The sequence below is a fragment of the Macaca nemestrina genome, chromosome 13 (genome assembly GCF_043159975.1).
Source record: "Macaca nemestrina isolate mMacNem1 chromosome 13, mMacNem.hap1, whole genome shotgun sequence".
Taxonomy (NCBI): Eukaryota; Metazoa; Chordata; class Mammalia; order Primates; family Cercopithecidae; genus Macaca; species Macaca nemestrina.
This window is the reverse complement of record NC_092137.1, coordinates 75280957-75496931: the sequence shown is the minus strand read 5'-3', so window position 1 is coordinate 75496931 and position 215975 is coordinate 75280957. Positions and strand designations below refer to the sequence as shown.

Here is a 215975-nt window from a genome sequence, read left to right as displayed (position 1 = left end):
AGACAGCTGAAAAACTGTGAGTGTCCGAAGTGTGTAAGGGAAAACATCTATCCCCAAACATACATCCTCACTGGGAAAACTGGAAGTCCAGATCACAGCAGGAGTATTTGACCTTACCTGGGGCTGAAGCAGAATTAGAAAGCTAAGCAAAAAATGCAGGGAGAGGAAGCAGTGGGAAGAGCCCTGTGGGCACTCTCAGTCCCCAGGGAAGCCGTTTCTGACTTTGTCTCCCAGAGGGAAGGACTGCCAGTATAATTGGGGAAACACCACAGAGAGAAGGAAACTTCCAGGTGAACTTTGTAATAATTTTGACTGAACATGAAGTTTCCTGGACGGAATCTGGAAAAGGGGGTAAACGCGGAATGCAGATACAAGCACAGAAGCCGCAGCAGGTGGGGAGGTGCAAAACCTGAAAGCCCTGTTTGCTTTTTCAGTGGGAAAGCTTGTGGCCTGGGGCAACATCTCAGTCCTGCTTCTGACTGCCCAGCAATAAACTTAGTGCTGTTACAGGGGCATGATGGGAGTGAGACTGGCCTTGCAGGCTGTGCGGGAATTGTGTGAGACCTGTTACTTGTCTGATTGCCCTGGCCGGAACTTCCAATACTATGTTGAATAGAAACACATCCCTTGCTCATAGGTGGGTAGAATCAATTGTGAAAATGACCATACTGCCAAAAGCAACCTTCAGACTCAATGCAATTCTCATCAAAATATCACCATCATTCTTCACAGAACTAGAAAAAACAATCCTCAAATTCATATGAAACCAAAAAAGAACCTGCATTGCTAAAGCAAGATGAAACAAAAAGAACAAATCTGGAGGCATCACATTACCAGACTTCAAAGTATACCATTAAGGCCATAGTCATCAAAACAGTATTGTACTTGTAATAAAAACAGGCACATAGACCAATGGAACAGAATAAAGAACCCAGAAGTAAACCCAAATACTTAGAGCCAACTGATATTTGACAAAACAAACAAAAACATAAAGTAGGGAAAGGAGACCCTGTTCAACAAATGATGCTGGGATCACTGGCAAGTCATATGTAGAAGAATGAAACTGGATTCTAATCTCTCACCTTATACAAAAATCAACTCAAGATTGATCAAAGACTTAAATCTAAGAGTTAAAACCATAAAAATTCTAGAAGATATCATTGGAAAAACTGTTCTAGACATTGGCTTAGACAAAGACTTCATGACTGAGAACCCAAAAGCAAATGCAACAAAAACAAAGATAAATAGGGGGACTTAATTTGACTAAAAAGCTTCTACACAGGGAAAGAAATAATCAGCAGAGTAAACAGACAACCCATAGAGTGAGAGAAAATCTTCGCAAACTTTGCATCAAACAAAGGACTAATATCCAGAATCTACAAGTAACTCAAACAAATAAGCAAGAAAAAAATAATAATAATCTCATCAAAAAGTGAGTTAAGCACATGAATAGACAATTCTCAATAGAAGATATACAAATGGCCAACAAACATGAAAAAATGCTCAGCATCACTAATTATCAGGGAAATGCAAATCAAAACCACAATGTAATATCACCTTACTCCCGCAAGAATGTCCATAATCAAAAAATAATAGATAGGCCAGGCATAGTGGCTCACACCTGTAATCCCAACACTTTGGGAGCCCAAGGCAGGCAGATCACCTGAGGTCAGGAGTTCGAGACCAGCCTGGCCACATGGTGAAATCCTCTCTCTTCTAAAAATACAAAAATTACCCAGGTGTGGTGGCACATATCTGTAGTCCCAGCTACTTGGGAGGCTGAGGCAGGAGAATTGCTTGAACTCAGGAGGCGGAGGTTGCAGTGAACTGAGATCATGCCACTGCACTCCAGCCTGGGCAACAGAGCAAGACTCTGTCTCCAAAAATAATAATAATAGATGTTGGCATGGATGGGGCAGAAAGGGAACACTTTCACACTGCTGGTGGGAATGTAAATCACTGTGGAAAACAGTGTGGATATTCCTTAAAGAACTAAAAGTAGATTTACCATGTGATCCAGCAATCCCATTACTGGGTATCTACCCAGAGGAAAAGAAGTCAATATATGAAAAAATTTTGCAATTGAAAAAAATATGAAACCAGAACAAATGCCCATCAGTCAATGAGTGGATAAAGAAACTGTGGTATATATATATACACGTGAGATGGAATACTACTCAGCCATAAAAAGGAATGAATTAATGGCATTCACAGTAACCTGGATCGGATTGGAGACCATTATTCTAAGTGAAGTAACTCAGGAATGGAAAACCAACATCTACCAGAGGCCCATCTCACATGCAATGACACCCATAGGTTCAAAGTAAAGGGATGGAGAAAAATCTACCATGTAAAGGAAAACAGAAGAAAAAGCAAAGATTACTATCCTAATTTCAGACAAAATACTTTAAAGCAACAACAATCAAAAAAGACAAAGAAAGGCATAAAATAATGGTAAAGGGAGTTCAATTGAACAAGAAGACCTAACTATCCTATATATAGATAGATATAGATATAGATCTCACCTTATATGTCCTGTATATATACAAATAATCTCTTTCAATATAAATATATAGGATAGTTAGATCTTCTTGTTCATATATATATATATATATATATATATATATATATACACCCAGATTCATAAATCAAATTCTTAGAAACCTATGAAAGATTTGGACAGTCACATAATAATGGTGGGAGACTTCAACACCCCACTGTCAGTGTTAGACGGAACATCAAGGATGAAAACTAAGAAAGATATTCGGGACCTGAACTCAAAACTTGATCAATAGGAATGAACAGAACTCTCCATCCCAAAACAACAGAATTTACATTCTTCTTAACTGTACATGGCACATACTCTAAAACTGATCACACAATCAGCAATAAAACAACCCTCAGCAAATTAAAAAACAAAAACAAAATTATACCAACCATATTCTTGGACCACAGCTCAATAAAAATATAAATCAATACTTTAAAAATTGCTCAAAACCATACAATTACATGGAAATTAAACAACCTGCTTCTGAATGACTTTGGGTACAATGAAAATGACAATGTACAATTGTCATTTGGTACAATGACAATGAAATTAAGGCAGCAATCAAGAAACTCTTTAAGAATAAATAAATTCTCAGAAAGAATAAAGATACAACATACCAGAATCTCTGGGCACAGCCAACGCATGTTAAAAGGGCAGTTTATACCACTAAACACTCACATGAAAAAGTTAGAAAGATCTCAAATTACCAACCTAACATCACACCTAGAGAAACTAGCAAACCAACCTCCAAACTAGCAGAAGACAAGAAATAGCCAAAACCAGAGATGAACTGAAGGAACTTGAGATGTGAAAAAATCATACAAAAGATTGAGTCCAGGAGCTGGTTCTTTGAAAGAATAAGTAACATGGGTAGAATACTATCTAGACTAACAAAGAAAAAAGGAGAGAAGATCCAAAAATTTTAAAAAAAAAAAACCCACACAATCAGAAATGACAAAGGAGATGTTACCACTAACCCTACAGAAATAAAAATTTTAAAAAACCTTTAGAGACTACTATGAACATCTCTATGCATACAAGCTTGAAAACCTAGACAAAATGAATAAATTCCTAGAAACATACAGCCTTCCAAGATTGAACCAGGAAGAAATTGAATCACTAAACAGACCAATGAGTTCTGAAATTGAATCAGCAATAAAAAGCCTATCAATCAGAAAAAGCCTAGGACCAGATGGATTCACAGCCAAATTCTACCACATGTATAAAGAAGAACTGGTACTGTTCCTTCTGAAACTATTCTCAAAAATTAAGGAAGAGGGATTCCTAATTCATTCCTTGAGGCCAGCATCATTCAGATACTAAAACTTGGCAGAGACACAACAAAGAAGAAAACTTCAGACTAATATCCTTGATGAACATTGATGCAAAAATCCTCAGCAAAATACCAGCAAACCCAATCCAGCAGCAAAACTAATCCACCATGATCAAGTAGGCTTTATCCTTGGGATGTAAGGTTGGTTCAACTATGCAAATCAATAAATGCAATTCATCACATAAAGAAAACTAAAAACAAAAACCACATGATCATCTCAATAGATGAAGAAAAGGCTTTTGATAAAATTCAACATCGCTTCATGTTAAAACCCCTCAGCAAACTAGGTATTGAAGGAACATACCTCAAAACAGTAAGAGGCATCTATGACAAACCCACAGCCAGTATCATTCTGAATGGGGAAAAACTGGAAGCATCCCCTTAGAGAACTGGAACAAGGCAAAGATGCCCCATGTTACCACTCCTATTCAACAACAGCACTGAATGTCCTAGCCAGAGCTATCAGGCAAGAGAAATAAATAGAAGACAATCAAATAGGAAAAGAGGAAGTCAAACTATCTCTGCTTGCAGATGATACCTACAAAACCCCACGGTCTCTGCCCAAAAGCACCTAGATCTGATAAATTCAGCAAAGTATTGGGATACAAAATCAATGTACAAAATCAGTAGCATTTCTGTATAGCAACCACATCAAAGCTGAGAGCCAAATCAAGAATTCAATCTCATCAAGAATGCCAAAAAATGAATAAAATACCTAGGAATACAACCAACAAGTGAAGTGAAAGATCTCTACAACAAGAATCTCTACAACAAAACACTGCTCAAAGAAATCAGAGATGACACAAACAAATGAAATAGCATTCCATGCTCTTAGATACAAAGAATCAGTATTGCTAAAATGGCCAAACTACCCAAAGCAATTTACAGATTCAATGTTATTCCTATCAAACAACCAATGACATTCTTCACAAAATTAGAAAAACAATTTTAAAATTCCTGTGCAACCAAAAAAGAGCCTTAATAGCCAAGGTAATTCTAAACAAAATGAACAAACCTTGAGACATCATATCTGACTTCAAACTATACTACAAGGTTACAGTAATCAAAACTGCATACTACTGGTACAAAAACAGACACAGGGACCATTAGAACAGAATAGAGAGTTCAGAAATAGTGTCATACACCTATAATTATCTGATCTTTGACAAAGCCAACAAAAGCAAGCAATGGAGAAAGAACTTCCTATTAAATAAATGATGCTGGGATAACTAGCTAACCATATGCAGAAGGCTGAAACTGAACCACTTCCTTATACCATATCCAAAAATTAACTCAAGACATATTAAAGACTTAAATGTAAAACTATAAAAACCCTGGAAGATAACCTAGGATATATCATTCTGCACCTAGGCCCTGGCAAAGATTTCATGATAAGATGCCAAAAGCAATTGCAACACAAACAAAAATTGACAAATAGGACCTAATTAAACTAAAGAGCTTCTGCACAGCAAAAGAAATTATCAACAGAGCAAATGGACAACATATAGAATGGGAAAAAATACTTGCAAACTATGCATTTAACAAAGGTCTAATATCCAGAATCTGTAAAGAACTTCAATTAACAGGCAAAAAATAAACCTCATTAAAAAGTAAGCAAAGGACATGAACACTTTTCAAGAGAAGACATACCCATGGCCAACAAGCATATGAAAAATTGCTCACTATCACTAATTATTAGAGAAATGCATATCAAAACTTCAGTGAGATACCATCCCATATCAGTCAGAATGGCTATTATTAAAAAGTCAAAAAGTAACAGATGCTGGTAAGGTTTCAGAGAAAAGGGAACACTTGTATACTGCTGGTGGGAATGTAAATTAGTTCAGCCATTGTAGAAAGCAGTGCAGCAATTTCTCAAAGAACTTAAAACAGAATTACCATTTGACCCAGCAATCTCATTATAGGGTATATACCCAAAGGGATGTAAATTGTTCTACCACAAAGACACATGCCCTGATATGTTTATTGCAGCAACTATTCACAATAGAAAAGACATGGAATCAACCTAAATGCCCATGAATGGTACATTGCATAAAGAAAATGTGGCACGTATTTGTGTATGTACCACATATATAAATGTGGTGTATATATACATGTAAATGGAATACTACACGGCCATAAAAAAGAACAAGATCATGTCCTTTGCAGCAACATGGAGGCCATTATTCTAAGCAAACTGAAGCAGGAACAGAAAACAAAATACTGCATATTCTCACTTAGAAGTGAGAGCTAAACGCTGAGTACATATGGACACATAGAAAGGACAACAGACACTAGGGCCTACTTGTAGATGGAGGGCGGGAGGAGGGTGAGGATCAAAAAACTACCCATCAGGTACTATGCTTATTACCCGGGTGACAGAATAACCTGTCCACCAAACCTCTGTGACCCACAGTTTATCTATATAACAAACCTGCACATGTTACTCCTGAACCCAAAATAAAAGTCTTTTAAAAACCATGCTGGTATCTGTGTATGTGCAAATATATGGGCAAATTGCAAATAATTCATGTTTTTACTTTAAAAAGTAATATATGAAGTTGGTATAGACTCTTAGTTATTTGTACAAAATATAGTAAATAATTCAAAGAAACAAAACTTTAAAACTTTTAAAAAATAAACATAAATAGAAACTCACAACATATATACATATATGCATAGGAATATAAATATAATCTACTTCCCAGCAATTCCACTTTGAATCTACCCCCATAGAAAGAAAACACCAAGATGCAGAGAATGTTTATTGTTACATTGCCTTTAGTGACAAAAACTGGAAACAAAGTTAATTTTAATGAATAGGGGATTGAATATATAAATTATGGTGTATCCATAACATAGAAGTAATATTTAGCCACTGAAAAATGAGTTAAATCTGTACCTGTTGACTCTGAAACAGTTGGGCAAAGTTTAGAGTGGGAAAAACAAAATACAGACAATGAAAGCCCTATATTTGCATTTACATGTGTGAATATTATGTATGTTTGTATTTCCATCTAGATAGTATTAAAGAGTCTGGATGAATAAGGAAGGATTTATACTACACTGTCAACAGGGTTTACTTTAAGATGGTTTACTTTAAGACAGGTGATCCTGTGTTGAGTGTCAAGGAAGATGTTCAGTGAAAAGAGGAACCAAGGGGGGAAAAGGATAAGAAAACAAGAATATCAGCTCTTGGAGGGAAATAGCATGTGCAGAATTTTATCTATACATTTGTACAAAGTTGCAGAGGGAAAATTCATTACTTTATAGATGGGTGATGCTAAATAAGGTGTCTCCTCATATCATGGGTATGAACCAAAAACAACTTCTGCTACTGTATAGCTGAGGCTTTTTTTCCTTCAATTGTGAACCCATCATGAATATGCTTTTTTTTTTTTTTTTTTTAGAAGAGAAACTAACTTTAGCAGTCATATGGATTCCTAAGATGGCTACCAGCCATGAAAATCCCAGAGTAGAAAGAAAAGCAACTCCAAGCCAGACTCATCAACACACCAGAGTTGAAGGCCAGTGCAAGGAATGTAGGTGTCCCAGTGCCTGGCACCAGTTCCACCATTAGAGGTGGCCTTGGACAGGCATACGTAGCCTCAAAGTTAGCCAAGGGCTAGGCAGGATGGAGGCAGGGAGAGAAGGCGGGCTGACCTGCGTTGCAGTCCCTATGCAAACCTGGAAGGTGAGCAGGGAGAAGAACCCCTGATACCACCCCGTGCTGGCAGGCTGACAGGCGGGCAGTCATTGTGGGACTTTAAGCAGAGTGACGAGGTTTGATTTATAAAACTTCTGCCTGAAATATTCGCCTTTTTTCCACCCTCAACCTCTTCCCATCCTAACTCATTCTTCACGCTTCTTCATGGATGAGATTTTCTTCCATCTGTACGGATACCCCTCATTGTTTAGGTTAAGTGGCCTCCCTCTTCTCTTCTCACTCAGGGCTTAATACCTTTGGTTATCACAATACCGCCCGTTTTGTATAGTTAATTGCTTCTCCTTTCTCCTTCACCATCCTGTAAGTGCTCGTTCATCCCCAGCCCCAGTGCCCAGCACAGTACCTGCTTCAAAATATCAACTTGCTGTACTAATGGGGGATAAATGGATTAATGTTTACTTTTTAGCTATTTCATATTCATTTTATATTTAGCTCTTATTACATATTACATATTTAGATTTTATTCAATTAGCTTTCTTGTTCTCCCCTAACCACTGAGTAAAGTTCCTTTTGAAAACGTCAGCCTGGCTCTATTGGACAGGTAGAAAGAAGAAAAGATAATTTTAAACAGCTTAGAAGGAAAATTAAAGATAGAGAAGCTTTCCCCTCCCCCCTGCCAACCTCTCTCTCCCCCCGCATCCCCTTCCCTCTCCCTTCTCCTCCCTCTCTCTGTCAGCTCTTTGAGACGGTGGAAGCCTCAAGGAGAGATCCAAGGTGGAGGAGGCATTCCCTTCCACAAAGCCCTCCTGCGCAGCCGCTCTAAATAAAGGTACGCTGCTCTCTTCAAGGCATCTCTGGAGTTTTCTATGCAGTGTTTACGGGTGCGTGGGAGAACCTGGCAAAGCAATGTGAGGTTCCTATATACGCTAAAATCCCAGGCTCCGAAAAAAACAGAGTGAACCAGCAGATTCCCCTCCCCGGCGTGGGATCCAATTTTTGCCCAGCATAAGGGTGCGGTACATTTCCCAGCCTTAAAGCGCTTCCCAAGAGACGGTTTGAGCGCTAGCGGTACGGATGCGTAAACGCCGCTCCCGGGCGGGCGCGGGCCGGAGCCAACTCCAACCTGCGGCAAGTGTTTACTGCCGGTCCGCGCTCGCGTCCCACAGCTGCGAGTCCCCGCAGTGAAAGGAGGGGGCAGGGCACAGGGGTAGATGGCGCCCTGAGGACTCCTGGGGTTCAGTTTTCTGCGGAACTCGAAAGGCCTGCAGCAGTCTGGCGGGAACACGCTGCGGAGCTCATTCCATCTTGGCTTCTCCAAAAGGGTTCATACAGACTAGCGAGTCTTTCCCCTGCCTCCTCCAAGTGTCTGGCACCAGTTCTACCGTTTGAAATGGTCTTGGACTGGGATACGAGGCCTCAAAGTCACGAGAGGGCAGGGCAGGATGGAGGTGGGGAGAGAAAGCGGGCTGACCCGTCCTCCAGCCCCTAGGCAAACCTGGAAGGGGAACAGGCAGAAGGACCACCGATGCCACCTCGGGCCCGGCTCTGGCCTGCAGGCTTGGCAGGCGCGGAGGCGGAGGCTGCCAGATCCCCGGGAGGCAAACGCAGCGCCGCAGTGGGTGCTGGCGGAGAGCCCAGAGCCGCGCGTCTGAGCGGCAAGCTGCCTATGAGTGTGGCTTCTGCACTCACCAAGCTTCGCAGGGAGCTCAGCCCTGTCCCCAGTGCTTGAGCAGAGGCTCATCCACAGGGGTCAGGTGGAGGGCTCCAATGGAGCTTCTCCTGGAACGAGGGGCCCAGTCAACAGGGTGGCTGAGGAAAGTGTCCTCAAAGCTTAGAGTCCGTCACTTCCCAGGTGAATCAGCTCTCCAGGAAATGGAGCTAGATATTTTGTGGGGGTGTTTCCTAAACACAGTCTCAGGAAAGTTGTTTTCGGGACACCTGGACCAGGGAGTCGCGTCGGGTTTCTCGGTAGCTGGAGCGCGGCCCGGCGCGCGGCGCTGGCACATCGCCCCCACACTTGCCCGTTTCCCATTGCCACAGGCAGGCCGCCTCTGCAGAGCTGTCGCAGGGCTCTGGGCTTCCCTCCCTGGAAGCTGATTGTCCTGCACTCCAGCTGTTTCCCAAATCTTTCCTTCCTCCCAGCACCCCTAGTGAAACGACGATTCCAGCTGCGGACCACATCTGTCTCAGTTACTTCCAAGCCACCTACTGCCCCCTCGCGGAGTGCGTGGGGCTCCCGGCTCGCAGACTCCCACGGCAAGTAGCTAGCAGCAAAAGGCGTGGTAGCTGGGGCGGTGGAATGAGACAGTTGTCAACAGCTGGCGCAGCTGCCGCGCTGCGCACCGGGACTGGCGAGTACGCAGCCCAGGTACTGCCCCTTCCCAGTGACGTCTCTGCAGCGGGTTATAAAAGCCTCGTGCGCAGCTAACTGCCGAGCTGAGCAACCCGAACCGAGAGGTGCCCGCGAAACTGCAGGCGGCGGCAGCGGCAGCAAAAGCGAAGGAAAAATCTCCAGCTGGACACGGAGCTCCAGAATCCTGACCATAGGCTCAGAACTTTGACAGGTCGCGCTGCAATGGGCCCCCACTTCGCTCCTAAGTCCTCACGTAGCACAGGGCTTTGCCTTTCCCGGCGGAGGAAGGGGAAATAGGAGTTGCAGGGAGCAGCAGGTGCATAAATCATAAAGGCAGGGATCTCTTGCTTCTTAGAACCATGACCGGTGGAATTTCTTTCCCTTTTTCAGTTTAACGCAAGAGAGATGCTGTCTCCAGACTTCTGAACTCAAATGCCTCCTGCAGCTTGAAAGTGGAGGAATTCAGAGCCACCGCGGGCAGGCAGGCAGCGCATCCAGAAGCGTTTATATTCTAAGCGCCAGTTCAGCTTTCAAAAAGAGTGCTGCCCAGAAAGAGCCTCCCACCCTCCTGTCCGACTTCAGCAGGACCCTGAGCCCCAGGTGCCAGCCACAGGACTCTGCTACAGAGGGGGGTTGTGTACAGATAGTAAGGTTTTACCGCCTAGCTTCGAAATGGATAACGTCCTCCCGGTGGACTCAGACCTCTCCGCAAACATCTCCACTAACACCTCGGAACCCAATCAGTTCGTGCAACCAGCCTGGCAAATTGTCCTTTGGGCAGCTGCCTATACGGTCATTGTGGTGACCTCTGTGGTGGGCAACGTGGTAGTGATGTGGATCATCTTAGCCCACAAAAGAATGAGGACAGTGACCAATTATTTTCTGGTGAACCTGGCCTTCGCGGAGGCCTCCATGGCTGCATTCAATACAGTGGTGAACTTCACCTATGCTGTCCACAACGAATGGTACTACGGCCTGTTCTACTGCAAGTTCCACAACTTCTTCCCCATCGCTGCTGTCTTCGCCAGTATCTACTCCATGACGGCTGTGGCCTTTGATAGGTGAGATTAGCCTTTGTGAAAAGGCGAGAAAGTGCTCATAGAAAACCATGGCATTGCTATGAGGTTTGGGGCTGGATGGGGTATGGGTCAAGGGGAAGGTTGGCCACCCATGCTCTGAGGGATTTTTTGCTGTTATCAACTGAGTCAGTTGTTGATGGGAACTTCATCTTATCTATTTTAACATTTTTTCTCCTCTTTTTTACCCATCACTAATCTCTCTTCCTTTCAACACACATCCCCCTTTTCTTCATTTAACTCCCCTTTCTTCATCTCTTCTCCACTCATCTTCCTGACACTTTCAACTTCTGCTTTGCTCCTTTTCATATATTCCTTCTCCCCTTTACCCTTGCAGGCTGCAAACAATACCTAGGGCTTGGTCAAAGGACTAGACCCTGGATGGGGCTTTGTAAATTCCTCCCGGCCTATTATTCTGTCAGACAGCCTCTTGTTGCCTTCATGTTTTAAGTACACCTAGAGGATTCTAGAACTTTCTGCTCCCACTGCAACTCTCCAGTTTTTTGTTGTTGTTGTTTGGTTGGTTGGTTGGTTTTTTTGTTGTTTTTTTTTTTTAATGTGAAATTGCATTTCATCAGTGTTATAAGATACTCAGAATTCTAATTCAGTTTACTCTATAATGCTAGGAATTCTCATTCAGGAATGAGAGACAACTATGCTATCCTTAAGAAACTCCACAGATACGGATCCAGGGAACTTACCCAAGAGGTGTTCTAAATTTCTCCTACAATGTAAAAGTTATGTATTTAGCCTGTCTCTATCCACAGAGAAACATGCTTGGCAAAGGCATTTGAGAGCTCTTCCGTTCCTGCAACCAACAGGTTAGGGTTCCCGAAGCTGATTGAAAGTGAAAAGGTTGGCATTTCACACACTGGGGCTGGTATTCTGGAATAAATGGCTCTTCAGGTAACATGATGGAAAATTGGTTATTGTAGCACAGCTCTATTGGTATTGTCGCCTTTGTGAGTATCTTAGGTCTCCAATGTGTATGTCTATGTGTGCACAGGTGTTAAATGTTTACCTGGGATGTGAAAGTGTGTTTAAAACACCTACCGCTGTGATTTTAAAATGGATTCTTTTGATGTCCTTCCTGAGAAAACTGAATGTGAGAAACTCAAAGAAGGAGCTAAGACAAAACTTCCAAAAAAAAAAATTCCAAACTATTAACCCTCTTTGCATAAAGATTGTTTATAACTTGCAATTTATTAGAAGCCTTTTTTAGCTCCTGTAGTCAATGAACACTTTTAAAATCAGGGCAATCTTCATTTCCATCCTTTGCAGTGGTGTCCTAATACTGATTTGCTAGTTCCATGTACATCTCTCTATATGCAGCTCCTATGTGCTTACTATGTTTTATGTAAAACAGATTGTGGAAAATCAGTGTATGTTTTAAATGTAGATGGTAAACCAATTACTCAAAGTAGGAGTGAAATGAATTATTTTGCAAATTTATCTTTTGTACTACACTGATTTTCAGATATTCAGTTTGCTGAAAGTGAGGTACACTTGTAAATCTTTCTGCGTTCACATGCTCCTTTAATCTCATGACAACTTCCTTAAACTTAAAAAAGTCAATAGCATGATATATAAGTGAATATCTGGGTAGTGAAACCTGATGCTGTTTCAGCCTTTCACACACTCTCTTGATGCCCCCTAAATTAGGGGGGAAGTTTTTTTGGGGAGGGGGTTGTTTGTTTTTTCTGCACTGGGGCTTTGCACAAACTCTAGGAAGACCTGTCAGTCAGTGTCAGCTGGAGCTTTCAGTAGCTGATGGAGCACCAGCAGACAGCTCTCTCCTTTTGGCTTACACAGAAACATGTTCTGCAGCCCTGATCTTTCCTCTGGAACTTAGAAGGTTAGAGGTGGGGATAAGAGTCAGAGTCCGCACAGCGGATTGGGCAGGGAGCCAGATTTCAGCTCCATTGTTGTTTTTCTCCAAGTAAACCGTCGCAGAGACCTGACCCTCTGTGATACCTGCTCAGTGAGATCAAAAGTTCTCAGATGCCAGAGCTTTAGGAAATGACAGCAACAGGGAATGTCACCATGTTTCCAACATACAGATACAGCCCAGGGAGGTTATCAATGGCATGCCTAAGATTAGAGTTCAAGGTAGAATTAGGGATGAGACTTCAGGTCTCTGTCTCCATGTCTGCCAAGTGCTCTTTCTGTTTTTCCTTGCTTAGCCTGGTGAGCACACTATAAACTCATCCCCTCAGGCCTTCCAGTGAATGTATTTCCTACATGTGTGGTCATCCATTCTCTCCTGGAAAGAAAGGAGGATTTAAGTCCTCTCCCCGTAAATTATCTCTCCTTTCTCCAGCATGGAAATGCAGACTAAGAGGAAATATTAAATCAGCTGTTTGTATATTCCTTGAATTTTTAACAGACAACCTTTGAATCAAGTCTTTAAAAATAACAGCAATGTGGTTTTCCTGATTGTAAAATTAAACCTGTTCACTGCAGAAGACTTGGGAAATATGAAGAGCAGAAAAATCCAATCCCCCTTACCTAACCGACCACAAACAACACCTGCTAATATTTGAATTTCTCTTTTATGACTATTACACTACATAATTGAGGTTAGATTCTATATAATTTTTTAGCCTACATTTTTCCATTGGTATTAATGAAAGACATTAATAACACCTTCCTGTGTTATTCAAAAGTTTTCAGAAACATAATCTTAATGGCTTCATACTATTCTATTATGTGAATATGCTATTATTATTTATGTAGTCATTTCTCTACTATTGTGTATTTAGTTCATTTCTAGATTTTTGTGATTATAATTAATAATCTAAGGAATATTTATATGTGATAACTTTGTTTTGCCTTCTTAATTATTTTCTTAGGATAGATCCCAATAAGTAGAATTACTATATCAAATAAAATGAATTTTTAAAAAAGCTATATCTTCTCATTTTAAAGAATTTTTAAAGGAATCGTTGGGTGAAACTAACTTTGCCAAATTCCCTGTCGGAACCAAGATATATGCAGAGAAAAAACTTCAGCTGCAGATTGCAATACTAATTTAAATATTACCTGTGGTCTTTCTACAAATGGTGGGATAGGGGCAGGGAAGGGAATAAAGGGAGGGGGGAAAGGACAGGAAGAGAGGAGAAGGAGAGGAGAGGGAAGAAAAGCGGGAAATGGGAAGGGGATAGGAGAGGAGAGGAGGGAAGAAATATCTCCGTTAGAAAGAATTTTAGTTTTTTGAAGGTAGTGGTTACCTAGAATTTAAAAATGTTTTAGAGACAAGTATAGCTAAATAAGATCAGGTTTACCTCTATGTAAACTCCAACAAATACCAGGGATTTTAGCTACTGAAACTATAATTTCTCTTAGAACTTAAAAATTCTTTACAACTATAAAACTAAAAGGTATGTGTGATGTTTCATGAAATTTGTAAATGGGGGACACAGAGAGGTGATGACTCCCCCCCCCCCAATGTCCTCATTCCCCTAGCCCCTGTTTTCAGGAGTTGGTGGCAATTACTGGTTCTATTATGATGCTCTGGCAAGTACTGTGGAGCAGAATCTAAGAAGGGAATAGAGGAAGGGAGGCAATCCCTAAGCCCTGCAGGGAACTGGGTAATGGGCAGCAGATAACCTGATTTGAAACCGTGCACATAACAACAGGAGCAACAGGGAGGTTCAGACAAGCACTGACCTGGTATCACTGCTTCTCTACCTGGTAGGGCAAGTATAATTTCAGCAAAATGAAAGGTAACAGTTGCTCACTCAGACTCCAAATAGAGATGGTCTCTCTGAGACCAAAACATATAGTTACCCAGAGAGAGTAATGATTGAAGGCAAAAGAGGCATTGAGCTCTCTGGGAGAGCTGATAATGTAAAAGAGGAACCTAGAACAAAAACATGCATAAATCACAAAAATTTTGTCCACTGAACTCTGGTTCTATACACTCTGTCGCAGCCATACTCAGCTACCGATTTAAATATCCTGCTTTCCAGGTCTCTATTAGACCTGCAGTCTGTCCTTGAACTTTACCTTGTTGGCTGAACTGCAATCTCATTGTTTATCTCAGAGCAGTCTTTCCTCACCCCACCTGGAGGGGGAATTAAATTCCAGGATCCTTTGCACTAATTCAGATATCCCTGGAAACCCATTACCATGCACTGCTGTAATGCTGTGAATGGCCATTCACTAGAAGCTCATTGGCCACAACTGGCCCTGTCTTTTCCAATGTCAGCACTGATGTGGATCAAAATGGAGTTTGTTAATTCTTAGATGGGTCATTTAGATTGCAGGACCTTTCCTCAGGAGGTTCAATGCCCACCTCCTCTCTGAAGCTGCTCCATTACACTCGCCACACTCTCTCCCGACTCCTGGGAGCCTGCAGTGTCCTGAATGGTCAAGGGTGTTACTTTTTAAAGAAACTGGAAGAAATCATAGTTTGAATTCGACGCAAATAAAGAATAATTCTCAACATAAAAGCACGTAGTAAAAGCACAAGACGCTGTTACTATTATTGTTGCTGAATTAGAATGAGGATCATGAGACAGAAACACCATCAAACTTAGACAAAGCTATTCAGAGTTGATGCCATCAAGGTAAGGTGATGTTTCCTAACTCACAGCCTTGTTTCTTCCCTCAAAGGGCTATATATGAGGGCAAATAAGACTGATTTAGAGGTAACTAAAATATAAGGTATTAAGTAAAATGTTTAATATGGGTTGTACAGTTATATTCTATAGGAGACAAGAGGAGGGACACCTTGCCCAGCAGTGATGAAAGATCAAGGAAGACCTCAAGACAGGGCAATTGAGTTGGGCCTTGATGATTAGATAAGATTTTTAGAGAAGATGATAAAAAAAAAAGAGATGACATTTCAGGTAGAAGAAGCTGTATGACAGAAGCATGGAAGTCAAATGTTGCAAAGTGCCTCGGGTCAATGACAGACTGATTCAACTGAAGTGAATTCACAGGTGAATCAGGGAATGAACTGAGGAGTTGCTTGGAAGAAAATGAGAATACTCTATGTTGAATTTAATGCTAAAGTATAATGATTAGTTGGAATACCTGAAAAGAAACTTGAGAAGTGAGGTGGGAGAGAATGAAAAGCTAGGGATCAAAGAGACAGTATCAGCACAGAATGGTAAGAGGAAATAAAATTAGAAGGCAGTGAAGGGAATGGCCTTTCTCCTCACTCATCCATCCATCCATCCATCAAACCACTATTGAGCACTTACTGTGTGCCATATTCTGAGGCAGTAAGACGTGACTTTGCCATTGTGATCTCAGTCCCTGGAGTGTAACAAGGTCATAAACAGCATATAACCCAATGCAATCAATGCCATGCAGAGAGAGCAGAGTTAGAGCAAAGAACTACCCTTGGGAATATAGGAAAGACTTCCTGGTAAAAAGAGAAGCAGAAGGAGAGGGAGGGCAATAGGGGAGAGAGGAGGGAGGGGAGAGAAAAGAGAAGGAGGAGACAGAATGAAAGAGAATGAAGAGAAAGAAGAGGAGGAAAAGGACAAAGAGGAAGAGGGGCAGCAAGGCACAGGGAAATGAATGTGGAGTTTTGTTTTTTAATTAATTTCAAGAACGCTGGATTGGGAATACTCATAATAATTTATTAATATCCATCATTTAGAAACTAGAAAGGAAGTTTTATGTTAATAAAATTGATAATGATACCTTTTATTTATGTTCCCTCCAGTCCATTATCTCATTTAATCCTCATGATGCCAATGAGGATTCTGTTTCAACCTGGAAGAGCGATTAGAAACAATTTCTTTTAGCATTGTCCTCCCACTCTCCACCCCCTCACAGCTTGGAGACCCATGCAATTTGCTTTTGTGTGCCTTAGACATCTGCCTACATGTTCTTGCACTTGGTGGCTTTTGGATGATAACTTATTTAAGTAAAACTGTCATTGGAGGCAGAAAAGCAATGTAAGAGTCCTATCACACAAGAGAAAATATTAGAGGCAATATTTTGAGGAAAATTGACAATATTCCACCTAAATAAAAGTTCAGCCCCACAACTTTCCAAACAGGGCCATTATAAAAGTACCAAACTCTGCTTAAATATTCTACTCAGTTTTTTCCATTTGTTAAATTCAATAAATTATTAAATCATCACAAAATTATTCCTTTCCTTAAAATGAAATCTGCCTCTTTGGTTTTAGACTGCTCCTACTTGTCTCAGACCTCTTCCATGTAGCAGGCTTTCCAGTAAGTATAAGTATAAGGATAATATATTAAGCTTCTATTTATCTTGAAGTATCCCCAACTCTGGTTAACTGTCCCCGGTTCCTCCAACTTTACATCATCATTAGTCTCTACTGGTTATTTCCATTTGTTAATGGTCCTCTTAAAAGGAGATGACCAGAACGGAGCTACCTTACTACCATCACTCTGTCTAGGACCACCTAGACACCTTGGACTGGCATCCTCCCCAGTGACCTGTGTCCTCTTTGACTTAGCTTAGTGCTTATACTAAGATGCTGCCCTTGACCTGCAAGTCTAGCTGAAGTGTCCTTATATTTCCACAGCATTTATCCCATGGTGTTGCAAATGTCTGTACCTTGTCTATCTCTCCCACACCTCCCTGCTCACTAGACTGCAAGCTCCATGAAAACAGGGATCCCTTATTTGGTTTCCTGTTCCCAGCACCTATCCAAGTGCCTGGCACGGAGTAGGTACTCATTAAAATGTGTGCTTCATGAGCAAACTGACCGTGCTTCTCTTCTGCACACATCAGCCAAAATCTGAAAACCAGACCCCATGCCTCAGGCAGACCGTACAGCACACTTATGATGCTATGCCTTGATGCAAAAGAAAAACTGGGCCAAATTTCTGCTTACCATAAAGGTTTGTTACAAAATAGAACGCTTTTGATTCAGAATCCCCTGTTCTAGAATAACCATGGCTTCTAACTCACACTTACCTCTTCCACACTCCAGTTGACTGAGCCCCACAGGACACCTGACCCACACCTTGCCACCCTCAACAGGTATTGTGCCCCAGGAAAAGACTTCCAATTGGAGGAAGTGCTTATCACTTCCATCCTACCTCCAGTCTACTCAGGCATACCAGAAGCTCAGAGAGATGAAAAGTATAAGCACCTCCTCCATTTTATGGGCCCTTCCCTGGCCTAACTGCTATCAACCCCCTGGATTTTTCTCTAACACCCCCCACTAGCAGCAGGTGCACTCTCCCCTTTACTTGTCCTTGCTGAGGTGAAACCAGCAGAAACCTACCCTCCACCCAGCCCTCCAACTCCTGCATCCACAGTAGTTGTCTGATTGTTCACACCATATTAAAATACCATAGTCACAGGAAAATTCCAGCATGCAGTGGTGCATGTGAGGTCCTATGTATGTGAGACAGACAGGGCAACTGGCTTACATTGCCCCAAACTTCCCTCTTGCCACCTTGAGAGACTTCAATTCCACCTCAGTGGAAGGGGAAATATGAGGCTGTCTGGATGAGGAGTACCAAGGATGAAGAGGTGCTTTAATGATGGCCTGGAGGCATACTCATCAGCATGCGTTTTAACACAGCATATGAACTGCTCAAGGAAACTTGTCTAAGCAGCCCTAGGCCTCATCTCCTGCCCTTCTCTTGTATAGTTCTTAATCTACTTTCCAATTCAGCTTTATCACTATGTTTAATATTTGGGATTCCCTGTTGAGTGCCTTTCATGTCCTTTGTATGAGCATGCCCTTTAATAACCTTACTCCTAGCCTTTGGCAGTAGAATGGTTAAGCAAGAACCCAGGTGATGGGTTCCAGTGCTGGTTCTACCACTTACTAACTGTGTGTACATATGCAAGGTATTTAACCTATCTGGGCCCCCAGTTTCCTCAACTGATAAAATGGATATAATGAAACTTACCTTGTAGAATACTGTTGCAAGGAGAGAGGGAAAGATTTGAAAAGCCTCTAACTTATTGCCTGACGTCCTCTAAAATATCAGTTAATAGTAATTAATATTATGCTCTCTAGTAAACTGTGACAAACAATCATATCCATTATACAAGTCCATTCTTGTCTCAGCCTCCTCCTGGATTCCTTTTACATCAAGTACAATAGCTACAGGGTAAACACTTATGTTCTTCCCCCAAAAGATGGTAGTTTAAAACTGTCCTGACTGGGTCAGCAAATCTCTTACTAAATGCTTTTCAGCATTCTTTCCATCTTTGGAAATGTACACACAATCTACCAGTTGTATATCATGGTCCAGAAAACCCAAATGTTTTCTTTTATACCATCCCCTAAACATTCATTTCCAATCCTTTATGTCGCAAAGTCACCACCCTTATATGGAGTGAGCATCATTGTTTAATATCTGGATGAGAATGCGTTCATTGCAAAAAACTCTTACAGCTGCGTAAGTTTTAACTGATATTCAATTTGTTGAAGTTACAGTGTTTTTTAGCCTTTGAACATATTTTATAAATCATGGAAGTTTTCTTATAAATCTAGTTTGTGTGTGTTAAAGTATGAAACATTCATTTGCCTTTGTTCTTTGACTAAAGCTCAATAAATTGTTAAACATGAGACAGAATACTTCCAACTAAATATTTGAACACAATTTTCAAACTTAATCAAGTCAACCTCACATATTTTTGTTAGTCACAATTTTTACAAGCTTAACAAATCAAATAATCTTTTAAAATGTAAACAGTATTTATAAACTTGATTAATTAAATTCCTCTAAGCATTTCAAACTATATTCACAAATTTGATACATCTGGCTTTGTTAAAATCTTAAAATCCCTAACAGGAAGACTTACAAACAGAAGAAACAAAATCTTTCGCAGGACTTACTTAGCTCTTGTAAGACTAATAAATCAAAACTTCTAAATTTAGCATACAAATTATCTTAAAGCATTTCAACCTCCTGAGAATTAAACGGATAAATTCAGGTTCTCCTGAGCATCCAAACATTGACTACAAAATTAATTCGTTAAATCCTCCTAGGTGTTACAATTAAAATTGCAAATCTTGTAAGTCAAATTCTCTAATATATCAGATTCTCATTTCCAACATCTTAAAAGCAAATCACATACAAAGGAACGTGTATCGATCACAGAACTCACTACTACACATGCACTACTTACGTAGAAGTACCATTTCTTTATTGCCTACTTACTTTTTTAAAATGTCTTCTTAGAGTTACAAAGTCATACAAACAAAAGTGGCAGAATCATCTTCTCTGTAAGAGGCAGCCAAGGTTCTGGAATCAGGGGTTTAGTTGAAGACCCAAATCTGGCTATGCCTCACAGGGGTCTTGCCCAGAGCTGCATCCCAATACCTGAGCCCCTCTCACGGTGGAGCTCTGCCTGCCTGGTGCCTACAGAGTCCACTCATGCTTTTCCACTGGAATGGAAGTTTTGTAGTTCCAGTGTAAATCCTTAACTGATTCACACAGATGGAATCATGCACCGCCTCACCCCACCCCTAGTTTGCGTCCTTTATCTACTCTATCGAAGTTAACTACATCCTTCGTTTTACCTTTCTATTGACATGAAAAAAAATGACCAAAAAGAAAAAAGAATCACCACAAGACCTTGTCCTGAAGTTGCCTTTTTGAGATTTTGAGATCATGAAAAATATGTGCCAGATTTTTTCTGGGTATATCCTATTTAGCCACATAAATCATCAAAAATAGGATAGTATGTGTTGGGTTTAACAAAACCAGGCTCTCAGTATGGTTCCAACCTGTACTCTTATAAAAAGAAAGTCTACATAGCAGCTTTCTTGTCTTTGGCATGAGGTCATCAGTGGCAGGGACCTTCTTCCTGGAGCCTGAAAACCACCTAGTACCCTTGAATCCTTCAACTGGATGATTAGAGATTCCTTCTTTAGATTAACTGGGTTTCTCCTTCAGGCCAGAGCCTTATGGCTTTTTCATAGCTCTAGGACTGCTGGGTTTCTTCACTTTCCCTTCCACTTTATTGCCATTATTTCAGATAATAAAAAATAATCTGCAGTGATACTCTGCCTTTACAGCTCAGCCCAGTGCCCTAAGCCACAGATGGACTGATGGGCAGCCACCTTCACAAATCACACAGCTGCCTGAACTCATGAGGGGAGGGTGCTGAGCAGTCATGCTAGCAACACCTCTGTTCTCTCTATCATAGAATATAATTGAGATGCTAATTTTTAAAACCCTCATGTGCACATTGAGTGGCATGTGAGGAGATTACGAGCATCAGCTTAAATATCCACTTTGTATGATTTACTAATTTTATTTTACTGTGGAGAAACATCCACTTGAATAGTTAATATGTTTGCATAAAAGAATTTGTCTGACTCTGAAAATGTTTAAACAAAAGAAAACCCTACAAACAACTGAGATACTCTTCTAAATAGTCCCAGCGAGCCAAGGGGAACATTCAAATGCCTTTAGAATTCGTGATAGGAACCAAAATGAATGCAGCCCTGAGCTTGAAATACGAGTTAGCTCAACAACTTAGCTGGGCTCTTCAAACATAAACTAGGAAGATAAAAAATAGTCCCAGGTATCCACCAAGGGATCTGCTGGAGGATACTGGCGGGCGGGCAAGGGAGCGGTCTGTCACCACAAGCTGTCAAACTGCTATTGAAAGACCTTTTCCTGTCACAGGTGGAATTACCTTTGCCCTGAGGTGCTAGTGAATTCTGCATGTGTTTGGGTATTTGCTTCCGTCTTCTTCAGATTTCTTATAAGTCACTAATTGTCTTGATAAATATATAATATCTTTACAACCTGGAAGGATATTAAGAAGGGACTGTAGAATATATTCTCAGCCAGTCCAGTGGGTTGGGGTTAAGGACAGCAGGGCAGTGCTGCTAGATGGCCAAAGCAGATTCTTCACCTCTCCTGCATCTTCATCAATGAATTTGTGCTGTTTACAAATCCTGGGGTGAGGGCCAGTTTTCCAAGAGCTGGGCTTTCTGCCAGGGTCTGTCCGGACCCACACGTCATCTGGAAGCTTCCATCCTTTTTTCTTTGTCTGCATCTTTCCTTTCTTTTTTTCCATCTACACCTGGATAAAAATTCCTTGCTTCATTTCCTCCCAATCCTTCCTCAGCATTTTGAAAATAGCACAGCTTCAATAAATGTCAGTGACTGAAAAATGGAGATGAAACAGATGAAAACAAAAACTGCTGTATATAAAACAGTTGATGAGTACAGCAATAGAAAAAATTCAAATTACTAACATTCTGATTAAGCAGATGAGTCCAGAAGGATCCTGAAAGGATTCTTGAGGCTGTTCATTTAGGTAAGAACTTAAGGCACCTTTTTTTCTTTTTTTAAGAAAAATAACTTGCTGTTGAATATTACCTGCACAACTCCAATGTTTTTCTGATCACATTTTAGTTTAAATTATAGTTTAATATAGTTAAATTATAAATAAATCATAAAATATTACATATTAAAGAGAATTAGCAACTTACAAAAAAATACTTTGAAGAAAAATAAATGTAAAATCAACACTCATCTCGCTGCCCAAGCACCACTATTGTCAAATCTTAGGAATTATTTCAAGCCAAGACTTTCTTTTTCTTTTTCTTTTTTTTCTTTTTTTTTTTTTTTGAGACAGAGTCTTGCTCTGTTGCCCGGGGTGGAGTGCAATGGCATGATCTCAGCTCACTGCAATCTCCGCCTCCCAGGTTCAAGCAATTCTCCTGCCTCAGCCTCCTGAGTAGCTGGAATTACAGGTGCGAGCCACCACACCCAGCTAATTTTTGTGTTTTTAGTAGAGACAGAGTTTCACCATGTTAGACAGAATGGTGTTGATCTTTTGACCTCAGGATCCGCCCACCTCAGCCTCCCAAACTGCTAGAATTACAGGCATGAGCTACTGTGCCCAGCCCAAGACTTTCTTTCTATGCATAGAATCTTCATAATTATAGTCCTACAGCATATACAATTTTATTTTTGTTTTACGTAATAGAGTAAGAAATATTTTATGTAATAAACTTTATTCTATAAGATCATGCCAAGTGGTTACAAAGTATCATAATTTAAATAATCCTTCATGCTTAAACCCTGGGGATGTTTTGAGATTTTGCTACAATATATAATTTGTCATCAATATGTTTTAGCAAAACTAGCACACATGGATGATTATTAGGATAAGTTCTTAGAAGAAAAGTTGTTTGTTCAGAGTATTAGCCATCTTAAGCCTTTTGCTTCATTCTGTTAAGTCACTCTTCAGAAAGCTTTAGTAACTTGCAGGATGAATCAGAATATATAGAGCCAACATATTGGAGTGTTCCTTCATCCATATTCTAACAATTTTACAAAAATCTTTTTCAATTTAAAAGATTAAAATGTTAGTTATGTTTGCATTTCTTACTAGTGAGTATATTTTAATATATTTGTTATTCCTTTGTATTTGTGAATTAATAGAGTTTTAAATTTAAATCTTACTTTTTAAATTCCATATTGAATTGCAGAAACTATATGTTGAGGCTGTATTAAAGGCTATAACCTTTTGACTGGTATGTGAGGCAAAAAGTTTTTATATTTCAGGTTAAAATGTTCATTTCTTTTTCAGTGATTATTTTATATTATTTTATGTTGTTATGTCTATCTGCCTTTTCTTTCGTGCTTTCTCCCTTTGTTATTATGCTTAAAAAGACCTTCCTCAGCTCAAAAGTAGACAAATATGCATAAATAATTTCATTTACTATACTTTCATAATTTAGAAGTTCTTATTTAATATTCCACTCCAATGATTTAATATAATTAGATTACCTCTTTTTTAAATGCCATATAAGTTTATCCTATTGTTTAAACACCATTTATTGATTGATCATTTCCCTACAGATTTGAAATATTACTTTGTCCTACGATGAATTTTATTTATGTTTAGGCTTTCTCTGATCTATCTACTTTGTTGACAATTTCTTTAATCGTATCAACATGCATATATGCTTCCTGATAAATTCTGGATTCATAATCTAAAATACCCCTATGGATAAGTCATGTTGAAATTTTTACTGGAAATACAATAGATGCATTAAATTTAGAAATTAGCTTAGGAAAGAATTATTAGCATATCAAGTTTTTTTCAGTGTATGAACATGACGCATAGTCCATGTAGTCAAACTTTTAACATGCTTTATAGGTTTTTACATTTTTCTTCTATAGATCCCACACATTTTTTAAAAAGTTTTGTTATATATTGCATAATACTTAATACAGAAGCTAATATATATTACTACATAGGTTGTATATAAATTATAAATATAAATTTAACATTTTTGGTTGCTAATGAAAATACAATATTTCCCCTTGGCTTTTTTTTTTTTTCTAATGGATTATTATTAGTGTACTAGAAGGCTATTGATTTTTTAATGGTTATTTTGAAACTAGCTATCTTAATAAGTCCCGCAATTCAATTGAAGTTCTAATGATTTTTCTGTTATTTTTTCTCAGGTTTTCCTCAGATAATGGCATAATCTATAAATCATTGTCATCTTTAATCTTACATCTAGCGTCTGTGTCCTTTACTTTTTTTATTAGATCTTTTAGAACTAGTTAATTAAAACTCATGATCATAAGCACCTTTTTTCTAACCTGTGATGGTAACGTTTCTCTTAATGTAATTGCTAAATATGTTGCCCATCGGCTTAAGACAGACCTTTAAAAATTACATCATTTAATTTCTAGTTTACTAAGAGATTTAATCAAATCTAGATATTTAATTTGCCAATTGTGTTTTTGGCATCTATCAATACATTTTTTCCTATTGCCTACTTTCCTAATCTTCAACTGTTCTAGAACTCCTAGAATAAACAATACCTGATCTTGTGCTTTGTCCTTTTAACACACTACTAGATTTACTTGCTAACATTTCACTTACGGTTTTGCATCTTTGCTATAAAATACAACTCACATAAGCTTTAACTTTTAATGCTGTCTTTTCAAGTTTAGATTTAGGGCCATGAATAAGTGAAATAAGTATTTTCTAAAATTCTGTTGACTGAAATAAGTGAACTTCAGTGAGAAGCTTTTCTTCCAACCAATTTCCTAAATAATATCAATTCCTTATTTTTCTCTATTTACTCATCACACAGTAGCACAGGACTTTTGCTGAGCCTTTCAGGTGAGGCAAAAGAATAAAAGAAATAATACAATACGTTATTGACACAGAAAACTAATGGGAATGGAGTCTTCACAGTAGTTTGAGCATTTTTACCCCCTCAGCTTAAGGGCTTTGCCAGACAATGATATAAACGCAGAGAAAGAACCCCAGCTGTGTACTCCTTTCTGGGGTGATCAAGGCAAACGCCAGCTCTGGGCAGAGCAGGGGAGGGAGGACTGCAGTGGTTCCCAGTGAGCAGAACCTCAGTGCTCCATCTTTTTACTGGCATACTACATGGTTTCCCAAGGAGACACATCCTCATGGGCACAGATTTTGACAACACCCTGGGAAATGTAACAGATAAGCAAAGTATAGCAATGCAGACTTTTTCACTTGGCTGTGCATTTTGTAAGACATTTGACAAGACTGTGATTAATATAGCTGTTGATTTAAGGATCTCAATAATTAACTTTTTTAGAGAAAAAACATAGATAAACGTTGCAATTTTTAAAAATTTAACTTTTCTTTTAAAACATTGGGTTTCATTTTTTCCAAGCCCTCCCTTCCCATAAACTATACAAGTAAGACAAGCAAGTAGATACTATTGAAGAAGAAATAGAAATAAATCTTACTTTGTGCTGCTAATGTGTTCTTATTGCGTGTAAGTTATTGGTTTCTAACACTATTTTTAATACAAGTCAAGTTTGGCACATTTTATTTTTCTCATGACTTTGCTTTATTATTATCTTCTACTGACACTTCTATGAACAACCTCATGCTTGTAAATGTAGATCTAAATATTTATAGAGCTCCTACATCATATATACCTGAGCTTCAGGGATACAATAGCAAGAATCAAACACTATTTCTGCCCTCCAGGAGCTTACAGTCAATTGGGAGAAATTAGTATTAATAAGACATTAATCCAATGATTATTCAAATCATTGTATAACTATAAACTGTCTTAAGAGCTAGTAAAGAACATTAATGCTATAAGAGTACAGAAATACATCGCTTAACAGTGGGGATACATTCTGAGAAATGTGTCACTGGGTGCTTTTGTCATTGTGCAAACATCATGAACAATGTGTAAGAACTTACACAAATCTAGATGGTATAACCTACAATACACTTAGGCTATATATGGAATACCCTGTTACTCCTTGACTACAAACCTGTACAGCATGTAATTGTACTAAATACTGTAGGCAATTTGGAACACAATGGCAAGTTTTTGTCTATCTAAACATACCAACCCACAGAAAAGGTAGTGTATTGTGCTACGACATCACTAGGCAATAACAATCTTTCAGCTCCATTATAAACTCATGGAACCACCATCATATACGCAGTCTGTTGTTGACTGAAACATTGTTCTGTGGCACATGGCTGTATATGAAAATTCACAGTCAGTATGGTTCAGGGCTGAGATCTAAAGGAAGAGCAGGAGTTCAGGGTGAGAGTGTCAGGGGTGGGCATTGTGGCAGATGCTATAGATTGACCACATACAAGCCATTTACAGTTGCCTCCCCTTTGCCGTCCCCTACTAGTGATGCTGTCCACATCCAAGCCTTCCTTGCACGGAGCACAGGCCATGAGACAAATTTTGGGGCAGTGGGGATACAGGAGAAGTCCCTATGTTGAGCTTCTCTTCCTGAATAAAAAGGCAACAGCCACAAGGAGAAATACTTTTTCACTCTTAGCTTTCCCCCTTCTTTCTGTCTGAAACACAGGCGAGAGGCCTGGAGAAGAGCACCAGGTTTCATTTATGAGAACAAGCCCTGTCTAATCCTCAGCCCAAGCTAAGGATTAGAAAGTTAGAAAGTACCTGGAATTCCCTTGAGTACATCACTGATCCTCAGACCAGCTCTAAACTGACTAGCTCTGGGCTTCTTGTTAAGAAAAGCAATTAAACCTCTAGTTCTTTGAGCACTTGATAAACAGATGTTCTGTTATTTGTAACCAAATATAGTCTTAACTATTTAAGAGGAGTGAGGTCAGGCTGGGAGGAAAGAGTTGTAAACAAGTTAACTGCATTTATGAAAACCCTGGGCAGGAGGAAGCATAACTCCTTGGAGGATCAAATAGTTTTCATTTATACTTTCCATCTCTTACGTTAAAAATTTATCCATGAATAAAATTAAAACAAAAAGGGAAGAAACATAAAATCACAACTTATAAGCACTGTGGTAATTCACTACCACCCAACTATTAATGGAGCCTCAGTAACAGAAACTCACTGCAGGCTGGAGTTCAACCAGATAGTCTGAGTATTATTGGAATTTGACACTATGAATTCACCGTTTATTTCATACTCAGAAGAACAAATGAATGAGAGTGACATGACCATAGGGATAACGTTAAATCCACTATTGTTTTTAAAAATAATTCTAATATCTCATTTTATATGGGGAAGGATAAATTAATTTTAACATCAGACAGTTAAGAACCTGTGGTCTGGAGTATGTTTTCTTTGTCATTTTTTATTTTATTTTTTTCCCTTATTGAACTTGCTCAGATTGTATTTCCTTTTTTTTTCTTTTTAAATTATTTTCTAGATGTTTTTAAAGGAAATTTTGGAAAGAAATTTTTCAAAATGACCCCTCAATTTTTAAATTCATATTCGTTTTTGAGGCTAATAAAATTAAGAGAAGTGGGAGAATGTTGTAGAGTGGGGAAGAAATAATTGGTAGTGATTCCAAATAGGAAGTTATTATGATATTGAGGCAAAATATTATTCAAAACATGGGACTAGGGAAACAAGATTCCAGAGATTTGGGGGTGGAATTGGATGATCTATTTGGCCATTAGATGTTTGCAAGGGAGTAAAGAATTACAAATGAGAATGAGGAAGAAGTCAAAGCTTCTCCCAGTTTGCCAACTTGGAAGACTGCTGGACAGATGGTTAAATCAGGAACATGGAGCAGGTTGTAAAAGAGCATCTACATATTCACTGTAAAACATCTACAATATCCCCTGCAGAAATTCAACAGTTATTTATTGAGCCTCTGCTGTATCAGTTATATATTGCCACAATAATGTTGTGTAACAAACAACCACATGACCTCAGCAGTATACAATGAACAATTATTTAGTTCATTAGTTTGGAGCACTCAGTGAATTTGGGCTGTGCTTGTCTGAATCTTGCCTGGGCTCACTCACATGCCTGGGGCCAACCAGCTGCCAACTGATCTAATCTGGGCCCTGGAGGGTTGACTGGGGCCACTTGGCTCTGCTCCACGTGTCATTCATGCCTCCACAGGCTAGCTAAGGTATGCTGTCATGGTTATCCCATCACAGCAGGATAATTTTGGATTTGAAAAGTGCAAAAGGCACACAGACACATGCAAGCACCTTCTCAAGTCTATGCTTGTGCCACATCTAATACCTCCCACTGGCCAAAGCAAGTGCTACAGCCAGACCAGATTTAATGTAGGGTAGCTATATTCTACCTCGTCAGTGACAAGAACTGCAAACGCTCATAGAAAAGGGCAAGTATGGCCGGGCGCGGTGGCTCAAGCCTGTAATCCCAGCACTTTGGGAGGCCGAGACGGGCGGATCACGAGGTCAGGAGATCGAGACCATCCTGGCTGACACGGTGAAACCCCGTCTCTACTAAAAAATACAAAAAAAACTAGCCGGGCGAGGTGGCGGGCGCCTGTAGTCCCAGCTACTCGGGAGGCTGAGCCAGGGGAATGGCGTGAACCCGGGAGGCGGAGCTTGCAGTGAGCCGAGATCGCGCCACTGCACTCCAGCCTGGGCGACAGAGGGAGACTCCGTCTCAAAAAAAAAAAAAGGGCAAGTATACAGAGAGGGATAAATAGTTAGGACCATTAATTAATTAATACACACATCAACTGTAAGCCAGTATTATTCTAGATTCTAAGGATACAGCAAAGAACAATAAAAGCCCTTATTCTCCATTTAGAGAGAGAGACACCAAGCCATAAACTATAAAATACGTAATTTTGAGTACTGACAAGGGTAAGAGGATAGAGAGTCTTGGAAAGTAGAAGGAAGTTATTTAAAATAGGAAAATTGCAGAAGGCTTTTCTGAAGAGGTAATACTTGAACAAAGACCTGGAACTTGCCATGTGATGATCTTAGTGAAGGACTTTCCAGGTAGAAGGGACAGCTAGAATAAAAGACCTCAAAGCAGGAGTGATATTGGCAAAAAAGCCTGAGTGGTTGCATTGGAGTGAGTCAGGGTAGAGGCTAGGGAAGAAGGCCATATAGACCACAATTATTAGTCACGGCAGGCTATGATATGCTGGAGTAACAGGCAAACCCCCACATCTCAATGGCTTTATCACTCAGCTTATTCATCACTCTCTCTAAGTCTACTCTATTGTAGGCACAATTTCTGTCCTGGGAAACTCCCTGAAAACATTACTTGATTGAAGGTTGTTTCCATCACATGGCTCAGCCATCTCAACCTGAGTTCCTTGGTTGCTGCATTAAAGGATGAAAGAACTGAGAATTGCACAGGAGGTTTAACCTGTCCCAGTCCAGAAGCAATACACATCACTTCTCTTCACAATCCATTAGCAAGAGCTAGTCACATGGCCAGGCCCAACGTCAAGGGCTCTGGAAAATGTGGGCAAGCCTGTGAATATTTAGTGAGCATTAAAAGTCTCTGCCACCACAGGATAAGCTTAGATTTCATTCTATGCATGATAAGAAGAAATATGAGGATCATTAGCAGGGAAGGGACATTATCTTATCTACAGTTTTAAAAGATCATTTGGCTGATGTGTGGCAAATAGACAGTAGGGGACAAAAGTGGAAGCAGGAAGACCAGTTAGGAGCTCTCCTGTGGTGACCCCAGGAAGAGATTATGGTAGCTAAAACCAGGGTCTGGTGGTAGACATGGTGAAAAGAGATCAGATTTGGGAGACATTTTGAAAGCAAAGTCAAAGGATTTGCTGATGGAATAGATGTGAAATAGAAGAGAATAAAGCACAGTCAAGAATGACTCCTAGGTTTGATGCTAAGCAACTGGGAGAATGGTGATTTCATTTACAGAGATGGGAAAGACTGGAGAAGAAATAGGTTCAAGAACAGAAATGAGGAGTTATTTTGGTCCCAGGAAGTTTGAGGTAGGCAGTAGATAGGCAAGTAGAGATACTGCGTGAATAAGCAGTTGATTTTTAGACCTGGAGTTCAAGAGAGCAATAATGTCTGGGATACAGACGTGGGACTTACTGACATATAACTAAAACCATAGGACTGTATACAATCACCCAGGAGAAAGAGGGAGATAGAGACATTTTTCCTGCCTGAGCCCTGGCGGACTCTAAATTTAGAAAATCAGGAAGATGAGATGGAACTAGCAAATATGACCAACAAGGAATAACAGCCAGGGAGTTAAGAGAACTAACAGGTAAGGTATTCTGGAAGTTAAATAAGAAAGCATTTCAGGAAGAAGGGGTACCTACTGTGTGATAAACTGCTGAGAAGTTAAGTAAAATGAGGACCAAGACTGGAAGACTAGATTTCACAAAATAAGATCATTACTGACTCGAGAGTGGCTTCGTTCTAGTGGTGGATTAATAGAAGAATGTGAGGGAGACGTGGAGTTATAAGGGGGAGAAAAGAGAAAGTATATTAGGTAAAAAGTCATTGATTTAAGGGATTTTTTGTTTTAATGGGGAAAGGTATTGTAGCATGTTTGAATAGAAATAAGAATGGGGAAATTGTCAGGTGTGGTGACTCAGGCCTGTAATCCCAGCACTTTGGGAGGCCAAGGCAGGCAGATAACCTGAGGTCAGGAGTTTGAGACCAGCCTGGCCAACATGGTGAAACCCCGTCTCTGTTAAAAATACAAAAATTAACTGGGCATGATGGCAGGCGCCTGCTAACCCAACTACTTGGGAGGTTGAGACAGGAGAAACGCTTGAACCCAGGAGACAGAGATTGCAGTGAGCCAAGATCATGCCGCTGCACTCCAGCCTGGGCAACAAAGAGCAAAACTCTGTTTCAAAAAAAAAAAAATTAAAAATGGGGGGTGGGAAATTGAGAGAAATGTATGATGCTAGTGAGGGATGAATGAATGTAGGAGCAAAGGTTTTAAGTGAGCACATGGGTCCAGGTTAGCCTTCAAAATGAAGTAGATCTTCTGAATCTGGAGGGAAGGTGGACATATGGTGCACAAAGGTGAAGATAGACTGGTAGATTTTGTGATAAAACGACAGCTCATTTTTATTGCTTCTGTTTTCCCAATGAAATAAAAATTAAGGTCCTAGATGAAGGTGAGGAAGGAGGTGTTAGAGGTTGAGAGGAGAGGAAAAGTGAAATCGCCATGTTGTAGAGCTGGAGGGTGACGTGACTAGAGAAATATTTGGGGATTATCAAGCAATGTTGAAGAGTCCCTTGAGATTTGTGAATTAATGGGAGAATTTAGAAATCAGTCAACATAAGGTATGGTTTCCTATCATGTAGGCATAGAGCAGGCAGAGAATTATTAGCATTGGGGTTTTATGAGAGGAGTAAAGTGGAGTCAAGGGCATATGTGAGGAGTGACTGTAGGGTGGTTCATGGAATCTAAGTGAGGTAAACAGAGAAGCGAGGAAACGGGTGGGAGATAGAAGATAAAAGTGGCGCAATGGGCTGGAGATCCTGATGAGTATTAAGAATTGTTGGACTTCAGCTGAAAAGTGCATGAACTGGAAAGATAGGAGCCAATGGTCAGAGAGCAAGAAGCTTGAAATAGACGTTTTGAAAATGATGTAGTTATTGTTGATAACAAGGTCCAGATAATGATTTAACATGAAAGTGGAAGGCTAGAGGCAAGTGGAGAAAACTATATTGGAAGTGAGGAAGACAAGAAACTGAGTCAGGGAGTTGAATTAATCATGTATGTGGATACTATGGTCACCAAACGTGAAAACAGGCACAGTGGTAGGGATGAAGACAGTGAGCCAGAGTGAAGAGGTCCAACAAACGAGAAGGAATGAGCAATAAATGAGTCAAGAAATGGCTTCAGTATAGTGCAGCAGGCAGATGGTGTAGTCATGTGCTTCAGAGGGGGTGGGGTCTGAAAGAGGAAGAGGAAGTAAAAGTCTGGAAGTGGTGGTGGGGGGGCAGCAAGTACTCCTGGTCCCGGCTCTGTGGTGGGTGGACTGTGGAAGAGGAACAGCCACCATCTGAGATGACCGCAGTGTTGGAAGTGGTTTCCTGGAACAGTCAAGTTTGAGGTAGTGAAACCTTTGAAGAAGAGGATGAGGATTTTGCTGAAGACAGTGTTCCTTGGAGGCCAGGGAGGGCAGGAGAGTACATCAGACAAGGAAAATGTCTGGAGTCATATTGGACATAAAAGCCTAGTCACTGTTAACTGGAGAAGCCCAAACCTCTGGTGGTGGTCAGGGAAGTAAGGGATGATGAGATTGGTCCTGGGGGTCATTAAGAGGAAGGCCCATAATCTTCCTAATTAGAGTTTCCTACCTGACATTAGATGCTGAGACATCTTGTGATAAGGCAGGTAGTGCAGGGAGGACAAGGTAGAGGCCTTGCCAAGAGCGCATGGGGCTCTATCAGTCCCCAAATTCCTGCTGTGGAACAGCAGTCTAGATGAAGAGTCTCAGAGGGCTAGCAGCCTCCCCCAGAAATCTGGGAAAGTTCATTTGGGGAGTGAATGCCACCAGAACTATGCTACCAGAACTATGGAATCTATTATGAGGGAATGGCTTGATGAGCTCAGCAAGGATAGGTTCAGAGGAGTTTTAAAGGAGACTGAAGTTTTAAAGGAGATTGAAGGGAGTGAAACACAATACATAGTGTTGGCCTGGAGAAGACGCTCCAACCGAGAAAGGCACCTGGAATCTGAGATGCCCATAGCCAACTTAATGCTGTACTTTAAAAAAAAAAAAAAAAATTTATAATGTCTCCTTTACTATAATGAAAAAAATTTCTAGATATTACAATCTACCTATATAAACAATTTCAAGCAAAAAAAAAACCAATATAATGTCCTAACTGTATTATAAAAGAAAATGAGAAAACAGCAGTTTATAATAAAATACTCTGTTTTTCAGTATGGAAATTGAACATCAGACACAAACATTAGGATAGAGGATGAATCTGCTAGGCTTACACCGTTATTTAAAATAAAAAGAATGTAATAGCAATGGATGGCAGATATAAGAGTGGGGTTTCTTTTTCCTGTTTTCCTTTTTTTTTTTTTTTTTTTTTTTTGGACAGCTCAAATACAGTGAGCCATGCTGCTGTCAGTAATGTGATTTCTGAAATGAGGATTAATTCTCGGTAATAAAACAAAATAAAATCTTCCTTGATGTATATGGTAGTTAGCTTCTGAGAAAATCCAGGATATCTGTTTTCAAAGTTCAAAATGTATATTTTCTATGATAGGCAGAATAATGCCTTCCCAAAGATGTCCACATTGTAATCCCTAGAATGTGTGACTATGTCACTTTACATGGCACAGAGGACTTTACAGATGTGATTAAGCTAAGGATATTGAGATAGGGAGATTTCCCTGGGCTTTCTGGGTTGGCTCAGTGTAATCACAAGCAGCTTGCAGTGAAAGTGGGAAGCAGGAGGATCAAAGTCAGCAGGAGGGTCAAAGTCAGAGAGAGATTTGAAGGTGCTATCCTGCTGACTTTGAAACTGGAGGAAAAGGTCATGAGCCACGGAATAAAGGTAGCCTCTAGAATCTGAAAAAACAAGGGTCAAAGTTACTCTCCTAGAGTCTCTGGAAGGACACCTTGATTTTAAGCCAGCAAAACTCATTTTGGATTTCTGAACCCCAGAACTTTAAGAGAAGAAATTTGTGTTGTTTTGAGCCACGAAAGGAACTATTCACTTTATTTTTATTAAGATCAGAGCTAGGTTCTAGGTTTGAGTAATTATAAGATTTTTCACCTGCATGAATATCTGGAGGGACATTCAAAAATCATTTGGGGCATGGGACAATATTTCCTTGTGCAGGACCAATACCACTCACTACAGGACATCTTGCACTCCTGGTTCCCACAACAAAATGCCGGCAGCTCCCCTGAGTCATTGTGACAAAACACACTTCCACAAATATCCAATTTGCAAAAGGAAGTACTCACCATCTAGAAGCAAAGGGATTTGAGGGCATTCATATCTGAGGACTTCTTTGAGCTAGAAACAGTATCAAAGATACTTTCACTGGCCTTTAGTTACTTAGAACTCAGTAGCCTCAAAGGAGACATTATTTCAGGGTAAAAATCAATAAACTATTGGGATTCTGATCAATCTATAAAGACTCCTGAATTGATTTCTTAAAAGCCTATGTTCAGCCCCTCCTCATCCTCTGCCCCTGAAATTGGGCCTGAGAGCAGAATCTCTCTTTGGTAATAGAAATCATCAAAATCCATAGCTATCTAGTTTCCTAGGGAGATATCTTTAATGAAATCCCCAACCATTATACAAATTCTCAACTGGGGAGAATGAATACAATTAAAATGGAAATAGAAGTGATTCTCCTTTCATTCTCCATTGCTGTGGATTAAGAAGGGAGAAAAAAAAGAACTTCTTTTACATTACACCTCTTCCTCTGTCAGGAACCATTTGTTGTTACAATAGTGCCCCCTTATCCATGGTTTCAATCTCTGCAGTTTCAGTTACCCACAGTCAACCAGGGTTTGAAAATATTAAATGGAAAATTTTACAAATAAACAATTCATAAGTTTTACATTGCACACCATTTTGACTAGCTTGATGAAATTTCACACCGTCCCACTCCAGCCCACCCAGGACGTAAAACATCACTTTATCCCAGTGTATCTACTGTCTATGCTACTACCACTAGTCACTTAATAGCCCTGTTGGTTATCAGATCAAAAAAACATAAGTTAGGTCTATAAATATAGGGTTCAGTACTATCCATGGTTTCAGGCATCTGCTGGGGGTCTTGGAATGTAACCCCTGCAGGTAAGAGGAGACTACTGTATCTGCAAAGGTGTTGCGTATTTAGCAACTTCTCTCAGTAGAGAAATATTAGAAAACAATACAGAAGAGTCCTTGGTGTTGCAGTGGATGTCATAACAATGATACCACTTGAGGGTTCAGTAGGGTATTTGGGGTATCATATCAAGAGAAAGGACCACAGAATTCAGAGATGGTAACGTGCAGACTGGGAGCCAAGTCAGGAAAGTCCCTGGGTTTGGGAATGAGGCAGGAGAGAGGGTGAGGAGTGAAGCAAAGAGAATGTTTTGTTCCTGAGCCGCAGTGTTGTAATGAGCCCTCACCAGGGAGACTGGTGTTTAGCACATCAGGCTGTCTGTCCTCCGGGAAGGCCGTGTGGCTCAGAAAAAAAGGGGCAGAGGAAGACACCTCATTACAGAACTGTTCTTTGCTTACAAATGGGAAGATCTCATTTCTGCCTTTCTCTCGACTTAAGAATGTAGCTTGATCATTACCAAGTCAAAGGATGTTCTTTTTGGTGAGGGAAAAGTATGATGAATATTCTTTCAAGTTAAAAGAGTAGATAATTGTTGTGTAATTAGACAAAATTTCAACTTAGGATTGGTTGGAGGCTCACCCCTGCAGGGAGGTTAGGGAAGGAGCTGTTTCCTCCTTTTTCCCCAGCTTCATTACAGAGATGGCAGCTGCTAAATTCCTCCAGTCATTTCCATTCTTCCTTCATTTTTTACATTCCTTTTTTAGTTTAACCAGATCTGCTTGTCAAGTAGATCAAAAGCCAACTTCCTTGATGGAAAATGACCCCTAATTATTTTTCATTTTATTTGATAAATAACCCCAAAAGTCATAATACAATTGACAGTGATGAGGTATGGTATAGCTACAGTAAAGCAGGCTCAAAAAAAATCACTTATTTATAAACAAATATTTCATGACTGGAACTTCCAGATTAATCTGGCAGTCAGGCTTTATTCTTGCAATATAATACTCAGCAAAGCCTTAAAGTCCATGTCTCACATCCAGGTCACGCTGATGCAAGAGGTGGGCTCCCATGGTCTTGGGCAGCTCCGCTCCTGTGGTTTTGCAGGGTACAGCCCCCCTCCTGGCTGCTTTCATGGGCTGGCATTGTCTGCGGCTTTTCCAGGCACATGGTGCAAGTGGTCAGTGGATCTACTCTGGGATCTGAAGGATGGTGGCCCTCTTCTGACAGCTCCACTAGGCAGTGCCCCAGTGGGAACTCTGTGTGGGGGATCACCCCCACATTTCCTTCTGCACTGCCCTAGTAGAGGTTCTCTATGAAGGCTCACCCCTGCAGCACACCTCAGCCTGGACATCCAGGCATTTTCATACATCCTCTGAAATCTAGGCAGAGGTTCCCAAACATCAGTTCTTGACTTTTGTGCACCCACAGACCCAACACCACGTGTAAGCTGCCAAGACATGGGGCTTGCACCCTCTGAAGCAATGGCCTGAGTTATACATTGGCCCCTTTTAGCCACAGCTGGAACACAGGGCACCAACTCCAGAGACTGCACAAAGCAGCAAGGCCCCTGGCCCAGCCCTTGAAACCATTTTTTCCTTCCTGGTTTCCTGGCTTGTGATGGGAGGGGCTGCAGTGAAGACCTCTGACATGCCCTGGAGACATTTTCCCTATCTTCCTGGAGATTAACATTTGGCTCCTCATTACTTATGCAAATTTCTGCTGCTGGCTTGAATTTCTCCTCATAAAATGGGGTTTTCTTTTCTATGGCAGCATCAGGCTGCAAATTTTCTGAATTTTTATGGTCTGCTTCTCTTTTAAACATAAGTTCCAATTCCAAACCATATCTTTGTGAATACATAAAACTGAATCCTTTGAACAGTACCCAATTCACCTCTTGAACGCTTTGCTGCTTAGAAATTTCTTCCACCAAATGCCCTAAATCATCTCTCTCAAGTTCAAAGTTCCACAAATCTCTAGGGCGGGGGCAAAATGCTGCCAGTCTCTTTGCTAAAACATAACAAGAGTCACTTTTGCTCCAGTTCCCAGCAAGTTCCTCATCTCCATCTGAGACCACCTCAGCCTGGACTTTATTGTCCATATCACCATCAGCATTTTGGAAACAAAGCTATTCGACAAGTCTCTAGGAAGTTCCAAACTTTCCCACATCTTCCTGTCTTCTGAGCCCTCCAAACTGTTCCAATCTCTGGCTGTTACCCAGTTCCAAAGTGGCTTCCACATTTTCAGGTATCTTTACAGCAGCACCCCACTCTACCAGTACCAATTTACTGTATTAGTCTGTTCTCATGCTGCTAATAAAGGCATACTCGGGATTGGGTAATTTATAAAGGAAAGAGGTTTAATTGACTCACAGTTCCACATGGCTGGGGAGGCCTCAAAATCTTGGCTGAAGACAAATGAGTAGCAAAGTCATGTCTTACATGGCAACAGGCAATAGAGCTTATGTAGGGGAATTCCTCATTATAAAACCAGCAGATCTCCTGAGACTTATTCACTATCACAAGAACAGCAGGGGAAAGACCCACCCCCATGATTCAATTACCTCCCAACAGGTCCCTCCCATGACATGTGGCAATTATGAAAGCTACAATTCAAAATGGGATTTGGGTGGGGACACAACCAAACCACATCACTGCCTTAGATTCTCTGAATATACAAGAAAATGTTTCCTCATCAATGGAAAAGTCAGGTGAGAAGAAAATCAAAAGGGTCTGGCTAAGAGAAAGGAAAAAAACAAAAGAAATCTAAAAATACAACTTCGGAAATAAAATTGCATTGAAGGTAGTAATGGAAACAGAAAACCCAAATTTGTCATGTGGAAGAAAAATTCAAGTTCTAGAACAGAGAAGAAAGGGGAAGAAAAAATGAAAACTAGAGAGAAAAATCATTAGTTATGTAAAAGACAAGCCAGAAATCCAACTCCACATACTAGGTATTCTTGAACAAGAAACCAGCATAAGTTGAATAGCCATCATAAAATTACAATAGAATAAAAACTTTCCTGAGCAGAATCTGCTTTCCAGAATCAATATAAAATGAGCTTACATATTCAGAGTAACATTAATGGAAAACAAAATCTATACCCATTAATATTCCTTTCACTTTATGGTAAAATTTTGAATTCCAAGTTTAAATTGTAAAATGTCTTCATCTATCCCAGCAAGAAAAATAAAAGATAACTAAAAGGAAACAAAAATTATTCTGATCTCAGTCTTCTGATAGATGGCAATAAATGTCAGACAGTAATTGAGCAAAATCCATACAGAATTTTTAGCAGAAAATATTATGACCTTATATACTTAGCCACATTGTTACTCATTGTTATTCCTGCATGAAAGATATTCTCAGATATGCAAGGTTTTGAAAGTAGAACAGTCACATCCTTTTCCTGGATAAAAACTAAACCAATACAAAGACATTTTATAACTAGTGAAGAAATGAATCAAAATTGAGGACTCAAAGGAGGAAGAAATGATACAAAAGAAGTGATTATGAGAATTGTAATCTGTCAAATATGATTTCCACTCAGTTGTGATATGTAATTAAATTGAAACCAAAAAATGAAATCAAAAAAAAAAGCCTTGAAAGAGATTTATATTTTATTAAAAACAATAATACTTTTCAGAAAGTATTAGATAAAGATTTAGTTAGGGTTAGAAGGTAGAAATAAGTATTTGCCTTAAGAAATAAAGTGATTGTAAATTAGTTTATTCTGATTTAATAATTACAGAAATGTAGATTAAAGTGTATTTTACCTAATATTTCTTTGTATTTTTTTCTGATTACAAAGGGAAGATATGTTTAGTTTGGAAAATAGAAAATCAAGTAAGGCAAAAAGTCTCTAGTAATTACAACACCCAGAAATAATCATTGCTGCTATATTCATATTTCATCATTGGAACTAGGCTGCCATCCTTAAACAATTTTGTAGTCTGCTTTTTACATGTAACTAAATAGATTCTTTTTTTTTTTTTTTTTTTTGAGACGGAGTCTCGCTGTGTCTCCCAGGCTGGAGTGCAGTGGCGCGATCTCGGCTCACTGCAAGCTCCGCCCCCTGGGTTCACGCCATTCTCCCGACTCAGCCTCCCAAGTAGCTGGGACCTACAGGCGCCCGCTACCACGCCCGGCTAATTTTTTTGTATTTTTAGTAGAGACGGGGTTTCACCGTGTTAGCCAGGATAGTCTCGATCTCCTGACCTCGTGATCCACCAGCCTCGGCCTCCCAAAGTGCTGGGATTACAGGCTTGAGCCACCGCGCCCAGCCAATAGATTCTTAACCAAAATGATTTTGAATTACTGATAGCAAAACATCCCATTTGTATCAGTTTTCCATTGCTACTGTAACAAATTACCACAAATTTAATGGCTTGAAACAACACAAATGTATTATCTTACAGTTGGGGCAAAGTCTGCCACAGATCTCAGTGAGCTAAAATCAAGGTGTTGGCAGGGCTGTGTTCTTTCCAGACACTGGAGGGGTGAATGTTTCCTTGCTTTTTCTAGCTTCTAGAGGTCAAAGGCCTTCCTTGGCTCACTGCCCCCTTCCTTCATCGTCAAAGCCAGCAACACAGCATCTCCATGACCATTCTGCTGCTGCCATGTCTCTCTGGGACCACAGCTAAGAAAGATTCTCTGCCTTTTAAGACCCCACCTGATTAGATCGGGCAGACCTAACTAACCAGGATGATCTCCCCATCTCGAGGCCCTTAACTTAATCACGTCTGCAAAGTCCTTTGTTCCATGTCAGGTAACAGAATCACAGACTCCTAGGATTAGGGTTTAAACTTTTGGGAGTGGAGGGGGCACTATTCTCCCTATCCCATTGTTATATGGTCATAGCTCATTTAACCACCTCTCCTTTGTTTGACATTTGTTTCAAGATTTTAAAACTAATAAACAACAAATATTATTCTACATAGTCTGTGAAAACTGAGTATTTCCACAGGGCAAACTTCTAAAATTGGAATTTCAAGTCAAATACTATTTTTTTAAATACCAAAACTCTTGACATGTTGGTGAATTTACTTCTTGAAAGTTCTGAACTCATCTTTCTCCAGTGGTGTATGAAAATGCCCAATTTTGCTTCTTGGCAACTGGGGACCATGTATCTAAATTTTTTTATATTTGACAATTTGATGAGTAAACAATGGTATCACATTATTGCACTGACTACATTTCTTTGATTACTAATGAGTCTAAACAGTTTTTTTTTATATTTTACTGGCCATTTGTATTATGTTTTAAAATTAGTTTAAAAAGGTTTAACTCCTTTACCCATTTTTCTATTTGAGTTTATTGGCTTATTTCTTAAATTGGTTTGTAAGAGTTGTCTTTGTGTTAAGAATATTAACTCTTTTAATATAAAATACAAATATACTTCAAGTTAGTTATTTTTTCTTAATTTTTCTGAGATCTTTTTGACATTGAGACTTTTACATAATATGTCAGGCATTTAATTTGTTCACTACTGATTTTTAGTTTAGAAAGTTCTCTATCGCCCCAAGATATTTGCCTCTATTTCCTTGTAGTTTTTGTATGAGTGAGATAATGAATTTTTTTTTTCAAATAGTTTAGCAATTGTGACAGAAGAATGTCTTGGCAAATGTTTCTCTCTTCCATAAATTTATAATGTCATGTTATATTAAATTCTTGTATGCAGTAGAGTTTGTTTCTAGGCATTTTATTACAGTTATTTGATCCATCTTTCAATCCTCATGTTGATACCACAATGTTTTAATTATTAGGACTTTATTCTGATATCTGACAAGGCAGGCAGGTACCTTCTGCCACCCTTCAATATATGCCATGCTACTCTCTGTTTCTGATCTGTTGGGCCCTTTTGCCAGTTTACTTTCCTAGGTGAACTGTAGAATCACTAAGTCATGGTCTAGGAAGAATTTCATTGTGATTTTATTGGAATTGCATTAAAACATAAAAACATTGGGAGATAATTAATTTCCTTTCAATTATAAGCCTTCCGTTTTCAAGTTTTCCATTTTACCTCTGACAAGCGCTGAATGTGTTTCTCATACAAATGTCCTGCACATTTTAGTTTCATTGTTCCGGTTGTTTATCTTTTTGTTGCTAAGTGTGGAAAAATATTTTTATTCTTATATGTAGTCTTATTTATTGTTATTGTGAGCATATTTTTTGAAAATCCAGGGTTTGCTGTCTGTTTAGTAACTAACTGCCTCTTGGTATTAGCTCAATTCAAACTACCATAAGCAAAAAGCACATTTTATTATAAGAACACTAAGGCATCTATAACCCAAATGTAGCACAGCAGCTGCATCTCAGAATGACCTAGAACTAGACTTTCCTATCTCTGCACTTCTCTGTATGTCTGCTCCATCCTTCTCTCTCTTCCAGCAAACAGTTTTCCTCAGATAACCTGAACCAAATAAAAGGGGATGTAACCTCTAATAGCATCCAAGTTTTACATTTTGCAACCCCAGCCGCCCACAATCTCTAGCCCACTCACTTGCTGTGCTCTCATTCTCTCACTCTTGCTCTCTTTGAAAATATCTTGAGACTGTTGGCCAGATTGATTGCAGTTTCTGTCTCTGGAAGAGTCAGTGAGAGCCCCAAGGCCAAAGACCAATAAAGGTGTGTGGGAGTGGGGTTTGGGAAGTGGTAAGAGAGAAGGAGTGCTGACTGATTGGCCAATGACTAAGTTTTCATCACTATCCTCTGGAATGTTCAAGTCAGTTGATTATATTATTTTATTGAATTTCTTAAAGCAGCCTTAATATTAAAACATATTAAAATATGTTTATATTTAAAATTTTAAAATATGTTTAATATTTAAATTTTAAAAATATGTTTAATATTTAAATAATGAACATTCCAAATATAATGGGAATGCTTTTATAATTTCATCATTCTATGTTTGTTGATTTGTGATACTTTTCATCCTGTAAAGAAAAGATTTGCCCTAGTTTCTGAGATTTTATCAAGAATGGATGTTGAATTTTACTGAATCAATTTCTAGTCTCTCTCCAGATGGCCACATGTTTTTCTCCCCTAACCTAATCATGTGACATTTTATTATTAATGAATGTTTTAATATTAAATCATTTTTGTTTTAATAGAGCAATGTGCCTATATGATTGCATGTTTGGGATTGTCTTAGAGTCTCATTCCTCTCTAGTCACAGTGAGGGGAAAAGTATCCCTTTAGGAAATGTTCATTTGCATGACTTTTTAATTAAAGACTAAGGGCTTAAAGGATATTTGTGTGCTTCTTTAATAGATGTTAGTTGTTTGAATTGGCCCATTAAAGTATGGGGTTTTTCTTCTTGTTAAAAAGTCATTCCAAAAGAATTGGCAAGAGTTTGCTATACAACGGAGGGACAGAGAAACATGAGCTGGGGAGTAGGCTCTGACAGAAGGTGGGCTGTCTTCCTGCCTCCATCGTTGGGCATTTGTCATATCAGAAGCGGAGGACAAAAAGAACAGGGACCTGAACCTAAAGGATTTGCCAAGATGAGTACCAACGTTAGCCTGGGCACACCATATTTTATGAGTACTCACTCTTAGGGGCAGAGAAGTCAAAGGCCCCTCTCAGACTACTCCAGTGGCCCAGTGCTCTGACCCGAAGAACAGAAAATGGGACACCAACCCCAAGTGGGCATCATCCCTTGAGTGTCCTTAATTAAGGAGGTTGTAGTGAGAAGATAGATACTCCTTCCTCTCCTTCTTTCAGGATCTTTCATTCAAAAAGGAATTAAGGCCAGAAGTGGGAGTTGTGACCAATTACGCTGAGACATTTTATCTTAGTGGTTTTCTTTATAGGGGTCTAATCCAAACCCTCGTCTAGCTTCTGACAAGCCCCTTTGGGAAGGTAGTAAGACTCACATGGATGGTCAGGTGGTTGATCCAATGCTCCTGCTAATGCTGGGTCCCATGCATCCACTCCTCTACACATCCTCTACAATAGGATGAATCATAAAATTCAAGAGAAGGGTTGGGACAAGTTCAGTGTCACACGGTCATGGATCCAACTTCGTGTCTTGACTTTGCTCTATCTATGGCTTCCTATAACTAATTATTTTAATAAAGTGTTAACGGAACTTGGGACTGAACATTGTCAGCACCCTCTGCAGAGGCCAAGTTAAGGCTTGAGCTGGACCAATTAGCAGTGGGCACGGTGAGACAGGAGCCCAAATGACAGGGCCTTCTAGGAGCCCTCAGAGCCAGAGTAACTACAGTCATAGAATATTAATTCTGCTTCATGAAATCAATTCAGTGGTTTTACCTATTTTTCTTTGTACAGGAATAGTTTATATATCATATAATTTATTTTTTTAAGTTTACCTTTCAAACTGCCTGAGCCCAAAGTCATTCAACAGATTATTTTTCATTTTCTTCCAAGATTATTGTTCTTTTTAGATTATCAGTTTATGCTTCAGTTGGTTTGGGTCATTTGTATTCTGCCAGAAAATTATCTATTTCACTTACTGCATTCAATTTTCATTATTGTTATACCTTTTTAGATAATGTCTTTAATTTTTACAAGATAATTCATTTAGTCATAATTATTTTTCTATTATTTTTATTTTGTACAATATAAATATTGTCACTCCTGCTTTTGTTGTTTTTTTTTTTTTTTCTTTTTTTTTCAGATGGAGTCTTGCTCTGTTGCCCCAGGCTGGAGTACAGTGGTGTGATCTTGGCTCACTGCAAGCTCTGCCTCCTGGGTTCATGCCATACTCCTGCCTCGGCCTCCCAAGTAGCTGGGACTACAGGCACCCACCACCACACCGGGCTAATTTTTTGTATTTTTAGTAGAGACGGGGTTTCACCGTGTTAGCCAGGATGGTCTCGATCTCCTGACCTCAGGTGATCCACCCACCTCGGCCTCCCAAAGTGCTGGGATTACAAACGTGAGCCACCATGCCTGGCCCACTCCTGCTTTTTTAGTTTATATTTGCTTGATTGTTTTTGTACCTCCATTTGTTTATTTTTTTAAGAGATTTTTTTTCAAGTCAAGGGTGATAATTTATATCACTTCATGAAATACTCCAAAGAAATAGAAGAATCATTTTGTGCAAAATATAGACTGGTTAACTAACATGAAGAAACTTAAATGATTCATTTTAAATTTCATTGAATCAAATGACTAAATCCATGAAGATAATGCAATATTGGGATACAAATGACTCTCTCTCTCCCTTGCTCTCTTCCCTTACTACTAAGACATCCACAGTTTTATACTGAATTGAATATTTTCTTCAAAATAAGTCATAAAATACTTCTAATGACAACAAAGTTGAATATAATATTTTTAACACACCTGTGCACCAACTTTGTAAAATAAGTCATTAGGGAAGAAGTTCAGAGTTCACTGTTTCTATTTCAACTTTTTTCTCATTTATCTAATAAAGATTTAATTTAAAAATTATAAGAAATCTGGCAACATTTACCTTTGCCCTGCCAAGCAATCAATTTAGAATTGCATTTAATAGAATATATGCCTATGAAACACAAAACTTGTTATTAAGACTTATGTAAATGCCTTTATTTTAGAGCTTGTTCATTTTAGCTGCTGTGAACTGATTCACATTTTCATTCAAGGAAAATAAATATTCTTAGGTCCTGAAGAAGTTGAGCCCAAAAGGAAAGCACAAAAAAGCTTATGTAAGGGTAAATAATTGATAGAAGTTGCGATAGACAAACCCTGACTTCTCTAGTTAGCACAACAGTTTGGTGCTTGCTCTCCCAAAGTCTCCTGTGAGTCAATGGGGGCTCTCCACCATCTGCTGTCTCAGGGATCAAATCTCCCTCCATTCTGTGACACTGTCATTTCAACACATGACTTACAAGGTTGCCATGACTGGGTAAGTGGGAAGGGGAAGTCAGTTCTTAACTGCCTTAGCCAGGAAGTGGCATACATCACTTTCACTCACATTTTGTTGGTTAAACTTATTCATACACCCTTGCGTAGTTGCAAAGGCAATGGGCAGTATAATCTCTTATGGGACTGGGACAGGGAAAATATGAGATAGGCCCAATAATCTCTTCCACAGATGATAAATGCATAGTTCTTCATACTCAAGTATAGCAGATTGTAACTGGAATTCTAGCATGGAATTTTAACAACCTTGAAACATCAACAAAATTTTAGAGTCATCTATCTTTCAGTGAAATGGTAATATACAATTAATGTGCAAAATGATTTTAAGCAGAAAAAAGTTGGAATCTTGAGTATCTCTCAGACAAAAAATAGTGCACAAAAAATTGCTAAAAATATAATCATGCTGACCTTCAATTACAGGGAACTGTGTTCCTAACCAAGAAAGTCATGAAATATAATTAAGTATGTCTGAGATAAAACAGAGCTCGAATACATCTATTTCCTTTGATATATTTTTCACTTCTAGCTGGAGCTTCTCAATTTTCACTGGCGTGTTTTATCCTAGTCCCAAGGTTCTCTTTCCTAAAATAGAAGAACTAAATACTAAATACTAAAAACTAAATACTTTCATATGAAGGCACTGGCACTCTTCCAGTACTATTTGGAAATCTAGAACCGTTGGTCATTGGCTAGAATTAGTTAGGGAACAAAACACTGTGTGCCTCTAACACATTTTTTAAAGATTCTGTCATTTTGCTTAAAGAAATATTTAGGTGGGGTAATGAAAGCAGGCAATACGTTAGGATGCCTTTGACTTTCATAAATCTGATTATGTAAACTTTTAATTGGATGACTGTATTCTACTGAATTTGTAAGTGTCACAAAGCAATAACATTTTATTCTAAAATGAACTTTCAGAACATTCTTTGGCTTACGTTCTGCAAACGGATTTTCAATACGCTCCTGAGTGATATTAGTTGGAAGGTTTCCAACATTTCCCCCCAACAGACGTTGACTCTTTTTTTTTTTTTTTTTTTTTTTTTTTAAGAGTCAGTACTTGTTAGCATCTCAATTGGTCTTCTCCTTCAATTTTGACAAATTCATCTAATATTCACTCTGGATTAGTGATTCCCTGATACACTCACTGACCTAGATTCAATATTGCCCATCTGTTTCTCTCTACAGAACTAATGAGAAGATACAGCTCAATCTCCACAAGCCATATTTGTACACAAGTTGTCCATCTTTTAGTTTGTAACTTTTCCTGAGTAATAGTTTTTTTTGTTTGTTTGTTTTTTGTTTTTTGTTTTTTTTTTTTTTGAGACGGAGTCTGGCTCTGTCACCCAGGCTGGAGTGCAGTGACGCGATCTCGGCTCACTGCAAGCTCCGCCTCCCGGGTTTACGCCATTCTCCTGCCTCAGCCTCCCAAGTAGCTGGGACTACAGGCGCCCGCCACCTCGCCCGGCTAGTTTTTTGTATTTTCTAGTAGAGACGGGGTTTCACCGTGTTAGCCAGGATGGTCTCGATCTCCTGACCTCGTGATCCGCCCCCTCGGCCTCCCAAAGTGCTGGGATTACAGGCTTGAGCCACCGCGCCCGGCCGAGTAATAGTTTTTTTAGGAAGTCCATATAGTTTTTCACATGCGTCTGACCTTTTAGAGTCATTTTCGTTTCATAAAAGTGTTTTAACCATTAATGTTTCATGTAATAGTGACTATGCCTTGTCTACTTCTGCTTCTATTTTAGGTGATTTGTTGTTGTCTCTCTGTTTTCATTTTTATACCTCCTTTACTACATGGACTATTTTCTTTGACTTTGTTTTGTCTCATGACTTGAAAGTTGCACAATCTGTTGTTATTTTCCTAGTGGTTTTACATTAAAAATAACTTACTTGAAACTATTATTTTCTTCCTATCACTGCCAAAAATAAAATTGTATTTATTGTACCTCTGTGAAAGATTAACATTTTAGTATGCATTTCTAATTTCCTTTTCTTTTCTCTCACTGTCCCAGTTTTTATGGAATGTTAACTCACATTCTTACTATTAAATATTATGCGGTATATTTTCTCCTTAAAGAGCTATTTTTGACATTTTTAATAAGCCTCATAACAATATTACAACTATTATTAAGCTTTAATTTTCAATTTAAATATTTGCAAGATTTGCTATAATTCTTTTAGTAAACAGCTTTCCTTTTTTAATATTCTTCTGAACCATTTCTCCCCACGGAATAATGTCTTTGAGTAGTGAGATTTTTGTTTGGTTTTGGGGGGTTGGTTTTTGTTTATTTTTTTCAGGAATGGTATGCGAGTATACTTTCTGATCTCTTATATTCCTGAGAAGTTCTTTCTGTTACCTTAGCACGTAAATCACAACTTAGGTAGACAATTATCATTCCGTAAGATTTCTCATGTCATAATTTTGTAAATGTGGCTCTATTATTTTCTGGCATTATAACAGCAGAGGATTAGAGCCCAGCCTGATATTTTTCCTTTATAGGCAAAATGTTTACCTTCTTGGATGACTGGTAGAATTCTTTCTCTACCGTTGAAATAAGAAAACATATCAGAATGTCTCTGGATATGTATCCCCTCTGTCACATGTATTGATTTTGCTTAGTATGAGCAGATCCAGACTTTTATTCAATTAAGGAACTTTTTTGTGTGTTATGTCTGAAATCATTACTTCTATCCAAATTGTTTCGTTCTCCTGTCCAGGAATCTGTTTCCTCTTTATTTTTTATCTTATTGTTCTTTTCCTTTTCATTCTGGAGCAACTTCTTTTTATTATTATTATTTTATTATTATTATTATACTTTAAGTTCTAGGGTACATGTGCACAACGTGCAGGTTTGTTATATATGTATACATGTGGCATGTTGGTGTGCTGCACCCATTTGCATCGTCATTTACATTAGGTATATCTCCTAATGCTATCCTTCGTCCCTCCCTCCACCCCATGACAGGCCCCGGTGTGTGATGTTCCCCTTCCTTTGTCCAAGTGTTCTCATTGTTCAATTCCCACCTATGAGTGAGAACATACAGTGCTTGGTTTTCTGTCCTTGTGATAGTTTGCTCAGAATGATGGTTTCCAGCTTCATCCATGTCCCTACAAAGGACATGAACTCATCCTTTTTTATGACTGCATAGTATTTCATGGTGTGTATGTGCCACATTTTCTTAATCCAGTCTATCACTGATGGATATTTGGGTTGGTTCCAAGTCTTTGCTATTGTGAATAGTGCCACAATAAACATATGTGTGCATGTGTCTTTATAGCAGCATGATTTATAATCCTTTGGGTATATACCCAGTAATGGGATGACTGGGTCAAATGGTATTTCTAGTTTTAGATCCTTGAGGAATCGCCACACTGTCTTCCACAATGGTTGAATTAGTTTACAGTCCCACCAACAGCGTAAAAGTGTTTCTATTTCTCCACATCCTCATTCTGGAGCGACTTCTAAAGCTGGTTCTTTCATTTCTAATTTGCTTTTCTGCAATTTACCTGTCCTAATGCTGAATCCGATTTTGTAACTGCATTTTTAACTCTTTCAGAACTATTTCTCATCTCAGTCATTCTTTATTCCTTCCTTTTTGTCCCCAGCAAGTTCCTTTTTACTTCAGCTTCTATTCCTTTGATTTCCAATCAGAACTGTTCCACAGTGTCCATGTTATGAATAGCTTTTAAAGTCCAAAACTACCATATTTTCTAATTTATTTTGAAAAACTGTTAAAAATCTTCTTTCTAAACTGTTTTTTCTGCCTTTTGAGCATTATGTTCCCCTCCTTTTATAATATGTACTCATAATTCATTGTCATCAAGTTCTTTTTTTTTTTTTTTCTATTTACTCATTCTTTAATGTGCAAAGGTCTGCTCAGGAGAGATTTTCCTGTAAACTCCCAAAACTCCCAATGTATGTTTTAAATTTTGTTCCCCTGGCTGTCCACATAACTGCTGATATAATTCTTTTCTCAGATCTTATGAGCAAGTGTTGTTTGATATTCTTACTTTCCAGCCCATCTTTTGCTGTCTTAAAGTCTTGTATGTAGTGTGAATGTATTGCCATGGGGAGATATCCAGTCCCACTGCCTTTCTTTTCATGAGTGGTATTGATTCCTGTAGAGTCAGGCCTACTTCCCAATTCCTTATGTGCCTGATCGAGAGAATGGCACCTCTATTGACATGTAGTAAATGCTCAGTAAATAGTTTCTCCAGGATTCAGTATAACTCCCAGAATGCACTAGGACTCTGTCAGACTCAGCTCTTTCTAGCTGCCACCCAGACCCTCTAGGTATAAGCACTCCTAGTTACACAGCATTTTATGGGTAATTGTAGCCTCAGGCCAATGCAAGAAAACAGTAACTAATAATAGGGAAAGTGTGATGAAATGGCTCTATTATTCTAGAAGTCAAATTGGGGCTAGCTTTCCTTTCTCTGCTGGTAAGACTCCATGTTTCTAAGGAAAGTATCTAGAGTGGGCATCGCTTTATTGAATTTAAAAAGATGGTAACCCTTATCCTTTTTCCTGCCTGTAACTTCCTCAGAACTTTGGCTAGTGGAAATTCTTCCTGTTTCCTGGCATATCATTGAGGAATTCTAGGAGTTTCCAGTTTTACAGAAACTAGTTTCTCTTTGTTTTTTCTTAGTTATTTCACTGGAAGTTGGGGAGGGAAAAATCAGAATTTATTAGATTTTTAAATAAAAAGATAATACAATTAATTCATAATTATTTACATTTCACATGTCTTTCCTATCTAAATACTTTACTTTGGTTTGTGTTTCAGTTGACTTCAGTGCTTAACACTTTAAATGACATAACTGAGGAGGGCTTGTGTTCGGGATATGCTTTCTGAACCTTTACAGACCTAAAATTAGTTACCAGTCAAGCTGGACTAAAAATCATGTCCCCTACAAAATTAGCTACTTTGGTCTTTCCTACAAAATTAGTTACATTGCTTATCTCTCTAAAACATGGGGAAAAAAAGGTACCAATAAAAAATTATTTTACCAGCTAGTGGTTGTGGTAAGAATTAAATGAGATAATACTTCTAAGTCACTTAACACAACAATCTTCTGAGGTTGGTACAATTACTACCTCCATTTACAGATGAAGAAGCAGATGCTCAAGGTTGAGATAACTTGCTGGAAGCTGCACAGCTGGTTGGTGGCAGAGCCAGACCTGGGACATGGGACCATCTGAGTTCAGAACAGAGACTCAACTCCAGCTAAATCACCACACTGCAAGCATCTCACCCAACCACCCATTCCTCTCTTTTCAGCTCTGCTTCCTTTGAGACCCTGGGCATATTGATTTGAAGAATACTCAGCTTTCAGGTCCCAGCTGCCAAATTAGATTATGTTGCAAACATTCAGCTGTCTCCCTACGCTATACCACATACTACTCAGCAGGCATTTCAACAAAAATTAATTGATGAAAATGTATGGCAATCACCCAGAGCTGATAAAAACAGCTTTTAACCCTGCTGCTAAATACTAACAGATTCTAAGGTTAGAACTTTGCCTGAGGCCTGAGATAGAGCACTCTTCCCTCAGGACCATTTCAATTTTTGCTATTTATCAAAATAAATATTTTTTTATATTTTAGAAAATAGATATCCTATTGCTGCCTTTTATAATAATCCCTCTTATTAAGCCAGACACTGGGAATATATAATATGCATTTTCTGCCTGGGAAAAAGGCAGAGAGCAAAGGAAAGTTAATAAACCATGGAAATCTCTCCATGTCCAGTTGGTCAAATTAAAATTCTACTGATTACATAGTTGCCTAGAGTCCATATGAAGATCTCAGGAGACATTTATCTGAAGTGAATCAGATCCAAAGATAGTAAAAAGTGTTGGAGGACCCAGGTGGGTCATAGTTGGAGTCTTGAGTTCTCTCTGCCCTTAACTCTGTCTATGATTTTAGATGCATTCTTTACACAGCTGGGTTTCCATTTTGTAAGTCTTAAAATGAGGTTTAGACCTAACCTGTGAGGTAATAATGAGAATTGCCCAAACTCATGTGTACATATGCAAGTTCCTTGAGAAACAGGCTCTAAACTAAAGCTCGTTTGATTGGGGACTTGGATTCAGATGCTCTTACTTCCCTGTCTCTAGGTAGAAACACTGCAAATTGCTTTGCTGTTGTAAATTCTCTTTCAACAACCAGAAGATTTTCTTTCAGTCTTCTTCCCACATCTTCCTGATAATGGCCAGTAGCCAGAACTGAAAGAACAGAATGAAATATTTGAATTGCTTAAAACCCACATCTCCCTGCATAAGATTAATACATGTATCGGGTTTTCTTTCTTCTTCTTTTTTATAGAGGAACAGTTCCATCTAGTGTAAGGACAGGACACTCCTGTTCCTGACTTCAACCCTGAGGTGGGGGATGTTCCCAGTGAGCATTTGTCACGGTCCTGGCCCCAGGCTATTTCAGGGCTGCCTGGCCACTTACCTGCCCCTTCTTTGACACATTGTTTGTGAACAAGAGTAACAAGGTGGGTACAATCCCCCTTCTTAACTCTGAACAATGCCACCTCTAATTTTCCTATGTCAAATCCTGTCTTTGTAGGTCGTTATGATGCCTGTGAAGGGCTTCTTCGTCAGGGCCTGAGTCCTCTCTTTTGGGAGAGTAGGAAAGAGAAGTGTGAGTACCTACCCAAGTCACTGGGTAAGCCTTGCTTCCATGGGTGGGTGAGGAGGACCACAGTGGGCAGATGGTAGAAAGGAAAATGAAAGGAAAGGGAATTGGTTTAGACTTGGAGGAGAGGGGTCTAACTTTCCTCCAAGCCTCCGTTACCAGTTTGCTCCAAGGTAGTGCCTTTCCTCCTTCATCTTCCTCCTATCAATCCCCCAACCTGCCACTGCCACAGACCTGAATACAAGCTGAGGACATAATCCCTTCCAGCCTCTCTTTCTGAAAACCATTGATCCAGGTCTGCAGCTGGAATGCACGGGAGACGTGAGTTCTTTGGAGAAATGGATGGAGCACCCAGCCCCGACTCCCATCTCCGTCATGGGAGGAGAAGAGCTGTCAGCTTCATAATGCTGAGCATTCTTTCTCATTTTCTTAGGCATTTTAATAGAAATGAAGTGCATCCCTACATTTCACTACCTCTTTACTTCATTTAGAAGAAAATTAGACTTTCTGTGAAAGACCAGTGTATTCATTTCCTAGGACTGCTATAACAAATTACCATGAACTAGGTGGCTTGAAACAAAAGAAAATTATTGTCTCACAGTTATGTAGATGAGAAGTCCAAAATCAAGGTGTTGGCAGGGCTGTGCTACCTCCAGACACTCTTGGGTAGAATTCTCACCTGCCATTTCCAGGTTCTGGTGGTTCCAGAGGTTTCTTGGCTTATGGCTGCATAATTCCAGTCTCCACCTGTTGTGACCATGGCCTCGTCCTCTGTGTGTGTTTCTTCTCCTCTTCTATCACTTACAACGACACTTGTCATCATATCGAGGACCCAACACAATAATTTGCATGCACCATATGATATTTGTCACCACTACTCAACTCTGTGTTATAGCACAAAAGCAGCCATAGACAATATGTAAACAAATAATGTGACTGTGTTCCAGGATAACTTAACTTATGGGCATTGAAATTTGAATTTCATAGAATTTTTACTTTGTGAAATACTCTTCTTTTTATTTTTTTCAATCTTTTAAAAAGGTAAAAATTGTTCTTCACTCAGAAGCCATATAAAAAAATAGGCAGCAGGCCAGCTTTGGCCTACGGGCCATAATTTACCAATCCTGACTTAGAATATATCCTAACCCATCTTGATTCCTTTTTGATGGTGTCCAATAGCCTTCTAATAACTCCAACTATTTATTCTGTCTACAGTATTCTAAGTATTTCTATGTCTCTTGACATACATTTGACCACTCTCCTTTTTAAAATTTTCCCTCCTGTCATGTGGATATGATAAAATGTAAATGTAGCTTCACAAGAAATATAATAATGGAGGGGAATTGGTGATTTTCCAAGGCAGAAGGGTGGTTGTCCTGACCTTGTTTCTCTGTATCTGAGTTATGTGACCCTAAGAACAGGAGACAGTGGCCTCTCTGGAAGGAATACAGATTTTACAGGTGAGCTGGACCAGATGAGCTGGTGATACACAGGTGAGGGTTGAATGGGGCAGTTGTGAGGCACTTGTGGACATTAGAGAGGGAGAGACAGAAAGAGGAGAGAAAGGGGGAAGAAGAGCATGTAAGCAAAGGGTGGGGGAGACGGGAAAAAGAGGAGAGGAGAAGAGAGGTAGAAAAATGAGCCAAGGTTGCTCATGGCAAGAGAGGTAATTAAATCCAGATGACGCTAAGTGAGCTTGAGGCTCATTAAGCCATACCAGGAGAGAGGACAGTTAGAATTGTCCTTGAGCTGAAGAGAAGAACTATGTTAGGAGCTTCGATCCCAAGAATGGAGAGAGGGTCCCAGAAATCTTGAGGATGGGTGAAGATGCTGGGGCTTGGGAACAGTTCCTCAACGTTTTTGGGTTTTTAGGTTTTTTTGTTTGTTTTTTAAATGGAGGTCAAAGTGTAACAGCCTTCCAAACTAAACTAAGTTGTCGTTACGCAGCCCTTTCCTTTGGTTTGAAAAGGTGAGGTCAGAGATGTGCATGCTTAGTGCGAATTTGGAGACGCAAAGGAGAAAGGCAGAGCACAGACTCATCTGGAGGAGAAGGGCAGCTTCCTGCATCACTGCCCAGGAATGAGGTAGGGAACAGGCCAAATGCAAACTTGGAAGCCAGTGGCAGAGGCTGGGCCAAAAGGAATGATAAGGGAGTACCAGGAGATAAGCAGTGTTGTGGAGAAAGTCTTTAGGGGACTCCTCCAACAGCAGCAGGGATGCAGGGTAGACACACAGGGAGAGACCTGGGGCCAAAACACCCAGAGAAGAAGACAAAATAGTTAGGAGACTCCAGCCACAGTCCAGGCAACATGCACAAGGGCCTAACTTACAACGGGGATGAAAGGGAGCGATAGCTGGGAAACCCTCCTCGGAGGGAATCACCATGGCTCATTGGCTGACAGGTTGTCATTTCTCACTCAGCTGTGCTGGGTTAGTGCTGAATCCCCACTTGGTTTCTTCTGTGTGTGTGTGTGTGTGTGTGTGTGTGTGTGTGTGTGTGTGTGTTTGGCTGATTATCTCCCTGGACCAAATTTCCAATTATAAATCTCCCAGAGTGAGTGGCTTCAGCAAAGCAGTCCTTTCTTGTGACATGCTCAGTCTGGAGGTTCTGCCTACTCCCCCATGAGCCCCATAGGGGAGCTATTTGTTGTTTAGGATTTTCAGAAACAGGATTTTCCTGCTTGGGCAGCAACAGCATGACCCTGAGTGTTCAGATCCTGAGGGAGCCAGGAGCTGGGAGGAAGGCAGCAGCACGCTCAGCTTCCTGTGGGCCAAGCATTGCTTTGGGCAGTGAGAGGGGGCATCCAAATGAACTTCAGTTGTGCACAGCAAGCCCCACACCCCCGCCCTTCAATGAATCAGTGAGCCAGCAAGCTTGGCCTTTACTGAACTCCTACAGTGAGGCCAGTTTCCTTCCCAAAGGTGAATGGCCTCATGGAGAGACATCAGTCCCACACCCTGAATAAAGCTGAATAGTGCTGTTCACAATCAGTGATTCCAGGAAAAAAAATTTAATGAGTCTGATTAGAATACTTAGAGTACACTGATGACCTGGAATTAGCTTTAATAGGAAGAGAGGATACGTGAGAAATTAAATCCTTGCACATAGAAGTTAAAACCACCTCCTCCCTTTTGCATCCCTGGTTGGCCCACCTGGATCCTCTGTCTTGACAAGTTAAAAGGATTAGCAGCCACATGGAAGGAAATAAGGGATGTGCCAGGCGAATTTCAGAAGTTTTGCCGTTGCTTCTCCCCAAGTTGTACACAATTTCAATAATACTCTAAGAATTAAGAGATGTATTTTAATGTTTTTTTTTTCTGATTCTAAAAACAAATCTTAGGTCATTAGATCTGGAAGAGACCTCAGACCTTATGCTCTGCTTCCCTTGTAAAACTGAATGCCTTTAGCAGCACAGATCAGAGTACCGTCAGTCAATATTGACATTCCACAAGAGAGGGCAGTAATTCTCAGCAAGTGGGTGGCTTGTTCTAGCTCAGTCACCACACTTAGGTGTCAGGACTATCTTCTGAGAAGCAGTCTTTCATAACATCCCACTGAGGCTTGGATGTCTTCAGAAAAGATTTCTGACAATTCCTGTGCTTTCTTGCCGTAGCATCTTGTTCGACTCAGTCAAGGTGACTGCGATCATGGTATTGTTCCTACCCTGCCCTCTGCTGACCTTTTGCCTGAAAGAACTCTTATAAGAAGTCTTAGGCCGGGTGTGGCAGCTCATGCCTGTAATCCCAGCACTTTGGGAGGCCAAGGTGAGCAGATCATGAAGTCAGGAGTTCAAGACCAGCCTGACCAATATGGTGAAACCCCATCTCTCCTAAAAAATACAAAAATTAGCCAGGCATGGTGGCACGCACCTGTAGTCCCAACTACTCAGGAGACTGAGGCAGGAGAATCACCAGAACCCAGGAGGCAGAGGTTGCGGTGAGCCAAGATTGTGCCACTGCACTCCAGCCCGGTGACAGAGCAAGACTCCATCTCAAAAAAAACCAAACAAACAAACAAAAAAGAAGTCTTGGCCCCATCTTTCTTTGGAATTAATAGCCTTCAATCCATCCACTAGAAACGGTAGAGTGAGGTGTACAGTCTATTCTCCTAAGGAACAACTCCTCAGGAGTGAATTTCTCTAATGGGAATGCATTGGGGTGACTAAGAGACTGTTATCTATACACCTGTTTAGTGATATTTATCAATCATTTATTAAGCATTAATTGAGCATCTACTATGTACCAACTGCTAAGCTTCCTGTTTTCTGATTTAGAAGGACTCAAACCTCTGACACTTTAACTCTCAGCCTTGGAGCATGTATTAATCCATTTTCACACTGCTGATAAAGACATAACTGAGACTGGGAAGAAAAAGAAGTTTAACTGGACTTACAGTTCCACATGGCTAGGAGGCCTCAGAATCACGGCGGGAGGCGAAAGTCACTTCTTACTTGGCAGCAGCAAAATAAAATGATGAAGAAACAAAAGCAGAAACCCCTGATAAACCCATCAGATCTCATGAGACTTATCCACTATCATGAGAATAGCATGAGAAACACTGGCCCCCATGATTCAATTACCTTCCCCTGGGTTCCTCCCACATGACGTGGGAATTATGGGAGATACAAATCAAGTTGAGATTTGGGTGGGGAAGCAGCCAAACCATATCATTCAGCCCCTGTGCCCTCCAAACCTCATGTCGCACGTTTCAAAACCAATCATGCATTTCCAGCAGTCCCCCAAAGTCTTAACTCATTTCATCATTAACCCATTAACCCACAGTCCAAAGTCTCATCTGAGACAAGGCAAGTCCCTTCCACCTATGATACTGTAAAATGAAAAGCAAGCTAGTTACTTCCTAGATACGATAGTGGTACAGGTATTGGGTAAATACAGCCATTCCAAATGGGAGAAACTGGCCAAAACAATGGGCTTACAGGGCTCATACAAGTCTGAAATCTAATGGGGCAGTGAAATTTTAAAGTTCCAAAATGATCTCTTTTGACTCCAGGTCTCACATCCAGGTCACACTGATGCAAGAGGTGGGTTCCCATGGTCTTGGGCAGCTCCACCCCTGTGGCTTTGCAGGGTACAGCCTCCCTCCCATCTGCTTTCACAGGCTGGCGTTGAGTGTCTGCAGCTTTTTCCAGGTGCATGGTGCAAGCTGTTGGTGCATCTGCTATTCTGGGGTCTGAAGGACAGTGGCCCTCTTCTCAGAGCTCCACTAGGCAGTGACTCTGTGTGGGGGCTCCAACCCCACATTTCCCTTCCACACTGCCCTAGCAGAGGTTCTCCATGAGGGCCCCATCCCTGCAGCAAACTTTTGACTGGGCATCCAGGCACTTCCATACAGCTTCATAAATCTAGGCAAAGGTTCCCAAATCTCAAGTCTTGACTTCTGTGTACCTGCAGGCTCAACACCATGTGGAAGCTGCCAAGGCTTGGGGCTTGCACCCTCTGAAGTCACCACCCAAGCTGTACATAGGCCCCTTTCAGCCATGGCTGGTGCGACTAGGACACAGGGCACCAAGTCCCTAGGCTACACACAGCACAGGGACTCTGGGCCGGGTCCACAAAAACAATTTTTCCTTCTGAGTCTCCTGGCCTGTGATGGGAGGGGCTGCCATGAAGGTCTCTGACATGACCCACAGACATTTTCCACATGGACTTGGGGATTAACATTAGGCTCCTTGCTACTTATGCAAAATTCTGCAGCCGGCTTGAATTTCTCCCCAGAAAATGGGTTTTTCTTTTCTATCACATAGTCAGACTACGAATTTTCCAAACTTTTATGCTCTGCTTCCCTTATAAAACTGAATGCCTTTAACAACACCCAAGTCAGTTCTTGACTGCTTTGCTGCTTAGAAATTTCTTCTGCCAGATACCCTGAATCAGCTCTTTCAAGTTCAAAGTTCCACAAATCTCTAGGGCAGGGGCAAAATGCTACTAGTCTCTTTGCTAAAACATAACAAGAGTCACCTTTGCTCCAGTTCCCAACAAGTTCTTCATCTCCATCTGAGACCACCTTAGCCTGGATTTTGTTGTCCATATTGCTATCAGCATTTTGGGCAAAACCATTCAACAAGTCTTTAGGAAGTTCCAAATTTTCCCACATTTTTCTGTCTTCTTCTGAGCCCTCCAAACTGTTCCGATTTCTGCCTGTTACCCAGTTCCAAAGTCGCTTCCACATTTTCAGGTATCTTTTCAGCAATGCCCCACTCTACTGGTACCAATTTACTGTATTAGTTTGTTTTCACACTGCTGATAAAAAGCATACCCAAGACTGGGAAGAAAAAGTTTAATTGGAATTACAGTTATACATGGCTGGGGAGGCCTCAGAATCACGGCAAGAGGTAAAAGGCACTTCTTATATGGTGGCAGAAAAAGAAAATGAGGAAGAAGCAAAAGCAGAAACCCTGATAAACTCATCAGATCTAGTGAGACTTATTCACTATCACAAGAATAGCATGGGAAAGACAGGCCCCCATGATTCAATTACCTCCCCCTGGGTCCCTCCCACAACACATGGAAATTATGGGAGATACGATTCAAGTTGAGATTTGGGTGGGGACACAGCAAAATCATATTAAAGCATATGTTTATTAAAGTTCTTACCTCACCAAATTGTAATTAAATGATAGCATGTTTCCCTTTTTCACTAAACTCTGAGCTCTTCAAGGGCAATTCAGTATCATTCATCTTTTTAAACCTTATTCCTGGAAAAGTGTCTGGTGTTTCATACATGCTTAACAATACTGAATTCACCAGCACATCAAAAAGCTTATCCATCACTATCAAATCAGCTTCATCCCTGGGATGCCAAGACTGGTTCAACATATGCAAATCAATAAACATAATCCATCACATAAACAGAACCAATGACAAATCTCATGATTATCTCAATAGATGCAAAAAAGGCCTTCGATAAAATTCAACACCGCTTCATGCTTAAAAACTCTCAATAAACTAGGTATTGATGGAACATATCTCAAAATAATAAGAGCTATTTATGACACACCCACAGCTAATATCATACTGAATGGGCAAAAGCTGGAAACATTCCCTTTGAAAACCGGCACAAGACAAGGATGCCCTCTCTCACCACTCCTATTCAACGTAGTATTGCAAGTTCTGGCCAGGGCAATCAGGCAGAAGAAAGAAATAAAGGGTATTCAAATAGGAAAAGAGAAAGTCAAATTGTCTCTGTTTGCAGATGACATGATTGTATATTTAGAAAACCCCATCATCTCAGCCCCAAAACTCCTTAAGCTGACAAGCAACTTCAGCAAAGTCCCAGGATACAAAATCAATGTGCAAAAATCACAAGCGTTCCTATACAACAACAACAGACAAGCAAAGAGCCAAATCATGAGTGAACTCCCATTCACAATTGCTACAAAGAAAATCAAATACCCAGGAATACAGCTAACAAGGGACATGAAAGATCTCTTCAAGGAGAACTACAAACCACTGCTCCAGGCAATAAGAGAGGACACAAACAAATGGAAAAAACATCTTATCCTCATGGGTGGGAAGAATCAATATTGTGAAAATGGTCATACTGCCCAAAGTAATCTACAGATTCTATGCTATTCCCATGAAACTACCTTTGACTTTCTTCATATAATTAGAAAAAAATACTTTAAATTTCATATGAAACCAAAAAAGAGCCCGTATAGCTAAGACAATCCTAAGCAAAACACAAAGCTGGAGGCATCATGCTACCTGACTTCAAACTATACTACAAGGCTACAGTAACCAAAACAGCATGCTACTGGTAAAAAACAGACACATAGATGAATGGAACAGAACAGGGACCTCAGAAATAACACCACACATCTACAACCATCTGATCTTTGACAAACCTGACAAAAACAAGCAATGGAGAAAGGATTCCCTATCTAATAAATGGTGCTGGGAAAACTGGCTAGCCATATGTAGAAAACTGAAACTGGACCCCTTCCTTGTACCTTATACAAAAAATAACTCAAGATGGATTAAAGACTTAAATGTAAAACCCAAAACCATAAAACCCCTACAAGAAAACCTAGTTAATATCATTCAGGACATAGGCATGGGCAAAGATTTCGTGACGAAAACACCAAAAGCAATTGCAACCAAAGCTGCAATTGACAAATGGGATCTCATTAAAATAAAGAGATTCTGCACAGCAAAAGAAACTATCATCAGAATGAACAGGCAACCTACAGGATGGGAGAAAATTTTTACAATCTGCCCATCTGACAAAGGTCTAATATCCAGAATTTACAAGGAACTTAAGCAGATTTACAAAAAAAAAACAAGCAACTCCATCAAAAAGTGGGCAAAGGATATGAACATACACTTCTCAAAGGAGGACATTTATGCAGCCAGCAAACATATGAAAAACAACTCAACATCATTGATCATTAGAGAAATGCAAATCAAAACCACAATGAGATACCATCTCACGCCAGTCAGAATGGTGATGATTAAAAAGTCAAGAAACAACAGATGATGGAGAGACTGCGGAGAAATAGAAATGCTTTTACATTGTTGGTGGGAATGTAAATTGATTCAACCATTGTGGAAGACAGTGTGGTGATTCCTCAAGGATCTAGAACCAGAAACACCATTTGACCCAGCAATCCCATTACTGGGTATATACCTAAAGGAATATAAATCATTCTGCTATAAAAATACATGCATACATATGCTTATTGCAGCACTATTTACAGTAGCAAAGACACGGAACCAACCCAAATGCCCATCAATGATAGACTGGATTAAAAAAAGGTGGTACATATATACCCAGGAATACTATGCAGCCAAGAAAAGGAATGAGATTGGCCAGGTGTGGTGGCTCACACCTGTAATCACAGCACTTTGGGAGGCTGAGGCGGGTGGATCACGAGGTCAGGCGATCAAGACCTTCCTGGCTAACACGTTAAAACCCTGTCTCTACTAAAAAACTACAAAAAAATTAGCTGGGTGTGGTGGCACGTGCCTGCACTCCCAGCTACTCGTGAGGCTGAGGCAGGAGAATTGCTTGAACCTGGCAAGGCAGAGGTTGCAGTGAGCCAAGATTGCGCCACTGCACTCCAGCCTGGCCAACACAGCGAGTCTCCATCTCAAAAAAAAAAAAAAAGGAATGAGATCATGTCCTTTGCAGGGACATGGATGAAGCTGGAAGCCATCCTCAGCAAACTAACACAGGAATAGAAAACCAAACACCGCATTTTCTCACTCATAAGTGGGAGTTAACAATGAAAACACACAGACACAGGGAGGGGAACAACACACGCTGGGGCCTGTGGAGCAGGTGGGGAGCAAGAGCATCAAGACAAATAGCTGATGCATGTGGGGCTGAAAACCTAGGTGGCAGGTTGATAGGTGCAGCAAACCACCACAGCACGCATATACAAACTTGCACATTCTGCACATGTATCCCAGAACTTAAAGTAAAATAAAAATTAAAAAATATATATACTTTGTAGGGATGGATAAAGGATGAAAGGAATGTGGGGATAAACCCATTATGTTATGACCACTTAATAGTTGTCACTGGAATGTTCCCACTGAGGTTCTGGGGAAATGTCAGCCCTATGGCCACACAATAGAAGTAAAGGAAAATTGAAATGTCAGCTGGTTTTGGCCATATGCCAAGCATCTCAGGGTTCTCTTTGGTGGGGGCATTTTGCAGCTAAATTCTGGGAAGGAACATGGTGTTTATTTAAGTGCTGGCATCTACTTAGACAAACAGGAAAATATTCTGCCACCTAACTTGACTGGAACTGGAATCCTACTCACCATCTGATGGTTGAAACAATGCACAGTATTGCAAAACATTTCAAATCAGTTGACTTCCCCCAGCAGCTTAGTTTGCGTCAGTGTAAATGCACACAGCAGATTGTGTTTCTGTGTTAAAAGGGTTACAGAACCCATCCTGGGATGAAACCCTGGGACCACAGAAAAGGTGATGGGGAAGTTGTTCAAGGCCATTATTTCAGTGCCATCATCATTAGCACATTTCATGTTAAAATGTTGCCTGGAAGATCACCAGAACCAAAAATAACGCCGTCTGTTTGTATAGCAGTTTATAGTTTAAAAAGCATTTTACAGTCATTATCACACTTTTTCACTGCAATTGCAACTCTATTTTATAGATGAGGAAATTGAGACTCATTAGGATTTGTTGACTTCACTCAGTAACTAGTAGATTCCACATATACTGGCTCCTCTATGGTTATTAGCATCACAAGTAACACAATAATCCTCCTCTCCACTTTGGCACCCCTACAGCTACAATGAATTCAAACTATTCTTGCCATTGTGACCAGTAATCTCCTGGAAGCCAAATACAGTGGACTCTTCTTCATCCTTATCTTGCCTGATTCCTCTGTAACAAATGACCACGTGGGCTACTCCCTACCTTTTGAGGCTGTCTTCTTTGGTTTCTAAGATGCTGCTGGCAGGGAGTCGTGGCTCATGCCTGTAAATCCCAGCACTTTGGGAGGCCAAGGCCGGCAGATCACCTGAGGTCAGGAGTTTGAGACCAGCCTGGCCAACGTGGTGAAACACTGTGTATACTAAAAATACAAAAATTAGCCAGGCATAGTGGCACATGCCTGTAATCCTAGCTACTCAAGAGGCTGAGATGGGAGAATCGCTTGAACCCGGGATGTGGAGGTTGCAGTGAGCCAAGATTGCGCCTCTGCACTCCAGACTGGGTGACAGAGAGAGACGCCATCTCAAAAAATTTAAAAAAAAATTTAAAGGTGCTTCTCTCCCCTGGTTTTATGCCTTCCTTCTATGTCTTATACCGCCCCTCCTTTACTCCCTGCTCTGCCCCAGCATTCCTTGTGAATGTTAATATTCTCTAGGATTTGATCTTTGGCCACTCTCTCTTTGAATTCCCCACAGTGTTCTGGTGGATCTTATCCCCGTTCATGGCTCCAACCACTCACTCTTCAATAGTAACTCCCACATCTCTGTCACCAGATTTGTGACCCAGATCTCCCTACCGAATTCAAAATCTATATCCCAGCTACCTTCTGCACCTCTCCACCTGGATCTGCAATAAGAACCTCAAGTTCCACACACCTAAAAGTGACTGTACTCGAGTATCCCAACAGTGCAGTATTAGGTCTGCCCATTCGGCAACATGTAATGCTTCTTTGCTTACTCAAATTTCTAATATTTCTTTTAGTAAAGGAATATTTAACAGTTTTATTCATATAAGTCCCACATATTTCAGTATGTATTTATGTCTAGACATTATATACTCTCATAACCATTGTGATCGTATTTCCATTATATTTTGTAAATGGCTGTGCTCTTATATAGAAAAGTTATTGACCTTTAACACATTTGTTTTGAAGCCAGCAGCATTCTGAAATCAATTTGTTCTTGTTTTTCAGTAGATTTTCTTTTTTTTTTAGATAAGCTATCATCTACAATAATTATAGTTATCTCCTACTTTACACTATTTATATCTTATTCCTTTTTCTTGTCTTAGTTGCACTGACTCGCATTCCTAGAACAATATTACTACTAATAATAATGGTCATTACTGTAGTTCCTGACTCACAGACAGACCACTTCTATTTTTCATCGTTGCACTTAAGATATTTTCACCATTAAATAAAATATATACACTTCATTTAATTGAAGACATATTATTCTATTTCTATCTTGCATTAGAAATGATGATACATTTTTATTAAATGTCTTTTAGTCATCCAAAGAAACGATTATAATTTTTTTCTCTTTTGGTTTAATCATATGATAAATGATATTAACAGTGAATCATCTTTGTGGTAATGCTTTTTCTAGAAAGGACCCATTTAACTTAAAATCTTATTCAGCTCAGGCTGTGTTAATCCATTCCAAATGTATTGATTATTGCATTTCTTTCTAAAATTCCTACTATACTCTATTTTATCTCCTAAACCTACCCCTCATATCTCTTATATTTTTACATATTATATTCATCTCTATCTTTTGCTTCTTGGTTTTTGGGGAATTTCTCAAAGTGGACTTTCAAATCATCAATGTCATTTTCTGTGCTATCCAATCTGTTATTTATTGCTACCACTTCCAATTAAAAATTTGGATTTATAAATTTATAAGATAAATTCACATTTAATTTTTTAGATGTTTAAGAGTAATATTTCTGATATCAGTTAGTTGTGTATAGAATGAGTGCTTGAATCTCAAGTCTCATTGATAATATAAATCAGTTTTCTTTTTGGTTATGTCTCACTTTTTGGAATAAGATTCTTTTAGTGGGAAGCATTTGCTCTGATTCTTCAGATGAGTTTCTTCAAACTGCTAAATCATTTCATAGACCCGGTGATTTTTTCTGTTTATCCATCTTTCCTGAGAATGCACTCTATGTCCATAGTTCCAAGTTAGGATCGTTTCTCTCAGAGGCTGTCGGGATGCTTATTCAAATCTTATATCTAAGAAAAAGAAAATGATAAATAAATATGCAGCTTTAGTTTGTGGCGACATAGTTGGCTGTGAGGAGCAGAAAGAGGCCACAGTCAGAGACATCTGCACCAAAGAGAATCTCATGTTGTGCTGAAGGATTCCTTCCAGTCTATCGTGAAGTCCACGTTATTTCAGAAGCCCACAGGCTGTGCCCATGCTTTAATTATCACACCTCTCCAGTCCGGGGAGCTCCATCGATCAGCTCCCACTGTACTTCCGTATACTTATGTAAGACCACACTTTTTGTATCAATAGTGGCCCCATGGAGTCTGGACTCTACTGCTGAAAGTTAGGAACATTTGTGCCAGGTTAAAGTTTCCCATGATCATGGAAACTAGGAAACTAATTACCAAGGAAGACAGTCCTGTGGTAGGGAGCTTCACTGCTAAGCAGGTGAGGAATTGATCCTCTTCTCTTGTTCTATGTACCAGCATTAGAATATTCCCTCTACATGCTTGGAAGTTAGGAAGGTTACACTATGTACCCCGTTCACCCACTGCCTGAATCAACTTTTCCTTCATATGCACAGAATTGGGGGCAGTGGGCTCATCAGTCAATCCAGGCCACTAGCACCACATTTTTCAATATATCAAGCAATGTAATGCTGTGAGTAAGCATCCAGTCTCCAGAGCCAGTCTCCTTGGGTCCAAATACTATTAAGTTGGTGCAAAAGTAATTGCGGTTTTTCTAATTTGCTTTCATTTTGCACCAACCTAATATCACTAGCCATGAGACCACTGGAGTTAGTAATCTTCCCTGTGCCATAGTTTCTTCATCTGTAACAGGAGGACAATAATAGCTCATCAGTGTGGCTAATGACAGCATCTCTTTCATGGAATACCATGAAAACTCAATTAGGTAATAGATGCTAAACATTTCAGACAATGCCTACACACAGTAATACTCGATCAATGTTAACTGACGCAAACCGATGCAAAACAGTGCCAATACTTCTGGTTTGAAGAAGGCATCCTTCCCTGATGTTTTCTTTTTTCATACATTTCTTTGGACATTTCAATGGGCTCTTAGGAAAACAAGAGTTAAAACTGGAAGAGTCATGTTTCCATCTTGCTCCAGAAGTCCTAAAGTGATGTTTTTGAAATGAAAACATTGTCAAAAATGTCAAAAATGTCTGAAATGAAAATACGTCAAAAAAAAAGTAAAATTCAAACTTGTTGGCATATCAGCAAGGCCAATCAGGATCCAGCCTGCTTTCTACCTTTTCTCTAACCTTGTCCTCAATTGCACCTCAGACCGTAGCCCAACCAAACCTCCTGGTTTCGTTGTGGCAGCTCACACCACAGGGTCTCCGCTCAGATGAGGCCTTCCAAGTGGAAAGTCCGTCCTCCCTCCCTTGTTAGCACCTCATGCACCTAATTTGCTTGTCTGTAATTCTGAGGGCTCACTTCATATATTGCCCCCTCTATAAAGCCCAGAATCACATCGGCTGACCCATCCTTGGCATCCAGCCTCCACCCAGAGCAAAGTTCTCTATACTGTGTCTGTGAGGCTTTACTCCACAACTATCACGGTTGTTGAAATCAATGAGGGAGCTTATTAAAAGTATAGATAATGGCTCTGGAAGATTCCAATTCATTAAGCCATGGGTAGAGCCCAGGAATCCATATATTTATAAAACAACTGGGATGATTTTGAGAATCAGCTGGATTTGAGTTAATAACACATCCCCTCTGGTTTGCTTGCCCTCTCCTCTGGTAACCTTCCCTCCCAACTGGTTAACTTGACTTCTCCTCTGGTAACCTGCACTCCCCTCTGGTTAGCACATCCTACTCTCTAAGAGGCTGTAAATTCCTTATCTGTCTTATTTGTCTTATGTCTCCAGCACCTTGCACAGTTCCTGGCACTCAAAAATGTGTTCATAAACGCATGAATAACTGAATCACCGCTTCCCTCCAGTGGATTAGGTATTTCTATTGTTATTATTCATTGCTTTTACCCACCACATTTGATTTTCAGAGACTTAATTGAAGAGCTTGTAAGAGAGACAGGAACAATTGTTTCTGGTTTGGCAACATACACCAGACTTGTTTGCCAAACTTACTGTGAACCTTCTGTCTTCTTGAGAAAGGAGGCCCAGGGGATCAGAGGCACTATTGTGTAACAACCTTCTCCTGAGGCTTAAATATTTGGCAACTTTAATCCTGGCATGAGAATTGGCACAAGGAATGAGAAAAATGGAACACTCAGGAAGTGTGAGCCAACACCTTAAATGGACTTAGTGGCGAGCTAGCCAGAAGGTGGAAGCAGAGGCTGGAGGCTGTAGAATTGAGCCTCATCTCCTCTCCACTCACTACCTCACCTCCAGCTGGTTACTTTAGGCGAGGCATTAACCACCCTGAACTCTGTGTCTTCCTCCACAAAAGAGGTCTAAAAGCAGATTGTCACAGAATTATTTGAAATAGTATACATGAAGGATCAAGTAGAGTGCAATAAATGTTTCCTTACTTCTTTATGTCACATCTCAAGCTGTGTCCTAGAAAATTGTAGAACAGTTGAGAGAAGCCAACCAGAGCCCTGGGGTTGGACTCTCACAGTAGGATGGGCAGATGTGGGGTATGCAGCTTCAGGAAACCAGAGAGAGTCTACTAAAGCCCAGTCCCAGGTATGAAAAACAGAGCAATGAAATTTGACCCTCTCAGAATATCCAAGAATCCTCATGGGATTTCTGTAATACATTTGAGCACATATAAGTTCTTTCTGGGGAAAAGGCCATGCCCCATTCATCTGTGTATTCCTAGTGCCCAATAGAGTGCCTGATAGGACCAGGAAATATTTGTAAATTGAATAGTGGGTTGACAAAGGCATAATTTGGTACCTTCTCTCCCTAATTTCCTAATTCTTTCCTAGTTCCATCCTCCAAACAAATCTTTGGGCTTCTTTTTTTTTTTCCTTGCCTCCATGCCTGGATGTGGTTAAGCCAACCAGACAGAGCCGTAATTCCCATGCTCCTAAGCTTCAAGGCTTCCAGAGTCTACATAGCTTCCCTCTGCATAGCAACTTTGAGCTTCCTGTTGTTAAACAAAGTTATAAGTGTTGTAAAGCACTTTCATTAGGGAGGGTTTTATCTTGGAGAGGCAACAAGTTCTATTCAATGGAATAGGGAAAAGTTAACATTTAAAACTCCAGCTATTTTCTGAGGATGGTAGGTCCTGTTATGAGTTGACTTTGTTCTGCTGAGACCATACAAATGTGGATTTGCAAACTGGAAGAGCTAGAAGATCCTAAATACTAAAGGAAGAATGTCTTCTAGCTCCTGAGGTAATACTAGACGGAGATAACAGAGGAAGAGAGAGAGCTGAAAAGATTATATGAGTTGCCCAATGAGACCCTCCTGAGGTCTCTAAATTCCCAGTTCTTACTAGACTCACCAGCTTTTATGGAAGTCTATAAAAGAGTGAGTTTTGTAACCATGTTAATGAGAAGGAAAAAAGAGATAGTCTGTGGTATTTTGAACTAGTCACAATGGGAGCCATCAAAAGAAAGATGATAAGAATTCTCACATATCATGAATAGGGCTTTGGGCTTCATCAAGATTGTTAAACTGGGAGTTTGAGTCAAATTTATTCAGATCATTGGAGGGGTCAGAAAGAGACATCTCAAGTAATATCTGAGTCTTCTGAACTTGATATTATTCTAGACACCACAAGGAATTCATAATTAACGCACAGCCTGGTCCTTTTCCTCAAGGAGCTTACAATCTCATTGTGCAGACAAGATATAAAGCCACTGGGCAGCACGCCTTCAGGATGCATTTTAATTTCAACAGACAATGATGATAGAGAAGATTAGAGAAAGGCCTCAAGGAGGGCTTCTTAAGGGGCCACCCTGAGTTGAGTCTTCAGAGGGAGATGACAGTATTTGGTTTGGCAAAATCCCAGGAACAGCCTTTTCAAGAGCTCCCTGACAGGACCTCTTGAAACAGACCAACCAGGAACTACCCAAGACAAAAGCAACTCCATCTACCGCTCATTTTAAGCACTTGCCTCACATGATCTGCTTGCGTAAACTTTGCAGGCAAATTTGATTTCCTTTTTCCTCATACTGACTTTAAAAATCATTTTTCCAAATGTACATTTACTTGCCTTTGCTTTTTTTTTTTAAAGTAAAACAAAACTTTTCTGCCACTTCTAGCATTCCACTCTCATTTTCATTTGCCCCTTGCCTTTCTGAATTAACTTGAGTGGGAAGAAGGTGTGCGCTTACATCCACCCAGCCTCCTACCCCTAAAAATACTGTCTACATTCAGTGCTAAGGAAAGGAGGCTACTTTGAGAATTTCAAAGTTGTAACTTCCAAAGGCTAATGGATGAATGTGAGTATTTCCATTCTCATTGTGGCCAGGAAAGATAGAGATAACCATATAGTACCCAGAAAATGACTGCTTCATATCATGAGGATTTGATTTCCATTTTAATGGAAACATGTTCATTTAAAAGAAAGAAAAGCAGATTTCTGAACTATGTCTCCTCTCTCCATTAACAACCTGGATATGCATCTAGAATTAATGAGCTACATTTTTATTTCCATTTTGCTAAAGAGACTGACCAAGGCTGTGGCATTACCTGATGTCTAATCTTTCCAGTGCTCCCCTCACGTCCCCCCTCACTGTTTTCTCCCTTATGAATGAGATGTTAGTATTTTGGCTTTGTCTCAAATAAACTTACAAGTTGAGTTTTTATTTCTCCCCAACGGAGCCTCTCAAATCCCTTATCTTCAGCTCAACGGGAAGGAAATGACTTTGTTACCACAATATTGAACACTGATGATTTACTTGTTTATACATAGGGGGGAAAAAAGCTCTGACATATTCTATTTCCTATACAACAGTTCCTAATTCTCTATGGGGAGACCTAGTGGCTTAAGGGCTTAGAAAGATGCCACTGTACACTGAGCAGCAAAGAAAGGACAGATAAGCCCGTGTTCCGACGGAGCTGACCATGTGCACAGCTATACATTCGTGGCTACAAGTGGGGAAGCCAGCCAGCATAGATTCTCCTTTGCTGCTCTCATTTTAGTCAAAAAATTACAGATGCTAATGTCAGATAGCCTGAACTCAAATCCTGTCTGATCTCTGATCCTAGCCTGAGAGGCCTGTTCAGATTCCTCCTCTGCACGAATTCCTTGCTAGCAGTGTGACCTTAGGCAAATGACTTAATTGCTTTGTGCCTCTGTTTTCTTAGAGGTAAAATATGGATGCTAATACCTGACCGATGGAGCAGTTCATAAGAAATGATAGCTATGAAGAGTCTACATGATACCTGGACAACCCTATTTGTTAAATATCCTATATTGAATGCTTAAACAAAGGTTAATTTCATTCCCCTTCCCTTTAGAAGCCTTAATTAATACCTTAACTATTTAGTACAGAGCTCAGTAAACTATGGCCAGCAGATCAAATCCATCCACCCTTTATTTATTTACTTATTTTATAATAAATAAAATAGATCCCCTTGTTGCATGTTCTCATGACCCTTTTTTTTCGTAGGACTTACCACAGTTGTAATTGCACGTGTATTTGTAGGTTTAATTGCTATCCATCACTGTCATAAGACTGGAGCTTCCTGAGAGGAGGGGTGGTAGTTATGATCTCTTCCTCTGTGTCCCAGCTCCTGCCATAGTGCCTGGCTCTGATAGGCACTCAGTTAGTATCTGAATGAATGAATGAATGAATGAGTACATGAGTCTCCAGGCTACCACCCAGCCATGGGTCAAGACTACAGAAGTGACCAATGAGGACAGAGCCAGGAGAGACAGATCCCCTAGTCCTTGACAGGACGACAGGCCAGCAGAAGTTTGTTTACCATGGTATGTAATAACATACCACAGTCCAAGGCTTCGTCAAAACACAACCGCATCAACTGGGTGACACTTCCACCTGACCGGGATGGACTTGTTCAAACATTTCCTCAGTTTTGAGTCAAGAAAATGGAACTTCTTCATGGGAAAGAACCAGTTCAGCCCTGTAGTGTATTTCTATAATACTTGGGTAGCCATCACCTTCCTTGGGAAGAAGGCAAGAGCCCAGGCTAGGTAGTTTCAGTCATGGGTAGAAAGCAAAGATTCAATGAGTTTATTCACTCATTAATCTGCCCAAAGGGGAACTATCTCGTGGTACACAGCCCCTGGCACATAGGAGATGGAGAAAACAAATAATCGCCAGCAGTAATGCTAAAGTCTGTGACTGAGCCATTCCCAGTGCCCTGTCTTCCTGCTGGGCCTCTGCACTGTGGAATACTCACATGCCCTTTTCCAAGTGGGGAATTTAAATCAGGCAGAACTCATGGGTGGGGTCCCCATCTCTACTCTGTAACTGCTGCATATCCACAAACCCCAGTTTCCTCACCTGCTGTCAAGGGAGAATGTGATGGTAAATGTTTGTCTTTCCCAGTACACCTCACTACTGGCATTCAGAGTCAGTGCCGTTTTATCCATTGAAGCTATTAAGCTGTCTTGGATGTAAAAAGGTCCTAGGTAGCACTGATGAAGCCTACGACTGTACGCTTAATACTCTGGAATGTCTTATGCCAAAGATCCCATCATAAAGAAACACAATAAAGATCTAAGAGTCTAGAGAAAGTAGATGAGTACAAGAACGACAAAGACGCTCTAAGTATCTCAAGTACTGGAAGATTCTAGAGGCCAAAGAGTCTTCCTGGACAGCTGGATTTCTTTGCTTTTTTTTTTTTTTTTTTTTTTTTTTTTTTTTTTTTTTTTGACAGAGTGTCCCTCTGTCGCCCAGGCTGGAGTGCAGTGATGTGACCTCGGCTCACTGCAAGCTCCACCTCCTGAATTCACGCCATTCTCCTGCCTCAGCCTCCCAAGTAGCTGGGACTACAGTTGCCCACTACACCCAGCTAATTTTTTTTGTATTTTTAGTAGAGACGGGGTTTCACCGTGTTAGCCATGATGGTCTCGATCTCCTGACGTCGTGATCTGCCCGCCTGGGCCTCCCAAAGTGCTGGGATTACAGGCGTGAGCCACCACACCCTGCCGACAGCTGGATTTCTAAGGAATATTTTCTCTTGGACCTAGAAGATGCAGGGAATTGGAGGGAGTACCATGCGACACCACTCTACCTATATGTCTAGGATTCCATTTATAAAAACTCTATTTCATAAATACTAATTTTAAATAACTTGTAGAAGTGAAATAAAATAAGCCGTTCTTTCTATTAGAAAATACGGCCTTTTTATTATGCTCTGTAAAGACCTGGAATGTGTTGTTTGAAATCCTAAGGATGTCAGAAACATGCAAATTCTGGGTTTGCCTGAAGTCCAGTGGCCGCAGGGAGATCCAGTGTTCCCTAAAACACCAGGGGTGTTTGGAGGTTGGTATGCAGGCCAAAACTTGAGCTCACCACCTTAGTAGGACAGGACCGTAGTCTTAGCTCCTTCTAAGGGTGCAGGTGTACAACCACCGTTTATATTACTTCTTTTTTGGTACAAGAGCAGTTTTCAGAATTTATCTGATTCAAATTAGGGTCTCATTACCAAGAAAGAGAAAAGAACAAAAGTTGAGGTGGGCCACCAGCTGGCTCTGCTCTAGACAGTGATTAGATCGCCTATCTGAGAATGGTGAATGGACATCTGATATAAAGAGCATCAGAGAATTTCAGGGAGGCACTGCTTTCTGGATGGGGGTGGGTGGATAGTCACTGACCCCACTGGATACTCAGAAGTACGTGAATGTAAGTGGATGAGACTTGACAGAAAATGCATGCTGATGCAGCTGGAAGTCAAACCACTGCTATTCCAGATGTTTCACTAGACTCCTCCATCCCCTTCCTGGGCCCCAGCCCATCTCCCATCTCATATCATTCCCAATCGTTTCTTAAGGATGTACCTTAATGCAGTAACAGTAACAAAGAGGAAAGTCTGAAGGATGGAGAAGTAATTTTCTGCACATTACTGGAAATCAGAAAATTATTTCTACATGTTGACCCCACTCAGTTAAAAAAGGTCATATCAAATCTGTTGAGCCAAACCATCCTGCTTCATGTCAGGTGGGGTACCCGACTCAGTGGCAGGGCCAGGTGACATTTCAGGAGCCACTGGAATATGAACTATCCAGCTCCTTTAGTTGGCCTAGTCACCCAGGGAGGCTGCAACCACTCAGAGTAAAGAGTCATAAAGAAGAAAGAAAATGTTGGGAGGCCTCAAAGCCTCTGGTAGCGATGAAACAGAAACAAAGCCACTGAAGCTGTTCAAACAAATGTCTTTAATCTGTGACACCTGTCACCAAGGCACAGAAACAGTACTGCAAGGTCAGAGGCCTTCATGACACAGTAGGAGAGGGAATCCTTTCCTGATCCCCTCAGAGGGCATTTTAAAGCTGGGCATAAATCATGACCTGTTCTGTGTGCAGTTATTCTTATAAGTAGAATCTGATTTTAATAAATTCCATCAACCCTCCAAATTGCTTTTTGTGGGAATAGAGTTGGTGCTAATGAGCTTGTTGCTAGAAATCACTTTCCTGAGCTTCTAAGTCTGTGTGTGAGATGGAGGTTCAGGCAGGCGCCTCTCTGTAGTGAAGAAACATTCACGGCCCAGGCAGGCCCCAGCGCTGCTCCTCCCTTCTGCTTCCATGGGAGCCTGGCAGAGGCAAGGTTGGGACTGCCTAGGCCGGATGGTGGGCTCATTGCTGTGTGGACCAAGGAGGACTTGCTCTCCTTCCCCTTTTCCTAAAAATGTTCAGATGGTCAAACCTAGTGGGGAAGAGCAGGAGAGTCCCAGGGCCTCAAGCTGCATTGGTACCAAATGAAGCTTTAGATCTCTCCCATCTGCCTCAGCTCTTCCCTCCTATTTTCTGACATGGACAGTTAACACTTCTCCAGTTTTATGTAAAGTGTTAAGCAAAAGCAGCTTCAAGACAACCTTCCCCCATTCCCTCAGCTTGATTTCTTCCCCAGCCCTTCCAATATAGAAACTCTGGAGCCACTCCTGACTTCAAGCACAGAATCCATCTTGAGTGTCCATGCCGCCTCTCTGGGCCCCACGGTCCTCATGTGTCTAGTGAAGGGACTGAACCAAACAGCCTTCAATCCCTCTCCCCATCCTAACAGCCTACATACTAACTGAGGTCCCTTGCACCATGAGTATACAAGGAACACTCATGCTGACCCAAATCCCTGACTCAAGCGACTTCTAGCCTAGTGAGATACCATTGACCTAACCATTTCTCCTTACGTGCCTGGGTTTCTTTCTAAAAGGCCCAAGTTCCACCAACCCCTGCCCACCCCCCTGTGCTTCCTTCTTGCTTGAGGAGGTGCTTTTCTCCACCTGTGCAATCCTGACATTCACAATCTGTGCTGCTTCATCCTCTGACAATGACCCACTAGTTCCTGCTGTCCCTGGTGGGCCTCTAACAACCATTCTCAGAAGTGAGATTTGCAAAAAGATGATGAAACAGAATTCCAGATGGAGAGGGGAGAATATAGGGGAGGTGGGAGAGGGTGAATCAGGCTCCTCCTCCACAGGAAAGCTAAGTCTTAAGGTCCTCCTGCAAGGAAGCAATTCGTTCCAGAAAACTCTGGAGGAGGTTCAATATGCAGCTGCTGGGTGTTAGTGCCCCCTTTACCGGTCTGCAATTTCAGCAATCGTCGTGCTTAAGGGTCTCTGTGGAATTAGCATGTGTGGACTACGGGGATGAATAATTCTACTCCAATTTACTTTCTCCCATGAAATACTATTTAAGTTATAAATTGAGTATTTCCATCCTTGACAGCAGCTATTAAGCTGACGCCACTGCCTCATTGGCCTTTTGCTGTTTTGAGTGTCTTTGGGCGCCTGGCCCTGGATCCAGCCAGTAGCACGGATAGTTTAAGTGTCTGGTGTCCTGGGTACCCTGGGTTTCAGCTAGGCACTGAATCTCTGGAAAGAGACCACACGGCCTCTGGAAGTTACAAAGATAGGAAGGGGAATGTGATCAAGTGTTGGGTGCCTGCTACGCACCAGACTTTGTCTATTCCCTTCATGCATATTATCTTGTTCGGCATCACTGCCCAGTAAATATTATGAATCCTTCTTTCAGAATGAGAAAACTGGGATTCTAAGAAATCACTTTAAGAAGGATTAAGTAGCTGAAAAAGCAATAAGTAAGAGTAATGGGGAGAGGGAAAGAGATATGTCCTGTGCTGGGGGCCGCATAGGAAGAGGAAAGTCATAATTCAGGCAGCAGGGGTTCCACTGCCAGAGAATCCAAACCAAGGAAGTCTTATATCACCAGTAAGACAGGCCACAGGGTGGTCTGTAAACACAGATCTGGGAAGTGTTTACTTTCTGGAGAGCCTATTTCTCTCTTGCTCTGTGTTTGGCAGCCCTGGTTCCAGCATCTTTCATGTATTCCTTTGAAAGCTAGCATTCTCTCTGAGCACTTCACCAGCAGAGGCCTGCGAGACCTTGTCCTTCTTCACTCAATCCTCTATCCTTGTTTCTTCATCAACATCTGAGAGTCAACATCTCTGCCTGCTGCACGCTAAATAGAAAGAAGAAAGGAATCATTAAGTTAATCAGCTGGTAGTTACTAAGGAGCTTTCTTGTGCCTGGTCTGGTGCCATAGGGATTCAATGAAATAGAAGATGCAATACTGACTCCTGATAAGCATCTAATAAAATGTTGAAAGAGATTATAAACAGCCATTTATTTTTGCTTCTCTGGGCCTCTGTATATGCTGTGGCCTTCTCCTAGAAAGTATATTGCACACAGCTCTCTATAGATTGTGCGTGCCAGCTCAATCTTCCAGGTCAAATTCAAATGTTACTTACCTCCACTGAGAAACTCCCCCAACCTCCCTGCCCAGGCATAAATGTCCTCCTGTCTGCTCATGCTTCTAATGCACTGTAAGTCCTCTGGAGCACACAGCAAATTGCATCTTCATTATCATGTGTGTCCCTCTCCAGAGACAGCCACTCCTTCAGAACATGAATATACTGAACTCTTCTCTGACATCTAGAAAGGGGGTTAAATAAGGCTTATTGAACGAGAGAGTTAAAAAGCAGGACAGGAAAAAGTACGGATATGTTACCAGAAAGCCATGCTGATCCAGGCCCCAAGAGAGGGTTCTTGGATCTCGTGCAAGAAAGAATTCAGGGTGAGTCCATAAAGTGAAAAAAGTTTATTAGGAAAGTAAAGGAATGGCTACTCCATAGGCAGAGCAGCCCCAAGGGCTGCTGGTTGCTTATTTTTATGATTATTTCTTAGTTATATGCTAAACAAGGGGTGGATTATTCATGCCTCCCCTTTTTAGACCACGTAGGGTAACTTCCTGATGTTGCCATGGCATTTGTAAACTGCCATGGCACTGGTGGGAGTGTAACAGTGAGGACAACCAGAAGTCACTCTCTTTGCCATGTTGGTTTTGGTGGGGTTTGGCCGGCTTCTTTACTGCAAACTGTTTTATCAGCAAGGTCTTAATGAACTATATCTTGTATCTTGTGCCTATCTCTTATCTCATCCTGTGATTTAGAATGCCTAGCCATCTGGGAATGCAGCCCAGTAGGTTTCAGCCTCATTTTACACAGCTCCTATTCAAGATGGAGTTACTCTAGTTCAGATGTCCCTGACAAATATATATCTTTATATGTTCAGAGAAAAGAAGGTTGTACTCATTGTTGACAGTGGGTGTGAGGATCCTGGATAGTGCCTTGATAAAAAGCAAACCAAAGGTGCTGAAGCCAGACTTCCAAGTTTAAACCCAGCTCCAACACTTGGTGGATGAGCTACTTAACTTCTCTGTGCCTCAATTTCCTCGTCTGGAAAATGGAGGTCATAACATTAGCCTGCCTCAAAGAGTTAGTTAAAGATGAAATGAATTAATGCAAAGCAAGCACATAGAATGGAGTGGGGCACTTACCAAGTGCTTGGTATGCTAACTATGTGTTACTCCTAAGGACTGAAGTCAAAGAGAAGCATTCCCTTTACACCTTCCTGCATTCTTTAAATTTTTACTTGGAACAGTTAGACAACAAAAAGAAAAATGAAAAATAAGACAGCAGCAAAGTGACAGACTAGATATCCTGATTGCTGCTCTTGAAATTAAACCAAAAATGCTGAATAATATACCACACACACAAAAATTTCTTCGTTAAATCATTCATTGTCTTGCAAGAAAGTAAAAAAATGCTCAAGTTAAAATTTAACTAATGGCAGGAATTCTACATATTGACAGCAGTGAAGCTGGCTTTTGTCTTAAGGGCATTTGACCTTGACCTTGACTCACAGAGTATGGGGACAAGAAACAAAGCCTAGGACCTGCCCAAGGTGGGTTGTCTAATAGGCCACCTTCTCTTGAAGTTGGAAACCAAAAAGCTATATCCTCAGTGTAAAAGAGAACTAGAAATGAATGCCTCGCCTGCCAACAGCTGCAGGAAACCTGCCCATCTCCAACCTTGGTGCTGTCAACAGAAAACAAACAAACAAACAAACAAAATCTCTTCTGAGAGTTTGTAGCAGAAAAAGTATCCTCACATGGGGATGCAGACCAAATTCATATCAGTTGGTTGGTCTAAAACAAACCTCACTCTGAAATCCAGTTTACAATGGTCCCAGTCTGGAAGTATTCCCAGGTTTCTGTCAAAAACAATTGTATATCATCTCTGAAGGAACCCACCTTCAACATAGGCATCAACAAATTCTCAAAGATAAAGTTCCAAAGAAAAGAAGCAGGATGCAGTCGGCATAAAACAGATAATGGAAGAAGTCACCATGAGTGAGAACCTGCAGAAGCAAACCCAGAAACTTAAGCTGTTAGAGTTAACAGAGACACTAAATATAAATTATGTTTATTATGTATAATGAAATAAAAAAGAAGCCTGACAATATGAGGAGCGAGTAAAAATTATAAAGAATGATTAGATTTTTTAAAAATATGCAATCAAAATTCTAAAATGAATAATAATAACAGTTGAAATGTAAAACTCAGTGAACGAATCTAATAGCAGATTAGACTTGCTGAGGAGAGTCAATGAACTGGAAGATAGCCAGAATGCAGCACAGAGGTACAGAAGGTTAGATTTAAGAGATAAAACTAAGAAGACAAAATTAAGTTGTCTTAGTTGACAGGTTGTTTCATTTTAGTGTTTTGCCAAATTTAATCACTGTATAATTGTGAGAAATGCAATTTTCTCAATTTTATACTTTGTTTTCATAGAGAATGTTAATAATTTACTTAAAAAACAAAAAATCCATCAAAAGATTCTTTCCTCTAATCAAAATATTCCTAAGAGCAACTCAAGAATCTCAAAATTAAATTGTGCACCCCATAGGAGCTTTCAGTTTTTATTTTATGCAGTTTGTCTCTGGCTTTTATAGAAATGAATTTCAATGTCTTTTTGTATTGAGAAATTGCAACTTGCCAAAAGCTTCAGAAGTTAAAATTTTAGGAGTATTCCATTGAAAATATTTTGATTTACAATTTTCAACTAATTTTAAACAAAATATAACCAAAACTTTGAGGACTCATTTACAAGAAGTTTGGTACTATTACTTAGGTTAATTCACAAAACAGTCAAAGGCTCAAACACTTTTAAAATCCTGTGTAGTATACTTTTGTATTCATCATACAAAACCACACCCAAAATAAATTAGTTCAGTTACTGTATACCTACAAAACTTTTTATAAATTTCAGCTACAGCTTATATTTCAATTAGTAAGATATCACAGTTTATTTGTACATAGTTGCAAATTATGTGTATCACAACCTATTACAAGGACATTTCTGTTCCATGCCTTCCTTAATTTAGTAAGCGCATTATTTTTACCACAGTGTATTCATATTAGTACCAAAACAAATTAATCTTCACTGCTGAACTTTGAAATGGACTCGTGATAACATTCACAACAATGTCCGTGCTTTCACCTTCCAAAAACTTTGAATCTATGAATTGAATTTTTTTTTAAATTGGCTCATTATTGGCCGAGTGCGGAGGCTCACGCCTGTAATCCCAGCACTTTGGGAGGCCAAGGCAGGCAGATCACAAGGTCAGGAGATTGAGACCATCATGGCTAACACGGTGAAACCCCATTTTTACTAAAAATACAAAAAATTAGCCAGGTATCGTGGCAGGTGCCTGTAGTCCCAGCTAGTCGGGAGGCTGAGGCAGGAGAATGACGTGAACCCGGGAGGCGGAGCTTGCAGTGAGCCGAGATCGCGCCACTGCACTCCAGCCTGGGTGACAGAGAGAGACTCCGTCTCAAAAAAATAAATAAATAAAAATAAAAATAAAATTTCTCATTATTGAAATTAACTGATTTTCTATTTGAAAAATCTGATGACACTGATATAAAATTAGAATCGTTTAGCTATTTGCCAAATTTTTCTGATAACTAAGCCAACATATTAATAGCTATTACTTGACCTTTTGTACATGCACAAGAAACATTGGAATTGAAAAAGAGTGAAGTTAATTTAGAAGAACGGTCGTTTAATCTAAGTGAGAAGTCATGCTTCACAGAATGATGAGCAAATGCACCATTTTCCCTGCATAGGTTAAATAATTGTCTTTGAGCATGGTTGTCTTAAAATAACTACTAACATTTGGTGTATATGCTGCTGCTGCTTCAGCAGATGTGTGTCTTTTGGTTTTCACAGGTTCAGTGATTAATGCTTTGGCCTGATAGAAGGTTAATGTCTAAAATCATTTTGTGCAAGTTACACATTCATCATCAACTTTTATGAAAAGCAGAAATCCAGTACTAAACTTTTCATTTGACATGTGCTTCTTTGAAATTATAACTTATTGCTGTCAAAGATTTTTTTTTAACTAAGAAAGCACTATCAAAACTAAATAAACAGTTGTGGATTTACACTCTACAAGAGAAAGCAAAATCACTGTAGCAAGGGTGCCCAAATGATATTCATACTCTCCAGAGAAGGATTACTCAGCATCCTTCCTGGTCATGTTAAACTGTTAGGGGCTTCCTGCTGAGCCTGCCACCCCATCTGGTGGCTGCAGGCACAGGACACAGCACAACAGACTGGTACATCAGCTGCCTGACGGAGGCAGTGGCACTGAATAATGCTGGGCACCTGAGTCTGAGTACACTTCATTTGATTAGTGATTGTCTTGCCTGCTGTACTTCAGTAGGAGACATTTTCAAGGTTGGGATTAGGGTGAGGCAAATATAGCATTTGCCTGGGGTGCAAAATTTAAGGGAACCCCAAAAGTTCAGCAATCAAGACAAATAATATTTTAATGCAATACATTAAGATATCAAATTTAATGCACAAAAATCTATGATTAACAAAATATCAAAATTTTAAATAAAGACAGAATTTAATTCCTCACTTGCACTGTGAGTGCCTCACTCACCTCACTCCAATCCCATCCCACAGATTCTGCCTTTGTGGGTCGAATAAAAGAGATCTGTGGGAGAAGAGAGGCTACCCTGAGTGAGGAGGCAGAGAAATTTCATTCTCCCTCCTAGCCCTTCCTTTGGCCCCAAGTGCCTCTGCTTTAAGTTTTCTGCTGCCAAAATTAAAACTCAAGCCTATGGTCACCCAGAAAACATGCTTACCACTGGGGGAAAGAGGATGCCAGAGAATCAGGGAAACTCTAAATATACTTGTGAGTGACTGCAGCAGTTTTTACATAGCCTGCCAGGCCCAATGCAATGGATGGTTCAGCCCTCCAAAAAATGCATCATTTTCTTAAGATTTCAAAAAATTATTTATTTGTTTTTATTGACATGTAATAATTGTACATATTTTGAGGTGCAGTGTGATATTTTGATACATGTATACAATGTGTAATGGTCATATCAGGGTAATTAGCATATCCATCACCTCAAACATTTACTATTTTGGGGGACTGGGAACATTCAAACTCCATTCAACAACAATTTATTGTGCATTTTCAAATAGCTAAAAGAAATGCATCTTTGACGTTGTCCACAAAAACTTCAAAATTGGTCAGAAGAGAGCATTAATTATTTAATAACAATATCAAGGCCACACTGCATAAGATGAAAATATAATTCAAAGATACAGCCAACTACATTTTCCTAACTAGCTTGCCACAGAGGACTACTCAATACTGCAGTGACAGCAGAGGCCAAAAAGCACAGTGCCAACACTTTTAAAGATGCCCTAAATTTGAACTTCTTTCCATTATTGAGTTCCCACTAAAATCATGAATTTCAATCAGTGCAATTCCCCTTTCCCTTACAGTAATTAAAATCTCAAAGACATTACAATCCAAACTATTCTCTTCTTTTTTTTTTCCTTACTCTGCTGCTGGAGATAATGTGGTCGTATTATCACATCCCCAGTCAAATTTCTGTAAACCTGAGTCTCCCTTGTGTCCCCACACACCTCCTACCTAAGTTGTAGCTCTAAATCGCAAACAGGTCAATGTCACAAAGGATCTAGTTTGTCCCAGTAGCATTAACCTTTTGCCCAGGGGATAGCTATTGCTGTGTGTGTCTGTCTTACACATGTCAGCACAGCCTCAGGAATGGAGTCCCAAATGCAAGCATAAGATGCCACAGAGGAAGAAAACAGTTACAAATGTTGTGAGCTATCAAGTCGCTTCTGCCAATCCTTGACAGAAGCCCTCAAGCTGGAAATGAAATGGTGTATTACTTTACTCACCTTCCATTGCATTACAAACTTGCTACCATTTCTCTTTTCAGGGAGAAAAAAAAATGCGTGCTCTGTCTTCCTGCTTCACCCCAGCCACTCCCACCCCTAGTCCCACCCCTGAGGGGCAGCATTTTATTGTGAATGGCAGGATCCCAGCGAGTAGCTGACTGGTGCTCCTAGTGTTGCTCATTCCCAATGCTTACTGTCTGGCCCACCTGCTGGCAGAAACACTCAGAATATTATACTTAACTTGGACCTTCACTGTCTTTTCCCCTTAGTTCACATCAGATCTTAGTCATATGTATTTTTATGGTAGCCCTGGCTCTGCAAAAATCAAAGGGCTTAACCTGGGCTGCTTAGGGGACACCTTCTATCTAATCCCAACTAGGGCGCTTTATCAATCCTGGCTTAGTGCCTAACATTCCAAAATAGCTTTAAGGAGTTCACTGTTGAAGGAATACTCCAGAATTGCATCTATCCCCTTGTAATCTTGTCTTTTAAGACTAGTCTGAATGCCCTAAGTGGAGCCGCCAGCTTGCAACTGCTGAATGAAGATGGAGTTCTTTGGTCAAACATCAACTGGCACATCCAGGCAAACTTTTACCAGTTGTGTAAGGCTCTTTGGTAAGTTTCCCAAAAGATAAAAATATATGTGAACACAATCACTGCCCTCAGGAAGCTTACCGTCCAGTGATGGGATAGAACAAGATCACAGATTGTCCTGCTATAAAATAAAATGAGATGGTTTCATAAGGGAGAACAGCTAACAGGAGCATGGGAGGGTATTCAATAGAACGTGGTTATGATTATCTCCATGAGATTTTTGAACAGTCGAAAAAGTTTTCCTGAAGGAGATGGATTCTGATCCACATTTAAAGGATGAATAAAATTTCTACAGATGGTAGTGAGATAGGAAGTAGAATCTAGACAAGGCTGGCAGGCTCCCAGGGTCTGGTATCACCTCCTCTCATGAGCTCCTACATCAGGTACTTTGTTTCCTAATAGCCCAAGGACTCTATTTCTGAATCTTCTTTGAACAATATGGGTCATTCTTTGATCACACATGAGACAGGACAGCTCAAAAAACAGTCAACTGCATCCCCTCCTTCACTTCACCCTAAACTGTCACAGGCCTTCAAATCCATCTGTCTTTACATCCATTTTTTATGGTCTTGTCGATGGCGCCCTTGCTGTCTGCTGGCACCTTTTGAAGTGGGTCCACTGATGATGCTGTGAATCTGCACTGCACGTGGAGATCAAAACCTCATGCTTTTTAGAATTGTGCACAACATAGCAGTGAGGACGCAAGGGATTCTGCTGCTAATATTAATAAACAATAATTAATTAATAATAAAAATGATTTAATGGTGTGTGAACTTTGTGTCATCTCTGCAGGCTGCTAACGGCCTCTTTGGTTATACAGCTCTGTGAGCTTCAGCTTAGCTAAATAGATAAGGATGCTGGTCAAGTGATATGCTTAAATAACATCCCTGAATTTTGATGATAAAAAAATATCCTGGAAGAAAATCTCAACTGATGAAATGTTAGTGACCTCAGGTAAAAAGACGGTGTGCTCCCTGAAATGGAGGGAGGATGGAAGGAGAATGGATGGAGCAATTTGTTCAGAAGAAGAGCCAAAGGGTGATGCCACATAGAAAGATAGAATCCAAATTTACTTCCGTCAACAGTATATAAGTGTTCCCCTTTCTCCACAACCTCACCAGCATCTGTTATTTTTCGACTTTTCAAAATAGCCATTCTGACTGCTATGAGATGGTATCTCATTGAGGTTTTGATTTGCATTTCTCTAAGGATCAGTGATATTGAGATTTTTTTCATTTGCTTGTGGCCACAAGTATGTCTTCTTTGAAAAGTGTCTGTTCATGTCCTTCATCCACTTTTTAATGGGGCTGTTTTTCTCTTGTAAATTAGTTTAAGTCTCTTACAGAGGCTGGATATTACACCATTGTCAGATGCATAGTTTACAAATATTTACTCCCATTCTGTAGGCTGTCAGTATGCTCCATTGATAGTTTATTTTGCTGCACAGAAGCTCTTAAGTTTAATTAGATCCCATTTGTCAATTTTTGCTTTTCTTGCAATTGGTTTTGGTGTCCTTGTTATGAAATCTTTGCCCCTTCCTTTGTCCAGGAGGGTATTGCCTAGGTTGTCTTCCAGGGAGGGCTTTTATAGCTTTGGGTTTCACATTCAAGTCTTCATTCCTTAAAGAGCTAAAACCAGAACTACCATTTCACCCGGCAATCTCATTACTGGGTATATACCCAGAGGAATATAAATCATTTTATCATGAGGCTATACACATGCATATGTTCATTGCAGTACTATTCACAATAGCAAAGACGCAGAGTCAACCTAATGCCCATCAATGACAGATTGGACTTTTAAATGTGGTACACACACACCACGGAATACTATATATAAAATTCTTTCATAAAAAAGAATGAAATCATGTCTTTTGCGGGAACATGAATGGAGTTGGAGGCTATTATCCTTAGCAAACTAGCACAGGAACAGAAAACCAAATACCACATTATAAGTGGGAACTAAATGATGAGAACTCATGAACACAAAGAAGGAAACAACAGACACTGGGGCCTACTTTAGGGTGGAGAGTGGGAGGAGGGAGAGAAGCAGAAAAAATAACTATTGTGTGCTAGGCTTAATATGGGCGATGAAATAATCTGTGCAACAAACCCCTGTAACATGAGTTTCTCTATAGAACAAACCTGGCACATGTACCCCTGAAACTAAAAAAAAAAAGCTGAAAAACTAAATCCTGCACAGTTCCCAACATATAGTCAACACAAAAGTTAGTCAACAAGTAGGTATTGAGGCTTTATTTAAGGGCTTAATGTCAAGAGATAAAAAATTCTGGAGAGCCAGGTCCAGTGAGGTCACTCCTGCAGGATGATCCTGGGGGATGTCTATATGACAGAAAACACTTTGAGCAATAATTATTCTCACATAACAGTCTTACATGTGTTCAGACTGGGAGGAATAAAGGTATACCATATACGCTTTTCTCCTGCTACATTTATTTTCACTCAACAAGGCTTTATGAAACCACTGCTATGTGCCAAGATACCATTTATGTAACCAAACTTTCATTGAGTATTTACTACATTCTAGGCACCTGGGCAGGCCAAGGACCTGTGGAGGGTAATAAGGGAAAAGAAGGATATGAAAATAGAAAAATAGAGGCCCAGCACAGTGGCTCATGCCTGTAATCCCAGCACTTTGGGAGGCCAAGGAGAGCGAATCACTTAAGTTAGGAGTTCAAGACCAGCCTGGCAAACATGGTGAAACCCCTTCTCTACTAAAAATGCAAAAAAATTAGCTGGGCATGGTGGCGGGTGCCTGTAATCCCAGCTACTTGGGAAACTGAGGCATGAGAATCACTGGAACCCGGGAGGCAGAGGCTGCAGTGAGCCGAGATCACACCACTGCACTCCAGTCTGAGTGAAAGAGCGAGACTGTCTCAAAAGAAAAAAAGAAAAGACAATAGAAAATAAAGTGAAACGTGGTCAGCACAAGGTTTAGAGATCTTCACAGCAGTAAAGGTAGGGCACCAAACCCAGCCACAAGGACATGATGACTGGGCCAAGTTGTGAAAATAAACAGGAGCAACCAGGAAGGGACTGAGGAGGAAAAACATCCCAGATTGACCACTGCGCTCATGTAAGAACCGGGGTCATATGTGATTCTGGGTCATGACTGGCCATAGACCACCTTACTGACTGCTTGTGGGACACAGGAGTTATCTACCCAATGAGTTCCCATCTGCCAAAGGTAAAGAGTGTTTCTGAATATTACACCATCTTCTCCTATGGTTCTAATTCCTCCCGCCCTTCACCTCCCGTAAACTAGACCTGGGGACAGCAAGCTATGGGCCAGGGGCCAAATGCAGCCTACCTCTTGTTTTTGTAAATAAAATGTTATTATCATACAGTCATGCCTAATAGTTTCCTTGCTGTCTGTGGCTGTTTTCACACTACAAAGATAGAGTTTGATAATTACAACTGAAACTATATGGATCACAAAACTCAAAATACTTAATATCTGTCTTTCCCAGAAAAAAATTGCCAATCCTTGAGCTAGACTATAGCAGCCATACTCTCAGCTCTTACCACCCTGGTTATCTGAACTCAGGAAGATATGGTCCCTTAAAGGAAACTTGTAACACCCCAGGAGTGAGTGGGAGAAGCGAGGGCAGGAACTGGAATTGGATGAGAAAGACTGTGGAAGAAGGGCCCCACCGGACAAATCTCATAGTAGAGGAAAGACATTCTCTCTGCCGAGTGTTTTGGGACTGGTAGAAGAGGAAGTTATGAAGATACTGCCGCTTGTCAGAGGATTGAAATTCTTTTTCACAGTAAGATTGTTTCACACTGCCTACAAGAAAAAAAAAATGTGCAGCAGAGAGTTCTTTTCATAAAGCATCATCATGCAAGAGGAAGGCTACATCTCAGGTTTTTCAGCTGGGAGGACACATACAATTCAAATCAGAGCTGATGGCCCTCGGTGGGACTGGAACCACCTGAAGTAGAGAACATAATCCACATCCCACACACCTCCAGACCCCCGTCTCTGGCAGCCTGATGATTAATGCTTACACCAGAAAGACGTTTCATTGACTGCCTTAGAGTCCCGTGAGCATGATGTAGTCAATAAATATTTATTAAATGTATTTTCCTTGGGCTTGCAGCACTTGCTCATAACCAAATAAGCAAGAATTGCTCAGGGTGGTTCCAGAAAAATATATAAATGTATGTTAATGGATCCAAGCTAGAAATGGGGAGTAGGAAAGAAACTGTTCATCCATCTGTGTACAGGTTATCCAAATGGTGCTAGCTTTTGGGTAAATAAGAAAAAAACATGTTAAACAAGTCCCAGAAATGAGGATTGCAAGAGAGAGATAGAAGAAAGGAGGAAGGAGAGGAAAGGAGGGAAGGAAGGAGGGAGGGAGATTTACAAATACCTCTGCTTTGAACAAATGAACATATATACATTTTTTAAAGCCAATCTTTTTTTTTTCTCTCTGGCTTTATGTGGGTAATACTTTCATCTGTCACTAAAATGGCTCCTACACTCAAGGAACGGCAGAGAGTTAACTGAAATGGGTTCCCAAATTGCAACTTTTGCAATAAGGATAAAATATGGCTTTCTGCCACCCATTTGGAGTTACAGTGCCAATACGCTGATGCAATCCCCCATAAGCCCAGTCACATTAGATTCTGAATGGTGTATCGCCAATCTGAGCATGGGGAGTGGTGTTAGGATTTGTTTATTTAAGACTGAGCATTTATCCTGGATGAGAAACAAATTAAAATCTTGCATTTGAGGTAATATTAAAAGAGGGCAATGCAATTACCACATTCTCCCCTGAGCGTCCTCCTTAAGGTACTGTGAAGCCTGAGAATGCGCAGCTGCCAGCGGGGGTAGGAACTGTGCAGTGCTGGAGGTGAGATAAGGCATCTTCACGGCTGCATTTCCAGCTTTGTAGGGGGGAAACAATTTGCCTTTGGGAAATAACCCAACAAGCAATCCTATGGTTTTAATACAAACACTCAGAGAGGTTCTGGCCATGATCATCTGGGTCCAGCCCTTCACTGAATTGGAAAGATGGCAACGATAATGGTTGAACAGGCCTACATGTGTTGGCTCTGAGTTTCCCCCACCCACCCCACCCCATGACTGAAGAGGATACAGGGCTCCACCACTGTCAGGCATCAAGGAAGACACAGGTCTAGGGGAGAAATCAACACTTCTCAGGGTCCTTTTCAGGGGTCTACTGCAGAGATGGAAGGTCATCTATTCTATGGTGTCCTGGACCTGCCTTGGCAGTAGTCATGGCCCTTTGCAGGTAACCTAAAGGAAACAGACAATGCTTGATTTGCAACATCGTGAGAGTTGTTTTAGCCCTTTTGATGACCTTCAGACAGCATTTGAGTGATAGGCTTTACAGCATCAACAGAACCAGGGAAACTTGCCCAGAGATGTATAGATTACTACACACCCCCAACATCATATCTTTTCCAAGTCCCTTCCTATAATTCCACTCTCTCCTGACTTTAAGACCACCTACTCACTTTCTAAAAGAGGCAGAAGGAAGAGTTTCTAGGAGTTTCCTTCCTGGGAGTCGTCATGACTTCTGATATAAAGGTTGACATGAAGTGTCCTCCTAGTAGTCAGACACTATACACTGAACACTTTCAGTGGCCCTTACAGACCAGAGAAGGAAAGCCCAGGTCCCTAGCACCAAAATGCAGAGAAAAGTTTCTAAAGTTTACAGTGATAAGAGGATGCTAAAGGAAGCCTTCATGCAAACAAAGCCTAATCCTAACATGGAGAAAGAAGAAAGCTCCAAACGCTTCCTGCCGTTGGGACAGGATGCTCAGCAGGCTCACCCAAATCCAGCACACCTCTTGAAGCCCCTCCAGTAGACCACCTGCCATTCCAGGGCTTGAGTGTCTCCGCAGCTCCCCTAAGACTCTAAGTATTGATCCAGTTACCACTTGAGGTCACTTATCCTACTGCTGTGTTTTGAGCTGCTTATTGATGCACATTTTCTCCCTGGAGAAATTACAAGCTCATAGCCCAGAAGGAAACACTGTGCTCTACCGTGGCAGGTGCCCAGTGGGAATTGATTGAGCGCATACTGAATAAAATTGCTTTACTTGTAACCCTGGCCCTAATTCTGGTCTAGAGATCCTAGGAGTCCAAAGAATCCAGCAAAAGAATTATGTGGAATGATGTGGAGCCAGCTGACAGCTGTGCTGCTCTTTGTCTGCAGATTTTTTAAGTCTCCGTTGACCATTCTGTCCCATGGATGTTGGAAACACCTGACTGTCAGAGAATCAACGTGTGATTCTGAGGTTTTGTCAGATAATATTTAAAAGCCAAAGGCCCTATAAGATATCATTCCTTCTCTTTAAAAAATGCTTATTTTAAGGTATAGAGCTATAAACTTTACAAGAAAAATATGCATAGAGAGATGTCTTTGAAAATGAAAGAGGCAGAATTGATGTGCTTATCACTGATACGAAAGGCTGATAGGAAATACCTATCCTTCAAATCTCTGCAACATCTCAGGGGCTGTGCACAAATGCAAACATGTGGACACATTCATTCAGATGACACTGTTTAATGCCAGAGCCCAGGAGTGAGGAGATGGAGGAATGGCTTCAGACATGAAGTCATCATTTGCTGTGCTCCACTCTTCCTGCAATGAAATGTCATCCACACTGGTCCTTTGTGCATTCTAGTCTGTCTGCCTCAGCAGGTAGAGACCGTCTTTCTCCTCATGAAGTATGTATAGTCAGCCACACACTGACTCCTAGATGCTCAAAGAATTGATCACAATTTCTCCAGGAGCTGTTGTTTTTTGCTGACTTTAGGCCAATGCTTTGTCACAGAGACGTGTTTACTTCCCCTCAAATTGTATGGACCGAGGTAGGACTGCTAACCTTTTATAATATCACATAAGGATTGAAAAAAACTACTATTCTGATCACCATTATCCCTTAATCCAGAAAGAATGAAAGTCAGTCTTTATATTAAATAAATTTACAACATTGTTCTTATTTTTCTGATTTCACTTACCTATACTTGGCTGTCCTGTCCCCAGCACAAGCATTTCAGTAATGAGAATGTCTCTCCTTGAATGTTGCTAGATGGGTTCTGAAATACTGAAAAATCTAGCTGGCTTTTCTTAGGCATGATGGCATTGTATGGCATATCATAAAGCTTAAGGATAGAAAATGGAAAAGGAATTGGAAAATCATTGTATAAATCATCAGGAATCAAAGGGTTTCCATGAATTTTTTTATTGGCAGGAAAAATATGGAATCTCTGATGCAGATTTTGGTGACCAAATCAGAACTTTATTCTTTCTTCTCTGTTCCAGGTACATGGCCATCATCCATCCCCTCCAGCCCCGGCTGTCCGCCACGGCCACCAAAGTGGTCATCTGTGTCATCTGGGTCCTGGCTCTCCTGCTGGCCTTCCCCCAGGGCTACTACTCAACCACAGAGACCATGCCCAGCAGAGTCGTATGCATGATCGAATGGCCAGAGCATCCCAACAAGATTTATGAGAAAGTGTGAGTAGAGATGACTCCTCATGCCATAGCAATGATGGTGCAGGGTGCCTTCCTGGCCCCTTCTTGATCTTTCTTTCTTTCCATATTCTTTTGCTGGTACAGATTTAATGTGTATCTGTAAGCATTTCTCACATATACTCTCATATCACGTTGCTATGTCCACAGTTATCAGGGGACTGTAGTATCCCAAATACTATTTTAAGCATTGAAAGATAATTTTTGAAATATAAGATCTAGATCCTGTTATAGCAGAGCCATATCCCTCGGGCCTTTTACCAGAGACATTACCCTGCCGGGATCTGCCTTTCTTTGCCTAGGAACTTTTTCCTAAGCTACGGAATGCGGAATGCCCGGAATGCCGCTCTTCTCTCCTGCACAGGAGGCGGGAAGGTGGGGAATTACCTCCCACTCCCAGCAGCTCTCAACAATGACTGAAGGGCTGCTCTGTCTGTGAGTAGCCATTCTTTTATATCTTTACTTTCTTAATAAACTTTCTTTCACTTTGCACTGCAAAAAAAAATAAGAAGAAGAACAAAGCCTGAGGGGAGCTGGCATCTGAACACCCGTCTCTCACCCCTCAGGGGAGTGTGTCTCTGTGGTGTGTGTTTTACATCATGTCGAAGATTTTCTTGTGGGATTAATCTCCAGGGGTAGCTGCCTGGATAATGTACCCTTTATTGGCCACTGTGTCTTCCCTATACTACTGCCCCCTTTCCCTACTGGTGTTTCTTCTCCCTGATAAGGTACTTGCACTTGAAAATCTTGAGATAGAGATTCCCCTTTGCAGAAGACCAAAACAATACACTTACACCCAGGATGTTACAGCTGGAGAAATAGAACATATGCAGGTGAAACACAGGCGAAGGCCAGGCCAGGCATTGAGACCGTATGAGCTATGGGTCCCTTACAGGGCAGACAGACTTACCTTCTAGGGGCCTGCCTGATCACATTTAGGGTTTTTCAAAGTATCCCAGCAATTTTCTCCAAGACTTCTTATCCTCGAGGCAACATTGAAATGGCATATTCTTTGTTTTGCTCTGCTCGAGTGAGCCACAATGTGACATTTATATTACAGTTAGTTTTCGGGACTCAGAGCACATAGATAACGTGGATCTTTTTGAAAGCCCTCTATAATTCTCCAATCTCAGGTTTTTTATGTGAATCATAAAAGAACACTGGTGTTAGAATCAGAAGATCTGAATTTTAATTACAAGATTGCCAGTTACTGGCCATGTGACCCTGGGCAAGGGTCACAGCCTCTCCTCGTTATTCAAATAAGAGATAATAGAGCTCTGTTTCCTATAAACAATTCTTGTGAAGATCAAACGACATAATATATTCTCACTTGTAAGCTATTAAATGCCATACAAACGTATGAACCAAATTGATCAGCTGACTCAGATAGCAGTATAATTATGAGACCTTGAAACTTGAGTTAAAATGAGACGCCACACCTGTCATTCCCCCCAAGATTTGAGGGCTGAAATCCTGTTGCACACAGTTACCCAGCTGCATCTGTTCCATGAGCATGGAAATGCAGCTTGCCAGAAAGCAATACATAAAGCTCAGACGTCGCCTTCCAGACACAAACAGTGGGATTTAATCGATCAAGCAATGGAGGGATTAATGCTCAGCCTAGGAAATATCAAAAATTATTCTTTCAAATGAAACTACAAGCCCGAGCAAGGTCCCAGAGGGAGAAAGAACACAGCTTGTTACAAGCCATACAGGACCTGTGAACGTGTTCAAGCCAGAGGGTTTCCTCAAAAGGGAAAAAAAGTCTCTGAATTAAAGCTCATTATACAAACTGCTTCAGAAATCTCTCCCGTCGTGTCCATGGGCTGTAGCTCAGCTCTTAGTTTTTCATGGTCTTTTCAAAATCTGATCACTTTCTACAACTTTTGTTTCAAAATACTCATAGTTCTTTAATCTTATAACAAATTCAAAGTTTAACTTGGAAATAAAGATTAATTTTCCCACAGATCTCTGGGGTCTTTTCCAAAAAAGAATACTGTTTTGGGGGGGAGTCTTATTTTTGAACATTTTGGTGTTTTATGCTTATGAATGACTAGAAAATCCCTTTGAGACTCAACATGATGTGTTGGATTGTCTTGTTTCCTTGCTTTGAGAATTTAGGGTAGCTGCTACTGGATATACAGTTACGATTGCCATTGTTGTTTATTTCATCATTTTAACCTAAAAAATAAACTTGGCTTGACAGCATCTATTGTTATCTATTCATGAATTGTAACATGTTTATTGATACAATAGTAAGTCAAAATAGTGTATTTGTCACTCACTGAATGACAGTGATGGAAACATAAGTGCATAGCATAGCTTTATTCAAACCTATTTTGTTTTTGTCAGTATCATTCATAAAACATTATAATATATTTCTAGACAATTTCAATGTTACCATGTCTAAGCAAACTACTTAATTATATTCTCTTCTTTTAGAAGAAATGATTGCCACTTTCACAGTACACAACAATCCCAAATTTGAAACCAGATGGAAACTTTGTTTTGAGGCAGTATAATAATTAGAAGAGTGTGTGCTCTGGAGTTAGATGAGCGATCAGCTCCCAGTCCCATCACTGTCTAGCTGACTCATAATGGTCAAGTAATTTAAGGCTCTGAGCCTAATAGTACAGACAGTCCCCATTTGCGAAGGTTCAAATTGCAATTTTTCAGCTTTACAATGGTGGGAAAGTGATATGCATTCAGTAGAAACTGTAATTTGAGTATTCATACAACCTTTCTGTTTTTCATTTTCAGTATAATTTTCAATAAATTACATGAGATAGTCAACACTTTATTACAAAATAGGCTCTGTGTTAGATGATTTTGCCCAACTGTAGGCTAATGTAAGTGTTCTGAGCACGTGTACGGTAGGCTGGGCTAAACTATGATGTTTGGTAGGTTAGGTGTGGTAAGTACATTTTCAACTTAAAATATTTTCAATTTATGATGGGTTTATCTGGATCTAACCCTATTGTAAGTTGAGGAGCAGCTGTACATTCCACAAAGAAGCATAGAGAGATGTAAGTAAAAATAACCTACATGAAATCCTCAGCCTAGTGCCCTGCATAGAGGTAAGGGTCTAGTGAATGTTAACTACCAATGTTAGCATCATTCATTAATCCGGGTTCACTGGAAGATGATTGGCAGCAGACAGTGTGATGGGCAGATGCTTAGACCCAATTTAATTGATGAATAATTTGTGTAAGCTAATTACATGAAACGTTTCGTGAAAAATCTCAGGCTGCTGCACCTGCCTTCTGGCTGTATGGTGGGCCTGCAACCATGATCATTCATTCAAACTCTTTACTAACTTTTACAAATACAGTTAGACTAACATTTACTAAAACATCAATTAAATTAAGCCCTATTAAAGACAGGAAATCCGATAAAAGAACGGACAAAGGTTTTGAACATGGGCTTCACACACACACACACACACACACACAATCCACACAGCCAATAAATATATGAGGAGGCACACAACTTCATTTGTTACCAGTGAAATGCAAATTAAAGCGATAATGAGATCTTACTACACAGCCATCAAACTAGAAAATATTAAGAAATCTGACAAAACTAAGTGTTTCAAACTGAGCAATAAGAACCTCTGTCAACTGCTAGAAGAAGTATAAATTAATAATTACATTGGAAAAAAAATTTTTTTTTTTTTTGAGATGGAGTTTCACTCTTGTTGCCCAGGCTGGAGTGCAATGGCGCTATCTTGGCTCACTGCAACCTCCACCTCCCGGGTTCAAGCAATTCTCCTGCTTCAGCCTCCAGAGTAGCTGGGATTACAGGTGCCCACCACCACGCCCAGCTAATTTTTTGTATTTTTAGTAGAGACAGGGTTTCACCACGTTGGCCAGGCTGGTCTTGAACTCCTGACCTCAGGTGATCCACTGGCCTCGGCCTCCCAAAGTGCTGGGATTACAGGCATAAGTCACCATGCCCAGCCCAGAAAATACTTTCATAGTGTCTAGAACAGAAGAAGCTATGCATACCCTATAACTCAGAAATTTCACTTGCAGGTAATTACCCTAAAAAAAACCCATGCACGTATGCACTCAATTACATCAAACATAATGTTCCTATCAGCATTGCTCTTAATACCCCCCAAACTGGAGATGTTTCAAATATCCATCATCAGTAGAATGGATTAAAAAAAAAATGTGGTGGCCCAGTGCGGTGGCTCTTACCTGTTATCCAAGCACTTTGGGAGGCCCAAGCAGATGGATTGCTTAAGCTCAGGAGTTCAAGACCAGCCTGGGCAACATAGTGAAACCCCATCTCTACAAATAAATTAGCTCTGTGTGGTGGCAAGTGCACCCGTGGTCCCAGATACTCGGGAGGCTGAGGTGGGAGGATCGTTTGAGCCTGGGAGGCAGAAGTTGCAGGGAGCTGAGGTCACTCCACTGCACTCCAGCCTGGGTGACAGAGTGAAACCCTGTCTCAAAAAAAAAGGAAAAAAAAATGTGGTGTCTTATAAAAATTTGAAGTGCCTTATATAAGTAGAAGTCAACACAAATATAGATTGTTTCTCTCTTTATAACACAAAACATAGCCTATTATGCACACTGTTATGCACCTTGTTTTTTTAAACTCAGTATGTCTTAGAGATATTTCCATATTGTTCATAAAGAGCTTCTCTTTTTTTTTTTTTTTTTTGAGACAGAGTCTCTCTGTGTCACCCGAGCTGGAGTGCAGTCCCATGATCTCAGCCCTCTGCAAGCTCCGCCTCCCGGGTTCACGCCATTCTCCTGCCTCAGCCTCCCGAGTAGCTAGGATTACAGGCGCCCACCACCATGCCTGCCTAATTTTTTTGTATTTTTAGTAGAGACAGGATTTCACCATGTTAGGCAGGATGGTCTCCATCTCCTGACCTCGTGATTGTCCCTCCTTGGCCTCCCAAAGTGCTGGGATTACAGGTGTGAGCCACCGCGCCCGGCCCCTTCTCTATTCTTTTCTTAGTATTCCACTTTTTGAATGTATGCTATTATTTAACCAATCATTTATTAGTGGAGTTTAGATTGCCTTCAATGGTTTGCTATTACAGAATGCCACCATGCATAACATTTATAAATATCATGCAAGAATACCTATGGCATAAAATCTCAAAAATAGACTATACCATCTTAATTTTGATATTTGCCCTCCATACAGGATTGTACTAATTTACATTCTCACCTGCAATGTGTGAGAGTTCCTGTCTCTCCACGGCCTCACCAGCAACGTATATCATGAAGCTTTTAGATTTGTATCCATATGATGGGGAAAAAAAAAATGAGAATGGGATCTCATAGTTAAAATGCTCATTTCTCTTTTAGGAGTGGGGATGAACATCTTTTTATAATTTAATGGTCATTCGTATATATATTTTTTATAACCTGCTTATTTCATTTACCATATCATAAATGATTTCCTATGTTATTAAAATTGTTTCTACGACATGATGTGAAGACACACACACGCACGTGCACATACACACATATGTTGTTAACAAATCCCCTTTTGAAAATGTATTACTTCAGTGGTTTCTCTTAACTGACTAGTAAGATAAGCCACTAGCTTCAAAGTGAGCTGCTTCTAGCTATATTCCTAGATCCCTGAAGGAACTGGTTCAGTTTTGTCTGCCATTCCCTGTCTATGTTTACAATCCACAGTTATAGATGATTTCGCTAACATTATAACATTCATGAAAATGGGGACTTAGGCTCATCATTAATACAATATTATCATAATTTTTAATTAAGTCCTGCAATAATTAGCAACCCAGCAGCTTAGCATGGCTGCTCTGGCAAAACTATGACACTACACAGGAAGTTCTAGGAAGGTGGAGATGACTGACAGGTAATAAAGAAAGATTTTACATGTGATCAAAGGTGACTTTTCCCATTGGAGAAGAAAGCACAGAGAAAGAAAGGTGAATGCACGAAGAAGAAAAATTTGGCTTTGCAAAATGTATTAACCGTTTCCTTTCTTCTATAAAAACTGTGAGGAGTATGCAGTAGTTTTCAAAGATAATCAGAGCTACACCCACTCTTGTAGTTGTTATGTGGGCTGTAAGATGGCGATGGTCCCAGAAGGTACTAGGGCAATGCCCCTGAGGACAAGGAAGATGAACGAGCCACCATTTCTTCATCAGAGGACCCTCCACCAAAGCCAAGAAAAAATCTGTAATGAGGATGAAAAATGAAAAAGACATCCAAAAAAATGAGATTTAGACAAGCTGGGAATTTCTGCTTCCCTGAGTCATTTATTAATATTGGCCATGTGTCATTTTCTGATAATTAAGTTTCTATGTACATAACATTATGGTAGAGTTTTAGCAAGAAGTAAGACATTCCTATTCTGAATTCTAAATATTACCAATGGGAGAGGAGACTATGTTAGAAAACAGAATCGTTCATTGATATTTTGTGGAAATGTGAGTGAATATGAATATGTTAGCTCTAATATAATTCTCTACAGGTACCAACTGTAACAGAAGACTATAAAAATATGCTATTGTCATTATTTACAGCACTTTATCTTTTGTATATTATGATTCATTATCAAAAATCAGCTGAAATGTTTATATTTATATGTATTATTTACTTTCGTTCACAATAATAAAAATTGAAAATCAGCTCATTAACAGGGAGTAAGACAGGAATATTTAAAAATACACCTACAGCACTACTTCTCAAATTTTCCACCTTCTTGATTATTTTACAAATTAAAAACAAAAAATGTGGATCCTTTGCCAAGCTGCTCTAGGCCTTGGCCAAAGGGGTGTCAACATATTTGTGTTTCCGGGATTGACTGTTTATGCTAGCTGTTGTGATTAATCTCTTCCCCTGACACCCTCTACACTTATAAATATAGCCCAGAGCCCCTAGTATTATCGCCTTGGCTGATGAAAAGCAATTAAACTGAGAGGGAAGAGTGCATTGACACTGCAGGGGAAGATGCTAGCATAAAAACATGCCCTTAACCTTGACCCCCAGACAGAAATCAGAGTGAACAAAGTCAAAAAAAAAAAGAGGGGGGGGGGAAGTCCACGTTACTGCAGAAACTAGGAAGGTTGCCACACAAATGTCAGAAATTTTACTACATTTCTGGTAGACATTGTACAGATAGGGCCAAACAGGAGGCAGCCACCAAGGGCTGTTATGGCCTCTATATACCAGTAGAGCCTAATTAGGAGGTGAAAGTGTGAGCCTTGAAGCCTTGAGAAAGATGGGCCCACCCAATTTAGGACTCCTTTGGGGTGCTGCCATCAACTTCCGGAGGCAGCTGCCCTCAGATGGAGAAAGAGAAAGCACAGAGGCCAGAGAGCATAATTCACAATAAGATTAAATGGATGATTTTCTACAAAACCATAAATTATCAAACTGATACAGCTTGGAGGTAAAGGGGAATGAAACTACTGTTCAAAAATTGCATTTACAAAAGGCACTGGGATCAAAATCTGTGCAGGGAAAATCTTTCAAATACCCTTATAAGTTCTTCAAGAGTACAGAACAATATGGAAATCTTGCTCATTTATTATAGAGATTTGGTAAAACCTAAATACAGAAAGCTAATAAAGACAACTCCAAAAACAAACCTTCAGACCAACTCCATTTACAAATATAGATACAAACATCCCAATTAAAACATTCACCAAAAAAATACAAATTATATTGAAACAGCGATGTTATGTTTTTGAGCATGACTTTTTCTAGCAAATAATACTAGTAAATAAATTATCAGGAAATCTGTTATTATATTTCTTCAAATTAATTTGTTAAAGGAGAGCATCATATATTTGCCTCAAGTAATGCCAAAATTAAATTTGTTAAAATGTAATACGTGTTGAAGAAAAAAGTAGCTCATTTCAGCAATAATTATTCAGCAATAATCCTTGACAAAATAAAATGAATAATGGATCTCCTTTTCAACAAAAACAAAGTAAGAATCCTGAGAATAATTAAGAAACAGCCAGAATTTATGTGAAGAAAATGAAAAATATCATGCTAATTTAGACTTTACTGGATGGTATAAGAAAATATTTGAGGACTACATTCCACGTGATTCAAAATGCAGAAAGTGTTTAAGGGTATGTAGAAAACAGTTTCCCTTCTATCTTTATATAATTCTTAAGGATATCAGTTCTTCTCAAACTATTCCTAAGAGTATGTTTAGGCAGTTTGATAAAGTGAATCATCTGAAAGAGTTAATGGATAAAAACTGTTCAAGAAAATAATAAACAAGAAGAATTAATTTTGATATCAGCAAAATAACTTTTAAGAGAATAATAATAAATGACTTGCCATTCAAGATATCAAAATACACAGTACTAGAAGCAGAATCGTTCAATAAAAGCAAACTAGAAATTACACACGCACACACAAAAACTCAAACGTATAAAAGTTCGTGTTTAGTATATGCTAAAGATAGCATGTCAAATTTGTAGGGATTATTCCATAAATATTTTTGGAAACCTGAATAACCTAAAATTGTAGGATTCTGTACTTGAATGAGTTTTTAGATTACTCTCTATTCTACTGCTGCCCACAACTTGGAGAGTCACAATATATAATAGCATATTGGAGCCTTTGAGAGGGTTTCCTTTTCAATTTTTTTAAATTTTATACATAATATATTTGTGTGGTTTAAAAAACAGGGAGTGTAAAAAAGTAATTAGGAAAAGATTTCTCTCTCTTTCTCTCATACTCGCCCTCTTTCTACCCCTACCACTTTATGGATAACCACTATTCTTGGTTTCTAATAAACCTTCTAACATTTCTTAATGTCATCTAAGAAAGTGTAAACATATATTGTTACTGTCTCCTTTCTTAATGTGCAATACAATATATAATATATTCTGACTTTTTCTGTTAGCAATCTTGGATATCTTTCCCATCAGTATTGCAAGCATTCTCACTTCTTTTCTTTACAGCTGCATAGTATTCCTTATATGGAGAAACCATAATTTACTTATCTAGTATGATATTGACATATCTTTGCATTGTGTCTAATGTTTTGCCACTTCAAATTCTATTGCAAAGACTGGTCTCCATTCTGGTAAGTACTGATTGCAGTAAAGAAATCCAGTGGTTTTTCCTAAACCTTGTGCTTCTCAAACTTATTTGATTGTGAAAACCTTCTTTTAATTAATCCTGTAAACATCACACAGAAGTATTATCCATAAAACATATTCTGGGGAAACTCTGGACTAATCATAATACTGGATTCCTTTCTCACAACTTAGAACCAATATAAATTCCAAATAAATTGAGATGGAGTAGAGACTTTCAAAGCATAACCCCCAAGGCAGAAGCCATAATGAAAGATTGCTGGTTTGCATATGTAAGTAAATAGATACACAGGTACAGATGTAGTTATAGATGTGTTTGTTAAATTCTATATATCCAGAAACTCCATGAAGAACTTCTGCATGTGACAAATTGAGAAAAAAATTATAATATATGAGAAAAACTAACATAGAGGACTGTAACTTATCAATAAGAGTAAGGCAACCCTCAAAACACTACAACCCATAAAAGAATATGAAAAAATTATATTCCAAATAATGGATGCAATTTTTCCTTTATTTGAGTGGCCCATGTTAAAACTTAATGAAAATGTTAAGTATCAGTGAGGTTATAGGGAAGGTGGGAGCTGTTTTCAGGAGCAGAGTTTGACAATATCTGTCAAAGTTTTCAAATGTATAGTTGATTTGAATCAGCAATTGCATTCTTAGAAAGTCTTAACTGCAATTATACTATGTAAGATTTTATGTCAGCATGGTTTATAGAGCTGTAAAATTAGAAACAAATACCAAATCATAAAAGATTGATTAAAGAAATAATGGATCATTCATACAAAAAACTATACAGCTGTTAAAATGGCATTATACAAGCACATTAATTAATGCAAAAATGTTAATAATACTGATCATATATTATGATCATATTATTTATCACAATATTATAATTAGTAAATAAAGCAGGCTTCAAAGTAATATGTGCAGTTAGTGCCCCTTGTATGTTTTATAAAGTGTATCCATGTACTTATGGATTATAGGTGAAAAGTCTGGAAAATTATGCAGCAAAATTTAATATGCAATGTTTTTACTTTGATGTGGAATAGTAGGTCATCTAAACTTTTTACTTTAGCTTTTCTGCAATTTAAAATAAGTTATCTCTAATGAAAATAAATTCTTGCCTTGACTGCATTTTTTAATTAAGTAACATGAACTTTTTAAGACATCTACTTTTAGAATAAAAACATTATCACTTGAAAAAAATCACCAGGAAATAAAAAGATGAAATAAAATGAGTATTTTAGCACCTGAAAAATAGACCACAATCATTTTCTCACTAAATTCTTAAGACACTGTTCCATGGTCTTCCAACATTTACTTAAGTGAAGAAATCTGATATCATCTGATTTTTTCCCATTTTACATAATTTGTGATTTCTGCCTGCATACATTTAAGATTTCTCTTTATCTTCTTGTAATGCTTCATTTCGTACTGTATTTTCAAAAGCCACACCAGAAGACATGTATACGTAGAGGATCTTGTCATTTTCTGTCATTGCTAATACCTTTTAATCTAAAGTCAGATCTCTAGTTTAGGGAAATTCTCCTTTAAAAACACATTTTTTAATGGCCTGCCCTCTTTTCTGCTCTCCTTTCAGAGTTACTGCTACACATAAATTGTGTGCTTTCCATGCCCCTTACTATTTTACTAACTTGATTATTTCTTTCATCTTTTTATGGCTTCTGGGTGAATTCTTAGGCATTTCTGATGAAACTGTAAGATGAAGAGATTATCTGCTCTTCACGGCTTCCTCTGCATTTTTAATGTTGTAATCATGTTTTCATTTGAAAGCAGTATTTTCTGCCCTTTTCAAAAGTGCAACAGCATTTTCAGTTCTGTAATCATGTTTTCATTTGAAAGAAGTATTTTCTGCCCTTCTCATAAGTGCAACAACCTCTCAAATCTCGTTTAAAAACAAATATGGGATTACTTTGAATTTCCACCTGTTTCTTGAAGTAAGATATCTCACAAAGAGACATTTACTTTTCTTCCCACATTAGCTTCAGCAAACATCCAACCATTTTCTCTTTTTGCTCATTCTAATAACTGTAGCCCGGAGAGTTAAAATGGATTCCAAGTTACAGAGATCTCTACTCAAGTCTTTCAATTCCAGATTTAAAAAGGGGTACGTGTGGCTTTGCTGTGGTTCTGCCTTTCCCAACTGCGTCAACACTGTACAGGAGCAGCCTGGGGATATTCAGAGCCCTGCCCCCTACCTCATTAGTCATTACAGTTCATGTCTCCAGATGATCAAGCCAATGGGAAGTGCACATTGGCCCGCGAGCTGTCAGTTTCTTACCCTAATGCCGATTGCACATCCCAAAGATGACAGTAGGTTCAAGGTTTGGCCTCACCCCTTCTCTCAAGCCCTTGGTCAGCTCCACCCTGCAGCCTTCAGCGCTGCAGCAAGTTCCTTACAATTGTTTTCCCAAATAGGTTGTTCTTCCTGCAGCTGCCCAGATTCTCCTTCAGTTTGGTCTCAGCTGCTCAGTAACTGAAGAAATTTGTTCTGGCCAATGGGTGACCTCCTGCACTTGTTTCCAGAGCTGAGACGAATTTTTACATTCCTTTGATAATTTCAGGAACCGTTTCAGAAGGAAAAGGAATTAACTATATTGAGCTTAAATTGGAGTATTATGTACAAATTTTGAAATGATTTCTTTCATATTTTCTAGCTGGTGATATATCAAAGTAAGTTAGTTTTCTGAACTTATCTTTTTTCTAGCCAATTTATTGATTCTAATAGTGATTAAGCTGTTTTTTTCCAGGAATACAATCATATCTTCTATAAATAATTATTTTGTCTCCATCTTTCTAGCAGTTATGCCTCTTATTTCTGCTTCATGTTGTACTGGAATGACCCTAACTTTCACAGTATTAAATAATAATAATTTTGTTACCTTTCTTGCTTTTCTGAAAACACCTACAATACTTTACCATTAAGTAGGTTTTTGGTTATTGGTTTCACAATTAAGTTGAGTGTTCAATGAACTGCTGAGAAGACTGTTTATCAATAGTCACACCTTTTATTATTTTAAGAAGCATTATACTATTCCCAGTATGACAGAGTTTTGCAAAAATATATCAGCATCTGTTGAGAAAAGTATTCTTAATATGCTCCATGTATGCAAATCATTTTAATTCTATTGCCTGTATCTCTTCAGTAAATCTTAGTTGGTCATGTTAAGTTATGCTTTTAATACACTGACTAGTTATGTTACATAGGATTTTTATATCAACATCAAAAAGTAATATTTGCTTGGTTTTCTGTGTGCTGTCTTTGTCAGATTTTGGTATCAAGGTTAGGGATGCTTTTAAAAACTGTCTTTGTTTTCCAAAATAGCATTGGAATTGGCAAAAGAACTTACCCATAAAACCAGCTGGCCCTTGAGCCCTTTATGAAAGAAACTCTATAGCACATTTTGTTTCATCACTGCCACTTTTAGTTTATCTGCTTTTTCAATTTGTTAATTTATATTTTTAAGAAAAAAATCTATTTCATAGTGACTTTTAAATTTAATAACATACAATTTTACATCAATTATACATCATCTTTTCACATTTTTAATTTCTACTTCCTCTGTTTTTATTCCAAAATACTTGCCAAAATAGTTTATTTACCAGTTCTATTGCCTTTCATTCTTTAATGTATCTTTTATTTTTATTTTTCTCCCCCTACCTAAGTTCGTTTAAATGCGCATTTTCTGGATTTTTTATTTTATTGCTCAGTTCATTTATTTTCGATTGTCAAATAGTGAAAACATCTACCAATAAAATTCATTTTGTCTCCATTCCATAAACACTGATATATAGTGCTCTCGTATTCTTTACTTTTTAAACAATCTACCACTATATAAATTTTTTTATTGACTCAATAGGCATTTAGGAAAATTTTAAGTCCATGGTAGTTCAAGTTTTCTTTCTTTTCTCCTTCCTTTTTTCCTTCCTTTCTTCTTTCCTTGCTTCCTCTCTTCCCCTTTCCTTCTTTCATCCTTGCCTCCATTCCCTCTTTCCTTCCTTTTTTATGCAAAACAGACTATGGCATATACCAAAGGTTACCTTTTGGGACTTATTAGAATGCTTTTTATGGCCTGAAATATGGAGACAGATGAGGATTCAAAGTTGGTTAGTGAATCATCTTACTATTTTGTTCAAATTGTTGCTATTATGGATTTTTGATAACCTATCCAATCACAGAGCGAGAGTGATACCTTAAAATCTTTCATTGTAATTGTATTTCTGCTAAATTCTCTTTATATTTTTAAAAGCTTTGCCCTACATGTGCTGAAGATATGTTTGTTTTCACTAGGGATTATACTTTTAGTAATAGAAAATATATTTATAACTCTAGTGCTTTTTTGCCATTAACACTACTTCCTGTAGTATTAATAGTGACACCTCTGTTTTGTTTACTTATACTTTTTCATCATTTTGTTTTAGTTTTTTCCATATATTTAGTTTTTCTCTATCATTTTGTTGTGAGACTTCCTCTTACATACAGTATATTTTGATATTGGTTCATAACTTAAGAGTCTTTTCTTTTAATAGGCTAGTTGAACATTTCCACACTAATTGTCTTTATCTATATATATTGTTATAGATGGTCTACTTTCATCATTTGGTTTAATACTTTCTGGTTTTTCTTTCTTCTTTGTTCTATTTTTCCTTTTTTTTTTTTTTTTTTTTTTTTTTTGAGAGGGAGTCTCGCGCTGTCGCCCAGGCTGGAGTGCAGTGGCCAGATCTCAGCTCACTGCAAGCTCCGCCTTCCGGGTTTGCACCATTCTCCTGCCTCAGCCTCCCGAGTAGCTGGGACTACAGGCGCCCACCACCACGCCCGGCTAGTTTTTTTGTATTTTTTAGTAGAGACGGGGTTTCACTGTGTTAGCCAGGATGGTCTCCATCTCCTGACCTCGTGATCCGCCCGTCTCGGCCTCCCAAAGTGCTGGGATTACAGGCTTGAGCCACCGCGCCCGACCTATTTTTCCTTTATAGATGGTTTTGTTGACTATTATCTTTGGTAATTTCAAAGATACATATGTTTTATTTCATTATATAAATAGTTATCTTAAAGTTTTTTTTAAAAGTTCCCTACTTTCATAGCTATTAACATTTACAATATTTATAATGTCACTTGGCATTATATTGACAATTATTGACATAATTTTGACAACAGAATTCATTTTTTTACTTCCATTTACAGGAAAAGGATATTTGTCACTTTCTATTCTCATATTCCCTTGCCAGTTTTTCTGTTAATAACCTGGGGTTTATAACCTGTGTGTTCTATAATATATGTCAGCATTCTCAAAGTATAATAACAAAACTCCTGCGATACATTTAAAAGGTATATGAGGTTAAAATTACTTATATAAAGACAGGAAGGCATTATTTACCTTTTTCATACTCATTCTTTCATGAGCCTACAGTAGAGTTTTTCAGAGGTTCCATGACTTCTGATATCACAACACACTGAATATAGAAGCGGATATGAGAATCCAGATGTCTATCAACCTAGATATTAAAGGGATTTGCAAAAATCCAAAACAATGCTCCTCTCTTTAATAATTTTTTGCAATAAATAGAATAGTTTTTCTTTCATGTATTATTTATGTTAACTTTCAATGAGTTTATCATTGCCATTTTTAATAAAGTTATATTTTAGAGCAGTTTTAGATTTACAGAAAAGTTGCAAAGATAGTACAAAAAGGTTCCAGATACTCCACACCCGGTTTTTCTTAGTATTAACGTCTGATTAGTATAGTACATTTATCACAATTAATAAACTCAATATTTATAAATAATTCATAACTAAAATCTGTACTTCATTCAGATTTTCCCAGTTTTCCTTTTCCTGTCCCAGGATCCCATCCAGGACGCCACATTACATTCATGTCTCTTTAGGCTCCTCTTGGTTGTGACAGCTTCTCAGACTTTCCTTGTTTGTGAAGTCTTTGATAGTTTCAAGACATAGTGATCAGGTTCTTTGAGGCAGATCCCTCAGTTAGAATTTTTTGGACATTTTTTTCATGAGTACACAGGGGTAATATGTTTTAGGAAAAAAAAAAACAAAGAGGTAGAGTTCCATTCTTGTCACCTCATTAGAAGGTATACACTATCAATATGACATTACTATTGATGTTAATCTTTTTTTCAGCTTTATTGAAGTATATTTGACTAATAAAAAGTATGTGCATTTATGGTGTACAATATGATGCTTTCATACATTGGGAAATGATTAAATCAAGCTGATTAAAATATTTATCACTTCAATACTTATCATTTCTTTCATGGTGAGAACTTTTGAGATCTACTCTTAGCAATTTTCAAGTATACGATGCATTATTATGAACTATAGTCACTATGTTGTACAATACATAGTTGCAACTTATTCATCCTGACACTTTGTGCCCTTTGACCATCATCTCCATTCTCCTCCACCTCCAGCCCCTAGAATCTACCTTTCTGCTCCCTGATTTTATGAGTTCAACTGTTTTAGATTCCACATGTCAATGAGATGATGCAGTATTTGTCTTTCTGTGCCTAGCTTATTTTACTTAGCACAGTGTCCTCCGGGTTCATCCATGTTGTCACACATGACAGTATCCTCTTCTGTTTTAAAGCTGAATCATATTCCATTGTATATATTTATCACATTTCCTTTATCTATTCAATTATACATCATCTTTTCACATTTTTAATTTCTACTTCCTCTGTTTTTATTCCAAAATACTTGCCAAAATAGTTTATTTACCAATTCTATTGCCTTTCATTCTTTAATGTATCTTTTATTTTTATTTTTCTCCCCCTACCTAAGTTCGTTTAAATGCACATTTTCTGGATTCTTTATTTTAATGCTCAGTTCATTTATTTTCACTTGTCAAATAGTGAAAACATCTACCAATAAAATTCATTTTGTCTCCATTCCATAAACACTGATATATAGTGCTCTCATATTCTTTACTTTTTAAACAATCTACCACTATATAAATTTTTTTATTGACTCAATAGGTATTTAGAAAAATTTTAAGTCCAGGTTGATTCCATATCTTGGTTATTGTGAATAATGCTGCAATAAACATGGAAGTGTAAATATCTTGTCAACATACCGATTTAATTTCTTTCAGATATGTACACAGAAGTAGGTCTGCTGAGCCATATATTTCTATTTTTAATTTTTTTTGGAACTTCCATATGGTTTTCCACAGTAGCTGTAATAATTTACATTCCCATCAACCATGCACAAGTATTCCCTTTTCTCTACACCCTCTCCAATACTTGTTATCTCTTGTCTTTTTAGTAGTAGCCATTGTAACAGGTCTGAAGTGATAGCTCATTGTGGTTTTAACTTGATGATTAGTGCTGCTGAGCATTTTTTTCATATACCTGAAAGCCATTTGTATGTCGTATTTTGAGAATTTTTCCTCCTGTTATTGATTTCCAGTTTCATATCATTGTGGTCAAAAAAGATACTTGATATGATTTTCGTCTTCTTAAATTTGATAAGACTTGTTTTACATCCTAACATGTTATCTGTTTTGGAGAGTATTCTGTGTGTGCTTGAAAAGAATGTGTATTCTGCTGCTATTGGAGGGAATGTGACATATATGTCTGTCAGGTACATTTGGTCTAAAGTATGTTGTAAGTCCTATGTTTCCTTACTAATGTTCTGTCTAGATGATTTATCCATTGTTGAAGTGTCTTATTGAAGTCCCCTACTATTATTTTGTTGCTATCTCTCCCTTAAGATCTGTTAAATTAATATTTGTTTTATATAGTTGGGTGCATATATATTTACAATTGTTGAATCCTCTTGATGAATTGACCCCTTTATCATTATATAATTATATTCTTTGCCTCTTTTTACAGTTTTGTCTTAAAGTCACAAGTCTTTAAGTCTGATACAAGTATATCTACACCTGCTCATTTTTCGTTTGGATGGAGCATCTTTTTCTACCCCTTCACATTCACTCTTTGTGTGTCCTTAAAGCCAAAATGAGTCTCTTACAGGCAGAATATACTTTGGTCTTAATTTTTCAATCCATTAAGCACTCTATGTCCTTTGATTGGAGAATTTAATTCACTTATTTTCTGTTTTCAAGGTAATTATGGATAGGTACATACTTACTACTGCCATTTGGCCAATTGTTTTCTGGTTGTTTTGTAGATTCTTTGTTCCTTTCTTCCTCTCTTCCTCTCTTGCTCTCCTCCTTTGTGATTTGACTATTTTCTGTAATAGTATGTTTTGATTCCTTTCTATTTATCTTTTGTGTATCTACTATATATTTCTGTTTTGTGGTTACCATGAGGCTTATGTAAAATGTCTGACAGTTATAACAGTCTATTTCAAACCGACAACAACTTAGGCTTGTATCCCCTACTCCGCCATCTTTGTCAGATTTCTCCACAAATACTAAAATTATTATTTTTCCCCTCTTTCCCATACTGTAGTCTTTGGAAGGAAGTCACTGTGTGAAGGCTATCCTTAAGGAGTGGAGAATAACATTCCTACTCCTTTACTGCAGAGTAGCTACATAAATTCTTTGAAATTTTTATGCACTGAAGATTCGTCTCTTCTCCACCATTTACATGTTTATTTATTTACTCAATCATTTATTTATATTAGTATGGATTCATGGGTATTTATTTTGGTCTTAGGGTATAATTTCTTTGAGTTATTCAATTTATTTCATTGCCTAAATTGTTCCAGTTTGGGCCATTGGGGCCACTTTCAGGTTTCTTCTGTATCTCTTTGACATACCCCATTATGAAATATTCCATACTTACAGGGATTTGAGGGTTTTGTTTTGTTTTTAGTTTCTAGTTTTGTGCTTTTTGTGTTGTGTCATGTGTTTTGAGGACTTTCTTACTTTGTGATACTACAGGATGCCCCAGGCTCATCTTGTATATTTCCTGCCCCAGTTCTACAATCAACCACTTCTCTAAGAAGCCCTGGTTTCTTTTATTAGGGAATGATATTAGAAACTAACACCTAGGCTCTCAGTGTATTATTGTTATTTTTAAACGACTTAACACACACTGCCAAATGGTTCTCTGCTTTTGTTTCTAATGTAGTAAGTATTGATAGATATGACCCACAGGAACAAAAGTTCTTTGGGAGTCCTCAATTATTTTTATTAGTGTAAAGAAATACCAAGACCAGATAAGTTGGGAAGAAGTGATAGAGATCTGCTCTCTTAAAAATGTTTTCTATTCCATTTCATAATTATGGTTCACCAACAATGATTTACTGTCCTCTCTATATATTTTTATTTTACTAATAATCACCAGTTTGTTAGTTCTATGGCCTCATTATTTTGAATTTTAAGTTTTGATCCGTCATCCATCATTCTGAATCATGTCTTTTGGTAGTTTCTCTGCAGAAAATAGTACTTTCTTGCATATTTGATAATACCTTTCTTTGGCATATAAATACAAATGGCTGCTTGATTGGGTATAAATTGTGGGAATATCACGATTTATAAATATATAAATTTTTTTTCTTTTAAGCTCAGCAGAGAGTGTTCCTTTGTTGTTTGAAGCCAAAGTGATATCTTCTTTTGTGGATAACCTAAAATGTACCCTCAAGATACTTGTATGACTATATGTTAATCTAGAAAATCCAAACGGGATTTAAATAGCAAGTCTTCCCATAATCTAACACTTACTGTCGATGTTCAGACCAAGATATATTTTAGATCTGAAAAAAAAATGTTACTCTATTACAGTTAGAACCTTTGGCTTCAAATAATAGAAGTAAAACTTAGTGTATCAGTTAGTTCCTGCTGAGTAACAAACCATTCCAAAACTTACTGGTTTAAAGTAACAACTGTCCATTTAGGTCATGATTTTGTGGATTGCTGGCTGCTCTGGTTTGTGCCAGCTCAACTGAATTCTGTGGGAGTGTCTCATATGTCTGCAGTCACCTATGGGTCATATGGCTGCTGGATAACCTAGGAAGCCTTATTCACTTATCTCGTACTTGGAAGATTGTCAACCAGGATTACAGAGGTAACAGAACCATGTGTTTCTCATTATCCAACAGGCAAGTTTAAGCTTCTTTATGGTGGCCTGAGTTCAAAAGCAGGAAGAGAGGACAAACCTCATTGCACTAATGCTTTTTGAGCCTCTGCTTATCTCATGTATGCCAGCATGCCACTAGTCAAGCAACCCATATGGTATGTCTTTATTTTATTTTTATTTTTATTTATTTATTTATTTTTTTGGAGAGAGAGAGTCTCACTCCATCACCCAGCCTGGAGTGCAGTGGCATGATCTCAGTTCACTGCAATCTCTACCTCCAGGGTTCAAGCAATGTGACTCAGCCTCCTGAGTAGTTGGGACTACAGGCACGTGCTACCATGCCCAGCTAATTTTTGTATTTTCAGTAGAGATAGAGTTTCACCACATTGGCCAGGCTGGTCTTGAACTCCTGACTTCAAATGATCCACCCGCCTTGGCTTCCCAAAATGCTGGGATTACAGGTGTGAGCCACCATGCCTGGCCTTTATTTTCAATTGCCAAAGAGAGCCTAGCATTTATTTCTTAGGTGCAGTTCCAGAATCATGATGATGATTTGCCCAGTGTGAGTCAAGGGCTCACTCCCAAAGTAATCTACAATGGGGCTACCACTCAAGAGCTATGTGACTTTGGCAAGTTACTTTTTACTCCTCTGAGCCTCAGTTTCCTCAATCTGAAAATTAGGATAATAATAGTACCTACATCATGAGTTATTGTGAGAATTAGATAAAATATTGTATATAAAACCCTTAGCACAGTGTCTGGTACACAGTGATCATTCATCCACCTTTAAGATGCTTTACTTTAATGAGAGGACTTATTAAAAAGATGCTTACAATATTTTTACTTTTTGCTTCATCTCGATTATTCTTAATCTCTTTCAGAAAATCTTCTTATTAGAAGCTAGGATTGCTGAGAATCTCACTTCCATTTCTATTATATTCTTATCTGTATTTTCACCTTGTTTTCTGAAGGGGTGGCCTGCCCCTCCACACCCGTGGGTGTTTCTCGTAAGGTGGAACGAGAGACTTGAGAAAAGAAATAAGACACAGAGACAAAGTATAGAGAAAGAAAAGCGGGGGCCCAGGGGACCGGCGCTCAGCTTACAGAGGACCCACGCCGGCCCCGGTCTCTGAGTTCCCTTAGTATTTATTGATAATTATCTTTACCATCTTAAAGACAGGGGAGTGGCAGGACAATAGGATCAAAGAGAAAAGAGGAAATCGGCAGTAAGACATATGAACAAAAACCTCTGTGACATGAATAAGTTCAAAGGACAATGCTGTGCCTTGAGATGCATATGCAAACATCTCCATAAACCTTTTGGCAGCATAGTTTCAGTCTATCACATGGGGAGAAACCTTAGACAATACCTAGCTTTCCTAGGCAGAGGTCCCTGCGAGCTTTGGCCATGTACGTGTCTCTGGGTAGTTGAAATTAAGAGAATGGTGATAACTTTTAACCAGCAAGCTACCTTCAGGCATTTGTTTAACAAAGACACATCCTGCATAGCCCAAAATCCATTAAACCTTGAGTCACCGCAACACATGCCTCTTGCAAAGGACAAGGTTGGGGGTAGGGTCACAGATTAACAGCATCACAAATACAGAACAAAATGGAGTCTCTTATGTCTACTTCTTTCTATATAGACACAGTAACAGGCTGATCTCTTTCTTTTCCTCACAGTTTTCCTTTTTCTAAAATATTCTTAGTGAATAATCAATTTGTCCTCTGCCTGACCAATTCAATTTTCTGTTGTGTCCAACGTGTTATTCACCATTCTTTTTTTTTTTTTTTTTTTTAATTCAGCAACCACATTTTTTATCATGGTTATCTGGGTGTAGACATTGGAACTCATTTCATGGAAGTCTCCTTGGGTTTCTTGAAGACAGATGTTATTAAGTACATAAATTAGCTATTTCAATAGTATTTTTTTCTTATAGTAATCTATTTCAGGGGACACATTTATGTTACCAACAATATTCAGTGAATTGAAGGTTGCATTCTTCTGAACCACAAGATTTCCTTATAGTTACCAAGAACATTATTTTCTTATTTATTCTCACAATGAGAGACCTATGGCTCTGCAATGTGATTTATCATTTTATTCATTCACTTAGCAAATATTTATTAACCATTACTTTATAGTATGTACTATGCTAGAGATAAAACAATGACCTAACGCACTCCTCACTTCAAAGCTCTTAGAGTCTACTGGGCACGCAGACAGGTAAGCAGGCATGTGAATACAGTAGTTAGTGCTGCAATAAATCCACAGTGCCATTCATTACCACAGAATCATGAAATGCTCAACAGACAAAGATAGTAACCATCTGAGTCCTGGAGGTTATATGTGAGTCAGTCATATGGCATTTGGGGGATGAGGGGAAGCAAAGCAGTAGGCAGGATTTGTTGGAAAAAAGAATTCCAAGTCGAGGCAACCGCATGCACAAAGATTTGAAAGAGAGGTTATAAATTATGCCAAAGAAACTAAATTTAAAAATAATAACTGCTAACATTCATTAAGCACCTATTATGCTCCAGGCACTCTGCCGAGAACTTTGCATGCATCATCTCATTTCATACCTGCAGCAGCTCAATGTGGTAGGCAAATTGCCCAAGATGCTCCAGCTAGTATGTGGCAAAACCAGAATCTGAACTAAGGGAGTCTGTCTTTGGAGCTAACTCATCAGCTACTACATCATCCTGCCTCTCTGAAAAAAAACTCAGCATGGTTATGTGGAGTGTGTGATGTGTGTAGGGGTGTGGGTGGCATGGTAGGTGAGGAAGAATGGGAATAAGGGAAGAGATCCCAGGCTGGAAATCATAAAGAGTATTGCAGGTCCATTGAGTATATGCTTTACTCTAACAAAAATGGGGAATGAATGCTGTAAGAAGAGGGTGGTCATGAAATGCCTGTGAAATGCATCCCAGTGGACATATGTGTTCAGTGGGATCTGAGGTAGAGATAGAATAATGTGAGTCATAAGCTCATAGATGCATTTACAACCTTGGGGACAGATTAATCACCTGGGGAGAGCTGGCTGAAGGTCTAGACAAAGCCCTGAGGAAGTCAGTAGAATAGAAGGACTTGATAAAGGGGGTTGTGAGCCAGTGGCCAGAAGGGTAGGAGGGAAACTAGAGGTGTGGTGTCTGAGAATGCAAGGAAAGGGGCCCAAGAATCTACAGTCACATCTGTCAACCTGGCTGCGCAAACCTCTCCCCGGGTTCAGCCTCTGGGGCTGCTGTGGGTAAGAATATGGGTGGCTGGATTCATCCCAGCCTGAGATTTTTATCAGATGAGTATCATAGAAGGAGGAAAGAGTAAGGGAATTGGAGGTGACTTGTATAGGAGTGATTAGATTGATGGACAAGGAAGGAAAGAAAATATGAAGAGGCTGAGGAATAGGGAGAAAGTGTCAGGTTCGGTGAATGTGAGTTTCCACAGAGAGAATTGTAATAGCAGAGGTACTTAGGCAAGTGACCTGAGAGGATGGACATGGTATTTATGGACGAGATGTTTTAAAAATTCATGCATATCCTAGGTGTGGCCAGGATGCAGGTAACTGAGGCAAAAGAGAGAGGGAGCTCACTGGAGATGAGGAGTCTCAGCACTGAGATGCCAGAGTGCTGGGTGGTCCTCCCCAGGGAGGATGCGGTCACTGGGGTGAGACAGAGGGTGGGATGGAGAGGGAGGCTCCGAGCCAGAGCTGAGGTCCTCAGTGATCAGGGAAGAGTGACCAGGAGGCTGGAGAGGGACAGCAGTAAGTGAAAAAGAAGATGTGGCAAGATATGTGCTCCTCAGAGGGGTGGCGTCTGACAAGACACAAGGGGAAGTAGTCTGGAAATGGCACGGAGGAGCAGGAGAACCCTCACTCCACCTGCTGGTTCTGAGGGGAATAAATGTGAGAGCAAGAAAAGAAAAAAAAAAAAAAAAAAAAAAAAGCCTTAATTTGCAAGAACAACAGAGAACACATATTCTCAGGAAGCAGCCAGAGTTCTATTAAGGCTAGAATTAAAAAAGAACATTCCTAAAACTTCAAGTATTGACAGGGGTTTGCCTGCCACAAAGCAGGAGCCCAAAGGCAGAGCAGGAGAGTTTGAGAGGAAAGTGGGAGAGACTGGGTTAGCTAATGGACCAACCCAGAAGTCAGGGGATGAGAATCCACTCCTAGAACAACCTGGACATGGTGGCACACCTGCACGTCATTCTAATTTTCATGACTGTAACCTAGTTCATAGTAAGGCTTCAGGTAATTGACCAGAGATGCCAGCATTGTATACTGCTTTCTTCCCACAGCCTCCATTAGAGGAGGGAACTCACTGAAGGGTAAGGAGTCTGGACAACCTCATGAAAGAGGTGATATTGATCTAAATCTTGGAGAAGAATAGGATTGGATCAGCAGGGAGGGAGGGTGTTTTGAGAGGGAAGAAAGCAGGGGCTGAGGTTTAAGCACTGGCATGAATGGATCAGTTTTGCAAAAGTGGGCACTGTTGGATGGACTCATTCAGGTCAAAGTAGGAAAGGCCTTGAATGTTTAGGTAAAGAAGCTGGGCTTACCCTCAGGACAGGGGCTTTTGGGTCAGGAGAGTTAGTGCTCGCCTGATATCCAGGAGCTCTCCCTCATGACTGGTCTTCATTGTAGTTAGTTAAGTGACTCTGGCAAATGGGAATGTGAGCAGAAGCAACACATCACTTCCAGTCAAGTCCTCTTAGGATGCCTCATCCATCCCCGCGTCCCTTCTGTGTGCCCTTCTAGGTGCTCCTAGTGGTGGTGAGCAAGGCTGGTAGGGATGTGGGTTTCAGGGACTGAAGGCTGGAAGTCTCTTACCAGATGAGAGTCACTCACTTCAAGTCTTTGTGGTCCTCAAGGATTGGCCAATATTGAGGCAGCTATTCCCAGAGGTCTCTCTTCATCTTTCTCATCAGACAACTATCTGCCCCCTTAGGCATCTCCAAAAATATTTCTGGGATATTTGAGGATGAATTTTAAGGTAAACAAGATCATTTTCTATGAAAAATTAGAGACAAACCCAACATGCCATGATATGGTCTGGTTTGATGATGCATTACGATATTCTATATTATAAAATGAAAATGTTTAGGACAAATTTGTGATAACATGAGAAAATGCTCATGTTATGTTTGGGTAAAATAAGAAAACAGAACTGCAGTATGGTAATGACGATGTAAAAACTAGGCACTAAAAGCAATCTATGCATAGAATTGCCTTTCTTTCTTGAGAATGGAATATATCAAATTATTAAGTCTTTTTGGAGAATGAATCTGTCTCCCAGTACTTTTTTTCTCTCTGCATCTGCCCTGCATTTCTATGATCTTCAGATTTTCTATGGTATGTGTAGTATTTTTAACAGAATGTGTGGCATATTCAGAAGTGTGCCAGAGCCAGCTGGCAAAAGCCAACTGTGCACATCTCTTCCCAACTCCATATTCAGTGACATCACATTGTGTTTTGAAATTGTAATTAGCTACAGCAGAAGTATTGACACCACAGAATGCTACAAACTGGAGCATTTTTCTTTTCAGAGAGCCAAGTGTTACCAGCATACCACTGGCCATGTACTAGCACCAGGAACAGGCAAGGATTGGAGAGACCAAATGCTCCATTTGTCCTTACCTTAATGAGGATTCCTAGGGAGAAGAGAAATCACTTGTTCACATTTCAGCTGAGCAAGAGAAAAAAACAAAATATCTCTTGAATTTAAAGAGTAAATAATAGCTGCCTCAAGTTTGAGTGACCCTGGGCATGGACAGTGGTCAGATGCTCACCCCAAGACTGGGAATAGGAAGGGTGCCTAAGACTGGCTTAGCCTCCCACAGTCCTGACTCATCTTTGATGATCTGTCACTGTCATTGCTTTTAACGTGTTGAGTTCCATGATTTTGCCATTTATTTAAAAAGATCCAGGTTTGCTCTAATCCGGAATGTGCCATTTAATAGGTAAGAGGATGTTTAGGTCAAGTCTCCAAATACTTATGTACTTCACAGAACAGAAATAGTTTCACCACCTACAGTAGGAAGAAAAAAAGTAATGAAGCAATGGTGTTGTTGAAAACCCGGAGTGGGAAAGGATAAAAGAAATGTTAGTGAGTTATTTCACCTAGTTCCTTCATTGTAGAACATTTTTTAAGTACTGTGTACCTACTCAGAACAAAAGACTGAAAAAAAAAAACTTCCCTATCTTTATTTGTCCACATTTATCACTCCCATGAAAAATTAATTGACTGTTTAATTGTGGTCAGAAGGCACCTACTTCTATTCTTCCCACCAAATGCACATGGAAGTGGGGAACTTGAACTATTCTTTCAGAAATGTATGTGGTAAAGAGAAGGAGAGAAAAATAACACTTAACTTTATAAGGCAACATGCTAAAGTAATGTCATTTTCCAGGATACAAGAGACTTCCACACATTATCTGACTGAGATGATGGAAGTACTGGAAGATACAAGAGAGATAGGGGTTGATTGGTGGAGCAAAGTCCTGAAGGAGGTGTAATAGAATGGGATGTGAGCCCACATGGAGGGTTTGGCCTTAGGTCTGAGGAGGATCTCATCTTCCACTGAAGCAAGAGAGAAGAATGAGTGGATGTGAAGAGGTAAAGAGAGAAGTTGAGATACCTATGTTGGAAGCTCTCGATATTCTCAGTGAAGTGGGAGGCAAGGTCACTAACAGAAAGAAGTGAGAAGGTTCTGGAATATACATCATAGACAACGTGAGAAGGTGTTGTGAGCCCCTGACTGAACCAGTTTTGCAGCTATGCACTCAGGATAACAAACAAAACCCAGATACGTACCAAAACATCATTTATATATTTTATCTCCATTTGCACAATAGCCCTGTACAGAGTAAAGTGCCATTATCATATCCAATCTTATATTAAGAATATAACCCAAAGTGATCAAGAAATTTACCCCAATTCACACAATTAAATTTATCCATCATACAACTGGTGATGCCAGGATTTAAATCCAGATCTTCCAGATCCAAATCTGGCACCCTTTCCTGCTACCTGGGCATTTTCAAACTGGACTCTGAGTTGCATGAGGAATATTGAGCAGCCGCCACTGGGACTGGTTGATGGTTACAGAGAGCAGAGAGGCCCTGCTTCAACTAGAGTACAGCCCTTCTTTTCAAACATGTCAACCCAACCACTCCACAGTGTTCAAAGAGCAGCGCAGGACAAAGACTGGTGCCCAGAGGAAAGGAGAGGGATTTCATGAGTTTTACAATCAACCTCTCTCCCCAGTGCCCAGAAGAGCACCGCACAATCTGATTGCTTCACAGATGAAGAGGACTTGGCTTTGTACATGTCCTCTCTTGTACAAAGTTGTCCCCTCACTGCCTCCACTATTTCTCACCTTGACCCTAAGCCTTAGAGGCTGTCAAGATAGTTGCTCTAACAAAATAATCCAAAACCCCAGATCCTTATTACAGCACAATTTTATTTCTCACTCACAGTTTAAGTCCCACCCAGGCCAGCAGAATCTTTCTCCTCACAGTCAGAAATTTGGGTGATGGAGGCTCCGCCATCTTGTAGCTGTACCACCTGGAGCACCTAGAAGGGCACACAGAAGGGACGCGGGGATGGATGAGGCATCCTAAGAGGAATTGGCTGGAAATGATGTGTCACTTCTGCTCACATTCCCATTTGCCAGAGACACTCAACTAACTACAATGAAGACCAGTCATGAGGGAGAGCTCCTGGATATTAGGCGAGCACTAACTCTCCTGACCCAAAAGCCCCTGTCCTGAGGGTAAGCCCAGCTTCTTTACCTAAACATTCAAGGCATCTCCTACTTTGACCAGAATGAGTCCATCCAACAGTAGTCCATCCAACAGTGCCCACTTTTGCAAAACTGATCCTTTCATGCCAGTGCTTAAACCTCAGCCCCTGCTTTCTTCCCTCTCAAAACACCCTCCCTCCCTGCTGATCCAATCCTATTCTTCTCCAAGATTTAGATCAATATTACCTCTTTCATGAGGTTGTCCAGACTCCTTACCCTTCAGTGAGTTCCCTCCTCTAATGGAGGCTGTGGGAAGAAAGCAGTATACAATGCTGGCATCTCTGGTCAATTACCTGAAGCCTTACTATGAACTGGGTTACAGCCATGAAAATTAGAATCATGTGCAGGTGTGCCACCACCCGAGTGTGCACCCTCAGGAAGAGTGAAGGGACAAGAAAAGGGTGAAATCCAGCCACATATCCAGTTCCTCAGCCAGGGTTACTCAAAACAGTTAAACAGACACCAGACATTTTCCGAAAGCTTACCATGTACTAGACACAGGAAGAGATCTTATGGAAGAGCCAAGGGACACAATTCCCCACCTTTGCCCTCATGGAGAGGATCGCTTATTACACAGAGCATGACTCTCACTCCATCCTCACTCCCAGTCAGTGGTCAAGTTCTGTTGATCCTCAGAGGACTCTCATACCTACTCTAACTTCTCTATCCTAAAGGCTACTGCTGTGAGTGAATTCCTTATCATTGCTCATTTGAATGATTCCAATCATATTCTAGCTGTTCTCTTTGCCATCTTGGGGAAAAAAAAAAAAAGTGTGTTCAGAATTCCTGTGCTAGCATCCAAGTTTTCACCAGGTGGCCCCAATGCACCTATCTGAAATTATCTTTCACATTCTTATGACATGCCAGTCACCCTGCATTCCAGCCAGTCTAAGAAACTTACCCTACCTAAGCTGCTTCCTCAGCTTGGAATTTCCATTCCCACAAACTCTGCATATTGAAATTCTTGCCCATCCTTGAATGCTGAATGCAGATGGCACATCCTTCATCACTACCACTGCCTCCACCTTCACTGCTACCACCACCATCACTACCACCATTTCCACCACTTCCTCACCTCCACCACCTCCACCTCCGTCACCACCATCATCATCACCACCACCATCATGTCCACCTCCACCACTACCACCATCACTACCACCAATGCAACCACTGCCATTATCACCACAAGGACTATAACTCACTATCTTGGAGAACCCTCACTACAGAAGGGTTTGGGAATCACAGACTATGTAGACTTGACATTCTGTAAATATTGTTAGCTTTAAGAGGCCAGCTACCATGCAGGGAGACTTCAAAGACCATGAGGTCCCTGGACTGCAGTGAACACCCCTCCTAGTGATGGACAATTTCATGGCTTGTGGAAAAATCAAGGAAATGAAGCTTTGGTTCTGTTTTCTTAATATTTTACTTGACTAAATTCCATAGCCTACTTCTCTTTATTTTAATTCAAAGAGTGTATATGGAACACTTAATCTGAACCTGGAACAATGCCTTAACTCTCTTTATTCAACTTTATCCCTTGCATTTAGAAAACTGTAGAAGTTTTTTCCCCATGTCATCCTATAATTAAATCAGCACCAACAGCATTGTCATCATCCACTCACAAATATGTTTTAAGGAGCTATTTGCATGTGGTGCTATCTGCACATGGGACAGAATATCTTAAATAAAACCATGAAAACATGAGGTGGGAGCATGAAAACATCAGGTGGAAGCACTAAACTGTTCAGAGTTTGGAGACTCGGTCTCTAGTCCTAGTTTTGCCTCTAACAGGCTGTGTGACCTGAGTACATCTCTGCTTCTCTGTGGGCCTGTTTCCTCATCTGTAGAAAGAGAGAGCCTCTTGAATGAGATCACGTCTAATGCCCCAGGATTCTAAGGCAAAAGCACTTAGCTTTGTCTCGTTATCCCACAGGTAAATCCAATTATCAAAGGGGATAGCCATGAAACTTTTCCAATTAAAATGCCTAACAGCATTTATTCTAATGTTTAATAAGAATAATACATATTATTCTTATTTATAAATCACTATCTGCCAAACAGCCTATATGGTTGGTTGCTGGGGTGTTACAAATCAAACAGAATGTGCTAGTCATAACCCCACAAAGACTTAGAACAGCACTCAACCAAATACGAAGCAGGGAGCTCCTGCAGTCTACACAGATGGGCGGGCTCAGGGGCTGCAGACTCCTGTCTACTTCACGGATGTTAAAGCCTTTGTCCTCAATGCCCACCCATAGCACTTTGTTAATGTCTATAACCAGTGCAGCCTGAAGTTTGTTGAGAATTCCACAGGGGGTACTAACAGAAGATCAGACTCATTCTGCTCCAAGTTCACTGATGGAGAAAATCTAGCTAAGAGAGCAAGGCTTACAGCTGTCACTGACAAGCCTTCTGCTTCCTTTCATTGCCCAGCCTCTAATTCCTGAGATCTGTGAAACTTTTGCTGCATAGATGCTATGCAAATATGGAAAATTTAAATCTTTAGTGTTCAGGTATAGTCTTTTTCTGCTCTGTGGAAAGTCATATAGGAGAATAGATTTGTGAAAAAGAAAATGAGGATTAAACATGTCTAAACTGTCGCAAATTGTAATAATGAAACTGCAACATATTGTCACCTTCTGTCCTGTCCCCTTCTCCTTTGCACTCTTAAGGGGTCTCACTCGCAGATACACAGCCTGTTTCTCCTGTTGCCTGCCTCCCATTGGTGGATGATTAATAACTCACTAAGACATTGTAAATGAACTTAGTTTACCACACATAAAATAACTTTTCCTGTAGATAAGTAGTTGAAAACTCTTGATCAGAAGTTTTCTTATTTTGATAACTTTAATTCCATTTCTCCATAACTTTGCAACTCCCACTGAATGGTGATCAGTGAGATTGGTCTCATGAACCAGATTATAGAGGATCCCATGTATCTGCCCAGAAAGTAGGGGTCTGATGTTCTGGGTGAGGCAATTCCAAGTGGTCTTTGGAGGCCGCCTTACCCCTCCCCCAGGAGCTTTCACAGATGGATTAGCTGTGAGAATTCAGTGGGGCTCTGGGTCTCCACTCTACACTCAACCAGTGTAGAGTGACAGGTGAGCGTTGGTGGCTGTATATAGTTGGTTCAATTATTCTGACCATAGGAGGCTCATTTTTATCCAGTGCTGGATTTTCTTGATCCATCTATAAATCTTTTGAAAATTGTACTACAATGCCCCCATTTCCCATTTTCTAGTATCTTTCTGAATCATTCTTCTAAGTTACAAAGTAAAGTTTTCGTTGACGAAACTGATGATGATAATATATAAGGAAAAAAAATCTTTATTTTTTGTAACCCCAATGACTGACCAAAGAAAGTAAGTCCTACTGGCAGGGACTTGGTTTTCTGAGCACCACAATGCATTAAGGGTCATGAGTTTGGAAATTAAAGCTGGTGGTGGGACCTTCAAGCCCAGGTTCCCCTTCACTGCTCCCAGTGGTATTGCATTCTGCATAATTAAGCCAGGAGATTTCTAAAATTGGGGGAGGGATGGGAGGTAGGCTTAGCACCATGTGAGGAAAGGCAACCCAGAATGTGAATATTAAGTTGTTTGCTATGGTGTATGTGATATAAACCTTCTCTTCTGTCACCCTACAAGATCATCACCCTCTGCTGCTCCCTAGTGTGTGTGTGTGTGTGTGTGTGCTTTTGAGAGAATTGAAAAGTATGCTGAGTTCTGCATTCAGACTAGTTTGAAACAAAAACAAACACCCCCACAGATGTTATGTTCGTTTCCTCATATAAAATTCCCCTCACAATCTTTGGAGATAGATGTCATTGTCCTTATTTAATAGATGAAGATAGTTTGTAAACTGAGGCTTACAGAACTTACATAACATGTTCACAGCCATACATTAGTGAGTGGAAAAACTGCTTCTTCCCCATGTGGGCTGCCTTCTGCCCAACTTCCAGCATCAAGGAGCCCTAAGAGTGCATGGCGCAGCCCACACAGCAGATAAGTCACAGAGCCAAGCAAGAGAATGTGAGTGAATCCCTCTTCTTAAGTTTTGGAACCCACTTCTAGAGTTCACGTCAGATTATTTGTTGTGCCTGGGCCTGTCAGTCATGGCTAAGAGTGATATGAAAAAGTAGAAGACACAGGACAGATCAGAAAGCAGAAAGGAACACAGGCTGTGACTCAGGGTAGAATCCCAGCCCTGTTGCACTAACAGACTCACTTGAGCACGCTGGGTTTTTTAACAGTTATGAACGTTAGTTTTTCTCATCTTTAAAATGGGTATTACAGTACCTCCCTTATAGGATTATGGAAAAGATTGGAACTGACACAGTTGAAGGGTCTACCAGGCCCTTGTGAATGAGAACTGTCATGTTATTATTGGTCGTGAACCATGCTGTTAAACTGCCTATAATCTCCTAGAACGTGAAATCTGAGGAGGGCTTGAGCATCATCCAGTTCAACTCCTTATCTATAAAATGGAGAGAATGAGATCCAGAGTGGTTGAGTAACTTCCCAAGTTCACCATGAGTTATGGTAGATTTAGGAGTGGAAATTCAGGGGAGATTTTTTTTTGTACCTCTGAGCACATAAGAAATTGAGGACTACAGGAAGGAGTTCTGTCAAGCACTAAAATGTGTGAGATAAAAAATTTACTCCATGAGCAATCAGGAGGAAGCAGAATTGATGCAAACCAGAGCCAAGAATGAAGGTTATATATTGATTAGAACTTGAAGGAAGAGTAGAATGCTAATGGACAGAGAGTGGCTGCCTTTTCAGATAAGGTGAGAAGTGCTGGAAGCTAGCTAGGTGGCCCCATTTCCACAATGTGACTACAAGAACAGACCAGTCTGAGAGATAACAGAAGCAGGGAGACCTGTATGGTCCAAGTTCAGAAGTGTCCTGAGTTATAAGCACAAGTTACTCGGGAACACTTCTGAACCTGGACCACACACTCTACTCTTCAGAGAGGATGACTTTGGGATCATGAAGGATACATTCTTGGTGACAGCATGGGTCTGATGGGGAATGATCACCACTTTTCCTTGGGAAATTTTTGTCCTAATTCTCAAAAGGTTTAAGATAGCATAGAGATTAAGAGAGTGGTGATTGGGGATGGGATAACAACTACTAGCTGACATTTGTTGCTTATTATGTGAGAAACTTGAACTTAATTTCTTACCTACAGTTTCCAGGCTGTAGGTAAATTTAAACCTTTTTTGGATGACAATTGGTTGAGTTTGTCTAAAGACTTTGGATCAATAGAAAGGATTGTTTGGTGCAATAAGAGGTTGTGGAGACCAAAGTTTTGTCATGCAGGTGAAGCTTTTAGCTAGCAGGCTTCAGAGAGAAGAGGTTGTGAAATGTTTAAAGTCCGTGTTAATGTTATTGCCCCATAGAGGTACGATGAGGCCTATTCGACCCCACTTCCCTTCATGGCCTGAACCAGTCTTTCAGATTAAATTTTAAGAGCCCTGGCCGAGGAAGAAGTCTGTTTAGATGGTTGGGGGCCCTCAGAATTTTGTTTTTGGTTTACAAAGTAAATTATGTCATATGTTAGAAAGTGAAAAGTGCTATGGATAGAAAAGAAAAAGCAGAGCAGATTAGGAGAATGGACATTCAGGGGAGGGCACAGCACGGAACTGCACACCCTAGCAGGATGGTCATGTCATTGAGAAGTGACCTTTGAGCAGACTTGAAGGAAGTGGGGAGTATATTTGTTTTAGAAAATGTATGTGATAAGTCCTAACACTCTCCTTATTGACAAAACAATGAAATACAGGCAATTAGTTGAATGGTGATGATGATGATTTTGATGAAGATTTTAATGACGATTAAGATGGTAATGAGCTGCTGGTCCAGGTGGTGCTTTCCAGAAGTTTGTTTCTTTGAGATTTGTAAAACCTTTGTAATGTACTATGGTTTGGCTGGGGTGAGAGGACATGGGGTGGTAGTGGTGACAAAGCCAAGACCTTCAAGCCCAGGTTCCCCTTCACTGCTCCCAGTGTCTACATTAAGAATGTAAACTCTCTCGGCCTCACTTTCCTCACCTCTCACCTAAGGTACTGACAGCCTCTGCCACCAGCGCACCATGTGACTCAGCAATGTGTCCACATGGCCAAACATCTCATTTCTCTAAAATATGCAGAAGTAAAATCTTCTACATATGATTTCATTTAATGAAAGGGCTCCACTTATTCTTTTAAGTTTGAAACCATTGCCTTTGTCTCTAAGGTCTTTTTTAAGTCATCAGATACTTTCAAGCAAGAGTGATGAGTCCCTAAAGGGCGCTCTTAACCTGCTCATGTTTAACTGTAATCTCAAAGGTTTGTCTTTCTGTTTTCAGAATAAAACCAAGGAGGAGTCCAATGAAAAGTTAGGAGAAAGACATTAGGTCCACACATTTTCCAGATGAAGTCTGAGCAGAGTCCTGGAAGAGGTGAGGGCAGGGGCTGCCAGTGGAGGTGGTAAGAAGTGCTATTCCTCTTGGTATATCTTCGAAGGGAGAGCTAGAAGATTTTACCAATGAAAGAAAGCTCTCATTTATGCAAAAGGCAAGTCATTCTGTACCTACTATATAAGGTCATGACAGCTGTGATCTCCAGGAGATGAAGAACTCTCCACCAGTGGACTCATTTAGAGCTCTGTGCCTGGCTTGCAGCCCTGTGTTCTAGGCCAAAGGGTAGCACATGTGATGAAGTTAATTGAACCTGTGTGCTTCAATTAGGGTGTGTTAAAACTAGAAACCACTATAATCAGATGGAAAAGTGCCTACATGCATCCCAAGAGAGCTTGATGCTCTCTGTGGGAAACTGCCAAACTCGCAGGAGGGTGGGGGCAGCATGTGGAAAGGGAAGGAAGAGAACCACACGCAGCTAAAGCAGATGAGCTATGGGGAAGAGCGAGAAGATGTGAAATTAGAGAGAAGGAAATTGCAGGGAGTGAGGAGAATCAACCCAAGCCAGGGGAATAAAGAAAGGAAGAATGATTCGAGATTCAGGGGCGAAGGGGATGCCATAACTCATATCTTTACCATATGCCCATGCTGGCCTTCCTTGTCACCGACCTACCTAAACCCCCATCACCCCACACATGGTGATTATGGTCTAAAGCACAGGGGTCTCCTCCACCTGCTAGAAGGAGGAGAAGACAGGGGAGTTCCCCCTGCCATGCAGACAGCACCTGCAGGAGGCCTCCAGCAGTCTGCAGGAGAAACATAACAAACACATTTATACACTCATTCAGTGAATATTTATTGAGTCTCTAACCCTGGGATACAACAATGAACAAAACAAACATTATCCCTCTAACTAGCTACTCAAAACCAAGTAGTAAACACAGACTTTATATAATTATATAACCATGTTGACTATATATCATTAGCTGTGATAAACACTTTGATAGAGAAGTCCAGACCCTCATGACAGCAAATAAAAAGGCTGGAGATTTCAGGAGCTAAGCTTTGAGGAGTTAGCTGCATGGAGTGGGAAGGAAAGAGTGTGTATTCCAGGCAAAGAGCACTGCAGGACCAGGACATAAGGGTGGACAGCAGGACCTGATCAAGGACAAGAGGCAGGGCTAGCGGGTGGCTGGAGCAGGGTGCAGAGGAAAATGGACTGAGTGTGGCCACAGAAGGAGTAGGAGCAGGTCAGGCCAAACATCACTGGCTACATGGATGGTTTGATTCTTTAACCCAAAAGAAGTAGGTTGGAGCTTTCAGCTGACAAGATCCAACTGCAAGGTAGACGTCAGCTAGAGAAATGAGGACCCAGACATGGGGGGACTACAGATGAGGGAAGTTCATTCCACCACAAAGGAGAGCTTTCCTTAGAAGGATTCCAAAAACAATCCCTGCATGCCTGCCACTGGAGACTGAGTTCGTCATCAGTGAGTAGTTCTTTATGTAATGCTATGTAGCACTTTGCCAAATACCACTAACAGCAAAGAGGCAATGAGACTCCTGAACCTGCTACAGCTGTGATAGATGTTTAAGTCTCAGTATCAAAAACATTTCCATTTTTCCAAGGGGATGGACTAGTTATGTCTAAAGGACTGGGCTTTAGCAGGGGAAAAGTGATTAAGAAAGGCAAGGAAGTGAACAGAAATCCAATTATTTACTGTTTCAAATGGCAAGAGGTGAGGGGAGTCACTGACAATGTGGAGATACAGCTGGGGAAACGTAAACTAGCATAGAAGGGAGTTTAATCACAGATTTCTGCTTAAAGTTGCTTGGGATTGGTGGGGCTTCCTTAGGCAAGGGTTTTAATTAGTTTCAAATTTACACTTCTACAGCCTTTCTTAACAGTAAGTTCTGTCAAATGTGCATGGTGAATGATGATTGTTCTTTGCAATCATCTATTAATGGTGTCTTCCGAACGCTCCAGAGAGAAAAGCACGTTTTGCAAAGGGAGGTTTGCAGAAGTTTGTCACTGGTAGTCTTTGGGGAAGAATTACTGCGATATCTTTTCCTGGATCTGTTACCAGGTCATCTTACTTCATCATTCTAGACCAGCACAGTCAATATAAATAACATGCAAACTACAAATGCAAGATGCAAATGGAATTTTAAATTTTCTAGTAGCCACATTTCTTAACATACAAACAAATAAGTGAAATAAATTTTAATAGTATATATTGTTGAACCTATATATCCATAGTAGTATCATTTCAATATGTAACCAATATAAAAAGTATGAATGACATATTTTCTATTATTTGGGTAGAGGTGTGAGTGTGGGTGTGTACTGTCTTCAAAATTCAGCATGTATTTTAAGCTTACAGCACAAGTCAATTGGACTAGCCACATTTCAAGGCTCATTGGCCACATGTGGCGACCATATTGGACAAGATGGGTCTAAACAGTGATGATTTCTCTTACCAGATTGAAATGTGAAAGTCATTGTCACGTTGACAATGACTCTCAAAGTCTTCTCTGCTAGGAAAGATGACCTAAGAGTACCTGAATCTGCCACTATCATCACAAACTCAGAGGCCGAAGTTGAATTAAACATTCTTTCTCTTTTGAAACTTCCCCATTTCTGATTATCATCTTTTGGATTCCATTTGCAATAATTTAGTCCCTTTTATTATTCCTTTGAAGTATCTCTCATATCCATCCTTCCCCTACACTGCCAAAACCTTGACCAGGCCCTTTTCCTCACATATGGACCATTGAAATAGCATCATAATCCCCCATTACACAAAATCAGGCTTGCTTCCTCCTGGAGATACAGTACAATGGACTGAGTGTATGAGACTCCCCAACCTGGTTCATTCATTCAGTCAGTCAGTCAGTAAATATCTATTGAGTGTCCACTGTGTGCCAAGTGCTGCACTTGGACCTGAGAATAATTTGCACTTTATAAAACTGGCATGATAAATCTTACAAGAGAGTTGATTTTTCTCAGTGATAAGTAATTTAAAATTCTATTTTAAGAGAAGAAAAAAAATCATGGACTAGAAATCTGCATGAGGTTTTCAGATAAAACAGGAGATTCTATATAAATGTCTAGACTTGACATGCATAGCCTAGGGCTATGCTCTCAGTCTCCCCAGAGGATACACATTCCCAGCTCCTCTGCTGTGAGAAGCAACTTTCCTGGAAAAGTTTGAGAAGACCAATAATTGATCCTCTTCTTCCACTTTCTCTCTCCTCAACCCAAACAACACAGAACTGTTAAGATGATCTTATCACAGCCCAGTTTCATAGTCACTTGGGGTTTAACTGAAGAGTTCTTGATCTCTGGGAACTTCTAAGAACATGAAACTAATATTCCATAAGCTATTACTTTCATAATTAAATTCTATACTGGGTAGTGCCAACTAATCTATGGTGTCACATACAATAGCTTCTCTAAAAATGCTGGTGAGTACTGGTGGTGTAGATAAAAAATTCCAGAGGTGATCAGAGAAAGAGGATGAGTTTATGGAATTATTTGAAAAGGTTCCACTGAGTAAGTAGAGCTTCAATAAGATGTGAAAAAAAAAGCAAGGGAATTTAACCCCAGGGAAGAGTAGGGAGAGTGGTTGGGACTGGAAGGAATCAAAAGTGACTGACTCCATCCAGGTCACCATCATTACCCTCATTATCTCCTGGACATTGCTCAGATTCCCATGCCTTGGAATTCCTTCCCAACCTAATAGCCAGTTCAAGGTAAAAGTCAGATCCCACCTCCTCAAATCCTCTATGATATTTGCAGTTAATTTCAGTAAGAATTAACTTTCTCCCAATCTTAATATTCTGAAGTATAGGTAATAAACATGAAACAACCTTTTGCAAGATTGGAGAGTAATTACTTCCTCCAGTGTGATTGCTATAGGACCAATGGGTTTATATTACCATTGTTCAGTAACAGACCAATTCCACTGAGACAGAAGGGTTTGTAGCAGAGAAAGAGTAATGATTGCAGGACACCATGTGAGGAGATGGGAGAAGACCCTCAAATTTATCTCCCCAAGGAGTTCTGGGCTGGGTTTTTTAGGAGATCATGGAAGGTAAGGGGTTGGAAAATTGGGGGTGTTGATTCGTTGGAGTATGGGGAATAAAATCAGCTTCTGACAGACGACTTTCTTTGCACCTTGTGATGCGGCAACCTGTCCAAGGTGATGCATAGGCTTAAGAAATGTTGGTTTCTCCCTTCTCCAAGCTACTGTAGCACTCAGACCTATAACTAACATTTGCAAGGCAGAAACAAGAGCACAGTCTGCATATCATCTCTAAATATTTAAGTTATAGGTCATGCTAATAAATGATGAATTAAAATCTCTGTCTCTTACCTCGAAAAATATGCATTAATGTGGACCTGGAGACCAGATTTGAACTCCTGGACTCCTTGGAATTATTTGTGGAAACTTGCCCTTGAAGGACAATGCAGCCCATAGCTCTCAACCTGGCCCACTTTCTTTTCCACCCCTCCCTGACTCTGCCCCCAAGAAGGGTCTTATACATGTGACACCCCAACCTCTACATCCAGGTTACTTTCACCCTTTGGCCACCCCTAAGGCAACAAGAGCAGCATGGTCCCCCCTTGGAGAGACTAATCCAATGGAAGAGGCTCACACAGGCCCTAGAAGAGGCTCCAGGGAATTTCAGCATCCCCTGTCCAACAGCATAATGAGGGTAGAGGGGTCACCTGCATGCATGTCTTCTTGGCCCTGTATATTTCTCATTGTATGGGGGTGGGTTGGTCATGGAAGAGCCTTCATAGGATCCCTATATCACAGGACCAAGGACAGGAACCCCTCTTGCCTTAATATAAAGGTAGGCCTGGCAGCACTAATACACTTTCCCTTTATATAATTTTTTGTTAATTATTATACAGTCTTGTTTTGTTTACTAATTTACATCATGTTTCTCTATTCAATGTGATTTCCCCCAGGGCAAGCCTGACTCTTCTTTTGTATTCCTCCTAGCACCTCTGGTGTGATGAATTGAGAGGTTGATGCATTGATTGGCATGCCCATTTTTCTCTCGAGCAATCTGCCATATGGCCTGGAATTATAGCAATTTCCCAATTGATTTTATAAAGATAATCCTTCCCTCACTCTTCCTGACTCATTCATCCATTCTCGTTCTGTCTTTTTATTTCCTTATCTGGTTTCTACCCATGGCTTCCTTCCTTCCAATTATCCCCATCCCAGGTGGAGATGGTTTAAGAAGTATTTCTTTTGTGTGTGCTAATCCATCAGCTAATAGGATAACAATTGAGTAATAATTACATTAACAACAATAATATTTGGGTGCACTTTTTAACTTTCCGAAGTATTTTCACACCAGTTATTCCTATATACCCTCATAACAAGCCTGGGAAGTAGGGAATGGATCTGCTAACCCTGTCTGGAAGTAGGAAAGGATAAAAGACTTATTCAACCTCATGAGATTGGTGAATAGAAGAGCTTGAATGAAGGCTCTGATCTTCTGTCCTCTGTAGTCAGGTGATTTCCCCCTAAACCAAGTGATGGCTCTAGACATCAGGTTCCTAAGCCAGATAATAATGCTCTTATATAGTGGGCAATTCAATATGTTTCCAAAGTTCTGAGCTAGGAAGACTATAAAATCTGACTATAACTGACCCAATGGGACAGTGATTGTGGGAATAAAAAATCCATATAAATAGCTATTTTTGAGGATACCAATGGAGATAGATGCTCAAGTGAAGAGATGATGGTTGTGTGTGCATGCTGTGTGTGTGTCTGTGTGTGCCTGTGTGTTGTCATGCATGTGCTCTGTGTGAGTTCAGCCTCTTGAAGATTCAACCTTTTTCCAGGATGGAGTGACTGAGCACTACATTTCTCTTCCTCAGCACATTTCAAAGGGACATTTAGTATTCAGCCCTTCAAAAAAAATGTGCATTATATTCTTTTAAATATTTATACCAGCTTAATCAGAAAGTTCTAATTGCATTTAGATTTCTAATTTCAGTAACAATTAACCTTATCTCAATCTTACTATCTTGAAGTATAAGTAATAGATATATAATAACCTTTTGCAAGATTGGAGGGTAACTGTTTCTAGTGCTATGATCTGTGGACAGAACAACTTAATTATTTCAAAATTAGTTTCTGCCAACCTTCTCTGTACCTTGTGATGCAGCAACCTGCCCAAGGTGACACAGCTGCTGATGAAATATGGTGGTTTCTCCACCTACAGTCCTTTATTTCTCCCCTAGATAGCCCCACAGACCAACATGGGATCAATACTCCAGAACATTGTTATAACTAGGTTAACCCCCTGCAGAGCAATCTCCCAGAGGATGAATAGACGTGACTCATTCCAGAGTGAGACCAAAAAAAAAAAAAAAAGCATTAGGTTTCGATGCACAGTTTGGACTTTTCCTGAGATGTAAATGAATCTCATTTGAACACAGAGGGTGAAGTGGGGTCCTTCCAGAGAGAGAATAAATATGGAACAAGTGAAATCAATAAGGCAGAAAATCACAAGGTATTTTTGGCAACAAATTGTCCATGGTGCCTGGAGATAGCACTGAGTACCACTGGTGTAGGCGTACAGTAGGAGAGGAATCAAGAAAGACAGACTGGGCATGGTGGGATTACCAGTGGACAGCAGGGAGGACACCACAGGCAGCAGCACTGGCCCAAGTGCCAAGTTTAACAATTTAACCAGTAGAAAGTAACTGGGTTTGGGGAATAAAAATCTGGCACAAATAGGGAAGATGGATTGGAAGGGAGAAAGACTACACACAGAGAGACATGCTCAGGAAACTTACTCCAGTAGCCTATTCAAAATGATAGCAACCCTACAGCAGCAGCCATGTGTTGGGACAGGAAGGGATGTATATGAAAGACAGAATGAAAAGCTGTCACATGGAAGAGGCATGGGACTTACTTTGGGTTGCTCCAGAGAGCAAAATTAGGACAAATGAATGGAAGGGATGTGAGGCGTGTCATGTGGTTTCTATGTAAAGGCAACTTCAGGAATAATTACTCCTGGACATTAATGGTATAGGCTGCCTGGTGAGGTGGTGAGCTCGCCAGCACTGGTAGGACCTCAAGCACAGACAGCATTTTGATGTTTCGATGTGTTTGCCAGAGTGTATGTTTACTTTACCTGAACTTAAGAATATTTTGTCACATTTTTCCCTTAAAATGCTGGGACTCTTCAGGATTTGTGACTAGATGGAGAGTGAGTAGGAAAAGGTGGTCTAAAGGAATGAAAGCTCTTTTCACCCAGAACCTACAAAAGACGGATCATGGTGCTTAGCATTTTGCATACGAAGTGATTTTCAGAAAAGGAATAAATAAACCTGGAATATCCATCATTTGAAAACCACTTAGAATTACTATTTGCTCTTCTGATGCCCAAAGAAAATCCTTAGTTTCCCTGAATACACTCCTACAAGGGCACAGTTTCATCTTTGTGCTACCCCTATGATGTTGGAAATGACACAAATGATGTGACTGGAGCAGGTTGAGGTGGAACATGGGAAAGCAAACAAAGATGCCATTGGATATATTGGCTACAAGAAGAGTATCTTAATACAAAGAAAAAATAATAAAATAGAGACAAGGCAGAGACTAATAGAAATTAAACTGTTATTATTTTAAATAATTTTAAGTTTTTGTCTAGCTCCTACCATGAGCCAGGTACTATGCTAGGCACTTTAAATGAATCATCTCATTTAATCCTCACAACCTCCTATGAGGAGGGCTATAATCTCTTTTCTACAGATACATAAATTGAGATTCAGGGCGTTTAGAAATCACTCAAGGTCATGCAACTTAAAAAATAAATCACGCAAACCTCCAAATTCAAAAGCGACAAGAGCCCAAATAGAATCTGAACGGGGGCACTGAACTGGACTCATAATTCAGCTAACAAGTATTGTAGTCAAAATCATCACACTTCACAGCTCCTTCAGGTAAGCTCTGTGCCACTCTTCTTCCCTCCATGATGGTAGCAGAGACCTACTTCGGTGATCTGGGGGACACCCCCTCATTCTTGATTTGAAACGTTGTCCTGCTCCAGTAATAGCAGTTACACCAGTAGAGAAGTGGTTAATTCAGTCTCAGGAGTCCTAGGTTAAAATGCAGACTCTCCAGAAGAAGTAATGCAATAGATATGAATGAGCTTTCCAACTTGAGCTCACTGATTCAAGGTTGATTATGGGAAGAAAGTGAGACGAACACAGAGCTGGGACTGACTAAAATGGGGAAATTGGAGAAGAAACAGAAGAGGAAAAGATCATTAGTGGGTTATGTTCCTGGGGGCCTTCCCTCATACCTCTTATCTGGGGAGGGGTCCAGCTCCATGCTCCCAAGGATGCCCCTAAATTCTCAGTAGCTTTGAAGCACAAGAGAGGAGGGACTGGTCTGTGTTGTTCATCACTGTTACCCCAGCATCTCAGGCCTGATCCACAGTAAACACCAAAAAAATTCAATAAATGGACACAGGAATTAATGAATGCAGACACTGACCTGTTGCCTGCAGGGTTCTGCCTCAGGATAGCCTGCTAAGCATCACTTACCAGGATGTTTGTGTATTTGTGTTGTTCCCACATCCAGTATCAGATACTTGTGGATTTTACCAACAACCTCTTCTCCCAGCTTCTTCTGGAAGAGTCTACCTTACAGGAATGAAAATTCACAATAGGTCCATCTAACTTCTTACTGGAGATGTCCTACCCACTGGAGAAGGTTGGTTGTAGTGCAAACAGTGCAGTCTCTAGTTTCAAAGACCTAAGTTCGAATCTTGTCAACACTGCTATCCAGAGTATTCTCTCTCTGAACCTCAGTTCTCATCAGTAAAATTAAAATAATAGGCCGAGTGCAATGGCTCATGCCTGTAAGCCGAGCACATTGGGAGGCCAAGGTGAGTGGATCACCTGAGGTCAGGAGTTTGAGACCAGCCTGACTAACATGGAGAAACCCCATCTCTACTAAAAATACAAAATTAGCTGGGCATGGTGGCACATACCTGTAATCCCAGCTACTCAGGAGGCCTAGGTAGGAGATTCGCTTGAACCCAGAAGACAGAAGTTACAGTGAGCCAAGATCACACCATTGCACTCCAGCCTGGGCAACAAGAGTGAAACTCCATCTCAGATGATAATAAAAATAATAATAATAATAATAATAATAGATGTGTGGTGAAAATTACATGAAATTACCTGCGTAAAGCATCTGGAATCTAGTAGGCACCTGGTAAATTTTAGCTCACTTCCCCCTTCCTACTGAATAAAAAGTCAATTAACAGAAGAGATATCCTACCAAAACTTAGAGTTCTCAGGCCCCACCAGAGATGTGAAGGCCTCAGAACCCAATCCCATCACTTCAGAAATGAGGAAGAGATGTAGAGACAAGCAGCAGATTGGCTAATGTTGCCCCAGTGATTGTCAAGTCCAGAAAACCTGCCCCAGGCTCCTGACTCCTGGTCTTGGGCTCCTGTTACCAAACTAGCATTTCCCAGTTCACCTTTTTATGCTGCATTTGAAATTACCATTTAGGGAAGCTGTACTCCAAGCTTTCACAGATGGCCCCTTCCATGTTTCCAAGCATGCATGTCTTGTTAGTGTCAGCCTGCCAGTGGAATCAGTCCATACTGACTTCCTCTCTCACCTCCTAATTGACTTTGAGAGACAAACCAGACATGTAGCTCCAAGAAGCTGGATCTATGAGTTTTCAATCTGTTGGCCCTTGAGCTGACAAAGAGATTTATAAGCTTCTGGGTGTGCAAAGCTGCCTGCGATAGGTAGCGGGGGATTTGAGAGTGGCATTTTCAGGAAAGACACAGGTGATGGATTATCCCGGGACATGCTGAGTAAAGAGCGCCAGCTGCCACTGGTCTCAGAAGCATCCATCATGTGACAAGGCTTTTTCCAGGCACTCACTGGCATGGGAGTATGGTTATTTCATGGAGTCCTCACCCATCTGGTCCAATTCCCTCTTTTCAGGTATGAGAAACTGAGGTCTAACAAAAAGAAGAGACTTGCTTAAAGTCACATAGAAAATAAGGAAGGACAGAACAGGCAGAAAAGGCAGATCAAAGCACAAACCTGATATTCATATGCTGTGTTTACATCTCCCACCACAGTTGTGAATTTGTCCAATTCTTCTATTAATTCTGTTGGGATTTGCTTTATATACACTGAAGACATGTTATGTAGATTCAAACAAGTTATATCTTTATGGTGATTTTGTAAAGACTACCAATTCCTAATGCTGGATATTAAGATATTATATATTCCTATTTTTGCTTCAACGTCTATTTGTCTGATGTTAACATATTTACTTCTAGATTAAAGTGTCTTCTTCTGTCCTTTTACTTTTAATCTGAGTCTTTGCATTTCACATATGTCTCTAATAAACAGCAATTAGCTGAATTTGTTCTTGTTGCTGATGTTTCTGTTTAAACATATTCTTACCATCCCTGTCCTTTAACCAATGAATTTAGAGTTTTTACATTTGTTGTGAACACTGACATATTTTGATTTATTTCTGCCTTCTGATTTTCCTAAAACAGTTATTATATATTTTTATTTTTACAAATGAATGTATATAGCATATATGTAAGTAATGGGACATAATAATAATTTGAAACATGTAATCCTAACACCCATCTTGTGAACTAAAGCACTATTAGGTCATAGAAACCCTCTCTTCATATGATTCCTGAGGCCCAAGTGCAGGAGCTTCTCTCTGTCATATATTTTAAAGTAAAATTCATTTGGGTTTGCACATGTTCAACTTTATAAGATAATTGCTTTCCAAAGTAGGTGCACCAATTTACACACCCACCAGCAGTAAATAAGAGTTCCTGTTGTAACATGTCCTTACCAACACCTGGTATTGTCAGACTTTTTATTTTTTCCCTAGCTAGTAAATGTAAAATGCTATCCTACTGTGGTCTTAATTTGTATATTTCCGAGGAAAGAGACCGTCAAGCAGGAAGGAGTAATCAGCTGTGTAGAATGCTGCTTCTCAGCTTTACTGGTTTAATGGGTCAGCCTTCTTAAAGCTGCCTGCATTTGAATATGGGACAATTCCTGGACTCAAAAGAATAGATCTTAAATAGTAGATGATAAGCCCTGTCACATGCCAGTGAGGGAGAACGAGAGCAGGTTCTCAGTGCTTCCACATCTAAAGTGATGAACCATCCTAGTTTGCCTGGAACTGAGGGGTTTCCCTAGCTGTAGGCCTTTTATTTTTGAAACTGGAAAAACCCCAGGTAAATCAAGAGCTGTTGGTTACCAACCCACGCTACACACATAGATGTTCCAACCCTGTTATTACTAAAATGCTTTATTCCATGTACAGAGCCTAATCCTCAGGCACACACACGACCCAAACACAGCTGTCTTCTCCATAGCAGAAGGCAGCCTATAGACTGTGATCTGAAGCCACCTTCTTACCTGGAAAAAAAAAAAAAAAAAAAAAAAAACCTGCCTTCAGGGGCCATTCCTTAATGACTGAGGTGAGTGAAAGAATTTTCTCACTTTAAAAGAAAAATCTGGGTCATATTACTTTTTATTATAGTGTATTCCTCGCTAGCTGCTCTTCTTAGTTTCTATTTCCCCAGGCTGGGAAAATGTGACATCTTAACAAGACATTTCAAAACTGACACAACAAGCTCTAGGGCCAATCTTCCTGGGAGAATGAGCCACATGCTGTAGGGCCACGTTACACAGACAAGAAATCTGATCTCTGCCTTCCCTACAAGACCCAGGGGCTCCGGATAGATGCCTATGTCTAAGAGCAGGTTTAACAGAGCTCTTGCTAGAGGCTGAAGTTTCAGGGAATTAAAGTGACAAGAACCCCTGTTGTCAATTTATCTCCTTTGCAACAAGTCACAACTGCACAGCCAACACTTGCCACTTGCATCAGTTTCTCATCCTGCCAATGAGCTTGGTGCTCCTGGTGAGTAAAGCTGGCGTCCAGCAGGAGCACAGGTTACAGCTGCCCCACTTGTGAAAATATTTTGAATTTTCCTCTCCATTTGGTAAATAGTATTACATGACAAGTAGTTTTTTAAAATGAGTAGAAACATAAATTCTGGTATGTATGCTTTATCTCAGGCACTGACCATACCATATAATATCAAGACACATTTTTGATTTGGGCAAGGCACAGAATGAGAGGGGTGAGGACCACCACAGATCTATTTCAGGGGTTGAGGAGTTGCCTTCAGGGTCACAGCCCTTGATTAGGAAAGGGCCTCGCAGCTGTGCCAAGGAGAACATATCCTATAAATGTCTAAAAGTAATGCCTCACCCTATCCAGCAGAAGTAGCCCTTCTGGTGAGAAGTGGCCATTCCTCTGTGAGGCTGTAAGAAGGAGAAACTGCCCAGGGCCTCATCACAGGCCGGAAGAGTGAGTGAGTTTCCTGGCAAATGGCAGGAGAATTTTCTTCTCTGTGCCTGGTCTCCAGACAGAGGAGCCTTTTGTCAGCTCCCACCTCCCCCCAGACCCAGACACACTGCCCCCTCCTGCCAGACCAGCCTCAGTGGGTGCCCACCTGACACCCAGGCTTCCCAACCAGGGAAAGCCTGACCTTCACCTGTGAGTACACACCATCTTCTCTTCCTTTATTCCCTCTTGTTTTCTTTCCCTCTTTGGCCTTGGTACCACTTGGTTACAGGGCTCAAACCAGTTGCTGCCTTGTCTTACCTTACCAGCCAATGCCATCCTCGTGTATGGTCCCCTTGCCACACACACTTACTCCCTTGAAGGGGGATGTCAGTCCAAAGAAGCTGGCTCTAAGCCCTGGTCACCAGGTAGTCACCACCTACTACTCCTCTCTTCTCCTCTTGGAAATAAAGTGACTGTGTGAGAATTCCACTGAGAGTGTCCACACACAAAGGATGTAGGAGCCATCTTTAAACGGTAGCTTTTCTGTAAAAATTAGACTGCTGGGTTTAGGAATACCTAAAGCTCCAATCAGGTTGATTGTGAGTAGGTGGAAATGAAGTCAGCTGGGCTGTAGCTCTTCTGGAAGGTGACTGTAGATTCTCAGGGGTTTCCAAACACCCGGTCTCTATTCCTGTGAGTAGTGAGTTTTTCCTCTTAATATAGTGAGGTTTCTATATTTAAAAATCTGCCTTTTTTGCTGAGATTATGCCCTTGTTTTCTGGTGTTGAGATAGCATTTAATGAATGTGGTGATGATGACAATAGTTGTTTAGTTTAGTTTAGTTTAGTTTAGCTTAGCTTAGTTTTTTAATGTGTTTATTCGGCAGACTAAGAGACTGAAAAAAAAATCTGTATCAATCCTCTAATTTTGTTTAAACATTTTCCATAAAATGCAGAAAACTTGGAACCATAGACCTTGATGATTTGAGGGAAAAAAGTCCTGAAGTTGGTCTCATCCTCCTAAGCCACCTCCAGGACACCAGCTGTGTGCCAGGCACTGTGCAAGGGCAGCAGAGCTGGGTGCCCTCAGGGCAAGCATATCCATCCTCCTGACACTCAGATCCTCACTGTGGAGTGGAGTGCATACGCCCTTCAGGCTCTCAGAGTCTGATGCCAGGAAGCCCTGGAATCAGGGCTTAGGGTTAGGTTTAGAGTTGGGCTTTTCATGCTCTCATGGACAATCCCCAACCTCAACTTTTCTGCGCTGTATTTTCCCTATATTTTCTTCCCTCTCACACCTGGGTCTCCAAGGAATGCCAGCAAAAGATGGGAAACCAGGCTAATTGTGGCCATATTGATTCACGATACTTGGCGATCTTTCAGCACTTCTCTTACTGAGGCCGTCGGCTGCCTTCCTGTGGCTGGTCTCAGATTGCTAATCCTGTCCTGCATCCTTGACCTGACAGATGACTCACGTCAGACTCACCGAATATACAGAAACTGGATCCTTTCTTTCTTTCCTTCTCTTCTCTTCTTCTGTGCCCTGGATCCCTCTTCCTGCTCCTCCTGAGCTGACCCTAACTAACTCCCACTTCACGGTGCCATTGACTCCTTGTCTTTCACCCGCAAATCCACTCTGTGCTCCCCGTAGACTAAACACTGGCCTCCTGGCTGCCACTCCTCCAGTCCCTCCTTAGCACAAACAAACATCTATGCTAAGCTTGCTGCAGTTACTTTTTTCATGACGTACGTACTCCTTCAGTTCCTGCTATCTGGCTTTTGTCTCCATCCTGACACTGAAATTGCTCATGAGTGACCTGATAATTGTCAAACCCAGTGGTTTGTTCTCAGTTCTCTCTTCTAGTTTGGCAAGGGCATGAGAGAAAGCAAAGAGAGGGAGAGCAGGAGGGAGCATTGATGGAGCAGGCACTCTATGCCAAGCATTAATCTGGACACTAAGTAGTAAGAATTAAGGTTGGGAATTACATTATGGAGAGTTTTAACTGTTGTGCTAAGGAGTCTGTGCTTAATTTCATAGGCAATTGGAAGCCTGGACAGGAAGGTCATTTGTATCAATGATCAGAGCAGGGTTTTAGAAAACTTAATCTGTGGTTGATAACATAGGGAGTGAAGAAGAAAGATATGTGAGGTCTCTGGTTTATAGGAGCCTGCAGAGCACTTGGAAGATAAAGCTAATGTGCATGAAATGAAGAACTGCACAAGGCATCAGCTAATCAAAAAGTAAGTCGATGCTGAATGCTCTGGGAGATGAGAGCGGGGAGGGATTAGGAAGACCGTACTGGTCCAGAGAAGCTCCCAGCAGCACAAGATGGACCTTGAAGAAGGATAAGATTTGGACTGGTGCCAGATAAGGGAGGGCATCTCCATAGCAGAAATAAGGCCAGTGAAGGTACAGCATTGGCAAGAGTTGGGCCCAGCCTAGGCTGCTTTCCTCTATAATAGTTGTAACTCAGCGCCTTCCCTTTACAGTTTTAAGCTGGTGACTTTAGATTTTTCCCTTAGAGCAGGGATCAACAAATTTTTCTAAGAGACCAAGTAGTAAATATTTGATGCTTGGCAGGTCCTACAGTCTCTTCCACAGCTACTCCACTCAGCCACCAGAGCACGAAAACAGACACAGACAATACTTATGTGAATGCGCATGACTGTGTTCCAAGGACATTTTATTTACAGATATTGACATTTGAATTTTGTAATTTTTACATGCCATAAAACAATATTCTTCTCTGGGTTTTTTTTTCCTGGTCATTTAAAAATATAAAAACCATTCTTAATTTGCAAGCCATATAAAAACAGATGGTGACTTGCTTTGAACTGGGGCCATAGTTTGCGGCCCCTGCCATAAAGGACTAGAGCCCATGGCATTGGAGGGTCTGAGTCCATGTCTGACCTCTGCCACTCACCAGATGCATGGCTATGCATAGCCTGCTTACCTGTCTGTACCTCAGCTTCCTCACCTACAAAGTAGAGATAAGGATATAGCAGTACATGTCTTCTCTGGTTGTTATGAGAATTAAATAAGTAAAAAGTCTTGAATCCATGAAATGTACCCAGAGACACATAGGAGAAACAATGCAGAAAATAAAAGTGTGGCTAGAAGAAACTTGAGGCTTGTTGCCATGAGGTTCAGGGTCTAGTTCGAGGTCTGTTGTGTGACCTTTGGAGGCCATTTCCTTAGTTTCCTCTAAGGAAGAAATAGGATAATTTTACTCACTCTGAAGGATACATGTGGGAAGAAATGGCATAATTAACATGATTTCATTTGGAAAAGTTAACAAGGCTCTGTACCACCCAGCATCTAGATGGTGGTTTTTTAATACCATTCTCCAGTAAAAGGAACCAGGGCTCCTTAGAGAAATGGTTGATTGTATGACAGCAGCAGTGCACTGACATGAGCCTGAAGCACCTGGTATTTCCAGAAAAGAAGTGCTCAAAACACACACACACACACACACACACACACACACACAAAGTTGTAGGTAGGTCAATTGAATGGGCTCCGAACATCCAACGTTGAAGCAATTAGAGCAAAATAAATGAGATAATATTGAATTATAATGCCAAATATATAATAAATTTCATGAGTCCATACTGATATAAAGGATTGAATAAATAAATAATAAATGAGAGAGAATAGACAAATCTCCCACACAGGATAATTCCAAAAAGTTCATATCGATATCTGTTTTCAAAGAGGGAGCATAACTCCTCATCTTGTGAATGCAGGCAGCACATGGTGTCTTGCTTCCAAATACTAGAGTATGGAAAGAAAGAAAAAAGAGTTTCTTCACAGTGGAGAAACCTGACAACGCTGTCTCAGCCTGGAGATCAAGTAACAGTGATAAATAATAATGGCATATACCCTTGATACGATGTGATAAGAATGGCACTTCCTCCCAAAAAGCCATAACCCCATTCTAATCATGAGAAAAACATCAGACAAATTCCAGATAAGGGACTCTCTACAAAATATCTGACCAATACTCCTCAAAACAATCAATATTATCAAAAACAAGGAAAGTCTGAGAAACTGTCACAGCCCAAAGGGGTTAAAGGAGACATGGCAAGTAAATGGAATGTGGGATCTTGGAGCAGAAAAAAAATCAGAGAAAAACTAAGGATATCTGAGTAAAGTGTGGACTTTTAGTTAATAATATGCCAATATTAATTCATAAATTGTGACAAATGTACTACACTAATAACATGTTAGTAAAAGGGGGCATTGGCTGTGGAATAGCCACTGTGAAACTCTGTTTATCTGTGCAACTTTTCTGTAAATCTAAACTATTCTAAAGTAAAACTGTTATTTTTTAAAACTCACTATATTAATATATATATATATTTATATATATACTGTATTAGTCTGTTCTCACGCTGCTAATAAAGACATACCTGAGACTGGGTAATTTATAGAGGAAAGATGTTTAATGGACTTACAGTTCCATGTGGCTGGGGAGTCCTCACAATCATGGCAGAAGGCAAAGGAGGAGCAAAGTCACATCTTACATGGCGGCAGACAAGAGAGTTGGTGCAGGGGAACTCCCCTTTATAAAACTATCACATCTTGTGAGACTTACTCACTTTCATGAGAACAGCACAGGAAAGGCTCACCCCCATGATTTAATTACCTCCCACCAGGTACCTCCCATGACAAGTGGGAATTATGGGAGCTACAATTCAAAATGAGATTTGGGTGTGGACACAGCCAAACCGTATTATGTATATATAATTTTTAAAAAGTATGTATACCATACTGATGGCATTCCTTCCCATATAGTTTTATAATTCTTTCCACCCTTAACAATGCTAATCTCTACAATGGAGAATTATTGGGCCAGTTACTTAAACTGTCTCTCAGGGTCAACTGGATTGCACAACTCAAGGGGGTGCTATTTACCCAATAGTCTCTGTGAATGGTGTCCTGAGTTATGCTAAGTGCAGTCCGTAAGCACTTTGCAATTTTCGGACCTGAGTTTTACTATCTGTAAAACAGAGATTGCTGTTGGGAGAACTGAATGAGGTTATATATGTAAAACATTTAAAAGAGAGCCTGCCATATAGGAAACACTGTATCAGCGTCAGCTATTAACATGTTTATGGTGGTGGTAGTGGTAGTTATTATTACTGTTACTGGAATGCTTCCAAATCATGCCCTGAATTTTCCCAGCTCTTTCCATCCAGCTGTGCCCTTATGATGGTTAATTTTACACGTGACCTTGGCAAGGCTACTTGTTAAACACTAGTCTATATGTTGCTATGAAGGTATTTGTAGATGCGATTAACATTTATGATGAGTTGGCTTTTAGTAAGGCAGCTTACCCTCCAGATGTGAGGGATCCTCATGCAATCAGTTGAAGGCTTTAAGGGCAAATGCTGAGATTTTCCAGAAAGAAAGGAATTCTGCCTCAGGACCACGTCAACTTTTACCTGAGTTCCCAGCCTGCCAGCCTGCCTTGCAAATGTTAAACTTGCCAGCCCCCACAATTGTGTAAGCCAATTTCTTAAAATAAATAAATCTCAATAGATAGGTAAATAGCTACTTAGAGACATAGACATAGATATCTCCTATTGGCTCTGTTTCTGCAGAGAACCCTGACTGATACAGCCTTCCAGTCCCAGTCTCCATCACATCTTGCCCAGATGAAAGTGCAGCCTCTCACCAGGGCCCAGGCTTGCATATCAAATCAAAGCCAGATCATATCCCACCCTGCCTAACTCCTTCAGTGACTTAACTTGGCAATTTGCAGGCCCAGCTCCTGACAGCATGGCCTAGGATCCTAGAGGCTGTGGCCCCCGCCACATCTCAGGGCCCTCACCTCTCAACCCCTCCACTCAAGCCACAGAGGCATTCTGTTGGCTTCTCCAATGTGCCCAGCTCATTTGGACTTTAGGGCCTCTGTGCCTACTCTTGTCTCTGTATCGGGCACCCACCACTGCATGATTCACATCACCGCTTTGACCTTCAGGTCTCTGTTAAACATTACCTTATCAGAGTCCTTTGTGTGGATACCCCTGGTACTCTCTACCACTCCCCTTGTTTGGTTCCTCTATTCACTTAGCACATTTATGATTTTATGTTTATTTGCGGATACATCTGTTTATTATCTGTCTTCCCCACTATACATTAAGCATCTCAAAGGCAGGGACCATGTCATTTCTTTTCACCATTAAACCCTTAGCACCTAGTACAAAATAGAGGGTTCATGAACAATTGGGTGGCTGAACCCATAAGGCCTAGCGGCAGCTATGCAGCCTCGTCTTCCCATGTTCCTCGCCCATAACTGAAGATGCTACCTCAACACAGGGCTGGCCTCAAACCTGAACAGGTGACTTTGCTAACAATATATATGAAGCCTTTATAAAGCCTAAATCTGCATGATTCAGCATCTAAGAACTGTCAAGTTGAGGAAGCCTGGCTTAATTAGCAAAAGTGATAAAATAGAAATTCCATTAAAAAGTGCCCCCAAACAATTGTCCACCACAATACCTATTTAAAAAAAAAAAATTCCCTGTCTTAGCTAACCTCCTGCTCTCATAATCCCCCACTGCTCCCCTCGGACCCTCTCCAATCAAAACCTCCTCTCCCTCATCCAATCTGCATAGACTTTCTGTCTCAATTGCAAAATTAGCTTAGCTTTTCTTCCAGCAATAAAGACTTTTTTTTTGTAAAAGGAGGAGGTTGCATAAAAGATAGTCCAGAAATTATTAGATTCTCTTTGGCTGCCTTGGGGAGGTAGAAAAATCTGTCAACACTCCCACATTAAAATGTTTGTCCTCTCAAATACAATTCACAACAGACTTCAAATTGATTAATGTAGTATCTTTGATGATTTCTTGTGAGATGCATAAATTGCATTGCCCAATTTGTTAATGGAAACTGAAGACTGGCAGCCTATGTGCCTCATGGCCATGACATAATGGTCTATTGTCTATGCTGAGAAACTTTTGGCTAAGAAACAAAAAGTAGGGTGTTTGTCTTTCCCACATATTTCAGTCAACCGAGAGTCTCTGTGGGCTCAGGGTTCAAGACAGGAATAGGCTGTGGAAATACAAGAATGAATCCAACATAAAATGGAATCCAAGACTTGGCCGCATTCCAAGTCACCCATCTAGGTGAATTTCAATCCTGGGCCTGCTTTTTTAAGCTACACAATTTTTCAATAAACTATCTGCCATTATAAAATGCTGCAGATAATTTTTGTGCTTGATGTATTTGTTCATTCTTGAAAAACTGTGGTTTCCCTGCTCTGAGCGACATTTATCCATTCTTCTTCTTAGCTCATCTGAGCAGAAAGAGAAAGAAATGCACAAGGTTGAAATTAGACAAGGACTGATCTGTTTTCCATTCCCATTTCAACCCTGAGTGACTTGAACAAGACAATTACCTTCCCTACAGCTTAATTTTTCCTTTTAAAATGGGGTTAGCAATATCTGTCTTTTACCCGAAGTCCCAGAGGTAATGAGATGAAGTGGAATCCACTCTCCAGAAACACCTTTACAATGAAACTACTGTAGGTAGAAAATATGAAATTTCTACATCTTTTGCAAGCCAATAGCTATTTACATTGTATTGCACTTGATAATAAATTTCCTCAGAAGAAAGGTTCCTGGCCAATTGTTAGTAGTGGCTGTATTAATATTTGTCTTGTGAAGAATACATATTTTCAGGGCACAGCAAAGAGAATGGGCACTTAGCATGAGGGCTATGAGTCTGGATGCTTAGTCCAGACTTAGAGACATGGATGGCTATTAGTCACAGGCTATTGGGACTAAAGTGTTTTGATTATTTTCAGTGCTTTTTCAAACTCCAGAGAGATGAGAGGAAGTGTAAAATACCAACCAACACCCACATTTGTGGTGTAACTTACCTATATCAAGAAATGTTTACTCATATCTGTTGGCACCAATTGAAGCAGTTTCTAAACAATGTCCCACCAAAAATAAGCTTATTTGGAGTGCTTGGCAGAATGATAAAATACAAGTTTCACTTCTGCTGTGTGTATCCAATCCGTCTCCCACAACCTCCACCCCCAGCTCAGTGTTCATTCCAGCTGCTGCAGCGAGAGAAGTTCATCCCAGATCTGTCCCTGCCTACCCACCCAGCAAAAAGCCCTCCACTGCAGCGATGCGATAGTCAGCTAACTCAGCCTCAAGCAGAGCACAACACGATAGAGTTAAGAGGGTTTGAAAGCGGGTGGATTATATCAGCAAAACATGTATCAGTACCCACTGATACTCAGAGCAAATGTCATATATCAAATGCAGTCTTGTCCTTAATAGGGTTGCAATATTCCAAGGGAATTTGCAAAACTCATGCTACAGTGGTTTAAAACAAAATACCCCACATACCGGAAAACTGTACCATGACATGGTAAGAAATGTAGGGGTTGGGAGGTGGGCACTGTGTGGCGTGTAATGAATTCGACCTCATAAAATGCATGCTGCTTTCTTGCTAGGTTACTGAAATGCCGGTCACCTAAATGAATACTGATTGGTCCAGGTGCCGGCTGCAGATTGGCACCACCTGGTGGCAGTTACCTGTCTCACATTTCTGTATCTGGGGCTAGGGGACTTGAAGAACATCCTCAAGAGATTCCAGGAATCTTCAGATGACTGACATCTTGCCAGGCTGGGAAGGCTGACCAGGGAGCATAATACAGATTCAGGAGGTCCCTTTCTGCCTCCCTGCTGCGTGAGGCAGGGTCTCCCTCTCCACCACATCCCGTTCCCCACCCTAAGAACCTTAACTTACCACTAGGCGCTTTGTGGTTGCCACCAGCTCTGGCCTGCCCACTTGACTCCACTCTGGGAAACAGTCACTCTCCTTTATTTTCTCAAAGCCACACTACCATGGAATTTTTGGATGAGGCATATTTTACTAAAGATTTGAAGAGTGGAATCAGGGAATTACAGCCTAGGACAAAATTGTGTTTTCTTGAGTCCGCACTCAGATACCACTGTTCTTGCAATGCACTGAGCAGCCATCCCTGCAGGAAATGTCTTGCTGGCTGTGTCCTTTTGCAAGTCCCTCTTCCAACCATGGGGCTCAGGTGTACCCATGCTCTTTCTCGCCCCTCTTTCTGTCATGCTTAATATGGAATCTTTCTCCCTTTTTCTTGTTACCTGTACTCTTGATATTTTTTTCCCACAGAGATCAATTTAGCATTTTCACTCCCCCCTAAATTAGGATTCTGTCCTATTTTTTCCTATTCCAAAATACAGTAAGGTCCCCAGCCAACCCAAAGACCATCTAACTTGTTCTCTCGCAGCAATTCAAAGCCTGCAGAAGCTTTAGAATTCAAGTTTTGTTTGTTTTCTTAACATATCCACCCAGCTGAAATTTCAGGCAAGACTATCAGCCACTTGCCTCCTCAAATACCATTACTGCCCTCCCTCCTCTCCCTAAGCAGACTGGAGTGAGGAGGAGTGTGGGTGAGGGAGCTCAGCTTCTTCCTGCATGAGTCTGTGTTTCAATACCTCTCGTGAGAGCATTCCCAGACTCTTGAGCCATTCCTGGCAACATACCCTTTTCAGAACATTTTTTTTTTCTTTTGCCTAAGACTGCTGCCCAAGAAAGAATCTGTAATGGGGACATGAGATCCAAGGCAGACCAACAGCATTCACCACTACACTTCATCATGCATGTCATGCTGGGAGGGGCCAGTGGATTTACAACCTGATCTCTTCTGAGAAGCTAACAACCCGGCTGTGAATAACTGAGACCATTCTCTAATCTTCTTCATAAGAAACGTGCAGGTCTGAAGCTATTTTATTTTAAAAAACTAAGTAAAATTCAGGACATTCTAATGGTGCAGCCACTATTAAGGGTTCATTTGTTCAACGATTCAAGTCCTGTGTGATCTGAGTTCAGACCACAGTAATCCAGGTCAGTTTCTATCCCAGAAATAAGAGGAGATTTGTACTGCCATAGATAAAGGATGTATTACAAAGTCATAAAAATTGAGATGGTGCAGAGCTGACACCAGTAAGGAGGGACAGATGAAGGAAACAGAACAAAAACTCAGAAACAGGGCCAAGAATATAGCGAATGGTATGTGGTCCAAGTGCAAATTCAAATCATCAGGAAAAGGATAGAGTATCCAATAAGTGGTCCTGGGAAAAATGTAAACGACGTTGGAGAAAAAAATATTTGGAGTTTCTTCTCATAATACTCACCACAAAATAAATCCTTCATTGGCTGAATAGTTATAATGAAAATAAATAAATAAATAATATCAGTAAATGTTTTTGTGATTTTGGAATGGAGAAGGCCCTTCTAAGTATAATATGATAGACGCCATAAAGAGTTCTTTCCAAATTAGGAAAGACAATGTGAACACCCCAACATACAATTGGGTAAATTATACAAGCAGGCAGTTCACAAAAAAAGAAATGAAAATGATGAAAAAGCATAATTATTGACATGGTTTGGCTGTGTCCCCACCCAAATCTCATCTTGAATTCCCATGTGTTGTGAAAAGGACCCAGTGGGAGGTAATTGAATCATGGGAGCAGGTCTTTCCCATGCTGTTCTTGTGATGGTGAATAAGTCTCACAAGATCTGATTGTTTTAAAAAGAGGAGTTTCCCCGCACAAGTTTTTCTCTTGTCTGCCACCGTGTGAGACGTGCCTTTCACCTGCTGCCGTGATTTTGAGGCCTCCCCAGCCACATGGAACTGTAAGTCTAATAAAACTCTTTCTTTCGAAAATTACCCAGTCTCAGGTATGTCTTTATCTGCAGCATGAAAATGGACTAATACAATTATAAAATTTTAATTTACAATGAGTTAAGAATTAGAGGAGCATGTGTGACCTATCATGTTGGCAAACACTATGATACTTGACAATGCCCAGTGCAGCTGTGCAAATGAAAGGGTAATCTCATAAACTGGTACAGATTGGCACATATTTTCTGGAAACTGACCATATATATCAAACCTTTTAAAAACCCTTTAACTTAGGTCTGGTGACTTTAATCTTGGGAAATAAAAATGGAAGCAACAACACATATTTGAATATGTTAATTAAAGTATCACTTAAATATTAGAATATTGTAAATAACTCAAATGTACCAAATAGAAGAAATAGAAGACTAGCTAAATAACTACAGTACCTCCATGCAATAGAACATTATCACAGCTATTAAAAATTTTGTTATAGAAATATTTATTGACATAAAAAGATGATTGTGACATAGCATTGTTTTTAAGGTAATCTAACAGTATGCTTATGTGTGTACAAATATGAGCGTGTGTAGGAAGATATAGGAAGGTATCAATCCATTTTCTCAGAATTTATTTCTAGGTGACATGATTAGAAAAACCTTGAAGTTTTTTTCAATGCCTGTCTGTATTTTCAAATCGACAATGAGTATATAGTACTTGTAGTGAGAAACCTATCTATTAAAGAATAAATAGGTAAGAAAAGCTCAGGCACTCTCATTCAAGCAGATGCTGGGCCAATTTCTACGGAGGATGCTGTCAGGAGGGCTTCTTGCTGGATGAGGGGGGTAAGTATGGTGAGAATTCTAATGTTTTTTGAAACCCAAGATGATATTTTTCTATGAAGTATTTCCTTGGTGCCGATTTGGTGATGAAAATAGAGGAGCACCACATGGGCTCTGCCTATAAGGAACATTTAATCTAATCAAGCAGATGAAATAGTCATATATAAAAAGTAACCTGGAGAACAACACAATGAAATTCTGACTTGTGCAATTTGAGCAGAGACTGCAGTAAGAATTTGCTTCGTTCCCTGTCTTGTTCATTGGTAGGTGTCAGTGTGGCCTTCCCACTGAGGAGCTGCCCCAGGGGAACTGACTCCACCAGGAGGCAGCGGTGTTTGAGCATGGGGATCCTGTGACACCAGTTCTTCCATGAATTAAATATGTGCGCTTGGGCATCTACCTTGATGGCTCACCCCATCGCGAGACAGGGTGACTCTGGGACATTCCTGCCCAGGACTTGTGTCTGGATGCAGTTGATGGAGGCCTTGTCCTGGCCTGTCTCTGAAGAGCAGAAAGATGGGACATGTACTCGGGTCTCTATAACCCAGGGTAGACATATCCCCTATCCTTTCAACCAGACACCCAGACAGCTTCCTTTGGCCCTTGGCCCCAATTAACGACTGCTCTCTCCCCTCCTTCCCATGGCCAAGTGTATTAAGAATGGAGTCTACACCCACTGCCTCCAGTTCCTCCCTTCCCACTTGACTCACCTGGTCCATCATCACTTTCTCTGATGATGCCACTAAAATTGAATCTGACCTGGGTCTCTGATGTCCAAAAATAGAGATCAAGTTCCCACCCTCACAAAGGCAGACTCTACCTGCCCCTGGAGTCTCTCTCCCCCTGCTCCTACCTCTCCCCTCTAGCCTTTCCCCTGGTGTTGCCCCCACCCCCCAGATGTGAACCTCCTCTCTTCTCATAGCCATCTTGCATCCCCTTGTCTTCTTATGGTTTTTGGACACATGAGGACTCCCAAATCTAATACCAGCCCAAATCCAGATCCAGACATGTAACTGCTGGCCCTCAAGGTCAACATGTCCAAAAGACAATCTACCAACTCCCCCCGACAAGCCTGTTCCTCTTTCCTGGGTCCCCACACTAGTGACAGTCACCTTCACTCCCCAATTCACCCAGGCCAGAAATTCAGGTAAATTCTGCCATCCACAGCCAAGTCCACTAGCTCTTCCTGCAAGCCACAGTGCTTCCTGAATCTCTCCCCTCCTAACGTCCATCCGTCCTGCCACAGCCCTCACTTAGGCCAGCACCACTTCCTGCCGGGTCCGCAGAGCACCCCAAAGGCTCACTGCCTCTGGGCTTTCCCACCTCCGTCCACTTGCTCCACTACTGCCAGAGCACAAGCATCTGACCGTGTTCATTCTCTGTTTAAAACCACTTCATGATTTTCCACCAACTTCAGAATAAATCACAACTCTCCAGGCTATCATAAAAGGCCCTTTGTGATTTGCTTCTGTCTTCCTTTCTAGCCAAGTCTTCTGGCACTTCCTCACACAGCCATGTCCTGTTCAGTTCAAATGGCATCTTAGTGCCCGCCTCATGCCAGGCTCCTTCCCCATGCCTTTGCACTTGCTCCCTCCCCTCCCGATAGTGCCCACCTCGCCTGCCTACCTCCTACTTGTGTATCAGGGCTTAGCCATGCAATTCTCCTCCAGGAAGCTTCCTTGACCAGCTTGGTTGAATATCTCACCAGTGCATTATACACTTACACACATGCACAAAACACTGGACCATTGTATTTAGGTTTATTTTTAATTTTTACATTGTATCTATATTTGAAAAAGGCTCACTCACACCCCTACTCAATGTCTCCACTCCCCTTGAAGAGGTAACCACTGTCAACCACTTCCCATGGCACACTCTTTGGCACTACTCCCCTGCAGACTGTGAGCTCCAGAAGAAGAAAACAATTGGAACTCTCCTCAGTGTCCGCAGCCCCTAGCACAGGACCAGATATAGAATAGGTGCTGAATAAATCTTTGCTGAATTTATCGATTAACCAGTTGCAATTTTTGCCTGCCTCCAAGAGAACTTTCAAAGATCTTTGGAATTTGGCTGTAACATCCAGATGTGAGTCAACCAAGAAATACATGAGTATTGCTTTCTTCTACTGTCAAGAAGCCACATTGACCTGCTATTTTTTTTCCAGGAAGTAAAAAGTCAAGAATCTAGCACCATGCTGTGAGAAGGAGAGAGAACATGAGGGACATTTGAGAAAGAGCAGGAGGAATGAGGCTGCTCAGCTAGTATCAAATGAGAGATGGCCTCAAAAGCCCTCAATGCAAAGGGGGCTCTGGGGAACCACAAGTTCATGGTCACCTTGCGTTTGCAGGACCATCCCAGAAGGTTTGCAGATGCAGGTTTGCTTGTGACGTAGGATTAAGTGTGAAAGCTACGTGACCACAGGTTATTCACTGGGTTTAAGGAGGAACTGCATCAGTCGCAGCTACCAGCATCAGAAGTCTCAATGCCAGTGATTCTCAGCCCCAGCTGCACAGGAGTATCACCTGGGGAGCTTCTAGATCTCTGGAGCCCAAAGCTGCACTGCAGGCCAATTAAATCAGAAGCTCTAGAGTGGGATCTACACATTGGAATTTTTCAAGGCTCCCCAGGCAATTCCAATGTGTAACCAAGACCAAGAGCTCTGTGCTTCCAATTGAACATACACAGGAATTACTGGGTAGTCTTGTTAAAATGCATATTCTGATTTTGTCCCTCGGGGTGGAGCCTGAGAGTCTGAATCTCTAATAAGCTTCCAAGGGTCACTGATGTAGCTCAGCTTTAGAAGTAGTGAGCAGCATGTCACAAGGGGTATTCAAGAAGATTCTGGATGATCATGTGGTATGGATATTGCAAAGAATGGTAATGCATTGGATCGGGGTTGGGATTCTATCAATGCTCTTTGACCTCTTTGTAACAGCTGAAATTTTCTACCCACCCACCCCTGAACAATATCATCCACAGAAAGTCAATATATAAACCCAGCAAAGCAGAGCTATCTCATTAGAATAAAGATGGAGAACCCAGAGCTGTGCCCTCTTGGCCGCCTTCTTCCCCTACCTTAAGGCACCCAGAGTCTCCACCAAGTACACTATGACAACACCTAGTTATTATTTAATAAACCTATCAACCTTGATTTCAAATCCTGAGGATTATTTCAGAAACTGAAACTATTCTTGCTTTCGACAATGATCCCAGCTAGTGGGACATAAGGAAACCTAGATTAGTGAGCACCAAGATATTACGGCATTAAGGACAAGGGAATCTGCAGGATTTGAGGCTACATGGTCTGCATTTGGGAAGCTTATCCTGTAAAATGTGTCAAGCCTCATTCACTGCTTACAGGGATGAACAAAGGCATGAAGTTGTTGCTTGAGCCTTCCTTCTGAAAGTTCCGTTGAGTCCATCAGCAGGATTTAATGATCAAAATCGTTGTGCTGGGTTCTCTCATGTCTATGACAACCCAGCACATATCTCACCAGCTGGAGGCCAGCCAGTCTCTTCTGTTGCTGCCTCTTGCTGTTGCTGTTATGCTCACTTATAGTGTATCCTTAACCCCAGATCTCTTCTCCCAAGGCAGATATTTATTCTGAGAGCTGATAAAATCCTAACTGGCAGAAATCTAGGAAATAGCAGAATGAAAGCCAAAACAAACATGGAGCCAAACAAAATAAGATTGTGCTGGCTCATTGACCAGCTCTCTAAAATAATGATTTTGACAAATATACACATAAAATAGACGTATCTCCAGTTAATTACAAGATATGGTTAAAATATATATATATATATATATATATATATACTTTTCTAAAAAGACATCAAGGTAAAAAAAAAAGTATTGAATTTTATATTTTCTAATAATGGAATTTCATTGATTTGACCTACATTCATTTATAATTTTTGATAAGTTGGACACTGTTTGGATTGACCATTTGTAATTTCTATGTAAATGGGGTTTATCTGAGCAATATTTAGAAGGATGTGTTTAACCTTTTATCTCATCCAAGAATCAAATCTGCCTTTTATTTTTCAGTGGGGATGTGGCACGGGGAGGGTGTAGTTGTCAAGTGCCTCGGGGGAGCAAAAGACTGCGAATCTGGAAACCTAGAATGCCAGCTTCGCTCAATTTTTCTTACATAATTTGTTACTAAATTTATTGTGATAAAATATGTATAACAAAATTTGCCATTTTATAGTGTACAATTCAGTGACATTAAGTAAATTCACGAGGTTGTACAACCATCACTACTATCCATTTCCAGAGCTACTTCTTTATTTCAACCTTTCTGTAACAGCTGAAATGTTCTATCCACCCACCCCTAAACAAAATCATCCCCATCTTTGTCTCAAACAGATTCTGTACCCATTAGACAATGGCTCCCACCTGCTCCCTCCAACTCCCGGTAAACCTCTCATCTACTTTCTGTCTCCATGAGTTTGCCTATGCTGTATAGATCATATAAATGGAACCTGGCAATGCTTTTCCTTTTGTGTCTGGCTTATTCAGTTAGCAGAATGTTTGCAGGCTTCATCCATGTTGTCACACATGTCATCACGTCCTTCTTTTTTAAGGTTGAATGATATTCTATTGCATATAGAAGCCACGTTTTGTTTGTCCATTCATCTATTGGTAGGCATTTGGGTTGCTTCCACCTTTTAGCTGTAGTGAATGGTGTTGTGTGCAGATTCAAATAATGTCTGTGTGAGTCCTGGCTTTCAATTTTTGGTGTCTATACCTAAAAATAGAATTGCTGGATCCTATTTCTATGCTGTATTTAATTATCCCTATAGGAACATGGAAAAACCAATGTTCCTGACTGTAACACCTTTTAGCTGAAATTAAGCCCATATTTTTTTGTTGTTTTCAAATAAATAACAATTACTGTTGCTTCTTTAAAAAGGGAAGGATTTTTAAAAGACTGATATTTATCTTTGCATGTTCATAATGATCTGATCTGTGATTTCACAAAGGGAAAGAGCAGATTGTATTTTGTATTCAGGTATGGTGCGGCCAACAGATCAGGACGTGGTTGCCACTGAAAGACACTTTATTACTCACAGTTCCCAAGCTAAAGGGCCATGGCCCCACACCAAGCCAAGCCACACAGGAAAGCCTTTATTGGGGTTTTCTCAGGGAGGAGCAGGCAAGGCCAGGTAAACAGGTTTAAGATTGGCTGGTTTGAATGACTTCAGCAGCCTCCACGGTGTAGGAGCTGCCCCTAGTTGTCTGATGCCTGCCTTTGGGTGATTAGGGCAGGAAAATAGTGTCCTACCTTGTAAGAGCCCAAGAAAGCAAGCAAGTGGAAGTATGGGCTGTGTTTCGGTTAGTTTGCATATGAAAGGCATCCAAGTGGAAAGTTGTTTGTTTTCTCAAAGAATTAGCTCTGAAAGAGTCAGTCCCTCCCTGAGCTGCAGGGACCCAGATGCCAAAGCCTCAGATACAGAACCAGAAAACACAGTTAATACACACTTTAATAAAGTCATTAAATCACAGACAACAATGGAGTCCCAATAGGCTTGCATACCTAGGGTCTGAAAGAGTTCTCAGTGCTAGCTGTCTATTGGAATAACTTGGGGACAGTTTCTAAAATGTAATTTCCTGCTCCCACCCGCAAGCCAATTGAATAAATACCTTTGGGCACTGATCATTTTAAAAGTTTTCCTGGTGATTTCTTGTGCATTTGGGGTTGAGAACCCTTGGCCTAAGACAATGTTTCTCAAAGTCTGAATCACAAACAGCAACATCAGCATCTTTTGAGAACTTGTTAGAAATGCACATTCTCAGGCCCACCCCAGCCCTGCTGAGTCAGAAACTGTGGATGGGACCCAGCCCTGTGGGATTGTAGAAGCCCTCCAGGTGATTCTGAAGCCCACTCGAGTTCGAGGGCCACTGGTCCAGGGTAAGGAGCATCAGCGAGTTGACCAGAGTGTCCTCCCATCACACTCCGACCCAATCTCGCTCAGTGCCCTGCAGCAATGTCTCGGCAAAGCTCAGCTGACATGTTTTGGTCACAAACGATTAGTCTGCATGAGGCAGGGCTATTCTTTCAGGTAGGAGAAGTCAGTGCAATTTGGAGGTTTTCAGGTTCTCCCTACCCCTGTAGTCTCCAAACATTTTGCTTCCAAGCAATGCCATTACAGCAACCAGGAGGGACTGAGATCAGCTAGGAAACACAATATGTAATCCCTGCCATGGTGGCTGGAGAGCCCTGAGGCTCCCACAGGAGGTAACAATTCAGAGGGCTTTGAAAGCCAGGTGAGACTGGAGCAGCCTGTCTGCACAGAACACACGCACTCACACCCTGCTTGGTGCAATCTGTGATTTGTCACTTAAGCACTCTTCGAGTATCTTCAAATGCAAATTTGATATGCAGAGGGACTGAATAAGTAGCAAAAACTATGAGACTTTACAAAAAAGCAAACAGAGTATCTACAAAGGAGAAATTGAGTGAATAAGTGGGTGTTCCTCATTGGAAGAAAATCATTGCATAAAATAAGCATGAATGGTGAACAGAGAGGAAGAAAAAAATCATTGGGTGACTTTTCTCCATTGACAAGAAGCTGGTTTTCTGACATCACAGACCTGAATTCTAATCTCAACTCCTCCCTTTACCAGCTGTGAATTTGAGAAAATTAATTAAATTCTAAATTTGGTTTCCTCTTCTACAAAATGGGATTGATAGTACCTACCCAATCATTTGCTTAAGGATTAAATAAGATAATGCTAGTAAAATGCTTGGCTTTGTGCTTTTTATCAACACTCAAATTTAACTACCATTTCTGCTATTAATACTATCATTAGCATTGTTATTTGCACAGTGACCTAGAGTAAAGTGCCCCCAAATATTAGCTGTTCTTCCTAGTATTATTATTATTATTATTAGGAATTCTGAGTATCTCCATTGTACTCATATCTAAGAAAAGGGCTGTAACTAACCAGACAACCCAAGGACCCCCAACCCCTGAGAAAAAATACATTTTCCCAAAATTCAAAAACCTAATTTAAGTCTTCTGCTTAAAAGAAGCCTTCCCTTTAACAGAAAAGGATAAATTGTGCTGCCGTAACAAACCTCAACATCTCAGAGGCTTAACACCACAAAGGTTTATTTCTTGCTCATGTCCCAGTCAAATGTGAGTCAGTTGGCATCTGTCTTCCGAGGGGTAATTCAGGGACCCAGGCAGCTTCTATGTGAAGATATATTCTTAAAGCCTAGGCTTAGAAATGGCTTATGCTATGTGGCTTTCACCCACCCACTAATCCTAGTTCTAGGATTAGTCTTATCTCTCTCATTCAAGCTAATTATTCTGATACAGATAAATCCACTTATCACATAGCATGAATTGGGCCTTATCAGCCATCATGGTAGTTCTCAACTGAATGTACTAGTTGGTGTACAACGCTGTACTAAATTGAGCATAAGTGTAGTCTGGCAGGCATGAATTGAGTGGTATAATTACCTCCTTCATTTAGAGACTGTAGTTCTATTAGTGTAGCCTGAGTTTGCATTTTTTGCGGGGGAAGCGAATGATATTGAACTGATCATCAACTGAAATTGCCATGAGTATACAACAGATTCAGTGCCCTGTCATCAATGTTTTCTTTTTTTTTTTTCAATCTGAGCAGGAGTATTCATTATGGAAAAAGTTCACAAGAAAAACATAAATTGAAAAGATTTGTTTTCTGTAGTGTATTCATTAGTATCACCTCTCCACCCTATGCAGGTGACAAGTCTCCCTGGAGTGTGCTTTATAGCCCAAGCTCATTAATGGCAAATGCTGAGAAAGGTAGCTGCCAAGCCTTGACTGCCCCTGCAATAACAATAACAGACAAAAAAAACCTGAAACAATAAGTATCTTATACTGACCTTTCTTGTTTACCTTGCTGTAGGTACCACATCTGCGTAACTGTGCTGATCTACTTCCTCCCCCTGCTGGTGATTGGCTATGCATACACCGTAGTGGGAATCACACTATGGGCCAGTGAGATCCCCGGGGACTCCTCTGACCGCTACCACGAGCAAGTCTCTGCCAAGCGCAAGGTGAGCAGGGGGCAGGCAGAACCAACCCACCCTGGCACAGACAACAGGCTGTCGAGAAGGGACAGTACACTTGTGAGCCCCAGAGGCAGCAAGCACAAGATATCCCTAGGTCTGAGGAACAACAGAGAGGAGAGGAATCTTTCTTCAGTGTCTTTGGAACCCAGATCTGGCTGGACAGGCATGAGCCACCTCGCTTGCTCTTTAAGAGTAATTGCAACCTGTTGATCCATTAAAACACACACACTTAAATAAAAAATCAGCGAAGAGTGATTTGGTCCTCTTTTTATTATTTATTTAAAGTTTGACAAGATAATACATTCACGTGGTTCAAACATCAAAAAGCATTCAAAGGAACAAAATTATAGTGATGAAGAATGGATCAGGTTGCCAGGAGTCAGTGTTTGGGGGGGCTTGGAAGGAGTGGCCTACAAAGCAAGAGCATGAGTGAGTTTCTTTGCAGTGATGGAGCAGCTCTGTATCCTGACTGTGCTTGTGTTTTCATCTATACTTGTGATGAAATTTCATAAATCTATACACCAAAAAAAGAGTGCATGTAAAAACTGGCAAAACCCAAATACAGTCAGTAGTTTGATGAATGATCAGTGTCCTGGTTTTGATAATGTGGGATGGTTATGTAAGATGATATCACTGCAGGAGGCTAGTTGAAGAGTACCTGGAATTGCTTTGCACTACTTTTGCAACTTCTTGAGGGCCTTCAATTAGTTCAAAATGAAATATTTAAAAAAATTTAATTCTTATCACGGGAAGCCTCTCTCCCTTCTAGATCTGCCATCTACCCAGGCCCCAAGCTTGCACACACACACGCACACATGGACACACACAGATATGCATACAATGGTAACCATTGTTATTTGTTTCTTAACCCTTCTAGATATTGGCATTTATAAGCAAGTAAATATATATTATTTTCTCTTCTTTTTTACACAAATAGTAAATACATGCTGTTCTCACTTGTTTCACTCAAAATTGACAAGATCTTTGAAAATCAGTATATAAAGAGCTTTCTCATTCCTTTTTTTATTCTTTGGTACTTCTTTGCATAGTATTCTCTGTTGGTACTTCTCTGCGTAGCATTATATGAATGCTGTAGAGTTCTTTGCTAAAGATGTCTTGGGAAGGGGTTACATCGCCTGGTGTCTTAGTCCATTTGGGCTGCTATAACAAAATGCCTTTGACTGGGAGCTTAAAAACAATAGAAATTGATTTCTCATAGCTCTAGTGGCTGGAAGGCCCAAGATCAAAGCACAGATAGATTTGGTATTTCAGGAGTACCTGTTTCCTGGTTCATGGATGGCACTTTCTATGTCCTCAGATGGTAGAAGGGGAGAGGGGTCTCTCTCAGTCCTATTTTATAATGGCACTAATTTAATTGATGAGGGCTCTGACTTGAAGACCTAATTGGTTCCCAAAGGCCACCTGCTAATGCCATTACCTTAGGGGTTAGGATTTCAACATATAAATTTGAAGCGACACAAACATTCAGATCATAGTATCCAGTATTCACAAAACCTTCTTTTAAATCGCTTTTAAACATCTGGCACTCCCTGACTGCAGCTAGTCAAATCTTTTCCCTTCCCCTTCCCTCCCGCTCAGTCTCCAAACCAAGCAGCTTGCCCTAGCTCACTATGTCTCCCCTTGTCCCACCCCTTCTGCTGTGCCCGCCCACCCAGCCTGCTGCCCCAGGCCTTTCCCTCCTGAACAACCTTTCACGTTTGCTCATTAATTTGTCTCCCTGGGTTCCTCCAGTCATGAAGAATAATGTAACACAGTAGTCCCCAAATGTGAGCATGCATCAGAAGCATCTGAAAGGTTTGTCACACCCAGAATTTGGGTTCCTATCCCCAGAGTTTCTGATTCAGTAAGTCTGAAATAGGGTCCAAGTATTTGCATTTCTAACAAGTTCCCAGGGGATGGTGATGATACTGGTTCTGGGACCACACTTCGAGAACAGCTGACATAACCAAAGTCCTGTAGCACCATGTAGTAAGGATCCTTTCTCCTCCTTGAAGGGGCTTCTTTTAAATACTTCCCACTTTATCCCATACTGTGCACAGTGAGGATATGGGAGGAAAAAGGAAGTAGCCATGAGAGAGGGGGATGTGCTGGTGGTCTCACCTGTCTCACCCTCTTGCCAGGTGGTCAAAATGATGATCGTCGTGGTGTGCACCTTCGCCATCTGCTGGCTGCCCTTCCACATCTTCTTCCTCCTGCCCTACATCAACCCGGATCTCTACCTGAAGAAGTTTATCCAGCAGGTCTACCTGGCCATCATGTGGTTGGCCATGAGCTCCACTATGTACAACCCCATCATCTACTGCTGCCTCAATGACAGGTAAGGACCCCAACCCCATGAGCTCTCCAGGGGCCACAAGACCATCTACCTCATCCTAAATGAGTAAACCCAGCTGTGAGACAAGAGGGACAAGCGGGGACTGCAGTTAACTTGTCATCACACAACTCAGCCTGGCTGATTATCACCATCCAGGAATGGGAGCCCAGAGTGGATTGATTTTCTTTTTTTCTTTTCCAAGGGGAACCAGAAATCCATATTATTGTCCAAACTCTTCTGATTTATAGATACTGGCAACTAGTGGGGGAATTAAAAACTTCTGTGGTTAATGCATTGTAAGGCAGGTCTGCAAGCTGGATCCAGGCTCCAGGCCGTGGCGTGTGAGTTTGTTCACTCTGCTCTGTGGATCCAGTACACAGTGGGCTATGCATGCAGAAAGAATTCCATCCCCGCACAGAGCACATTTGCCTTCTCTGATCTCTCACTGTCCTCTTCCCATTTCATCTTATGATCTGAGCAGCTTTACCCACTTTCTTCCAGCAGTTCCAGCAGGACAAGGTAAGGCAAAAAGGAGTTGTGACCCCAGAGGCCTGATTCCTGCCCTCACTTAGTCAAATGGGTTGGGGAGAGCCATCCTGCAGCAGAAGCCAACGTCAGAGAAGTAACAGAAGGCAGAGCCCTTCAGGAATGGTGGTCAGCGGTAGGGAATTCACCATGGGGTGCAGAGGGCTCCCAAAAGCAGTCTGGGACACACAATGGCTGCAGCACAGTCTGTCATTCAGAGCACCACCAGCCTCCGGGTGGGGAAGGAGGTGGGAGAGGAAGGAGAAGAATAAAATGCTTGTTACCATCTTTATATCCATCAGTCCTCAGCCTGTAAGGTGCCTTCTGTGAATCAGACACTCGGGTACTAGGAATTTGGGGAAAGACCTTCTCTTAACTTGTCCAAAGGGTCTCTGTTAGTCTAACTCACACATTCACCCTTATTTCTAAAAGTTTCATGACCCGCCTGCACTTTTTTTTAGGTTAAATCTAGCAGCATACCTTTAAGTAAAGGTTAATTCTTCCCATTTAACAACCGGAGAAACTGAGGCACACTGAAGGAACATGATGGCGGAGAGTCCTCCTTCAGTCAATGGGCTACTCGAGGGGAAGGACTGAATCTTGATATGTGTTTTTACCACCCAGTAACTAGCACAGCGCTGTGCACATAGTAAACACTTAGTGAATGCGTTTTGTTGATGTAGAATTGACCCAAAGTCTGCTGACCCCATGTGGGGGGAGACAGCATAGTTCAGGGCCACCCCTAGTAAAGACATATTTCACATAAAGATTGTTCCAGTGACGGATTTTTTTCTAGTCTTGGATTTGACCTTGTTGACTGACCCTTAAGCCTTTTTGGCCTCAGCATCTCCAGCTGTGAGTTAATTTTAAAAACAATAACAGAATCATGCTTGGGTATGTCCATGTGTTAACAAGCTGATGCAATGGTAGGCAGCCCTCTGAGCAGGCCATCCCAAAGGGTCACCTCTTCATCTGCTCACTCTCCAGGTTCCGTCTGGGCTTCAAGCATGCCTTCCGGTGCTGCCCCTTCATCAGCGCTGGTGACTATGAGGGGCTGGAAATGAAATCCACCCGCTATCTCCAGACCCAGGGCAGTGTTTACAAAGTCAGCCGCCTGGAGACCACCATCTCCACAGTGGTGGGGGCCCATGAGGAGGAGCCAGAGGATGGCCCCAAGGCCACACCTTCATCCCTGGACCTGACCTCCAACTGCTCTTCACGAAGCGACTCCAAAACCATGACAGAGAGCTTCAGCTTCTCCTCCAATGTGGTCTCCTAGGTCACAGGGCCTTTGGCAGGTGCAGCCCCCACTGCCTTTGTCCTGCCTCCCTTCATGCATGGAAATGCCCTTCATCTGGAACCATTAGAAACACCCTCACATTGGGGCTTGCAAAAAGGGTCAGTATGGCTTAGGGAAAACGTTTCATCCTCAAGTCAAAAAAAATCTCAATTCTTCCCTATCTTTGCCACCTTCATGCTATGTGACTCAAACCAAGTCATTGAACTCTGCTGAGCCTGTAAAATAAAAGTTTGGACCAGCTTTTCCCAAAAGCCCATTCATTCTATGATTCTGGAAGTGACTTTGGCTGCATGTGAGTGCTCATTTCAGGATGAATTCTGCAGCACAGCTGCAGACCCGGAAGACTCATTTTCCTGGAGCCCCGTGTTACTTCAATAAAGTTATTTCACATTAGCCTCCTGCAGCTGGAGGCTCCCATCACCCCAGCCTACACTTGACAGGATGAACAAAAGAAAGCGCCACATAACATCTAAATGAAAAATTTAGCCCTTTCTTCAAAGCATCTGTGAAAAGAAACATATGTATTCCCCTTTTTGGCATCTCAGTATTTCAGTGCATTTACACATCATGAGATTAAGAACCTCGAGCTTCCACATTATGTCCCCAGTGACTGTCCTGAGCAGCCGACGCAAGCAGAATATGTCCACTGATACCTGCTAATGTCTCTTACAGACCAGGAGTTGGTAGACTTGCACTGCATTTAATGTGTGGATGACCCTCTTTTCCTACTTATAAACAAGGAGGCTGAGTTAGATAATCTAAGTGTTCCTTTGAATCTTAACATCATATGGTTCAAGGTTGTATGGGAGTTTTTTTGTTTGTTCTATAAAAAAAAAAAAAGAATAAAAGAATAGAAGCAGTGAGTTTCATAAATAATACCCAGTTCCTGGAGATGTAGCAACTGCTAAGGCCATCTGTAACTATCCATCTCAGACATTCTCCGATTTGTCTTAAAATCCTGAGTACATTCCTTCTCCTGGAAAGTTTTGGCTTTTGACAGAGCAGAGGACTTCATGCCAAAGCCTACATCCATCCGGTTTTAGCAGGTTGAATTTCACAGCTGCAGAACACTGTCAGAGAAGACAAACATGGGCTTCCTGCTTTGACCTTTTGGGTATTTTAGGGTGGGGGCCCTAACCTTGATTCTTAATTTTACACTCGCATCATGCTCATATGTGCGACAAGCGAGAAGGCTGCACTTTGCAGCTGCACTTCTGGGAAGAGAGCATCTTGCATTTTCCCTTCAGACTCTCTGAATGTCTCCTCCCTACCCCATGGCTTTGCCAGCTTCCTGTCTCTACAAGATAGAATGACTCATCAACCCTAAAGGACAGTCAGTCTTCCAAGAGCCATGAACTGAATGCTTTGAATCCTAATTCGGATTTAGAGTTTCCAGAAGATGAGCACGCAGTTTTCTTTTTCTGTCTCCCAGATCTGTGTTTTGTCCAGATTTGGCTGGAAGCAGAAGCTTCGTGTAACATCCATGAATGTCCTCCTGGTAGTTTACATAATGGGTGCACATGTGCCACATCCATACCATTAAGGGGAGAACAATGCACTGTTTACAGCCTTTGCCAGTCCTATTGGCTCTAATTCTACCAGGGTATCCGCAGGCCTGGGGGAAGAAGCAATAGTATAAGCCAGAAAACCTCGAGAACCACATTCTCCAAAGCAGCATAGGAAGTATTAAATAAATTAAGTGAAGCCAGATCATTGCAGATATATAAATGGAAGACAAAATTTAGCAGCAACAAAAGTTAGTGCCCTAAGCATTAGTCATACTTCCAAGAGACCCTTGCTGTGTATGGATTACTCACTTTGGAAGGATGTAAACAGCTAACATGATTATGAGAAGTACCTAAGAAGACGGTGTCAAGAAGCTGGGGACATCCCATCTATGGAAGAGAAGGTTGGAGTTGAGCTCAATGAGGATTAACTGAGCGCCTGCTCTGGACTTTGCCCTGAGCTGGGGACACACAGCCCCTGCAGCTCTTGAGGAGCCCACCTTATTGGCCATCACTAACTAACTCACCAGTCCTAGTGAGTCCAAGGTGCCCAGCAGTCGTGGAGGCATCTGAGAGGACAGATTCTCCACAGTGTTCTAAAAACCCACGCTCAACATGGGCAGTCAAGCCAAAGACTGGGATCTTTGGAGAGCCTCTGGAATGAGAGTTCTCTGGGGTACTTACAAAGGGAGCTGTCAGTCATTCCAGGGGACCTAAAGGAATAAGGTTGAACAGCATCATCTCTGTGCATAGTAAAAGGGAATGTTGCATGGTCCTGGGCAGTTTCCAATATGGCAAAGCATCTGCTTGGAGAGTGCCAGCAAGCCTTCCTCTGACCCAGTCTCCAATGTCCACTAACACAAAAATGTCATCATCTCCCACATGTGAGAAGCACCGTGATTTGTACTGTGCATGGGTCACATTCTTATTCTAGAAATGCGTCACCCTGTGTTTATCTAAGTGTGTTTCCTTGGTGTAATGTCCAGTAGTAATAGAATATGAAATATCAAGGAACCATCTTTGTTATGTGACTTTCAAAATGTGAGATCTCGTTGCTGACACTGATATTTGTATTGTGCCGATCTCTTCCTCCTCCTCCTCCTCCTCCTCCTCCTCCTCCTCATGCTTTCTCAGGGAGGAGCCCTGATGTATGTCCTGAACTCACAGTTCCTAGACCACACTAATTGAGGAGGGGAGTGGGGAGCCTTTATGAGAGGAGCTAGAGAACAAGAGTCCTTCCCCTCCCTATGCCCCAGGAGAATACTAAGAGATAAGGACAGAGTGGAATCCTGGGGAAAGGGGACTCAGGAGCTGACCTCACTGGCCTAATTTGTGGGGAGAAGAGTATAAGTGGAGAGGGGCCATTCCTGAGGTTTCCACATTTTCAAGCCTGGGCTCCTGGAAAGAATATCTACACAGAAATAAAGTATGTGTTTCACTCTCTCACGCCTCTGTCTCTTCTCTAGGGGTCCTAAACATCCTATAGGACACTAAATGGGATGGTACTAGGAACCCTAATAACTTGCGTAGCTAGAAGGATGGAATCAATGTTCAGCAAACTCTTACCTCTGTGATGAAATGGGTTGGGAAGACGTGGGAACTGTTCTCAGGTTGAGATCTGGGAAGGGAGGTGGGATTATGTGAAATGACAGTGATGTTGCCTATGAAGAGAGCCGTGTCAGGATGCAGACACGACAATCGAGTTATAAGCACAAGAGTTTTCATAGGACAGGAGGTTGGGGGAAATAACATCTGAGAAAGACAACGGGGAAAGAAAGCAGAAGTACTCGGAGACAGCCTTCAGACCACCATGCCAATCTGACACCTGGGAAAAAAGGGGTGGTTAGGAAGAGCCTTAGACTGTAGTGCAGCTTCCAGCCCAACATGTGCAAAGATTGCCCAGAGAGACACTGCATGTTAGCAGAAATGGCTAAGCCTGATGCCCTGCCGTGCTCAGCCACGGGCTGGGGCTCTCTGGGGAAAGTGCTCTGTGTTTGAACACCATGGTGGATGCCGAAGCCCTGCAGCTGGAGGCTGTCAGCCAACTGCCCTGCCATTCTTCCTCAAAGAGGGATCTGAGCCATGTACCTCCACAACTGCCACCCAAGCTTTGATCCAGCCCCCTGTGTTTGAAAACACATGTCAGGAAACCTGTGGCAGGCTTTGAAACATCAGTGATAATCCCTGTGAGCCCTGGCAATCTGCCTCGTACACCTTGGATTGCCTGTCCCCTGGGCCACCTCACCCCCAGCAGCTCCATCAAAAGAACAATAAGCAGCTGGTAACAGACTTGTAGTGGCAACAACTGCAAAGGCACTGAAAGAGGGAGTTTTGAGAACATAGACTATCCAACACAGTATCAGAAACAAGTAATACAGATGTTTTATTTAAATCGAGGCATCTTCAATGGGAGTAGGTGGATAAGCTTTAAGGAATCTGCAAGTCCCCTCCAAGTTCCCCACAAATCATATGTAAAACATTGTGTGTGTTTAATAAGAGGTGCAATTAAAGCTGAATCTTCTCAAAAGAAATCATTCACCCTCTGTTCCCCAGGAGGAGGAGACAATTTAAATTGTTTATAAAAGAGTGGCAAGAACTGGAGACTTTCAGAGCGGCGAGAGGCAGATGAGCCCTGGGAGAACCAGAATGGTTGCTGGGAAGCTAGAAACAGCTTTGGAATAAAATCATAGCTCACCTCAGATACTCAGATGAGTTAAAGCTGTAGAATGTCATTTAAAATATTTGTGGCAGTAAAGACTCCAAATTCATAACGAAGGGGTATGCTCACTCTTCCCTTGTTAGCTGAGGGAAGACTGCGAATTGAAGAAATTACAAATCAAGAAATAACTCAGGATGCGGAGTGCAGACATTCTCGTGCAGAGTCAGTCGTTTTCACTTATTCCTAGGCATGTGTGGCCTGCCTGCACAATGAAAGTGCTCAGCCTTGGGCACCACACCTGGCTTTAGTAATACTCTGATGGAGCTCCTGAGCTCAGAATCCAAGAGCAGTCTTTCAGTCACGGCTCCTAGCACAGTGCGTATGGTGGGGACACACCAGGAATGTTCTCCTTCATCTTCAAAGGTGAAAGGAGCATCTGATTGTAGAAATTGTTTCCCTGAACCCCACAGGCAATGCTCAGAGACACTGTTCTTTATTTCTACCCAGTTCAGGAAAACAGAGGAAGAGGACAGAGGCCATGGAGTCTCATATCTCACAAGCACCAAATTCAGCATCAAGGAGTTGCATACTTTGGTCCTGGCTTCTCTCTCAAGCAGGGCAGCTTGCAAAGGGAAAAGACTGATAATTAGAAACAAATGACTAAACAACATCAGCAATGACATGAACCCTAAGGGCCAGCTGCCCTGTCACAGTCACTATCTGATGGCATGTTGGCTGTACATATTCTAGTAGCTGCAGAGATTATCATACAGATTCAAAACTAGGCTTCCTACATTTTGTGTATCTCTCTCTCTCTCTCTCTCTCTCTCTCTCTCTCTCTCTCTTCCACCTTCCTTCCTTTCTTCTTTTTACTTCCAGTTTCTGTTCGTTTTCTACTCTTTCATCCAACACTGCTCCCATCCCTGGAAGCCCTCTCCTCCCAACGCTCTCTCTGCTGAAATCTCTAGGTTTTATCTCACTACTCTAGATGCTTTACTGGTGCACTAATTAATAGAAGACTTGGTATGTGTTATATTATAGACTGCAGCTTTGTGTCCCCCCACCCCACAAATTCAAATGCTGAAACCATCACCCAATGCGACGAGTCGAGGACTTTGGGAGGTAATTAGGTCATGAGGGAGGTGCCCTTGTGATGGGATTAGCCCTTTATAAGAGACACAAGAGAGCTTGTATCTCTCTCTGCTCTCTGCCATAGGAAGGACAAGGTAAGAACATGGCCATCAGCAAACTAGGAAGAGTGCCCTGACCGGAAACTGACCATATTGACACAGTGACCTTGGACTTCTAGCTTCCAGAACTGTAGGAAATAAATCTCTATTGTTTATGCCACTCAGTCTATGGCATTCTACTATAGCAGCCCCAACTACCTAAGACAATGAGAACCTACCCATCCCTACTCACAAATTCCCCTTACCCATCTCTCCGAAGCCCCTCACCCATCATATGTAGTCACCCGCCCACACTTTCCCTTTATTCCCTAACCCTCTCACCCACTTTCCCAAACTGAGATGGCTTTCACCGCAGGATGCCCAAGTCGGTCCCAACACTAAAAAGAAGCAGCTGAAAAGAAGAAGGCACTACGGCTGTTCTACATCAGCATGCAGGACCTCAGAGCTCATCCCCAGCGATCGCCACGGCAGGCAGCCCTTGCCTTTCCTGTGTGCTCCCCTCATGCTGCAGAGCTCTTTGGCCTGGGTGTTCATCTGTATACTAAATGGGGTGGGAAAAGGCACACAGCACAAGATACCCCCAAGGTCCTTGCTTGATAGAAGAAAAGGGCACATGAATGAAAATAGAAATGTATGCTCCCAAAAAGTTGGAAGCTCTGAAAAGTGGAAGAACACAACTGCTTCCTTCTCTCTCCCCATTTCAAATGTTATAGTAATTACTATAAAAATAACAGGCATTACTCTGTAGATCTTGTGCCAAGCACTGTATGTGCATTATCACATTTAATCCTCATACTCCATGAAATCAGTATCATTGACCTTAATTTAATTTGAGAACAATGGGGCATAGTTGAAGTAATTTCTCTGAAATTTCATTGCCAGAAGTGAATCTCAGTGATGACCAATTCCAAAAGTCCAAGGTCTTAAGAAAGATCCTCGGCCGGGCGCGGTGGCTCAAGCCTGTAATCCCAGCACTTTGGGAGGCCAAGATGGGCAGATCACGAGGTCAGGAGATCGAGACCATCCTGGCTAACACGGTGAAACCCCGTCTCTAGTAAAAAATACAAAAAACTAGCCAGACGAGGTGGCGGGCGCCTGTAGTCCCAACTACTCGGGAGGCTGAGGCAAGATGATGGCGTAAACCCGGGAGGTGGAGCTTGCAGTGAGCTGAGATCCGGCCACTGCACTCCAGCCTGGGTGACAAAGCGAGACTCCATCTCAAAGGAAAAAAAAAAAAGAAAGAAAGATCCTCTTCTGTCTCTTTTGTTTATCATATTCCTGGACCTCTATCCTTTTCTTAAAGATGCCCAACCCAGGCTGGCATGACCTCCCTACACACATTGCCAAGAAGCTAGTTGATGTGGTAGTATTTCAAGGAGCAGCAAGCTTCCATAACCCCATTAGATCATTGGACAAATATTTCAAAGGGTAAATTGTCTTCACAGTCACTATAGTCATCCCTACAATTAGGTAAGATGTACAGCTGGACTCTAACTACGATTTGAAGAGTGCTTACCAAGATTTCCCGCTGAAATTCATTTGGTACATTTAGTCTTGAGTGCACAAAATTCCCTAGATATGTATTTCCTTGGAGAATAAAGTCTTCTTTTAGAAAGACAAATGTCACTGGGCAGGATAATATCTCATGTTTACAACTAACAAGTTAGATATCCATGTTCTGCCCATAAGGCCAAACTCACCTAGATATTGGAATCAGGAGTGTGGAGTGGGACTGCTTGATTGCCTGAGAAAATGGTGCACAAGGGGAGGGTGTCCTGAGGCTAAGATGAGCCAGAAAATTACCTAAAAGGTTGCCCATAGGATTGCTGATTCAGGAAAGAAAGGTGAGCTCAGTACCCAAGCAAAGGAACCAGGAATTTGAAAACTAGAGGAACCAAGTGAATGGTTTTCAAACCCTAATGTGCATAATTTACTTAGTAAGTTTACCAAAATCTGGATTCCTGGCCTCATTCCCAGAGATCCTGAGCTCTGGCTAGGCCAGGGAATCTGCAATTTAACAAGCATGTCAGTGGTTATAGTGCAGATGGCCCATGGCACCACCAGAGTAGGCAAAGCAGAAACAGAAAATGGGTTGGAAAGTCGATGAGAAGGGGCTTTGACAGGAAAGAATGAGCAGGTGAACGGAGGGGGTTCTTCACACGCAGGCTTGCCTCACATGGTCAAGGTAGCCTCTCAAAGGACTGGGCATGAGAAGCTGACTGGGTGCACGGCCACAGGGTCGGCACCATCAGAGAGAAGAGAGACAGTGGGAGGAGTTGGAGGGAGGTGGGGTTGCCACCCAGTCCACTTCTCAACTTTGCCCTATCTGGACATTCCCAGTGTTATTTTTTCCAACATTTTAATTCTACTCCTCTGAAGAAAGGAAGCTCACTATCCCCCACCTACTACTCCCTGTTTTAGTCTTCCTTCAAGGAAATTTGCCAAATAAAAACTAATATCTAACACTTTCACTTTCTAGATTTTCAGACATGTGCCATAGAGGCTGACTTCTGGGAGGCCCTAATCTTGAATGGTGTCCACCTCAGAGTGGAATGGTTTTTCCTAAATTCTAAAACAATTCCCAGAGCACTTTATAGGAAAATATTTTTATACAATCCTAACATTCAACCCAATTTTATGACTTTGTTGATTACTTACAGCTTCCCTTTTATGCTCAACTCAGAATCCTATCCAAGCAAGGAAAGAAGTCTATATAACAGAGCAATATTGTTTATGTGGGCAGTGGAAAAGAGCGAGAAGGAGATCAAAAAGCAACTAAGACAAAAACAGCAGAAGTCAGATAGATTTTTCTCTTTTAATGAGTAAAAGATAATAATAATAAAACAAAGACTACAAGCCACAACTCTTCCCAGTTTTATCCACCTTTAGATAACAGTACTGGGTTCCATGATATATCATGATGACAGGAACAGCCTCCAGCATGTGGTTAGGAGCTGGGTACACATATCTGCATGTTCCTTTTTGGCTACATAATAAGAGAAAGGTTAATTGTGAGATTCCCCAAAACCCATTCTTTCAACAAATATTTACCAAAGCCCTAGAAATATTTCTTCACAGAAGATAACTCATTCCCATGGACGGAGGGCAATGTTGGTGCTTTGATACACCAGAAATAATCTTTGATGACCCCTATGACAAGAAATATAAAGGATCCTTCAAGTCAGGACACCTAGCTCTTCATCCATTCACTCTTTGATCTCCTGCAACACCTCAGGCCCAGTGCTGGCATCAGGATGCAACAGGAGTAAAAACAAACATGGTTCCCACTAGAAAACAGCTTTCAGGCTTATGGAAATGTATGCTAATCAAATAACCCACTAATGAGAGTATAATTAACAGCTGAGATAAGGATGATTAACGGAAGAAAGGCTCTTTTATGAGAGCCTGTAACAACAACAACAAAAAATGGATCCACAACTTGAGGTCAGGAAAATCTTCCCTGAAGAAGAGCAAGAGTTCATTAGACAGAGAAGGGAAAGACTTTTCCAAGAATTGGTGTGGAGAAAGTCCTGTGACTAAAGAGAATATACCATTTTGAGGTACTGAAAAAACAAGACCAATGTGGCTGCTTGGAAGAGGGAGGAGAGTGTGGTAGGTGAGGCTGAAAAAGAGGGAGGCAGAGAGTATTGGAGAACCTTGTAGGCCATGATAAGAATTTTCGTCTTTAGTTTTAAAGCAAAGTCACCAAAAGATTTAGGAAGTGATAGAATCAATCTGCTTTTGGAAAAGATCACTCCAGCTGAAGGGAAATTAAATTAAAAGACAATTGCTATCATTCAAGGAGGAAGAGGTGGGGTCTTGGACTAAACTGGTGGGTGTGGATGGGTAGGAAATAGATGAATTTTAGAAGTGTTTAGAAACTATATGAGAAACTTTTGTGTGGTGATGGCACTGGTTGTAAGGAGAAGGGAGGTTTCAAGGGTGAATTTGGCTTTTCTTATGTAACTAATTGAGTGATGCCACCATTTATTGAAACAAAGAACATTGGGACACCAAGCTTGAGAGAGGAGAGAGGCAGAAATATTGTGAGTTTGATTTAAACATGCTATATGCGTTAACTTTTAGACATCAAAGAAGGCATCAACTAAGCAGTTGGGCTGAGAACATAAATTTGCAATTCAATTACAGATGGCAGTCGATGCTATGGGCATGAATAAACTTGCCAAGTGTGATAGCACTGGGTAATCAACTGCAACTTTTAATAGCTGCATAGAAGAGGAGTCACATTGTGCCCAGAGAGAAGAAAAAAAAAAAAAAAAAAAAAAAAACAGGGAATGTGGTGTCTTGCAGGCCAATGAAAGAGAATATTACAAGAAAAGATTTCTATGACGTTGAATACTGAAAATTAATAGAGAAAGAGGGGAAATAGAAAATGCCTGGTAAGTTTAATGATAAAAAGATCAGTGGTGGCCTTACCAAGAGTTGTTTGAAAGAAGTCATGAGTTAAAAGCAGATCACAGTGAGCTGAAGAATGAACACATGATGAAGAAAGAAATAGAAATACAAACCTACAGAACTCCTCCTAAAAGGCTAGTTTAGAAGTAGACAGCAGAGAAGATGATAGCTAGAGGTAGTATGGGACCAAGGGGCTATTTTAAACTTGCATTTGTTGTTCAATAAAATAGATAATTTCCTGCCTCAAGGGATAATCCTTTTGAGAAGGCATAGCTTAATATACAGGAGAGAAAACAGAGAATTGTTAGTGAACAATTTCTGAGAAAGCAGGACAGTGGAAAGGAGAGCACAGCAGGAAGATGGCAGACAAAGGGGGAAGGCAGTCTAGGAGACTTGATGGTTGGATATCAGAGAAATTCTTCTGGCTGATGGTTTCAATTTTCTCTGAGAAGCAGAAAGCAGAGAAGGAGGCAGGAAGTTGTGGAACAGGGCTATAAGTATACAGAAGATTTCAAATAATCATTGCAGATTCCTTAGAAACTATGATTCAGTGGTTCAGGGGCAGTGCCTCCAAATCAACATTTTAAATCACACAGCTGATTCTGATACAGGGACCAGGCTTTAAGAAACACTGGCCAAGAGTTTCAAGACATGTTCCTTTTTATGTCCTCATGTGAAACCCACCATCAAGAGCAGAAGAAATAGATGTTTCCAAAAAGATCATACTGGAGCACACAATTCCAGGGAGGTGCTTGATCAAAGCAGCTCTGGACCCATTCTTGACCTTATGGGAAATTTAATAGATCTTAATTCAGTTCCAAGGCACTCAATATTAACTCAAACTAGTCTTTTATTCTGACTTTAGGTCCTTGTTCTAATAACAAGGTGCAATGAACTGAAGCTTTGTGCCCTCACCTCCAAAATTCATGGGCTGAAACCTAATCACCAATGTAATGGTACTTGGAAGAGGGGCCTTTGGGAAATTAGATCATGAGGATGAAGCTGTCATGAATGAGCCTAGATCCTTACAAAAGAGACTCCAGATAGGTCTTTGTTCCTGTTTGTCATGTGAGGACACAGCAAGAAGACAACTGTCTATGAACAGGGAAGAGAGTCCTCACCGAACACTAAATCTGCTGTTGCCTCGATCTTGGACTTCCCACCCTCCTGAACTGAGAGGAAAAAAATGCCTGTTATTGAAGTGTACGGTATTTTTTTTACTAGCTGGATCAGACTTAGACACCAGGATTATGTTTTGCCCATGTTCCACTCAATCGTGTTCCACTCAACCCTTCCATCCGCAGAATTACCACGAGTTACAACATTAATCCTTATCTAATTTATCTATGAGAATTTCAAGGTAACAATACATGCATGAGTATGCACAAAAAGACAGATCAAAACCATCTTCGCCCAGCTCAATTTTGAAAGAATAACTGTACAAGTTTTACAAAAGCATTGTAACTATGCCAAGATTATGCATTTTGACACAAAAATAGTTTCTGTCCATGAATTTGAAGCCTGAGCATAGATTGATCAACTCTACAAAGGGTCTTACTTGGTTTTGGTAATATTCTTAATGAACTTCCCCTCATCTTTGCTTAGTTAACTGCCATTTATCCTTCAAATCCTAGATCAAATGTTACTTTCTTGGAAATGTTTCCCATCACCCTCAGTCCCATTCCAAATAGATCCCCACATTTATTCTCTCTTATATCATCCTGTTCTCTTCCTTCATGGCACTATAACAATTTCTCATATATATTATTTGTATGAATTTTTTAAAGTGTGTAATCTCTATTAGACTCTAAATCCTATGGCAAGGAATTTAGTTTTGCTTTACAATGTACACCCATTTCTTAGCATGATATCAGGCATGAAGTGCTGATTTTAGATTAGATTAGCTTAATAAATATCTTTTGAGTAAATACAGTAAATGAGTGAATAAATAATTGAGATAGAATGAAGTTTAATAGGGGCTGTTAATATTGTAGCTGTCTTTGAAACCTATTTTTTCTTCATACTGAATATTCAATTAAGAGATCCAGATCTGGCGGGGCGTGGTGGCTCACGCCTGTAATCCCAGCACTTTGGGAGGCCGAGGTGGGCGGATCATGAGGTCAGGAGATCGAGACCTTCTTGGCTAACATGGTGAAACCCCATCTCTACTAAAAATACAAAAAATTAGCCGGGCATGGTGGCAGGCGCCTGTAGTCCCAGCTACTCAGGAGGCTGAGGCAGGAGAATGGCGTGAACCCGGGAGGCGGAGCTTGCAGTGAGCCGAGATTGTGCCACTGCACTCCAGCTTCTGCAACAGAGCGAGACTCCATCTCAAAAAAAAAAAAAAAAAAAAAAAAAAAAAAAAAAGAGATCCAGATCTGAAATATGTCTCTAGAGTGAAGCTAGCAGAAGCTTTAAACATTACTGGTAAAGAAATAACTCTAGGATTAGGAAAAAATAATTAGTTATCCTTTTTTGAAGATGGGTAAAACCCATTTTGAGTTTTCAAGGTATACAAGGACACTATATTGCTTAATATTAGATGGTCCACAGATAGTATTATGCTGGTAAATATTTAATAACTGGCTCTCTGGAAAAACATTTTTGTAACAGTTGCTGATTTTCCCAGTGTAAACAATACCACTGTGGCCAATTTCAAACTACCAATGATTTAATAACCATCTCACTAAATTTCTGAAAAAATGGACAATTGACTCTCATAAGGTGATACAGACCAGTTGTAGTACACTATCACAGACATGGTACTGAAGTGCTGGAAATTTTCTAAGTCACCATTTTCTCTGCCACGTTTGATAATAACCCCCTTGGTAACTGAATCAAGGACTTCATTCAAGAGTTAGAGTAGATCAGGCTAGGCATGGTGGCTCGCACCTGTAATCCTAACATTTTGGGAGGCCGAGGTTGGTGGATCACTTGTGATCAGGAGTTTGAGACCAGCCTGACCAACATGGGGAAACCTTGTCTCTACTAAAAATACAAAAATTAACCAGGCATTGTGGCACATACCTATAATTCCAGCTACTCAGGAGGCTAAGGCAGGAGGATCTCTTGAACCCAGGAGGCGGAAGTTGCAGTGAGTTGAGATCAGACCACTGAACTCCAACCTGGATGACAGAGTGAGACTCCGTCTTAAAAAAAAGAGAGAGAGAGTTAGAGTAGATCAATAGATTAAACTTCTTTAGAAAGAAAACAAAACAAATCTGGCATTGATTGAAGTTATCACCATGGCTCACTTCCATATAGAGGCAGGCTGACTTCCTCACTTCCATCTGGGAATGATACTGGAGAGAGGCTTTCAACTTTAATAAAATTGTATCAACTACCTCTGGTCATTTGGAACAACACAGGGTCCAAATATACATTAGGAAGTCAACCCTACACTATCCTTGCTGGTTTCCAGAGCAACATGTACTGATGGCCCTCCAAGCGCTAGTCAGTCTAGCTGAGAGAGGTGATGCCCAGAAAAGAAAATCTAAGGCAGTGGCTCTCAATGTTTTTTGACTGGTCACTTTGTCAGAGAAAGCTATTCCAATAGACAAAATTCCATGAGGACAACACCCTGGAACAAATACGTTTTGAGAAGATCATGCAAACAGTAACTTCAGCAATACTGTTAATGCAAATTGTAGGGCTAGCCAAACGAACTTCAGAAAAATAAATTAATACGTTAAAAATCAAGGACAGTTTCCATGGAAAAGTCCAATAAACTCAGGATACTGTTAACGATGAACTGATAAGAAGCCCTCCCACTCTCTGAACTTTGCAGTGTCATCAAGCACTGTGGAGTAGCCAGACTTCTTGGTAGGATGCGGAATTAGGATCCTCAGCAAATTTTAGTATAATGTTAATATGAGTTTTTTGAACACCAAATTTTAGTAACCCTTAATATTTCACTTAGCAGTTACTGGTAAGCAACTTACTGAAAGTCTCTAGAATTGCACATTTTTGCCTTTAATAATTTGAATTTTTTAAATTAGTTCCCTGCTCAACTGATGGACCCTCATGGATTACTGCATGGCCAAGAATCATATTTGAGATGGGTTGTCTAGGAGTTGTGCAATCCGGCCATTCATCTAGGTCCCCTCTGCTCTGTTACTTGATCCTATGAGGCAGCCCCATGCTTGGACCACATTAGCTATGGCTCCAGCTGGACACCTTCACTTTGCTCTTGGATAAAAACAACTAAATAAAATCTGCTTCTGCATTTGCTATAAAACTGTTATTGTGAATATTATTAGTGTTTATTAATGCATCAATGTATTTATTAATTACTTTAATAATTATTAAATTATTTTTAAATAATGTAATTATTAATTTAACAATGTAATATATATGTAATTTTAGATCATGCTGATGATGATAGTTAATGTTTATTAGAGTTTACTATGTGTCAATCACAAGTCTAAGGGTTTAGCATGTTTTGCTTTGTTTAATCTTCATATATCCCTAAGGAATAAGGTGCTATTATAAGTCCATTTATCCACAGTGTCACACCATACTCCTTAAATAATCTCTGCATGAGAATTTTTCTTGAAGTTTACTGCCAGGAAAATTTTGACTCTACTGGGAAACTGCTGTACTTTCTCCTTCCTGATCTTGAGTTGTGTAATATTCATTGCCTGTCTTTTATCCCTGGATTCCAGAAACCTCACAATAGAATTTTGAGTCTTACACACAGGCTGGTGCTATCTTATCATTAGAATACTTGTTTCCATGTATTTACCTTTGTCTGACTCCATTTTCATTTTATTTCCTTTGTTGCATATATTCTTGCTAATAATTGCCTCAGAACTTTTTGGAAAGAGGAAAAGCAGAAATAAATTTAATTAAACACACAAAAATTACACACTTTGACTTTATCCTAAGAACATTACGCCTGAGGAATCAGTAAATGGAGATTGAGAACAACAGCCTCGTCACTTGGGACAAGCTTGAAACAATTTGGGAAGCAAAATATCTTTTCCTCGAGCTTCCGGGATATGATGGTTATTCGTATGTTTTAATGAGATAGAGTTATTGACTCTCATCTGGGGAGAGCCCTGAGATCTACAGTAAAGCTCTTGGCCAGAATATCAGAGGTCTTTAAAGGAGGTGGAATTTCTCCTATTATAAAAATCATCCCAGAAGCAGCTATCTTAGTACATACGCACCTATTCGGTGCCCTTTGCTGTAATATGAATACATTATTTAAGGGAAATATTTTATTTATAAAGTATTTTAACCTTCAACATGCATGCGTTGCTAGGGGTCAGAGGAACAAAGAATTATGCAACTATCACACTCTGTTTCCTCTGGCAAATGAGTACAGCTGCTCATAAGAGTCAACGTATAAGAAAATAATAATAATAATAACGTATTCAGAATTAACAAGGTTTATTACAACTCTTTTCTTTTATCTAATGGGAAATGGTATTGTCAGTGTGCTTCAAGCAATGGGTCTAGAAATGCCAAATATTTTATTTTATTTATTTTTTGAGACAAAATCTCACTCTGTCGCCCAGGTTAGAGTGCAGTGGTGTGATCTCGGCTCACTACAGCCTCCACCTTCCAGGCTCAAGCGATTCTCCTGCCTCAGCCTCCCAAGTAGCTAGGATTATAGGTGTGCACCACAACACCCAGCTGATTTTTTGTATTTTTAGTAGAGATGGGGTTTCACCACGTTGGCCAGGCTGGTCTTGAACTCCCGATCTCAGGTGATCCACCCACATCTGCCTCCCAAAGTGCTGGGATTACAGGCGTGAGCCACTGTACCTGGCCAAGTGTTGCATTTTAGCAGCTATGGTGACCACAGAAATGTGGTCATATGACACCTAAAATTTCTTGGGACGTGTGGTTTAAAGGTTAATAACAAGTGGCATTTACTATTTGAATTTCATCAAAAAAGAAATTTTAAGTACAAAGTAATTGCACTTCTTTCTGTGCCTCTCATTAGACTTTTCTTAGCCAATTCCTGCTGTAGTTCTGTGCAGACCTAGAACTCAGAATGACATTTATCAACCCCTTTACCACTCTAATGGCTCCAGCCATCCTCAGCAATGGTGCTTGCAATCTAAATGTTGATTGCTCAGAATCTCGAACTTTATTAGAGTTCCAAAGGGGTTTTGATTACTTCCTTAAAAGTTTGTGCTTCAAGTGATCAGGCTGATTTATTATGAACTTGTAATTTAAAAAAAAAAAACTCTCAGTTTGTTAAATTTACTTCCTCTTAAACCTCTGTGCTCAGAATGCTTGATTAGGATCCAGGAATTTGTATCTGGTTTAAAGAATTTTTTAATCTAACAAAATACTCCAGATTTTCATTCTTTTCTTTTCAATTCCTCTCCTTAAAGCAAAAGGCACACCTGTAGCCTTTGGTTTAGGAGATGTAAGAAGTATCTGCATCCGGAAAGAATGAGTAAGGCTCTGTTCATCCCACCCCTTCTCTATAGACCAGCATTTCTCAACTTCAATATGTGTATGAATAACCCGAGCATCTGGTTAAACTGCAGCATCTGATTCAGTAGATTCAGGATAGGACCTGAGATCTGATTTTCTAACAGCTCCCAGGTGATGTTGCTGGGGCTGCCTCACAGACCACACTTAGAAAAGTGAAGAGCTGTAGGATCTGGAGCACGCAGAACACATGCAACTGTAAATTTACAAGTAGCCACATTAAAAAATTAAGAAGAAGCAGGCAGAAATAATTTAACAATATGTTTATTTAACCTAACATATCAAAATATTATTTCAACATGTAATCAATATAAAAATTATTAATGAGGTATTTACATTCTTTTTTTTCATTCTAAATCTTCAAAATCCAGTGTGGATTTGTCTTAGTCCATTTTATGTTTCTGTAACAGAATACCACAGACTAGATAACTTGTAATAAATAGAAATGTATTTGGCTCACAGTTTTGGAGTCTGGGAAATCCAAAAGGATGGCACCAGCATCTGGCGAGGGCCTTCATGCTGTGTCATCCCACGATAAAAGGAGAAAGGATGAGAGAGGGTGAGAGACAGCAGAGGGCCAAACTTTCATAACAAACTCACTCATGTTATAATGACAGTGATCCATTCATGAGGGCAGAGTTGTCATGAAAATCATTTCTTAATAGCCCCATCTCCCAACACCGTTGCACTGGGGATTAAGTTGCTGCCACACGAACTTTGGGAACATGTTCAAATCATAATGGTATTTTACATTTACAGCACATCTTTTTTTTTTTTTTTTTTTTTTGAGACGGAGTCTCACGCTGTTGCCCAGGCTGGAGTGCAGTGGCGCGATCTCGGCTCACTGCAAGCTCCGCCTCCCGGGTTCCCGCCATTCTCCTGCCTCAGCCTCCTGAGTAGCTGGGACTACAGGCGCCCGCCACCGCGCCCAGCTAATTTTTTTGTATTTTTAGTAGAGACGGGGTTTCACTGTGGTCTCGATCTCCTGACCTTGTGATCCGCCCGCCTCGGCCTCCCAAAGTGCTGGGATTACAGGCTTGAGCCACCGCGCCCGGCCTTACAGCACATCTTAAACTACACTAACCACATTTCAAGTGCCCAGTGCTCACATGTGGCTAGTGGCTGCTGCATTCAACAGTGTAGGTCTAGAGGGTCTCACTGTTTCCTTGAAGAAATTCTGTCCAGTAACTTTTGAGTGCTACAGAAATCTGTGAACGTCAGGATGTGAGATCACCCAAGATGACTATCTTTAGAGTGAGGGCTGCACCTAAGCTGAAAATGGCAGTTCTAATTTGAAAGATGAGTTTACTCAAAAGCAATACAGCCTCCCTGGGTGGCAAAAGCCTCTTGTGCATTGGCCACAGACTTAGCACTGTCTCCTTTGCCTTGGCACTTCCTGGTTGCAAGTTAAACAAGATCCATGGGTAAGAGAAGGCACAGAAGTTTTGAGGCCTGAAAACAGTTTAAGGGGCTAGGTCAAAATGTATGAGATGGGAAGTAATAAGCCAGGATACAAGCAGAGACCAGGTAGTACAAGTCCTAGAAATCCTCACTTAGAGGTTTGAATCTTATTTAAGAGCAATGAAGAACCATTCAAAGGTTTTAAACAGAGAAATATGATCAGGCTTTCATTTGACTTACTTATTTATTTGAGATAGGGCCCCAGTCTTTTGCCCAGGCTGGAGTGCAGTAAAATGATCATAACTCACCACAACCTCAAACTCCTGGGCTCAGGTGATCCTCCTGCCTCAGCCTCCCAAAGCACTGGGATTACAGACCTAAGCCACCATGCCCAGCCCAGGTTTTCATTTTAGAAAGATCTATTAGAAACAATGGAAACAATTTCTGAACGAAGACAAGATTGAAGGCAAGGAGACTAGTTAGAAAACTTTTTCAGAAATCACAGTAAAAGATGATAATGACCTGAGTTAGGACACTAGTTCTGAGATTGGAATAAAAAGACAAACAAATTTTATTTATACTTTAGTGATAGATTAGTGAAAGAAAAATGATAAGAGAAGAATCAGGGATGAAGCTCACATATATCAGACAGGGCCTGAAACAGAAACTCAAATTAGAACATCAAGAGGATTAATAAAGGCATTGTTGACAGAAGTGTGGACAGGGTGTAGGGGAGCCACAGAGATCAAGCAGTTCCCCAGAGGTGGAGCTGATACCACCCATAGGCCTGAAGGCACAAGAGAAAGGAGCAGTTACTTGACTCAGAAAGAGAGTGTTGTGTAACAAGGGCTGCCATGAGAGAAACCTCTGGTTGAAAAACACAGCCAAAGAGAGGCAACCCAGCAGCATGAGCCTGTGGGAAAAATATCCAGTTCTCACTCTCCTCCCTTCTTGTTTCTTTATAGGACTCCCCATTCATTGGCTGACCCCTCCCAGAAGCCAGAGAGCAAGGGAGTCCTTTGGTGTGGTCCATACTGCACCCACCTGGACACAGAAGAGGACAAAGAGAGAGTGGCTCTGGAAAGGTAACAGAAAATATCTGGCAAGCTGGTTTTCTAGCCAAGGTGGCTGTGTGGAGCCATTTGTTGAGATAGAGGACAATAGGATGCTGGTGTGGAAGGAAGAGGGTCTTCATGTGTCTCAGATTCACACTCATCCCTGGAATCTCTTTCTACTTGATGTGATCTTGCAGCCCCCCATCCTCAACTCTTTCTGTTAAGACCCCCAAAAAAGAAGGGAGAATCACCATGAACTTGCAACAGCTCCTCATGGTCTCCCTGATTGCTTTCCAGCTCTACAATCCATTCTCAACACACCTCTGCTAATATCAATCAGGTCATGTTTTGATTGCCTTGCTTAAAGGCCTTCAGTGGTTTCCCATTGCTCTCAGAATAAAATCCAGACTCTCAGCCACAACCCACAAGGTGTTGTAGATCTGGGCTCTGCCCTGCCTTTGACCAATCGTTTTCACCCACTCACCCCACACTCTCTTCTCTCCAACCCCCACTCACTATGGGGTGTACTTCTCCCAGATCCCCACATGTGGGCAGTGGGTTCCCTCTCAGCTCCCCATTAGCTCTCTGGGGAGTACTCCCAGGGCCTACCAAAGTAGGAGCTCCCCGGTCCCAGCTTCCCTAGCACTTCTTATGAAATGAAATTGTTTTACTTTTTACTCTCTTCTTCCAGTAGGAAAAAAAGCTCCAGTATATACCTAGGTATCTTGCCAGTCTTATAATTGCTGTTACCCTCCAGCTAGAAAAGGGCCTGGCCCATAGCTGGTACTCAAAACATACATGATACATTGACCACAAGTACGAATGAGTACAAAATGCCAGTCCCACGAATGGACCACTTCAGAGGAAACCAGTGGGTTTCCTACCCTGACTCTGAAAGCCGTACAGCTAGTACCTGAGCTGAGTGCAGGTCGTAGGCCTCAGTGAAGACCCAGGGCTATGTATTCATGATCTGGTGCATGATCTGCATATGAGGTTTTCATATGCATGAACATATACCTGTGGAAATTTAAAGAAAGGAGAATATGTTAAATTAAATACTACCCTTCATGCACATTACCAATACCCCCACCTCAGAGATAACACTAGTAACAGGTCCCTGTGCAGTCCTCCCCACTCTACACTTAAATACATATATAATATATATATGCATACACATGGTATATATTATACATACATATATAAGCTATGTATATATAAAGTATTTAAATATATATACTTACCTACTTCTGCTTTTAAAATATAGATATATACTTTATATGCATACACACACATACCTATGGATACCTGTAGTATTTAAATACAAATATGTATATACTTCTGTACTTCGACATTTAAATATATAAATAGTTTGGGGTTTTTTGCATAAATAGAAACATCCTATATGAATTTTATCATGTGGCCCTTTCACTAAACAATATGTCTAAAATATATTTTTATATCAGTACAAACAGAATTATCACTTTTTAATTGCCATGTAACATCAAGACTTCACAAATTATTTAATCACCCCCCTCCGGATAAATATATAGGTTATTTGCTCCTTGCGCACAAGTAAGGTTATTTCTTCAGGAGAGATGCCTAAAAGTTGAATTGCTGAACTGAAAATTATGCATACTTTAAATTTCTGTAGAAACTGCCAAATTGCTGTTTCATTTGTTCCCAAAAGTCTGTTTACTCTGCCACCAACAAGATGGAAGAGTATCTATTTCTCTCATGTCTTATGAACAACGGATATGATCAATCTTTTAAAAAACATTTGCACATTGTTAATTTTATGTGTTAACTTGGCTAGGTTACAGTATCCAGATATTTGGTCAAACACCAGTCTGGATGTCACTGCAAAGGTATTTGTTTATATGAGATTCACATTCTAATCAGTAAAACTGATGAGACTTAGACTGATCAGACTTTGAGTAAAACAGATTACCCTCCATGGTGTGGGTGGGCCTCATCCAATCAGTAAGACCTCAAAAAAAAAAAAAAAAAAACCGAAGACCCCAAAGAAGAGGAAATTTTGCCCGCAGACTGCCTTTGGACTTGAGCTGCAACTTTAATTCTTCTCCATGCTGGATCCATGCTGGATCTCCAACATGCTAGCCTGCCCTGAAGATGTCAGACTCACCAGTCTCCACAGAATTGTGTGAACAAATTCCTTTAAATAAATATACACACATTCAAATACACACATACCATGCACTATTGGATCTGGAAAATCCTGACTGATGAACTTATTTAATGAGAAATCACTCCTCAGCTTAGTTTCAGTTTGCAATTTTCTGACCACTAGTGAAGTTTAAAGTTGTTTATAGAGTTACTTTTTACCATTTTTTTCTTTTTCTGTGATTTTCTGTTAATAACCTTTCCCCATTTTCCACTGGACATTTTGGGTTGGCCTACCAGAAGTTCTTTCCAAGTTTGTATTTTGATTGTTTCTTTCACAAATTGCACATATTTCGCACAATCTCCCCTCTGTCATGAAACATGGTGATCTTGCCGCCTCTGACTTTAGACATTCTGCACCGTCAGTGAGGAAGAATGGCTCTTCCCTCTCAACCACGCTCACGAGCCTCTTTGGAGTTGCCATTTTCTGTATGTTGATTTCTCCACCATTCAATCCCATCTACTTTCTATCTTTTGAGAACTCTCAAAATTTCTACTTTACCATTTTGTGGTTTTTTGTGGCTGCATCCTTTTGGGTTTTTTTTGTTTTTTGTTTTTTGTTTTTTGTTTTATGTTTTGAGACAGAGTCTCACTCTGTCACCCAGGCTGGAGTACAGTGGCTTGATCTTGGCTCACTGCAACCTCTGTCTCCCAGGTTGAAGCAAGTCTCCTGCCTCAGTTCCCAAGTAGCTGGGATTACAGGCGCCTGCCACCACGCCCAGTTAATTTTTTGTATTTTTAGTAGAGACGGAGTTTCACCATGTTGGCCAGGCTGTTCTTGAACTCCTGACCTCAGGTGATCTGCCCGCCTTGGCCTCCCAGTGTGCTGGGATTACACGTGGGAGCCACCGCGCCCGGCCGCATCCTTTTTCTTATACCTTTTCTGCCATTTCAAAAGGACTTAGGAAGGGCAGGAAGGTAAGTGTGGGAGCTCAGCTGACTACATCCAATGAAAATCTAAGGCAATCACTTAACAATGGAAGCGGGGCAAGAGTTTTCAAAGTCTCTGGGACTCTGCTGGTTATATTTTTTAAAACCTATTCAAATGTAATAGTAGCACCTAAAACCATACAATTATCCCTAACTTTCCATGAAGAACAAACAGAACAGTAACAGGCTCTTTAAAAAGTGTTAGTAAGTGCCTAATAAGTGGGATATGTACAAAGAAGACTACAAGAATATGCTTTTTGGAAATCAAAAAGTTTACCGCAGAGAAGTGGTGATACAATCACTGAAGGAGTCAAAATAATATACAATTAAACAAATTTTTGCTTCTTTTTTATATAAAGTTCTGTTTGGTTTCCATGAAACAGAGTTTCGTTTGATTGAGAAAATACTACTTTTTACACTATGTGTGACTTACAAACAAGAATTAGACATCTATGAAGCCAAAGACACTCCCTCTCTGAACAACATCTTAACACAAAACAATTGGGGACAACATTCACAGATACTTAGGGGCACACAGCAGGTTTCTAAACACTGCCTGGCATGGTGTAAACAGCATTTGTGGGTGAGAATGGAAACAGGCATGAGATTCGCCTCCTGAGTCAGAAATGGATGGCCAATTCCACTTTCCCCATCTCCCAACAAACCCGATGCTTAACAGAATTCTGGGACAGCTGCTATGTTTGCCATTTCCCCACCCCAATCCAGCTAGCTCTTCTCTGTTTTCCTTTGGAGAGATCTTGGGGGGAAGGGAGAGGTACATGAGCCAAGCTGGCCCCAGGACACAGTTTGCAGTGAAAAAAAAAAAATTAAGGACACTTGTTCAACAATTTTTGAGAGTTTCAAGATGGCAACAGCACAGCATTAAACTAAGCAAGGGCCTTTTGAAGACAGGTACACACACTTGAAGCCAGCCCTGGTTAGCCTGCTGGATTCTTGAGAGGAGAGCCACAGTGGGGAAAAAAGGGAAGTTGAGTCACCTCCTGCACACAGCTCTGCAGAGGCGTCCACTCATTCCTGCAATCAGATCCCCAGGACCACCTGGCCTCTGTCCTTTCCTTTCCAAGGCTTGGTTGTCCTGTTCTCTGGCTTTGCCTATAATTCTGTGAGCTCTCACCTCATTCCAAAACTTTCTTTCAATTTTTCTTTTGTTTGTCTTTGCAAGTTCCTGTGACTTGCACTAATTTTACATGGGAAGTCAACAAGTGATTCCCATTTATTGGGCGTATTTTTCTACTAGAACCGGGGGATGAAGCAGTGAACACTCAGTAAGATCCCTGCTTTCATAGGGCCTCCTTAATGTAACACAAAAACAGTTAAGTCAATGAATAAATAAATCATTTTAAACAGTAAAAGATACTAGGAAGAAAATAAACAGGATGATATGACAGAGGGTATCTCAGGAGAGGAGCACTCCTGGCTCAGGGCCTTGGTACCAGCTATTCCCTCTCTGGGAACACCATTCCCAGATGTTCCCTTTGCTCACTCTCTCATCTTACCCAGCTTCCTACTCAACTGTCATCTTATCAAGGTATCTTCCTCTAATAACCCTATTAAAATGGCCCTGGCTCCAATTCCTGCCTCTATTTCGTCTCCCCTGATTCTGCTTTTATTTTATTCATAGTATTTGTCACTACCTGATGCATCACATACTTATTTTTTTACTTATGAATTATCTGACCCCGCCCGACCTGATGGGAACAGTCTATAGCGAAGACGGGTTTCATCTTTGTTCAAGGCTGCACCATTGCACTGAGAACAGCACATGGCACTGAGTAGATGCTCAACAAATATTTGTTGAGTAAATAAGTGCAAAAATGAGTGACTAAGAGTGGTCAGAGAAGGCCTCTCTGAGAAAGTAACTTTAAGGCTGAAACCTAATGAGGAGAAGGAGATGGCCATGTGTAGAATGATCCATGCATGCAGAGGAAGCAGCAAGTGTGAAAACACAGCGATGGAAACGTGGTTCTTGTGTTTGCAGGACAGAAAGAAAGACAATGTCGGCATCCATTTCACCCTGACTCGAGGTGAAAAGAGGCTTAAGGACAGCTATGGTAGAACAGGCCACTAGGGCTCAGACCACATGTAGAGGTCTACCCACTGCTGTCCTCTGGGTCCACAGGCGGCCATCTACCACTGTCTCCGGTGGCATTGCCAGAGCCCCCTGGCTGCCCGAGGCTGTGACGGCAGCTGGGTGTGAGGTCAGGGGCCTGTCTGTGGGCAGCAGGTATGGCAGCTGGAGGCTGGCTGGATGCAGAGATGATGAGATGGTAAATGCCTGCCATTCAGGGTGGTGCTGCCAGAACCTCACAGTTCTTAGAGGATGGAAGGTGCTGCTTGAGGATGAGTAAGGCAGATGGGGTTTAGAACATGATGATCACCAAAGAAACCATAGGCAGAGAGGTACAAGGGAGTGTCTATAGCACATGGTGACGCTTCTGAAACCTCAGGTCCATCCTGTGTTGGTACAAAATAGGGTGTTTTATAGGCAAGAAAGTAGCTGGTATGTGATGATACCATCAACAGGACTGGCTAGTACTAGGCACAGCGCAGACAGTTCCCTCTCCTTCCACCATGACAGATGCCTCTTGTCAGTCATAGCACTCTGCTGTAGCTGAGCCCAGAAACTGACCCCAAACCCCTCACAATGCAGTGTTCCAGGCAGCCACCACTAACTGATTGGAGTTGGCATGCAACATGCATTTACCAGTCCTAACCTACAGGCTGATGCCCAGAAGTCACCAGGGCAGAGTTGCAAGTGCCTCATTGGGAATTTACGAAAAGAGGAGTCTTTCTACCTATAGATCTGCAAACCCAATTTTGCAGCTTTAAGCTTCTTTCTTGAACTATGACAAACCTACAGGAAGGTATACAGATTGTAAGGCCACAGCTTGTGAATCACCACAGAGTGGCCACTCCAATCAAGAAATAGAGTATTACCAACACCTAGGACCTCCCCTTACCCCCGCCAATCATTTCACCATCTCTCCTCCCAAGGGGAACTACTATCCTGACTTCAAACACCATAAATAAGTTCTGCCTAATTTCAACTTTGTATAAATAAAAGCAGACAGTATGCATTTGTTTGTGTTTGGCTTTTTTCATTCATTATATTTGTAAGAGTCATCCATGTTGCTGAGGGGAGGTACTACTGTTAGAATATATAAGGCCTTGGGCCAGGTGCAATGGCTCACGCCTGTAATCCCAGCACTCTGGGAGGCCAAGGCAGGCAAATCACCTGAGGTCAGGAGTTTGAGACCAGCCTGGTCAATATGGTAAAACCCCAACTCTACTAATACACAAAAATTCGCTGGGCTTGGTGTCGGGCATCTGTAATCCCAGCTATTTGGGAGGCTGGGATGACAGACTTGAAAGAGGCATGAGAATCACTTGAACCCAGGAGGCGGAGATCGCAGTGAGCTGAGTGTGCGCCACTGCACTCCAGCCTGGGTAACAGAGTGAAACTGTGTCTCAAAATATATATATATGTATGGCCTTGGAGGCCAACCTAAGGACCTGAGTCTTTACTTCAAGCAAGATGGAAAGCCAGGGTGTTGTTTGAGCAGTGGCGTGATGCCCTACAATTTATACTTCTAAATGATGGTTCTGACTGAAGTGTGAGAAGAGCTGGTAGACCCACAATGGCAGAAGCAGGGAGACCAGTCAGAAGGCTCCTGCAATAATCCAGTGAGAGTGATGGGGCTTGGACCAGGGGAATGTACAGAGGTGGAGAGAAGTGATCTGTTTCCAGTTGTATTTTGGAGGCAGAACCAAGAGGATTTGCTGGTGGACTGCAGGTTGGTGTGAGAGAGAGGGAGGAGTCAATAATGACTGCAGGATTTGGGGACTGAGCAACTGGGGAATGGAGCTACCATCCTCTGAGATAGAGACGGCTGCAGAAGGGGCATATTGGGGTCAGGGGATCAAAAATTCTGTTTGAGGCCTTTCAAGTTAGAGATGCCTATAGTCATCCTAGTGGAAGCATCATGTAGGCAGTTAGTTGTAGGAACCTGGGATCCAAGACAGACAGGTCAGCACGAAGATGACTTAGCATCAGTCTATAGATGGTATTTAAAGCCACAGAACTTGTGAGATCACAAGGCAGGTAAGAACAGAAAGAAAGGACAACTGCAAGGCTGGCATCTGAGCTGAGCCTAAAGGATGAGCAGGATCCCATAAGTGAAAAAGAAGGAAAAGACAAATGAATGATAATAGCAGTAGTTGGCATTTATTGAACACCTACTCTGCATCAGGCTCTACACTAAGCACTCACGCTATCATCCCATTATCACATTTAGCCCCCACAGCAACTGTACAGAGCAAGAACTATTTACCATCCCCATATTACAGATGAGAACACTGAGACTTGAAAGAGTCAAATTTGTTCAAGTTCTGTAAGTGATAAAGCTGGGCTTGGAATCCAGACAGTCTGGTTCTGAAGTCCTCATGCCTAAATACTATTCTCTACTACCTGTCCATGGACACTCCAGGCAGAGCTAACAAGATATGCAAGTGTATGGAAGTGCAAGTGTAACCCAGATATCCCCACGAAATATCAAAATAAAATGATCAGCCCTCTATCTCACATAAAGACAGGATCTTGCTCACCTTCCTCAACATCCTTAGTGGTTAGCTTTTTCCTAGAACTATGTCTTTGGGAGAAGTAGAGGTTTAGCTCACGTCCACTGCTGGGGCAGCCCAAGCTAGATGTGGCTCTGCTGTTCCCTGACTCTGAACTTAGGCCTCCAATTCTGGATTTCTGATCAGCACACCTTTCTCCTGATCAAAGCTCAGAACCCAAGACTCACCAGTCCCCATCTTATGTATATCCCCCATGCACATACCCACCCCCAAAACACTAACACACCACTGCAGCATTCTCCGACTTTTACTAAAAGGAACAATGGTGGGGATAACCTCACAGCACAGAACTAGCAGCCAATTAAAGCTGATTAGGCATCATTATCCCAAAGCACAGATCAAGAGCAAGACTTGACTAACTGGGCCATAAAGTAAAGATCTGCATAGGAAGAAGGAGGGAGGCACCTGCCTCTCACGGAGTCCTAGGCATTGTGGGGAAGGGAAGAAAGAGAAAGAGTAAAAATTAAGAGATGTATTCTCATTTTAGCTCCCCAAGGTTTAGCCCACAGGAGGGAGGAATGCCCCATTTAACACTCACAAACCAGGTAAAACTTATTGCTAATTTTGTATCCACTGCTTGAGTGGTGAGAGGCTCGTGAAGACTCAGTCAAATACAGACAAAATGAAGGACCAGGACTGCCATTTTCTCTTCCCATTGGATGCAACACTTCTTATATATACATTTCAGAAACACACTATAGTTTTGTATCTTTCTTTTTCAATTAAAATTTACATTTTTCTGTTGTCATTGAAAACTCTGTATAATAATTTTTATATTTTCAAAATATATCTAGAGGTGTCTACTGTAATTTGCATAACTATCACCCTATTTAGGCTTACATTTTCCATTTCACTGTTTAAATCATGAGGTGATCATCTCTTTGCATTCCTGGTTATTTCCTAGAAGTGAAAAAGTTAAAATTAGTGAATACCATTTTCGGTAAGTTCTGCCACATCGTCTTGCAGAAACAAAATACTAAAATTAACAATTACAGCAGCAGTGGATGAATGAACGGATTTCACCAAAACCTCATGATCATTTATTCAACAAATGTTTATCAAGGGTCTATTATGAGCTAGTCATTATTCTACATGTGGGAGATACAGTAATAAATGAGACAGAAAGTCTCTTTTCTCAGGGAGCTTCAATATAGAACATGTCGCGTAGCAGTAAGTTCTGTGAAAGAAAATAAAACGAGGTAAAGGGATACAGCAGAGGCCTGGCAGCCACCTGGAACAAATCTTACCGGCTGCCTATTTCTGTAAGTAAAGCTTTATTGAAGCACTGCCACAGCCATTCATTTAAGTATTGTCTGAGACTGCTTTCCACTACAATGGTGAAGTTGAGTGGTTGCCATAGAGACCATATGGCCCACAAAGCTCCATGTGTTGGCAGCACCCAGCTTGTTAGAGTAAGACAGGGCCAAAGCATCCTGGGATGCAGTCTTGGTATGTTAGACTAACTGCTGTAACAAATAGACTCCAAAGCGAATGGTGGCTCATACACAACAGGAATTTATTCTTGTTCTCATTACAGTAGTGGATATGGGAATAACAAGCAGGATCCAATCTATCTGGGTCTTTCAGGGACCCAGAATTGACAAGGCTTTACTTTCTTCAACACTTGGCTTCAAGGTTATCCTGGGGTTGCCCTCTATTCTGGCCAGCCAGAAGGAACAAAAAACATGGTGTATTTCTATGCAGGAGGCTTTTAGGGGCCCAGTCCAGAAAAGGCTTACATTAGTTCCACCAACTCTCCATTGGCTAGAACGCTGGCACAGGGTGGCACCTGACTGTATGGGTTACAGGGAAATGAGATCCCTTGCTGCTCAGCACTTCCCAGCATGATGTTTGGAGCAAGCAGGCCATCTCTGTCTCAGAGAGCATACAGCTTCCAATTTTCAACCAGAGTTGGCAATCCACTATGCTTTATTGTGCATTTCTTTGATTAACACTAAAGTTGATATATAAAATGTGTTTTGTCTTGTTTTTCTTTTCTTTTCTTTTCTTTTGTTTTTGAGTCTGAGTTTCATTCTTGGCACCCAGGCTGGAGTGCAATGGCGTGATCTCGGCTCACTGCAACCTTCACCTCCTGGGTTCAAGCAATTCTCCTGCCTCAGCCTCCTGAGTAGCTGGAATTACAGGTACCTACCACCACACCCAGCTAATTTTTGTATTTTTAGTAGAGATGGTGTTTCATCATGCTGGCCAGGCTGGTCTCAAACTCCTGACCTCAGGTGATCCACCCACGTTGGCCTCCCAAAGTGCTGGGATTACAGGCAATATATAAAATGTTTTAGGGTCAGCCCCAGTCATTCACACCTGTAATCCCAGCCCTTTGGGAGGCAGAGGCAGGAGGATCACTTGCGGCCAAGAGTTTGAAACCATCCTGGGCAACATAGCAAACCCTTACTCCCCCTACTCCCCACTGTCTCTAATAAAAAATGAATAAAGCTTTATAATATATGTATTAGTCATTTATAATTTCTCCTTTCTGAATTTCCCATCTTAGTGTTCTTTGTTCATTGAGATCTCAGAATTTTTTTAATCATTTTTATGAGTGCTTAAATGATTAAAAATTATAATCCTCATTTGTTGTTTTCCTTTTCATTTTTACATAGTTTTTGAAGGGTGGAAAATTTAAAACTTTATGTAATCAATTCCGTGTGTTTTTTCTTTGTAATTCCTTGCATTGTTTTCTACTGGGGGATTTTTTTTACCTATTTAGAGATTGAATACATAATCTCTTCCTTGCGGTTTTTTTTTTCTTTCAAGTTTTTTTTAAAGCTTTGCATACACTTTTAAGTGAGGTTCTAAGTTAACTGCTTTTGAAAATAGCCAATTTTCTCAACACCAGTTATTAAACAATTCATGTCTTTGTAATAGATTTGTGATGACTCATTTGCTACATTTTAAGCTATTTAATCTTCCAGAGTGTGCCTCTATTCTTGTCTTAATTCAGTACCGTGAAACCTTAATTGTTACATTTTTATAGTCTTTTCATATTTTCACATCTGGTAAGGTAAGCCCTTCCTATATTACTTCTTGTTTAAATATTTTAAGAGTATTTCTCATGTTTTAATAATTTTTATCTCATTGCAAAAATAATAAATACGAATTTTTATTTCAAAAATACAACATGAAAATAGAAAGTTCTTAGTTAACTTCAGATAATTGTTTAAATTCCTTTTAAATTTCTATTACTATTCTAATTGTGTCCATATGATATCCACAGATTAATTTGGGAAACCGACAACTTCAAAACATAGAAAAAGCCCCTCATTGTTGTTTTATGTTTTTCAGGAACTCTTTTTGACTTTCTTCATACAGATCCAGTGTATTTCTTGTCAATTTTATTCCTAAGTATGTTATAGTGTAATGGTATTTAAATGTAATATTTTTTTAATTTATTTATTATTATTATACTTTAAGTTGTAGGGTACATGTGCATAACGTGCAGGTTTGTTACATATGTATACTTGTGCCATGTTGGTGTGCTGCACCCATCAACTCGTCATTTACATCAGGTATAACTCCCAATGCAATCCCTCCCCCCTCCCCCCTCCCCATGATAGGCCCCTGTGTGTGATGTTCCCCTTCCTGAGTCCAAGTGATCTCATTGTTCAGTTCCCACCTATGAGTGAGAACATGCGGTGTTTGGTTTTCTGTTCTTGTGATAGTTTGCTAAGAATGATGGTTTCCAGCTGCATCCATGTCCCTACAAAGGACACAAACTCATCCTTTTTTATGGCTGCATAGTATTCCATGGTGTATATGTGCCACATTTTCTTAATCCAGTCTGTCACTGATGGACATTTGGGTTGATTCCAAGTCTTTGCTATTGTGAATAGTGCTGCAATAAACATACGTGTGCATGTGTCTTTATAGCAGCATAATTTATAATCCTTTGGGTATATACCCAGTAATGGGATGGCTGGGTCATATGGTACATCTAGTTCTAGATCCTTGAGGAATCGCCATACTGTTTTCCATAATGGTTGAACTAGTTTACAATCCCACCAACAGTGTAAAAGTGTTCCTATTTCTCCACATCCTCTCCAGCACCTGTTGTTTCCTGACTTTTTAATGATCGTCATTCTAACTGGTGTGAGATGGTATCTCATTGTGGTTTTGATTTGCATTTCTCTGATGGCCAGTGATGATGAGCATTTTTTCATGTGTCTGTTGGCTGTATGAATGTCTTCTTTTGAGAAATGTCTGTTCATCATATCCTTTGCCCACTTTTTGATGGGGTTGTTTGTTTTTTTCTTGTAAATTTGTTTGAGTTCTTTGTAGGTTCTGGATATTAGCCCTTTGTCAGATGAGTAGATTGCAAAAATTTTCTCCCATTCTGTAGGTTGCCTGTTCACTCTGATGGTAGTTTCTTTTGCTGTGCAGAAGCTCTTTAGTTTAATTAGATCCCATTTGTCAATTTTGGCTTTTGCTGCTGTTGCTTTTGGTGTTTTAGACATGAAGTCTTTGCCCATGCCTATGTCCTGAATGGTACTACCTAGGTTTTCCTCTAGGATTTTTATGGTATTAGGTCTAACTTAAATGTAATATTTTTTCTATTTTATTTGTACCTGGTGTTTGTTGGCATGTTGAAAAGCTATTAATTTTTACATAGTTATGTTGTAACTGGTCATATAGGTTTTCAATTAATTTTCTTATGCTTCCTAGAGAAATGATCATATTCTCTAGCAAACAAAAATAATGATCTATTTTTGTAAATAAATCTATAGTTCTTTTTGTGCTGCTTTTCAGTTCCTGCTTCACCGCAGCCCCTAGCACAGTGTTGTGTAATCCACAGTCCACAGGGCCCTAGCATCCCATGAATTTGAAAAATGCTGGATCCTTCATCTCCCTCTTGTAGGTTCTCTACTTATATTTGAGTGTTGAGAGCTTTGAAAAGTCATGTGATAAAGAATCCTAGCTAAACTTATTTAGCCTTGCATCACTACTATACATCCACTAATATGCAAAACATCCACCAATATGCTTCAGGACAATGGCAGTCCTGTCTCCAACACCCCCATGCCACAGCCTGTGTCCTCTTATCCTTTCCTAGCCAGACCTTCCACAGCCACCACTGCTTGGAAAACCTGTGTTACTGGATTGAAGTTAGGGTAATTCTGCACAATTTCCTAAACAATGCTGAACAATAGCTGTGATAAAAAGGCATCCTTTGATTCATTGATGTGATGTACAGTACATAGGTATATCTGTTTGTGTTCTCTTTTTTCTCCTGAATACACTTGCCAGGAGTTTATATAACTTATTGCTTTTTTGAAGAGGCTGCTCTTTGATTTATCAATGCTATAATTTTTGTGGGTTTTAATTCAATAATCACTGTTTTTATATTTATCGTGTTTTCCTCCTACTTTCCTTAAATGTATTTTGCCATCATCTCTTCTAACTTGGGGAGCTAGGTACTTAGTTCATCTATTTTTGTATTTACAACTACATATCAAACTGTATGGAACTTAACCAAATGCCAACATGCTCCCATTATTAGAGAAAAGAAAGGGAGAAAAAAGATTAACTCATTAAATTTCAGGCTCATTGCTTTTCTCACAGAATCTAATACATTAATTAAACTTTATCTCAAAAAGAGCTAACGTAGATAAAAATAGAGAAGTACTGGTTTTTTGAAACAACTTTGAAAAACTAATGAAGTGTGGAGAACTGGAACACCCAGAGTCCCTTCAGCTCCAGGCAAATCAAAGTCATGCAACAAGCATAGAAAGAGCTCAGCCAAACTTCATACCCCATCTTCCCGGGCTCTTTTAAAAGTAAAGGTTGGCTTATATTCAGTTCAAATTTGTCCTACAATTTTGGTGTCTGCTTATTTGGATTCCCTCCAGAGGCCAATCTTGAGGCAAGAATCCCCAAGCAAAGTATTTTATTGGGGAGGCAATCCCAGATAGCACCACTAGGCGAGTAGGGAAGTGAGATGAGGAAGGAAGGAAATGAGTGAAAGGATTATTATCAAGCAAGCTAATACATAAGCAACTGGAGCTTGATTCTGCTGTGCAACTCCAAGACCAGCGTAGAGCGTGTGCCTCAGGGTTGTCCCACCCCCAGGGTGAGCAGCTGGGGTATTCACATACACAGACTCCTGTCAATCAGTGGAGGGCTGCTGAGGGTAGCGGGGAGGCTGGCCTGCAGCTCCCACGGGAAAAGCCCACAGTTTCGGAAATGCAGGCGCTGGCAGTAAGATAGCAACGGAGAGCGATGGGATGGGGAGTGCCCTGGCAGTCGTTACAGGGGCATTGGATGTTCTTGTCTTCAACCAGCCATAAATATCTCACCCAGGCTTGAGAACAGTGCCTGGAGTTACTTATGGGCTGATTTTCTTTCTGAGAGATATAAAAGGGATTTTTTTTCTAGGGTTAACCCATGACCTACTGTACTCTCATCATCAGAGACGCATCTTCTGGATGTGCAACAAAGAAGGAGCACAGGTTGTGTCTGACCGTGGTCGCTGTGCAGAGATAGTCAAGCCGCGTGGGAGCCAGGGCTGAGGATGGTAAAGTGAGGAGACGTCAGAGGTCCCTGGGGGTGTTGCTAAAGCGATTCAGACTTTAGGCAGCTGAGATGGACTGGGGAACAGAAAGCACAGAGGAGACAAATTGCACCTTCATGACAATTTTATTGTCTTAATAATTGCTTTCCTCTTCTAGGGAGTCCCCCTGTTACAAGATCCTAAACCGTTGTTAAGAAAAATGTCGTGTCTCCTATGTGTAGTTCTATCTGAATGACCTTGAGTCACTTTCTTCACTGCTGAATAGGAAGGGAAATAAAAACTGCTTCACCAGGAGAGTAGTTGTAACAACTGATTAGATGAAGGGAAAGCCGTGTGATTAATAAGTGCTTGCTAATAAAAGTAAGTCCTCCTCACAAGAATTTGTTCAGCTTAATTAATGGGACAATCTTTTCTCCAAAGCACAACATAAATGCAATATAAATAAAAGGGATTTGACCCTATTTGTCATTGCCAATTTCCCAATAGTGGAGAATAATAAAATCTATGTTCCAGTCAGCTCTTTATGCAGATAAATTCACTCTCTAAAATGACATTTTGAAAATTAAAATGCTTTCTTATCAATATCATGATCTTTTAATAAATGTAGCTTTCTCCCATTCATTAGCTGAGTTTTATAAACTACTTACTACAGCCACAGTACAACAGTCCCCAATAGTACTGGCCTTTATTTTGCTGTATGGAACTCTGAGTAGATACTATGAAAATGCTTTTCCTCTGCAGAAAATATATTACCTAGGTCATTGTCACCTGTCTGCCTTTTTGACAAACGGCTTCCTCAACTAAAACCCTTACATGCTGCCAGGTACAGTGGCTCACGTCTGTAATCCCAGCACTTTGGGAGGCTAAGGCAGGCAGATCTCCTGAGGTCAGGAGTTCGAGACCAGCCTGGCCAAAATGGTGAAACCAGTCTCTACTAAAAATACCAAAAGTAGCCTGGCTTGGTGGCAGGTGCCTGTAATCCCAGCTACCAGGGAGACTGAGGCAGGAGAATCGCTCGAACCCAGGAGGCAGAGGTTGCAGTGAGCTGAGATCATGCCATTGTACTCCAGTCTGGGGGACAAGAGCAAGATTTTGTCTCAAAATAAATAAATAAAACCCTTGCATGCCAATTTGCAATTCTATGTTTTCCTCCCTATTTCTGGTGACAAACAATGGTGTCCGCATAAAACTCCTTCCCTGATTGCAGCTTAAATGTAGAGCCCAGGGAATGACCGTACTAGGCTCAGTGTCTATGCCATTCAGGTCTATGCACATGCCTTGCTTTCTGGCCCTAGAAGTAGCTTATGATCGTGGAGCCAGGTCACTGCTGCTGCCACCAAAGCCACAGGTCGAGAAGCCCCGTGCACAGAGCAGACTAAGAAAGATTGCTGCACCTGCAAACCTGTCAACTTCTGGTGACGTAGCCAGGGGTACACCCCTAGAGTGACTTTGATCACTGGGAGACCAAGTGGGGTTAGAGCTGGGAGAGAACTTCTTTTCCCTTTCTTCCCCATGGAAGGTGTATTATAAAACCACACAATTAGCTGCACTTACAACTCTGAGAACAGCTCAATAACGTACCTCCTTGTATTTCTTTTCTTTTTTTTTCTTTTCTGTATGTTATGTGGTAAAATGCATATAATACTTCCTTGTATTTCTTTTCTTTTTTTCTCTTTTCTGTATATTATGTGGTAAAATGCATATAATACTGTATAAATACATATAAAATACATACAGTTAAGTGGCATAAAATTTGTCATCTTAACCATTTCTAAATGTTCACAATATATTAGTGCCATCTACGCACACATCATTGTCCAACAGATCGCTAGGACTTCTTCATCTTGCCAGGACTGAAACCCTGTACCCACTGAACAGCAACTCATCTATCCCCCTCCCTATAGTTCCTGGCAACCACCATTCTGCTTTCTGTTTCCACTTCTGTTTGACTACTTTAGATACCTCAAATAAGTGGAATCATGCTGTATCTATTTGTCTTTGTGATTGGCTTATTTCACTTAGCCAGCATCCTTAATATTCTCAAGGGTTCATCTGTGGTTTTGCCTATCACATAATTTTCTTCTTTTTTAAGGCTGAGTAGTATTCCATCATATATATACACCACATTTTCTTTATTCATTCTTCCATCAATGAACATATAGGCTGCTTCCATCTCTTGGCTGTTGTGAATAATGCTGCAATGAACATGGGTATGCAAATATCTCTTTGCGATCCTGTTTTCAATTCCTTTGGATGTGAACCCACACCTCCTTATATTTGCACTGTTTCTTTCCCTACCTCACTTCCTTTTTCCCTACCTCACTTCCTTTTTCCCTCACTCCTGTTGCCTGGGGCCTCTGCCAGTGATGTGCTGGTGAAGTTTAATATCTGGCTCTCAAGTATAGTTCCAATGTAAATGTTAGCTGATATTTTCATTTAAATTAAAAAGTAAGATGAAAGGGAAAGTACAAAGACATATGTCTGAACTTTGCTCGTCATGGCATGAGCAATTTCTTTGTTGCATTGGACAATAGTTTTCACATTCTGGAAGAATATTTCAATTTTATGTAGTATTCTCAATATAATGGCTCCAAACATGACATGCGTTTAAGTTTAATTTGTATTATTAACATTTTCTTCTTCACTTTCTTAACTCCATACAATCGACAAGACAAATGGAGCCCAGATTTGTAGCTTTTGCCTCTATCTGTGATGTACAGTACTCCCAAAATGTCTGATTTCAACCTAAAACATAATGTTATTGGAAGTGGAGTTGCTCTGATAACACATTTTTTCGTATTTCCATAATAAATGTAAATAACCTCAAAAGCATAGATAATAGGAAACTATAGTCAAATAATTAGGAAGTGGTGAGTTTTGGGTATTTACTGCTTTTGTTTTTAATACAATGTCTTCTAATTTTATATTTGTGTAATTTAATTTTTAATAATGGCTGTGTTCAACAACAATCTCTAAAAATTAAGTGATCAGCTTTTGTGAGACAGTTCAAGCTGGCTCCAGCACACCACTGGTTTGCCTTCCTAAACAAAATATTAAGCCATAAGCTTTTCTTCTCCAGTTTTATTGAGGTAAAATTAACAAATAAAAATTACATGTAGGCTAGGTGCAGGGGTTCATGCCTGTAATCCCAATACATTGGGAGGCCAAGGTGGGAGGATCACTTGAGGCCCGGAATTTGAGACCAGACTGTGCAATATAGTGAGACTTCGTCTCTACAAAAAATTTAAAAATGAGCCAGTTGGTGGTGGGTGTCTGTAGTCCCAGCTACTCAGAAGGCTGAGGCGGGAAGATCACTGAGCCCAAGAGGTCAAGGCTGCAGTGAGTCATGATCATACCACTGCTCTCCAGCATAGCTGGCAATAGAGCAAGACCCTGCTTCAAAAAATAAATACATAAAACTGTATATATTTAAGGTATACAATGTGATGCTTTGATATGTATATACATTGTGGAATGATTACCACCACTATCATGCTAATTAACATATACATTACCTTAGTTATTATTGTGTGTGACAACATTTAAGATTACTCTTTCAGCAAACTTCAAGAACACAATACAGCATTAGTTACTAGAGTCACTGTACTGTGCATTAGACCTCCAGAACTATTCATTCTGCCTAACTAAAACTTTGTACCCTTGACCAACATCTCTGCATTTCTCCCAACTCCCAGCCCCTGGAAACCACCATTCTACTCTTTGCTTCTGTAAGTTTGACTTTTTTAGACTCTACCTATCCATGAGATCATGCAGCATTTGTCTTTCTGTGCTTGGCTTATTTAACTTAGCTTAATGTCCTCCAGGTTCATTCATATTGTCACAAATGGCAGAATTGTCTTCCTTTTTAAGGCTGAATAATATTCCACTGTAGGTATACACGTACAATTTCTTTATCCATTCATCCATTGATGGACACTTAGGCTGATTTCACTTCTTGGTTATTGTGAGGAATGCTGCAATAAATATGGAAGCACAGATATCTCATTGAGATAATAATTTCATTTCCTTTGAAATACCATAGAAGTGGGATTGCTGGATCATATGGTATTATACGTTTAAATTTTGAGGCACTTCCATACTGTTTTTCATAATAGCTGTACTAATTTGCTTTGCCACCAACTGTGTACAAGGGTTCCCTTTTCTCCACATTCTCATCAAGACTTGTTGTCTTTTGTCTTTTTGATAACAGCCATTCTAACATGTTTGAGGTGATATCCTATTGTCATTTCAATTTGCGTTTCTCTGATGCTTAGTGATATTGAGCACCTTTTCATATAACTGTTGGCCACTTTTATGTTTTCTTTGGAAAAATGTTTATTCAGGTCCTTTGCCCATTATTAATCAGGCTGTTTCTTTGCTATTGAATTGTGTATGTTCCTTAAGTATTTTTGATATTAACCACTTATCAGATGCATGGCTTACAAATATCTTCTCCCATTCATAGGTTGTCTCTTCACTTAGTTGATTGTTTCATTTCCTGTACAGAAGAAGCTTTTTAGTTTGAAGTAATCCCATTTGGATGTAATCACATCCAAAAAATCATTTCTAAGACCAATGTCAAGAAGTCCTACTTTTTTTCTACTAGTTTTACAGTTTCGGGTCTTATATTTAAGTCTTAATCCATTTTGAGTTGAATTTTGTAAATGGTATGAGATAAGGGTCCACTTTCATTCTTCTGCCTGGGGATATCCAGTGTTCCTGACACCTTTGTCAAAGATCAATTAATCATAATCATGAGAGTTTTATTTCTGGGTTTGACTTTCTGTTCTGTTCCATTGACTTATGCATCTGTTTTTGTGCTGGTACCATGCTTTCTTGATTACTATAGCTTTGTTCTATATTTTGAAATCAAGTAGTGTGATGTCTCCAGTTTTGTTCTTTACATTCAAGATTGCTTTCGCTATTCTCGATTTTTTTGTGGCTCCATACAGACTTTAGTATTGTTTTTCTATTTCTGTGAAAAATGTCATTAGAATTTTGATAGGGGTTGCATTAAATCTATAGATTTATTGCTTTGGGTAATATAGACACTTTAACAATATAAATTCTTCCAATTCATGAACATAGGATATTTTTCCATTTATTTGTGACTTCTTGGATTTCTTCCATCTGTTCTTTATAGTTTTCAGTGTATAGAGCTTTCACCTGCTTGGTTAAATTTATCCTAATTAGTTTTTATGCTCTTATAAATGGAATCATTTTCTTAATTTCTTTTAAGGGCTAGTTCCTTGTTAGAGTATAGAAACTAATGAATAGTTCACATATAACTATTAATTTTGCATATGTTAATTTTGTATTCTGCCACTTTACTTAATTTGTTTATTAGTTCTAGTAGCTTGGGGGTAGAGCTTTTTTGGAGTTTTCTTTTTTTTTTTTTTTTTTTTTTTTTTTTTGAGACGGAGTCTCGCTCTGTCACCCAGGCTGGAGTGCAGTGGCCGGATCTCAGCTCACTGCAAGCTCCGCCTCCCGGGTTTACGCCATTCTCCGGCCTCAGCCTCCCGAGTAGCTGGGACTACAGGCGCCCGCCACCTCGCCCGGCTAGTTTTTTGTATTTCTTAATAGAGACGGGATTTCACCGTGTTAGCCAGGATGGTCTCGATCTCCTGACCTCGTGATCCGCCCGTCTCGGCCTCCCAAAGTGCTGGGATTACAGGCTTGAGCCACCGCGCCTGGCCTGGGGTTTTCTATTTATAAGATCATGCCATCTGCAAGCAGAGAAAATTTGAGTTTTTCTTTTCCAATTTGGGTGCCTTTTATTTCTTTTTCTTGCCTAATTGCTCTGGTTAAGACTTCAATACTATGTTAAAGAAGATGTGACCAAAGTGGGCATCATTGTCTTTTTCCTGATCTTAGAGGAAAGGCTTTCAACTTTTCACTGTTGCGTATGGTATTAGCTGTGGGATTGTCATATATGGCCTTTATTAAGTTGAGGCACATTTCTTCTATGTCTCCTTTATTGAAAGTTTTTTTATCATAAAAGGATCCTGAATTTTGTCAAATGTTTTTGCTGTCTCTATTTAGATGATTATATGATTTTTATCCTTCATTTTGTTAATATAGTGTATCACATGTATTAATTTGCCTATGTTAAACCATTCTTACATGCTTGGAATAAATCCCACCTGTTCATGGTGTAAGATCCTTTTAAGGTGTTGCTGAATTCAGTTTATTAGTTACACCATAAACTTTTGCGTTGGGTTCTGCTTTCTAGGCAAATAGACTATGAGAAATACCCTCAAAACAATTGTGAAATACTTTATTCTTTCTTATTAGTTTAGCCTTTTCTTCCCCCATTTATCTACCTACTATAAAGGAAAAGAGAGAGAAAAAGAAAAAAAAAAAAAACCACAGCACTCAACAGTAGCCAAAAACCTCATAGTCTTCCTCAAATATTTTATTCTTTATAAAGCCCCTGGAACCTTTATACCATTCTGAGGCAAAGAAGGGCTGAAGGAAAAAGCCCTACAGTACAATTCCCCTCTCATCCAACAGGATGGGGACTCAGAGTTGGTTTTATTTTATTTATATTTACAAGGTTGGGCCTTTGGTCACAGAGCACAGCCCCCTCCTGGTCTGTCCCTGCTTCCATCACTTAACCCCATAACAAATAGGGAGGGTGGCAGGGGACTATCAGAGGACCATAAAGAAGGAATGCCAAAATTAGGAGTCTGTGTCCCCTCCCATTTGGAAATGTTGGCCCTTGGGCTTTCGTCGCATGATCAAATCATCTCCATTGGAAATCTTGTTGACCCCTTGAAGGTGCAACCCGTTTGTGAGCAGTGCAAGATTCCACACTCTCACATTTTTATCACAAAATATCTCTAGGATGTCCATGTGAGTTCCCCAATCCCGGCCCTCAGAAGATGATGAGATGAGGAGCAAATTATGTAAATTTCAGAGAATGCCACATTCTCCAAAGCCCTCCTGCCTGTCACTGCCCAGACTGCCACTGCATGCCCTTGCCACCCGTTGCTAATTGCCTGCTCCTGTACTTGCATTTCAGAAGGTGACCTGTTGCTCACTCAGCAACTCCAGACCAACTTCAGACTGGGAAAGCCAGGACACATTTCTCCTATCAGGTGGACTAAATCACACTTTCTTCAATCACATCTGAAACCTTTCCAATTTAATTTTTTCTTGGGTACTCTCTGTCAGCCCTAGGGTACTATATAGTTTCCTTATATCTTATAGTGATTCTTTTTTTTTTTTTTTTTTTTTTTTACTGTGTTGCCCAGGATGGAGTGCAGTGGCATGATACGATCTCAGCTCACTGCCTCCCATGTTCAAGCAATTCTCCCCTCTCAGCCTCCCCAGTAGCTGGGACAACAGGTGTACACCTCCCAGCTAATTTTTGTATTTTTAGTAGAGACAGAGTTTCACCATGTTGGCCAGGCTGGTCTCAAACTCCTGACCTCAAGTGATCAACCCACCTCAGCCTGCCAAATTGCTGGGATTACAGGTGCAAGTCACCATGCCCAGTCTCTTTTTATCATATTTAATAATTCTCATATTAAGCTTCTGTTTAAGCTAGTGTGTTTTACATCACTTGATTTGATCTAGACTGCTACAACTAAGAACAACTTCACTAACATTCCTTCCTAAGAACTGGGGAGGGCTGGGGACTCAGGCCACCCCTGAGAGGTGGGTCAGGAGGAAATTCCAGTTCTGCAGGCAGCAGCAGATCCTGAAGGCACCCTCTCTAGCCAGCACCTATTTTTAACACGGAGCTGCTGCCACATCACAACCTTTTCAGGTGCATTCAGCTTGCTAGGTGGTATGAACATAGCTGCAGAGCCCAGTGCCCCATTCTTAATTCCACACTATTTCTCTTCCATTCCCACACAAAAATCCTGTATCCCTTAAAGCTCACACCACAGGTTTTCATGTCCCTCTGGATGTGAGGCAACGAGATCATCTTCTGACATCTCTCACCCACTGAGCATCCAGAGTTGCCCAGCTGATCTGACCGATTACTTTGGCAAACCTTTCTTCTTTCACCTCTCTGAGTACATCCTTTCTTGGCCCTTGATTTGCAACATTTCCCACATCCCAATACAGAAAAGTGGTTAAGGGTGTGGGCTCTCCAACCTATGTGTGTGGTTCGAGCCCCACGTCTGACTAGTTCTGTGACTTTGGATGTGCTACTTCACTTCTCTCTGCCTCAGTGCCTTCACACATGTAGTGGGTATGAAATAGTAGCACCTATATCATGGGATTGGTAGAGGAGTTAATGCATTTAAAGTACTTTGATTTCCTGGCCCATAAGTGCCCAGTAAGTTTATCTAACATTGTGATTCATTTTATAATCATCTTCATGGGTGGCTTTGTTTTGTTTCGTTTTGTTTTGTTTTGTCTTGTCTTGTTTTGTTTTGTTTTGTCTTGTCTTGTTTTGTTTTGTTTGAGATGGAGTCTGGCTCTGTCACCCAGGCTCGAGTGCAGTGGCATGATATTAGCTCACTGCAACCTCTGCCTCCTAGGTTCAAGCAATTCTCCTGCCTCAGCATCCAGAGTAGCTGGGATTACAGGCATGCACCACCACGCCCGGCTAATTTTTTTTATTTTTAGTGCAGACAGGGTTTCACCATGCTGGCCAGGTTGGTCTTGAACTCCTGACCTCAGGAGATCCACCCTCCTCAGCCTCCCAAAGTGCTAGGATTACAGGCGTGAGCCACCATACCCAGCCTTCATGGGCGGTTTTATCATTCATATAGGTGAACCATTCCACACATCAGCCTTACAGTTTGACTATCTTAGCCCTATAGATTCCCCTACTCCACTCTGATTAGACTGTCATAACAAAATACCACAGATTGAGTGACTTAGACAACAGACACTTATTTGCCCACAGCTCTGGAGGCTAGAAGTCCATGATCAAGATGCCAACCAATTTGGTTTCTGGTGAAGGCTCTTCCTGGCTTATAGCTGGCCATCTTCTCTCTTTGTCTTTGTATGGCCTTTCCTTGGTGCACGTGGGGGGAGAGAGAGAGCTCTTGAGTGTCTCTTTCTCTATAAGAACTTTATGTTTCCAGGCCAGGCACGGTGGCTCATGCCTGTAATCCCAGCACTTTGGGAGGCCGAGGCGGGCGGATCACGAGGTCAGGAGATCGAGACCATCTGGCTAACAGGGTGAAACCGATCTCTACTAGAAATACAAAAAAATTAGCCGAGCATGGTGGCGGGCGCCTGTAGTCCCAGCTACTGGGAAGGCTGAGGCAGGAGAATCGCTTGAACCCAGGAAGCGGAGCTTGCAGTAAGCCGAGATTGCACCACTGCACTCCAGCCTGGGCAACAGAGTTAGACTCTGTCTCAAAAAAAAAAAAAAAAAAAAAAAGAACTTTATGTTCCATTTCTCTCTGTCATCACCTCCTCAGTTCCTTACTCTGCTCACTGTTTTCCCCTCTTACATTGGACCCCATAATCGACACCCCATGAACCCCTGGTTAGGCATTTTAGGATACCTATTGCATCACCTCTTCTGGGCATCCCCAAGAAATGTGTGTTTGAGAATCTTCAGATGGGCTTCACAACCACATCCTGTTCCCCAACTGCTGAAATGATGCCCAACAGGATGTCACCCATTTGGGAAGGAGGACCTCTAGAATACGCAGAGATGGGCAGCAATCCTGGATCCATTGGATACTGCGATAGTTCATCCCTCAATCCCCTGCCAGGAGAGCAGCACAAGAAAAACAGCTGAGGAGAGAACTTGCCCTCACCATCTCATGTTGCCAACGAGTAGAATGGGCTGTCTAATCCCTGCTACTTCTTAATTGTCCTGCTTCTGGACAAATTCCTAATCATGCTAAGTGTTTATCTGCTTTCTTTCCACCTCCTATTCACCCTCAATCAACTTCTTTCAACCTCAGTTTCCCCATATGTAAAAATTCAAAAAGAGACATCGCTCAGGAGAAAAATAAAAATTGTATTAGATAATACGTATATAAATAATCCCTGAAACATAATAGCCCCTTAATGCTAGTTCTTGCCCCATTTATTAACCGTTTGCATTTTATGTATTTATTTTAGGTATTATAAGGGACATATAATAACTTTACATTGGTGGATATAAAAAGAAAAAATTACCAATAATTCTACCACCTTAACACATCTATTTCCCGTTTTATGTATCTTTGATTACATGAGCAGACATTTTTAGGTCACTACAGTTAAGTGTGCATAAAATTTTACATCATTACATTCCCATGTTGCTATCATCTCTGTAATTAAAATTTTCCTGACTTCATAATATTTGATCAAGAGAATGCAATATGAGTTAATCATCCTTCTATCATTGAGTGGTTAGTTGGTTCCAATGTTTTCCTGTGATAGAATGGGCTTGCAGTTAACAATTTTGTGTTTATTACTTTTTTCCCCTTATTTGGGATTGTTTCCTTCTGACTTACTCCTGGAAGTAAAATCTCTGTGTCACATACTATAAATATTTTTTGAGCTCCTGGTGCATTTGGCCTAGTTGCCTCCCAAAGCATTTCCAACAGTGTCCACTGCCACCAGTAGTGACCGAGAGGGAGTAGTGGCATTTTTTTTTTTTTTTTTTTTTTTTTTTTTTTTTTTTTTTGAGATAGAGTCTTGCTGTGTCACCCAGGAGGGAGTGCAGTGGTGCGATCTCAGCTCACTGCAACCTCTGCCTCCCAGGTTCAAGTGATTCTCCTGCCTCAGCCTCCCAAGTAGCTGGGACTACAGGCACCCGCCACCATGCTCGGCAAATTTTTTTTTTTTTTTTTTTTTTTTTTTTTTAAGTAGAGACGGGGTTTCACCCTGTTAGCCGGGATGGTCTCTATCTCCTGGCCTCGTGATTTGCCCGCCTCGGCCTCTCAAAGTGCTGGGATTACAGGCGTGAGCCACCACGCTCGGCCAGTAGTGGCATTTTAAAAAGGACATTTGTTATTCTCCAGGTGTGTGTGCCTAGTTATCTAAAGAATTTAAAACCAAGAATGGGGCCGGGCGCAGTGGCTCAAGCCTGTAATCCCAGCACTTTGGGAGGCTGAGACGGGTGGATCACGAGGTCAGGAGATGGAGACCATCCTGACTAACATGGTGAAACCCCGTCTCTACTAGAAATACAAAAAAATTAGCCGGGCGCGGTGGCGGGCGCCTGTAGTCCCAGCTTCTAGGGAGGCTGAGGCAGGAGAATGGCGTGAACCCGGGAGGCGGAGCTTGCAGTGAGCCGAGATTGTGCCACTGCACTCCAGCCTGGGCGACAGAGCCAGACTCCGTCTTAAAAAAAAAAAAAAAAAAAACAAGAATGGTCAACTCCCTCAGCCTACTTGACCTGAAGAGGAAGGCAGTGAGCGTATAGCTTTATTTTCATGTACTATTTTTTCTAAAATAATTGCTCTCCAGAGATAGACCATCCCTTGCCTCTCTTGGTTGTTACAGCTTCCTTTTCCATGCCAATCCTGAATTCTCATCATATCCAGCCAGGCACAGGCTCTCTCATTAATCATGTAAACAGGACAGCTGTGGACAGTATTTCAATCTCATGGATGCTTCTGCTGCTCATAACACAGTTTTATTTTTGCTGGACTAAATTCCAGAGGAAGAGAGACATGAACAAGGGAGCAGGTGAACAAGGCCTCCTCACTCAATAACACCTTAGTGGGATCCCCAGGATCCAGGAACAGACCCTTACCATTGCAAGTCCCAAAAGTCAATTTTGCCTGATCTCCAGCACTAGGGGAAAGCCACAAAAAAAAAAAGGATTTGCCCAAACCAAATCCAAGGAAAGTGGTGATTTTTTTTGTTAATGATTAGAGCATTGGGATAATGTATAAATTTGAGACATTGTGTTCCAAAAAGAACCTGAGCAAGGGAAACAGTTCATAACTGGGTCAATCAATCTGGAGAGATGGAGAGAAACAGGAGTTCTTGATTTGGTAAACTGGTAAGACAGAGAGCCAGGGAGCTAAAGATTGAGGAGTAGAAACATGAGTAGATGGAAAAGGGAGGAGCTTGCATAATAGGGAGTAGAGTGCCATGGTCTCGATCTCCTGACCTCGTGATCTGCCAGCCTCAGCCTCCCAAAGTGCTGGGATTACAGGTGTGAGCCCCTGTGCCTGGCCAGTAGTGGCATTTTAAAAAGGACATTTGTTATTCTTCAGGTGTATGTGCCTAGTTATCTAAAGAATTTAGATGGTCGTGTTGACCCCAGTGCTAAGGGTGCAAGGACACGATGGGGTTAGAAGGTTCAGTGAGAGGAACATTCAGGGTGAAGATGGAGAGGGGATTTGTACAGCAGCAGCTTCCCTCTAGTGCCCAGGCAGTGTGCTACCTCTGGCTTAGACTGCAGGTCATCAGAGGTGGATGCAGATGTGCAGGGTTTGAGCTGAGGTCTCACTGGGATTCAGACCAGGAGCCCCAGCCTGAAACCAGAGTCCCTGGGAAAACATGGAAGCCAAAGAGCTCCAGCTGCAGCTGGTGAGGATGGGGTAGAACAGGGGCAGGTGTGCAACCGGGCAGTGTGGCCCCTTCCAAAGCCACCACACCCCCAACACAGGGTGTGGCTGCATGCCTGTGTGCCTATGTGAAGATGAGGGAGCATGATCATGACGTTTTGGTAAGCTATTGTTCCAGAGGAGTTCTGGAATATTCATGGATATACCATCCCTTGGTTGCTGAGCCTGGCCTGAACTCGGGGGCAGAGGTCAAAGCAGGCAGTGTCTTAAGTGTCAGAGGAAGAGCACCACACTCAGTGACCCGAGGGGCCACACTTTGGTTGGGACCCAGGTAACGCATATAGGTGTGAGCCTTGCACACCAATACACAGAGCCACCCACTCTGGCCTCAGACAGGCACCTACTAAAGTCCCCCGGGGAGGCCTGGAATCTCCTTGATTGGTTCTGGGGTGCTTACGTGTCCCAGTTCTATAGTTGCAGGCAGGAGGTTTGTGAGGAATTTCCCAGAAACAAGTTGCCTTGCTCTCTCTTTCTAGGATGGAGCATCTGCCTGTTGGTTTGGCCTGCCTGAAACTCAGCAGATGGCGCACAGTTCCCAGCTGGTGAGCACTCCAGTGGGAATTGGACAGAGGAAGCTAATCAGCCGGGAAGAAGTGGATGGCGTTAAATAGGATAATTTGCTTTGAAGCACCCAAGTCACCCATAATGCAATCATTCCCCTCCTCATAGTGAAAGTCAAAACAGCAGAGATTTTCTTAGCTATTCCCAGTCCTCAGGGGCTTCTTCATATGCAGGAGCTTAGCTTGTAAGGTGGCTTTCTTTTCTTTTAGGAAATGTTGAGGTTGTGGAGAAGGCATATCTGTCAACTGAAGTATTTACTCATTAGACATCTCTGCCATACCCCAGACACTGAGACAGTTTATCAGTTTAAGTGCATTTGGTTACGAGTAACAAACTCTCTGGCTAACACGGCTTAAATGATGAAGACGTTTAATTATCTCACAGAACCCAAAGTCTAGACATAGTGACAGAATTGTTACAGCAGCTCAACCATGGCAGCAGGAGCCCAAGATCTTCCCATCTCTCCCCTCTGCCCCTCTCAGTAAGTAAGCCATGTATCCCAATGGCTTTCACAGCCCCAAGCATCACAACCTTATACAACCTCCAAAGGAGGGAGAAAAGGATCAGACACAAGAGTTTCCACTCACATGGACTTCTCTTTTCACCAAGGAATTAGATCTTTCCAGAAGCCCTCAAAAGACTAGGGTTGGATCACATGGCCATCTATACATCAATCACTGGCAAAGGAGGATAGGATTACTTCATTGGCTTAGACCACTGTGGTTCATTCCTTGAAGATGGCACAATACCCTAAGAACAGGACTGAGATTCAGTCATTAAAGAGGAGGTAGAGGCCTGGTGTAGTGACTCATGCCTGTAATCCCAGCACTTTGGGAGGCCGAGGAGGGAGGATCATCTGAAGTCAGGAGTTTGAGACCATTCTGGCCAATATAGTGAAACATCCTCTCGACTAAATACAAAAATTAGCTGGGCACTGTGGTGCATGCCTGTAATCCTAGCTACTTGGGTGGCTGAGGCAGGAGAATTGCTTGAACCCAGAAGGCAGAGGTTGCAGTGAGCTGAGATGGCGCCATTGTACTCCAGCCTGGGCAACAGAGTGAGACTCCATCTCAAAAAACAAAAAAGAAGAGGAGGTAGAAATAGCTGGTGGGAGGCTACCCCTAGTGTTTGCCACAGCCAGGCATGAGAGAGATAGTGATGAATAAGATAGACATTGTCTCTGCCCTCATGGAGCTTACAGTTCAGTGAATAAGACAGACAGGAAACAACCCTCAAATATGTGATCTAAAATTGCTCTTATCACTATGAATGAAAAGCTGGGGTTTATGAAACAAAATCTCATTGAGATTAGAAGGTAAGGTAGCCTCCTTCGCTCATTACATTCATCTTTCATTGTGGCCGCAGGGTGGTTTCCTAAGCCACCTGTTTCAGACCAGGTCCTCCAGTTTGAATCTGGGGTGGCAGGCAGAATAATGCCCCCTGCCCAAGACGTGCATTCCCTAGTTCCTAGAACCTGTGGAACGTTACCTTAAATTGCAAAAGGGACTTTGCATATGTAATGAAGTTAAGGATCTTGAGATGGGGAGGTGATCCTGGATTATCTGGGTGGGCCCAATGTAATCACACAGTCCTTATGAGAGAGGTGGGAGGGTCAAAGGGAGAAATGTTATGGTAGAAGCAGAGGTCAGAGTGATGCAGCCTCAAGCCAAGGACTGTGGGCAGCATCTAGAAGCTGCAAAAGGCCAAGGAACAGATTCTCTCCTGTAACCTCCACAAGGAACACATTTCTGCTGACACCTTAATTTTAGCCCCATAAGATACATTTTAGACATCTGAGGCCCAAAACTGTAAGATAATAAATCGGTATGGTGTCAAGCCGTTAAGTTTGTAGTAATTTGTTACAGCAGCAACTAAAAACAGGGTTACATCCAGTGAGTCCTAGTTCAAACTCATAACATCTGTGTGCACCTATGCATACCTGCAGATGAAAACCACAGGGAACTTGGGGGAGGAGCAATGTCAATCATTCTGAACAACTTTAATCTAACAATAGGTGACATAAAATGAGTTGCTGCAATATTTTTATGAATCCTTCCTGTTCCTCCCTCTTAAGGGACATATTGGGGAGCTTAGTGTTTTCTGAGTACTCTCTAAAATATAATCTGAGTTCATTATATTGGGGTTCTCTCTAAGCTGAACTTCCCAAGTGCCCATCATCTGCTATACATAATAGAGAGCATGCCTTAAGATTGTAGGCTTCCTCTCAGAGAAACATAGAAACAGCTAACAATATTTTTCAGCAATTCTTGAGAGCTGGTGCTGGTGCTGGAATAATCTGTACCTGGAGGAGGATTCCGCTGTACGTCTTACCTGTGACCCACTAATGCAAGTCAATCTTGAGCCTTCCCTTGAGAGCAGACATGAAGATCAAGAGGTGCTGAGAAAGTCTTTTGTAGGACTCAAAAAGAAAACTCAATGAGACAAAGGCATCCAACCATCATCATGTGGACAGAGAAACTATTATTACAGCATTATGCCTAAAAGAAAGTAAAATAAGACCAAAGGGAATGTTCCAATAAAAACCAAAAATATGATAATAGGGCCAAGCTCTACAGTGGCTCACACCTGTAATCTCAGCACTTTGGAGGCCAAGGCGGGTGGATCACCTGAAGTCAGGAGTTCGAGACCAGCCTGGCCAACATGGCGAAAACCTGTGTGTACTAAAAATACAAAAAAATCAGCTGGGCGTACTGGGAGGCACCTGTAATCCCAGCTACTCAGGAAGCTGGGGCACGAGAATCACTTGAACCCGGGAGGAAGAGGTTGCAGTGAGCCAAGATCGCACCACTACACTGCAGCCTGGACGACAAAGCAAGACTCTGTCTCAAAATAGAATAAAATAAAATAAAAAGAAATATGGTAATATGAAGAAATATAAAATCCCAATGAGCAAAGATTCCTATAAAGGGCCAAAAAGGTCATTTTATGAAATTGAAATGGCCATCAAAATCCTCTCCATCCCTTCCTGCCCAGCCCCAGTGCCACTGCCTTGGCATAAGCTCTCAACATCTCTTGCTGGTTTCAGCTTTCTCACAAGTCTTTCTTCTGCAGCACTTTCCAGTCCATTCTCCACACTCCCGCCAGAGTGGACTTTAAAAACATGAATCTCGGGAGGCCGAGGCGGGTGGATCACGAGATCAGGAGATCGAGACCATCCTGGCTAACACGGTGAAACCCCGTCTCTACTAAAAATGCAAAAAATTAGCCGGGCGTGGTGGCGGGCACCTGTAGTCCCAGCTACTTGGGAGGCTGAGGCAGGAGAATGTTGTGAACCCGGGAGGCGGAGCTTGCAGTGAGCTGAGATCGCGCCACTGCACTCTAGCCTGGGCGACTGAACGAGACTCCATCTCAAAAAAAAAAAAAAATGAATCTCATCAAATCACTTCCCTGCTAAAAATAATTTGCTGACTCCCAGGAACAGGCACCTGATAGAAAAAGTATTTTTTACACATGGCACATGTATATTTTTTACACATGTATGAGCTGGTCCACCTCCCACTGCACACTACCTCTTATCCTCAGCCTATATACAGGTCAACCACATTGAGCTGACTGAGCATGCCATGCTGTTTTAGGACTCCGTATATTCACACACGCCCTTCTACGTGTAAGCAATGCCCATTCAGCCACCACATCCTAAATCCACCTAGCAAATTTCAACTCATTTGCTAAGACTAAATGCAAACATCCCTTTCTCAGTGGTCTTCTCAGTGACCATCAGTGCTCATCTTTCCAGTAGCCGTCATCACACTGTATTACTCTTGTTTTTATATATGTGCCCTCTTACCTAGGCTGTGGGCTTCCTGAAAAAAAAAAAAAAAAAAGCCTGGCTTAGTCATCATCATATCCCTGGCAGCTAATAAAGTCATGCACTCAATAATTGTGTATTGAAAGCATATGAATTAGAGGTTGTATTTGCCTGCCTGTAACAGTGGCACAAACGTAAACTTATGGGAGTTATTTTTCCTCACATACTAAGACTGGAGGTTGGAGGTCCAAGGCTGCTGCATCAGTGCTATGGTGACATCAATGCCCCAGGTGCTGTCTATGTTTCTGCTTCTTTTCTTTGAGCTTGGGCATCCCAAGTTGCCTGAAGTCTGCTCTCCATTCCAGGAAGCAGGAAAAAGAGGAATGTGGCAAGGATTAAAGAAGCTCTGTCTATATCATGAAGGCAAAACTTTCTAAAATATCCTTGCTAACTTCTACTTATATCTCATCGGCCAGAACTCTGTCACACTGCCACCCTTAGCTGCAAGGACAACTGGGAAATGTAGTTTACTAGCTGGGCATATTGCCATTCTGAACAAAATCAGCATTTTCTTAGAAAGAATTAGATAATAAACATTGCATATGCACTGAGCACAGAATGTGGAAATGGGAGCATGCATGAGAAATCAAGACTTAACAAGGTGCAACTGAGACAGTAACACCTTGGTGAAGGCTGTACTCAGAGGTATAGCTTCTGAGGACCAAGGTCCAGCACAGAGAACACTTTCTATAGTGGTTCTTCCAGTTGTGGAGCTTTTTAAAAAATTTCAGATGCCCTGGCTCACCTTCGTAACACAGAATCAAAATCCCAGAGGTTGGGAATCTAAAATGTAGGTCCACAACCACTGTGTATAACCTATGCAACCACAGGGCATGGTCTGGCAGACATGTGTGGCTTTTGAAAACTCTACAGATTTTTTTACTGCATGACTGGGGTTCACCCTCTGCCTTGGATGCTTGCCCTTTGGTTTAAGCCTCAAAGTCAAACCTCAGATAAGAAGATGGGCATATCATGCAGTGGCTAAGTGCATGGGCCCTAGAATCAGACTGTTTCAGCTCCTCCCCTTACTAGCATTGTGTGTAATCTTAAGGTAGTTGATGTCTCTGTGAATCATTTTATTATCTTCAAAATGAGAATAATAGTCTATATCTCATAATGAGAATAATAGTCTATATCTCATAGGGTTATTAAGATAATCAAATGAGTTAACTGAGAACTTTTATCACAAATCAGTGTTGAATTTTGTCAAATGCTTTTTCTGCATCTACTGAGATGACAATTTGATTTTTCTCTCTTTATCTGTTAATGTGATTGTTGTATTGATTTTTTAAATGTTAAACCAAACTCACATATCTGGAATTAAACCCCATTTTGGTCATGTTGTTTTATATCTTTTTTTATGTTGTTGGATTTGATTTGTTAATTGTCAAGAATTTTCGTGGCTATGTTCAGAAGGATGTTGATCTGTATCTTTTTTTCGTGTAATGTCAGTCCAATTTTGATATCAGAGTAATGCTGGCCTTATAAAAAATTGGAAAATATTCTCTCCTCTAATTTCTGAGAGAGTTTATATATACAATTGATATTCTTTCTTCCTTAAATGTTTGCTAGAAATCACCAGTGAAAAAATTTGGGCACGGAGTTTTCTTTGTGGGGATATTTATAACTATACATTGAATTTATTCACAAATGCATGGCTAGTGATTTTATTCCATTGGAAAACATGATCTCTGCATCTATGAAGATATGTCACAGTACCTCCTTTACTGTTCTTGGCATGAAACACAATTACATACAACTTGTTGGCCAATGTTTACCCCGTGGAAGCACAATGCAGGTTGCAACACCCACTGGGACCCAGGAACTCAGCTTAGATTCCAGGGGAGCGAAAGAGAGACCACTGTCAGGTTGGGCCTGAATATAGCTTTCCTAGCAGTTCACTTTATGTGGGGGAACGATGAGGCAGGAGGATGAAATTAGGCCTACTTGGGCCCCAACTGAAACCACAAGCATGCTTCAGCATGCTGTATATTACACAATTCTGGGCCCCCCTTTGCATTCAAGATACCACAGTTTGCATATTTGTTACAAGTTTTCCAGCAGATGTCAGGGAAGTCTCTTGAGGAAGATATGCTGACCTCAACTGACTGGTGAGCCTACGGCATCCTTGAAGAGGATCCTGTGGCTAAGACAGCAGGCAAAGCCAACGAATTCATTTATTCACTGGTCCAACAAATATTTATTGTGTGTCACCTATGTGTCAGATATCAGTCTAGTAGCTGGTGTTTTCCTGGTGTGTGTTGTTGGAAAAATTATTTTATCTCAAAGTAAGCACAGATATATTACTGAGCCAAAAGCACAAGTGATGTAAACTATTAATATTAAAATAAAACAAAAAGCATTCAAAAATGGTTATGTTCCTGTAATTCCAATCTTGGGCCTCCAGGCCTCTTAAGGGTGCACAATCTTTTTCTGTTTGGAGAGGTCCTTTACCTTAAAGGAATAATTATCCCTTAATTAACAACAACATCAAAAGTTTATGGAAGCCAGTCATCAGCTATAGTATAAGCTTTTTTTTTTTTTCAAGTACATGTGAAACATTTGTGAAAATTAAAAATATACTAGGCCACAAAATAAGTCCCAATCAATTTCAAATGTTTGAAACATGCAGGATATTATTATTATTATATAATACAGTGGAATTATGTTTTTAAAAAGATAATTAGAAAAATCTCAAAATTAAGCAATATACTTCTGGGGAAAGAAACTCTTGGGTCAAAGAAGAAATCATAATTATTCTGAACTTAATTAGAATATGACATATCAAAATGTTTGGGATGCAGCTAATGTAGTATTTAGAGGAAAATGTAGAGTTTTAAGAACTTGCATTAGAAAAAAGGCTGAAAATAAATTATCTTAGTATATATTTCAAAAATTATTTAAAAATCAACAAATTAAAATATATTCAAAGCACTTACTGCCTGGTACATTATAAGTGCCACATAAGCATTAGCTGTCATTCTTGTTACCTAACTTAGGTGGAAAAAAAAAAGTACTACATGTAGTACATGGTACTACAACTTACCAAATTTCTTGCATTGGAATTTGGGCTTAAAGCCAACACATTAAAAAAATAACAATTCTCATTTTATTTTATTGATTTATTTTTGACAAATATATTACTGTTTCAGTTCTCCTCTGCTGTGTGGCAAACTATTCTAACACTCAGTTGCTTAAAACAATGCCATTTTATTGCACAGAATTTTGTGGGTTGGGAGTTTGGGCAGGGCTTAGCAAGCCTCTTCTCCATGTGGCTTTAGCAAGGCTCATGAGGCTGGAGTCAGCTGCTGATGAGGCTGGGCTGAAGGTGCAAGATGGACTTGTCACATGACTAGGCCTTGTGCCGGCTGTCAGCTGGCACACATTGATTCTTCTCCACGTGGTCCCTCTCTCCGCAAGGTCCAGTTGCTTGTTCTCTAGGATCCCTATTACCATGTGGCTCATCTCCAACAGGATAGCCTAGACTTTTCATGGAGAGCGAGAGGACTAAGAGAGTGAAAACAGAATCTGCAGGGCCTCTTAGGCCTAGCTTTGGAAGTTGCACCATGTCACTTTCCTTGTGTTCTACTGGTCAAAGAAAGTCATAGACCAGTACAGTTCAAAGAGGATGGAAATAGACTGCACTTTTTGATGGAGAAAAGTGACAAAGTCACATTGAAAAAGGAGGAGGGACTGCTGCCCGCATCTTTGGAAGCAATACACCACAGGGACCTTAAACAATTACTCATACTCTCTGCTCCTCAGTTCCATCATCTGTATGGAGAATAATAATAGTTCCTAAATTAAGAGTGGTTGTGAAAATTAAATGAGAAAAAATTATGAAACACTCAGATGTCTCTAGTACAGTGATCCACAAACTCGATGTGTATCAGAATCACCTGAAGGGCTTATTAAAAAGAGATTCCTTGGCCCCACCCTCTAAAAAGCTTTTAATTGAGCGGATGTGGGGCAAAGCCCCAAAATTTGCATTTTTAACAAGCCCTCAGGTGACACTGCTCTTCTACCATTCTAATAGGTCAGGTGGAGCACACAATAAGCACACATCATTGTTAGCTTTTTTTATTTTAAAAGAAAGGAGGAAAAAAGATTATGGACAGCTTTGTTGTTTAGATCCTGAAGGCACAAGGAAGTAAAAGTTATTGTTTTTCCCCCCTGAAGGACATAGTTTATGTGTATAAAGAAAAATTTAAAAAACACTGTTGTAAAGCAGGAAGCAGTGGAAGAGCTTTGAATGCTGTGGTTTGCTGAGTACCAGTGAATGAGGAATCATCCCTGAGGAAGCAGGTTTGGAGCTATTCAGTGACAGATGAATAGAAAGTAGACAGAAATGGAGAGGAGTGCCTTCCAGGTAGGGGAAATGCATGAAAAGATGTGCATCAGCTACAGTCACTGTGCATGCTGTTTAATTGAATCAATTTTTTAAAAATCAGGCAGTGTGGCAGAAGTGTACAGGAATAGAAGAATATTCATTTCTACCCAATCCCCAGGCCTCAACAGCCCTGTTTCTCTCTTGTAGAATCGGGATGCCCAGCTTTGTCAGCTCCAGGGTACCGGCCAGGCCTCTCCACATTGTCATGGTAACCGAATCCCCTCATCCCTCTTGTTTTTTTCTCACCAACTATTCAAGAGAATGAAATGCCATGACACTAGAATCTCTCCCATCTTTCTATTGAATTTCTTTGGGAACTGCATGCTCTCAGGTGCGATCTGGAAGTTTTCAAGATTGAGGTCTTTTTGGTGGGTAACCCTTGTCAGAAATCCATCTCTTTGTGTTCTAAAGCAACATATAACCTTGCAGTTTAGTTATGGGAGAACTTGACTTTTGCATTCTAGGTCCCCTGTTTTCTGTGTCTATGAATATATTTGTGTTTTCTCAAAGAGAAAGAAGTACATGCAGTTTAAATACCAAATTTATTCCAGCCCTATGGCACATCGTCCTGCTCGATAAGTGTCCTCAGACAAGGAAAGAAAAGCATGATTTAACCTAGGTGCTGATATTGAAAGGACACAAAGATAGATGTGTACCCGCCCCCCACCCGCTACACCCTTGTTCTGCTCTCTAATCTTTGCACATACCAGAGATTTCATAAGTTCTGTGAGTACCTGGTTTTCTGCACGTACCAGAGATTTTGTTTTGCACATACCAGAGATTTTGTAAGTTCTGAGGCAAGGTCACAAGACGTGTTTAAGTAAGATAAACTCTTGCTGCCATAAACCTGCTCTCCCGCCTCAAAGTTTGAACCAAAATATCAGAAATGGCAGGAACCAATCATAGTTAGCCAAATCGCCTTGTTCAAACACTAGCCAATCATATATCTGATTTGTATAATAACTCTATGCCCACTTTTCTTAGACTATATAACATTGTTCGGAGCTGAGTGGGGGAGCTCTCCTGCCCGTCTCGTTTCACGAGCGAGGGAGAGTTCCAGGTTCGAAGCTGTAATAAAGATCCTTGCTGCTTAGCTTTGACTCTGGACTCTGGTGGTCTTCTTCGGGGAATAAACGGTCTGGGCATAACAATATTAAAAGGATTACTTGGGTTGTCAGAGGCTTTTTTAGAGTCAGTTCTCATGTTTTCACATAATCTATTTTAATTTAAGAGAATCCTCAAAACTGTGTTACTCAGATCATCTACACCAGAGGTTCACATCTACACCAGAGGTTCACGTCTACACCAGAGGTTCACACACTTAAGTCTGCATCAGAATCCCCTGAAGGGCTTGTTCAAACACAGCCTGCTGGACCCTGCCCCACCACTTCTGATTCAGCAGGTGCAGACTGGGGTCTGAGCACTTACATTTCTAACAAGTTCCCAGGTGATGCTGAGGCTGCTGGTCTGGGGACCACACTTGGAGAACTATTGATGGTCACTGAGGCTAGTTAGTAATGATAGATGCCGGAGGCAGATAAGGCAGGGTCCCTGGAAAATCTCCAACCCACCCCACAATGTTTGTGCCAGATGTTTTTGTGCAGGCAAGGGAACCTGCACAAGGTCTTGCCTGGGCATGACTGCAGCAGGCCCACATGCACTGGGGAAATGGGATGGAACCACCAGGAATTCATGCCGGAATTCACGCCTTACGTGGGAGGAGGAGCCGGGCCTCTTCAGCTCGTGTGTGGTAGCCTAGTATTCAATCTGTGAAGTGGGAGTTTGTTGAGAAGACCCCCTCTTTCTTTGCTGAGAGCTTTCTTTTTGCCTAATGAATCCATCCTCCTCACCTTTCAATGTGTCCACGTGCCTAATTTTTCCTAGTTGTGAGACCCGGATTTTAGCTGAACTAAGGAGCAAAAATTCCTGTATCATTAAGCTATGAATGATGAAACTTTGCAAACTCCTGAAATGCACCTCTGGTTGGCCTGTTAAAAGCGAGGACTGAGAAAGGACTCTCCCAGTACTTGGAGACAGAGAGAAGATATTAGCTCCACATCTACATCCCTCCCTCACCCAAATAACTGGGTCCCTTAGGGGGAGTCATTAAGGCTCTCGAAATTTCAATCTTACCTGAAAAAAAAAAATTACCCTCTTACCTAACCTTGCAAAAGTATTATTCTAATTAAACAAGACAAAGCGCGGGAGGCTACTAAGTCAGTGGGAGTGCCATACAAACATAAGTTATAAGTGTAGCAGGCCAGGAACAGTGGCTCACACCCGTAATCCCAGTACTTTGGGAGGCCAAGGTGGGTGGATCACCTGAGGTCAGGAGTTTGAAACCAGCCTGGCCAACATGGTGAAACCCTGTCTCTACTGAAAGTACAAAAAATTAGCTGGGCGTGGTGGCAGGCACCTGTAATCTCAGCTACTCAGGAGGCTGAGGCAGGAGAATCACTTGAACCTGGGAGGTGGACGTTGCAGTGAGCCAAGACCACGCCATTACACTCCAGCCTGGGCAACAAGAGTGAAACTCCATCTCAAAAACAACAACAACAACAACAACAACAAAAACTGTTGCAGCCAAGACTAATTATTTTATAACCGTTGAAGTGAAATTCTATTTATCCCCCAAGGGTACTTCAAAGATTATCTTCTCAGGGTCTGGTCCATAATCCTCATAGACAGAATTGATTCTTTTCTCATCAGAGCTTCCACATTACTTGTTGCATACTTCTCTTTTAACACTTAATTTCTGTCAGATGTAAAATGTAATAAATTACATGCCTGTCTCCCCCAAAGATTCTGAGCTTCTTGAAGACAGGGCACACAACTTTTTTTTTTAACCTTTCTTCACTCTTGGCATAGTGTTATGTACTTTTAGGCTTTGGATAACCATTGAAGGTCACTGAGGCTAGTCAGTAAGCTGTGAATTAATGAATTAATTGATTAAGCAAATTCAGATTACATATCCTTGACTTCCAGGTAAGATGATAGCATATACACAGTATCTACTGTATTCTCCCATACAAGCTCACCATCCACAAAATATATATATAATACATATGCTATTATGTTAAACCTAATATATATTTGTAGATGTATACACACATATACACATATTTATATAAATACACACACACACATATATACACACACACACATAGACACACATAACACACACTTAACAAAAAGTGAACTCAAGAAACTAAACATTTCATTCTACATGACTGGCCTGAGCTGAGCTTCTGGAGCCAGCATGGCTTTCCCAGTTGCCATGGTTCAGGCAACCTCAAGACAGACTCTTTGAAAGCTGGAAGCAAGCTTGGTAGTGAGCAACTCCCATTCCCAAACTAGATGGTTGGCCTCTACCAGAACCAGCTCCTAAGTCAGTACAGAATTTGCCAGAGCTGAGGTCATCTTATAATATGCCTCCCAAGGCATTGGCCTTGACCTTGTAAGCCTAAGTGGAGTCAGGGACACCAGGATTAGTTTTTAGTTGCCTTGACCACTAAAATTCTGTCACTGCAAAACCCAACCCTAATCCCACCCTTCCTCCCCTCCTGTTTCTTTCTTAAAGATGCTGGTTAAAGAGAAGGGAGGGTGGAATG

At 40.8% G+C, this 215975-nt stretch overlaps 1 protein-coding gene across 2 annotated transcripts; it reads left to right on the top strand.

The window, feature by feature from the left end:
- Positions 1 to 8268: 8268 nt before the first annotated feature.
- LOC105465321 (tachykinin receptor 1) lies at positions 8269 to 161066 on the top strand. Of its 2 annotated transcripts, none has more exons than XM_011713730.2 (6): positions 8269 to 8377; positions 10292 to 10962; positions 88442 to 88636; positions 153790 to 153940; positions 156097 to 156293; positions 157803 to 161066. In XM_011713730.2, the coding sequence occupies exons 2-6, from the start codon at positions 10574 to 10576 to the stop codon at positions 158092 to 158094; spliced, it is 1224 nt and encodes a 407-aa protein (XP_011712032.1). In that variant the 5' UTR covers positions 8269 to 8377; positions 10292 to 10573; the 3' UTR covers positions 158095 to 161066. The 2 variants fall into 2 exon arrangements, with proteins under 2 accessions (XP_011712032.1, XP_011712031.1); XM_011713729.3 differs by lacking the exon at positions 8269 to 8377 and adding an exon at positions 9750 to 10112.
- Positions 161067 to 215975: the final 54909 nt, after the last annotated feature.

Coding starts and splice junctions, on each gene's coding strand:
- LOC105465321 (XM_011713730.2), top strand. CDS start 10,574: ATGGATAACGTCCTCCCGGTGGACTCAGACCTCTCCGCAAACATCTCC. Junction 153,941..156,096: donor AAGTCTCTGCCAAGCGCAAG/GTGAGCAGGGGG, acceptor CCCTCTTGCCAG/GTGGTCAAAATGATGATCGT. Junction 156,294..157,802: donor TACTGCTGCCTCAATGACAG/GTAAGGACCCCA, acceptor CTCACTCTCCAG/GTTCCGTCTGGGCTTCAAGC.